Below are 246,002 nucleotides of genomic sequence, written 5' to 3'. Positions count from 1 at the left end.
TTCAGTTCTGATCACCTCACTACAGGAAGGATGTGGATACTATAGAGAGAATGCAGAGGAGATTTACAAGGATGTTGCCTGGATTGGAGGGCATACCTTATGAGAATAGGTTGAGTGTACTTGGCCTTTTCTCCTTGGAGTGTCAGAGGATGAGGGGGGACCTGATAGAGGTGGATAAGATGATGAGAGGCATTGATCGTGTGGATAGCCAGAGGCTTTTCCCCAGGGCTGAAATGGTTAACATGAGGGGACATAGTTTTAAGGTGCTTGGAAATAGGTACAAGGGAGATGTCAGGGGTAAGTTTTTCACACAGAAAGTGGTGGGTGCGTGGAATGCACTGCTGGCGAAAGGTGGTAGAGGCGCATACAACAAGGTATTTTAAAAGACTCTTAGGTACATGGAGCTTAGGAAAATAGAGGGCTACGTGGTAGGGAAATTCTAGACAGTTTCTAGAGTAGGTTACATGGTCGGCACAACATTGTGGGCCGAAGGGCCTGTAATGTACTGTACTGGTCTCTGTTAAAATACACAGTGTACGTTCCACATTCTAATGATTAAAACAAAGATTCATAGCAAGATAATTTTTAAAAAGTGAATAACAGAGTGATGGAAGGCTTTGACTTAATATAGCTAATTTGATTTTACAGAAAATCAATGTCATAACTGAGTACTCTGGAAAGTCAATTGACTGCTGGTTAATGTACGATGTCATGGCAGGAAGGTCTGTCTCCAACGACGGACGTGCACCGGACGAAGTGGATGAAACGAAATCGAAACCAGGCTCTTTAACACTGATCGACACTCAGTGGCCACTTTATTAGGTACAGGAGCGGAACTCAGTGTCTTCCTTAATGATGGGTACCACTGTCTTTTGAAGATGCCCTCAGTGGTGGGGAGGGTTATGCCATGATCAAACTGGGTAAGTCTACAACCTGCCGCAGCCTCTTCTGATCCTGTGCAGAGGCCCCTCATTCCAGACAGTGATGCATCCAGTTAGAATGCTCCCCACCATACATTTTGTAGAAATCTGTGAGAATCTCTGGTGACATACCAAGTTTCCTCAGACTCTAATGGAATATAACCGCTATCGTGCCTTCTTCGTAATTGCATCGGTGTGCTGGGCGCAGGATAGGTTCTCTGAGATGTTACCACCCAGGAGCTAGAAACTGCTCACCCTTTCCACTGCTGATCCCTCAGTAAGGATCGGCGTGGGTCCCGTCAACTTACCCTTTCTGACGTCCGTAAGCAATTCCTTGGTCTGGTCAACGTTGCGTTCAAGGTCGTTGCTGCCACACCACTCAGCCAGCTGATCCACCTCACGGCAGTACGCCTCCCCGTCACCATCCAAAATCCCGCCAACAGCTGTGCCATTGGCAAATCGATAGGTGGCACTGGAGCTGTGTCTAGCCATGCAGCCATGCATGTAGAGCGTGGAGCAGTGGACTAAACGTACATCCTTGAGGTGCATGTGTATCCATTGTCAGTGAGGAGGAGACATTATGAACGGATCTCCTGATAGGGAAGTCAAGGATCCAGTTGCAGAGGGAGGTACAGAGGCCTAAGTTCTGACGTTTATATTGAACAGTATATTGATGTTATATTGACCAATAGGTGATATGCTGTTGTACCTCAATGTACTGTTGTAATGAAATGATCAATATGGATGACGTACAGAAGCTTTCTATTAGAACGATAGAACCATAGAACACTACAGCACAGAAAAAGGCCATTCGGCCCTTCCAGTCTGTGCCGAAACTTTATTCCGCTAGTCCCATTGACCTGCACCCAGTCCATAACCCTCCAGACCTCTCCCATCTATGTACCTATCCAATTTATTCTTAAAACTTAAAAGTGAGCCCGCATTCACCACGACAGATGGCAGCTCGTTCCACACTCCCACCACTCTCTGAGTGAAGAAGTTCCCCCAAACCTTTCCCCTTTCACCCTAAAGCCACGTCCTCTCGTATTTATCTCTCCTAATCTAAGTGGAAAGAGCCTATTCACATTTACTCTGTCTATACCCCTCATAATTTTGTAAACCTCTATCAAATCTCCCCTCATTCTTCTACGCTCCAAGAAAAAGAGTCCTAACCTGTTCAATCTTTCCCTGTAACTCAACTCCTGAAGACCCGGCAATATCCTAGTAAATCTTCTCTGCACTCTTTCAATCTTACTGATATCCTTCCTATAGTCAGGTGACCAGAACTACACACAATACTCCAAATTTGGCCTCACCAATGTCTTATACAACCTCCCCATAACATCGCAACTCCTATACTCAATACTTTGATTTATGAATGCCAGGATGCCAAAAGCCTTCTTTACAACCCTGTCTACCTGTGATGCCACTTTCAGGGAATTATGTATCTGAGCTCCCAGATCCCTTTGTTCCTCCACATTCCTCAGTGCCCTACCATTTACTGTGTATGTCCTACCCTGATTTGTCCTTCCAAAATGCAACACCTCACACTTGTCTGCATTAAATTCCATCTGCCATTTTCTAGCCTATTTTTCCAGTTGGTCCAGATCCCCCTGCAAGCTTTGAAAGCCTTCCTTGCTGTCCACAACGCCTCCAATCTTAGCGTCATCAGCAAACTTGCTGACCCAATTTACCCCATTATTATCTAGATCATTGATATGGACAACAAACAACAATGGTCCCAGCACAGATCCCTGAGGCACACCACTAGTCACAGGCCTCCAGTCTGATAAGCAATCATCCACTCCCACTCTTTGTCTTCTCCCACCCAGCCAATTTCCAATCAAATTTACAGCCTCTAATTCAGTTTACAACCTCTCTATTCCACCTATTACGTAAGTTTGAAAGACAAAGAGAAAGTTATGCAAGACTGGGCTTTTCACTGAAATAATAAATCAATAATTTAATCTTGCATATTTGTTGTTTTTCAATCCATTTGCATCTTTCCAGAAGAGTGGGCATTTTGGAAGATCACATCTATTGCTGGTTTTAACACACTGGAATAAGACCTAAGACATGGGAGCAGATTGGGTCATTCAGCCTATTGGATCTACCATTCCATCATGGCTGATTTATTTTCTCTCTCAACCCCATTCTCCCGCCTTCTCCCCGTAACTTTGATGCCCTTATTAACCAAAAGGCTATCGACCTCCGCTTTAAATATACCCAGAGACTTGGCCTCCACCGCTGGCTGTGGCAAAGAATTCCGTTGATTCACCACCCTCTGGCAAAAGAAACTCCTCCTCATCAGTGTTCTAAATGGACGTCACTCTGGTCCTAATCTCCACCACCATAGGAAACATCCTCGCCAGGTCCACTCTATATAGGCCTTTAAACATTTGATAAATTTCAATGAGATTCTCCCCTCAATCTTCTACGCTCCAAGGAATAGAGTCCTAACCTATTCAATCTTTCCCTGTAACTCAACTCCTGAAGACCCAGCAATATCCTAGTAAATCTTCTCCGTACTCCTTCAATCTTACTGATATCCTTCCTATAGTTAGGTGACCAGAACTGCACACAATACTCCAAATTTGGCCTCACCAATGTCTTACACAACCTCCCCATAACATCGCAACTCCTATACTCAATACTTTGATTTATGAATGCCAGGATGCCAAAAGCCTTCTTTACAACCCTGTCTACCTGTGACGCCACTTTCAGGGAATTATGTATCTGAGCTCCCAGATCCCTTTGTTCCTCCACATTCCTCAGTGCCCTACCATTTACTGTGTATGTCCTACCTTGATTTGTCCTTCCAAAATGCAACACCTCACACTTGTCTGCATTAAATTCCATCTGCCATTTTCTAGCCCATTTTTCCAGTTGGTCCAGATCCCTCTGCAAGCTTTGAAAGCCTTCCTCGCTGTCCACAACGCCTCCAATCTTAGCGTCATCAGCAAACTTGCTGACCCAATTTACCCCATTATTATCTAGATCATTGATATGGACAACAAACAACAATGGTCCCAGCACAGATCCTTGAGGCACACCACTAGTCACAGGCCTCCAGTCTGAGAAGCAATCATCCACTCCCACTCTCTGTCTTCTCCCACACAGCCAATTTCCAATCAAATTTACAGCCTCTAATTCAGTTTACAACCTCTCTATTCCACCTATTACGTAAGTTTGAAAGACAAAGAGAAAGTTATGCAAGACTGGGCTTTTCACTGAAATAATAAATCAATAATTTAATCTTGCATATTTGTTGTTTTTCAATCCATTTGCATCTTTCCAGAAGAGTGGGCATTTTGGAAGATCACATCTATTGCTGGTTTTAACACACTGGAATAAGACCTAAGACATGGGAGCAGATTGGGTCATTCAGCCTATTGGATCTACCATTCCATCATGGCTGATTTATTTTCTCTCTCAACCCCATTCTCCCGCCTTCTCCCCGTAACTTTGATGCCCTTATTAACCAAAAGGCTATCGACCTCCGCTTTAAATATACCCAGAGACTTGGCCTCCACCGCTGGCTGTGGCAAAGAATTCCGTTGATTCACCACCCTCTGGCAAAAGAAACTCCTCCTCATCAGTGTTCTAAATGGACGTCACTCTGGTCCTAATCTCCACCACCATAGGAAACATCCTCGCCAGGTCCACTCTATATAGGCCTTTAAACATTTGATAAATTTCAATGAGATTCTCCCCTCAATCTGCTAAACTCCAACGAGTTCAGGCCGAGAGCCATCAAATGCTCTTCTTATGTTAACCTTTCCATTCACGGAATGACTCGTGTGAACCTCCTCTGGACCTTCTCCGGAGTCACACAGAGCAGGAGGCCCTTCAGCCCATCAAGTCTGTACTGATCCCTTTTTATGCTCCCCAAGTTCCCATCAATTCATCTCAGATGTATAGATAAAGATTAGCTTTATATGTCACATATACATAAAGACATACAGTGAAATGCATTGTTTACATCAAATTAAACCAACAAGGGCTGTGCTGGGCAGCCCGCCAAGTGTCCCCGTCCCCAAGCTTCCGGTGCCAACATAGCGTACGCACAACTCACTAACCCCTACGCTTACATCTTTGGAATGCAGGAGGAAACTCACACGGTCGTGGGGAGAGTTTACAGACAGCAACGGAATCGAAACCCAGTCCTATGGCTGGCACTGTAAAGCGATACGCTGACCGCTTTGCTGATATACCACCCCTGACCAACACAGTGTTTTCAATTTACAGTGGCGGATTAACCCAGCAACCTACACATCATTGTTTAGTATGGAAGCTGCAAGGCGTTAGACTGCAAGACCCTATGTAGGATGGTAAAAACCACTGAGCGGATCACCGGGGTCTCTCTCCCGCCTCTTTACAACGTTTTCCAGGCATATTGTAGATGAAGGGCTCCAAGCACAAGTCCCTGAGTTAATGAATGTTGCAGCAGTCGGCAGTCAACCACAACACCGCCTGTCTTCAGTCGAGTGAACACCAGGGGGCAGCATCAATGCCATCCGTATGAATGCCACACCAAACACCTCCAGCACCGAGTCCAACGCCTCTCTCCCGGACAGATGGAAACAGGTGACACCACGGCTTGAGACCTAGTCCTTGCTACAATGAAGGCCACGCAGCTCCCCCGCCGCCTGCCACCACCGTTCGCCAATAAACCAGTGAAACGTACTTGCAGCTTTCCATACCACCAACGTCTAACAGGGTCTTGCAACCACAGGGGAAGTGACTGAGACAATCACTGCACACCGCCTTCACACATCAGCTCCGATGCCTCTCTGTAGCGGGCAGCAACACGACCCACACCAAGTCCAGCTCCTTCAGCTTCTGCAGCAACAAACAACTTGCTAACCTGCGGTACTTTAAGTTCTTAATGTGCACCAGGCTCTTGCGATGATAAAAAAAAATGCAAGTTAAGTACATTGTTTGCGTGAACAACCAACAACGCTGTTACAGCTTGGGGTAGCGGAGTTGAGAGTTCAATTCCAGCGTCTTCTGTAAGAAGTTTGTACATTCTTCCAGTGTGAGCATGAGTTGCCTCCCACGGTCCAAAGATGTAGAATTTAGCTGGTTAATTGGTCATTGTAAATTGTCCTGTGATTACAAGATCAACATAGGTAAAACCCAACTACTTTCATATAACAAGCGCCCACCAAGAGAAATTTAAAGCAGATATCCTTGGGCATGGCAAACAGAGTCTGTCAAATATTTGGGGATCATTATGCCAAAAGATTTGGCAAAATTATCAGAATGCAATTATTTGCCTATATATAAAAAAATTAAGGAAGATATAACAAGATGGAACCTAATTCCTTTTCTTGGTCTCAGTTCAAGGATTGAATCTATTAAAATGAATATATTGCCCAGACTACGATATCTCTTTCAGACCCTACCAACAGAGATTAACCAAAATCAATTCAATGAATGGAACAAGATGCTATCAAGATATATATGGCAAGGTAAAAGGCCTAGAGTTCGTCTCAAAACTTTGCAATTAGCCAAGGAAAAGGGGGGATGGGTCCTACCTTCTCTTAGAGATTATTATTTTGCAGCACAGTTGAGAGCTGTGATATGCTGGTGCAACCCATCATATGACACTGAGGAGAGGATACTTTCCATCCCCATACAGGCAATTTTGGCTGATAACAACCTACAAAGTTACATAAATACTATTGACAACCCGTGGGTGAAATGGACTCTTAAAATATGGAAAACTATTATAAAAGAATATAAACTAGAGGGAGATATTGAAATTCTTAAATGGTGTGCATATGACTCGGATTTTACGCTGAATAATCTGGATACTAGATTTAAGGACTGGACAGCAAAAGGAATAACAGCTAGTTGCAATATAATGAAAGAAGGAACACTGTTCAGTTTTGAAATGCTTAAAGAGAAACGCTTATTAGAAAAATAAGACTTTTATCGGTATTTGCAGATGCAACAGTATTTTAACAGGAGGGTGAAAAGTGTAATCAAGGCAAGTACATGTTTGATAGAACTATTTACAAAAGCATATAATTCAGATAGTGGTAGTAGAATCATTTCAAGCATGTATAAGGGTTTGTCAAATCTTAAAACACATTTGACTTCGTACTTTGTACATTAAAACAAAATGGGAGAGGGAAGGAGGGATAATTATATCTGAGGAAGAATGGACAATAATATGGAGGTATCAATGGAAGTGTACCAGTTCACAGAAATGGAGGGAGTTCGGGTGGAAAAACCTGATAAGGTATTTTATTACACCTTCTCAGAAATCCCATTATGATATTTCTCCCTGTTTGCTGGAGAAATTGTGGAAATCAAAATGCAAACCATTATCATATTTTCTGGGATTGCCCGGTTATCAAAGACTATTGGAGTGGGATACACAATGCCCTACACGACATTTTTAAATGTGGAATACCCTTAGAGAGTAAGACCATATATTTTGGGTATATCAGACATCCACCCTGCAAAAACTCATTTCAGGGAGGTAGCATCATCAATTTGCGGCAGACTCCCGGAACTTCCGGGAGAGGTGGGATGTCACACATGAGGCTACTTAACAAGATAAAAGCCCATGGAATTACGGGTAAGTTACATATGTGGATAGAGCGTTGGCTGATTGGCAGGAAACAGAGAGTGGGAATAAAGGGATCCTATTCTGGTTGGCTGCCGGTTACCAGTGGTGTTCCGCAGGGATCAGTGTTGGGGCCGCTTCTTTTTACATTGTACATCAACGATTTGGATTATAGAATAGATGGCTTTGTGGCTAAGTTTGCTGACGATACGAAGATAGGTGGAGGGGCCGGTAGTGCTGAGGAAACGGAGAGTCTGCAGAGAGACTTGGATAGATTGGAAGAATGGGCAGAGAAGTGGCAAATGAAGTACAATGTTGGAAAGTGTATGGTTATGCACTTTGGCAGAAAAAATAAACAGGCAGACTATTTTTTAAATGGGGAAAGAATTCAAAGTCCTGAGATACAACAGGACTTGGGAGTCCTCGTACAGGATACCCTTAAAGTTAACCTCCAGGTTGAGTCAGTAGTGAAGAAGGCGAATGCAATGTTGGCATTCATTTCTAGAGGAATAGAGTATAGGAGCAGGGATGTGATGTTGAGGCTCTATAAGGCGCTGGTGAGACCTCACTTGGAGTACTGTGGGCAGTTTTGGTCTCCTTATTTAAGAAAGGATGTGCTGACGTTGGAGAGGGTACAGAGAAGCTTCACTAGAATGATTCCGGGAATGAGAGGGTTAACATATGAGGAACGTTTGTCCGCTCTTGGACTGTATTCCTTGGAGTTTAGAAGAATGAGGGGAGACCTCATAGAAACATTTCGAATGTTAAAAGGCATGGACAGAGTGGATATGGCAAAGTTGTTTCCCATGATGGGGGAGTCTAGTACGAGAGGGCATGACTTAAGGATTGAAGGGCGCCCTTTCAGAACAGAAATGCGAAGAAATTTTTTTAGTCAGAGGGTGGTGAATCTATGGAATTTGTTGCCACGGGCAGCAGTGGAGGCCAAGTCATTGGGTGTATTTAAGGCAGAGATTGATAGGTATCTGAGTAGCCAGGACATCAAAGGTTACGGTGAGAAGGCGGGGGAGTGGGACTAAATAGGAGAAAATGGATCAGCTCATGATAAAATGGCGGAGCAGACTCGATGGGCTGAATGGCCTGCTTCTGCTCCTTTGTCCTATGGTTTTATGGTCTTATGGTCTGCAATAGAGTAGCTCCTTAGCAGCCAGCCAGCTAGTTTAAATAACGTTAGCTATGCTAATGAAGGAATGAAACCTGTTAAACTCACCTCAACATGTCTTTTACAGTCTTAACCCACCATGGGCAATAGAAAAGTCCCTGTCACAAACAGTGCAGCGAGCAACACTGTCATTATTTTGACCCCTATTAGGCAGGGGTACACTTTAGTGTAGTCTGGGGTGACGTACATTTTATATTTTCTTTTTTTGGAACGCTTTGCTACTCTGACTTTTTTTGGAACTCTCTCGCTCTTGCTCTTGCTTTCTCTCGTGGTCGCTCTTGTGCTTGCTTTCTTGCTCTCGCGCTCTCTCTCTCACGGTCGCTCTCACGCGTTTGCTTTCTTGCTCTTGCGCTCGCTCTCTCACTCTCTCTCGCGCGTTCTCTCACGCTCGCTCTCAAAAAAAATAAATTTCCGGGACATTGTATATAATTTGCGGGCATCAGGGAGCCACTATTAATATGTGGGAGACTCCCGGAACTTCTGGGAGAGGTGGGATGTCTGGTATATACCTCAAGAATAGTTGAAAAGAGATAAATATTTAATGAATATACCTCTGGTAGCTGGTAAAAAGACCCTTACCAGGAAATGGTTATTACAGGAGAGCCCAACTTTAAACACATGAATGGAAATTACAATGGACATTTTGTCATAGTCCGGTCCATGAAGTCCGTATTCTGGTTCACGGACCAGTCCATCGACCCTTGCTCCAGGTTTTCCTGTCTACCCTGTTTCTGTTCCTGTTGAGCTAATTGAGGCAGCTGATGCTCGTTGGGGCTGGCTGCATAAATACTCCCAGAGACCAGGGCGTGGCTGCTCGATTGTTCTTGTCCTTACTCTTGTATCCCTTACCCTGCCTTCTGTTTCCTCGCCTGAAGCCTTGCCTTGTCTTGTAGGTAACTCTCGCCTCGCTCATCTCCAGCCTCCAGCCTCGCCTCACCTCAAATTTCCAGCCTCCAGCCTCCAGCCTCTAGCCTCTAGCCAAGCCAAGCCAAGTCTCTAGCCTCTAGCCTCAAGCTTCAAGCCTGTAGATTTCTGCCTCGTCCTGCCTGCCTGCCAAACCTTGTCCTTGCCTAGTTCTGGGGTCCAAGCCAGAGGCAAGACCCGGGTACTGGGTCCTTGTCCAGTCTCTGGCTCGGACTCCAAGCCCAGGCTCCTAGCTCTTTTGTCCAGTCCTGTTCCAGGTTCCTGGTTTTCCTGTCCATGTCCTTGCCATCGCTCTGTATCCTTGTCCTGTCACTAGTACCTCAGTATCTGTGTCTTGCACTTGGGTCTGTTCCCAGCCACCGCCCCATGACACATTTACAAAATGGAGAAGATAACAGCATCTGTTAATCATAAATTGGAACAATTTTATTCATACTAGAAAAAATGGTTTAAATACATAACACCCCATAGGCCTGATTTTATTCTCACAAGTCAATGAATATGTTGTAAAAGAACAGATCACTCCCTACTTGTACATAGTTTTCTCCTTTTGCTTGTTCTTTCTTTCCTTTCTTTTCTATAGGTGTATACCTCAGATAAATATTATGTGGAGATTTATGGCAAATATGAATATATGTACAGTATCTGAAATACATCTTATGGAAATGTTTGTTTGATGATGAATTTCAATAAAAAAGTAAATTACAACAGAAGTAGATAGTCCTGTGATTAGGCTCCGGTTGAATAGGCGGGTTGCTGGATGGTGTGGCTCAGTGGGACGGAAGGCCCTGCTCTCTTCTGTATCTCCAAATGAACAAAGGAAAGCCTGAGGACGCTGGGAGAATCCGGCAAGTGTTGTCACACATTCCGGTGCCAACATAGCATTGCCCACGATGTTGAATACAACAACTCAACACCAAATCTAGCTATGCAAAAATTGTCCACCATCCTTCCCTGGTTGCTACCATGTTTCATCGGTGGTGAAGGGGCACAGCATAGTCTGAAGATGTGTTAGGTGCCATAGAAATGTACTTTGCTACAGTCAGTCAGACAGAATGAAAGCCAACACCACCATCTATTGGTCAGAGCCAGTAGTACAACTCTAGCTTCACCACCGACAATGTAAGGTTATCGACGCAAGATAATCAGCAGGCGCTGGAAATAAGACCATAAGACATAGGAGCAGAATTAGGCCATTCAGCCCATCGAGTCTGCTCCGCCATTCCAGCATGGATGATTTATTATCCCTCTCAACAACATTCTCCTGCCTTCTCCCCATAACCTTTCACGCCCTGACAAATCAAGGACCTGTCAAACTCCGCTTTAATAACTTGACCTTCGCAGCCATCTGTGGCAATGATTTTCACCGATTCACCACCCTAAATTTTGAACAACACACACAAAATGCTGGAGGAACTCAGCATGTCAGACAGCCTTTACGAGGGGAATAAACAGCCAACATGTTTAAACTTTAGCAGCATCTTCCCCCTTCCTTTCCGGTCCTGAAGAAGGGTCTCAGCTGTTTATTCCCCTCCATAGATGCTGTCTGACCTGCTGGGTTCCTCCAGAACTTTGATTACATTGCGCTAGATTTCCAGCATCTGCCGAATCCCTTGTGTTTAATTTTTAATTGTTTTTAGGTTCACAGCGATGGCTCATGGGACAGAGAGGGTCGGGTTAGGGTTTAGGAACAGGGATGGTAGAAAGGGTAGAAACAGGATGATTTGGCAGATAAATCATGGCTGAGAAGCTGGTGCGGGGGGCAGGGCTTCAGGCTTTTAGATTATTGGGATCTCTTCCGGGGGAGGCACAACCTGTTCAAAAGTAACAGGCTGCACTTCTGAGGGGGGCCAATATTCTTGCGGGCAGGTTTGTTAGAGCTTTTGGGGAAGGCTTAAACTAATTTGACAGGGGGGTGGGAACCGGAGTGAAGGGACTCAGGATAGGATGGATGGTAAAAAAAGTGAAGATAGTGTGCAGTCAGACTGTCAGGAAGGGCAGGCAGCTGATGGGACTTCACCATGGGTGTTGCAGCCAGCAGGCTGAGTAACAAATCATTAGGGATGCAGAATCAGAAAGGACAGCAAATACAGTCCTCAAGGTGTTGTATCTATATGCGCATAGTAAAAGAAATAAGGTGGAAAATCTTGTCACAATATTACAGATTGCCAGGTTGCTATGATGTTGTGGCCATCACTGAATCGTGGGTGAAGGATGGTTGTAGTTGGGAGTGAATGTCCAAGGTTACATGTTATATCGGAGAGAGAGGAAGGTGGGCAGAGGGGGTGGTGTGGCTCTGCTGGTAAAGAATGTCATCAAATCGGTAAAGGTGTGACATAGGATCGGAAGATGTTGAATCCTTGTGGGTTGAATTAAGAAACTGCAAGGGTAAAAGGATGTTGATGGCAATTATATACAGGCCTCCCAACAGCGGATGGGAGGTGGACCACAGGTTACAACAGGAACTAGAAAAGGCGAGTCGAAAGGACGATGTTATGTAGCCATGGGAGATTTTAACATGCAGATCGATTAGGAAAATCAGGTTGGTAATGGATCTCAAGAGAGTGAGTTTGTTGAATGCCTAAGAGACAGCTTTTTAGAGCAGTTTGTCGTTGAGCCTACTAGGAGATCAGCTATACTGGATTGGGTGTTATGTAATGAACCGGAGGTGATTAGGGATCTTAAGGTAAAAGAACCCTTAGGAACCAGTGATCACAATATGATTGAGTTCAACTTGAAATTTGATAAGGAGAAAGTAAAGTCTGGTGTAGCAGTATTTCAGTGGAGTAAGGGAAATTACAGTGGCATGAGAGAGGAGTTGGCCAAAGTAAATTGGAAGGAGCTGCTGGCAGGGATGTCAGCAGAGCAGCAATGGTGTGAGTTTCTGGGAAAACTGAGGAAGGTGCAGGAGATGTGTATTCCAAAAATGAAGAAATACTCAAATGGTAAAATAGTACAACCATGGCTGACAAGGGAAGTCAAAGCTAATGTAAAAGCAAAAGAAAGGGCATACAACAAAGCAAAAATTAGTGGGAAGACGGGGGGAAGTTTCTAAAAATCTACAGAGAGCAACTAAAAAAATCATTAGAAGGGAAAAGATGAAATATGAAAGCGAGCTAGCAAATAATATCACAGTGGATAGGAAAATTTTTTTCAAGTATGTTAAAAATAAAAGAGAAATAAGAGTGGATATAGGACCGTTAGAAAATGAGACAGGAGAAACAGTAACAGGGGACAAGGAGATGGCTGCTGAACTAAATGAGTATTTTGCATCAGTCTTCACTGTGGAAGACATTTGCCGTGTGCCTGATGTTGTAGTGTGTGAAGGAAGAGAAGTGAGTGCAGTTACTATTACAAGAGAGAAGGTGCTCAAAAAGCTGAAGGACCTAAAGGTACAGTCACCCAGACCAGATAAACTGCACCAAAGCGGTCTGAAAGTGGTAGCGTTAGAGATTGTGGTAGCATTAGAAATTATCTTTCGGAGAAACCTACTGGCTGTTGATGAAGTAGCAGCATTTCTATTGTTGCTCCTACTCTACTTAATTTACTGTTTCCAACTCGTTTTGAAAACTTACTTTTAAGCGCAATATTGTTTTACGATGAGTCGTGCCAAAGCTACTAAAAAAGAAGAGGACCCTCCTATAGCTTTGGAATCTATTATGGAGACACTTCGGAAGCATAAAAATGAACTTTCGGAGGAGTTCCAGCAGAAATTCCGGAAACTCAGTGCTGAATTTAAACGAATGGATGTAAAGTTGGATTCTATTCAAACAACTTTGTGAACACGATAAACAGATAAAAGAGAATGAAGACACTTTGACGATGTTGGATGCGAAGATTGATGACCTGAAAAAAATCTGTGATAAACAGTCAAAGGTTAATGAAAAATTAAAACGGAAGATTATTGACTTATAAAATAGAAGCAGAAGAAATAATTTACCTATTCTGAGAGTTAATGGAAGGCAATCAGCCTTCGGGATTTTTTGCAAACCTTTTGGCTAACTTATTTCCAAATATTTAAAAATCTCCGCCTAAAATAGACCGAGCCCATAGATCGCCAGTGCCAAGACCTCCTCCGGGAGAACAACCCCATTCAGTGATAATTTGTCTTCACGGCTTTCAAACAAAGGAACTTTTAATTCATGAATCTCGTCGGAAAGGTATGATTGATTATGAAGGCCAGAAGATCAGAATTGTGGAAGATTTTTCACCCGAGGTGTTGAATGAATGCTTCAAGTTTTAAAAGGTTATGTCAGAGTTGTATAATAAAGATTTTAAACCCTCTCTTGGTTACCCCCCTTGCCTTAGAATCATTTTGAAAAGTGGCTCTCAGAAATGGTTCTGTTCGACTCAAGAGGTGCAGGATTTTTCAATTTCCGAATCAGTATCAGAAGTTTAACTGTTCAATAATTCCCTAAATAAATCTATGTTGTGTCTGCCTGATGAATCCTTTCTTTAGAATTAGCAGTCTAACTGTTTATTACTTTCTTTTATGAACATTTTTTTTTACTTTTGGTATACCTTTGTATATAATTTTTTTTGTACTTTTATTTCTTTGCTTAGAAAATTAAGGACTTAACTTCAGTAAGTTTTCATCCAGTTAATACTTTCCAAGTTAATATGTTCTGAATTTTCTTAGTTCTTTTTAATATTTTATACTATATTTTTTCATGAGTTTTTTTTAATAAATTTAATTTTGCTCTGATTTTTGTTGTGTCTTGTTGGAATACAGTTAGCTTTGAAATTTTTTGGAGCTCAGCAAGTAGATTTTTTTTGGGAGGGTAATGTTGGGAGGTTTAGCTGTCGACTGCCCTTTGGTCAACTTTCACTCTTTAGGTGGGGGGTGGGGTGGGTTTCTTCTTTTCTATCAGCTGTTTGGTTCTCTTAGCTTCATTTGTTGCTTGGTTACTTTATCTTAAAGCTCGTTGTTTGGATTTAATATACATTCCAGTGGTTTTTATTCCAACCTCTTTTTTAAGCAATATTTAAAATGGACCATACCATTAATTTACTTAGTTTTAATGTGAAAGGATTAAACCATCCTGTGAAACATAATAAGATATTTAATTATATTAAGAAATTGAATGTCTCAATTATTTTTTTTACAAGAAACACATGTTCATAAATGTGATAATTTACATCTTTTCAGCTTTTGGAAGGGATTATTGTTTCACTCCTCCTTTCAGGCTAAGGCTAGAGGAGTATCGATTCTTATAGACAATTCAGTTTCTTTCATTCAACATAATGTAGTGTCTGATACCAATGGGCGTTTTGTTATAGTGTCAGGGAAATTAGATAATAAATTAATGGTTTTTGCTCATTTGTATGCCCCGAATATTTATGATCCAGGTTTTTTTAAATTTTTTTTTCACTTTTACCAGATTTAAGTCTGTATTCTCTGGTTTTAGGAGGAGACTTCAACTGTTGTTTAGACCCTGTTTTAGATTGCTCATCTTTTAAATGATTGAATTTTAGTAGATCTGCCTCCTTTATCCAATCTTTTCTAATGAAATGTGATATTGTTGATGTTTGGCACTTTTTGCATCCAACAGATAAAGAATAGTCTTTTTTTTCATGTTCCTCATGCATATTCCAGGATTGATTTTTTTTTTGTTGATAGTCAATTGATTTCATTGGTTCGATCCTATGAATATAAAGAAATTGCTGTTTCAGATCATGCTCCTGTGTTTTTATCTTTAAATCTTCCAGGTGTCTCCCAAATAAACAGATTCTGGCGATAATCCAACTCTGTTATCTGACAAGGATTTTTTTAAATTTTTGGAGAGACAAATTACTCTTTTTTTTAAGAGAATACACTAGAAGAGACTTCTAGTCTGATTTTAGATTAGATTAGATTATGAGAACATGCAGTCATCTTTTTATTGTCATTTAGTAATGCATGCATTAAGAAATAATACATTATTCCTCCGGTGTGATATCACAAAACACGGGGCAGTTGAATGCGTGGCTGAGGAGTTGGTGCAGGGAGCAGGGTTTTAGATTTTTAGATCATTGGGATCTCTTCTGGGGAAGGTGGGACCTGTACAGATTAGATGGGTTGCACCTGAACTCGAGGGGGAGCAATATCCTTGCAGGTAGGTTTGCTAGCATGGTTCGGGAGGGTTTAAACTAATTTGCGAGGGGGATGGGACCCAGAGTGATAGAGCAGTGAAAGAAGTGCATGGAGTAAAGCCAGATCTAACATACAGAGAGGCTTTGAGGAAAGAGAAGCAGAATAAACGGTGTAAAGACAGTAAGGTAGAAGGGCTGAAATGTGTGTACCTCAATGCAAGAAGCATCAGGAACAAAGGTGATGAACTGAGAGCTTGCATACATACATGGAATTATGATGTAGTGGCCATTACAGAGACTTGGCTGGCACCAGGGCAGGAATGGATTCTCAATATTCCTGGATTTCAGTGCTTTAAAAGGGATAGAGAGGGCATAAAGGGGAGGAGGGGTGGCATTACTGGTCAGGGATACTATTACAGCTACAGAAAGGGTGGGTAATGTAGCAGGATCCTCTTTTGAGTCAATATGGGTGGAAGTCAGGAACAGGAAGGGAGCAGTTACTCTGCTGGAGATATTCTATAGGCCCCCTGGTAGCAGCAGAGATACAGAGGAGCAGATTGAGAGGCAGATTTTGGAAAGGTGCAAAAATAACAGGGTTGTTATCATGGGTGACTTTATCTTCCCTAATATTGATTGGCACCTGATTAGTTCCAAGGGTTTAGTTGGGGCAGAACTTGTTAAGTGTGTCCAGGATGGATTCTTGTCACAGTATGTGGACAGGCCGACCAGGGGGGAACGCCATACTAGATCTAGTACTAGGTAATGAACCGGGTCAGGTCACAGATCTCTCAGTGGGTGAGCATCTGGGGGACAGTGACCACCGCTCCCTGGCCTTTATAATTATCATGGAAAAGGATAGAATCAAAGAGGACAGGAAAATTTTTAATTGGGGAAAGGCAAATTATGAGGCTATAAGGCTAGAACTTGCGGGTGTGAATTGGGATGATGTTTTTGCAGGGAAATGTACTATGGACATGTGGTCGATGTTTAGATATCTCTTGCGGGATGTAAGGGATAAAATTGTCCCGGTGATGAAGATAAAGAATGGTAGGGTGAAGGAACCATGGGTGACAAGTGAGGTGGAAAATCTAGTCAGGAGGAAGAAGGCAGCATACATGAGGTTTAGGAAGCAAAGATCAGCTGGGTCTATTGAGGAATATAGGGAAGCAAGAAAGGAGCTTAAGAAGGGGCTGAGAAGAGCAAGAAGGGGGCATGAGAAGGCCTTGGCGAGTAGGGTAAAGGAAAACCCCAAGGCATTCTTCAATTATGTGAAGAAAAAAAGGATGACAGGAGTGAAGGTAGGACCGATTAGAGATAAAGGTGTGAAGATATGCCTGGAGGCTGTGGAAGTGAGCGAGGTCCTCGATGAACACTTCTCTTTGGTATTCACCAATGAGAGGGAACTTGATTATGGTGAAGACAATATGAGTGAGGTTGATGTTCTGGAGCATGCTGATATTAAGGGAGAGGAGGTGTTGGAGTTGTTAAAATACATTAGGACAGATAAGTCCCTGGGGCCTGACGGAATATTCCCCAGGCTGCTCCACGAGGCGAGAGAAGAGATTGCTGAGCCTCTGGCTAGGATCTTTATGTCCTCGCTGTCCACAGGAATGTTACCGGAGGATTGGAGGGAGGCGAATGTTGTTTCCTTGTTGAAAAAAGGTAGTAGGGATAGTCCGGGTAATTATAGACCAGTGAGCCTTACGTCTGTGGTGGGAAAGCTGTTGGAAAATATTCTTAGAGATAGGATCTATAGGCATTTAGAGAATCATGGTCTGATCAGGGAGAGTCAGCATGGCTTTGTGAAGGGCAGATCGTGTCTAACAAGCCTGATAGAGTTCTTTGAGGAGGTGACCAGGCATATAGATGAGGGTAGTGCAGTGGATGTGATCTATATGGATTTTAGTAAGGCATTTGACAAGGTTCCACACGGTAGGCTTATTCAGAAAGTTAGAAGGCATGGGATCCAGGGAAGTTTGGCCAGGTGGATTCAGAATTGGTTTGCCTGCAGAAGGCAGAGGGTGGTGGTGGAGGGAGTACATTCAGATTGGAGGATTGTGACTAGTGGTGTCCCACAAGGATCTGTTCTGGGACCTCTACTTTTCATGATTTTTATTAACGACCTGGATGTGGGGGTAGAAGGGTGGGTTGGCAAGTTTGCAGACGACACAAAGGTTGGTGGTGTTGTAGATAGTGTAGAGGATTGTCAAAGATTGCAGAGAGACATTGATAGGATGCAGAAGTGGGCTGAGAAGTGGCAGATGGAGTTCAACCCGGAGAAGTGTGAGGTGGTACACTTTGGAAGGACAAACTCCAAGGCAGAGTACAAAGTAAATGGCAGGATACTTGGTAGTGTGGAGAAGCAGAGGGATCTTGGGGTACATGTCCACAGATCCCTGAAAGTTGCCTCACAGGTGGATAGGGTAGTTAAGAAAGCTTATGGGGTGTTAGCTTTCATAAGTCGAGGGATAGAGTTTAAGAGTCGCGATGTAATGATGCAGCTCTATAAAACTCTGGTTAGGCCACACTTGGAGTATTGTGTCCAGTTCTGGTCACCTCACTATAGGAAGGATGTGGAAGCATTGGAAAGGGTACAGAGGAGATTTACCAGGATGCTGTCTGTTTAGAGAGTATGCATTATGATCAGAGATTAAGGGAGCTAGGGCTTTACTCTTTGGAGAGAAGGAGGATGAGAGGAGACATGATAGAGGTGTACAAGATAATAAGAGGAATAGATAGAGTGGATAGCCAGCGCCTCTTCCCCAGGGCACCACTGCTCAATACAAGACGACATGGCTTTAAGGTAAGGGGTGGGAAGTTCAAGGGGGATATTAGAGGAAGGTTTTTTTACTCAGAGAGTGGTTGGTGCGTGGAATGCACTGCCTGAGTCAGTGGTGGAGGCAGATACACTAGTAAAGTTTAAGAGACTACTAGACAGGTATATGGAGGAATTTAAGGTGGGGGCTTATATGGGAGGCAGGGTTTGAGGGTCGGCACAACATTGTGGGCCAAAGGGCCTGTACTGTGCTGTACTATTCTATGTCCTATGTAGACCAAGACTGAAAAACCTAACAAAACCACATAATTATAACACATAGTTACAACTGTGCAACAATACCATAACTTGATTAAGAACAGACCATGGCCTTTATGGAATGCTTTTATGGCTTATACTAGAGGACGAATTATTTCTTTTACCATAAATGTTAAGAAAAAAGCTAATAAGGAGAGAATTGAATTAGCCAATCAGTTGAAACAATTAGACCAAAACTATGCTTTGGCTCCAGATCCTGCTTTATGCAAAAGACGTGTTGAAATTAAATCTAAATACGATCTGCTTTTAACTTATCCAATTCAAATTCAAATTTTAAAAGATAAAAGTCAGTTTTATGTTCATGGAGATAAAACGGGTAAACTATTGGCTAACCAATTAAAGACCTTTATAGTTAAATGCCAAATTAAAGAAATTTGTGAAGTTAATGGCGATAAACCATCTGATCATTTAGAAATAAACGATACTTTTAGAGAATTCTATTCTAAACTTTATAGTTCTGATCCTTCTAAAGATAATACTGTAATGAATAATTTCTTAGATCGATTAAACGTTCCTACACTTTCTGAGGATAATCGAAAATTGCTGGATCAACCCATTTCTTATGAGGAAATTGCCGAGGTTGTTCGCTCTTTGCACTCGGGGAAGGCTCCGGGTCCTGATGGATTTTCTGGAGAGTTTTATAAGGCTTTTTTCTCTTTGCTTATAGTTACATTCAGTCCTTTCGGACTCTTTTAAATTAGGTGGGTTGCCACAATCTTTTTATGAAGCCTCTATTTCACTTATTCTTAAAAAAAAAATAAGGATCCAACTGAATGTTCTTCTTATAGACCAATTTCCTCACTTAATGTTGATACTAAAACTTTATCTAAACTTTTGGCTCATAAGATTGAAAATATTTTGCCATCTATTATTTCTGATGATCAGACTGGATTTATCAAAAATCAATACTCCCACTTTAATATTTGTCATTTATTGAATGTTATTTATTCTCCTTCTAAAGAGGTATTGGAATGTGTGATATTCTTAGATGCTGAGAAAGCCTTTGATTGGGTTGAATGGAATTATTTATTTAAAACTTTAGAAAAATTTAACTTTGGGCCCGATTTTATTCAATGGATTAAATTACTTTATTTATCTCCCTCCGCTCAGGTTCTTACTAACTCTCAGAATTCTAAACCATTTAAACTTCAACGTGGAACCAGACAAGGTTGTCCTTTGAGTCCTTTGCTTTTCGATTTGGTCTTAGAACCTTTAGCTATTGCTTTCCAGGAATCTAATGATATCACTGGTATTTTAAGGAGGGGTATTACCCACAATGTGTCACTTCATGCTGATAACCTTTTGCTCTACATTTCTAATGTGGAGTGTTCTTTATCTTCCATACTTTCTTTTCTCTCCTGCTTTAGTCAGTTTTCAGGATATAAAGTTAACTTTCATAAGAGTGAACATTTCCCTTTGAATAATTTGGTATTAGTTAATACTAACCTTCCTTTTAAAACTGTAGGAAATCAATTTACTTATTTAGCCGTAACAATTACTAGAAATTATAAATTCCTTTTTAAAGAAAATTTTTACACTTCTGAATTATGTTAAGAAGGCACTATCAAATTGGTCAGCCCTCTCTTTATCGTTGATTGGCCAAATTAATTCTATTAAAATGCTGTATATGAATGATTTAGATGATGGAATAGATGGCTTTGTTGCCAAGTTTGCAGATGATACGAAGATTGGTGGAGGGGCGGGTAGTGTTGAGAAATCGGGTAGGATGTAGAAGGACTTAGACAGATTAGGAGAATGGGCAAGAAAGTGGTAAATGAAATACAATGTTGGAAAATGCATGGTCATGCACTTTAGTAGTAGAAATAAATGTGCAGACTATTTTCTAAATGGGGAGAAAATCCGAAAATCTGAGCTGCAGAGGGACTTGGGAGTCCTTGTGCAGAACACCCTGAAGGTTAACTTGCAGGTTGAGTCGGTGGTGAGGAAGGCAAATGCCATGTTAGCATTCATTTCAAGAGGTCTAGAATACAAGAGCAAGGATGTGATGCTGAGGCTTTATAAGGCACTGGTGAGGCCTCACCTTGAGTATCATGCACAGTTTTGGGCCCCTCATCTTAGTAAAGATGTGCTTGCATGGGAGAGGGTCCACAGGAGGTTCACAAGGATGATTCCAGGAATGAAAGGGTTATCATACAGGGATCGTTTGATGGTTCTGGGTCTGTACTTGCTGGAATTCAAAAGGATTAGGCCTTTTGAATGTTGAAAGACCTAGACAGAGTAGGTGTGGATAGGATGTTTTCCATGGTGGGAGAGCCTAGGTCAAGAGGGCACAGCCTCAGGGTAGAGGGGCACCCTTTCAAAACAGAGATGCAGAGAAATTTCTTTAACCAAAGGGTGATGAATTTGTGGAATTTGTTGCCACAAGCAGCTGTGGAGGCCAGATCATTGGGTGTATTTAAGGCAGAGATTGACAGGTTCTTGATTGGACCTGGCATCAAAGGTTATGGGAGAAGGCCGGGAACTGGGGTTGAAGAGGAGAAAAAACGGATTGGCTATGATTGAATGGTGGAGCAGACTCGATGGGCCAGATGACCTAATTCTGCTTCTATGTCTTATGGTCTTATGTGGGGAATGAGAGTCAGGCCGGAGTCTAAGTCTCCGCTTTGTATGCGAAGACCAGCAATGTGGAATGTGGGACATCTGTGGACAGAAGTCAGAGGTTAGAGACCATCCTCCCCAGGACGGTGGACGGTGAGTTTTTGGAGGATTCTGGAGTCAGAGTTCTGTGCGGGCAGAAGGAATGAGCTGCAATCAACCCCTGGGTTTGTAAATCTGTGAGACTGGGATTGAGGCTTGGTTTTTGGGTTCCCGCCATGCAGGGCCGGATTAACCTAGCAGCAAAAGTAGCATATGCTACGGGCCCCACATTTTCGAGGGCCTCACACTAAATGCTTGCAAGCTGCAGTCTGGTGAAATCAGCATCTCACCATATTCTCACGACGATCTGGCAACGCTGCTGTTTTTCATGTCGGGGGAGCTGCATGCTGCATGGTGTGGGTGTGCAGGTGTGTGTTGGCTCCTTGCTGCGTCGTGGTGACCTTTCCGCTATCTCTCTCGCTCCCAAGCCGCGGCGGCGGGCACTGTTACGCCGTTGGAAGGTGCGCCGTTGACTTTGACTGCGCTATGTTTTGCCGTCTGGACCAGTTGAAATATTTGTGAAGTTTTTGGATATGGACGGTCATAGTGCTGAACAGCTCGCTAAGAGTTTACTTGACTTTTTAAAGGAGAATGACATTGATATAAAGACTGCCGTGGTCAAAGTTATGACAATACCAGCAACATGAGTGGCAAGTATAATGGCTTACAAGCATGAATTAAAGAGCTGAATGAGTTTGCAGATTACATTCCATGTTTCGCACATTCACTAAATTTGGTTGGAAAATGTACTGCTGAATGTTGTCAAGAAACATTAATTTTCTTTCGATTTGTACGAAGCCTGTACACATCTTTTTCAGCTTCTGCTTATCGGTGGGATCTCCTTTCTGCTGCATTATCTGATGGTGGTGCTCATTTGCCCACTGTGAAAAGAATGTCAGATACCAGGTGGTCAGCTCGTGCAGATGCAACAAAAGCACTTTTACACAGCTTTTCTGCAATAAAACAAGTCTTGATGACATTTCAAATAACAATGATCAGAAGGCAGAGAGTTGACAACAGGCTCGTGGACTACTTTCAACCATGATGAAGTTGGAGATAGGAATAATGGTCATATTATGGGATCAAGTATTACAGCGTTTTCAAATGACCAGTGCTTCTTTGCAACCTTCTGGCCAAGACTTGAACACAGCTTGTGCACTCTATGAATCCTTGCATGGATATATTCAAGCTATGCGGTCTACTTTTTCAGACATTGAGCCGAACACTTCTTGCCATTATTGACAGCTTGCTTTCTGCCCTGTCGAAAAGGCAGGGCAGATAAGCAAAAAGCTTATCTAAAGGTGAATGGTGTTCTTGGATTCCTTCATCAGTTACTGTCGTTTATACCTGAAGAGATCGTAAAGAGATAATCAAACCTTATTAAATCCTATCCGGAAGATCTGGAAGAAAGTCTTGATGAAGAATTTGTGCAGTTTACTGAACTGTTGCAAACTGATCTTGCTTCTCATATTGGCGCCAGACAAGACCTTGTAGAGTTACAGTTGTACCATTTGATAACTGACAATTCTTTGGAGTCATGTTTTCCAAATGTAGAAAATGCCTTGCGCATCTGTTTGTTACTCATGGTTACCAACTGCAGTGGAGAACGCTCATTTTCAAAACTAAAAAGGATTAAAAATGAACTAAGGAGCACCATTGTTCAAAACAGATTGAACAATCTCACTCTAATGAGTATTGAACATGAAGTTCTGCGTGAAATAGACATTTCCAGTATCATCAACAAATTTGCTCATGCTAAATCTAGAAAATGTAACTTTTAAATTGTAGTTTTGTTACTTTTGACATTTGAAATTGATACCTACATGTAATTAATACTATTACTGAAGTGTCAGTCATTTGTCGTATTATCTGGCTGTATACCAAATGAAAAAATTGAATTACTTCACTATGAAAGTAAATAATTTATGTTTTAATACTTATGTGCATTATTTTAACTTAGGGCCCCTTTATAACATATGCTACAGGCCCCGCACCAGCTTAATCTGGCCCTGCTGCCATCACTAAGTCCAGAGTTTAAGGCCTGATGCTTGGTATTGATGCTGAGGATCGAGGCCCAGGGATGATGCAGAAGTCCAGCACACTGGGTCCCTGTGTCTGCAGCCCCGAGTTTGTTTCCACTGGAGGCTAGAGGCCTATCCTCTAGTCACTAAAGAACTGTGTGTGTACGTGGATGTGCGGGAGAAACGAGGCTGGTTTTTGCTGTTGTTGTTGCTGCTTGTTCAAGTTCAAGTTTAATTGTCATTTAACTGTACATGAATACCCATGAATACAGCCAAATGAAAAGGTGTCCCTCCAGGCCATTGTGTAAACCATAGTACCAACAGCCATACACAGCACAAGGCACATATAGGATACCAGTAAACATACAGTCACACAAAGATATATATAGCCCAAGTCCCTGAGTGACATGTCCTATAAATTGATGGTGCATCGGTGTTATTGGCAAGAGCAAGCAGTTCTCAGCATTCTGCATACAGATGTACGCAAGCATGCAGAGAAGCTCGCAATCCAGCTTGTCATTCCAGCAACTGACCACTGGAGGGCAGCACCAACAGGGAGGTCGGCCCCTAATCCAGCATGAATCAGAATCCGGTTTATTATCACTGGCATGTGACGTGAAAGTTGTTAATTTAGCAGCAGCAGTTCAATAATATAGAAGAAAAAGAAATAAAGTAATAATAAATAAATCTTATTCAGTATACTTTATACAGTATACATATATTCAATAGATGAAAAATTGTGGAAAAAAACAGAAATACTATATATTTTTTAAAAAGTGAGGTAGTGTTCATGGGTTGAATGTCCATTTAAAAATTGGATGGCAGAGGGGAAGAAGCTGTTCCTGAATCGCTGAGTGTGTGCCTTCAGGCTTCTGTATCTCTAACTTGATGGTAACAGTGAGAAAAGGGCATGTCCTGGGTGCTGGAGGTCCTTAATAATGGACGCTGCCTTTCTGAAACACCGCTCCCTGAAGATGTCCTGGGTACTTTGTAGGCAAGTACCCAAGATGGAGCTGATTAAATTTACAGCCCTCTGCAACTTCTTTTGGTCCTCTGCAGTAGCCCCCCCCCACCATACCAGACAGTGATGCAGCCTGTCAGAATGCTCTCCATGGTACATCTATGAAAGTTTTTGAGTGTATTTGTTGACATACCAAATCTCTTCAAACTTCTAATAAAGTATAGCCGCTGCCTTGCCTTCTTCATAACTGCATCAATATGTTGGGACCAGGTTAGATCCTCAGAGATCTTGACACCCAGAAACTTGAAGCTGCTCACTCTCTCCACTTCTGATCCCTCTCTGAGGATTGGTATGTGTTCCTTCATCTTACCCATCCTGAAGTCCACAATCAGCTCTTTCATCTTACTGACATTGAGTGCCAGGTTGTTGCTGTGGCACCATTCCACTAGTTGGCATATCTCACTTCTGTACGCCCTCTCGTCACCACCTGAGATTCTGAGAACTCCTTGTTACACCACCTCCGCCATCTCCCATCCCGGACTCCTGTAACAGGCAAGCCCGTGGCTGAGGCCTAAACCTCGCTGGGATGTTCTGAGTTGCTATGCTGGCGCTGGAATGTGTGGCATTACTTGTGGGCTGCCCCCAGCACGTCCTCAGGTGTGCTGGTTGTTAATGCAAATGACGCATTTCACTGTATGCGTCGATGTACATGTGATAATTGTGTGACAGCGTAGTGGTTAGCGCAACGCTATTACAGCTTGGGGCATTGGAATTTGTGTTTCAATTCCGATGCTATCTGTAAGGAGTTCGTACGTTCCTCCCCGTGGACTCCCCGTTTCCTCCAGGTGCTCCAGTTTCCTCCCACAGTCCAAAGACATACCAGTTAGTAGGTTGATAGTTAATTGTAAATTGTCCTGTGTTTAGGTTGGGGTTAAATAGGTAGATTATATAGAACATAGAAGAGTATAGCAGAGGATCAGACCATTCGGCCCACAGTGTGGTGCTGTACTGGTTAAAAAGCAAATCAAAAACATCCAAACACTCACTCCTCCTACCTACACCATGTCCATATCCCTCCTTCTTCCTTACATCCATGTACTGACCCAAACGTCTCTTAAAAGTCTCTAATATATTCGCCTCTAGCACCATACCAGGCAGCACAGCACATTCCAGGCATCCACCACTCTCAGTAAAAAACTTAACCCTCACATCCCCCTTGAACCTACCCCCTCTCATCTTCAATGCATGTCCTCTGATATTGGGCATTTCAACCCTGGAAAACAAATACCTTCTGTCTATCTAGAAATACCCACTGTTTATACCTCTCATATGCTTAGAAACCTCTATCAGATCTCCCCTCAACCTCCAGCACTCCAGACAAAACAACCTGAAGCACACCTTCAATAAGTCCAAAAGACTGAAGTTGGGTAAAATACTGAAAGGCTTTTATTCGCTGTACAATATGACCTCCATGGTGAGTGTCTGCCCACAGACTGAGGGAGAGGGGCAAGGCGAAACACCTTTATACAGGATTCTGTGGGAGGAGCCACAGGGGCAGTCAGCAGAGGGGCATGTCCAGGCTGTTAACCCAGTTACAACATATATATGGTTCACCACACAACCCAACCGACAAAAAAGCCTTGCCGAGGGTGGTTAGGGGAGCAGAGAAGGTTATTGGGGTCTCCCTAACTTCTGTCCAAGACCTCTTTCAGAGTCGATGCCTCCAGAAGACACGGTACATCAATAAAGACCCATCACACCCTCTCCATGAACTGTTTGTTCTTCTGCCATCAGGCAAACGTTACAGGAGCATCAAAACTAAAACCACAAGGCTACTGAACAGCTTCCTCCCACAGGCAGTCAGACTGCTAAATAGCTGCTCTACCTGACTCTGCTTTGGACACTTTTAACTTGCACTGGACACTTATAACTGATTTTAACTGACATGTGGCTGGTGTGTTTTACTATTTATTGTTATGTTTATTATTTAGTGTTGTGTTTGTTATGTTATGATTGCACTGCTCCCGAGAAACGCTGTCTCATTCCGCCCTGCAGAGCTGATGTACGGTTAGAATGACAATAAAGTTTTTGAATCTTTGAATCTTGAAAAAAGAGTATCCAGCCCTCTAAATTAGGCAGCATCCTGGTAACCCTCTTCAGCTCCCTCTCCTAAGTCTCAACATCCTACCTGTAGTAGGGCAACCAGATCTGTAAGGAATACTCCATATGTGTCCTAACCAGAGTTTTATAAAGTTGCAGCAAAACCTCTTGACTTTAGAACTCAGTCCCTCAACTTATAAAAGCAAGCATTCCATAAGCCTTCTTAACCACCTTATCGACCTGTGTAGCCACTTTTAAGGAGCTGTGAGCTTGAATGCCAAGATCTCTCCGCTCAGCAACACTGTTTAGGATCTTTCACTCAGTGTACTGTCTCCTTGCATTTGCCCTGCTGAGGTGCAACACCTCACATTTATCTGGGTTTAACACCATCTGCCATTTCTCTGCCCATATCTTCAACTGGTCTGTATTGTGCTATAATATTTGCCAGTCTTCTGCACTATCCAGAACTCCCCAGTCTTGGTACCAACCGCAAATTTACCAACCCACCCATCTACATTTTCATCCAGGTCATTTATGTACATCAGAAACAGCAGAGGTTCTGGTACAAATCCCTGCAGAACTCCACGAGCCAGAGACCTCCAGCTCGAAAAAGTCCCTTTGACCACTACCCTGTGTCTTCTTTGAGCAAGCCGGTTCTGAACCCAAACAGCCAATTCACCACGGATCACATGAATCTTCATCTTCTGGACTAGCCTCCCATGAGGGACTTTGACAAAACCCTTACTAAAATCCATGTAGACAACATCCACTACCCTACCCCCATCAAGCTCTCTTGTCACCTTGTCTAAAACACAATCAAGTTGGTAAGGCATGACCTGCCAGACACAAAGCCATGCTGCCTCTCCCCAGTTGGGCCATGGGCTTCCAAATGTTCGTATATCCCATCCCTAAGAATTTCCTCCAGCAATTTCCCTGCAATTAACGTGAAACTAATCAATCTGTAGTTCCCAGGATTTTCCCTTGCTCCCGTCTTAAATAGAGGTACAACATTACCCAATCACCAGTCCTCCAGGACCTCGCCTATGGCTTGAAAGGACACAAAGATACCGGTCAAGGGCCAGCAATCTCATCTCTTGGTTCCTTCATTAACCTGGGGTAAATCCCATTGGGCCCTGGGGACTTATCCACCTCAATACTCTTCAGGAGGCCCAACACTTCCTCCTCTAAACTCCCTAATATATTTATACACTCAGCACTGATCTCCTAATCCTCTATATCATTTTTGTGGATAAATGCTGAAGCAAAGTACTCATTAAGTGCCTCACTCACATTCTCTGCATCCAAGCAAATGTTCCCCCCTTTATCCTCCAGTGGTCCCAGCCTCTTCCTAGTTATCCTCTTTCTCTTGATGTAGGCGTAGAATGTCTTGGGATTCACCTTAATCCTACTTGCTAAGGACTTTTCATGGCCCTTCCTGTCTTTCCTAGTTCGCTTCTTTAGTTCTTTTCCAGCTTCTTTATATTCCCCATGTGCTCCATTTGATCCTGACTTCTGAAGCTTTGCGTACTCACTTTTTTCTTTTCTCATCATCTCTCTGGACCCGAAGTTCTCTTACCTATCCATTCCTGTCCTTCCTTCTAACAGGAACGTACCTTTCCTGTACTCTGCAATTGACCTTTAAGCAGCCTCCACACGTCTGATGTGGATTTGCCAGAGAAAAGCTGTTCCCAATTAACACTTCTTAGTTTATGCCTAATGCCCTCATAATTTGCCATGCTCCAATTTAAAACTCTCCCACAAGGACCATATCTGTTGTTATCTATAGCCATCCTGAAAGATAAGGAGTTGCAGTTACTGTTCCCTAACTATCCATCCGCTGAAAGGTCAGTCACCTGGCCAGGCTCAAACCCAACACCAGGTCCAGCATGGCCCCTACTCTCAATGGACTGTCCACATACTGATTAGAGAAACCTTCCTGGATACATGTAACAAATTCAGCCCCATCTAAGCCCCTTGCGCTAAGCAGGTGTCCATTTATATTAGGGAAATGAAAATTCCCCATGACAGGAACCCAATTGTTTTTACACATTTTTTGATTACAAATCTGATCCTCGATGTCCTGGTGGCTATTGGGGGGGAGGGGCGCTGTAGTATAATCCCATCAGTGTGATTGCACCCTTCCTATTACCAAGTTCCACCCAGTGTCTGACCCCTCCATTATGTCTCCCCTGAGTGCAGCTATGATATTGTCCCTGATTAGCAGTGCAACCTCTTACCTTCTCCTCTATCTTTTCTAGGTTCCTTAAGGTTGTCAGAGCCGGGGGTGGTAATGGGGACAAGCTCCCTCTACCTATTAAATGCTCCCAGTGGCATACGCCTCAAATAGCCTCTGACAACCAAGTCCAACTCCCAGCCTTCATGTGCGGCTTAGCTACCAAGCCCGGCAGAACCATTTCTATTGGCAGGAGGAGAGGCAAAAGCGGGTTACTGGCACCTGAAAACCACTCGCTGCAGGAAGATGAGCTCGTCAGCCGTGGTTGGCAGCTCATCTCAGAGAAGGAAAACTCTGATCTCAAACCTCCGCTGCCTTGTGGATATACCCACTCATAGGGGAGGCTTCGGGAGTAAACCCAGAGGGGAAAAATCCAGACCTGGAGTCCCTAAGGCAGTCCTACATTGAGATCAACGCTGACTGGCAACTCCTGCAACACTGCTGGTGCCAAACTGTATCGGTCTCTGCTGTTCCTTTGGGTTCATCAGATGTGTGGAGAGGGGAAGCCTGTTACATGGGCAACAGCTTGATCTCCATATCATACTGCCCAGGCTTCCGTATCTAGACAGCTAGGATGCTATATCCATGGTCGACCCCGACTGACAGAAGCCTCCTCCATCTTTTCTAAAACTTTGAAAACCTGTTACATTAATCACTCATTCCTGTTCCTCTCTCAACCAAGCTTCAGTAATGGCTGCAACATCGTAGTTCCACATACTGATCCATGCTCTAAGTTCATCACCCTTACCTAGCATTAAAATGTACGTACTTCAAACCATCATTCCAGTTATTTTGCCTTTCAATACTTTTCCTGACATCTGCCTTATGGTCTGACCCTTCCCTTACACCTGGGGTCTCTTGTCCCCAGCCCCCTGCATGACTAGTTTAGATTCTCCCGAACAGCATCAGCAAACCTCCCAGCTGGGATATTTGTTTTCCTCCAGATCAGGTGCAACCTGTTCCTCTTATACAGGCCACCCTGTGTAAGAAGATGTACCAATGATCCAAGAACTTGAAACCCTGTCCATTGCACCTTCTCCACAATCACTTATTCATCCACACTATCACCCTATTCCTACCTGCACTAGCCCATGGTACAGGGAGTAACCTGGAGAATATTACCTTGGATATCCTTTTCTTCTGCCTCTTTCCTAGCTCTATATACTCACTGCGTAGGACCTCTTTCCCTTTTCTGCCTACACCATTGGTGCCAATGTGCACCATGACCTCTGGTTGCTCACCTTCCCCCTTGAGAATATCCTCCAATTGTTCTGATACATCATGGACCCTAGCACCCAGGAGGCAACACACCATCCTTGTGTCTCTTTTGAGGCCACAGAATCTCCTTTCTGTCTCTCTAATTATCATCCCCTATAACTACCAGATGGCCTGACTTTACCCCTCCCTGTTGAGGCTCAAAGCTGGCCACGACGCCACCAGCCTGGCCGATGCTGCTGAGATCTGAAGGATCATTTCCTGCCCCCCGCCCCCAGCGGTATCCAAAGGGGTATATTTGTTGCTGAAGGGTATGGGCTCAGGGGAATCCTGTACTGACTTCTTAATCCCAATACCTCTCCTGGAGGTCACCCATCTCTGTCCGAAGCGTGCACTCTGGGTGTGACCACCTTTCAAGAGTCTCATCTATAATACCTACAGCCTCCTGAGTGATCTTGAGTCATCCAACTCCAGTTCCAACTCCCTGACCTGGTCAGTCAGGCGCCGAAGTTGGGTGCACTTCCGGCAGATGTAGTCATCAGGAAAAGTGTCAGGTATCCCAAATTCCCACAACTGACAGGAGGAGCATTCCATCCTGACTACTCTATACCAAAAAAGGAAAAGGCTTGCCTCTTCTTAACTGTGCCTCCGTCTGTTCATGCCGAAGCCTGTTAAGGCAAAATTCGTGCATACAAAGTTGTGAAGAGTAGAGGGAAACTGGAAGACTGGGAAAACTTTAAAAAGCAACAAAGAACCACTAAGCAAGCAATAAACAAAGGGAAGATAAATTATGAAAATAAACTAGCACAAAATATAAAAACAGACAGTAAAAGTTCTTATAATTATAGAAAGTGGAAAAGGGTGGCCAAAGTGAATATGGGTCCCTTGGAGGATGAGAAGGGGGAATTGATATTGGGTAATGAGGAAATGACCAAGGCTTTGAGTAACTATTTTGTGTCGGTTTTCATGATGGAGGACATGCCTAACATGCCGAAGAGAGATGATATGGACGCAAGGGGAAGTGAGGACCTTGATACAACGGCTATCACTAAAGAGGTAGTGCTGAGTGAACTTGCGGACCTAAAGTTAGACAAGTCCCCTGGTCCTGATGGAATGCATCCCAGGGTACTGAAAGAAATGGCAGAGGTATTGGTTGGGAATTTAGTGATAATTTACCAAAATTCACTGGACTCTGGGCAGGTCCCGATGGATTGGAAGATGGTGAATGTCCACCACTGTTCAAAAAAGGGTGTAGGCAAAAGGCAGGTAACTATAGGTGTGTTGCTTAACTATAGGTCAGTTAGTTTAACATCTGTAGTTGGGAAAATGTTTGAAGAAGAAATTAAAGAAGAAATAGCAAGGCTCTTATATCAGTCTGAGTGAAGAAGTTCCCTCTAAACCTTTCCGCTTTCACCCTAAAGTCATGTCTTCTTGTATTTATCTCTCCTAATCTAAGTGGAAAGAGCCTACTCACATTTACTCTGTCTATACCCCTTATAATTTTGTAAACCTCTATCAAATCCCCCCTCATTCTTCTATGCTCCAAGGAATAAAGTCCTAACCTGTTCAATCTTTCCCTGTAACTCAACTCCTGAAGACCCGGCAACATCCTAGTAAATCTTCTCTGCACTCTTTCAATCTTACTGATATCCTTCCTATAGTTAGGTGACCAGAACTGCACACAATACTCCAAATTTGGCCTCACCAATGTTATATACAACCTCACCATAACATCCCAACTCCTATACTCAATACTTTGATTTATGAATGCCAGGATGCCAAAAGCCTTCTTTACAACTATGTCTACCTGTGATGCCACTTTCAGGGAATTATGTATCTGACTGAACTCCCAGATCCCTTTGTTCCTCCGCACTCCTCAGTGCCCTACCATTTACTGTGTATGTCCTACCTTGATTTGTCCTTCCAAAATGCAACACCTCACACTTGTCTGCATTAAATTCCATCTGCCATTTTCTGGCCCATTTTTCCAGTTGGTCCAGATCCCTCTGCAAACTTTGAAAGCCTTCCTCGCTGTTCACAACGCCTCCAATCTTAGTGTCATCAGCAGACTTGCTGATCCAATTTACCACATTATCATCTAGATCATTGATATAGACAACAAACAGCAATGGTCCCAGCACAGATCCCTGAGGCACACCACTAGTCACAGGCCTCCAGTCTGATAAGCAATCATCCACTACCACTCTGTCTTCTCCCACACAGCCAATTTCGAATCCAGTTTACAACCTCTCCATGGATACCAAGTGTCTGAACCTTCTGAACTAATCTCTCATGTGGGACCTTGTCAAAGGCCTTACTAAAGTCCATGTAGACAACATCCACAGCCTCTCCTTCATCTACTTTCTTGGTAACCTCCTCAAAAAACTCCACAAGATTCGTTAAACACCATCTACCACACACAAAACCATGTTGACAATCCTTAATCAGACCTTGGCTGTCCAAATACTTGTATATCCGATCTCTCAGAACACCTTCCAATAATTTACCTACTACTGATGTCAGGCTCACTGGCCTGTAATTACCTGGTTTACTTTTGGAGCCTTTTTTAAACAGAACAACATGAGCTACTCTCCAATCCTCCGGCACCGCACCCACGGCTAAGGACATTTTAAATATTTCTGCCAGGGCCCCTGCAATTTCTACACTAGTCTCTCTCAAGGTCCGAGGAAATATCATGTCAGGCTCGGGGATTTATCTACCTTTATTCACTGTAAGGCAGCAAGCACCTCCTCCTCTTTAATCTCTGTATGTTCCATGACACTACTGCTTGTTTCCCTTCCTTCCATGTACGCTATGCCAGTTTCCTGAGTAAATACTGATGCAAAAAAAGTGTTTAAGATCTCAACCATCTCGTGAGGCTCCACACATAGATGACCACTCTGATCTTCTAGGGGACCAATTTTGTCCCTTACAATCCTTTTACTCTTAATATACTTGTAGAAACCCTTCGGGGTTACCTTCACATTATCCACCAAAGCAACCTCATGTCTTCTTTTTGCCTTCCTGATTTCCTTCTTTAGTATTTTCTTACATTTTCTATACTCTTCAAGTACCTCATTTGTTCCTAGTTGCCTATACCTGGTATACACCTCTCTTTTTCTCTTAACCAGATCACCAATATCCCTTGAAAACCAAGGTTCCCTATGCCTGTTAACTTTGCCTTTAATCCTGGCAGGAACATGCAAACTCAGCACTCTCAAAATTTTGCCTCTGAAGGCCTTCCACATACTGAACACATCCTTGCCAGAAAACAACTTATCCCAATCCACTCTTCCTAGAACCTTTCTCATTTCCACAAAATTGGCCCTTCTCCAATTTAGAACCTCAACTCAAGGACCAGACCTATTCTTATCCATAATTAACTTTAATAACATTATGGTCACTGGATCCAAAATGTTTGCCTACACATACTTCTGTCACCTGACCTGTCTGCTTCCCTAATAGGAGATCAAATATTGCATCCTCTCTCGTTGGTACCTCTATATATTGATTTAGAAAACTTTCCTGAACACATTTGACAAACTCCATACCATCTAACCCTTTCACAGTATGGGAGTCCCAGTCAATATGTGGAAAGTTAAAATCCACTACTATTACAACTTTCTGTTTCTTATATCGGTCTGCTATCTCTCTACAGATTTGCTCCTCCAATTCTCTCTGACTATTGGGCGGTCTATAATACAACCCTATTAGTGTGGTCACACCTTTCCTGTTCCTCAGTTCCACCCATATGGCCTCTGTAGATGAGCCCTCCGGGCTGTCCTGTCTATGCACAGCTGTGATATTTTTCCTGACTAGTAATGCCACTCCTCCCCCTTTCATCCCTCCCCCTCTATCACCTCTGAAACAACAGAACCCGAGAACATTAAGCTGCCAGTCCTGCCCCTCCTGCAACCAAGTCTCACTAATAGCAATGTCGTAATCCCACATGCCAATCCGTGCCCTGAGCTCATCTGCCTTACCTATAATACTCCTTGCATTGAAACAGATGCACCTAAGAACATTTCTAACATTTCTATCATGTACAAACCTTTGATTTCTGTCTGTACATGCAGTTTTTGCATGACCTTTATCCTCCTCCACCTCACTATCTGCTCTAACACTCTGGTTCCCCTCCCCCTGCAAATCTAGTTTAAACCCCCCGGAGCAGTACTAGCAAACCTACCCACAAGGATGTTAGTCCCCCTCCAGTTCAGGTGCAAACCGTCCCGTCGGAACAGGTCCCACCTTCCCTGGAACAAAGCCCAATTATCCAGAAACATGAGGCCCTCCCTCCTGCACCAACTCCTTAGCCACGTATTCAGCTGCATTATCTTCCTATTTCTAGCCTCACTAGTACGTGGCACGGGTAGCAATCCTGAGATTGCAACCCTGGAGGTCCTGTCCTTCAACTTTGCACCTAACTCCCTAAACTCTTTTTGCAGGACCTCCTCCTCCTTCCTATCCACATCATTGGTCCCTACATGGACCACGACATCTGGCTGCTCACCCTTCCTCCTGAGAATACCGAGAACTCGATCTGAGATATCACGGACCCTGGCACCAGGGAGGCAACAGACCATCTGGGATTCTCGATCTCTCTCACAGAACCTCTTATCTGTCCCCCTAACTGTTGAATCCCCTGTCACTACTGCTGCTCTCCTCTTTTCCCTCCTTCCCTTCTGAGCTGAGGGTCCGGTCTCGGTGCCAGAGACGTGACCACTACAACTTGTCCCTGGTAGGTCGTCCCCACCAACAGTATCCAAAACGGTATACTTATTATTGATGGGAACGGCCACAGGGGTGTTCTGCTCTTTCTGTCTATTCCCCTTCCCTCTCCTGACAGTCACACAGCTTCCTGCATCCTGGCTTTTAGGGGTGACTGTCTCCCTGTAACTCCTGTCTATTTCTGCCTCTGCCTCCCGAATGATCCGAAGTTCATCCAGCTCCAGCTCCAGTTCCCTAACTCGGTTTGTCAGGAGCTGCAGCTGGATGCACCTTTTACAGGTGTAGTCATCAGGGACAATTGTGCTGTGCCTGACTTCCCACATACTGCAGACAGAGCACTCAACTGCCCTAACTGCTGCCTCCATTACCTACTCCTAAGTTAATTTAATTAATTAAAGGAACTTACCCGGCCTTACCTCACTGGGAGCAGGCTCGTCCTCAGCCTCTGCTCACTGAAGCTTCAAAGCTCCACCCCTACCCTGAGCCACTCACACACTGGCCGCTCCTCTTCAGTTACCCCTCCTTTTATTTGTCCCTGCCAATTATCTCAAGTACTCACTCCCTTTAATCAATTAATCAACACTCTGTTTAACCCTTCAGTTGCCCACCACACTCCTTTTAAAGTACACTCACCTCAGCTCCTCAGCTGTTTCCCAGCAGTCAGCGCTCTCCCGAGCCCCTGGTTCCTCCTCCTGCTGTGACAGTCCCGCGATCACACTTGTAAGATTACGAGATTCATAGATAAACAGCCAGTATCTTTTTCCCAGGGTTGAAATATCTAATACCAGAGAGCATGCATTGTGACAGTGGGTAGGTTGAAAGAGTGCTGGGTGGCTGGAGTCTGCTGGCAGGGGCGGCAGCGGAGACAGATACAACTGAGGCATTTAAGAGTCTCTTAGATAAGCACAAGACTTATACATGAAACGGAAGGATACGGACATTGTGGGGACAGAAAGGATGAGTTTATTTAGCCATTTTGGAATTTGTCTTTCTTTTTGCACATTTTGTTGTTTGTTAATCTTTATTTATATATAGCTTACATAGTTTATGTATGTATTGTAATTCTTTATTTTCCTGTTAATAACCGCAAGAAAAATGATCTCAAGCTCGTATATGATGACATCTACATAATATGATAAAAATTTTAATTTGACCTTCGGTGCGGAAGAGATTTACCAGGATCATCATCATTATGTGTGGTGTTGTATGACATGGGTGATTGTGGTCTATGACCATGATTGTTCTCAAAAAATTTATCTACAGAAGTGGTTTGATGTTGCCTTCTTCTGGGCAGTGTCTTTACAAGATGGGTGACCCCAGCCGTTATCAATACTCTTCAGAGATTATCTGCCTGGCGTCAGTGGTCGCATGACCAGGACTTGTGGTCTGCACCGGCTGTTCATACGACCATCCACCACCTGCTCCCGTGGCTTCACATGACCCTGATTGGGGGCTAAGCAGCTGCTACACTTTGTCCAAGGGATATCTACAGGCTAGCAGAGGGAAGGAGTGTCTTACAACTCCCTTGGTAGAGATATATCTCCACCCCGCCACCCTTTACCGGGATGCTGCCCGGATTGGAGAGCAGATTTTATGATCACAGGTTGAGCGAGTTAGGGCTTTTCTCTTTGGAGCGAGGGAGGATGAGCGGTGACATGATAGAGGTGTGCAAGATTTTGAGAGGGATTGGGAGAGTGGACAGCCAGAAATGTTTTCCCAGGACAGAAGTAGCTAACGCCAGGGGCATAATGTTAAACTGATTGGAAGAAAGTATAGGGGAGATGTCGTAGGTATTTTACCGAGTGGTGGGTGTGGCTAACATCTTACCGGGGTAGCGGTAGAGGAAGATACATTAGGGACATTTTAAAGAGTCTTCGAAGTTCAAGGTAAATTTATTATCAAAGTACATACTTGTCACCATATAGAACGCTGAGATTTATTTTCTTGTGGGCAGTCACAGTAAATCGAGGAAACACAATAGAATCAGCGAAAGACCACACATACAGTACACACAAAGACTGACTAACAACATATTGTGCAAATATAAAAGAAACAAATCAATAAATAAGCAATAAATAATATTGAGAACATGAGTTGTAGAGTCCCTGAAAGTGAGTCTGTAGGTTGTGGAATCAGTTCAGATGCGGGTGAGTGAAGCTCTCCCCTCTGATTCGGGAGCCTGACTTTTGAGGGGCGGTGACTGGTCCTGGACCTGGTGGAGTGAGTTCTGAGGTTCCTGTGTCTGCTCCCCGATGGCCGCAGCGAGACGAGAAACGGCCTGGACGGTGGGGGTCCCCGACGACCGATGCTGCTCTCCGGCCACTGCGCTCCACGGAGATACGTGAGTGGATGATAAAATATATATCTGAGTGTAGAAGGGAAGGGTGAGATTGATCTTAGATTAGGTTAAAGGTCCGGCACAATATTGTGGACTGTACTGCCGCGTTCGACCTAATGAAGTTAATCAGTAGCTGGGGCCGGTAGTACAGATCGTTCTCTACCTGAACTACCTGTCACTGTGAAGTTGTGGCTGTCCCCGCCCTCCTGCACCTGACTACTGACGTTCGAATTCCTGGGCAGCGGAGCCTCATTCCACCGCTCGGACAGCGGCAGAGCTGCTCACCCACCCGGGGAAAGGTATGAGCTCCACCGGCTCGAGAGGGACCCCGAGATCCAGTATGGGATCCTCTCACAATGTGAGTGAAAACGGTTCATGTTTAACCTTGTAGCGGCGAGTTTCCCATCTCCTACTTCCTCCTCCTCCTCCTCTTCGTTCTCTCTCCCCCACACCTCCCTCTCCCCCTTCTCCCCACACCTCTCTCCCCCTTCTCCCCCACATCTCTCTCCCCCTTCTCCCCCACACCTCCCTCTCCCCCTTCTCCCCCACACCTCTCTCCCCCTTCTCCCCCACATCTCTCTCTCCCTTCTCCCTCACACCTCTCTCCCCCTTCTCCCCCACATCTCTCTCTCTCCCTTCTCCCCCACACCTCCCTCTCCCCCTTCTCCCCCACACCTCCCTCTCCCCCTTCTCCCCCACACCTCTCTCTCCCCCTTCTCCCCCACACCTCTCTCCCCCTTCTCCCCCACACCTCTCTCTCCCCTTCTCCCCCACACCTCTCTCCCCCTTTGCCCCCATACCTCCCTCTCCCCCTTCTCCCCCACACCTCCCTCTCCCCCTTCTCCCCCACACCTCCCTCTCTCCTTCTCCCCCACATCTCTCTCTCTCCCCTTCTCCCCCACACCTCCCTCTCCCCTTCTCCCCCACACCTCTCTCTCCCCTTCTCCCCCACACCTCTCTCTCCCCCTTCTCCCCCACACCTCTCTCCCCCTTCTCCCCCACACCTCTCTCTCCCCTTCTCCCCCACACCTCTCTCCCCCTTCTCCCCCACACCTCTCTGCCCCTTCTCCCCCACACCTCCCTCTCCCCTTCTCCCCCACACCTCTCTCTCCCCTTCCGTCCCCCTCTCTCTCTCTCCCCCTACCCCTCTCATTTTGCCTCTGATCCTTTCTCTCTTCCTCCCTCCCTCTGCCCTTCTTTCTGCTCTCCCCTGCTTCTCTACTCCTCCACCCGTCCCAGACTGAAACCTCCCCCTGCGAAGTGTTTGCTAACATCGGGGACGGGTGATGGCAGAGGGGTCAGAATCAATCACTCAATTGTTCAGCAGGGCAACAGGCCTTTTGGCCCAACTGGTCCATGCTGGCCTGAGTTCCCATCCCACTGCTCCCATTTGCCCATCATTTATCCCATATCCCTCTAAACCTTTCTGATCCATGTCCTTCCAAATGTCTTGCAACTTGTTATTGTACCTGCCTCATCCACATCCCCTGGCAGATCCATGTACCCACAGCCATCTGCACAAAGAGGCTGTCCAGTTAAATCCTCCCCACCACACCACACCTGAAACCTCTGCCCTCAGCTGCATGTTTGGCCGGGGTTGGGTGTGGCGTCTTTATTCCCCTCTCGCGTGGGCTTCTGACTTCATGGTAGGACCCTGGACTTTCTATCCAAGTGATGACACTAGATGCTGGGGTGGGGGGCCTAAAGGGGAGAGAGCGAGAGAGACGGGCACAGAGGAAGTGGGAAGAGAGAGGGAGGGGGGAGGGGAAAGAGAGGGGAGAGAGATGAGAGAGGGAAGGGGAAAGGATGAGGGGGTGAAGAGAGAGAGAGGGGATAAAGAGATGGAGTGGAAGAGAGTGGGGAAAGATGGGGATGGGAAAGAGAGAGCGGATGGAGGGGAGGGGAAGACAGTTGCTGTGGGAGAGAGGTGGGAGGAGGAGAGAGAGAAAGGGAAAGTGTAAAAAGAGAGGGGGACAGGAGAGGAGAGTGGGAGAAAGGGAAAGAGATGTGTGTTCACTTGAGATGACGTCATCTGTGGAAATACCATTCTCACTTCAATAGCTTGTGGATTTAAGTTTCATTCCTGGGATCTGAGCACTGAAATTCAGAGAGATGTATTATTGTTGTTGTTGTTATTATTATTATTATTATTATTATTATCAGACAAGTGGTTAAGGCATTCAACTAGCGATCTGAAGGTTGTGAGTTCGAGCCCCAGCCGAGGCAACGTGTGTTGTGTCCTTGAGCAAGGCACTTAATCACACATTGCTCTGCGACAACACTGGTGCCAAGCTGTATGGGTCCTAATGCCCTTCTCTTGGACAACATCGGTGTCGTGGAGAGGGGAGACTTGCAGCATGGGCAACTGCCGGTCTTCCATACAACCTTGCCCAGCCCTGCGCCCTGGAGAGTGAAGACTTTCCAGGCGCAGATCCATGGTCTCGCAAGACTAATGGATGCCTATTTTATTATCAGCTTTATTTCAAGGTTTGAAGTTAATTTATTATCAAAGTACATGCGCATGAAGCATAAAAGCATTCAGTGACGTATGTTGTTTGCGTCAATGACCAACACTGTCCAAGGACGTGCTGGGGGCAAACACAAGTATCCATAAGATACAGGAGCAGAATTAGGCTATTTGGCCCATTGAATCTACTCTGTCATATCATCATGGCTGATCCAATCAAGAATCTATCAACCTCTGAATTAAATATACCCATTGACTTGACCTCCACAGCCGCCTGGGGCAATGAATTCCACAAGTGTAGCCGTGCTTCCAGCACCAATGTGGCATGCCCACACGTCAATAACCCTAACCCATACGTCTTTGAACTGTGGGTGGAAACTGGAACACCAGAGGAAATCCACGTGGTCACGAGGAGAACGTACAAACTCCTTACAGACAGCAATGGGAATTGAACCCAGATCAGTGATTGCTAGCACTGTAAGGCTTTGTGTGAACCACTACGCTACCGTGCACCCCCCTTTTTATATACAGAGCTTATAAAAAATATTCAGCCCCCTTGGAAGTTTTCATATTTTATTGTTTTACAACATTGAATCAAAGTCGATCTAATTTGGCTTTTTTGACACTAGTCAACAGAAAAAGACTCTTTTGTGTCAAAGTGAAAACAGATCTCTACAAAGTGATGTAAATTAATTACAAATATGAAACACAAAATAATTGTTGCATATGTATTTACCCCTTTAATATGACACACCAAATCATCACTGATGCAGCTAATTGGTTTCAGAAGCCACATAATTAGTTAAATGGAGATCTGTTTTTGGAGACCTGTGTGCTGTCAAGGTGTTTCAATTGATTGTAGTAAAAATACACCTGTATCTGGAAGGTTCAACTGCTGGTGAGTCAGTATCCTGGCAAAAACTGCACCATGAAGACAAAAGAACTCTCTAAGCAACTCTGTAAAAGGTTTTTGAAAAGCACAAGTCAGGAGATGGAAACAAGAAAATTTCCAAATCACTGAATATCCTTTGGAGTACAGTTAATTCAATCATCAAGAATTGGAAAGAATATGGCACAGCTGTAAATCTGACTAGAACAGGCTGTCCTTGAAAACTGAGTGACTGTGCAAGATGGGAACTAGTGAGTGAGGCCACCTAGAGACCTATGACAACTCTGGAGGAGTTACAAGCTTCAGTGGCTGAGATGGGAGAGACTGCACACACAACAACTGTTTCCCAGGTGCTTCGCCAGTCACAGCTTTATGGGAGAGTGAGGTTGTGAGAAAAGCTCACATGAAATTTTAGCAGAAGGCATGTGGGAGACTCTAAAGTCAGCTGGAAGAAGGGTCTATGGTCTGATGAAACCAAAATTGAGCTTTTTGGACTTAAGACTAAACACTACGTTTGGCATAAGTCAAGCACCGCACATCATCAAAAACACACCATCTCTACCGTGAAGCATGGTGGTGGCTGCATCATGCTGTGGGGATGCTTCACTGCAGCAGGCCCTGGAAGGCTTGTGAAGGTACAGGGTAAAATGAATGCAGCAAAATACAGGGAAACACATCAAAGTTGCTGGTGAACGCAGCAGGCCAGGCAGCATCTGTAGGAAGAGGTGCAGTCGACATTTCAGGCCGAGACCCTTCGTCAGGAAACGTCGACTGCACCTCTTCCTAGAGATACTGTCTGGCCTGCTGCATTCACCAGCAACTTTGATGTGTGTTGCTTGAATTTCCAGCATCGGCAGAATTCCTGTTGTTTGCGTTTAAATACAGGGAAATCCTGGAAGAAAAGGGCTGTTCACTCACGATCCCTGTGCAACCTGACAGAGCTTGAGCAGTTTTGTAAAGAAGAATGGGGAAAAATTGCAGTGTCCAGGTGTGCAAAGCTGATAGAGACCTATCCACACAGACTCAGGGCTGTAGTTGCTGCCAAAGGTTCATCTACTAAATACTGACTTGAAGGGGATAAATACTTGTACAATCAATTATATTGTGTTTTATATTCGTAATTGATTTAGATAACTTTATAGAGATCTGTTTTCACGTTGACACAAAATATTATTTTTCTGTTGACCTCTGTCAAAAAAGCCGACTTAAATACACTGTGGTTCAATGTTGTAAAACATTAAAACATGAAGATTTCCAAAGGGGTGAATACTTTTTATAGGCACTGTATATACTGTATATTAGTTGCTCAGAACAGCACCGAAGGCGTGCTGTATTCCAGGTGAGGTATAAACTCTCTCAGGATACTGTTGCACAGGAATGATGGGAGATCTTTTCTGGGGCCAATGTTACCTCACATCCACTATCATCAAAATCAGTGCCTGTTCTTAGATAAAGGGCCCAAACCACTCACCATATTTAAAAGTGGTCTGAGATCTTTCTGTGCACTAGCTGGCTGCACCTATATTACAACTGCCTGAGAGGACGATGGAGAAAGAGGCTCTCACAAAATTTAAGTCTCGGGAAGCCACTTGAATTGTCAAGGTAACGAAGGTGATGAACCAATTGGAAATGGGATTAGTGTCGGCAAGGATTCTCGCTGAACGCGGTGGGTCGAAGGGCCTGTTTCTCTTGTAACTATGAAAAGCAGGGACTTTTGTTCAGTGTGCAGCATACTTGCCTTTATTTCTTAAGATATTGAGTAGAAGAATTAGGAAGTCATGTAACACCTATGTAAAAAATGTGGTTAGTCTGCACTCAGAGTTCTGTTTGCATTCCTGGTTGCCTCACTACAGGAAGATGTTGATGCTTTGGAGAGGGGACAGGAGAGGTTCACCAAAATCAACATCAAATCGAATCAAATTCAAGTTTAATTATCATTCCACCATGCATTGATACAGCCTAACGAAACCATGTTCCTCTGGCACCAAGTTGCAAAGCATACACAGCACATTCAAAATAGCGAGCAAAAAAAAAATCATGCAAAGAAGCTCATATAAAATCCAAGCCCCTGAGTGACATATCCTGCAAATTGATGGTACAGTCTCCCAGCTGTGCGCAGACGCACGCAATCCAGCCTATCATTCACCGATCGAACACTGGAGGGCAGCACTGATGGGAGAGGCCACACCCAGCTGAGCACAGACGCCATGCTACACTGTCTCCAGTGTCTCCCCACCTGGAGCGCAGTAGCAGGCAAGCCTGCGGCTTGAGGCCTCATCCTCACGCACTGACAGGGTAGTCCTGCAGCACCTGAAGTTCTTGGAGTCAAGAACTGCCTTGTGATCATAAAAAACACATTTAACAAAGCAAAAAAACACCAGGATGTTTTCTGGATATGAGAGTATTAGCAATTAGGTTGGACAAACTACGGTTGTTTTTTTCTGGAGGCTGAGTGGAGAGCTGAGAGAAGTTTGTAAGATTGGGAGGGGCATAGTAGACAGTCAGAATCTTTACCTCAAGACAGAAAGGACAAATAATAGAGGCCATAGCTTTAAGGTGGGGGAGGAGGGAAGTTCAATAGATGTAAAGCTTTTTATTCGTGGAGTGATGGGTGCCTGGACCGGTCTGCCAGGGGCTTGCTTGTTTATTTATTTGCACTGTTTGTCTTTTTTTCCACATTTTTTATTTGTCCGTCCTTGTATATTTATTTATTTTATTTACTTAGTGATACAGTACGGGGTAGACCCTTCTGGCCCACCGAGCCACTCCACCCCAGCAACCTTCGATTAAACCCGAGTAACCCTAACCTAATCACAGGACACTTTACAATGACCAAGGACTAATTAACCTCCCCAGTACCTCTTATGGGAGGAAACCAGAACACCTGGAGGAAAGCCACATATTCTACAGGGAGGACGTAGAGACTCCTTATAGAACAGCGCTGGGATTGAACTCCAAATTCCAGAACACCCCGAGCTGTAAAAACATCATGCTAACCCTCACACTACTGTAGCAACCAGTTTTTGTGGGTAGTTTTTAATTGATTCTATTGTATTAATTTCTTCTACCATGAATGCCTGCAAGAAAAGGAAGCTGGAGGTAGTATGTGGTGACATATAAGTATTTCGATAATAAATTTACTTAGAGCATAGAAATCTATAGCACATTACAGGCCCTTCAGCCCACATTGTTGTGCTGACCATGTAACCTACTCTAGGAACAGCCTAGAATTTCCCTACTGCATAGCCCTCTATTTTTCTAAGCTCCATGTACCTAAGAGACTTTTAAAAGACCCTGTTGAACTTTGAACTTGAACGTGCAGGAATAGTGGGAAATGGATCATGTGCGGACAGAGTTAGTTGACATGTTTAATACAGAGAGGATGGGCCGAAGGGCCTATTGCTGTTTTGTACCATTCAATGTTCCATATGCCGTAACACAGAGGAGGCTATTTGGCCCATTAAGTGTGTGCTTGTTACAAAAGCAATGCCTCTAATCCCAACCTCCCACACTGGGTCTATCATAAACCTCTATCATAAGAACATAAGAAATAGGAGCAGGAGTAGGCCATCTGGCCCATCAAACCTGCTCCACCGTTCAATAAGATCATGGCTGATCTGGCCATGGACTCATCTCCACCTACCTGCCTTTTCCCCATAACCTTTAATTCTCCTACTATGCAAAGATCTATCGAACCTGGTCTCCACTGCTTCATTGGGCTGAGAATTCCATAGATTCACCACCCTCTGGGAAAAGCAGTTCCTCTTCATCTTCTCCCAAGTTAACTCTCCCAAATCTTGAGGCTATGTCCCCTAGTTCTAATCTCACCTACCAGTGGAAACAAGTTTCCTGCCTCTATCTTATCTATCCCTTTAATAATTTTATGTTTCCCCAAGATCTCCTCACTTCCTTCTGAATTCCAGTGAATACAGTCCCAGGTGACTCAATCTCTCCGCATAGTCTAAACCCCTCATCTCTGGAATCAACCTGGTGAACCTCCTCTGCACCGCCTCCGAAGCCAGTATATCCTTCCTCAAGTAAGGAGACCAGAACTGCACGCAGTTCTCCAGGTGTGGCCTCACCAATACTCTGCGCAGTTGCAGCATAACCTCCCTGCTCTTGAATTCAATCTCTCTCGCAATGAAGGCCAACATTCCATTTGCCTTCTTGATAGCCTGCTGCACCTGCAGCCCAACCTTTTGTGATTCATGCACAAGCAATCCCAAGTCCCTCTGCATAGGAGAGTTCTGCAATTTTTTTTACCATTTAAATAATAATCTAATAATCTGCTCTTCCATTTTTCCTTCCAAAGTGTATGACCTGGCATTTACCAACATTGTGCTCCATCTGCCAGCACTTTGCCCACTCGCTTAACCCATCTATAACTCTCTGCAAACTCTCCGTATCTTCTGCACAATTTGCTTTTCCACTCAATTTAGTACCATCAGCAAACTTAGATAAATAAATAAAGGCATCCGTCACTCTCATGAGACCATGGATCTGTGCCTGGAAAGTCTTCACTCTCCAGGGCGCAGGCCTGGGCAAGGGTGTATGGAAGACTGGCAGTTGCCCGTGCTGAAGTCTCCCCTCTCCATGACACCGATGTAGTCCAAGGGAAGGGCAAGGGCCGATACAGCTTGGCACCAGTGTCGTCGCAGAGCAATGTGTGGTTAAGTGCCTTGCTCAAGGACACAACACGCTGCCTCGGCTGGGGCTCAAACTCACGACCTTCTGATCGCTAGTCGAATGCCTTAACCACTTGGCCACATGCCCACAAACTTAGATACACTACACTTAATCCCCTCTTCCAGATCGTTAATATATATCGTGAACAGTTGTGGGCCCAGCACCGACCCCTGCGGAACATCACTCATCACTGATTGCCAACCAGGGTAACACCCATGTATCCCAACTCCCTGCTTTCTATTAGTTAACCAATCCTCTATCCATGCTGATATACCACCCCTAGCTCTAGGTATCCTTATCTTATGGATAAGTCTTTTATGTGGCACTTTATCGAATGTCTTCTGGAAATACAAGTAAATAATGTCCATCTGTTCCCCTCTATCCACTACGCTCATCATATCCTCAAAGAACTCCAGTCAATTTGTCAAACAGGACCTGTCTTTGCTGAATCTATGCTGCGTCTGCCTGATGGATCCATTTCTTTCCAGATGCCTTGCTATTTCTTCTTTAATGATAGCTTCAAGCATTTTCCCAAATACAGATGTTAAACTAATTGGCCTATAGTTACCTGCCTTTTACCTACACCCTTTTTTAAACAGTGGTGTGACATCCACCTTCTTCCAATCCGCCAGGACCTGCCCAGAGTCCAGAGAATTTTGGTGAATTATCACCAAAGCCTCTACTGTAACTTCTGCCATTTCTTTCAGTACCCTGGGTTGCATTCCATCAGGACCAGGGAACTTATCTATTTTCAGGCCCACAATTTTGCTCAGCACTACCTCTTTAGCGATAGCTATATTATCAAGGTCTTCGTCTCCCATCGCATCCATAACATCTTTCTTTGGCATGTTAGATGCGTCCTCCACCATGAAGACCGACGCAAAATAGTCATTCAAAGCCTCGGCCATTACCTCATTAGCCAATCTCAATTCCCCCCTCTTGTCCTCCAAGGGATGTACGTTCACTTTAGCCACCCTTTACTGCTTTATATAATTGTAAATACTTTTACTACCCATTTTTATATTATATTATTTTCATAATCTATCTTCCCTTTCTTTATTGCTTGCTTAGTGGTTTTTTGATGCTTTTTAAAGTTTTCCCAATCTTCCAGTTTCCCTCTACTCTTGGCAACTTTGTATGCACGAGCTTTTAGTTTAATGCCTTCTTTTAGTTCCTTAGTTAACCAAGGCTGGCTCTCCCCACCCTTACTGTCCTTGCTTTTAGCTGGAAAATACTTTTGTTGAGCACCATGAAAAATCTCTTCGAAAGTCTGCCACAGTTCCTCAACTGTCCCACCATATAGCCTGCGTTCCCAGTCTACACTAGCCAAATTCTCCCTCATCCCATTGTAGTCTTCATTGCTTAGGCATAATACTCAGGTTTTCGATCATACTATCAGATCTCCCTTTGCCTCCACTGCTCCAGAGTCCAATCTCATGTTGTGCCACTTGCCCTCTAATCCAGCCAGCATCCTGGTAAACCTCTTCTGAACCCTCTCCAAAGCCTCAACATCTTTCCTATAGTGGGGCGACCAGAACTGTAGGTAATACTCCAGATACAGCCTAACTAGTTGAACAGACATGAAGTCTTGTGTAACCACAACACAAAAGTAAACCACACTATCACAGCATTCCAAAATATCACATGTCTACATTTTCTAATAGGTGTTAACAAATACTAGGCAGGATAACACTGTATGCACAACAATTATGTGTGATTTCCAAAGGAATTTCTCAAGCTGCACCCTGCTCTCGATATGACTTGTGCATCAAGTATTTCCAGAATCTCTCTTCAGTGCCCTAAATACCAGTGAATCACTTGAACTCAGTCCAATATTTTATAACTGTCTGTTATGGTGTTGCTGAGACTTTGGAGAGCTGGCATTGATCCCACACAGGGATGTCTATCAGATGGGCCTCTGTCTGCTGTTAGTTTCTGAGATCTCAATTACAGGTCATTGATGAGGTGCTGCACTCTTACAGTATCACCCCTCCCACAGTGTGACCCTCCCTCAGTACCACCCCTCCCACAGTGTGACCCTCCCTTAGTACCACCCCTCCCACAGTGTGACCCTCCCTCAGTACCACCCCTCCCACAGTGTGACCCTCCCTCAGTACCATCCCTCCCACAGTGTGACCCTCCCTTAGTACCACCCCTCCCACAGTGTGGCTCTCCCTCAGTACCACCCCTCTAACAGTGAGTTCCTCCCTCAGTACTGCCCTTCCCACAGTGTGACCCTCCTTCAGTACTACCCCTCCCACAGTGTGACTCTCCCTCAGTACCACCTCTCCCACAGTGTGACCCTCCCTCAGTACCACTCCTCCTTCAGTGTGACCCTCTCTCATTACCACCCCTCCCACAGTGTGACCCTCCCTCAGTACTGCCCTTCCCACAGTGTGACTCTCCCTCGGTATCATCCCTCCCACAGTGTGACCCTCCCTCCGTACCACCCCTCCCACAGTGTGACCCTTCCTCAGTACCACTCCTCCCACAGTGTGACCCTCCCTCAGTACCACCCCTCCCACAGTGCCTCTCCCTCAGTACCACCCCTCCCACAGTGTGACCCTCCCTCATTGACCCTCCCTCAGTACCCCGCTCCCACAGTGTGACCCTCCCTCAGTACCACCCCTCCCACAGTGTAACCCTCCCTCAGTACCACCCCTCCCACAGTGTGACCCTCTTTAAGTACTGCCCCTTCCATAGTGTGACCCTCAATACAGCCCCTCCCATGGTACAGCACTCCCTAGTATTGCCCCTCTTTGTTCACTCCAGTAACTGAGGATTTTATAGGGCATTGGTTAGGTCACATTTAAAGTATAGTGAGCAGTTTTGGCTCCCATAGCTAAGAAAAGATACGCTGGCACTTGGAGAAGGTCCAGACGAGGTTCACAAGAATGATCTTCAAATCAATAGGGTTAATGTGTGAGAAGTGTTTGAAGGCTCTAGACCTGTACTTGCTGGAGTTTGAAGAATGAGGAGGGATCACCTTGAAAACTATTGAATGTTGAAAGGCTTAGATAGATGTTTCCTATAGCAGGGGAGTCTGGGACCAGAAGGCACAGCCGCAGAATAGAAGGATGTCCATTTAGAACAGAGATGAGGAAGTTTTGTTTTTAGCCAGAGGGTGGTGAATTGTGGAATTCATTGTCACAAATGGCTGTGGAGGCCAGGTCGTTGAATATATTTAGAGCGGAGGTCAATATTCTCTTGATGAGTCGGGGCATCAAAGGTTACAGGGAGAATGAGATGGGAGGAATGATAAATCGGCCATGTTGGAATGGTAGAGCAGGCTCTATAGGCCAAATGACCTAATTTTACTCCTATATGTTATGGTCTTGTAACTCTGTTGGCCTTGTTGTTTTAGGCATCCTCGGTGCTGAGTCTGAACATCGGAGGCCACATCTACTGGACCACCTTTGGTACCCTAAATCGGTTCCCGGGCTCCAAGCTGGCCGAGATGGTCAACGGGCAGTCCAAGGCGAAGATGGATGCGGACGGGAGATACTTCATCGACCGCGATGGCACCCACTTCCAGCACGTGCTGGACTTCCTCCGGGGCAGAGACCCGCCGCCCCACCTGGCCAAGGAGGTCTACCAGGAGGCAGTCTACTATGACATTGAGCCACTGGTCAAGCTGCTAGAGGACTCCCCCAAGCTCTTTGGTGAGGTGGTAGGACGCCGGCAGTTCCTGGCCAGGGTGCCCAACTACCAGGAGAACATCGAGGTGATGGTGCGGGTGGCCAGGGCCGAGGCCGTGGCCGCGAGGCACTCCACGGTAATTGTGTGTCTGGTCAAGAACGAGGAGGAGGTTCCCAAGTGCCAGGATGCAGTGAACAGCCTGGACACGGGCAAGGAGTCAGTGGTACAGTTCGGACCCTGGAAGGCTTCACCTTCCATCTCGGACCTCCTGCATTGCATCCAACTGGACATTGAGAGCAAGGGCTACCAGACGTCCTACCAGCCTCTGGAGATAGTGAAAGGATTCCTTACCAGACCCTGTGAGTTCCTCTACAGGTTCACCTTCACCTGGTGGTGAGACAGAGCCCTCAACTTCTCCCAAGCGAATGTTTGATTGAGAATCAGGGCCTCGGGGAAACTGAAGATCGGACAAGTAGGAGCCACGTTCAGGCTTCAGGACAATACTGTAGATTATCTGGTCTATCGCTGCTGTGCCAGCATTTTGAGGAAGGATTCTACTAAATGCCATCTCCTGTGTATTCTCCACCACCCTGGGCATTGCTCTCTCCAAGTGCTTTATGTTATTTTATTGAGACAAGTACTTTATTTTATTTTATTGAGAGATCAGGCCCTTCCTTCCCTTCAAGTCGTGCCACGCAGCAACTCGACCATTTAACCCTAACCTAATCACGGGACAATTTACAGTGACAAGTTCCAATCGCTACCTCTTCAGACTGAGAGAGGAAACTGGAGCACCACGCTTCATGAGAAGGATGTGAAAGCTATCTTACAGAGGACGTCAGAATCGTACTTCAAACGCCGACGTCCCGAGCTGTGATTGCATCATGCTAGCTGCTGTGCCATTGGGGCTCCCAGTTTTTCCCATTTTTACTCAGTATTCCTGTTGAAATCACTGCAGTCTGATCTCTCCGCTTGTTTTGGAACACTTTGTAACCAGTTACCCAAATTCTCCAACCTCTGGGTTCACACCTCCTCGGTGACATCTACTACTGCTTCTGAAATAATTAACCTCCTTTCTGTGCTGGAGTATTAACTAGGTCATTTACGTAGAACGTAGAACACTACAGCACACTACAGGTCCCTTGCCGACCTTTTAACCTACTCCAAGATCAATGTAACGTGGCATGGTAGGATAGTAGTTAGCTCATCCCTTTGCAGTGCTGTTTGGAGTTCAGTTCCCATTGCTGCCTGTGAGCAGTTTGTACATTCTCCACGTGACCACACGGATTTCCTCCTGGAGCTCGGGTTTCCTCCCACTTTCCAAAGACATACAGGTTAGGGTTAGTAAGGTTGGTGCCAGAAGCGTGGCGACACTTGCGGGCTGCCGAGCACAATCCTCTCTGATTTGGTTTGACTCAAACGACACATTCCACTGCACGTTTTGTAGTTTCAATGTAGATTTGACAAATAAAGCTAATTTTTTAAATCTTTAATCTTTCCCACAGGGCCCTCCATTTTTCTTTCACCCATGTGCCAATCTAAGAGTTTCTTAAACGCCCCTAACATGTTTACCTCTATCACCGCCCCCCGTAGTGTTTTCTGTGCATTCGCCATTCTCTGTGTAAAAAAACTTACCTCTGACATTCCCCCCCTCCATACACTCCTCCCATCACCTTAAAATTATGCCCCCTTCTGTTAGACACTGCTGACCTAGAAAAAAAGTCTCTAGCTGTCCGCTCCATCTGTGTCTCTTATCTTCTCTCAAGTCACCTCTCATCCTCCTTTGATCCAAAGAGAAAAGTCGTAGCTTGCATATCCTCTCCTCATCCAGGCAGCAGCTTGGTTGCTTTTGGAAAGATTTTAAAGTGGATTCTAATCAAGCATCTTCATACATAGAAGGCAGAGGGCAAAAAAAGAAAGACTTGTTCTCTCCATAATGCCACTCTGCTTGGTAAATGTCTCTGATCCCATTAATAAGTTTTCAAAGGAAAATGTTTTCAGAATGTTCTTCTGTCTGGAAAACGATAATGATTAGCTTTATTTGTCACAAGTGTATCGAAAGATACAGTGAATTGCATCGTTTTGTATCAACGTCTAACACAGCCCAGGTGTGGCCATGATTCCAATGCCAACCTCGCATGCTCACAACTCACTAATGCAAACGCAAATGTCTTTGGAGTGAGGGGAGATACCACGAACCCATAGGAATCCCACACACTCACAGGGAGAACAAACAAACTCCATACAGACCGTGGCAGGAATGGAACCCCAATCGTACAGCTGGCACAATAATGACTTGCACTAACCGCTATGCTACCATGCCGCCTAATTCTCCTGCCCTGGGACAGAGGCTCCAACCTTCATAGTTTTATAAACGTCTCTAAGGTCACCCCTCAGCCTCCTGCAGTCCACTGAGAACAAACACACCCTATCCAATCTCTCCTTAAAAGTACAGCCCTCCATTCCAGGTAACATCCTGGTGAATCTCTTCCACACATTTGGTACTGCTACGATATTCTGCAGTTTGATGACCAGAACTGTACAATGCCTTGACTCACTTCACATCTAAGTGATCCTATTGGGGCGCCACAGTAACATAGCAGTTAACATGACCCTATTGAAATTCAATTCTGATGCTGTCTGTAAAAAGTTTTACGTCCTCCAAGTGCCCTGGTTTCCTCTCACATTCCAAAGACATACCGGTTAGCAGGGTAATTGGTCATTGTCAATTGTCCTGTGATTAGGCTTGAGTTAAATAGGTGGGTTACTGGGTGGTGTGGCTTATTGGGCCAGAAGTGCCTGTTCCACGTTGTATCTCTAAATAAACAAACACTGGTCTCCATATGGAACTGTGGGAAACTAACTTAATGGATAATTCAATTGGTGGGCATCATAGGTGTTGATAATAGGTGATTCACCCACTTTTGAAGAATCAGAATTAGAACTGAGTTTCTTATCACTGACTTATATGAAATGTGTTGCTTTGTGGCAGCAGGGTGGTGAAAAGACATCAAATTTACTATGAAATTATGAAATAAATAACCATGTAGTGTTCATGAGTTGGTTCGTTGTCCATTCAGAAAACTGATGGTGGAGGGGAAGAATCTGTTCCTAAAACATTGAGTGTGCATCTTCAGGCTCCTGTACCTCCTCCCTGATGGCAGCAATGAGAAGAGGGCATAGCCTGGGTGATGGGGGTCCTTAATGATGGGTGCCACCATCATGAGGCATTGTCATTTGAACATGTCCTCGATGGTGGGAGGCTGGTGTCCATGATGGAGCTGGCTGAGTTTTCAACTTCCCACAGCTTTTCCTGATCCTGTACTGTGGCCCTTCCGCACCAGACGGTGATGCAACCAGTTAGAATGCTGTCCATGATACACCTGTAGAAATTTGCTGGAGTCTTGGTGACATACCAAATCTCCTCAAACTCCTCATGAAACATAGCCACTGTTGTGCCTTCTTTATAATTGTATCAATATGTTGGCCCAGGGCAGGTCTTCAGATATCTTAATGGAACTTAATGAAGATAATTAATTCAGGGAACTACAATTGAGAAATATTTAAAAACACTAAATAAGTCGTGCAAAAAGAGAGCAAAATAGCAGGGTTGCATTCATAGACCATTCAGAAATCTGCTGGCAGAGGGCAGGAGATTGTTCCTGAATCACTGAGTGTGGGTCTTCAGGCTCTTGTACCTCCTTCCTGATGGCAGGAATGAGAAAAGGTGCCATAGTCGCGGAACGGTTAGCATGGCGTTATTACAGGTTGGGGCATCAGAGTTCAAGTTCAACCTCAACGGTAAGGAGTCTGTATGTCCTCCCCATGGAAGGCATGGGTTTTCTCCAGATGCTCCAGGTTCCTCCCACATTCCAAAGGACATAATGGTTAATAGGTTAACTGGACATTGTGAAAATTGTCCCGCGATTAGGCTATGGTTAATCGAGGGCTCGAAGGGACAGTTCCACACTTTATCTCAATCAATCAATCAATCAATTAATCAATAAATAAATAAAGGTGAATTTGATTTGCCACTTTCCATGGGCTGATTCTAGTACAGCGTGATCAGATTACAAAAATGGCTCAATTTTTTTGCTTGCTGGAACCAGTGGGTAAGTTAACCTTTGACCCTAAGTACCAGACGCCCTTCACCCGTCCCCAAGTGGAGTGAAGTTTCTTTTGTGCGCCCCACCATCATTAAACATCTGATTGCGGTTATGATTGAAGCAATTCAGTACGGTTGCTTAGTCCCATTGAGAAATGTACAGAATGCTTCTTGCTACTCAATTGGAATGTCGACCAGTAAAGCACAGAAACAGGCCCTTCAGCCCTCAATGTTGTGCCAAACCTATTAAATTAGTAATCAAATGTCCAACTAAACTAATCTCTTCTGCCTACACAATGTCTATATCCTTCCATTTTCCTCACATTCATGTGTCCATCTAAATGTCTCTTAAAAGTCCCAAACGTTTCTGCCTCTACCATCATACCAGGCAGCTCATTCCAGGCACCCACCACTCTCTGGCTAAAAAAAAGCTTGCTGCTCATATCTCCTTTCACCTTAAATACATGCCCTCTGGTGTTATTCATCTCAACCCTGGGTAAAAGATAATGTCTGTCTAATCTAACTATGCCTCTCATAATCTTAGGAACCTCTATCAGATCTCCCCTCAGTCCAACACTCCAGAGAAAACAACCCAAGTTTGTCCAATCACTTGTTATAACTCATGCCTTCTAATCCAGGTGGTATCCTGGTAAACTTCTTCTCCAAAAGCCTCGACAATAGGGAAAATTTCCTTTGCACCTCTACAGTAACATTAGAAGAAGCAACAATACAATTTCCATCACAGACTTTGTCACTTAGGTCATGAATTCTGTCTGCTGTAGTTCACCGATACTCTATCAGACTCTGATTAATAAATAAGTCTAGTTTTAACAATAATTAACAGAAAAAAAGATTATTTTGGCTGTCACTGATGTACTTTCTTCCACCTTCAACTCTTTGGAGTTTGTGCTCGTGTTGAAACATAGTACTTACAGGCGACCCCCATATTACCGATGATTGCCCTTACAGAATTTGTGAATTGCTACCCAAAAATCTGAGATGTATAATAAAATTCATTCTTACAGAAATTACATGGAAAGAATTTAATAAATAATTCAATTTTTTTTGAACTCACATTTCTTGATGCACGTGCTGTTGACCATATATAACCATATATTTTAACCATATATAACCATATATCAATTACAGCATGGAAACAGGCCATCTGGGCCCTTCTAGTCCGTGCCGAACTCTTACTCTCACCTAGTCCCACCGACCTGCACTCAGCCCATAACCCTCCATTCCTTTCCTGTCCATATAGCTGTCCAGTTTAACTTTAAACAACAACATCGAACCTGTCTCAACCACTTCTGCTGGAAAGCTCGTTCCACACAGCTACCACTCTCTGAGTAAAGAAGTTCCCCCTCATGTTACCCCTAAACTTTTGCCCTTTAACTCTCAACTCATGTCCCCTTGTCTGAATCTCCCCAACTCTCAATGGAAAAAGCCTATCCACATCAACTTTATCTATCCCTATCATAATTTTAAATACCTCTATCACGTCCCCCCGTAACCTTCTACGTTTTGCGTTACGGAAACTAGTGATGCAGACCATGTTCTAGTGAAACCAAAGTGGTACGATCACTCAGGCTGGGTCTGGCATCCTCCTCATGGGGTGTCTCTTGGTGGGTCCCCAGGTGGCTGGAGAGGCCAGTCTGGGACCCACATATTCTGGTGCAGAGTAAGTGGTGACTGGGGTCAGTAGTTGGGTCTTTTGGTTGTTCAGTCTCTCCTTTCACAGCTGCCTCTTGTTCTCAGCGACACAGCGGAGGTTGTTCTCATGCAGCGCAGCTCCATCTTGAACAGATTTCCTCCAATTCAAAGTAAATATATTATCAAAGTACATCTATGTCGCCATGTTGCTGAGATTCATTTTCTTGTGGGCATTTACAGGACAAAAAAGAAACTTTACAACTCCTCCCTTGGAGGGTCAGACACCCTGAGCCAATAGGCTGGTCCTGGACTTATTTCCTGGCATAATTTACATATTACTATTTAACTATTTATGGTTTTATTACTATTTAATTATTTATGGTGCAACTGTAATGAAAACCAATTTCCCCTGGGATCAATAAAGTATGACTATGACTATGACTATTAAGGTTGAAAGATGAAAAGTTTAAGGGGAACATGAGGGGAAACATCTTCACTCAGAGGGTTGCGAGAGTGTGGAATGAGCTGCCAGCACAAGAGGTGCATGCAAGCTCGATTTCAACATTTCAGAGAAGTTTGGTTAGGTACATGGATAGTAGGAGTATGGAGGGCTATGGACCCAGTGCAGGTTGATGGAAGTAGGCAGTATGAATGGTTTTGGCATGGACTAGATGGGCTGAAGGGCTTGTTTCTGTGCTGTACTACTCTATGTGCTGTAAGGTAGGCAACTGCAATGTTAGCACCTATTTCGAGAGGACTGGAATACAATAGGATGTAATGCTGAGTCTTTATAAGGCATTGGTCAGCAGTTTTGGGCCCCTTATCTAAGAAAGGATGTGCTGGCATTGGACAGGATCCAGAGGAGGTTCATGAGAATGATCCCGGGACCGAAATGGTTGATCTATGTTGAGTGTTTGATGGCTCTGGAGCTTAGAAGAATGAGGGTGGATCTCATTGAAACCTATTGAATATTGAAAAGCCTAGATAGAGTGGATCTGGAGAGGATGTTTCTAATAGTGGGAAAATCCAGGACCAGAATAGAGGGATATCCCTTCAGAACAGAGATGAGGAGGAATTTCTTTCGGCAGAGGGTGGTGAATCTGTGGAACTCATTGCCGCAGACAGCTGTGGGGGCCAAGTCACTGGGTAATTTTAAAGAGGAGGTTGACGAGTTCTTGATTAGTAAGGGTGTCAAAGGTTATGGGGAGAAGGCCGCAAAATAGGGTTGGGAGGGATAATGAATCAGCAATGATGGAATGGCAGAGCGGACTCACTGAGATGAATGGACTAACCTTTCTCCTATATCTTGTGGTTTTATTGTAACGAGCAGTGTACAGCGCCTGTCACCTAGGTGAAATTCCCGCCAACATCTGTAAGGAGTTCATACGTTCTCCCAATGTCCATGTGGGTTTCCTACGGGTGCTCCTGTTTCCTCCTACACTCAAAACACATACAGGTTAGTAGGTTAATTGGGCCAGAAAGGCCTGATCTCTAAACGAAAAATCAAAGAGGACATGTCCCAAGATTGGATCCTTCATGATGATTGCTGCCTTCTTGAGACACCAGCTCTTGAAGATGTCCTCGGTGGTGGGGAGGGTTGTGTCCCTGATGGGGCTGGTGGGTCTACAACCATCTGCAGCCTCTATACCAGGCCATGAGGGAACCAGTCAGAATGCTCGCCCTTGCCCTGAGACTCTACCATTCACCTACAGACTGGGGAGCGATTTACAGCAAAGGTTCAAAGTATGCTCGTACGAAGTATGCGTGTGCAATGCAACCCTCATATTTGTCTTCTCCAGGTAGTCACTAAGTACAGAAAAACCATGGGTGTTGATGAAAGAAAAGACATCAACTCAACCCCCACCCCCCATGGCAAGAGAAAGAAAAGAAACAAAACTCACAGATCCCAAAATCCCCCCTTCACTGCAGGAAATAAATAGCAACAATAACAGTCCCCAACCCCCTCACTTGCAGTAAAGAACAGCGATAGTAAAATAAATCTTTTTTTCTTCCTGTCCGTGCACAGGTCTTTACTGACGCTCTGATTTCCTCCCACAAAGACGTACTGCTTAGTAACTTAATTGGTGATTGTAAATGGTCGTGTGATTAGGCTGGGGTTAAATCAGTGGGCTGCTGGATGGCTCGTAAAGGCTTATTCTGCTGTATTTCTGTGCAAATAAATAAAGCTCCTGTGCTCACTGGGAGAACACGTACACTCTACACACAGAGAAACGGAGGCAGGAATCGAACCCAGGTTTCCAGCACTGTGAGGCGTCATTTCTACTGGCTGTACCACAGTGCCACTGCTCACTTTCCAGTGCTGGTGAAACCCTGAACTGTTAACTCTTCCTCTCCCCACACATGCTGCCTGACCTCATGGATATCCCCAGCATTTTTGGGGTTAACGCAAAACTTTCGCCCCTCTCCCCCGCAGCTCTCTAATCTGTTCCAGTCCCTGCTCGGTCTGGAAACTCCTTACAATTTGAACTCTGATCACAGGAGAGCAAACACATTTGCTTTTCACAAACGATTGTTTGCGTTCATGAACTGTTACTCCCTGCTTTGTTTGCACTGTGGCTGGAGAGGGAATAATAAAAGTTCCAAAACGGTGATGTGAAACTTTGTCGAGCTCCGGGGCTGGACACACAACTTCAAGCTCAAGTTTGCTGTCATCTGACTGTGCATATACACACCCAAATGAAATATTGTTCCTCTGGACCGCTGTGCACCCACAAAACATGTATCGCACACAGCACATCAAACAAAATATTACCAGAAATAAATTAATAAAATATAATTCAAAATGCATGTAGTGTGCAGAACTGGTAAATAGAAAACAGTTACCAGCTCACTGTCCTGGTGACAAGACCTTGGTGGTGACAGGGTATTCATTAGTCTCTCAGCCTGAGGGAAGAAACTGTTTCCCAGTCTGGCAGTCCTAGTCCTGATGCTCCTGTACTTCCCTTTTTTGTAGATTATGAGGACACTCAGTCCTCGTTTATTGTCATTTAGTAATGCATGCATTAAGAAATGATACAATGTTCCTCCAGTACGATATCACAGAAACACAGGACAGACCAAGACTAAAACTGACAAAAACCACATAATTATAACATATAGTTACAACAGTGCAAAGCAATACCGTAATTTGATAAAGAGCAGACCATGGGCACGGTAAAAAAAAGTCTCAAAATCCCGATAGCCCCAACATCTCGTGCAGATGGTAGAAAGGAGAAACTCTCCCTGCCATGAGCTTCCAGCGCCGCAAACTTGCCGATGCAGCATCCTGGAAGCACCCGACCGCAGTCCGACTCCGAATCCATCCGAAAACTTCGAGCCTCTGACCAGCTCTTCAACACCGAGCACCGAGCACCATCTCTGCTCAGCGCTTCGACCCCGGCCCGGCCGCCGAGCAACAAGCAAAGCCGAGGACTCGGGGCCTTCGCCTCCGGAGATTCTGGATCACACAGTAGCAGCAACAGCTTGTGGGCTGTCCACAGCATATCCTCGGACTGTATCGGTTGTTGACACCAACAACACACTTTACTGTTCCGATGTGCACATTACAAATAATGCTAACCTTTCTTTCATTCATCTTTTTATTTGGCTCCTTATCAACAGCTTTCCTGGCCCATTGTCTAGGCGGCATTTACAGCGTGCTAGGTATAAGATCAGGTTTTGATTCACACCGCGCTCTGTATGATCTCTCCAAAACCGTGTGGGTTTCCTCCGGGTGCTCTGGTTTCCTCCCACATTCCAAAGGATTAGTGAGTTGTGCACATGCTTTGTTGGCACTGTGACACCTGTGGGCTGCCCCAGCACAACCTGGGACTGTGATAGTCATTGATGCAAAACAAGGTATTTCACCGTACAACTTCAATGTACTTGTGTCAAATAAAGTTAAACCTAATACCAGTAATCTCTTTTATGTCACTGAACCTCAGAGCTGGTTACTCCTACAACACGTTCTTCAGCCTCTGACTCCCTCCTAGCTGTTCTACATAGCTGTCATTCTTTGCGAGTCAAAGACGCCGAACTAAAAATAACAAACATAAATAAATAAATGAAACAATGTAAACTAGATTTTCCCGTCCGAGTCAACTTGGCTACAGAGGAGGCAATGTGGAAGTGTGAATGAACTGGTCAGGTGAATCATGGTTCGGGATTCCAGGTGACCAATAGCTGAAGAGAAGTAGTATCATGTGACACCCAGTGAAGCGATAGTGTCACATGACCCTCATTATTAAGATGATAATTATTACCTTATTACCAGCAGTAGTCAGTGTAACTCTGATTATTATTATTAATCACCTTTGTAGTTTTATAGTTCTCATCTTTTCTATTCTGTAGATGCTGGAAATCTTCCCACAACCACTCAGGGCTGTATAGGGTGTCCGTGGAGGGGTAGCACCCCTGGTGAGGGGGCTTGTTGTATCCACTCTGGGGCAGCTCGCTCACCTTCGGTCCCCACTGGACACTCAGCTGTCACCTGTGGCTCCAAGTAGCTGTTTGCATGTGACAGCAGCCCAGTACACCACTCTGACAGGCGGGCTAAAGAAGGTGATGATAGCCCATGCGCCTCGTACCAGTGAGATAGGGACTTGCCTGTCCTAGCATGTGAAGTCAGCTCTGGCAGACTGGGCGGATGAGATCTCCCGTGAGATCCAACGGCCAGGAGGCTGTTCTACAACGCTTTGTGGAGAGTGAAGGGCATGATGAGACATGGAAGAAGTCATGGTCTTCCCCTGCCACCAAGAAAGACCCCAGTTTGTGGCAATCTCTCACACCACCAGAACCGGACTTCCAAGGTGGAGAGAGAGGAACTGCCCAGTGCAACAGCTTTTCCACTTTAAAAATTTTACTGGGACACATCTTTTGATTTTTTTTTGATGATTGATTTGATTGATTCTGTCGTCATTGGATACAAAGGACAACAATCAGTCAGATACCGGAAATCTTGAGCAACACACACATAATGCTGGAGGAACTCAGCAGCTCAGGCAGCGTCTATGGAGGGGAATAAACAGTCAAAGTTTTGGGCTGAAACCCTTCGTCAGGACTGGAAAGGAAGAGCGCAGAAGTCAGAATAAGATGCATAGATAGGGTGGATAGCTAGAGACTTTTCCCCAGAGTGGAAATGCAATAACTTTAAGGTGATTGGTTGAAAGAATAGTGGGGCTGTTAGAGTAAGTTCCTTGGGTGGTGATAGAGGCAGATACAATAGGGACATTTAAGAAGCACGTGGGTGGCCAAAAGTATGCATATGTAGAGATCATAATGGAAATGTATGTAAAGGATTGAGAGTCATTGAATGGTTTATTGTATATAATTTTATTTTTGAATAAAGTATATTTTGAAATTTTAAAAAAAGCACTTAGATAGGCACATGGATGATAGAAAAATGGAGGGTACATAGGAGGGAAGGGTCAGATTGATCTTGGAGTAGGTTAAAAGGTTGGCACAAGATTGTGGGCCGAAAGAACGTTCTCTGCTGTAATGTTCAATATTCTGTCCTCTGAAGGGCAACTCAGATGGGCAGTTAAATGCTGCCTCAGCTTCTGAATCCCACACCACATGAATGAAAGACTCTAGCAAATTTCTACAGATGTCCCATGGCGAGCAGCGTGTTCAAGGACACACCAGTCCTCATCGAGGGATCAGCAATGGAAGGGGAGATCAGTTTCAAGTTCCTGGGTGTCAGCATCTGTCCTGGGCCCAACATACTGATGCAATTACAAAGAAGGCACAACAGCACCTATATTTTATTAGGACTTTTCAGGAGATCTGTTATGTCACCAAAGGCTCTAGCAAATTTCTACACATGTACTGTAAAGAGCATTTCCACCGGTTGCATCACATCTGGTATGGAGGCTCCAATGCACAGAATTGGAATAAATGGCAGGAAGTTGTAGACTCAGCAGCACTGGGGCTCCACAGGGAACTGTCTTGTCTCCCTTTCTCTTCACCATTTACACCTCGGACTTCAACTACTGCACAGAGTCTTGTCATCTTCAGAAGTTTTCGGATGACTCTGCCATAGTTGGATGCATCAGCAAGGGAGATGAGGCTGAGTACAGGGCTACAGTAGGAAACTTTGTCACATGGTGTGAGCAGAATTATCTGCAGCTTAATGTGAAAAAGACTAAGGAGCTGGTGGTAGACCTGAGGAGAGCTAAGGTATCGGTGACCCCTGTTTCCATCCAGGGGGTCAGTGTGGACATGGTGGAGGATTACAAATACCTGGGGATACAAATTGACAATAAACTGGACTGGTCAAAGAACACTGAGGCTGTCTACAAGAAGGGTCAGAGCCGTCTCTATTTCCTGAGGAGACTGAGGTCCTTTAACATCTGCCGGACGATGCTGAGGATGTTCTACGAGTCTGTGGTGGCCAGTGCGATCGTGTTTGCTGTTGTGTGCTGGGGCAGCAGGCTGAGGGTAGCAGACACCAACAGAATCAACAAACTCATTCGTAAGGCCAGTGATGTTGTGGGGATGGAACTGGACTCTCTGACGGTGGTGTCTGAAAAGAGGATGCTGTCTAAGTTGCATGCCATCTTGGACAATGTCTCCCATCCACTACATAATGTACTGGGTGGGCACAGGAGTACATTCAGCCAGAGACTCATTCCACCGAGATGCAACACAGAGCGTCATAGGAAGTCATTCCTGCCTGTGGCCATCAAACTTTACAACTCCTCCCTTGGAGGGTCAGACACCCTGAGCCAATATGCTGGTCCTGGACTTATTTCATAATTTACTGGCATAATTTACATATTGCTATTTAACTATTTATGGTTTTGTTACTATTTAATTATTTATGGTGCAACTGTAACGAAAACCAATTCCCCCCGGGATCAATAAAGTATGACTATAACTCCGAGGTTGGACAGAAGGTGCGAACGGCCGGCAGGTCCAGGTGATGACGTCACGCACCCACCGACGTCACGGCGAACCGTCCGCGACGGAAGCCGGCGAGGTTTCGAGTCGCGCGTTTCGCCGCGACTATGGCGGCGCACTTGAAGAAGCGGGTGTACGAGGAGTTCACTAAAGTGGTGCAGGTAGGTGCGCCGCGGCGGGAACTCCAGCCCTCGGGCTCAGCCCACGCATGGACGCCGGGTCCGAGTTGCGAACCTCCACTCACAGCTCCCGGGGCTCAGACCAAACCCCGCGTCCCCCGGCTCGCAGTGTGATCCCGGGCCCAGTCTTGCCCAAATCCAGGGTATTCTGACTCTGTGTCTGAACCATCTGTTTTCTAGCTCCAGGCTCTGGATAAGCGGCCTAAGGGCTTTCCCCACCCCTCTGGGGCTGGTGAAACAATGATTTCATTGATTCTATTGTGTTTCATGTATCTACTGTGAATGCCCGCAAGGAAACGAATCACGGTGTTGTATATGGTGACATATATGCTCTTAATATGATATAAATTAACTTTGAACAGGGAGAGTCTAGGTATTGGTATGGTGTTTATTGGTATCAGTTTATTATCGTCACATGTGGAAAGCTTGTCTTGCATACTGTTTGACCAAACTTTTGGTATCTGCCCCAATAACGCCATAATCTATTGGGGTAACGGTTCGGAGAAGGAACAGCTGACGTTTTAGTATGCTTGTAAATAGTTTGTGTGTTGAAAGAGGAACGGGTTTATTATTGTCACATATGCCAAGATACAGAGTAAAGCTCGTCTTTCATGCTGTTCATACAGGTCAGATCTTTGCATGTTGCATTGAGGTAGAACATGGTTAAGCAAAAACAATGCATATAAAGTGTAAAAGTTACCAAAAAAGAGCAGTGTAGATAAGTGGTAAAGTGTGAGATAGATTGTAAGGCCAAGAGTCCATCTTATTGTACAAGAGGTCTTATAACAGTGGGAGAGAAGCTGTCCTTGAGCGTAGTGATATGTGCTTTCAGGCTTTTGTATCTTCTCAGTGATGAGAGAGGGTTGAAGTGAAAACGTCTGGGGTGGATGGAGTCTTTGATTGTGTTGTCTGTTTTCCTGAGGCAGGGAGAAGTGTAGACAGTCCTTGGATGGGAAGCCGGTCTCTGTGATGTGCTGATGTATACACAACACTGCAGTTTCTTGTGATCACGGGCAGAGCAGTTGCCGTACCAAATCATTAAACGTTCAGCCTGTTGCACTGTACAAGACATTGGTGAGGCTGCGTTTGGAATATCATGTTCAGTCTTAATCACTTTGCTATAGGAAAGATGACATTAGGCTGGTAATGATACAAAGGAGATGAATGAGAATGCTTCCAGGGCTTGATGGGTGACAGGGTGGAGATATGTCTCTACCAAAGGAGGTGTAAGCTGTTTCTTCCCCCCACTAGCCTACAGGTCACCCTTGGGTAAGGTGCTACATGAAGCCATGGGAGCAGGTGGTGGATGGTCGTATGAGCAGACGGTGCATATCACAAGTCCTGGTTATGTGACCACTGACACCAGGCAGACAATCTCTGAAGAGTATTGATAATGGCTGGGGTCACACATCTTGTAAAGACACTGCCCAGGAGAAGGCAATGGCAAACCTTTTCCGTAGAAAAGCTTGCCAAGAACCATCATGGTAATGGAAAGACCATAATCGCCCACGTCAGGCAACACGGCATCTAATATTCACAATGATGCCAGGGCTCGAGGGACTGAGTTATTGAGAGAGATTAGACAAGATGGAACTTTTTCTTTGGAGTGTACGAAAATGAGGAGTGTCCTTATTATAAAAATCAGGAGGGGCATAGACTGGGTGAATACTCTCAGACTTTTCCCAGGGTTGTGGAAATCAAGGACTAGAGTGGGTAGGTTTAAGGTGAGAGGGGAGAAGCTTGAGAGGTAGCCTTTTCATCCAAAGGCTGCTCTGTTTATGGAACGAGCTGCCAGAGGAAGTGGTTGAAATCCTTATAGTTTTTCCTTGGAAGATAGTACCGGGTGGCAAGGTAGCCGAGCAGTCAGTGCCAGCAGCCCAGTTTCAATTCCGCTGTTGTTCTTCAGGAGTTTGTACGTTCTCCCCATGACTGCGTGTGTTTCCTCATTGAAGGAATCTTCATTGCTGCTCTGGTAACAGTTTTGTTTGACCAGTCAGGGATGCTGGCCGTGAGCCGAACCCCCGATCCTGGGAGACCAGTGGACCACTCTTAGTCTGGCCTCTACCCTTTGACCTGTGTACGGGGTCTCTTTTTTGTATGTTAAATTTTAAATGGCTTCTTTGTTATGATAATCTTCCAAACTGCTGCGTATGTGGATTAAAATGGCTTCTTTGTTATGTTAAATGCTAAGAAAGTCTCTAGCTAGACATTTGCTTGGGTTAATACAGACAGCAGGGTGCTATTAGCCAATGGGTGGTCATGTTATCGTTTTTTTCGGGTGATAATGCTGTCTCATATGACTGTGGATGGGGTTTTGGCGGGGAGACGGGGAGGACGGCGGACGTGCGAAAAGGCTCCAGTCGATCGTTCCGGGTGGTCCCGAGCCGTGAATCGACAGGATCCGGGTGGTCATCAGGAATTTTTTGAGCTCCAACGGTTGTGCACGAAGAACTTGGACTTTGATAAGTCTGGCGCCTTCTTTTTTTCCCATTACTTCCTTTTCTGTATTGAACTTGTATTAATTTCATAGACGGTAATATCTATAAAGTGTACTTGGTAAAACGTACTGTGTATGCTGGCTGATGATTGATGTTGGGGATTGATTCGAGTGGCAGTGGTGTAGCAACCGACCCAGCGGGAAGCGGTCAGGCCGGTGCTGGGCGGGATTTCCCCTGGACCTATACGAGTCGATATAGCTGAGCGTTACACCTGTTTGGCATGGGGTACTCTACCAAGAGCCAAAGCATAAAGCCCAGACTCCAGCCAACATCGCTCTCCGGGTGTTTGAGACACGCAGGCTCCCAAACCATGGCAAGGTTGTGGTCCCCTTGGAGGATATAGTGACATACGTGTACTTCAATAATAAATTTACCTTGGACCTTAATTGTAACCTTTTACAGGCCCGTTTTTCACTGTTAATATCCTTGTTTAATATTATGAGAGATCTGGAGAAGCTGCCTTAGTGTGTGGAGGGAGAAAGGGCAAAGGTGGGTTACTGGTGCCTTCAAACCAGCTGCTTCGAGCAGATGGGGCTGCCCATCCCTGGCTGGAGGTTCATCTGGGAGAAGGAAAACGCTGATCCCAAACATCCGCTGACTCGCGGCTGTACCCACTCATGGTGAGGGCTTCGGGAGTAAACCCAGAGGGAAAATTCTGGAGTTGGAGTCCTAAGGCAGTCCTATGCTGAGTTCAACACTGACTGCATCTCCTGCGACGACTCAGGTGCTAAACTGTATCAGTCTCTGCCGTTCCTTTGGATTTACTAGCGATATGGAAGGGGAGATGTGGGCAACAGCTTGCTCTCCATATCATACTGCCCCGACTAGTGTATCATGTAGGCAGCTGTGGTCGATTGTGACATTCATGGTCAATCATGACAAATGAAGAGCCTCACCTAAACTGTACATTTGCCACAAAGCAGCAATAGACAATAGGTGCAGGAGTAGGCCATTCAGCCCTTCGAGCCAGCACCGCCATTCACTGTGATCATAGCTGATCATCCACAAGCAGTACCCTTTTCCTGCCTTCTCCCCATATCCCTTGACTCTGCTATCTTTAAGAGCTCTATCTAACTCTTTTTTGAAAGAATCCAGAGAATTGGCCTCCACTGCCTTCTGAGGCAGAGCATTCCACAGAACCACAACCCTCATTTCACTGTATATGTTAGTGATAAGAAACCGGCTTTGATTCTGCTACCTGGGCAACAGCTTGCTCTCCATATCAAACTGCCCTGGCCTTCGTAGACAGCTACTTTATACTTTGTCACCAAACAATTGATACTAGAACGTACAATCATCATAGTGATATTTGATTCTGTGCTTCCCGCTCCCTGGATTACAAATCGATAGTAAATATTAAAAATTTAAATTATAAATCATAAATAGAAAATAGAAAAATGGAAAGTAAGGTAGCGCAAAAAAACCGAGATGCAGGTCCGGATATTTGGAGGGTACGGCCCAGATCTGGGTCAGGATCCGTTCAGCAGTCTTATCACAGTTGGAAAGAAGCTGTTCCCAAATCTGGCCGTACGAGTCGTCAAGCTCCTGAGCCTTCTCCCAGAGGGAAGAGGGATGAAAAGTGTGTTGGCTGGGTGGGTCGTGTCCTTGATTATCCTGGCAGCACTGCTCCGACAGCACGTGGTGTAAAGTGAGTCTAAGGATGGAAGATTGGTTTGTGTGATGTGCTGCGCCGTGTTCACGATCTTCTGCAGCTTCTTCTGGTCTTGGTCAGGACAACTTCCATACCAGGTTGTGATGCATCCTAGAAGAATGCTTTCTACGGTGCATCTATAAAAATTAGTGAGGGTTTTAGGGGACAGGCCAAATTTCTTTAGTTTTCTCAGGAAGCTGATATCTGTGTTCCACCCCGACCAATGGAGGGTCTACTAAAGAGACTGAATAGGGTGTAACTGTTTTACTTAGCAGAGAGCTTGATAACCAGTGGGTGTTAATTAAAGGTATTTGGTAGATGTAAAGCAAAGAGCTTATTTATTTACCGATTGTTGGGATGGGGTCCGAGTGCTCAAAAGAGAGGCTGAAGTCCTCATCTGGACAAGGGTGTGCTGTTCCATGATGCACAAAACACTGGGCTGAGCTTTGAGAAGTAGTAGACTAGTTAGAAGCAATGTGATGGGACAAATGGCCTAGTCCTATTTTTAAGGGGGATCTCACTGAAATCTACAGAATATTAAATGGCCTAGGTAGAGTGGACATGGAGAGGATGTTTCCTGTGGTGGGAGAGTCAAGGACCAGAGGGGACAGCCTCAGAATAGAGGGGTGTCCACTTGGAACAGAGTTAAGGAGGAATTTCTCCTCTTGGTGAATTGTGGAATTTATTCTCATAGTCAGCTGTGGAGACCAAGCCATTGGGTGTATTTAGAGTGAAGGTCAATAGCTTCTTGCATAGTAAGGCAAAAGACAGGAGAATGGGGTTGAGAGGAATAAAAAAATTAGCAGTGATAGAATGGCGGAACACTTGATGGGCTGAATGGCCTATTTCTGCTTCTACAGTACTGTGCAAAAGTCCTGGGCACATATTTAGCTAGGGTGCCTAAGACTTTTGCACCGTACTGTACTTGTCAACGTGGAGCGGAGAGCGAGTTTGTAAATCAGGTGGAAGCAAAAGATGTTGGGAATGGCAAGGGTGGATTGCTGTGGGAAGGACGTGGGACAGGTGGCAGAGAAGGAGTGCCAGGGATTGGGGGGGTTGCTGGGGGTGGGGTGATGGCATGGGTACAGACACACCCAGCTCTGAGACATCAGGTAAGGTTACTTGATTCCAAGCAATTGGTTCATTGATCATTACAGAATGTCTCTCTGGTGCTTCCCGCTGCCTCCCCTCTCCCTTTTCCCAACCATGATTCCCCTCTCCCTGCCACCTTCCCCACACTCAGTCCACCAGAGGGACCCATATCAGAATCAGATTTATCATGAAATGTCATTATTTTTTTGTGGCAGCAGTGCAGTGCAATATGTAAAATTACGACAGTTCTGTGCAGGAGTCTGACGCTCCCCAGCTATCTATGCTGGATATATGCCTAGGACTTTCGCACAGCACTGTTTGCCTCGTAGCTTTTCTCTTTGCGGCAAAGGAGGATGAGAGGTGATCAGAGGCATAGATTGAATCGACAGCAGAGACTTTTTCCAGGGCAGAAACGGCTAATACCAGGGTATAATTTTCTGGTGATTGGAGGAAAGTGTGGAGGGAATGTCAGAGGTGAGTTCTTAACACAGAGAGTGGTAGAGGCAGATACATTAGGGACATTTAAGAAGCACATGGATGATAGAAGAATTAGAGGGTTATGTAGGAGGGAAGGGTTAGTTTGATCTTGGAGTAGGTTAAAAGGTCGGCACAACTTCCTGGTCCAAAGGGACTACTCTGCTGTAAAGTATGCTCTTCAATTCTTGTCTGTATGCTCAGACCTTTCTATGGCTTTGCAATCTTTTGAATCTTAGAATCAAACCAATTTCTTATTACTGATGTACGTTGTAAAATTTGTTGTTTTGTGGGAAATGTACCGTTGAGGTGAAGTCCTCCGTTTGTCGGGGTCAACCATCGGTCTTGCGTTCCAGCTGTCTATGTGATCTGCAAGCCTGGGCTGTACAACATGGAGAGCAAGCTGTTGCCCATGCAACAGGCTCCCCCTCTCCACGCTGCTGATGAACTGAAAGGAACAGCAGCAACCAATACGGTTTGGCACCAGCAGCATCGTAGGAGCTGCCGGTCAGCGTTGAACTCAATGTTGTACTGCCTTAGGGACTCCAGCTCCGGATTTCCCTCAGGGTTTACTCCCAAAGCCTTCCCTGTGAGTGGGTAGAGCCGTAAGTCAGCGGAGGTTTGAGATCAGAGTTTTCCTTCTCCTAGATCAGCTGCCAATCAGTGCCGATGAACCCCATCTGCCTGAAGTAACTTTGTCCTACCTTTGTCCTTTCTCCTGTCAGTAAAAACTGTTCCGCTGGGCTTAGTAGCGAAGCCACTCACGAAGGGCAGGAGCTGGCCTTTGTTGGGCGCACACCATTGGGGGTATTTAATAGATAGTGGGAGCTTATCTCCACTACCTTCCCCTGGCTATAACCATATACAGTGAAATACATAATTATTATAAGTTACAAAAAATGAATAGTGCAATAAAGGAATAGCAAGATCGTGCTCATGGGTTCATAGACTGTTCAGAAATCTGATGACAGAGGGAAGCAGTTCATTGAGTGTGTGTGTGTCTTCAAGCGACTGTACCTCCCCCCCGATAGTAGCAATGAGAAGACGGCATGTCCTAAATGGTGGGGGGTTTTTAATGACAACGCTTCCTTCTTGGAGCACCACCTCTTGCAGATGTCCTTGATGATGGTGTTGTGACTGTGATTGAAGTCACTGGCAGACACTGAAGCTGGTGGATATAGAAGTCTTTATTCACCAGCCGAGCAGGCATCATACTGGAGACACACTTGGAAGAAGAGACTTGCCAGACCCAGTATTACATGACATCTTTATTTGCTCAGGATCAAAGGTAACAGCAGGACAATTCTGTAGTTACATTGTGTCTGCAATGCTTCCTTTGAATTACATATAATTTTCAAACACTTCCATCTTCGCACTAACACTCCAGACACCCAAAATGAATGTTAATCCCCACTCACTGTGGGCTGCATTCATGCAAATGCAGGCATCTGCGGTCAAATGGAACGTTTCTTTGTCTGAAATCAGCCCCACAGTGGAACTCCAAGAACACTATTGTTCTGAGTTGCATTTTAAGTTCAATCTACAATCCATATTCAGATCTGAAGACTGATTGCTTTTAAAATTAATAATTGCTATATTCCATAACTCTAGAATACACCCTAACAATGGATGGTCACCTTGTGGTGAGTTCCTGAGGTCCTGACAGTGATGTGGTCTGGAGTTCAGCTCCTGGTAGGGTCACCCATGTCGCTATGGTCAAGGGGGAGGTTCCAGACAAAGAGCGATCCAACCAGGACCTCAGTGGTGGAGCTGGCAGAAGATGATGACACATCACAATGGCTGTGAAGGCGGAGGAAGGCTGCAACAGTGAAGGTCCCCATTTGTTTTGAACTCCGTGCCACTGGTCTCTAATCTGGATCTGTCAAGGACCACGTGGTGGCTGCGCGTGCATCCCTGCATTAAACAAAGTCACGCACAGGTATTGTTCATTATGATGGAGCTTGCTGGGTCTACAACCATTTGCATTCCTGTCATTGGAGCCTCCATACCAGACAGTGATGCAGCCAGTCAGAATGCTTTGCACTGTACATCTGTAGAAATTCGGAAGAATTTTTCGTGATGTACTGAATTTCCTTAAATATAGATAATATCTATAGGAAGCATCCTGTTTGGGTCCATTGTGGCTGGGTACGGCACCTGCACTGCCCGAGACCACAAGAAATTAACCCCCCCCCCCCGCCATTAGGCAGAAGATAGAAAAGCGCATTCCAGCAGGCTCAGGGGTAGCTTCTGTCCCACTGTTAACAGACTCTTGAACAGGCCTTGGGTATGATAAGTTGGACATCAATGGGACTAGCTGAGAGGGTGAGTAGTTTCAAGTTCCTCGATATACACATCGCCGAGGATTTTACCTGGACTGTACATTCCAGCTATATGGTGAGAAAAAGCACAACAGTGCCTCTTTCACCTCAGACAGCTGAAGAAGTTCAGCATGAGTCCCCAAATTCTCAGGACTTTCTGCAGGGGCAATATTGAAAGTATCCTGACTGGCTGTTTCACCGCCTGGTATGGGAACTGTACTTTCCTCAGTCACAGGGCACTGCAGAGAGGTGTGCGGACAGCCCAGCGCATCTGTGGGTGGGAACTTTCCTCTATTTAGGACAGGGGTGTCAAACTACTGGCCCGTGAAAGGGTCCAATCCGGCTCACGGGATGATTTGGGGGAAAAAAGTATATTCCCGACCATTTATTATGCATCTGTATGGCAGCCGCTGTCTCTCCCTCGCCGCGCTCTCTCCCACCGCTGTCTGTACCGCCTGCCGCGCCGGCAGCTTGTTGTGTGTACTTGGAAAACAATAGGCGGCAGTTAACAGCCGCTGTGCATTAGCACCTTCCACCCCGCACTGAAGACCACTAGGACCCACTTACATCATCAGACACAGTATAAACACACAGAGTACTCAGGTAAGTAACACCTGTAGCAAGGCTGAGACTGTTTGCTGCTGTGGTTCAAAATGCTTTCCAAGAAAAGAAAAGTTGACATTGAAGGTCGGATATTCAACAATAATTGGAAAGATCGTTTTTTCTTCCGTGAGGTCAACGGCAAACCTGTGTGTCTGATATGCTCACAACAAGTGGCTGTGGCAAAAGAGTACAATATCAAACGACACTACGAGACGTCACACGGAGAAAAATATGACAAGTACGCAGGACGACTCAGAACGCAAAAGGTAAACGAGCTTGAAGCAGCTCTGAAAAAACAACAATCGGTGTTCACCAAAAGTCGAGAGACTCATGATGGAGCTGTCAAGACCAGCTATATTATTGCCAACAAAATAGCTGCCGCGTCGAAGCCATCCTCAGAGGGGCAATTCACCAAAGCATGCATGCTGACGGCGGCTGAGCTGGTATGCCCTGAGAAGAGACAGGCTTTTGGTAATATCAGCTTGTCAAGAAATACTGTGACAGAGAGAATCGGGAGATTTGAACATTCAACTAAAAGGCAAAGTGAAGTCATTTATTGCCTTCTCTACTGCAATTGATGAGAGCACCGACGTGACTGATGTAGCTCAATTGGGAATATTTATTCGTGGTGTTGATGCATCTTTGACTGTCACTGTGAAGTTTGTGGAGATGGTGCCCATGAGAAACACCATAACTGCGAACGACGTTTTCTCCAGCCTCGTCAAGGCCTTGTACAGACTGGGGGTTGACTGGAGTCGTGATGTAAGCGTGGCAACAGATGGCGCACCGTCCACGGTCGGGGAAAAGGCAGGTGTTGTTGTGAAACTCGGAGAGAAAGTTCAGACAGAGAATCCAGAGCAGGAATTCTGGAATTTTCATTGTATTATACACCAAGAGGCGTTATGTAGCAGGAGCCTGAAAATGGACAATGTCATGGATGTAGTAATCAAAACGGTTAATTTTATTAGAGCCAATTTTATTGGCAATGTGACACTCTTTTGTCCGAAAGTAATATTGGACACGGCCTACCCTACCACACTGAAGTCCGCTGGTTGAGCAGAGGGGTTGTGCTCAAACGTTTTTTTCAATTACGTGTGGAAATTGGACTATTCATGAACGAGAAAGGGAAGCCAGTGGCAGAGTTGGATGACCCAGACTGGCTTCATGATCTTGCATTTTTGGCGGATATAACAGAGCACTTAAATGTGCTCAATGTTAACATGCAAAGCCGCAACAAACTTGTTCTGGAATACTACGACAGCATTCGTGCCTTTCAAATTAAATTAGGCCTGTGGGAGGTGCAACTATCCCGGAACAACCCAGCTCGTTTCCCCTCTTTGCAGTCTGTGCAGTCATGGGAATAATGACAACATGGACAGGGACGAGGACAAAATATCACGGCTGAAAAGTGAGTTTCAGAATAATTTCCAAGGCTTCACTCAGCTCGAGAAGGAATTCTCACTATTTTCCTCGCTGTTTGCCATCAACGCAGCATCAGATGTGCCGGAGGAACTCCAAATGGAACTAATTGAAATTCAGTGTAACTCGGCTTTGAAATATAAATTTGAGACTGTGGGTCTGAACTCATTCTATCAATACTTGGGACTGATGTACCCCAAGATGACAGACTTTGCCTCAAAGATCCTTTGCATCTTTGGGACAACATATCTCTGAGCAGGCGTTCTCCATAATGAACATTAACAAATCCAAACTGCGCTCGCAGCTGACACACAGACATCTAAATGACATTATGAAAATCACAACTGCCCAGAAACTGTTCCCTGATGTTGACAGGCTGGTTAAAGCCAAGAAAGTGAAAAAGCAAGTGAAAATGAGTGACACTGTTCAATGCAATGTGACATGTAAGCAAAATACATTATGAAATATTGAGTGTCATAATATTGTGATTCATTCATTTTCTGACTATTCTATTATTGTAAATGTGATCATTTCATAGACATAGAATAGTACAGCACAGTACAGGCTCTTCGGCCCACAATGTTGTGCTGCCCCTCAAACCCTGCTTCCCATATAAGCCCCCACCTTAAATTCCTCCATATACCTGTTTAATAGTCTCTTAAACTTCACTAGTGTATCTGCCTCCACCACTGACTCAGACAGTGCATTCCACTCACCAAACACTCTCTGAGTAAAAAACCTTCCTCTAATATCCCCCTTGAACTTCCCACCCCTTACCTTAAAGCCATTGTCCTCTTGTATTGAGCAGTGGTGCCCTGGGGAAGAGGCGCTAGCTATCCACTCTATCTATTCCTCTTATTATCTTGTACACCTCTATCATATCTCCTCTCATCCTCCATCTCTCCAAAGAGTAAAGCCCTAGCTCCCTTAATCTCTGATCATAATGCATACTCTCTAAACCAGGCAGCATCCTGGTAAATCTCCTCTGTACCCTTTCCAATGCTTCCACATCCTTCCTATAGTGAGGCGACCAGAACTGGACACAGTACTCCAAGTGTGGCCTAACCAGAGTTTTATAGAGCTGCATCATTACATTGCGACCCTTAAACTCTATCCCTCGACTTATGAAAGCTAACACCCCATAAGCTTTCTTAACTACCCTATCCACCTGTGAGGCAACTTTCAAGGATCTGTGGACATGTACCCCCAGATCCCTCTGCTCCTCCACACTACCAAGTATCCTGCCAATTTCAATACAAATTAGTGGCCAACTGTGTTCATTGTCTGAGTTTGATTGCTGGAAGCAGGCTAATAAAAATTAGGTGCAGTTGTGTAGCCTACATTTACAATTTGTTTCGTTAGATCTACATTTGTGTCTGCTAATGTTCGATTTCAAATAGTTTATTAATGGAAAGGGTGTGGCTCCCAAAACAACCTTAGCCAAAATAGCGTCGTTTTTTCTCTCTCTCATCACAACTTTCTTGTAGCCTAGGACTGTAAGTTAATACCAATCATAAAAATAATGCTTGCTAGGCAATCTTCATAAGAAACAAAATTTGTAAAGTGAAACGCTTTGTAGTTATAGCAGAGACTGAGACACATGAGAGGAGGTTGAAAAAACGAAGGCAACGGAAGCTGTGGGAGCGCGTGCGTGCACAACTGATCCGGCCCGCATGAAGTCGCATTTTGCCCAATCCGGCCCGTGACCTAAAATGAGTTTGACACCCCTGATTTAGGACATTTACTCAGCAAGTGCGTAAAGAAAAAAAAGGCCCAGAGGATCATCAAGGACCCCAGCCACCCCAACCACAAACTGTTTCGGCTGCTTCCGTCTGGCCAACGGTACCACAGCATTAAGGCCAGGATCAACAGGCTCTGGGACGGCTTCTATCACCAGGCCATCAGACTGATCAATACACACTGATCTGATTGTGTATCTGACTGTACGTACATGATACAAATACAATCTCAAGTGTTTGGGCAATATCCACATTTCCCCTCTTTATTGCTTGTACATTGCAACAGAGACTAACATAAAGAGTTTTACTCCCTTGGATGTAAGAAATAAAAATAAATACAAATTCATTTACATCACATGTGCAGCTGGTGTGAAGCTGAGAGTGAACAGTCCTCAGTCTGACGTGATGGAGCTGGGTCCTCCACAGACTGCTAGACTTGACTGACAGCCCCAGACCGAGTTCCAGCACTGCGATTAGCTTCATATCCACCATCTATTTTAAACAGCCGCCAGTTCCAACGGGGGGGGGGAGAGAGAACAGTTTTATATAATATTTTTCATAACTTTGTGCATGAAACATCTACTTTCAATTTTCAATTGCCTGTTTCATGATCAGTATACCATTAAGCAGCATATTTTCACTACAACGCTGACAAATCCACTCTTTCAATTCATGATCTAGATCTTTGTTTTTTTGACATTGGGGAGAGGTTGCTTTCCTGACACCATTGTGTCAGGGCATTGACTTCTCTATAGGCTGACTCATCATTGCTGGAAAGAATAAGGCCTATCAATGTCATGTCACCTACAAATTTGATCAGCTGATTGGAGCTGTGCGTGAGAACACAGTTGTGGGTGTATAGGGATTAGAGGAGGGAGCTCAGGACACAGCCCTGGGGGCTCCTGTGTTGAGAATTTCGTGTTTAGACATGGGTCCCATCCCCAGGGTTTATCATTTCATAAATGCAAATATTCCAAAACCTGAAACACTTCTGAGCCCAGGGGTTTTGGATAGGGAATGCTCAGCCTGTTTTAACTGCTGCATCACTGCCAGCTATTGGATGTTGTGTGAAAGCACCGTTGTGGAATTTTTTTAGTCTATTGAAGGAGAGTGACTGACTGGATTGGTCTGTGGAAGTTGCAGTAAGGCAAGAGTTAACATAATCTCTCCTTGCCTGGACATTGTAAATAGAGTGCAGACAGCCCAGGGAGAAAGGTGATTAAAGAGCATAGCTTCCCTTAACAGAGCAAATTCCTGCTTGTATATCACATAGACAGCTTGGATAAAGGCAACTACGGTCGACCCTGACCAATGGACAGCCTAAATGTACGTTTCAATTCTTTACTTGCAAGGTCAACTGCCATTCACAATAGAGGGGTTAGGGGTCAATAGAAACTGCAAGATGACAACTGATGATACTTTAAAGTTTGAGTAAAGTAATTGTTCAAAGCTCAAAGTAAATTAATTATCAGAGTACACGTATATTGCCATATACAACCCTGAGATTCATTTTCTTGTGGGCATACTCAATAAATCCAACAATCATGACAGACTGCACCCACTGGTGTATAGCCAGGGTGCAAAGGACAACAAACTGCAAATATAAAAATAAATAAATAAACAATAAATATCAAGAACATGAGATGAAGAGTCCTTGAAAGTGAGTTCATAGGTTGTGGGAACATTTCAATGATGGGGCAAGTGAAGCTATCCCCTTTGGTTCAAGGGTGATAACTGTTTCTGAACCTGATGTTTGAGTTGTGGGGCTCCTGTACCTTCTTCTGGATAGTAGCAGTGAAGAGAGAGCATAACCTGAGTCCCTGGTGATGGATGCTGCTTTCTTGCGACAGCGCTCTGTGCAGATGAACTCAGTAGTGGAGAGGGCTTTACCAGTGGGGGACTGGGCCACATCCGCTACTTTTTGTAGGATTTTCATTTCAAGGCATTGGTGTTTCCATACTAGGCTCTGATGCAAACGGTCAATATACTCTCCACTACACATCTATAGAAGTTTGTCAAAGTCTTCGATGTCATGCTGAATCTTTGCAAACTCCTAAGGAAGTAGAGGTGCTACCATGCTTTCTTCGTAATTGCACTAGGCCTAAAAATACTGTTTGGATCTATAAAATTTGAGCATTGAAAATAGGACGGCACGTTCCCTCTTAACTAATCCAATCTAGGGACTCCCATACATCCAGACAAAATTACACAAAGCAGGGAAGGTATATCCTCTTTGAACTTGCGTACAGTCCCGTCCCTCCACCCATGCGGACCAACTAAAGTGGCACTCCAGCCCATCCCACAGGTAGCTGTACAGCAACGTGGTGCTCCAGAGCAACTGCTCCCCAGGCAGGCCAGCCAAAAACCACCTCTTCCAGGCCCCTCTCTCCCCGCCAGGCTGTATGTGCGTGTGTTCTGAGTCCAGTTATCGGTGATGACAGGTCACAGTGTTGGCTCGAAATGAAGACAGTCGGTTCCATTCACACTCCAGAAATCCGAGCACGTAACCTAAGGCTGACAATATGATTCAGCCAAGAAGCAAGGCTACAGTCCTGGAGAAAACATTTTGGTGAGACTCTGAACGTAGACTCTGAGAGACTTTTCAGACATAGGAACAGAATTAGGCCATTTGCCCCATCCAGTCTGTTCCACCTTTCGATCATGACTAACTTATTATCCCTCTTAACCCCATTCTACTGTCATTCCCTTGTAACATTTGATACCCTTAATAATCAAGAGCTTATCAACCTCTGCCTTAAATACACCCAGTGACCTGGCCACCACAGCTGTCTGTGGCAATGAATTTCACAGATTGACAACCCTCTGGCTAAAGAAATTCCTCCTCATCTTTCTTCTAAATGGACGTCCCTCTATTCTGAGTCTGTGCGCTCTGGTCATAGATTCCCCACTATGGGAAACATCCTCCCCACATCCGCTCTATCTAAGGCATTTCAATATTCGGTAGAGCTCAATGTGATTCCCTCCCCCCCCCCTTTATTCTGCTAGACCAGAGAGTACAGTCCCAGAGCCATCAATCTTACTCATACGTTAACCCTTTCATTCCTGGGATCATTCTCATGTACCTCCTGTGGACCCTCTCCAACGTCAGCACAGCCTTTCAGTTGAGAGCAACTTCATGGCAACTGAATTAACTTTGGAACTGAATTGAATTGGCTTGATTTCTTACATCCTTCACATACATGAGGAGTAAAAATCTTTACGTTACATCTGCGTCTAAATGTGCAATGTGCAATCATAGTAATTTATAATAACTTATGATAAATAGAACAGTCAATGTAATATAGAGTACACTCAAGTCAGCATGAGTTCATCAGTCTGATGGCCTGGTGGAAGAAGCTGTCCTGGAGCCTGTTGGTCCTGGCTTTTATGCTGCGGTACGTTTTCCCAGATGGTAGCAGCTGGAATAGATTGTGGTTGGGATGGCTTGGGTCCCCAATGATCCTACGGGTCCTTTTTACACATCTGTCCTTGTAAATGTCCTGAATCACAGGAAGTTCACAACTACAGATGCGCTGGGCTGTCCACACCACTCTCTGCAGAGTCCTGCGATTGAGGGAAGTACAGATCCCATACCAGGCAGTGATGCAGCCAGTCAGGATGCTCTCAATTGTGCCCCTGTAGGAAGTTCTTAGGATTTGGGGGCCCAGACCAAACTCCTCAACCGTCTGAGGTGAAAGAGGCGCTGTTGTGCCTTATTCACCACACAGCTGGTGTGCACAGACCCCGTGAGGTCCTCAGTGATGTTTAAGCTGAGGAACTTAAAGCTGTTCACCCTCTCAACCCCAGATCCATTGATATCAATAGGGGTTAGCCCATCTCCACTCCTCCTGTAATCCACAACCAGCTCCTTTGTTTTTGCGACATTGAGGGAGAGGTTGTTTTCTTGACACCACTGTGTCAGAGAGATGACTGAGACAGTCATCTGAGGGAAAACAGATTCTCCACTCCAATTGTTTTTAATGGTATGCTGTGCTAAGCCTTAGTGAATTTTGCCCCAGTGCATTAACTTAATGTCTGTTTGTAAACTGACACACAGATCTGTCAGAATCAGGTGTATGATCACTGCCATACAGTACTGTGCAAAAATCTTAGGCACAAATACATATAGCCAGGGTGCCTAAGAATTTTGCATAGCAGTGTATTTGTCAACGGGAGCCTAAAGGATGTCAGAAATAGTGAGGGTGGAGCACCTCTGCAAGGGTGTGGGTTGGTTGCTACGGGTGGGTGGTGGTGCAGTGCAGACATACCCAGCCTGAGGCTCCAGGCAAGCTAATCTGATTCTAAACAATTGGTTTATTGATCATTGCAGAGTTTCTCTGGTGCTTCCTGCTCCCTCCCCTCTCCCTTCATCCTTTTCCCAACCACGATTCTGTGGGGCGCCACAGTAGTGTAGTGGTTAGCATACAACTATACAGTACAGGTGACCCAGGTTCAATTCCCGCTGCTGTTTGTAAGGAGATTGTACGTTCTCCCGGTGGCCGTGAGGGCTTCTTCCGGGAGCTCCGGTGTCCCCTCCCAGTCCAAAGACGTACCAGTCGGTAGGTAAATTGTAAATTGACTTGTAATTAGGCGGGGGTTAAATCAGCGTGACTGGAATTCCATGCTGTATCTCAGTAAATAAATAAATACCTGTCTCCCTGCCCCCTTCCCACTCTCACTCAGTCCATACTGGGTCCAGGACAGGTTATCCAAAATGAAAACACTTGAGGAATTTAAAGTTTCTGACCCCCGATGATGCATCCTTCTTGGTCTTGCTGACATTGAGTAAGCGGTTTGTCATTGTGGTGCCACTTAGCCAGATTTTCAATCACTAACAGATCTATTGTAAACAAACGTGGAGTATTTACCATCAGAGTGAGTGGTGCACAAGGGAAACAGTCTGCCTCGCCATTTATTGGCGTTCAGTTACATTTTTTTCCCTTCCCACATCAGAAATCTTTTTTCCAAATTTGGTAATTATTGTCACATTTACCAAGGTACCGTTGAAATCCCATCTAGACAGATTATCCGTCAACGTTCCAGCCTCTCTTTGTATGTTCTCCCCATGACCATGTGAGTTTCCTCCGGGTGCTTTGGTTTCCTCCTGCATTCCAAAGATGTTCGGGCTAGTGTTAGACGTGGGCATGCTATGTTGGTGCCAGAAGCACAGTGACACTTGCAGCTTCCCTCAGCACGACCCTTGCTGATTTGACTTGATGCAGACGATGCATTTCACAACATGTTTTGATGTACGTGTGACAAGTAAAACTGATCTTTATCTGTAAATCAAGCTAATATAAAAGGAAAAGCAATAACAATGCGGAACATGATGTTGCAAATACAGAGAAAGTGCAGGTAGCCGATAGGGTGTCAGGACCATGACCCCAATAGATCAAGGTTTCATGCATTATTGTACAAGAGCTCCATTTAAGAGGCTTGAGTGAGCCTCCCACCCCTCTACATCTCACCCCACTTTCACTATTTCCTATTCCTCCCTTCTATAGGATCATAAGACATAGGAGCAGAATTAGGCCACTCTTCTGCCTTCTCCCCATAACCCTTGATGCTTTTACTAATCAACCTCAGCTTTAAGTATATTGAATGACTTGACCTCCACAGCCGTCCATGGCAATGAAATCCTCAGATTCACCACCCTCTGGCTAAACTTCCCTCAGATGTACAGCCAAGTTCCTGGCAAAATATGTCTCAGCAGTTCACAGCCATTCTGTCACAGAGCATTTTGCAACGAGGGGTCTCGGTCTGAAACATTGACTCTTTATTCCTCTCCATTGATGCTGCCTGACCTGCTAAGTTCCTCCAACATTTTGTGTGTGCTACTCTGGATTTCTAGCATCTGCAGAATCTCTTGTGTTTATTCCACAGTCTGAATGAGGCATTTCCCGGTGGGTTCAGTTGTGTCTATTTTATATGTTTTAATTTAATGAGGGACACAGCATGCTAACAAGCCCACACTGCCCAATTATACCCATGTGACTAATTAACCTACTAACCTGTACGTCTTTTTGATTAGTCAGCGCATCAAAGGTTATGGGGAGAAGACAGGAGAATGGGGTTGAGAGGAATAATAACTCGGCCATGATGGAATAGCACAGCAGACTCAATGGACCGAAAAGCCTAACTCTGCTCTTATGTCTTATGGTCCTTGGGATGTGGGAGGAGTCCGGAGCATCCACATGGACACGGGGAGAACAGTGAGAATTGGATGGTGTAATTGTGTTACGCTACTGTGTCGTTCTGTTCATTGCTCATTACATTTGGTTTATCCCAACATCTCTGTGCACTGGCTCACATACACTGCCCAACCAAAAAATAGCCTTCCTGTTGATAGATGTTTCAGATAATTAGGCAGAGAACTGGAGAAAAGAGGGAGAACTTTTATTTTCATCCAATACTTTATGATCCAATATGCTACCTGAAGCCAATTTGGTGAGAAGTTTCAGGATAGAAGTGGATAAATAATAAATGATGATGTTCAGTGTTCAAAGGAAATTTATTATCAAAAAATGCGTGCAAAAGTCCTAGGCACACATATAGTTAGAATGCCTAAGATATTTGCACAGAACTGTAGTAATTTAATATATTGCACTGTACTGCTGATACAAAAAAAACAAATTTCATTTCATATGTGAGTGATGATAAACATAATTCTGATCTGGGTCTCTATTGTGGACTGAGAGTGGGGAGGGGGCAGGGAGAGGGGAATCATGGTTGGGAAAAGAGAAGGGAGAGGGTGGGCATGGGGAGCACCGCAGAGACATTCTGTAATGATCAATAAACCAACTGTTTGGAATCAAATGACCGAGCCTGGTGTCTCAGGGCTGAGTGAGTCTGCACCCGCGCAAATCCCCCGCTCTTGGCACTCCTCCTCTGCCACCTTTCTGCAGAGCTCCACCTTCACCATTTCTCGTATCCTTTGCTCCTGCCAGATTTACAAATTTGCTCTCCGCTCCACGTTGACAAAATACAGTACAGTGCGAAAGTCTTAGGCAACCCAGCTGTATATGTGTGCCTTAGACTTTTGCTCACTACTATATGTGTCATCATATACTATCCTGTTTATTCAAGTGCAAAAAGATTTTTGTTTGTGTTATCGACTACACAAAAGCATTTGACAAAGTGAAGCACAATAAGTTATTTGAAATATTACAGGAAACTCTACATCTAGATTCGAAAGACCTCCGCCTAATTGGAAATCTGTACTGGGAACAAACTGCCGCTGTAAGAATAGATGGAGAAGTGAGTCAGTTTATGAAAATCAAGAGAGGCGTTAGACAAGGGTGTGTTTTCTTCCCTGATTTATTTAATGTGTACAATATTACAAAAAATAAGAGACATTTTGGGAATCAAAGTTGGTGAAAACATCAGTAATTTCAGATATGCAGATGACACTGTGTTAATTGCAAGTATGGAAGAAGAACTACAAAACTTAAGTGATATAATTGTTGAAGAAAGTGCAAAAATGGGTCTATCTATCAATTGCAAAAAGACAGAATGCATGGTGATATCCAAAAAGAAGGAGAATCCTATCTGCAGGCTGAGAATAAATGGGGAAAACATAAAACAAGTACAGAACTTTTGCTACTTAGCAAGCTGGGTGACATCAGACGGTAGGTGCGACATGGACATCAAAAGAAGAATAGGGATGGCAAAAGACACCTTTACGAGAATGAAGAGTATACTGACCAATACTAAACTAGGCATGACAACCCACCTCACAGTACTGAAATGTTACATTTATGCAGTTATGTTATATGGCTCAGAATGTTGGACAATATCTAGTAACATGAGGAAACGAAGCAGCAGAGATGTAGTTTTTGAGGAGGATGCAAAGAATATCATGGATGAAATGAATATCTAACAAGGATGTCATGAACAGAGCAAACACAAAAAGAGAAATAGTGTATGAGACCATGAAAAGGCAACATAACTTCATTGGACATGTGATTAGGAAAGAGGAGTTAGAATGCACAGTAATTATGGGAAAGATTGAAGGGAAGAAAGCAAGAGGAAGACAAAGACAAATGATGATGGAGACAGCAGCCAGAGAATTGGAAATGAATACCAATGAATTGATCCACTTGACCCGAAACAGGAGTGTGTGGGCCATGGCAGTCAAAGCTCAATCTGGGCATGGCACCTGATGATGATGATGATGATACTATCCTGAGATTCATTGGGACTTAGTAAGTACAAAAAAAAACTTAATAGCAAAGGCAAAAGACAAACTGCAAATACAAGAAGAGAGAGAAAAAGATAAATAATCAATAAGTATTGAAAACATGAGATGAAGAGTCCTTGAAGATGAGTCCATAGGTTGTAGGAACGGCTCAGTGTTGAGGTGAGTGAAGTTATCACCCTCGTTCAGGAACCTGATGGCTGAGGGGTAATGACTGTTCCTGAACCTGGTGGTGTGGGTCCTGAAGCTCCTGTACCACCTCCTCGATGGCAGCAGCGAGAAAGGAGCATGACCTGGGTGGTGCGGATCCTTTATGATGCTCTGCTGTGACCGCACTCCATGTTGCAGATGCTGGGGACTGAGATTATTGGAATGGGTCTTTGAAATTCACAGAAAAATCACATTTGCCTTTTATGTTGGGCTTTCCAGGGTCTGCAAGGCTGGAGTGGCCCAACTCAGTGGTTCTCTTATGTGAAGCCAAAATTGTTTGCAGAGTTAATTCTCTTTACTAGATTCCTGGGTGTCAACATCTCTGAAGATCTGCCCTGGGCCCAACATATTGATGCAATCTCGACAAAGGTACACGGAAGGTTAAACTTAATTAGGAGTCTGAGGAGATTTGGTATGTCACCAAAGACGAGCAAATTTCTACAGATCTACTGTGGAGAACTTTCTAACTGGCTGCACCACCGTCTGGTATTTAGAGACCTCGCCTAGGATTGGAAAAAGCTGTAGAGGGTTGTAAACTCAGCCAGCTCTGTCATGGGCAATAGCCCCTCCAGTGTCGAGGACATCTTCAAAAGGCAATACGTCAAGAAGGCGACATCCATTATGAAGGACCTTCAGCACCCTGGACATTCCCTCTTTCCCTCTTCTCATTATTACCATCGGGGGAGGTTACAGGAGCCTGAAAACACAGTCAATGATTTAGATTAGATTATGAGTACACTCAGTCCTCTTTCACTGTAATTTAGAAATGCATACATGCATTAAGAAATGGTACAATGTTCCTCCAGAGTGATATCACAGAAAAACAGGAGAAACCAAAGACTAACACTGAACAAAACCGCATAATTATAACATATAGTTACAGCAGTACAAAGCAATACCATAATTTGATAAAGAACAGACCATGGGCACGGTAAAAAAAAAAGGTCTCAAGTCCCGATCGACTCCCGAGTCCCCAATAGCAGGGGGCAAAAGGGAGAAACTCCCTGCCATAAACCTCCAGGCACCGACAACTGCCGATGCCTTGGAAGCACCCGACCACAGCTGACACTGAGTCCGTCCGTCCGAAAACTTCGAGCCTCCGATCAGCCCCTCTGATACAGCCTCCCGAGCGCCGTCCTCTGCCGAGCGCCTTCGACCTCACCCCGGCCGCTGAAACAAGCAAAGCCGAGGATTCGGGGCCTTCTGCTCCGGAGGTTCCAGTTACCACACAGTAGCAGCGTCAGCAAAGCAGACATTTCAGAAGTTTCTCCAGATGTTCCTCCGTACTCTCACGTCTGTCTCCATCAATTCAGAATTGTGCACGGCACCCTACTTGACAGATTACAGATATCATTCACACTGTGTCGCGCCGCCATCTTCTCCTCCTTCTCAACAATTGGAGCTCCTCAACTGGAGCACCCAGAGGAAACCCACATGGTCACGGGAAGAACATTGCAAACTTTCTTACAGAGGACACTCAATTGATGTTTGACCTCCGACATCCTGAACTGTAATAGCATCGTGCTGATCGCTGTGCTACTGTGGCGCTCAACGTATAGTAATTTTTATATGTATTGTTCTGTACTGCTGCCGCAAAAGAACAAATTTATGGTGATATACATGTACTTTGATAATAAATTTTCTTTGAACTTTGAAATTTAAAAACATTTATCAGTGATAATAAATCTGATTCTGATGTTTTTCTGTCTCCGAAAATAGCAACAGCCACATGAAGAGGTTCCAGCCAAGAAGCTCCGACTGGCAAAGCCCAGTAAATCTGCAGCCCTCCACATTGACCTGTGCAAATCCACAAGCCCCACTGAAGCGTTGCAGTACCTTCTACAGTTTGCAAAGAAGCCCGTGGAGGCTGAGAGCGTGGAGGGAGTGGTACGGATCCTCCTTGACCACTACTATAAGGTACAGCCCTTGCCATAGTCGGTGGTCTCTGTAACCAACACTCATACCTTCTGGTCAAGGTGACGCTGAGCTGCGATGTCCACCAAGGCCGTGGCTCCGACTTGGCTATGTTTAGGTTTGTAGGGATGATGGGACAGTCTGTTATTCCCATTCTCCCTATTATTCCCATTCCTCTGATGTGCAGGTATCCAATATTCCATTCACATTCTCTTAAAGACTTTGGCAAATAGAGTGTCTTCTAGTCCAGGGCAGCACCCAAAATTGACTGCAATGGGAGAGGGGATAGGAAGGGAGGGAGGCGAAATTTGAGGTGTAAATAAGCTAAGTTCAAGTTTAATTGTCATTCAGCCTTCTAGATGAATACAGCCAAACGAAACAGCACTACTGCGGGGCCACGATGCAAAACGCAGTGCCAACAGTCACGCACAGCACGAGGCATGTATAATTCCAATAGCACTAAAACATACAGTCACACAAAGTATATATAGCCCAAGTCCCTGAGTGTCATGGTCATGATTGATGGTGCATGGGCTATTGTCCTGGAACCACTTTTCTGCAAGAACAAGCACACAGTAGTTCCTCATCACACCGCTGGTACAGAACGGGGAGTTAGGGGTCAGGTTCGGATTAAGGGACAGGTATGAGGTGGGGAGTTAGAGGTCAGAGCAGTGAATGAAGAGTTAAGGGCAGGAGCCTGTGGTTGGTGTACAGGTCAGAGCACTGCACAGTTGAAGGCCAGCGACCTGTGGGGGTCACGTCTGCAAGCATTGAAGACCAGCGATCCCCATGGTCAAGGGTTATGGACAGTGGGCCATGAGGGCGCGGGCTAGTTGTGTAAATAAATAACTGAAGCAGAGAACATGAGTTATAGAGTCTGTGAAAATGCGTCTGCAGGTTGTGGAATCAGTTCAAAGTTGAGGTGAGTGAAGTTATCCACCCTGCTTCGGGAACTTGATGGTTGGGGGTAATAACTGTTCCTGAACCTAGTGGTGTGGATCCTGAGGCTTCTTTACCTTCTTCCTGACAGCAGAAGCAATAAGAGAACGTGACCGGGATGGTGGGGAGGGTCTGAAGATGGATTCCTCTTTCTTGAGTAAATTTACTCAATGATAGGGAAGGCTTTGCTGGTGAAGGATTGAGCTGTATCTACCACTTTCTGTAGCCTTTTCCTTTCCAGGATATTGGTGTTTCCATATCAGGCTGTGATGCAACCAGTTAGGATGATCTCCTTGGTACATCTATTGAAGTTCATCATCCACACTCACTCTCCAATATCTTTTCTCTCTCGTCACCAAGTTTTGTTTTACAATTGTTCCTATGAATAACCTCGGGAATTGTTAACGTTAAAGTAGCTTGCTGTTTGTTTCATAAGCCATGTTGGGAAAGTAAATGTATTTCCGTTACAGGAGAACGAGAGTTCGGTCAGACTGAAGATTGCTTCCTTAATTGGGTTACTGTCGAAAACACCAGGCTTTCTGCCTGACTGCATTGTGGAAGATGTTATCGTCGCCCTTAACAATGAAAGTAAGTAGCAAGAGATCCATACTTTGAAAGTATCTACAGCCTGTTCTGCTGTAACATGGGGAGCATTGTAGCTTAGCAGTTAGCACATCGCTTTACAGAGCCAGCGATAGGAAGATAGGTGTTCAATTCCCACCACTGTCTGTAAGGAGTTTCTATGTTCTTCCCATAACTGTGTAGGTTCCCTTTAGGTGCTCCCGTTTCCTCCCATATTCCAAAGACATACAGATTCAGGTTTGTGAGTTGTGGGCATGCTATGTTGGCACAGGAAGGGTAGTGATACTTGCGGGCTGCCCCCAACACATTCTTGACTGTGTTGGTCATTGATGGAAATGACATGTTTCACCGTATGTTTGGTTGCTTTGATGTATATGTGCCAAATAAATCTAATGTTTAATAAGTCATTATGACTTCCTGTAATTCAGATCAGATTCAGATTTATTGATCACATATTAAATTAAAGGCATCTGTTAGTCTTGCGAGACCATGGATCAGCGCCTGGAAAGTCTTCACTCTCCAGGGCGCAGGCCTGGGCAGGGTTGTATGAAGGACCGGCAGTTGCCCATGCTGCAAGTCTCCCCTCTCCAAGACACCGATGTTGTCCAAGGGAAGGGCATTAGGACCCATACGGCTTGGCACCAGTGTCGTTGCAGAGCAATGTGTGATTAAGTGCCTTGCTCAAAGACACAACACGCTGCCTCGGCTGGGGCTCGAACTCACGACCTTCAGGTCGCTAGTCGAATGCCTTAACCACTTGGCCACGTGCCCACACTTGATCACATATACATTGAAGCGTAAAGTAATGATCCCATTATAGACGATAAGACCATAAGACACAGAATTTAGCCACTTGGTCCTTGGAGTGATTTATTTATCCTTCTCAACCCCATTCTGCTGCCTTCTCCCCGTAACCTTTGATGCCCTAACTAATTAAGAAACTATTGACCAGGGGACTTCCGGGTCATCAAGGGAATGGCGGCGTAAGGAAAAGGTCTCTCGACAAAAAAGAAGGTAAACTGCCCCAAAATCGAATTTAGACAAATACTTAATATTGCATAACTATATTAATAAAAGGGGCAAGGATGATGTCTAAGAACAAGATTAAAAAGTCCGCTCCGAAGGCTGATAAACATAAAGAGATGCAGCAAGGCGACGGGCCTAGCTCCCCCACGGCAAGCCAGGACGGAGATAATGAGGGGGAATCGGTGACTCTGTCTTTGATTCTCGGAGAGATTCGCGAGTTCCGACAAGATAACAGCAAACAGCTGGAAGATATTAAAGGAGAAATAGTAAAAACTAACTCGAGGATAGATGAAGCCGAGGCGAGGATTGTTGGAATTGAAGAGAAGCTACAAAACGCTGAGGAAGTGATAGCAGAAATGCTGAAGCTGCAAGACCAGCTCCAGTGGAAACTAATAGATCAAGAAGGCCGCTCAAGAAGGGAAAATGTGAGGATTTACGGAGTTCCCGAAGGAACCGAAGGTAAACCCGGATTGATGATTCCCTTCATAGAGAAGCTGCTTAGAGAGAACCTTGATATACCGGATGCAAAAGACCTACAAATAGAAAGAGCTCACCGCGCGTTGGCACCACAGCCCCCGGCAGGCATCCAGCCCAGATCGATTCTGGTCAGATTTCTCAGTTACAGAAGGAAGGAAGAGGTGCTTAAAAGGGCATGGCAAAATAAAGGTTTCATGTGGAACAACTGTAAAATCAGTTTAGACCACGACTACGCACCGGGGATTCTTGCCAGACGGAAGGAATATACGGAAACAGGGAGAGTCCTGAAGGAAAACAACATCAGATTCCAGACCCTGTATCCAGCTCGGCTGAGAGTCTTTTACGACAAAGGGACAAAAACATACGCTACGGCGGAGGAGGCAACGTCGGACCTGGCGGACCGGGGACTACCTATTAAAGTCATCACCCAACCGGAGTCGCTACTGGAGAGGATTCGGCAGAAGTCGTGGCAGTTAGTGGGGCGAGGACGCTCCACACAAACCAGAGTGTCAAACTACAAGGAAAAGCTGCAAATATTCAGACGCGAATGTACAGAGAACACAGATTAATTAAGGGAAATGACTGAAAAGAGTAAATCAGACTTAAAGGTAAAATGAAAACTGGTAACTGAAAATAAACTAGGCGGAATAACTTGAATGATAGCAATATGGTCGAGACATAAATAGGAGAAAATTCTCTATGATTATTCAAACTGCTGAGGGCCCTCTAACACAGGGTGAAGATAGAGGTTATCCCTCTGAACTGAGGCGGGTCGGTGCTCAGGCCTCACTGTGGGAAGTGGGAAAAATTTTCAAATGTTACATGTTCAAGAATGTCTACGATGTGGTTATATGTCTTGGTTTACTGTTGAGAAGGGATTGCTTACTGTTTGGTTAGAAAAGGAGAGTGTTTTTTTTCTACTAGAGAAAAATGCAAACTGAATTGGTAAAAATAATTTCCTATAATGTTAATGGGGCTTTGATTTCAATTAAAAGAAATAAGATTATGTCTAAATTGAAAAAGGAGAGGGCACAAATAGCTTTCCTCCAGGAAACACATATGAGCCAATCTGAACATGGAAAATTAGAAAGAATGGGCTTTAAGCATGTATTTTATTCATCATATAAATTGAGTCACAAAAGAGGGGTAGCTACTTTAATATCAAGTACTCTTAATTATGAACATATTTCAGAGACTAAAGACAAAGAAGGACTGTTTGTAAAAATCACAGGAAGAATAGAAGGTACAGATATAACATTGCTGAATGTTTATGCTCCTCCAGGTAGTGAATGGTCATTTTATAGACACATTTTTGACCTAATGGTCAGTTCTCGAGGGGTAGTAATTTGTGGAGGGGATTTTAATATTAGATTAAATCCTGTATTAGATTCTTCAAGAATAGTTACTCAGAATAAACCTCTGACTTGGAAAATGAATTCATTGATGGAGGAGTTGGGAATTATAGCTGTCTGGAGGGAATTACACCCTACTAGTAAAGATGATACACATTACTCTTTCCCTCATTCAGCCTGTTCAAGGATAGACTATTTCTTTATCTTTAATACAGATAGACTCAGGATAAAAAACTGTAATATTGCAACAATTGATCTGTCGGATCATAGCCCAGTCTCTATGTCTCTAATCCTGGAAAGGAAAATGAGGAAAACACTATGGAGGCTAAACTCACATATACTCAATAACCCGAAAGTAATGGAGAGATTGAGGGGAGAAATCAAAGAATATCTAGACCTTAATGACACGGGAGAAACATCACCAGTGATCTTATGGGATACAATGAAAGCTGTACTGAGAGGGAAAATTATTTCCATTACCACTCACATGAAAAAAATCCATGCACAAAAATTAGCAGACCTTCAAGGAAAATTAAAACAACTTCAAGTTGTAGATAGCAACAAAAGTAATTCAAATCGAAAACAGGAAATTAGGAAATTGCAAAGTGAAATTGACTATATTTATACGTTGGAAACTCAAAGAAATTTTCTTTACCTGAGACAAAAGAATTATGAAGTAGGAGGTAAATCAGCTAGATTATTAGCATATAAATTACAAAAACAACAAGCAGACAATACAATTCATAAAATAAAGAATCCAAAGACAAAGCTTGTGGAGAGTACAATAGGGAAAATTCAAGAGAGTTTTGAAACATATTATCAAGAGCTGTACTCCCAACCCTGGGCCCCCAATGAGCCCTATATAGACAGTGTATTGAATTTTTTAGATCTACCTAAACTTACAGATTTACAAAATGAAAGTTTATTAGAACCAGTAACTGTCAAAGAACTGAACGTGGCCATCTCTAGGTTAAAGGCTGGAAAGTCCCCGGGTTCTGATGGGTTTACCTCAGAGTGGTACAAGTCCCTGAAGACACAGTCAGCCCCATTACTACTTAACACCTTTAATTGGATCTTGCAGAGAGGAGAAACTCCACCTTCCTGGAGAGAAGCGATTATTTCAGTTATTCCTAAAGAGGGTAAAGATAAACTAGAATGTGGCAATTATAGGCCAATTAGTGTTCTTAATTTAGATTACAAACTATTTACATCTATATTAGCGCGCAGATTGGAAAAGTTTTTACCTGGCCTAATCCACTTAGACCAGACTGGATTTATTCAACAAAGACAAACACAGGACAACATAAGGAGAACTCTGCACATATTAGAACAGGTTAATAAGAACGAGACAGAGACAATGGTAGTAGGATTGGACGCTGAGAAAGCTTTTGATTCGGTTAGTTGGGCATTCCTATACTAAGTGTTAGGAAGATTCGGCTTTCAAGAAAAGTTTATTAAAGTAATTCAGACTCTATATGACAGCCCTACAGCCCGAATTAAGATAAATGGGGACCTCTCTGACTCCTTCATCTTAGAGAGAGGCACTAGACAGGGATGCCCAATTTCTCCTCTCCTTTTTGCGCTATATATTGAACCGCTTGCCCGACTAATAAGACAGAGCAAAATCGTAAAAGGTATCAAGGTGGCAGGGATTGAACAGAAAGTGGCGTTATTCGCAGATGATGTTTTGGTCTATCTGAGTGAACCAGAAAAATCATTTATAGGATTGTTTATACTGTTGGATGACTTTGGGAAAATATCAGGTTATAAAATAAATGTAAAGAAAACGCAGGTTATGTCCCTAAATTATACACCATCCAAAAAATTGCAGGATACGTACGATCTTAAGTGGGAAGCTAAATCATTAAAATATTTAGGAATAACCCTGCCGAAGGATCTTTCAACACTGTCATAGGTAAATTATGGGCCATTAATCTCAGAGATAAAAGCAGATATGCATAGATGGAATCTTATTCCCTTTTTAAGTTTAAATTCAAGGATAAATACTATAAAAATGAATATTCTTCCTCAGTTATTGTATCTTTTCCGTACTTTACCGGTGGAGGTGGATGATAATCAATTCAGGGAATGGGACAAATGGATTTCCCGCTTCATTTGGCAAGGAAAGAAACCTAGAATTCGATATAACACCTTACAGTTAGGGAAGGAAGGAGGAGGTATGGTTCTCCCTTGCCTGAGAAATTATTTTTATGCCTCACAGATAACCCCTCTGTTATATTGGTGTAATAGGGAATATAAGGCTAGATGGAAGGAAATAGAATTTGGATTAGTTGACAGTTTTCCTCTACAGGCCTCAATAGCTGACAAAGGATTGATGGCCCAGTTGGAAAAATTTAAAAACAGTTGGATAAATCTTACATTAAAAGTATGGCAGAAGGTGGTTAATTCATGTGGAATTAATAACATGTTAAAACTCTTTAGATGGTGTGCATATGATACCGAATTCCTTCCCAACAGAGGAGATAAAAGATTTGAGCTATGGATAAAGAAAGGTCTTACAACCTACCTCTCATTTATAGATAAAAGAGTATTACAAAATTTCCAAATCCTGCAGGACAAACATGGCCTAGAACACAATGACTTTTTTAGGTACCTTCAAGTACGAAACTATGTTAACCAGAGTTGTAGATATATAGACCTATCAACAGTAGAATTAGAATTTTTCAAGATTCTGAATTCGGCTTGCAATTCAATACCTAGTAAATCAGTTTCTCGATTATATAATGCACTCTCCCATGCTAAAAATGTAAATACACTGTATATTAAAGAGAAGTGGGAGAAAGAAGCGGGGTTGGTACTTTCAGAGGAGGCTTGGGGGAAAATCTGCAGCTTTCAATGGTCCTCAACTAATTCTTTGACTTGGAGAGAACATTGTTGGAAAAACATTATAAGATACTTCAAGACCCCATATCAGGAAAAATATAAAGTTACAAACATGACGTGTTGGAGAAGGTGCGGCTCCAAGGAGGCAAATCATTTTCATATTTTCTGGGATTGCCCTAAATTAAGTCTATATTGGGAAGGTATTCATAGAACATTAGTTAAGGTACTTAGGTCCCAGGTACCTCTGAACTTTGAGACGCTCTATTTGGGGCATGTATTGTTTCTTGAACAGAAGAAAGATATAAAGTTGCTGCAGGCCCTTTTAGCGGCAAGCAAGAAATCAATCACAAGAAAGTGGCTAAATCCAATACCACCTACATTAGAAGATTGGCATGAAATTATCTTGGAAATATTTAAAATGGAAAAGTTGACTTACTCCCTGAGAATTCAAAAAGAAAAATTTTATCAAATCTGGAATAAATGGATTGAATATATAACCCCAATGCGAGCAGACTTTAGATGACTCTCCTAATGATTTATACTGCTCTTCTCATCAACACAGTAATATTGCTAACATAAGCACCCCTAGTCTAAATGTCTTTTTTTTTGTTTTCTTTTGGAAAATAGAGAATTAACACAAGTAAAGGGAAAGATTTGGGAAAGGGATAAAAAATGAAAACATTAAGTAAATAAGTACATAGTGTTACGTACCCCGTAACTGGGTTGCCAAACCAGCAGAAATGGATCACTCAGTTGGAGTCTGGATTACTAGAACTAAGAAAGTTTTATTAAAGAAACAAGCAACACAGTAATCGAAAGGATAATAAATGCAACAGTTCAGCGATGATAAACACACAAGTGCACAGAATTAAGATAACAGCTTCCACTCACAGACCGGCGATATTGCTCACAAGCAGCTTCCGGGCGGGTCCTTTGTGATGTCACCTGAGGTCACCGACTGTGACCCCTCCTCCAGATGTGGTCGATCCTCTGCAGTGAACCCGGCACCCAAGCGAGGGTGGACACACACCGGGTTCCTGCTGATTGTACCTTTCCACCCTGTGCGTTTATGGCCCGGTACTTCCCACCGACTTGTGAGAGGTGCACCGCTTCCAGGGTCTCGTTACCTCGGGTGTCGTGTGTGTCCTGCCTTAGCGAACCTGTCCCTTTTTATTCCCCTGCTGGGTTATCGCCTGTCCATCACTTCAAACAGTTCAGGGTTCAAAGGGGGAGCCGCTCTAGACAGCTCTCTCTCCCATCCCTTCATTACACATCTCCAGATCGCCTGTCCATCACTTCAAACAGTTCAGGGTTCAAAGGGGGAGCTGATCTTGACGATACCCAGACTGATGGCTCCTTCATTAACATCTCCAAATGCTGCTTCATTGTGTGCCTTATCTCTCCCTCCCCTGAGGACAGGTGGCAGACCAACTGCTGATGCCCCTGGTGCTAGCCCAGGCCAGCAAACATCTTAATTTATGTGTATTCTCGTCACAATAGGGATTGGATAATTATGTCTGCGGGCAGGAGCAAGCATGAACAAATTAGGATATAAACACCTACAATGGTTGTTACATAGGCATTTTGGACATTTTGGACCAATGGAAATGGTCCAGAAGAGTTATAAGGAAACTATTATTACTATTTTTCTTAACAACTAATACCATTACTTAGCCTAATAGATTAGAATTACCACAGTACATAATTAACTATTAAGTGTCTAATTTCCTTTTATATCATCTCAATGTGTATTTAAGAATGTATAAATAATTATAGTTTTATACATATAAAAAAAATGGAAAAGGTTATATGTGTGAAAAAAGTACATGATATTTGTGAATTCCTTATCCAAATAAAAATAAAATTTAAAAAAAAGAAGAAACTATTGACCTCTGCTTTAAATATACCCAATGATTTGGCCTCCATAGATTTCTGAGCCAACAAATTCCACAGATTCATCACCCTCTGGCTAAAGAAATTCCTCCTCGTCTCTGTTCTAAATTCTGATCCTGTGCCCTCTGGTCCTAGACTATAGGAAACGTCCTCTCCACATCCAATATTCAATAGGTGAACTACCTGTAATCATAGTTGGAAAAAAAAGATGTTGAAATGATGACAAAGTTTCTCAACAAGGGTGGAATTGCTGTATTGGAATAATTATTTCCATATGTGACATATTGTTGCAGAATCTCACCATGTCCTCGCCCAGTTATTGGACACTGCCTTGGTGATTGGCATTCAGCTACAAGACAACCTGCCTCTCGGTTTTCGTTTAGTTGAGATTGGTTGTAAGGTAAGAAACAGCTGCTTGGATGATTCTGATTCTCTGGTTGTTGGCAGGAGAGACAAAGAGGTACAAGTGATTCAATATTCAAGGTTGTTTATTGTCATTCTTCAGTGCACAAGTGTAAAGGAGAATAAAATGATTATTACTCCAGATCCGGTGATGCAGCACAAAAAAAACACAACATGCAGGACACAATAAAAACACAAAATAAATATAAAGATAAAATCAATCCTATAATCCATGATCTACAAGTAATTGTAATAAATTACACTTGTGGCCATTTTTAATAGGTACGCCTGGTTAATGCAAATATCTAATCAGCTGATCATGTGGCAGCAACTCAATGCATAAAAACAGACGTGGGTTAAAAGGTTTTGTTACTGTTCACCCCAAACATCAGAATTGGGAATACATGTAATCTAAGTGATTTTTGACCATGGAATGATTGTTGGTGCCAGACAAGGTGGTTTGAGTATCTCAGAAAATGCTGATCTCCTGGGACTTGCACGCACTGCGTTTTCTAGAATTTACAGACAATGATGCGAAAACAAAAAAACATTCGGTGAGTGGCAGTTCCGTGGGCAAAAACGCCTTATTAATGAGAGCGATCAGAGGAGTATGGCCAGACTGGTTCAAGCTGACAGGAAGGTGACATTAACTCAAATAATCACATGTTACAACGGTGGTGTGCAGAAGAGCATTTCTAAATGCACGACATGTGGAACCTTGAAGTGGGTGGGCTACAGCAGCAGACCATGAACATAGATTCAGTACCACTTTACTAGATACAAAAGAAACCTAATACAGTGGCCACTGATTTTACGTACATAAAGGAACACGAGGTGATATATATGTAGTGGTGGTGGGGGGGGTGGGGAAGTTGATTAATGGGTGGTGCTGTTGATCAGCCTGACAACTTGAGGGAATTAACGATTTTTGACTACTTCTGGCAAGCTAAGTATAAAAATATTTTAGCAACACAAGATCCTCTTCAATCACATATCTACTTTCACAGACTGGGGTGGGAACACTCAGCAGGCCAGTCAGCATCTGTAGAGAGAGAAGCAGAGTCAGCATTTTATCAGAACGGGAGCAAATGTAAAGTTGGAGGGAAGACACAGGAGATGAGGGTGCAAAGACAATGCCAGTGAAATGGATAGAGGTCAGTCAGACCATAAGACGTAAGAGCAGAATTAGGCCATTTGGTCCATTGAGTCTGCTCTGCCATTCAATCATAGCGAATCATTTTTTCTTCTCCTCAGCCCCATGCCTTGGCCTTCTTCTTGTAACCTGTGATGCTGTCCCCAATCAAAAACCTATCAAATTTACACCCCTCTGTCCTGAGGCTGTGCCCTCTCATCCTAGACACCCTCCACCATTGGAAACATCCTTTACACGTCTACTCTGTCCAGACCTTTCAACATTGGAAAAGTTTCAGTGAGATCCCCCCTCACCTTCTAAATTTCTGTGAGTACAGACCCAGAGCCATCAAACATTCCTCATATGATAACCCTTTCATTCCTGGAATCATCCTTGTGAACCTCCTCTGAACCCTCTCCAATGCCAGCACATCTTTTCTTAGAGGAGGAGCCCAAAACTGTTCTCAATACTCAGGGTGAAGCCTCATCAGTGCCTTTTAAGCCTCAGCATCACATTCCTGCTCGTATATTCTAGGCCTCTTGAAATGAATGCTAGAATGGTTCGAGGATCCTCTGATTGGTAGGAGGCAGCGGCTGAGAATAAAAGGATCCTTTTCTGGTTGGCCGCCAGTGACTAGTGATGTTCCGCAGGGGTCGGTGTTAGGACTGAATCTAGGATCAAATGGCTTGTTGGATATGAAGAGCTTTTGATTGCTCTGGGCCTGTATTCGTCAGAATTCAGAAGAATGAGGGGTGACCTCATTGAAACCTATCAAATGGTGAAAGGCTGTGATGGAGAGGATGTTTCCTAGTTGGAGAGTCTAATACTAGACGGGACAGCCTCAGATTAGAGGGGTATTGGAGTTGCGGAGGAATTTTTTTTAGCCAAATGATCGTGAATCTGTAGAATTCTTTGCCCCAGGCAGCTGTAAACCCCAACTCTTTATGTACCTTTAAGCCAGAGATTAATAGGTTCTTGATTGGTCAGGGCATGAGGTGTTACGGGGAGAAGGCAAGAGGTCGGGGCTGAATGGAAAATTGGATCGGCCACGATGAAATGATGGAGCAGACTCAATGGGCCAAATGGCCTAATTCTGCTCCTATATGTTGTGGTCTTATTGTTTTTAATTTCATTCAACCATGCGTGAATACCAATGAATACACCCAAACAAAACAACATTATTCCAGGGCCAAGGTGCAAAACATAGTTTTGATACTAATAGTCACACACAGCACAAGACACATAATAAAGAGCAAGCATGTACAAGGTATCCGTAAAATTGAGTCATAGATAAAATATAGTCCAAGACTCTAAGAAGAAATAGAAGTCATAGGTTATAGGCTAAGGGCGAAATGTTTAAAGGGAATATGAGGGGGAACATCTTCACTCACAGGGGTAGTGAGTGTGTGGAATGAGCTGCCAGCGAAAACGGAAGATTGCAACATTTAAGGGAAATTTGGATAAGTACATGAATGGGAGGTCAATGGGACTAGGCAGAATAACTGTTCAGCACAGACTGCTATTGTGCTCTATGACGCAATGATTTGCTGTTTCAGATGGCCAGCACCATTTACAGTGTGTACTCCATTGAACGTAAAGTGCTCTCAGACTCTCTGTGGTGATAAAGGATGCTGTAGCAAATCATCTATAGTAATTGTTGTGTTGTTGTTCCCCTGCAAATGACCAGCACCTGGCAGACACGTCCCACGTGGTACGGAACAAATGCTTGCAGCTGATTGGTTGCCTGGGGCCCCTCGAGAGGCTGGGGGCAAAGGAGCTGGAGAACGTGGCTGCCAAAGACGTGCAGAAGATCATCAGTGAATCGTTCACCGACCAGGATCCCCGGGTCCGAACAGCAGCAATGAAAGCCATGGTAAACTGAATTTCACTTGACCTCACAATATACTTTATTATATCTTCCCACACTGTAACACTTCTGCAATTGTTATATCTTGTTCTGCCCAATGCACTGTGTAATGAATTGATCTAAATGAACAGTATGCAAGACAAGTTTTTCACTGTACTCTGGTCCATAAGCCAATTTAAAGGTTAAATATCTAAAGAGCCCACCCACCCTGGACATCCTCCCTTTTCCCTCTTCCATTGAGCAGAAGATACAAAAGCCTGCAAGCATGGACTACCAGGTTCAAAGATAGCTTCTATGCCACTGCTACAAGACTATAATGATAAGATGGATCTCTGATCTGGCATTCTACCTCATTATGACTATTATTTATTCTGCCTTCAGTTGTTCTTTTACTTCGTACTACCTCAACGCATTGTTGTTCTGGATTGATCTGTTGAACATTATACAAGACTGGTTTTGCACTGTACCTTGGTAATAAACTCAGTTACCAATTTGCCAAACCGTGTCTGCCTCCACCGTCTCCTTGGGCACCTATTTCTGTTTTTTAAAAAAAAATGCTACTCTGATCCTTAAATTTCTCCCCTCTCACCTTAAACCTCTAGTTCTAGATTTCTTTTCCCTGAATGTCATCCAAACTGATCATTCCAAGCATACCTCTTCCTAGAGATGCTGCCTGGCCTGCTGCGTTCGTGTAGCTTGAAATTCCAGCATCTGCAGATTTCCTCGTGTTTGTGATTCCAAACATACACTTAGTGGCTACTTTATTAGGTACACCTAGTTAATACAGTTATTTATTGAGATACAGCATGGAATAGGCTCTTCTAGCATCGACCAGCGATCGCCTGACTTAATCCTAGCCTAGTCACAGGACAGTTTACAATGAACAAATAACTAGCCAACCGGTATATCTTTGGAGTGAGGGAGGAAGCTACAGCAGCCATAGAAAACCTATGTGCTCATGGGGAGAATGTACAAACTCCTTGGAAACAACAGCGGGAATTGAACTGGTACTGTAAAACGTTGTGCTAACCGCTACGCTACCGTGCCTCTAATTAGCCAATCATGTGTCAGCAACTCAATGCATAAAAGCATGTAAATATGGTCAAAGAGGTTCAGCTGGTGTTCAGGCTAAACATCAGAACGGGGAAGAAATTACTTTCACCTTGGAATGATTGTTGGTGCCAGCTGAGGTGGTTTGAGTAGCTCACAAACTGCTGATATCCTGGGATTTCATACACAACAGTCTCTGGAGTTAACAGACAATGGTGCAAAAAAAAAAATCCAGTGAGCAGCAGTATTGTAGGCAAAAAAGCCTTGTTACTGAGAGAGGTTGCGGGAGAATATCCAGACTGGTTCATGCCAACAGGACGGCAGCAGTAACTGAAATAACAACATTTGTACAACACTGTTGTGTGGAAGAGAATCTCTGAACACACAAAATGTCGAAACTTGAAGAGGATGGGCTACAGCAGCCGCAGAGGACCACACCACATTCCACTCCTTTACCTGATAAACCGGCCGCTGGGTGTGGGTACAAGAGGTTGTGTGGAGTGATGAGTCTGACTGTCATATTGTTAAATTGATTTTTTATTGCCACATGTATTGAGGTACAGCGGAAAAACACGGTTTGACATGCCAAACATACGGATAATTTCATCACATCAGTGTAATGAGCTCGTGTAAGGGAAAAGAGTAACGGAGCACAGAAGGCAGGTTGTAAGGTCAAGGTGTATCTTATTTATTTAGAGATAAATAGGATCAGGTGTCAGAGGCTCTGTACTCAGATCGCACTCTCTGTCTTGTTGGTAGGGGAGGGTGAGGGTCGTTGCTTTGCTGCTGCTTGTGCGTGGGGGAGTAGGGCATTTTGGGGTTCTAGCATTTTTACTGTCCCTCATTTTTGGGGCACTCTTCTGTTTTTGTGGATGTCTGCAAAGAATAAGAATATATTGTATATATTTTCTGATATTAAATGGAACTATTGAAACTAGCAGCCACCTATTTAACCCCAGCCTAATCACAGGACAATTTATAATAACCAATTAACCTACTAAGCTGTCTGTCTTTGGACCATGGGAGGAAACTAGAGCACCTGGAGGAAACCTACACGGTTCACAGGGAGAATGTACAAACTCCTTACAGATGGCGGTGGAATTGAACTCTGAACTCGATGCCCCGTGCTACGCTACCGTGGTGCCCCTATCACTCAGTAGTTTTATAACAGCAGGATAGAAACTGTCCTCGTGCCTGTGGTACGTGCTTTCAGGCCTTTGTATCTTCTGTCCGATGGGAGAGGGGAGAGAGAGAATGTCCAGGGTGGGTAAGGTCTTTGATTACGTTGGTACAGTGGTGATGTTTCCTGTAGCTGGGATATCTAGGACCAAGGGTCATTCTTAGAGTAAAGGGTCAGACAAGTGTAAGCCTGAGGTTCTGCCAGCATGTGTTTGTCCAGGGGAAGACAGCCTCTGGCCAAACTGAGAAACCTCGTTTGTGTGGATGCTGTGTGATGTGTTGCCCGGTTACAAATCTGCACCACAAAATATCAGACAGTACACCATGTGCAATAAAATGATTGAACTTTATAAATCTTAATCTGACTGTCGGGTTAGTAAAGAAAATAAAAAGAAAAAGGGCCCATTTTAATGAAACAGTCTAATGTGCACGTTGGAGCTCACGGTTGTCCATCCATTCGTTCCCCACCGACCTCTGAGCGTTGCTGACCCTTGCAGCCTGGCTCCAAGTCCACTCCATTTGGCAGTCTACCGACCCTCTCCACTCGCGTCTTCTCTCTTCATCTCTCGCCGACAAAAGACCACGAATACCTTCTCTCAGATCCACAAGAAAGAAACAACGTGCCTCTTATTGGATGGCGAACATTCCAAAGCGCCCGATATCTCTCTAGTCATAACCCAAACGTTGCTGCTACAGAGAAACCATTACATTAGCAGTGAAACATTGCAGAGAAATCATTACATTAGCAGTGAAACATTACAGAAATGCCATTATATTAGCAGTGAAACATTGCAGAAAGGCCGTTACATTAGCAGTGAAACATTGCAGAAAGGCTTTTTATTAGCAGTGAAACATTACAGAGAGGCCATTACATTAGCAGTGAAACATTGCAGAGAAATCATTACATTAGCAGTGAAACATTACAGAAATGCCATTATATTAGCAGTGAAACATTGCAGAAAGGCCGTTACATTAGCAGTGAAACATTGCAGAAAGGCTTTTTATTAGCAGTGAAACATTACAGAGAGGTCGTTACATTAGCAGTGAAACATTACAGAGAAACCATTACATTAGCAGTGAAACATTACAGAAAGGCCGTTACATTAACAGTGAAACGTTACAGAGAGGCCATTACATTAGCAGTGAAACTTTACAGAGTGTCACACGAAGTAGAACTATAAAACAATGCAGAATTAAGTGTTACAGAGAAAATGCAGTGGAGGTAAACAACGTGCAATGTTATAATGAGGTAGATTGTGAGATCGAGTCACAATTGTACTTGAGAACCATTCAATAGTCTTATGACAGTGGGGTAGAAGTTGTTCTTGAGCCTGTTGGTATGTGTATTCTTCTAATTTTGTATCTTCTGCCCAGTTGCAGGAGGAGATTTGCTGATGATACAAAGATTGGAGGTGTAGTGGGCAGTGAGGAAGGTTTTCAAAGCTTGCAGAGGGACTTGGACCAGCTGGAAAAATGGACTGAAAAATGGCAGATGGAGTTTAATACAGACAAGTGTGAGGTATTGCACTTTGGAAGGACAAACCAAGGTAGAACATACAGGGTTAATGGTAAGGCACTGAGGAGTGCAGTGGAACAGAGGGATCTGAGAATACAGATGCAAATTCCCTAAAAGTGGCATCACTTTTAGGTCGTAAAGAGAGCTTTTGGTACATTGGCCTTTATTAATCAAAGTATTGAGTATAAGAGCTGGAATGTTATGATGAGGTTGTAGAAGGCATTGGTAAGGCCGAATATGGAGTATTGTGTTCAGTTTTGGTCACCAAGTTACAGGAAGGATATTAATAAGGTTGAAAGAGTGCAGAGAAGGTTAACAAGGATGTTGCCGGGACTTGAGAAACTCAGTTACAGAGAAAGGTTGAATAGGTTAGGACTTTATTCCCTGGAGCATAGAAGAATGAGGGGAGATTTGATAGAGGTATATAAAATTATGATGGGTGTAGATAGAGTGAATGCAAGCAGGCTTTTTCCACTGAGGCAAGGGGAGAAAAAAACCAGAGGACATGGGTTAAGGGTGAGGGGGGAAAAGTTTAAAGGGAACATTGGGGGGGGCTTCTTCACACAGAGAGTTGTGGGAGTGTGGAATGAGCTGCCAGACGAGGTGGTAAATGCGGGTTCTTTTTTAACATTTAAGAATAAATTGGACAGATACATGGATGGGAGGTGTATGGAGGGATACGGTCCGTGTGCAGGTCAGTGGGACTAGGCAGAAAATGGTTCGGCACAGCCAAGAAGGGCCAAAAGGCCTGTTTCTGTGCTGTAGTTTTTCTATGGTTGTGGGAGAAGAGAGAATGTATGCGGTGAGTGGATTTATAGAATGGTCTGTGCTCTTTTCTGTTGTTGGTTGCTCAGACCACAAGGTTAATGATGCATTCGCAGCATGGTGTTTATTCCGTGTCACTGGTACTCATACTGCCTCTTCTGCTCTGTCCTAGTTACAACTCCACGAACGGGGAATGAAGCTGCAGCAGACCATCTACTCTCAGGTAAAGACAATAAGCCCTCTCAGAATGCCACACACAACATTTCAGAGGAACTCAGCCGATCGGGCAACATCTATGGAGGGGGAATAAACAGTCCACATTTTGGCCTCGACCCTTCACCTTTCCATCAACCCTCACAGTCCCCTCAACCTCTCCCGCTCCCCCTCCCTACCTTCTCCCAGTCCCTCCCACTCTCTCCAGCTGTCCCACAACTCTCCAACAGTTCTGTCCTCCTCTTCCAGTACTGGCCTTCTGTGCGCCCCTAATTTCTATCGTAACAGAAACAGAGAACGTTCGAAGCTCTCAACAAGCGAGGAAGCATCTGCTGTTAGTGAAACAAAATTAAGATGGGTAGCAGAAGAGATTCTGCAGATGCTGAAATTTCAGAGCAACACCATCAAAATGCTGGAGGAACTCAGAGGTGAGGCAGCATTGGTGGAGAGGAATAAAGAGTCGATATTTCAGGCTGAGACCCTTCATCAGGACTGGAAAGGAAGGAGGCAGAAGTCAGAATAAGAAGGTGGGGGGGAAGGGGGGAGGAGTACAAGTTGGAGACCAGGTTAGGGGAAGGAGGGTGGGTGAGTGAGTGAGAGAGGGGGAGTGATGTAAGAAGCTGAAAGGTGATTAGTGGAAGAAGTAAAGAGCTGAAGCAGGAGGAATCTGATAGGAGAGGAGAGTGGACCACGGGAGAAAGAGAAGGAGTAGGGTCACCAGATTGAGGTTACAGAGAGGTGCAGAGAGGAGAGGGGGTGATACGGGAGGCACAGATGGAGAATGGAAAAAGAGAGGGGGGATGGAGAGTGGGGGGGGTGTGGTTGGTAATATAGTCATGGAGCAATATAGTGGGGTACAGATCGCTCAAGCACTCCATGCTGGCCATGGTGCCCACCCAACTAGTTCCAATTTCCTGAATTTGTCCCACATCCCTCTAAGCCCCTTTTCAGCTAGTGCTTCTTAAATGATACCGTAAGACCATAAGATGTAGAAGCAGAATGAGGCCCTCTGCCGTTTCATCATTTTCCCCCTCAGCCCCAATCTCCTGCCTTCTCCCCGTATCCCTTCATGTCCTGACTGATCAAGAATATGTGAACCTCTGCCTTTAATATACCCAATGACTTGGCCTCCACAGCTGGCTGTGACCAGAAATTCCACAGATTCACCACTCTCAGGCTAAAGAAATTCTTCTTTGTCTCCGTTCTAAAAAAGACGTCTCTCTATTCCGAGGCTGTGTCTTCTGGCTTAGACTCTCCCCACTAAAGGAAACATTCTCTCCACATCCACTTTATCAAGGCCTTTTACCATTCAATAGGTTTCAATGAGGCTACCCTCATTCTTCTGAATTCCAGGGAATACAGACCCAGAGCCATCAAACGCTCTTCATAGACAAACCATTCACTCCTGGAATCATTTTTGTGAACCGCCTTTGAACCCTCTCCAACATCAGCACATCCTTTCTTAGCTAAGTAGCCCAGAACTGCTCACAATATGCCAAGTGAGGCAACCAGTGCTTTATAAAGTTTCAAAATTGCATCCTTGCTTTTATATTCTAGTCCTCTTGAAATGAATGCCTTGAAATGAAATTAACCTTAAGGGAATCCTGCACAAGGGCTCCCAAGTCCCTTCAATCACCTGTCTCAATCACTTCTTCCAGCAGCTTATTCCATATACTCACTCCTTATGAGGGATATGTTTAGGGTAAATTAGACAATGGGGTGACCCGTTGGGGCACCCTTTGAGAGAAGTGCAGTCTGATGTGAACAGAATGAACATTAAATTTTTCTGCATGCTATTGGTATCACTTTGCTTTGGAAATTGAAGAAGAAAAGCTCAATTGATTAAAGAAGAGCGACGCGTAGCAAGGCAAATATAGCTCCTCGTTTAACGAAGGACACTTTTGATGGCATCACTTCTGGTTGATCTGCCACCCTTGTGCCTCTTGTTGTCATTTTGGAGACGTGCAGTCCTTTCATCCGCCGTCTCTCCATCTCTTCTGTTAATTCTTTGTCTCTGATCTTGGAGACGTGCATTTCTCTGCTCCTTTGTCTCTTCCTCTCTCCTCCTCCTTGTGCCTGTTTTTGTTATTGTGAGATTTGCAGTCCTTTCATCCCCCGTCTCTTCATCTCTTCTGCTGTTTGTAGTTTGTCTCTGATCCTGGAGACGTGCATTTCTCAGCTCCTTTGTCTCTTCTTCTCTCACCTTTTTTGTCCTGACTCTTTGATCCTGGAGTCATGCGGCCCTGGCCTCATCCGATTCTTGTTCTCTCCCTCTCCTTGCCACTTCCCGACGACGTTTGGCATCATTTCTTGACCATAACGTCCCCCTTCTCTTTCCACGCAGTATAATTAGGCTGACCATATTTTTTGTTTACCCTAATGCTGGATAGAAGATACGAAACAGTAACACCAAAGCCTCCAGGATGCTGATTATTCTTGATGATGTGGTTGGCACTCTCCTAAATGGACACGATATAGTCACCGCTGTCCTTTGACTGCAGCAAAGGGTTTGATGGGTGTTTCGAAGTATGTCATTACAATAAGATTTAATTATCTCTTATTGATGGGTCTCAGTTTGATCTGTCCCAATCCTGCACATGCTGATGGTGATTAGCAGAATGTGACCGCTCGAAATAGCTGCCCTGCCCTTTTGCTCCGGTTGGTGTCACTACTGTGAGCATCGTGAGTCGCTTCTGAGGCTGGCCGTGCGCATGCGTCGTGGTGTCGCGTCACAGTTTCTATCATCGCTGACATCGGCTCTTGGGTGAAAGCAGGGCTGTTGATTTTGGCGAGTGAGCAATTTTTAACGAATATATAACCCTGAACCTTGACTGCATTCTGTAAGTTAGCACATTTTAAGTTGATTTAGCCAAAAATAGTGCCACTGTAATGCACCGTTTGCGCTAATTGGAGGTCACAAACAGATAAACAGAGCATGAGAGTTTTAATAGTATATAGATGCAAGCAGGCTTTTTTTTTTAGTACTTTATTTTCAAAATTTCAAAAGAAAACAATGAAATCATCAAGAACATACCAGCTCAGACATGTATAAAAATGAAATAAGCAAAAAAAAGGGACATAACATTATTGTACAAAGTGCTCAAAAATACTAAACATTAAATCTCAAATGAGGGCCGTGAGAAATCAGCTGGGGGGAAATTGCCACCGCCCCCGGCCTCGTCCAGGTAGGCAAGAAATGGATCCCAGATAGCTGAAAATTTTTTAATTGAATTGGTTCTCAAGAACCTAAGTTTGTCCAACTGTATGACATATCAGCCATCCATCTCCGAAAGGAAGGGGGAGAGGGTGATTTCCATTCCCTCAAGGTAAGTCTTTTGGCAACAATCATCCCCAGCATCAGAGATTGTTGTATGGCTGCAGGGAAACAAATAGTAGATTGTGAGCAGCCAAATATAGCGAGACCAGCAAGCAGGCTTTTTCTACTGAGGAACAGTGAGACCACAACTAGAGCTCATAGGTTAAGGGTGACAGGTGAAATATTTAAGGGGAACATGAGGGGTAACTCCTTCACTCAGAAGGTGGTGCGAGGGGGTGGATGTGAGTTTGACTGCAACATCTAAGAGAAGCTTGGATAGGTACATGGGTGGAAAGGGTATGGAGGTCTGTGGTCCAGTTGCAGTCAATATGATTATGCAGAATAATAGTTTGGAATGGATTAGATGGTCCAAAGGGCCTGTTTTGGTGCTGCCGTGTTCTATAATTCTTAACTCCTAATTATTCTGATCCTTCTTCCCTCCATCCTCTGCACGCTCGTGTGCTTTTCGAAGAGTCTGTTACACGCTCCTCTGATATCTGCCTCCACTATCACCCCGGCAGTGCATTTTGTGCCCCCATCACTCTCTGCAAATACAAAAGCACCTGACATACCTCCTTTCTACTTTCCCTCTTATATCCTAAATGCATGCTGTCTAGTGCTAGACATTTCAGTCCTGCGATAAAGAATGTTTAAGAGATTCTTTGACAGGCATGTGAATAATGGAGGGATGTAGCCAATGTTCAGGGAAGAGGGATTGGATTAATTAGGATTCATCAGCTTATTTGGCAAAAGAAGGTCTCTGCTGTGCTGTAATGTTCTATGTATCCACTCTGTCTGGACCTTTATATTGTTAAATGTCTTTATTAGATCCCGCCTCTGCTCTAAGAAGAATCCTGTATATCACATAACTTTAGAAACGTACCAAATCTCCCATCATAGAAAGATGCCCCTTTAGAACGGAGATGAGGAGGAATTTCTTTAGCCAGAGCGTGGTGAATCAGTGGAATTCATTGCCACAGACTGCTGTGGAGGCCATGTTACTGGGTATATTTAAAGTTGAGATTCTTGGCTACTTAATGGGTACCATGGTAACGTAGCAGTTAGCCCGACGCTATTACAACTCGGGCATTTCAGAGTTCAATTCCGTTGCCGTTCTGTAAGGAGTTTGTATGTCCTCCCTGTGACTGAGTGGGTTTTCCCCAGTGCTCCTGTCTCCTCCCACAGTCCAAAGGTGTACTGGATAGGGTAATTAGTCATTGTAAATTGTCCCATGGTTGGATTAGGGTTAATCAGGGTTGCTGGGACGGCATGGCTTGAAGGACTGGAATGGCCAACCACACTGTATCACTAAATGAAATAAATTAATTAGTAAGGGTGGCAAAGGAAGGCAGGAGAATGGGGTTGAGAGGGAAAGTAAATCAGCCATGATCGAAAGGCGGGGCAGACTCCATGGCCCATATGACCTAATTCTGCCCCTTTGTCTTTTGCTGTTATTGTCTGAGAGGGAAGAGTTTGCAGAACTGTAGGGAGTAGGGTGTAGGGCTAGCATGGATACAATGGGCCTAATGTCTGTTATAATCATGCTGTAATTCTATGTAACCGTCTATGATCCCTGAGATGTTCTTATCAATGTACATGGGTTATTGTTGAGAATTATTGGCACTGCTTTGTTTAATTGATCCTCTGCTCTTCCAAAGGCTTGCAAGGCACTATCGGATGACTATGAGCAGGTCCGTTCTGTGGCTGTGCAGCTCGTGTGGGTTATCAGTCAACTCTACGCAGATAGGTCAGTGTTTTTTTATTAAATGTCCTTTATTCAGGATAAGTAAGTACTCAGTGCAGAGCTATTTACATGCTCACTGTCTCTTGCTCTAGAGTGTGTGGGGTGAGGGGTCCTGTGTGTGTAGGGGTGAGGGGTAGAGTGTGTGTGTGTGGGGGTGAGGGGTAGGGTGTGTGTGTGGGGGGGTGAGGGGTAGAGTGTGTGTGTGGGGGGATGAGGGGTAGAGTGTGTGTGGGGGGTGAGGGGTAGATGTGTGGGGGTGAGGGGTAGAGTGTGTGTGTGGGGGGATGAGGGGTGGAGTGTGTGTGGGGAGTGAGGGGTAGATGTGTGGAGGTGAGGGGTAGAGTGTGTGTGTGTGGGGGATGAGGGGTAGAGTGTGTGTGGGGGGTGAGGGGTAGAGTGTGGGTGTGGGGTGAGGGGTAGAGTGTGTGTGGGGGTGAGGGGTAGATGTGTGGGGGTGAGGGGTAGAGTGTGTGTGGGGGGGTGAGGGGTAGAGTGTGAGTGTGGGGTCGTGTATTGGGAGGTGGCATATCCCTGTCTCACCGGGGTTGGAGGTTCCTGGCTACCCTTACCCGGTTTACCCCGCCTGTCGAAGTGCTGTACCGGGGTGTGGCCACTGTTGCATGCAAACAGTCACTTGGAGCCACAGGTGAGACTGGTGAGCAGGTAGGGGCCAAAGTTGGGTGAACTACCCTGGGCGGAGCACGACAAGCCCACCACTGGAGGTGCTGCCCCTCCCTAGACACCCCATATACCCCACTACAGAAAGTTCAATACTACAAAAGGTAGTGGATACGGCCCGGTCCTTCATGGGTGAAGCCCTCCCCACCATTGAGCACATCTACACAGAACGCTGTCACAGGAAAGCAACATTCATCATCAAGGATGCCCACCACCTGGGTCTTACTCTCTTCTCACTGTCGCCATCAGGAAGAAGGTACCAGAGCCTCAGGACCCACACCAGCAGGTTCAGAAACAGTTATTACCCCTCAACCATCAGACCTATGAACCAAAGGGGATAGCTTCACTCAACTTCACTTGCCCCATCATTGAAATGTTCCCACAACCTATGGACTCATTTTCAAAGATTCTTAATCTCATGTTCTTGATATTGTTTATTTACTTATTGTTAATAATTTTTTCTCTTTCGTATTTGCATAGTTTGTTGTTCTTTGCACATTGGTTGTTTGTCCATCCTGTGGGTGCGGTCTTTCATTGATTCTATTGTTTTTGGTTTTACTGTGAATTACTGCAAGAAAGCGAATCTCAGGGTTGTATATGGTGACATATACGTACTTTAATAATAAATTTACTTGAACTTCTCAGTAAACAACAAACTTCTAAGCAATTTAATAACAATAACTATTTATATAAGCAACACACACAAAAAGTGCCGGTGAACGCAGCAGGCCAGGCAGCATCTATAGGAAGAGGTGCAGTCGACGTTTCGGGCCGAGACTTCGTCAGGACTGTACCTCTTCACCAGCAACTTTTGTGTGTGTGTTGCTTGAATTTCCAGCATCTGCAGATTTCCTCGTGTTTGCGAACTATTTATATAGCATATTTCATACAATGAGATGCAGGCTCAAAGTGCTTTATATAGATCGTAAGCATAAGTCAATATGGTCATAAAAAAATGAGAATTAAAAATCATACATAAAGACAAACATTATATAGAATCAAAAATACCATATTATGTAAGTACAATCAACATCAACAGGCGTTAAGTAATCCTATAAGTAGGCCAAATTTAAAAAGTAGGAATAAGAAGTTAGCAATAATACAAACCCTAGACAATCTGATGGAAATTCACTGCATGCCCACAGCAATATTTCATCCTAATCGCTTTATGAAACTGCCTTGCTGCATGACAATTAGAGATAGAAAATAAATACTAGATGCCATCGGCAGTCATGTCTGTTGAATACGTGTGTAATAGTTTGCAAAATCTGTGTAACTGTGAAGAGCTATGATGTTAAACCACCATATCCTTTCTCAGTTCAGGTGGTTGCTTGGATTTTTAAGAGGTTTGGGGTGGCACATCAGCCTAAAGGTAACCATAATGCCCACAATGCCAGCTGTAGGGTGGGTTTTCAATTCCTGCCGCTGTTTGTACATGGTGTGGGTTTCCTGCAGCTGCTCTGCTTTCCTGCCACATCCCAAAAGACGTACAGGTTAGGGTTAAGGTAAGTCCTGGGCATGCGGTCTTGGCGCTAGAAGCCGTGGTGACACCTGTGGACTGCCCCCAACACAATGCCAATATAGCACCGGTGTCCTGAGTTCAATTTTGCGTGGGTTTCCTCTGGGGGCTTCAGTTTCTTCCCACATCCCAAAGGCATGCGGGTTAGGTTAAGGTGACATCTGGGCATGCTGTTCTGGTACTGGAAACATTGGCGACGCTTGCGGACTGCCCCCAGCATGGTTAGCAAAACTCTACTACAGCATCAGTGACCTGGTTTCAATTCTGCGTGGGTTTGTTCCAGGTATTTCAGTTTGCCCCACGTCCCAAAGGCATACGGGTTAGTAGGTGAATTGGTCACATGGGTGTAATTCAATGGCGCAGGCTCGTAGGGCCGGAAGAGCCTGTTGCTGTACTGTATCTCTATATAAAAAATAGGGCTATTAATTTGGCGCTGGAAACATGCCAACACTTGTGGGCTGCCTCAACACACCATCACACTGTGTGGGTCGTTCATGCAAATGACGCATTTCATGGTATGTTTTGATGTACGGTAAAGTTAATAATGCAGATCTTTATTCTGTCTGTCCACAAAATAGTAGAGTGAGTTTGTTGGTGCTGTCCATGTTCTCATGCCAGTCTGTTCACTTCTTTAGTATCGTCCCCATTCCCTCATCTAATGAAGAGATCCGTTTGGTCGATGATGCTTTTGGGAAGATATGCCACATGGTGAATGATGGATCCTGGCTCGTGAGAATCCAGGCGGCCAAATTGCTGGTGGGTTAATGGTGGGATTCTTGGCAATGTGGAGGAACAGAGGGATCTTGGAATTCACATCCATAGATACGTACCTAGTGGCTAATACAAGGGAGCATAATTTTAAGGTGATTGGAGGAAAGTATAGGAGGGGGAATGACATGAACTGTTGGTAGTGATGTAAGTAGTGTAGAAGATTGTTGTAGGTTACAAGACATTGACAGGATGCAGAGCTGGGCTGAGAAATGGCAGATGGAGGTCAACCGGGAAAACTGAAGTGATTATTCACTTTGGAAGGTGGAATTTGAAGGCGGTATACAGGGTTAATGGCTGGATTCTTATCAAAGTGGAGGAACAGAGGGATCTTGGTGTCCATGTCCATAGATCCCTCAATTACCATGCTAGTCGATACAGGGGACTTAAGAAGGCTTTTGTTGTGTTGGCCTTCATTAGTCGGGGGGCATTGAGTTCCAGAGTCACTAAGTAATGTTGTGGCTCTGTGAAACTCTGGTTAGACCACACGTAGAGTATTGCAAACACAGATTTTGCAGGTGCTGGAAATTTTGAGCAACACACACAAAATGCCAGAAGAACTCAGGAGGTCAGGCAGCCCATATGGAGGGGAATAAACAGTCAAAGTTTTGGACCGAGATGTCGACACTTTATTCCCCTCTATAGACGCTGCCTGGCCTGATGAGTTTCTCCAGCATTTTATGTGTCTTACTTGGAGTAATGTGTTCATTTCTGGCTGCCTCATTATAGGAAGGAGATAGAAGCTCCAGAGGAGATTCACCAGGATGCTGCCTGGATTAGAGAGCATGTCTAATAGGTCAAATATGATGGCAGAATATAGCATTAATGGTAAGACTCTTGGCAGTGTGGAGGATCAGAGGGATCTTGGGGTCCAAGTCCATAGGACACTCCAAGCTGCTACGCTGGTTGACTCTGTGGTTAAGAAGGCATACGGTGCATTGGCCTTCATCAATCGTGGGATTGAGTTTAAGAGCTGAGAGGTAATGTTGCAGCTATCTAGGACCCTAGTCAGATCCCACTTGGAGTACTGTGCTCAGTTCTGGTTGCCTCACTACAGGAAGGACGTGAAAACCATAGAAAGGGTGCAGAGGAGATTTACAAGGATGTTGCCTGGATTGGGGAGCATGCCTTATGAGAATAGGTTGCGTGAATTTGGCCTTTTCTCCTTGAGCAGCAGAGGATGAGAGGTTACCTGACAGAGGTGTACAAGATAATGAGAGGCATTGATCGTGTGGATAGTCAGAGGCTTTTCCCCAGGGCTGAAATGGTTAGCATGAGAGGGCACAATTTTAAAGTGCTTGAAAGTAGGTACAGAGGAGATGTTAGGGGTAAGTTTTTTTACTCAGAGAGTGGTAAGCGCATGGAATGGTCTGCCAGCGGCGGTGGTGGAGGCGGATACAATAGGGTCTTTTAAGAAACTCCTGGATGGCTACATGGAGCTTAGAAAAATAGAAGGCTATGGGTAAGCCTAGGTAGTTCTAAGGTAAGGACATGTTTGGCACAGCTTTGTGGGCCGAAGGGCCTGTATTGTGCTGTAGGTTTTCTATGTTTCTTTTGAGGAAAGTTTGAGTGAGCTCGGGCTTTTCTCTTTGGAACATTGAGTGCACTTTTTCTGAAGCTGGCATTTACTGTATTCTGCTTCTCATTTTACCTCAAGATTGAAGATTGTTTAATGGCATTTCTAGTACACGAGCGTAAAGGAGAACGAAATTGTTACTGTGGATCCAATTCAACACAAAAAAAAGATAACGCAATAATAAAAAAAACTCCCCATCACCCAGTCATGTCCTCTTTTCATTGCTACCTCTGGGAGGAGATACAGAAGCGTGAAGACACACACTCAACGTTTCAGGAATAGCTTCTTCCCTTCTGCCATCAGATCTCTAAATGGACAATGAACCCATGAACACTACCTCAGTATTTTCGTTTTGCTCTCTTTCTGCACTACTCATTTATATTTCTTTTATTGCCCGTTACGTCGATGACACTTAGAGTCCTCCGTCTTCATTGCTGTTTCTGTGACAATTTCGTTTTAGCAGTCAGGGTTGTTAGCCCTGAGCTGAACCCCCGAACCTGGAGGACCGGTGGACCACTCTTAGTCTGGTCTGTACCCTTTGACGTATTCGGCAAGAGCCAAAGCATAAAGCCCCAACTCCAGCCAACATAGCTCTCTAGGTCATTGAGGCACTCAGGCCTCCAAACCCTACAAGTTTCCATTCCACTTTAAAGTTATTTTAATTATATATACGTGTGTAATTTCATCCGATGGCTGAGAGGAGGAAGCTGTTCCTGAACTGTTGAGTATGGGTCTTCAAGATTGTTTAATGCCATTTCCAGTACACAAGTAAAGGAGACGAAATAATTGCTACTCTGGATCCGATGCAGCACAAAACAAAACACGATAAGATAAGGATCACAATAGCAATAATAAAACACAATAAATATAAATACGTAACATATCTTGTATACAGAGATTGATTGTATGTCTATAAGTGACTCTAGAATGTCTGCACACAAGGTGACTGACAGGAAATGATAAAGTAGTGGTGGTTGGGGGTGTGGAGGGGTGGGTTAGTGGGTGGAGGTGTTGATCAGCCTCACTGCTTGGGGAAAGTGACTGTCTTTGAGTCTGGTGGTCCTGGTGTGGACGCTACTCTCTGATGGGAGTGGGACAAACAGGCTGTGAGCAGGGTGGGTGGGATCCTTCATGATGTTACCGGCTCTTTCTACTTGAGTTTACAATGATGTGCCTCGGTAGCATGTAAAACAAAGCTTTCCCTCGGGAAGTGTGATTAAAATAAACAAATCACGAGCCGGGTTCCTGTGTTTCAGGGTTCCATGCACCAGGTCAGCGTGCAATTTTTGGAGCAAACCCTCGATAAGAAACTGATGTCCGATCTGAAGGTAGGTTAAACTTTTACAGGTGCTGTGTCCACTTATTTATAGAGCACTTTTCATACTGATGATGTAGTTCAAAGTGCTGTACAATGCGATAAAGTGCGAACATGAAAATTCAGTCAGTCCTGACGAAGGGTCTTGGCCTGAAACATCGACTGCGCCTCTTCCTATAGATGCTGCTTGGCCTGCTGCATTCACCAGCAACTTTGATGTATGTTGCTTGAATTTCCAGCATCTGCAGAATTCCTGTTGTTTTTGTTTTTAAAAATGATGTTAGTTTAAAGCAAGGTTAAGTAAGTTTTGAGCTGGCGTTTAAAAGTGTCAGCTGAGTCTGCATCCCTAATAGTTTTAGGTATTGAATTCCACAGTTTAGGAGCATAGTTCAAAAAGCTGATGTGCCAATTATCTTTTGAGAAAGTTTGTTTAACTTTAAAAGACCAACAGAAGAAGGCCTGAGAGCTCGAACTGGATGACAAATCAAAAGCGATTCTGCAATGTACTCCAGTCCTAGACCATTAAGAACTTTAGAAGCAAGTAAGAGAATTTTTTAAATACATTCTAAAGAATACAGGAAGGCAATACAGAGTAGCTAGGACAAGAGTGATATGCTCCCTCATCCTGGTTTTGGTTAAAAGTCTAGCAGCAGTGTTCTGATTGAGTTGCGTTTTCATCTATTGTAATGGGTAAAACAACTGTCCTTGTGTTCTGAACTTTCCATTGTGTCATCCCCTTCGCAGGAGTCTCTGGCTCTCTCACAACTCTTCAACAGCCCTGCCCTCTGCCAGCCCTGGCCTTCCATGCACCTCCAATTTCTATCAAAACAAAAAACAGAAAATGTTAAAAGCACTCAGCAGGTCAGGAAGCACCTGTCGTTAGTGAAACAAAACTGCGATTCAAGATTATTTAATGTCATTTCCTGTAAAAGTGTAAAGGAGAGCAAATTAATTGTTACTCTGGATCCAATGCAGCACAAAAAAAAAACACAGTAAATATAAATACATAAGATGGCTTATATACAGAGATTGATTGTACGTCCATAAAGTGACGCTAGGCACAGGAGTGTCTGTACATAAGGTGACTCTGACAGGAAATGATAAAGTAGTGGTGGTTGGGGGTGTGAAGGGGTGGGTTAGTGGGTGGAGGTGTTGATCAGCTTCACTGCACCAGTGATGGGAGTGCGACAAGCAATTCATGAACAGCACAGACAAAATTCCTGAGGAACACAGCAGGCCAGGCAGTATCTCGGTCTGTATTTCATGCTGTCGGGTCTGCATAGGGAGCTCAGGGAGTTAGGTGCTAAGTTAAAGGGCAGGACCTCCAGGGCTGTGATCTCAGGATTGCTACCCGTGCCATGTGCTTGTGAAGCTAGGACTAGGAAGATCAATCAGTTCAATACATGGTCAAGGAATTGGTGTAGGAGGGAGGATGTAAGATTCTTGGGTCATTGGGCTCTCTTCCTGTGAAGGTGGGACCTGTACAGAAGGGACAGTTTGCATCTGAGCTGGAGTGGGACTAATGTTCCGGTGGGAACGTTAGTTAATGCTGCATGGTGAGGTTTAAAATAGGGTTGTAGGGGAGTAGGAAGCGGAGTGCTAGAACAGTTAGTGGAGAGTTTGAGGAGGCAGAAAGACCTCAGACAAAGTTACGAATCAAAGGGTTGAGCATAATGCAACTGGTGTCCTGAGCGGTGTATATTTCAATGCTAGAAGTATTGGAGGAAAGCCAGATAATAGTGCTGAACGTGAGGTAGCTGGTTTACAAACAGAGGCAATGTGCAGTGAGGAGACACTGTTGATAGGGCAAAATTACAGTCAACGGGATGAGTTGCAATGTAAAAGGCGGACAATATCGAAAAGGGTGAATACAGGAATTAAGGTGTATCTGAATGCGCGCAGTGTACAAAATAAGGTAGATGAACTTGCAGCATAATTGCAGATCGGCATATATGATGTTGTAAGCATCTCTGAACCCATGGCTGGAAGATTATAGCTGGGAGCCTAATGTCCTAGGATACACATTGTATCAAAAGGATAGGCAGGAAGGCGGAGGGGTCAGTGTTGTCCTGTTGGTAAGAAAAAAATGAAATCAAATCATTACAAAGAGGTGACATAGGGTCGGAAGTTGTTAAATCATTGTGGGTAAAGCTAAGAAACTGCAAGGATAAAGATACGCTGATGTGAGTTGTATACAGACCCCAAAACAGTCATCTTCTTCTTGGAAGTCCGTCAGTGACGTCGCTGGTGAGAGTGAAGCCCGCAGTGGGAAGCGCAGATGCACCTGCATCTCGGGCATGTTACAGCCATTGAAGGGTCGGGTGGCCTCTGCTTGCGGTCCTGGTGCTTTTGATCAAGATCCTTCAGCCTCTGCTCTTCAAACGTGCTGGTGCCCTTGTAGACTGCTAGATGCCAGGCGTTGTAGTCTTTGGTCAAGACCCTCCAACCGCTCACAGGGATATTGCATGTCTTCAGGGACGCTTTCATGCGGTCTTCATTGTGTTTTGTGGGGCCTCCCTGCTTTCTGGTGCCGGGTGCCAGCTCGGATAACAATGCCATCTTTGTCTTCCACATATCTAACCCATCGAAGTTGAGCCTTCATGATCAGTGTCTCTGTGCCAGAGCTCTCGGCCCTTCGTAGTACTTCTGTGGTGGGGACTCTGTCTTGCCACGAGATGCCCATCATCTTGCGAAGGCATTGCAGGTGGAACTGGTCAAGCATCTTGATGTGCCTGCAGTATGGGGTCCGTGCTTCCTAGCCATACAGCAGAAAAGTCAGGACGACTGCTCTGAAGACTGCCGTCATGGTTCCTAATGGTTGTCGTAGCCAGGCTGGTAGTGTGGATAAGCTCCCACTGCCTATAAAGTGCTCCAAATGGTGTGCGTCTCAAATTAGCCTCTGATAATTAAGTCCAGCTCTTGCCCTCACGTGGCGGAACTCTTTACACTGACAGGAGAAGGGGCATAGGCGGGGGGGAGGTCACTAGTGCCAAAACAGTGGCCTACAAATTACAACAGGAGATAGGAAACGCATACCAAAAGGTCAATGTTACAATAGTCATCGGGTACTTCAATATGCAGGTAGATTGGGAAAATCAGATTGGTGCTGGATTCTGGGGGGGATGTTTCTAGAGTGCCTGTGAGATGACTTTTTAGAGCAGCTCATGGTTCAGCCCACTAGAAGATCAGCTATTCTGGCTGCCGGTGTTCCACAGGGGTCTGTGCTGGGACCAATTCTTTCTACATTGAGTGTCAATGATTTGGATGATTGAATTGAGTGTTTTCTTGCAAAGTTTGCAGACAATATGAAGATAGGTGGAGGGGCAGGTAATTTTGAGGAAGTAGAGAGACTACAGAGGAAGATTAGGAGAACGGGCAAAGAAGTGGCAGATAGAATGCAGTGTTGGGAAGTGTATGGTCTTGCACTTTGGTAGAAGGAATGAAAGGGTTGACTATTTTCTAAATGGCAAGACAATACAAAAAAACTGAGATGCAAAGGGACAGAAGTCCTTGGGCAGAATTCCCTAAAGGTTAGTTTGCAGGTTGAGTCTGTAGTGAGGAAGGCAAATGCAATGCAAGCATTCAATTCAAGAGAACTAGAGTATAAAAGCAAGGTAATGTTGAGACTTTATAAAGCACTGGTGAGGCTTCACTTGGAGTACTGTGAGCAGATTCGGGCCCCTTAGAAAGGGTGTGCTGAAACTGAAGAGGGTTCAAAGGAGGCTCATAAAAATGATTGCAGGATTGAATGGCTTGTCATATGAAAAGCATTTGATGGCTCTGGGCTTTTACTCACTAGAATTCAGAAGAATGAGGGGCAACCTCATCGAAAACTATCGAATGGTGAAAAGCCTTGATAGAGTGGATGTGGAGAGGATGTTTCCTATGATGGCAGAGTCTAAGACCAGAAGACACAGTCTCAGAATAGATAGGAGTCCTTTCAGAATGGAGATGAAGAGGAATTTCTTTAGCCAGAGAATGGTGAATCTATGGAATTCTTTGCTACAGGCAGCTGCTGAGGCCAAGTCTTTATGTATATTTAAGGCAAAGGTTGATAGGTTCTTCATTGGTTAGGTCATAAAGGGATACAGGGAGAAGACAAGAGATTGGGGCTGAGAGGGAAATTGATTCAGCCATGATGAAATGGCAGAGCAGGCTTGATGGGTCAAACAGCCTAATTCTGCTCCTATGTCTTATGGTCTTGTGCTATAATCACATTTTATTTAGTTGTGCACCAGGAGAACAGCCTGGCCACTGACACCACATTGTTCAAATACCATTTCTGTACAGAAATTGGCTAGTATACAGATATTGACCAGCACAGAGGCAGATGGGCCAAATAGCCCCATGCTTTCTCCTAATGTTTTCATCCTCCTGGTTCTCCACAACCTCCCCCACCCACTCTGTAGAGAAAGCGCAGTGCCCACGAGCGGGCGAAGGAGCTGTACACATCTGGCGAGTTTTCCAGCGGACGGAAGTGGGGTGACGACGCTCCGAAGGAAGCAGTGGACACCTACACAGTCAACCTGATAAACTCAGGTGCTTGCGGAGCATTCGTTCATGGGCTGGAGGATGAAATGTACGGTAAGTGGGGCTGATCGTGGTGGGTTTAGTGGATTTTTTTGCGATTTAGATACCTAAAGAAATTTGACATATCCCCTTTGAGATAGCTCGGATCTCCCTCCAGGAGGATCACCAGGATCTCACTCCCCCCATTTGTGACACTTTATGGGAGCATTGTACACGAAGGGCCCAAATCATTGTTGAGGATCCCTGCCACCCATCCCACCATCTCTTTGACCCACTATCATCAGGAAGGAGGCACAGGAGCACCAGGACTAGGACTGCCAGACTGAGTAACAGCTTCTTCCCTCAGGCTGTGAGACTAATGAATACTATGCCACCACCGAGGTCTCATCACTAGGACAGTGAGCTGTTTACTGTTTACCTGTACTGTGCACGACAGGCATTTTGAATTATATTGTATTAACTTATTTGTGGTAATGTTTTATGTGCTGTGTGTGATATATGTTCAAAGTAAATTAATTATCAAAGTACGTATATGTCACCATTTACAACCCTGAGATTCTCTTTTTTTTCAGTATACTCAGTAAATCTATAGAATAATAACCATAACAGAACCAATGAAAGGCTGAATCAATGAATGCCCCAGACGATATCTCTTTCCACCACCACCCCCCACCCTCCCCCATCAGGCAAAAGATACAAAAGCCTGAAACCATGAACCAACAAGTTTAAAGACAGCTTTTAGATTAGATTATGAGGACACTCAGTCCTCTTTTATTGTCATTTAGAAATGCATACATGCATTAAGAAATGATACAATGTTACTCCGGAGTGATATCACAGAAAACGGGACAAACCAAAGACTAACACTGACAGAACCACATAATTATAACATATAGTTACAGCAATGCAAAGCAATACCATAATTTGATGAAGAACAAACCATGGGCATGGTAAATAAAGTCTCAAAAGTCCCCGATAGCAGGCGGCAAAAGGGAGAAACTCCCTGCCATAAACCTCCAGGCACCGTCAACTTGCTGATGCCTTGGAAGCAGCCGACCACAGCCGACACTGAGTCCATCCGTCAGAAAACTTCGAGCTTCCGACCAGCCCCTCCGATACAGCCTCCCGAGCGCCAACCTCTGCCGAGCGCCTTCGACCTCTCCCCGGCCGCGGAAACACGCAAAGCCGAGGATTTCGGGGCCTTCTGCTCCAGAGATTCCAGTTACCACACAGTAGCAGCGGCAGCAAAGCCAGCATTTCAGAAGTTTTCCAGATGTTCCTCCGTACTCTCACGTCTGTCTCCATCAAATCAGAATTGTGCACGGTCCCCTACTTGACAGATAACAGACATCATCACCGAAGTGGCCACGCGCGCTCTGCCGTTGTGCCGCCATCTTCTCCTCCTATTGACCTCACAATCTACTTTATTATGGTCGTGCACCTTACTGCCTGCCTGCTCTCACGTTCTCTCTGTGTTACACTTTATTCTGGACTCTGTTATTGTTTTACCTTGTACCAGTATAACTAACTGTTGTAGTGAGTTGATCTCTGTGAACAGACAAATTTCTCACTGAACCTTAGTACATCATGCAGTAATAAACCTATTTACAGTCATAGTTTACACAATTGGTACTAGAACGTACAATCATCACAGCGATATTTGAGTCTGCGCTTCACACTCCCTGGATTACAAATATTCAATATTAAAAATAGTTAAAATTAGTAAATATTAAAAATTTAAATTATAAATCATAAATAGAAAATAGAAAAATGGGAAGTAAGGTAGTGCAAAAAAACCGAGAGGCAGGTCCGGATATTTGGAGGGTACGGCCCAGATCCGGGTCAGGATCCGTTCAGCAGTCTTATCACAGTTGGAAAGAAGCTGTTCCCAAATCTGGCCGTATGAGTCTTCAAGCTCCTGAACCTTCTCCTGGAGGGAAGAGGGACGAAAAGTGTGTTGGCTGGGTGGGTCATATCCTTGATTATCCTGGCAGCACTGCTCTGACAGCGTGCGGTGTAAAGTCAGTCCAAGGACGGAAGATTGGTTTGTGTGATGTGCTGCGCCGTGTTCACGATCTTCTGCAGCTTCTTTTGGTCTTGGATAGGACAACTTCCATACCAGGTTGTGATGCTTTCTGCGGTGCATCTATAAAAATTAGTGAGGGTTTTAGGGGACAGGCCAAATTTCTTTAGTTTTCTCAGGAAGTAAAGGCGCTGCTGGGCCTTCTTGGCAGTGAACTCTGCTTGGTTGGACCAAGTCAGGTCATTTGTGATATTGACCCCGAGGAACTTAAAGCTTTTGACCTGTTCCACTTGCGCACCACCGATGTAAATTGGGTCGTGCAGTCCACTATTCCTTCTGAAGTCAACAACCAATTCCTTTGTCTTGCTGACGTTGAGGAATAGGTTATTGTCTTCGCACCATGCCACCAGGTTCTTAATTTCCTCTCTGTACTCAAACTCATCATTACCCGAGATACGGCCTACAATTGTTGTGTCATCAGCAAACTTATATATTGAGTTTGATGGAAACTTGGCTACACTATCATGGGTGTACAGTGAGTACAGCAGGGGGCTGAGTACACAGCCTTGTGGGGCACCGGTGCTCAGAGTGATTGTAGAGGAGAGCTTGTCCCCTATTTTTACAGCCTGGGTCCTGTCTGTGAGGAAGTTGAAGATCCAGCTGCAGATCTGAGTACTATCTAGTTCCTGTTGCATTGTTAGAGGTTTCATCACTTGGTCAGGTATGAAAATAAGGTTGTTGCCATAATCCAGTTAACATCTATCCTTGAATAATTTCACTGAAACTAGCCTAATCATTCACTTGGTATGTCTTCAGGAGTAATTCAGAACCACTTTCCCTGACATATTGGCAGCTTGTATATAGATTGTATGTCCATAAAGTGACACTAGTCACAGTAGTGATCGTACACAAGGTGACTCTGACAGGAAATGATAAAGTAGTGGTGGTTGAGGTGTTGAGGGTTGGGTTAGTGGGTGGACATGTTGATCAGCCTTGCTGCTTAAGGAAAGTAACTGTTTTTGAGTCTCTCTGGTACTGGCGTGGATGCTACATAGCATCCTCCCTGATGGGGGTGGGACAAACAGTCGAAGAGCAAGGTAACATCTAAGAGAAATTTGGATAAGTACATGAATGAGAGAGGTTTGGTGAGATACAGTCCAGGTGCAGGTAAATGGACTAGTTAGAAGAATAGGTCAGCATGGGCTATATGGGCCAAAGGACCTGTTTCCGTGTTGTATGAATCTATGAAAGATCTCTGCAGTTGAGTTCAGCTTGGAACCTTTAGACACCGACCCAGTGAGTTACAGGTGTTGCTCGTAGCCGGTTTTATCTTGATTGCAGAGCTACACTTCACCAGAAGGTAAATGATGTTTCTCCTTGAACTGCAGAGGTCCGTAACGCAGCGGTGGAGTCCCTCTGCATGCTGGCTCAGGCCTCTGCATCCTTTGCAGAAAAGTGCCTTGACTTCTTGGTGGACATGTTCAATGACGAAATCGAGGAGGTGAGGCTGGGTTCGATTCACGCTCTGCGCAAGATTTCTGTCCACATCCGCCTGCGCGAGGACCAACTGGATACAGTGCTGGCTGTGCTGGAGGTGAGCTTCTATTGTTGCTAATCTGCAGATGCTGGAAATCTAAGCAACACACACAAAGTGCTGGAGGAACTCTGCAGGCCAGGCAGCATCCATGGAAAAGAGTAAACAGTTAATGTTTGAAGCTGAGACCCTTCATCAGGTAGGAGATGAGGTCAGAGTAAGAAGGTGGGAAGAGGGGAGGAAGAAATACAAGGCGATAGGTGAAACTGGGAGAAGGGAAGAGGGGCGAAGTCGATAGGTGAAAAAGATAAAGGACTGGAGAAGGGGGAATCTGATAAGAGAGGACAGAAGGCCTCGGAAGAAAGGGAAGAGGGAGGAGTACCAGAGGGAGGTGATGGGCAGGTAAGCAGATAAGGAGAGAGAGGGAAATGGTAATGGAAATGGTGAAGGAGATGGGGGGGGGGTGGATTTCCAGAAATTAATTTTGTGTGTGTTGTTTCTATTGTTGCTTCTGCCCTTTCGTTGTCTCATTCAATCTGACTTGCGAAAATTTCTTTTTGAAGTGGGTGTGGGCTCTTCAGGATTTAAGTTTTTTTTTATCAATTTAGAATTTGATCACGGTAAAAACATACGTACTGTACCAGAATAAAGCAGTGTGAAAGGTTTGCATTCACAGACAATTCATTCAGTAGATGTGGCTCCCTGGGGTGATAAACCAATTGAATATTTGAGGTTTCCCCCACCCGACCCTGTCCTCCCTCTCCAATAATGGAAAAATTGATTGAGTTGTCCATTCCTAAATGGCATAGAACAGTTTAGCGCAGTACAGGCCCTTTGGCCCATGATGTTCTACCAACCTTTTAATCTGCTCCAAATCAATCTAACCGTTCCCTCCCACATAGCTCTTCATTTTTCTATCATCCGTGTATCTAACTAAGAGTTTCTTAAATGTCCCTGATGTATCTGCCTCGATCACCACCCCAGGCAGAGTGTTCCACACACCCACCACACTCACTGTAAAAATAAAAATCTACCTGTGACACCCCCGCCCCCCACTTTCCTACAATCACCTTAAAATTGTGCCCCCCCTGTATGAGCCACCTCTGCCCTGGGAAAAGTCCCTGACTATCTATGATCCTGTGCACCTCTGTGAAGTGAGCTCATCCGTCTTCACTCCAAAGGGAACCGATCCTCATAAGATATGCTCTCTAATCCAGGCAGCATCCTGGTAAATCTCCTCTGCACCCTCTCTAAAGCTTCCACACCCTTCCTGTAATGATGCAAACAGAACTGAGCACAGTATTCCAAGTGTGGTCTAACCAGGGTTTTATAGATCAGCAACATTACCTCGTGGCTCTTGAACTCAATCCCCTGACTAATGGTGAACAAAACATACACCTTCTCAAGCAACCTATCAACCTATATGGCAACTCCGAGGAATATATGGACGTGGACCCCAAGATCCCTCTGTTCCTCCACACTGGTAAGAATCCTGCTGTTAACCCTGTATTCAGCCTTCAAGTTTGACCTACCCAAGTGAATCACTTCACACTTATCTGGGTTGAACTCCATCTGCCACTTCTCAGCCCAGCTCTGCATCCTGTCAATGTTCTGTTGTTATATGACAAGTCAAGATGGTGGGGGTGTTCCTCATGTTTTTGCTGTCCTTGCATCAGAATCTGTCGTCTTTTTTTAAATATCTGCCTCCGCCTGCTTCTGTTTCTCAGCTCCAGCCTCTCCCTTCCCGATCTGGTTCAATCTGACTGTCATCCTTCATCATTGCTCAATCCACCGAATACTTACAGGCCCTTGATTCCCCTCCCCCTTTCCTGTTTACACCAGCCATCTCCCCTCTCCATTCAGTCCTGCAGACCTGCAATGTCGACAGTGTCTCTCCCCTCCCCCCCCCCGGCCACAGATGCTGCTCGACCCACCGAGTTCCTCCAGCAGATTGTTTGTTGCCCCATTTTCCGGTGTTTGCAATCTCCTTTCACCCACAATAATAACTTTGCTTGACTACTCAGCTAAATACACTCAGGGACTTGGGGATAGGCCATAAGATATAGGAGCAGAATTAGGCTATTTGGCCCATTGGGGTTGTCTGCTAATCCATCATGGCTGAGTTATTATCCCTCTCAACTCCATTCTCCTGTCTTCTCTCCATAATCTTAGAAACCCATACTAATTAAGAACCTATCAATCTCCGCTTTAAATACATCCAGTGACTTGGCCTCCACAGTCGTCTGTGGCAATGAATTCCACAGATTCGCTACCCTCTAGCTAAAGAAATTCCTCCTCAGCTCCATTCTAAATAGACGTCTCTCTATTCTAAGGCTGTGTCCTCTAGTCCTAGACATCGCCTCTCCACATCCACTCTATCTAAGCTTTTCAATGTTTGATAGATTTCAACAAGATCCCCTCTCATTCTCAACTCCAGCAACTACAGGCCCAGAGTCATCAAACGCGACTCATATCTTAACCCTGTAGTTCCCAGGGTCATTTCAGTGAACCTCCTGTGGACCTTCTCCAACGCCAGCACATCCTTTCCTAGGTAAGGGCTCAAACCTGCTCACCATACTACATGTACGATCCAGACAATGCCAACTAAAGCCTCAGCACCACATCCTTTCGTAAGCAAAACAATTCTGTCTGAAGCAACAGGGAGGTAGTTTGTCCAGGTAAAGGTTCCTCCCTTTTGTCTCACAGGACTCTTCGCGTGACATCCGGGAAGCTTTACACGAGTTGCTGTGCTACACAAATGTGTCCACAAAGGACGGTATTCACCTGGCTCTGGTGGAACTACTGAAAAATCTGGCTAAGTATCCAACCGATCGGAACTCAATCTGGAAGTGAGTCCCTTTTTATGGTTTAACAAACTTCAAAGCATATTTATTACCAAGATACATACATGTCACCATATACAACCCTGAGATTCATTTTCTTGTGGGCATACTCAATAAATCTATGGAATAATAACCATAACAGAATCCCTGCAAGACGCATCAACTTGGGCGTTCAACCAGAGTGCAAAAGGCAACAAGCAGTGCAAATACAAAAAGAAATAATATACAAACAATAAATATTGAGAACATGAGATGAAGATTCCTTGAAAGTGAGTCTATTGGTTGTGGGAACATTTCAATGATGGGTCTAGTGAAATTAAGTGAAGTTATTCCCTTTGGTTCAAGAGCCTGATAGTTGAGGGGTAATAACCGTTTCAACCTGGTGGTGTGAATCCTGAGGCTCCTGAACCTCCTGAGGGTAGCAGCAAGAAGAAAGTATGTAACAAGCACAAAAAGTGCTGGTGAACGCAGCATGTCTTGGGTTGTGGGAGGTCCTGGTGGTGGATGCTGCTTTCCTGCAACAGCGCTCAGTAATAGGGAGGGCTTTGCCCATGATGGACTGGGCTGTTTGGGGAGAGGGAAGTGTAATCCCACACCAATAGTTTCACCTGCAGGTTTATTGTCATTTAACTGTACAGATGTACACCACCAAACGAAACAACGCTCCTCCGGGCCAACACGGTACATATAACATGCGCACAACACATACATGTTGCCACAACTAAATCAGAATCAGATTTGATATCACTGGCGTATGTTGTGAAATTTGCATTGCGGGACATAGTAATAAACAATCTATAAATTAGAATAAGAAATATGTAAAATAAAATTAAATAGTGCAAAAAGAGAGCAAAAAATAGGTAGTGTACATGGGTTTGTTGTCCATTCATAAATCTGGAGGGGTAAAAGCTGTTCCTGAATCCTTCAGTGTGTGTCTTCAGGCTCTTGTACCTGGCGGTAGCAATGAGAAGAGAGCATGTCCTGGGTGATCGGGGTCCTTAAAGGTAGATGCTGCCTTTTCGAGGCATTGCCTTTTGAAGGTGTCCTCGATGCTGGGGATATATTCCAGATGACTTGACATTTAGCATAAAGTGTATTTATAACACAAGTTAAAAAGTAAACCGTATAACGCTACTGGTGCTTCACTCGTAGAGAGACATTGGTGGCGGCAGGGAGTTCAATCGTCTCATTGCCTGCTTGTAGGTAACTTTAGCTTTGTCTGTCACATGAATTGACACATACAGTGAAGCACATTGTTTGTGTTAATAGCCAACACAATCTCAGGATGTGCTGAGGCCGGCCTGCAGATGTTGCCGCACATTCTGACGCCAGTAGAGCATGCCAGACATGTTCAGCAGAGCACACAGCCCGCATACAGCAAGGAACAAGAACAAAACAACCTCGTTTCCCACCCTCCCCTGACCCACATACACAGACCATAGGACAGGCTGCCTCCAGGGACCATGGCCGCAGACTCCATGATTGGCCCATATTCCTCGAAACCAGGGGTTTTCAACCTGGGGTTCACAGACCCCTCGGTTAATGGTAAGCCTCCACGGCAGAAACAAGGTTGGGAACCCCTGTTCTAAACCTTTCCTATCCATGTACCTGTTCTAATGGCTTTTAAACATTTTTTTTTTAATCTGCCTCTACCACTTCCCCTGGCAGCTCGTTCCAAATCCCCTCCCCCTGCCCTCTGTGTGGATATCTTGCCCCTCAGTCTCCCTTTACATCTTTCCCCTTTCAGCTTAAACCCATGCTCTCTAGTTTTAGAATCCGCTGCGCTGGGGAATAAACTGCAACTACAAGACATAAGAGCACAAGTATGCCATTCGGTCCATCAAGACCACTCCGCCATTTCACCGTGGTTGATTTATTATTCCTCTCAACCCTATTCTCCTGCCTTCTCCCCATAATATTTGACACTCTGACTAACCAAGATCCTATCAACCTTTGCTTTAAATATACCCAATGTCTTGGCCTCCACAGCTGTCTAGGTTAATGAATTCCACAGATTCACCACCCTTTGATGTCGGAATTCCTCCTCATGTCTGTTCTGTTCTGATACTGTGCCCTCTGGTCCTTGACTCCCCCACTACAGGAAACATCCTCTCCACATCCACTCTGTAATATTCAATAGTTTTCAGTGAGATTCCTCCCCCCCCCGCCCCCCATTCTTCCAAACCAGTGAGTACAGGCCCAGAGCCATCAAACACTCCTCATATGTTAACCCTGTATTTCCCAGGATCATTCTCATGAACCAATCTTACCCTATCTGTGCCCTTCATAATTTTATAAGGGCATCTTTTTGGTCAACTGTCGGCCTCCAGCCTCCAGGGAAACAGACCCAGCCTGTCCAGTTTCTCCTTGTAACTCAAACCCTCCAGTCCCAACAATATCCTTATAGAATTTTTTTCTGTAGCCTCCCTAGCTTACTTGCACTTGTCCTGGAGTACCATGGCCAGAACAGCGCACTATGTGCAGCACCATGTGGTCTCATCAACATTTTGTAAATCGGTAGCATGACACCCCCAACTCTTGCAGGGTGCCATAGAGTACTACAGTACAGAAACAGGTTCCGTCTAGTCTGTGCTGGACTGTCATTCTGCTTAGTCCCATCAACCTACACCTGGACCATAGTCCTCCATACCACTTCCATCCATGTACTTAGCCAAACTTCTCTTAAATGTTACAATTAAACCCACATCCACCATTTCTGCTAGCAGCTCCTTCCACACTCTCCCCTCCCTCTGTGCGAAGAAGTTTCCCCTCAGCATTTCACCTTTCACCTTTAACCCATGATCTCTAGTTCTAGTCTCCCCCAACCTCAGTGGAAGAAACCAGAACTATATCCAAATTTGGCCTCAGCAACGCCTTACTCAACTTCAACATAACGTCCCAACTCCTGTACTCGGGTTTGCCAAAAGCTCTCTTTACAATCCTGTCTATTTGTGACGCCACTTTCAAGAAAATAAGGATCTGTATTTCCAGATCCCTTTGTTCTATTGCACTCCAGGGTGTTAGTATCTGTTATGCCCTTTAGGTGGCGCTTGATCTGTGGTCATTTCAAATTGTTGGAAGGTGTGGAAAATAGCTTACAGGAGTTTCAGAGACACCTGATAGCTCCTTACAACACAAAAGACTGGTACAATTCTGTGGCAGGCCGAGGACAATAATACCCTCATTGACTTCCCTGTACTGAGCATGAATGAGGCCACACCTGGGTTACTGTAAATAGTTTTGATCACCTGATTTAAGGAAGGCTACACAGGTACTGGAAGCAGCCCAGTGAATCTCTTTCCAGGCTAATTCCTAGGATGGGAAACGGGGTTATTTTGTCATGAACAGCTAGACAAAAATATTAGATTTATATTAGAGTGACACACACACAAAATGCTGAAGAAACTCAGCAGGACAGGCAACATCTGTGGAAAGGAATAAAGAGTCAACGTTTTGGGCAGAGGCCCTGCATCAGGACCCATTGGCACAATCCTTGCTCGTTTGTTTTTGATGTACATGTGACGATTAAAGTCGGTCATCTTTATCTTTGCGCAGCCACCAGTGGGTAAACATTGGGCCTTTTTTAATTTCCCCAGAGGGCCCAGAGCAGGGGCTTGGGTGTGCTTGCATTTGTCACTGCGAATAATTGGAACACTTGGAGTTGTGGTTGAGGTGAAGAGCGACGGGGATTGGTTGGGTATTTTACAAAGCTGTTGCAGGATGCTGAGTGGCACAGTGGTGTGGTGGTTAGTGTAGCACTTTACAAAGTCCAGAGTACATTTATTATCAAAGAATGTATACATTATACGACCTTGAGATTCGCCTCCTAACAGGCAGCTACAAAACAAGGAAATCCATTTTAAAAAAGACTGTCAATCACCCAATGTGCAGAGAGGAAAAAGAAATCATGCAAACAATAACTACAAGGAAATGGTGTTCTGAACTGAAGTCCACAGAGAGGCCGTCCCCTGACCCTAGGTTCAGTGCGGAGCAATCACCAGTCAGAGTTCAGTTCCCACCATTGTCTTTAAGGAATTTGTGCGTTCTCCCTGTGAACCACTTTACCTTACTTTACTTCATTGTTGCCAAACAATTGATACTAGAGCGTACAATCATCACAGCGATATTTGATTCTGCGCTTTGTGCTCCCTGGAGTACAAATCGCTAGTAAATATTAAAAATTTAAATTATAAATCATAAATAGAAAATAGAAAAGGGAAAGTAAGGTAGTGCAAAAAAGCTGAGAGGCAGGTCCGGATATTTGGAGGATACGGCCCAGATCCGGGTCAGGATCCGTTCAGCAGTCTTATCACAGTTGGAAAGAAGCTGTTCCCTAATCTGGCCGTATGAGTCTTCAAGCTCCTGAACCTTCTCCCGGTGGGAAGAGAGACGAAAAGTGTGTTGGCTGGGTGGGTCGTGTCCTTGATTATCCTGGCAGCACTGCTCCAACAGCGTGCGGTGTAAAGTGAGTCCAAGGGCGGAAGATTGGTTTGTGTGATGTGCTGTGCCATGTTCACGATCTTCTGCAGCTTCTTTCAGTCTTGGACAGGACAACTTCCATACCAGGTTGTGATGCACTCTAGAAGAATGATTTCTACGGTGCATCTGTAAAGGTTAGTGAGTGTTTTAGGGGACAGGCCAAATTTCTTTAGCTTTCTCAGGAAGTAAAGGCGCTGGTGGGCCTTCTTGGCAGATTTGAGTTTCCTCTGGGTGCTCCAATTTCCTCCCAAAGTCCAAAGACACTTGGGTTAAGTTAGTGAGTTGTGGGCCTGCGATGTTGGCACCAGTGGGGTGGCAACACTTGCGGGCTGCCCCCAGCACATCCTCAGACTGTGATGGTGATTGACACAAACAACACATTTCACTCTATGTTGTGATGTACGTGGGACAAATAAAGACAATCCTTCATCTGAATGCTATCTAGGATCAGCTTTATTCACCAGGTACATTTACACAGGTTGGGAATTAGCTGTGGTGTGTTGGTCAGGGTGTGACATGCAACAAAAAATAACATTGGACAATTATAATAGAAAATTATACAAAAAATAAAGTTAGAGGTTAAAGTATGGGTTTGGACCAAAATGTGTATAAATACCAAGATGTATTTACAATGCAAACAACATTATAAAAAGTGGTTTATAATAATGTCCTGTCCTGGGCTGTTTGATTGTCTGGATACTACACTGCCTTGGCAGTACCTCTGCACTGGACTTGATTGTAACCTCTAATGATCTGGACTGAATTTTCTCTCTTCCCCAGATGCCTCAAGTATCTGGGCAGCAGGCATCCCACCCTGGTTTTGCCTCTCGTTCCTGAACTGCTGAGTACACACCCGTACTTCGACACCCCAGAACCGGACATGGACGACCCGGCTTGTATCTTTATTTTTATTTAGAGACGCAGCCCAGAGCGTGCCCTTCCAGCAACCCGCCAATTTAACAACCTAGCCTAACCACAGGACAACTTACAATGGTCAGTTAACTTATTAACTGGTCACCGTAAATTGTCCTGTGATTAGGCTAGGTAACTTATTAACTGGTGCATCTTTGGACTGTGGGAGGGAATCAGAGCACCTGGAGAAAACCCATGCACACTAGGAAAGAACTCTTTTTTGGGGGACATCAGAATTCAACTTTGAACTCCGTAACACCCTGAGCTTTAATAGAGTCGCACAAGGCACTGTGCTATCATGGTGCTATTACTGGTTAATGCCTTCACTCTTCATTACTGTGCAATGAGTGCTGCTAACGTCAAGTGGGATAATATTCCAGAAAAATAAATGGTGTCGGCCGCTGTTTACTCAGATGAACCACAAAATGCTGGAGGAACTCAGCGGGTCAGTCAGCATCTATTGGTGAGGCACAAACAGTCAACATTTCAAGCCAACACCCTTCATCAGGGCTGGATACGAAGGGGGGGGGGAAGAAGGAAGAATAAGAAGGTGGGAGGAGGGCAAGGAGTACAGGACAGTAAGATATAGGAGCAGAATTTGGTCATTTGCCCCATCAAATCTGCTCCACCATTCCACCATGGCTGATTTATTATCCCTGTCAACCCCATTCTCCTGCCTTCTCCCTGCAATCTTTGACGCTCTTACTGATTAAGAACCTACCAACCTCTGTTTTAAATGTACCCAATGACTTGGTGTCCACAGCCATCTGTGGGAATGAATTCAACAGATTCACCACCCTCTGGCTAAAGAAATTCCTCCTCATCTCTGTTCTAAGCTGGCAGGTGATAGGTGAAGCCAAGTAAGGGAGAATATGGATGGATCAGAGAGTGGGAATGAATTGAGAAGTTCGACAGGCTCTCCAATCCAGTCAGCATCCTGGTAAATCTCCATTGTACTGGTTACTTCCTGAGTGTGTGTACACGGTTAAAGATGGTCTGTGAGTGTTCCTTAACTCCTGATTGCACTAGACATTGCAGTGCTAGTTTTGGTGTTCAATGCAGCCAAGACCTGCCCCACAATGTCTGCACTCTTCTCAGACCACACGTTCCGTCACTATGCCTACCTACGTGACAGCCTGTCTGATTTGGTGCCTCCGCTCCAGGTAAGAGGAATCTGCAGCACCTGCAAATCATGGCAAGTTCGATTTGTTCCTTTCAGTAAAGAACTGGAATTTGTTTGTTTGCTTTCTTCTATTCAGAGACAGTACTTTAATAGGTCCTTCTGATGCAATGAGCCGCCCAATTATATCCATTGACTAATGACGTACTAACCCATACATCTTGGGAATGTGGAGGAGGAGAAAACCCACGTGGTCACAGGGAGAAGTAGAAACTCCTTACACACAGCAGTGGGAATTGAACTAGGTCTCTGGCGCTGTAATAGTATTACACTATCGTGTAAGACAGATACACTCACTGATGTGGAGATGCCGGGGATTGAACCTGGGATTTCGTACATGCGAAGCCTGTGCTCTCCCACTGAGCTAAATCCCAGCTTCCTGTTGCCTCACACATTGCATTGTTGTGACATATACTGAGGTACAGAGAAAACTTGTCTTGCAGACTGTCCAGATCATTACACAGTGCATTGAGGTAGAACAAGGTAAAATAATAACAGAATGCAGAATTAAGTGTTACAGTTATAAAGAGCGCAGTTCAGGAAAACAGTAAGGAGCAAAGAGGTCCTTCTGCAGCTGTACTGGGCCCTGGTGAGACCACACCTGGAGTACTGTGTGCAATTTTGGTCTCCAAATTTGAGGAAGGACATTCTTGCTATTGAGGGAGTGCAGCGTAGGTTCACAAGGTTAATTCCTGGGATGGCGGGACTGTCATATGTCGAAAGATTGGAGCGACTGGGCTTGTATACTCTGGAATTTAGAAGGCTGAGAGGGGATCTTATTGAAACATATAAGATTATTAAGGGATTGGACACGCTGGAGGCAGGAAGCATGTTCCCGCTGATGGGTGAGTCCAGAACCAGAGGCCACAGTTTAAGAATTAGGGGTAGGCCATTTAGAACGGAGTTGAGGAAAAACTTTTTCACCCAGAGAGTGGTGGATATATGAAATGCTCTGCCCCAGAAGGCTGTGGAGGCCAAGTCTCTGGATGCTTTCAAAAAAGAGATGGATAGAGCTCTTAAAGATAGCGGAATCAAAGGTTATGGGGATAAGGCAGGAACTGGATACTGATTGTGGATGATCAGCCATGATCACAGTGAATGGCGATGCTGGCTCATAGGGCCGAATGGCCTACTCCTGCACCTATTGTCTATTGCAGGATAATAATGAGGTAGATTGTGATGTCAAGAGTCCATTTTATTATACAAGACATTGTTGAAAAGTGAAAACTGAGATAGAAGCTGTCCTTGAGCCAGCTGGTACATGCTTTTAGACTTTTATATCTTCAGCCCCTTGGGAGAGGGGAGAAGAGAGGATGTCTGGAATGGGGTGGGGTCTTTGATTACGCTAAGTGATTTACTGGGGCAACGAGAAGTGTAGACAGTGCCCAGGGAGGGGAGGCTGAACTGTGACCAAAACTCTCTACAATTTTTTCCATAGGCATAAGGGTACTCCTAAGTGGGAAATCAGGAGGAGGCAAAAAGAAGTCCAGAGTGGGTGGGCTCTTTGATTATGTTGGCCTTCAAAGTTCGAACATTTCAAAGTAAATTTATTATCAAAGTATATGTCACTATGTACATATACTGAGATTAATTTTCTTGTGGGCTTTCACAGTAAGTACTAACAAATGCCAATAGAATCAACAAAAAACTGCACACAAGACGGGCAAGCAACCAGTGCGCAAAGGACAACAAGCTGTTCATTTACAAAAAGAAAAAAAAACCATAATAATAATAAATAAATAAGTAATAAATATCAAGAACCTGAGATGAAGAATCCTTGAAGGTGAGTCCGTAGGTTGTGGAATCAGTTCAGTGTTGAGGTGGGTGAAATCTGGTTCAAGTTGTGGGGTGTGGGTCCTGAGGCCTCCTATACCTCCTTCCTGATGGCAGCAGCGAGAAGAGACCATGGCTTGGATGGTGGGGTCCCTGAAGATGGTGGTTGCTCTCCTGCAACCGCACTCCATGTGGATGTGCTCAGTGGTCAATGTGAGAATCATGGAGGTGGCCAGCATTTATCGCTTGTCTCTTTTTGACCTTGTGAAGCTATGGTGAGTCTTTCTGATGCTACGGGGGAGCGAGTTTTACGACTTGAATCCAGGGACCATTCGAAGTACAAGACCTAAGATATAGGAGCAGAATTAGATAATTTGCCCATCAAGGCTGCTACACGTTCCTATCGTGGCTGATTTATTATCCGTCTCAACCAAGCTCTCTTGTCCTGCTTTCTCCCTGTAACCTTTGAAGTCCTGACAAATCAAGGATCTATCAACCTCTGCTTTAAATATCCTTGATGACTTGGCCTCCACAGCCCTCTGTGGCAGTGAATTCCATAGACTCCCCACCCTCTGGGTGTAGATATCTCTCCTCGCCTCTGTTTTAAAGAAGACATCAAGGTCCAAGTTTCAAAGTAAATTTATCATCAAAGTATGTCACCATATACTGAGGTTAATTTTCTTGCAAAATAAAAGAACAAAGAGATACCATAAAATCAATGAAAAACCACACACACACAAACGAAGACTGACAAACAGACTGAGACTGGGGAAATGTTTCAAAAAACAAGACACAGATGTGCCTGGGAGTGCTAGGACAGAGTTGGCTGAAAACAGCATCACGTGTAGATAAGGCGCTGAAGCACGCTGGCCTTCATCAATCAGGGCATCGAGTGCAGGAGTTGGGAATTTGTATTGCAGTTATGTGAGACATTAGTGAGGTCAAGCTTGGAGTACTGTGTACAGTTCTGATCACCTTGTTATAAGAAAGATGTTAGTGATTTAGAAAGGCTGCGGAAAAGGTGTACTAGGATGTTACCTGGACTGTGGGACACAAGTTGTAGGTTAGTGGGTGGAGGTGTTGATCAGCCTTACTGCTTGGGGAAAGTAACTATTTTTGAGTCTGGTGGTCCTGGTGTGGATGCTATATAGTCTCCTCCCTGATGGGGGTGGGACAAACAGTCCATGAGCAGGGTGGGTGGGATCCTTCATGATGTTGCTGTCCCTTTACTAGCACCTTCCTATATATGTGACATTGTTGGCAGGTAGGCTGGTGGAGCTGATGGCATTGAGCAGTTTATACGACCCATTGTAGGGCCTTCTTGACTGCTGCAGTGCAGTGATGCAGCTTGTTAGGATGCTCTCTGCTGCATGTATTCAGAAGGACATGAGTGTTGATGTGTATAGTCTAGTTCTCTTCTGCCTCTTCAGATAGTAGAAGCATCAGTGAGCTTTCTTAACTGTGTAGGATGTGTTCTGGGACCATGAGAGGTTGAGATGTGCACTCCCAGGAGTTTGAAACTGTTCGTAGTTTCCACTGCTGTGCCGCCAATGTAAAGAGAGATGTCAGTGGCGTGAGTTCTCCTGAAGTCAATAACCATTTCTTTTGGCTTTTTGACATTAAGGAAGAGGTTATTTGCCTGGCACCAGAGGCGCCAGGCCTCACGCTCTCCTATCTTCGCTCTGTAGGCCACCTAATCGTCATTGGTGATGAAGAGCCCCACTACTGTCATGTCATCGGTATAGTTGACAGTGTTCTTACCACACCCCCCACCAGCACTACTTTATAATTTCCCGTCAGACACCTTATGTACAGACACTCCTGTGCCTAGCATCACTTTATGGACATCTGTCCAGATACACAAGCCTGGGCAGTACGATATGGAGAGCAAGCTATTGCCCATGTAGCAAGCTCCCCCTCTCCACGCATCTAACGAACCCAAAGGAATGGCAGAAACTGATACAGTTTGGTACCAGCGGCGTCGCAAGAGTTGCCAGTCAGCATTGAGCTCAATGTAGGACTGCCTTAGGGACTCCAGCTCCAGCTTTTTCCCCTCTGGGTTTACTTCCGAAGCCTTCCCCATGAATAATTATAGCTACAAGGCAACAGAGGTTTGAGATTAGAGTTTTCCTTCTCCTAAATGAGCTGCCAACCACAGCTGACGAGCCTCATTTGCCCAAAGTGACTGGTTTAAGGTGCCAGTAACCCACCTTTGTCCCTTCTCTGTCAATAGAAATTGTTCTGCCGGGCTTACTAGCTAAGCCACACATGAAGGGCAGGAGCTGGACTTGGTTGTCAGAGGGTACTTGAGGTGCACGCCATTGGGAGTTTTTAATAGCTATAACAACCTTAAGGACCCTTTATGGACATAACGTTCAATCTATGTTTGTAAGCTATCTTAGGTATTTATATTGATTGTTTTTTTTATTATTGTGTTCTTTATCTTATTGTGTTTTTTTATGTGTGGCATTGGATCCAGAGGAAGAATTATTTTGTTGTCCTTTATGTTTGTGTACTGGAATTGACGTTAAACAATCTTGAATTACAGGGTGAGGTTGGAGTGTGGGAGATTGAGGAATGATCTCATGGAGGTGTGCAGGTTCATGAGGAGCCACAGGGTGAAAGCCACAGTCTTATTCCCAGGGAGGCGCTGGAAATACAAGAGGGCACAGGTTTAGGATTAGAGGCAAGACGCCAGAGGCAGCTTTCTCATGCAAAAAGGTGGTCCGTATTTGGAATGAGCTGCCAGAGACAGTGGTTGAGGTGGGAGAGAGGGCAGAGGTGGTGACAGAGAATAAGAGGCAGGTTGGAGACAAACGCCAGAAGTCTATTTCCTTGAACTGTTTAGGGCCTCAGTGAAGGGAAAGAAATTAAAGTAATGGATTTTAAGATGGAAATAGAATTTTATATTATCAAAGGTTGTTTACCTTTTGTGTTCTGTACCTCAGGGCTCCATGACCAGTGTAGTTGGGTTTGTCCTGTGTGCTGTAACACACGCAAAGTGCTGGTGGAACTCAGCAGGTCCAGTCCTGATGAAGAGTCTCAGCCCGAAATGTCGACTGCTTACTCCTCCTCATCGATGCTGCCTGACCTGCTGGGTTCCGTCAGCGTCTTGTGTGTATTACTAGCGATTTCCAGCATCTGCAGGATCTCTGGTATCACCAGCCCTGTACTTTGCATTTGCAGTTGCCAGGCAGGAAAATGGTGTCGGTCTCGGATTCCTCCAACCACGCACTGAACGAGGACTCGTCCCGCCAGTTTGTGCAGCAGAGCCTTGACCGGGCTCAGACTATCCAACATCTGGATACCCAGGGAGCTCAAGACCTTCTGAAGCTAACAATTCGGTGAGCATTACTATCACTCTGTTCTTTGGATGGGTCACAGTGATGTATCGTCCACTGTTTTGTGGTGTCATTCACTGAATACAGTTGTCAGCTTCTCAGAGGATCACCACCTTGTCATGGGGGGGAGCCTTGTGAGTTTCTGAGATCCTCAGAGTGATGCCATCTGGAGCTTAGCTCCTGGTAGTGCGACCCATGTCAGTATGGTTAAGTGGGAGGTTCCAACCATTGAGCGGTCTAATCAAGATCTCTGGTTCTCCTTTTCTTTCCATGATCCACTCTCCACTTCAGTCAGATTCCTTATCCTCCAGCCCTTTACCTTTTCCCCAACTTTTCACTTCAAACTCCCCGCTCCCCCACCCACCCATCTCCCAGCTCACCTGCTGTCACCTGTCATTTGCCAGCTTGTACTCCTTCCCCTTCCCTCCACCTTCTTATTCTGGCTTCTGCCCCCTTCTTTTCCAGTCCTGGTGAAGGGTCTTGGTCTCAAACATAGACAGTTTATTATCTTGCATAGATGCTGTCTGACCTGCTGAGTTCCTCCAGCGTTTTGTGTCGGTTACTATAACCTACAGTTTTTGGCTCAGGCCAGTTGAGCCTATTACAATCCACCAGTCCTTTAGGTTTAGGGATTCAGCTCAGGGCTAACAAACCCCTGACTGCTAAAACAAAATTGATAAACCCAGTCCTAATCCTATAGAGGAAAAGGAAATGTGTGGCAAAACTTGCAGGGTGCCCTAGCACATCCTTAGGTCTTGTGGTTGTTATCACAAGCAAAGTATTTCACTGCAAGTGTCGGTGTACATGTGATAAATAAAACCTAAATCTGAAAAGGATCATCAACGTACAGAGTTGAAGCCCTGCATCAGGATTGAGAATGGAGAGGGGAGATGGCTGGTACATAATAAAGTGGCCAACGGGTGTATGATTGTGATCTTCTGCTGCTGTAGCCATCCATTTAAAGGTTTGATGTGTGTTCACCACTATTGTAATGCATGGTTTTTCAAGTTACTGTCACCTTCCTGTCAGCTTGAACCAGTCTGGCCGTTCTCCTCTGATCTCTCATTAACAAGGCATTTTCGCCCATAGAACTGTCGCTGATTTGGATTGTAAACTCTAGATATTGTGCGTGAAAACCCCAGGAGATCATCAGTTTCTGAGCTACTCAAACCACCCTGTCTGGCACCAACAATCATTCCAAGGTCAAAGTTACTTGGATCACATTTCTTCCCCAATCTGATGTTTGGTCTGAACACTAACTGAACCTCTTGACCATGTCTGTGCGCTTTTATGCATCGAGTTGCTGCCACATGATTGATGCATTAATGAGCAGGTCCACCTAATAAAGTGGCCGCTGAGTGGAGAAGGGGAGGATTGGGACAGGAGTGTAAGATGATTGTTGGACTGAGGAGTGAAAGAGCTTGGAGCTGAAATTGATTTGATTCAAGGTAAAACGATAACAGAATGCGGAATAAAGTATAACAGCTACAGAGAAAGTGCAGTGCCAATGGACAATGAGATACAAGATCATAATCAGTAGATTGTGAGGTGAAACGGTCCTTCTTACTGTGCTGGAGAATCCTTCAGAACTCTTATAACAGTGGGATAGAACCTGTCCTTGAGTGTGGTGGTACGTGCTTTGAGGCTTTTGTATCTTCTGTCCAATGGGAAATGGGAGAAGGGAGATTGTCTGAAGTAGGTGTGATTACTCAAGTCAAGTATGCTGTTCTCCTAAGGGGTTGTCTAGAAGCTTCCAGACCTCACAATCCTGCCCCCTTTCCCACTTACTGATCACCACAAGACTTAATCTGGAATGTTAGGGTGGATGCCCTTAATGGAGAACATCTGTGCATAGTTTTGTTTAACGTGGGATACTGATCTGCGGTCCTTTCTTTCTTTTTAAATCTTTTTATTGAATAAGTATACAAAAAGGTAAACCATATAAACATTAATACAATGTTAAAATATAATAGAATTCCAGAAGGTATCAATACCAAAAAAAATACTACAAACAATGTAATTTAAACATAAAAAACCAAGATAACATAATAGTATACTAAATTTTATATATATATCAATGGAAAAAAAAAGAAAAAAAAAATCCCAAAAAAAACCCCACCGTGCAACTAACTAAAAGCAAAGCAAAGCAATGGGCTAACTTGAAACCAAACAGAGTTAAACTTAAAATCACGTCCTCAATCCCGACCTCCTTTAAAAACAGTGAAAAAAAACAAGAAGGGTATGTATTACATTAAATGAAAGTATCGAATAAAAGGTCCCCAAATCTGTTCAAATTTAAATGAAGAATCATAAAGGTTGCTTCTAATTTTCTCCAGATTCAAACATAAAATCGTCTGAGAGAACCAAAAAAAGGTAGTTGGAGCATTAAGCTCTTTCCAATGTTGTAAAATACACCTTTTCGCCATTAAAGTAAGAAATGCGATCATTCTACGGGCTGAAGGGGAAAGATTACTAGAAATTTTAGGAAGTCCAAAGATAGCAGTAATAGGGTGAGGAGAGATATCTATATTTAATACCTTAGAAATAATATTAAAAATATCTCTCCAAAAAGTTTCCAAAGTAGGACAAGACCAAAACATATGAGTTAAAGAGGCTATCTGCCCCGAACATCTATCACAAAAAGGATTAATATGCGAGTAAAAACGCGCTAACTTATCTTTGGACATATGTGCTCTATGAACCACTTTAAATTGAATTAGGGAATGTTTAGCACAAATAGAGGAAGTATTAACTAATTGTAAAATCTGCCCCCAATCATCCACAGAAATGGTAAGCCCCAATTCCTGTTCCCAATCTACCCTAATCTTATCAAATGGAGCTTTCCTAAGTTTCATAATAATATTATAAATCATAGCCGATGCACCTTTCTGACATGGATTGAGGTTAATTATCGAATCTAAAATATATGTAGGAGGAAGCATTGGAAAGGAAGAAAGTATAGTACTTAGGAAATTTCTAACTTGTAAGTATCTAAAAAAATGTATTCTTGATAAATTATATTTATTAGATAATTGTTCAAAAGACATAAGGGAACCATCTAAAAATAAATCCAAAAACCGTAAAATTCCCTTAGTCTTCCAGGTTTGAAAAGCGCGATCCGTAAAAGAGGGAGGAAAAAATATGTTACCTAAAATAGGAATCGCTAACCCGAATTGATTAAGATCAAAAAATTTTCTGAATTGAAACCAAATGCGCAAAGCATATTTAACTATCGGGTTAGAGACCTGCTTAAGGCGTTTCGAATCAAAAGGGAGAGAGGAGCCTAAAATAGAGCCAAGTGTATAACCCTGAACAGATTGTAGTTCCAATGCTACCCATTTAGGAATAGATAGTATATCCTGATCAAGTAACCAAAATTTCATATGTCGAATATTAATAGCCCAATAATAGAATCTAAAGTTAGGTAATGCTAAACCTCCATCTCTCTTAGCTTTCTGTAAATGTATTTTACCCAGTCTCGGATTCTTATTCTGCCAAATAAATGAAGAAATTTTAGAGTCAACTTTATCAAAGAAAGACTTTGGAACAAAAATTGGTAATGCCTGAAACACATATAAAAATTTTGGCAAAAAAAACATCTTAACTGCATTAATACGACCAATCAAAGTTAAATATAAGGGAAACCATTTAGATGAAAGTTGAGTAATATGGTCTATTAATGATAAAAAGTTAATCTTAAATAAATCTTTATATTTACAAGTAATTTTAATCCCAAGATAAGAAAAATAATTATCAATCAATTTAAATGGAAATTTATAATATAAGGGAAGATGTTTATTAATCGGAAAGAGTTCACTCTTACTAAGATTTAATTTATAACCTGAAAAAAAACCAAATTGTGCTAATAACTCTAAAACAGCAGGAATGGATTTCTCAGGATTAGAAATATATAACAGTAAATCATCAGCATAGAGTGATAATTTATGGGACTTTAATCCCCGAGTTATCCCAGTAATATTTGAAGATTCTCGAACAGCAATTGCAAGAGGTTCTAATGCAATATCAAATAATAGGGGACTAAGAGGACAGCCTTGTCGAGTACCTCGAAAGAGAGGAAAAAAAGGTGAGTTTAAAGAGTTAGTACGGACCGAGGCTACAGGGGAATGATATAACAGTTTAATCCAGGATATAAATTTCAAGCTAAAATTAAACATTTCAAGCACCTTAAATAAATAGGGCCATTCTACTCTATCAAAAGCTTTCTCGGCATCTAAAGAAATAACACACTCAGGAACATTTTGTGAGGGAGTATAAACAATATTTAACAATGTACGAATATTATAAAAAGAGTAACGACCTTTAATAAAACCCGTTTGGTCTTCCGAAATAATAGAAGGAAGTACTTTTTCTAGTCTATTTGCTAATAACTTAGAAAAAACTTTAGAATCAACATTTAATAAAGATATTGGTCTATAAGATGCACATTGAGCAGGGTCTTTATCCTTCTTTAGTATTAAAGAAATTGACGCTCTATTAAAAGATTCAGGAAGTTTACCAAGTTTCAGAGAAGCCTCAAAGACCCTACAGAGCCAAGGGATCAATAAAGAAGCAAAACATTTATAAAATTCAACGGTAAACCCATCCGGGCCAGGAGCTTTCCCCAGATTCATAGAAAAAATAACATTCTTAATCTCATCCATAGTAATGGAAGTATCTAATATAGAAGACATATCCTGTGAAATCTTAGGGAAGTCTAACTTATCTAAAAAATCATTCATATATTTAGAATCTCGAGGAGACTCTGATTGATATAAAGAAGAATAAAAATCACAAAAGGTTTGATTAATCCCCACATGATCCAGTATCAATCGATCATTTTGGTCATAAATCTGATTGATTTGAGATTTAACATAATTAGATTTCAATTGATTAGCCAGCAGCTTGCCAATTTTGTCACTGTGAACATAAAATTCACTTCTTGTTTTCTTTAATTGGTTTACAATCGAGGACGATATTAATAAACTGTGTTCCATTTGAAGTTCAGTTCTTTGTTTGTATAACTCCTCAGAAGGAGCCATAACATATTTCTTATCAATTTCTTTAATCTTGTCCACAATTGCCATCTCCTCCTGCTTCCGTTTCTTCCTCAAAGCAGCAGAATACGAAATAATCTGACCACGAATATAGGCTTTAAAAGTGTCCCAAAGAGTGTTAACCGAGATACCCTCTGTATGATTAATTGTAAAAAAAAGCTCAATCTGTTCATTCATAAAGTTAACAAAGTCCGAATCCTGAAGCAACAGCGAATTAAAACGCCGTTGTCTATTATTTTGTATATTGGCCATAATTTTAATAGAAAGCTTAAGTGGAGCATGATCCGAAATGGTTATAGAATCATAATCACATTTAATCACTGAAGGAATAAGACGAGAATCAATAAAAAAAATAATCAATTCTTGAATAGGAATGATGAACATGTGAAAAGAAGGAAAAATCTTTTTCCTGAGGATGCAAAAAACGCCAAATGTCCGTCGACCCAGAATCAGAAAGGAAAAAGTTAATCAAAGTTGCAGATTTATTAGGTAAGGTCCGTAAAGGAGCCGAACGATCCAAAGCTGGAGACAAACAGGTATTAAGATCTCCGCCCCAGATCAATGAAAACTCGTTCAAATTCGGAAACTGATTAAACAATGATTTATAAAATTCCGGACAATCCATATTAGGAGCATAAACATTAACCAAAACTACTTTTTTATTAAATAGTAAACCACTAACCAATAAAAATCTACCATTCGGATCAGAAATAATATCCTGTTGTATAAAAGTAACTGAGGAATCTATAAAAATAGAGATGCCTCGAATCTTAGCATTGGAGTTCGAATGAAATTGTTGACCCTTCCAGAATTTAAAAAAACGTAGTCTGTCCCCCCTCCGTACATGGGTCTCTTGTAAAAATAAAATTTGTGCTTTAAGTCTCCGGAACACTTTAAAAACTTTTTTCCTTTTAATAGGATGATTAAGACCGTTAGTATTCCAGGAGACAAAATTAATAATAGACTCCATAACTCCTAAAGTCAACCCACATCGAGGGGGATTGACGATAGGCTCGACCCACGAACCCGGAGAGGAAACAGAACATACAAAAGATACCGGGAAAAAGGACGCAACCAGTACTTCAATAATGTATATAGCCCAAAGAGAAAAAAACTAAAACGTGAAGCCCCTCCCACCACCCCGCCCCAAGACCCCAAGGCAAAATCTAAAGCAGACCCGCCGGAAAGAAGCAAGCACTAAAACTACCCCCATGACTTCCGGTATACGCTCCCTTAAAAAAAAGGTATAAATATGAAAAAGATCAGCTAATTGTAAAACAGTAAAAAAGTAAAAAAAAAGGTAACTCAATTAAAATACACACACAACAGAACAAAAGCCAGAAAATATATATTAAAAAAAACCACAATAAACCCCAAACCCATGAATAAACAAAAAAACAACAAGAAAAAATAAGATTATTAACATAAACTAGTTATAAAAAGCAAAACAAAATAAAATTTTTTAAAAAACTACAAAATTTAAGGCCACACAGGAAATACGTAAGATGACAAACAGGAAGTAACCACCCAAAATCCCCTGGGAAAAGAAAGAAATGACGCAGTTAAAAAGAAAGTTTAGCAACCATATTAAGAAATCAAAAAAATAAACTTTTCTGCCCAAATAGGGCACGAAAAAGTTAAAACCAACCAATTCACAGCCTCCGATCAACGGAGATAATTAAAAAAAATAGCAATTAAGATGTTGAAGGTGACAATTGATCCAGATAATTCTGGGCATCCGATGGAGAATCAAAAAAACGAAGGACTCCATCTGACATGCGAATCCTTAGACGTGCAGGGTACAGCAGCGCTGGTCTTAAATCCATCTTATAGAATTCCGACATCACAGATCTGTAGCGAACCCGTTGGTCCCAGATTGGTTTACTGAAATCTTCCACGAATCGGAACTTAAGATCCGAAAAATCAATAAAACCTTTAGATCGAGCGAATCGAAACAGTCTCTCCTTATCTTGAAAGTAATGAAAACGTAAAATAACATGCCTAGGTCTATCTGACCTAGACGAGTGTGATGGGATTCTGTGAACACGATCCAGTAGCGGTGGTTGGTCAGGAAATACAGTAGGGAATGCATCTTTTAAAAGTTGAGAAAAAAACTTCATGGGGTTGTTAGATTCAACAGCTTCACGCACCCCAATCATTCGTAAATCTGCCGACGCATCCTAGATTCCAAGTCAGAGTTTTTAAAAGTCAGAAAGTCAAGTTTCTTCTTCATTACATTAATTATTTCTTCGATTTTCCCCATCTTAAGCTCACTTTGTTGCGCAGATTTTTGAAGATCAGATATAGCCGACTGATGTTCCGCAATGGATGTTTGCATCTTATCGATTGAATCGGCAATTTTCTGGAGATTAATTGAGATCTCCGTATGAATCAGGTCCATAACAGAACCTGCAATTTCCGTACGAATCATCTCCCTAACAGAGGTTGAAATTTCCCTCTGAATTAACTCCGATATAGCTTTCAAAGTCACCGGTGATTCAGTCGGAGGAAAATCCATGCCTTTCGGTTTAACCGGAGGTTTACCATCCTTGCCGTCTTTCCCGTTCTTAGACATAGCAGATCTAAGTTCCATCCAGTTATCAGAGAGTTCAATTTAATTCAAAATATTGTAAGAGTTGATACCTTAATGGTTAATTAAAGTATAGCTGATCATAGAAAAAAAAACTCAGAGGTAATGGAGCGAGTCAAGAACGCGACTTCACTCCATGAGCGCTACCGGAAGTCCCCTGATCTGCGGTCCTTGACATATTGAGGTCGGGGTCTGGTGACTCTTCACTGCTGCAGCCTTCCTCCGCCTTCACTGTCGCTGTGATTTGACTTGTATTTCTATCTAGAGATACAGTGTTGAACAGGCCCTTCATTGTCGTCGTGATTTTACGTTTATTTCTATTTAGAGATACAGCGAAGAACAGGCCCTTCACTGTCATTGTGATTTTACTTGTATTTCTATTTAGAGATACAGTGTGGAACAGGCCCTTCTGGTCCACCGAGCCACACCGCCCAACAAGCCACCAATTTAACCCTAGCATAATGACAATCTATTTTACAACAACCAATTAACCTACTAATCGCTACGCCTTTGGACTCTGAAACAAAACTGGAGTACCCTCAGGAAATGTACATGCTCACAGGGAGAATGTACAAGCTCTTTACAGATAGTGGCAGAATCGGACACTAAACTCCCAACGCCCTCAAGTTGTAAAGTCGTCACACTAACTGCTGCACTACTGTAGCACTCATCTTCCACCAGCTCCACCACTGAGGTCTTGGTGTGATCGCTCTTTGTCTGGAACCCCCCCGTTAGAATCAAAGGAAAAATGGCCAGAGTCGCTCAGCACTTTAGTGCAAGGATGTTTGTTAGCTGTGTCAAAAATCAAACTTACAAAATCTAGTGAAAATAGTGAAAAGAAAACTGCCAATATTTACAAAAAGATATCTACCAGAAAGCAACTATAGCTCCCTCCTATTCTTGTCCAGTGTGAACACGTGACAGCCTCTATCTCTCTCTCACTGAGGATGATGAGCACCTTTAAATCACCACTAGGACATGGCAGCTTTAGTTACCAACAAAGTTAACTTAAGACTACACATGAATTAGAATCAGATAGAAACATAGAAACATAGAAAATAGGTGCAGGAGTAGGCCATTCGGCCCTTCGAGCCTGCACCGCCATTTATTATGATCATGGCTGATCATCCAACTCAGAACCCCGCCCCAGCCTTCCCTCCATACCCCCTGACCCCCCTAGCCACAAGGGCCATATCTAACTCCCTCTTAAATATAGCCAATGAACTGGCCTCAACTGTTTCCTGTGGCACAGAATTCCACAGATTCACCACTCTCTGTGTGAAGAAGTTTTTTCTCATCTCAGTCCTAAAAGGCTTCCCCTCTATCCTCAAACTGTGACCCCTTGTTCTGGACTTCCCCAACATCGGGAACAATCTTCCTGCATCTAGCCTGTCCAATCCCTTTAGGATCTTATACGTTTCAATCAGATCCCCCCTCAATCTTCTAAATTCCAATGAGTACAAGCCTAGTTCATCCAGTCTTTCTTCATATGAAAGTCCTGCCATCCCAGGATGCACCCCACAATGTAGTTATAATTATATTACAAAATAAACAGAAGGAGCTCCCTTAAATACAGAATACAAACAACATTTGCACATCCCATTACTAAAGAGATGGAATATTTCACCATGTACGATGGAAAGGCACCATAACGCCAACCCGGGCGCAGCAACTTGGTTTAGGACTCGTGAATATACCGGGGAAGACACTGAAATGTGTGCACTCAGCACAACAGCAGCAGAATGACAAGGTAATGTCTGTGTGTGGGTGAATACATGTGTATAAGGAGTGTGTTTATCAAGTGCTCCCTGTCCGCCTTGACCTTACCATTATGGTGACCTTGCCAGGAGCTAAACTCTGGACCACATCACTCTTGGGGTCTCAGGAGCTAAACTCTGGACCACATTGCTCTTGGGGTCTCAGGAGCTAAACTCTGGACCACATTGCTCTTGGGGTCTCAGGAGCTAAACTCTAGACTGCATTGCTCTTGGGGTCTCAGGAGCTAAACTCTGGACCACATTGCTCTTGGGGTCTCAGGAGCTCACAAGCCTCAGCACCACCACAAGGTGATGATCCTCAGAGAAGCTGTGGTTATGCAGGCTGCTTTATTGCTTCCGTGATGTGTTGAGTTGTGTCCACAACTCCTGTCCCTTTTGGTGAAGTGCTGAAATTCATTAATTCATGACAGATGAAGCTTGTATCTCATGCATCGTTTTTTTATTTAATCTTTCCTCTGATGCCAGTGACCTGCAGAGACTGGGAGAGCTACAGCCAGAGTTGTCGGGGATCGCTGAGTTTTCAGCCACATACTTGCAGTGCCAGCTCCTCCTCATGAAGGTAAGGTGTTTACGCGATGCTTCTCTGTATGAGCGATGGCTTCCTCTTCCCAGGCATCTCCACCTCGGTAGCTGAGGAAACAAGTATGTCATAGTCGTACAGCACTGCAGCATACAAACAGGCGCTTCAGCCCATCTAATCCATTCTGAACATTCAGCTTGGTTCTATCAGCCTACACCTGGATAATAACCCTCCATACCCCTTGCATCCATGTATTTATCCAATCTACTCTTGAGAGTTGAAACTGAACCCGCGTCCACCACTTCCGCTGGCAGCTCTTTCCGTACTCTCCCCACCCTCTTGAGTTCTCTCTCAGGTGTTCCATAAAGAAAATGCAGAAAGCTGTGGACACAGCTCAGCATCTCAGCAAAACCAGTCTCCCCTCCTGAAACAAAGTGCTTTCCTCTTTGCAGTCTCTCCAGGAGAAGGTGTGGAACGTGGCTGCTCCGCTCTACCTCAAGCAGAACGTCGTGGCAGCTTCTGCGGCCAAACAGGTGAGTGATGTCCATGTCTCCCCTGTTGGAAATGTGAAGGCAGAATGATTCAGCAAGTGGAATCACTGCCTCAGCTCCAGCTGCCCACGTTTTCCTTAGTTATGTCATTTGCCTTCAAGGATGTAATGCTGAGGCTTTAGGAGACATGGGTCAGACCGCACTGGCAGTACCGTGAACAGTTTTGGGCCGCTATCTGAGAAAGGATGAGCTGACATTGGAGAAGGTTCAAGAGAATGATCCCAGCAATGAAAAGATTAATGTATGAGGAATGCTTTGGGCTGGGACTTGCTAGAGTTTACTTTATACTTTATTGTCGCCAAACAATTGATACTAGAACGTACAATCATCACAGCGATATTTGATTCTGCGCTTCCCGCTCCCTGGATTACAAATCGATAGTAAACATTAAAAATTTAAATTATAAATCATAAATAGAAAATAGAAAAATGGAAAGTAAGGTAGTGCAAAAAAACCAAGAGGCAGGTCCGGATATTTGGAGGGTACGGCCCAGATCCGGGTCAGGATCCAGTCAGCAGTCTTATCACAGTTGGAAAGAAGCTGTTCCCAAATCTGGCCGTACGAGTCTTCAAGCTCCTGAGCCTTCTCCCAGAGGGAAGAGGGACGAAAAGTGTGTTGGCTGGGTGGCTCGTGTCCTTGATTATCCTGGCAGCACTGCTCCGACCGCGTGCGGTGTAAAGTGAGTCCAGGGACAGAAGATTGGTTTGTGTGATGTGCTGTGCCATGTTCACGATCTTCTGCAGCTTCTTCCAGTCTTGGACAGGACAACTTCCATACCAGGTTGTGATGCACCCTAGAAGAATGCTTTCTACGGTGCATCTATAAAAATTAGTGAGGGTTTTAAGGGACAGGCCAAATTTCTTTAGTTTTCTCAGGAAGTAAAGGCGCTGCTGGGCCTTCTGGGCAGTGAACTTTGCTTGGTTGGACCAAGTCAGGTCATTTGTGATATTGACCCCGAGGAACTTAAAGCTTTTGACCTGTTCCACTTGCGCACCACCGATGTAAATGGGGTCGTGCGGTCCGCTACTCCTTCTGAAGTCACCAACCAATTCCTTCGTCTTGCTGACATTGAGGGATAGGTTATTGTCTTCGCACCATGTCACCAGGTTCTTAATTTCCCCTCTGTACTCAAACTCATCATTACCGGAGATACGGCCTACAGTTGTTATGTCATCAGCAAACTAATATATTGAGTTCGATGGAAACTTGGCTACACAATCATGGGTGTACAGTGAGTACAGCAGGGGGCTGAGTACACAGCCTTGTGGGGCACCGGTGCTCAGAGTGATTGTGGAGGAGAGCTTGTCCCCTATTTTTACAGCCTGGGTCCTGTCTGTGAGGAAGCTGAAGATCCAGCTGCTGATCTGAGTGCTAAGGTCCAGGTTCCGGAGCTTAGGAATCAGTTTATTTGGAATAATGGTATTAAAGGCAGAGCTGTGGTCAATGAAAAGGAGCCTTACGTATGCGTCTTTATTCTCCAGGTGTTCTAAGGAGGAATGTCGGGCCAGAGAGATGGCATCTGCCATTGACCTGTTGCTCCGGTTAGAGGAATGAGAGGAGGTCTGATTGAAACCTATTGAATATTAAATGGCCTGGATAGAGTGGATGCGGACAGGATGTTTCCTACCGTGGGGGAGTCTAGAACCATGGGGCACAGCCTCAGAATACAAGGGTGTCCCCCTAGAACAGAGATGAGGAGGAATATCGTTAACCAGAGGTGTGTGAATCTGTTGAATTCATTGCCGTAGATAGTTGTGGAGGTCTGGTCATCAGGTATATTTAAAGCAAAAGATAGGTTTTTGATTAGTAAGGGTGTCAAAGGCTGCAAGGATCAAACAGACAGCCAATGATATTTTCAAGTTAGTTAGGACAATTGAGTTGTTAAAAGTCAAAATGAAACTTCCAGCAGACTGCCGGCGATATTTTGAAGTTAGTAAAGACAATTGAGCTTTCAGTTGTTGGATATGTTTCACATCCTTCAGTTATCTCGCATGTCTCCAGCCCCCCCCCCCCCCCCGATTGTGTGAAGGGAAGCTATGTTTTAGGGAGACCTTTCTGGAAAGGTCTCACTACAGAAGCCTCACTGGTACTCACTGCCACAGTCTATCTGGTGGTCTCGCTCTGGGTGCAGACTCAGTGGGATGAATGGCCTAATTCTGTTCCAATGTCTTCATACTCTTGCTTGAATACAACTTCCCCGGGCTACCTTTGCCTCACTGCAACTTCGCACCTCCACTCTCAGTCCGGATGCAGGCGCTTGACGCACGGCCAGTGGTGCCTTCCCGCCCAACACGGATGCAGCTCGACCCGTTGCAATCTCTTGTGCCTTCGGGCTTTATCATCTGTAAGATGCTAGAGGAGCATACCTGTGAAAGATGTTAGAATGCAGTTACCCTGATAAAGACTGGAAGACATAGGAGAATAATTAAGCCATTTGGCCCATTGAGTCTGCTCCATTATTCCATCATGGCTGATTTATTATCCCCGTCAACTCCATTCTCCCGTCTTCCCCCCCTAACCTTTGACACCATTGCTAATCAAGAACCTACCTGCTGCTATGGCTTATGGCTGGTGTCTGTGACGTGCTGAGCTGTGTCCACAACTCTGTAAGTGTCTGGAATTCTAATGTGCGGGTTGGAAGCGGAAATGAATGGATCTTTGGAAAAAGGGGCTGAAGACTGGGCAAGAAGCAGACCTGAGATATGGTGTTACTTGTGATTCTGTTGAATGTTTAGGCAAACGTAAAAGAGGCGGACAACAGAAGAGATTCAAAGACGTCTTAAAAGGCAACATGAAGAAATGTAACATCGACATCAATAATTGGGAAACCACTTCCAAGGACGGGAAACTCTGGCAAGCCATCATCCGAGAAGGAACAGCAACTTCTGAAGCCAACAGATGTGCAGAATTAGAAGAATTCAGCGGGAGGAGAAGATGGCAGCACACCGCGCGTACGCAGCCCTCCAGTAAAAAATGATATCGTGTCTGTTAAATAGGGGCCATGGACAATACTGATTTGATGGAGAATGGACATGAAAGCACAGAGGAACATCTGGAGAAATTTCTGAAATGCCCGTTCGCTGCTGTCGTTACTGTGTGGTTGTGAATCTTTCAGAGGGAAGGCCTCAAAATCCCCGGCCTTGCCTGCTTTTGGCAACTGAGAAGAAGGTCGAATCGTTCGGCAGAGATGCCGCTCAGCACTTGGTGTCGGAGAGCTGATCAGAGCTCGAAGTTTTCGGATGACTCAGAGTCGGACTGTGGTCGGCATGGCAGGGAGAGTTTTTCTTCCTTCTCCCGTCTGCGTGAGATGTGGGACATTTGAGAGACTTTGAACTTTACTGTGCTCATGGACTTCATCAAGTTATAGTATTGCTTTGCACTGTTGTAACTATATGTTATAATTATGTGGTTTTGTCAGTTTTTTCAGTCTTGGTCTGTCCTGTGTTTTGTGATATCACACCAGAGGAAATAATATATCATTTCTTAATGCATGCATTACTAAATGACAATAACAGGGGACTACGTGTCTTCATAATCTAAAAAGAGAAGAAAATGGAAAGAAAGGCAACAACAACCAAAGCCCGATCTGCTATCTGGAACTACCTGTCCTGAATGCGGAAGAACTTTCAAAGCCAAGATTGGACTCCTAAGCCACCTAAGAGCCCATAAGTAGATCAACAGAACGAAGTCCATCATCCTCGACCTCGAGGGATAGCCACGACGACTTATATAGATCAAACCATTACAGTGTATTGAGGTAGTACAAGATAAGGCAATAACAGAAAACAGAATGGAGTGTTACAGCTACAGAGAAAGTGCAGTGCAGGTAAACAATAAGGTGCATGATCATAATAAGATAGAATGTGAGATCAAGAGTCCAACTATTTGTACTTATCGATCTGTCTGGGTGCCATTCACTGTGTCGTGGTACATGGATTGGTATCGGTTTATTGTTGTCACATGTATTGAAGTACAGTGAAACACTTGGCCTGCAAACTGTTCTTACAGATCAGATCATTACGCAGTGCGTTGATGTAAAACAATAACAGAGTTCAGAGTAAAGTGTAACTGTCGACGGTGACCTACCCTCTCTGTCTCTCCCTGCAGATTCTGGAGCACACCTACAAGCTGGAGTTTCTGTACAGTGGCCTGGAGAGCCGGCACGTTGCCCTCATTCACCACATGCGGCTTCAGGCCAAAGCGCTACAGCTCATACTGACGGCTCGCACCAGCCGAGGGTGAGGAACCCACTGTGAATCGTCTCGGGGCGCAATGAGTGGTTGGGACGTGGGGCCAACGGGCTGTTGTAGTAGTGACACAGGTCCGAAGAAACCATTAGGCACAGGAGCAGGATAAGGCCATCCACCCCTTTCTTCTGCCTTCTCCCCGTAACTTTTGACGCCCTGACTAATCAAGAACCAATCAACATCCGCTTTAAATATATCCATAAGACCATAAAATATAGGAACAGAATTAGGCCATTTTGGCCCATCAAATCTGCTCCACCATTTCCTCCACGATAGCCTCCAACCTGATGGCATGAACATTGACTTCTCTAACTTCCACTAATGCCCCACCTCCCCCTCGTACCCCATCCGTTATTTATTTATATACACACATTCTTTCTCTCTCTCTCCTTTTTCTCCCTCTGTCCCTCTCACTATACCCCTTGCCCATCCTCTGGGTTTTCACCCCCCCCTCCCCCTCTTCCTTCTCCCTGGGCCTCCTGTCCCATGATCCTCTCATATCCCTTTTGCCAATCACCTGTCCAGCTCTTGGCTCCATCCCTCCCCTTCCTGTCTTCTCCTATCATTTTGGATCTCCTCCTCCCCCTCCCACTTTCAAATCTCTTACTAGCTCTTCCTTCAGTTAGTCCTGACAAAGGGTCTCGGCCCGAAATATCAACTGTACCTCTTCCTAGAGATGCTGCCTGGCCTGCTGCGTTCACCAGCAACTGATGTGTGTGCTTGAATTTCCAGCATCTGCAGAATTCCTCGTGTTTCCACCATTTCATCATGGCTGATCCAATTTTCCTTTCGGCCCCAATCTCCTGCCTTCTCTCCATATCCCTTCATGCCCTGATCAATCAAGAATCTATCAACCTCTCCCTTAATATATATAAAGACTTGGCCCCCACAGCCATTTATGGCAATGAATTCCATAGTTTCACCACTCTCTGGCTAAAGAAATTCCTACTCATCTTCACTCTAAAAGGACACCCCTCTATTCTGAGGCTGTGTTCTCTGGTCTTAGACTCTCCCATGATAGAAAACATCCCCTCCACATCCACTCTATCAAGGCCTTTCACCATTTAATAGGTTTCAATAAGGTCACCCCTCATTCTTCTGAATGCAGGCCCAGAGCCATCAAACGCTCTTCATATGACAGACTATTCAATCCTAGAATAATTTTTGTGAACCTCATTTGAATTTTCTGCAGTTTCAGCACATTTTTTTAAGGTAAGGGGCATAAATTTCCTGAGTGTGTATTTCCTTAAGAGACTGAGGTCCTTTAACATCTGCCGGACAATGCTGAGGATGTTCTACGAGTCTGTGGTGGCCAGTGCTATCATGTTTGCTGTTGTGTGCTGGGGCAGCAGGCTGAGGGTAGCAGACCCCAACAGAATCAACAAATTCATTCGTAAGGCCAGTGATATTGTGGGGATGGAACTGGACTCTCTGACGGTGGTGTCTGAAAAGAGGTTGCTGTCTAAGTTGCATGCCATCTTGGACAATGTCTCCCATCCACTACATAATGTACTGGTTGGGCACAGGAGTACATTCAGCCAGAGACTCATTCCACCGAGATGCAACGCTGAGCGTCATAGGAAGTCATTCCTGCCTGTGGCCATCAAACTTTACAACTCCTCCCTTGGAGGGTCAGACACCCTGAGCCAATAGGCTGATCCTGGACTTATTTCCTGGCATAATTTACATATTATTTAATTATTTAAGGTTTTATATTGCTATATTTATACTCTTTTCTTGGTTGGTGCAATTGTAACGAAACCCAATTTCCCTCAGGATCAATAAAGTATGACTATGACTATAAAACTGCTCACAATACTCCAGGTAAGGTCTCACCAGTGCTTTATAAAGTCTCAACGTTACATCCTAGCTTTTATATTCTAGTTCTCATGAAATGAATGCTAACATTACATTTGCCTTCCTCACCATAGACTCAACCTGTAAATTAACTTTTAGGGAATCCTGCACAAGGACTCGCTAGTCCCTTTGTGCCTCATCTATTTGTATTTTCTCTCCATTTTGAAAATAGTCAACCCTTTCATTTCCTGTACCAAAGTACATGACCATACACTTCCCGACACTGTATTCCATCCGCTATTTCTTTGCTCATTCTCCTAATCTAAGTTATTCTGTAGTCTCCCTACTTCCTCAAAACTACCTGCCCCTCCACTTATCTTTGTGTCGTCTGCAAACTTTGCAACAAATCCATCAATTCCATCATCCAGATCATTGACACAAAACGTAAAAAGGATCAGTCCCAACACAGACACCTGTGGAACACCACTAGTCGCCTGCAGCCAACCAAGAAAGGCTCCCTTTATTCCCGCTCTTTGCCTCCTGCCAATCAGCTACTGCTTTACCCATGCTAGAATCTTTCCTGTAACACCACGGATCTTTGTTAAACAGTCTGGTCACGTGTGGCACTTTGTCAAAGGCCTACTGCAAATCCAAGTACCCAGCATCAACCAATTCGATTAGTACATCCTGCCTGATATTTCTTCAATTTTGTCAGGGAAGATTTTCCCTTAAGAAAACCATGCTGACTACGGCCTATTTTATCATGTGCCTCCAAGGACCCTGAGGCGTCACCCACTATCTCTTTAGCTACCTCTTTCAGAACTCTGGTGTGTATACCGTCTAGTCCAGGTGATTTTATCTACCTTCAGACCTTTCAGTTTCCCAAGAACCTTCTCTCTAGTTATGGTAACTTCACACACTTAATGGCCCCTGACACCTGGAACTTCCACACTGCTAGTATCTTTCACAGTGAAGACTGATGCAAAATATTTATTCAGTTCATCCGCCATTTCCTTGTCCCCCATCATTACCTCTTCAACATCTGAGCGGTCAGATGTCCACTGTTACCTCTGTTCTACACTTTATGTATCGGAAGAAACTTTTGGTATTATCTTTAATATTATTGGCTAGCTAGCTTCTGTATTCCATCTGTACCTTCTTGATGACTTTTTGTTGCCTGCTGTTGGTTTTTAAAAGCTTTCTAATCCTCTAACTTCCCACTAATTTTTGCTCGTTTATATGCCCTCTCTTTGGGTTTTATGTTGGCTTTGACTTCTCACGGTTGTGTCATCCTGCCTTTAGAATGCATCTTCCTCTTTGTGATTTATATATTCTGTGCCTTCCGAATTGCTTCCAGAAATTCCAGCCATTGCTGCTCTGCTGTCAACCTTGCCAGTGTTCTTTTCCAATCAATTCTGGCCAACTCCTCTCTCAGGCCTCTATAATTCCCTTGACTCCACTGTAATACTGATATAGCTGACTTTACCTTCTCTTTCTCATATTTCAGGGCAAATTCGATCATATTATGATCACTTTCCCCTAAAGGTTATTTTATCTTAAGCTCGCTAATCAATTCTGGTTCATTGCACAACACCCACTCCTGAATAGCCAATCCCCTAATGGGCTCCACCATGAGCTGCTTTTAAAAAACTATCTCATAGGCACTTTAGAAATTCTCCCTCTTGGAATCCAGTACCAACGTGATTTCCCCAATCTACCTGCATATTGAAATCCCCCATGACTAATGTAACATTATCTATCCTCTTGGCATGCATTTTCTGTCTCCAGCTGTAATTTGTAGACCACATCCTTACTACTATTTGTGGGCCTGTAAACAGCTCCCTGGCCTTCTCGTGTGGCTTAGCCTCTAAGCCCAGAGGAACTGTTTCTACTGATAGGAGAAGGGGTGAAGGCAGGTCCTGACGCCTTAAAACCAGTGCTTTGGGTAAATGGAGCTCGTCAGCCTGGGAAGGCAGTCCATCTAAGAGAGGGAAAACCCTGATTTCAAACCTCTGCTGCCTTGCGGCCCTACCCACTCATGGGAAAGGCTTCTGGAGTAAACCCTGAGGACAAATCTGGAGCTGGAGTCCCTAAGGCAGTCCGACGTTGCCTTCAACCTCGTTCTGGCAACTCCTGCGATGACACCAGTGTCAAGTTGTATCGGCCCTTGCCCTTCCCTTGGACAGGATCGGTGGCGTGGAGAGGGGAGACTTGCAGCATGGGCAACTGCCAGTCTTCCATAAAACCTTGCCCAGGCCTGTGCCCTGGAAACTTTCCAGGTGCAGATCCATGGTCTCGGGAGACAAACGGATGCCACCACCTTACAGCTCCCACCAGGGTCTTTTTACCCTTGCAGTTCCTTGGCTTTATCCACAATGATACAGTACCTTCCTATGTTACCTCTATCTAATGATTTGATTTCACTTTTTACCAACAAAGCAATGCTTTCCTGCCTGTCCTTGGACATTAAGCTCCCAGCTATAATCTTCTTTCAGGCATGACTCAGTGATGCCTACAACATCATACCTGCCAATCTACAAATGTGCTACAAGTTCATCTATCTTATTCCGTATGCTGTGCGCATTCAGCTACAACACCTTCAGTCCTGTATTCACCTTTCTCGACTTTGTCCGCCTTTTATGTTGCAACGCATCCTGTTGACTGCAACTTTGCCCTATGAAAGCCTCTCCTCACTATACATTGCCTCCGTTTGTAAACCAGCTGCCTGATCTTCAGAACCATCACCTGCCTTTCCTCCAATACTTCTTGCATTGAAATATACGCAGCTCAGGACACTAGTGACACCATGCTGAATCTTTTGATCCCTAACTCTCTCTCAGGTCTTAACAACATCTGCCTCCACAACCTCACCACTAACTCTTCTGGCACTCTGGTTTCCATCCCCCTACAACTCTAGTTTAAACCCCACTGTGCAGCAATAACAAATCTTCCTGCTAGGACAGGGGTCCCCAACCTTTTTCGCACTGCGGACCGGTTTCATACTGACAATATTCTTGCAGACCGGCCGACTGGGGGGTGGGGGGGGGGGTGGTGGTAGGGTTGCCAACGGACAAGAGTAGCAGTCAAATATGCTGAGTTTACCCCGAGAAAGACTATAATGACCATGAAGCCTTGCACGGGCACCAGCGCGCATGCGTGTACGATTTTTTTCTACAAATCTTTTTTGGCGATTCTGTTCCGGGGGGGGGAGGTGTTAATCACGACCAGAATATAGATGATAATTAGCTAATACACTCAATTTCGTTTCTAAAAGGGTTTATCTAACGAATTTAATATTAAACACAGAACGCATATTTTCCTCGCATGAATATAGTGATAAGTCAATTATCAGGGGAGGACAGGGGAGCTTGAAGTAAGTGTTGAACAAACTTCCAGTAGAAGTGGTAGAGGCAGGTTCGATATTATCACTTAAAGAAAAATTGGATAGGTATATGGACAGGAAAGGAATGGACGGTTATGGGCTGAGTGCAGGTCAATGGGACTAGGTGAGAGTAGCGTTCGGCATGGACTAGAAGGGGAGAGATGGCCTGTTTCCGTGCTGTAATTGTTATATGGTTATATAAGTCAATAGCATAACATTTTAAGTAACGTTTGGATATTAAACACACAGCACATATTTTCCCCGTATGAACATATAAAATCATTGCAACACACCAATATTGCTGAATCAGTGGGAGTCCTGGGCTTGTTTTCCTGCCACAACACGGTCCTATCGAAGGGTGATGGGAGACAGCGATACTCGAAGGGAGTTCCTTATGTCCAGTCTATTCCGCAATTTAGTTTTCGTTGCATTCATTGCAGAGATATGTTGGAAATGGAAGCAACGTTTTCAGTGCTTTCGTGGCTATCTCAGGATTTTTAGCCCTGACTTTGATCCAGAATGCCGGCAGAGATGTTATGTCAAACGTACTTTTCAGCCCGCTGTCATTTGCAAGCTCGAGGAGTTGATCTCCTTCCTGCGCTGAAAAGCACGACGCGCGGGTAATGAGCTCGCGTGCGTAATGGCTCAACAGTGGGCGTGACAGGGAACGAGGAAAGGTGCAGCTGACTCCTATCGCCAAATCATATCGTTTTCTCGCGGCCTGATGGCGCATGCTTTGCGGCCCGGTGGTTGGGGACCGCTGTGCTAGGATATTAGTGCCTCTCTAGTTCAGGTGCAAACCATCCCGTCTTTACAGGTCTCACCTTCCCTGGAAGAGAGTCCAATGATCCAAAAATCTTATGCCCTCCCTCCTACACCAACTCCTCAGCCATGCATTGAACTGTTCAAAATTCCTAGTTCTAGCCCCACTAGCCCCAGCCAGGTCTAGATAATGGTCCCAGAACTGCTCATAATACTCCATATTGTCTGACCAATGCCTTATAAAGCCTCAGCATTACACCCTCTTTATGTTCTAGTCGTCTCAAAATGAATACTAACATTGCATTTGCCTGCCTTACTACCGACTCAACCTGCAAGTTAACCTTGAGGGAATCCTGCACGAGGGCTCTAAATTTTGAATTCTGGCCCTCGTTAGAAAATAATCTATATCTTTATTCTTTCAAAGTGCGTGACCACATACTTCCAAAAATGTGTATCATTCACGGAGCAGAAAGACACCCAATAACTGAGATTGCCTAATGGCTCCCGGTGTCTTTCAGTATTTATTACAGGAGAATGGTGTTTAGAGGGACAATAAATTGGCCATGATGGAATGGTGAGCAGACTCAATGGGCCGAATGGCCCCATTCTGCTCCTGTGTCTTATGCTCTTATTGCTGGAGGCTGATATTCGAGTGGGTAAAACAGCTGTGAATTTGTTCCTGCCGAATGAGACATCCATCTACGCTAGTTGCATTTACCTGTATGTATAACCCATTCTCTTGGAGTATTACATTCAGTTCTGGTTGCCTCGTTATATATTGCCTCCCCCTGATATCTTGCTTCCTCCCCCACTCCCATGGTCCACTCTCCTTTCATATCCGATTCCTCCTCCTCCAGCCCTTTACCTTTTCCACTTATCACCTCCTAGCTTCTTGCTTCATCCCCCCCTGCACCCACCTGACTTCACCTACCATCTTCTACCTTGTCCTCCTTTGCCTCCCCTTGCCCCCCCCCACCCCATTCTGGCTTCTGCCCCCTTCCTTTCCAGCCCTGATGAAGTGACTCGACTCCTCTCCATAGATGCTGCCTGACCTACCAAGTTCCTCCAGCATTTTGTGTCTGTTGCCATAGGAAAGATGTAGAAGCTTTGCAGGGTGCAGATGGTATTTACCAGGATGTTGTGTGGATTAGAGAGCAAGTCTTATGAAGATAGGATAAGTTAGCTAGGACTTTTCTCTTAGGAGAGAAAGAGGATGAAAGGTGACTTGCTAGAGGTGTTAAAGATGGTAAGAGGTGTAGATAGAGTGGATAGCCAGAGGTGTTTTCCCAGGGGGAGTTGGCTATACAAGGGGACAGCACAGTAAAGGTTCACGGTGTTATCCCAACCTTTTAACTTACTCTAAGATCAATCTAACCCTCTCCTTTTATAGCTCTACATTTTTCTTTCATCCATGTGCCTATCTAAGTATCTTAGATATTTAAGAATCTAAGAAATATACTTGGACATTGAGTATCTTAAACTTTCCTATTGCATCTGCCTGTAGCACCAACCCTGGCCGTGTGCATGAATGGGGACGTTCTGCATTTCCACCTCTTACTGATCGTCTTGTTCATTTTAGGATGGAAACTCTGATAAACCTGTGTGAGAAGTTCCTGCAGGAGCTGGAGATGTTCCCCAGGTAAGCAGTTCCTCAACTTGAGAATCGGTTTTCGGGTTTCCAGAGGTACCAGTGGATTTTAGGGAATAAACATCAGTGAATCGGAATCAGATTCATTACCGCAGTCCTAATCAACGGTCTTGGGCTGTGCACATACATCTATTGATGCTTCTGGATGCATCTTCAGTGATGTTCCTGGAATCATCGGGTGTTTCAGGTCTTTCAGCATCATACAACCTCCTCCAGGTGACCCAGCCGGGGCTGATCAGACCCCAGCTTGTGTCCAGATGGCTAGCTACTTATGACTCCATGGCTCCCCTCTTTTGAGCCACAGCCATCTTGAGGCCCTCTCTGCCGCATCGGTGGTACTGCGGATGGCTCTCCTCTTCCTCTCTCCCTCGATGCCCAAAATGCTGAAGGCTCTAACTAAAGAACGGGCTATGAATCCCCTACAACCAACGTCCACTGGGAGACACCTCGCTCTCCATCCAGCCTGCTGACAGTTGCAGGCTGAAATGTCAACTGCTTCCATGGATGCTGCCTGACCTGCTGAGCTCCTCTGGCATTTTGTGTGTGTGTGTGTGTTGCTCAGGATTTTCCGCATCTGCAGAATCTCTTGTATTTCTCATCATTGACTTTGATGATCTGTTATTTTGCAGCAGGAGTACAGTGCAAAGACACATAAATTATAAATTAACTAGCACAAAAGATGGCTGTGAACTGTTCGTAAATCTAAAGGCAGGGGGGTTGGGAGAAGCTGTTCCTGAATTGTTGAGTGTGTGTCTTCAGGCTCCTCTACCTGCTCCCTGATGGTAACAATGAGAAGAGGGCAAGTCCTGGTTGGCAGGAGTCCTCCGTGACGGATGCCGCCTTTTCAAAATGGTTTTTGAAGATATTTCAGCTGAATTCCACTGGCTGAAAAGTGCTTTTGAATATCTTGAGATTGTGAAAAAACATCTATAAAAAGTTTGTTTTTCAAAAGCTTTCAATCATAAAATCGAACTTTTCTCAAAAATGTGGGCGTTGGAGACAAGTCTGGAGATCTGTTCCAAATCTCATATGAATGTGTGAGGCAGGCATGTTGACATTCCCAGGTATGTACTGTGATGTCAAACAGTGTTCCAGCATGTCTTGGCACCACTTGTGTGAAATTCTTCCTTGCGGGGTGGCTCTGTAAATAAAACAGCTTTAACCTAGGAGTGGAGAGTGCTCATCTGGCACAGAGCTGGAAGTCAAAGACTTCACTGTGGGTGTCCTTACAGGCTGGGAATCATGTCCTTTCTTGTATCTCTGTATCGGATGTTCCACTTTACATCAATAGCCATGATCTCTGCCCACCTATCTCACCCCTCTCCCCCTTCTCTCGCCCTCCCCTCTACCCTCTCACCCCCACCCTCACCCTCCCTCCCTCTCTCCCTCACCCACCCTCCTCCTCTGTCCTCCTCCTCCTCCCCCCTCACCTTCCCCTACATTTCTGCTGCCCCTCATTTCCCTCACCGTTCTGGCCCTCCATAATCTTTCAAAAATATATCTACTTCCTCTTTTTGTATCCTCTAACCTCTACAACCCTCTAAGGCAGAGATCTCCACAGAAGAAAATCCTAACCACCAAAATCCCTACTGGAAGATCTCAGCAGGTTGAGCAGCATCCACTGAGCAGGAAAGGACTTGTCACCATTTCTGGTCGAAACCTGCTGAGTTTCTCCAGCCGATCGAGTGCTGCTCCCAGATTCCACAGCCTGCAGTCCTTTGTGCCTCTAGAGCCGACATCGGGTAGTGAGGTACATTCCAGGACTGTGAAGATATGGCTGATCTCAATGAGGATTGCTGGGGAAGTTTGAGCTTTGTGCCTGCTGGTAAAATGATTCACCAGAGGTAGTCACTGGCCCACCGTGCTTTAAAAGCCTACAGATTAGACCCAGTCCTCAGCAGCTCAGTTTTAAATGACTACCCTCACGACATTGTTTTGTAGATGTGTAACTATACATCTCAAGCTGTAAGTTCAAACTTCCCCAGCAGCTCTGAGGGGCACCACGGTAAAGCAGCATTTAATGCAACAATATTAGAGCTTGGGGAGTACAGCATTCATTCCAACGCTGTCTGCAAGGAGTTCGTATGTCCTCTCTGGGACTGCATGTTGCAGGTGTTCTGGCTTCCTCCCACAGTCCAAAGACGTACCAGTTAGTAGTTAATTGGTGATTGTAAATTGTCCTCTGATTAGGCTAGGGTTAGTTGGGTGAGTTGCTGGGCGGTGCGACTTGCTGGGCAGGAAGGACCTGTTCCGTGCTTTACCTCTAAATAATCACTTCCACCAGCTGCCTCAGTAAAGTAGCCAATATAAACAAAGACCCCACCCACCTGGTCGTTTCTTCTTCAACCCCTCCCATCAGGCAGAAGAATCAAAAACCTAAAAGCATGTACCACCAGACTCAAGAAGAGCTTCTGTCTCACTTCTGTGAGACTCTTGAACAGACCTCAAGTGTGATAAGCTTTGCTCTTGATCTCATGATCTACCTCGTTAAGATCTTGCACTTTATTGTCTGCCTGCACACTTTATTCTGCATTGTTAATGTTTGAACTCAGTATACTGTGCAATGATCTGTATGAACAGTATGCCAGACAAGTGGGCAGCGTTGTACTGTAGTGGTTAGCACAAGGCTTTACAGCACCAGCGACCAGCACTCTCTGTAAGAAGTTTGTACATTCTCCCTGTGAGACCACATTGGTTTTCTCTGGGTGCACTAGTTTCTTCCAACAGTCCAAAGATGTACTGGTTAGTAGGTTAATTGGTCATTATAAATTGTCCTATGATTAGACCAGGGTTAGATCAGGGGATTACTGGACAACACAGCTCAATTGGCCGGAAGGGCCTATTTGGTGCTGTAACTCAATAAATAACAAGCTTTTCAGTGTACCTTGTACTTGAAATCAATTCCAATCCATCTCCCGTATATCGAATGTAGATGGGGGAATCGCTTTGTCAAGGACCTTCGCTGTGTCCGCTGCAGAAGGCAGGATTTCCTGTTCCCTTTCTGATATGTCTGCCTGTGGCCTCCTCTACTGCCATAAGGCAGATCCAAATCCAGGGAATAGGTTGCAGGAAAACTACGGGTACAGTAGGTCCACCACATCAGTGATCTGCTCATTGTTTGACTGAGGTGTCAAAGGAGCCAGTGGTCGGGCCAGAGAAGGAGAAGTTGACTCTCAGGTCGGAGAAGGAGAAGCCAGCGGTCGGGTCAGAGAAGGGGAACCTGGCGGTCGGGTCAGAGAAGGGGAACCTGGCGGTCGGGTCAGAGAAGGATAAGCTGGCAGTCAGATCGGAGAAGGATAAGCCAGTGGTCGGGCCGGAGAAGGATAAGCCGGTGGTCGGGTTGGAGAAGGATAAGCTGGTGGTTGGGTTGGAGAGGGAGAAGCTGGTGGTCAGGCCGGAGAAGGATAAGTCCGTGGTCAGGTTGGAGAAGGATAAGCTGGTGGTCGGGTTGGCGAGGGAGAAGCTGGTGGTCAGGTCGGAGAAGGATAAGCCAGTGGTCGGGCTGGAGAAGGATAAGGCCGTGGTCGGGTTGGAGAAGGATAAGCTGGTGGTCGGGTTGGCGAGGGAGAAGCTGGTGGTCAGGTCAGAGAAGGATAAGCCAGTGGTTGGGCTGGAGAAGGATAAGCCGGTGGTCGGGTTGGAGAGGGAGAAGCTGGTGGTCAGGCCAGAGAAGGGGAATCCGGCAGTCGGGTCAGAAAGGGTTCAGAGGAGCTGACCTGCGGCTACTCGAAGACTTGGGAGTTGGTGCGCGAAAGCAGAGTGTAGTGTAACTGTGTGTGACCTGTCTTGACTGTTTTTCTTGCGACCAGAAGACCCTGTTGGACATTGATAATTTAAGATTCTGTAGCCCTGTTTCCCTTGTTTGGTGGTGAGACAGGTGGCAAGGCAGCAGCGTGGCTTCGGTAACTAACCCTACATTGCACACCTTCAGAATGTGGGAGAAAACCGAAGCGCCCAGACAAAACCCACTGCGATCACAAAGAGAATATACTGACGGCTTACAGACAGTGGCAGAATTGGATCCCAATCTTCCTATCACTAGTGATGTATAGCAGGAAGCTAACCACTATACTACTGAACTGTCCTAGCTTCTACCCTTGCTCCTGGCAGCATGTCCCTTACACCTACCACTCTCTGTGAAAAATCTCTGCATATCTCTAAATTTTCCCCCTCTTGCTCTACAGCTACAGACTATGACATCTCTGCTTGCTTGCTTAGTTAAGCCCTTCAGCCCTACCGGGGCATAGGCCAGTGACAGTAGCTCGCCTGGGCCAGTCTTTCATGTTGTCTCCAGGTATAGCCCAACTTCTTCGTGTATCCTTCCTCTCCCAGGGATGGAGCTTCTGGTGTTTCTGAAAGTCTGGGTTTTTACAGGATGGGGTTACTGGCAGCCAGGCTTGAGTCCGTCCAAGGTGAAGTTCTGACATCTCTGCCCTGGGGTGAAAAGATTCCGACCGTCCACCCTAATTTTTGCCCCTACAAGTTCTACAACTTTTGAGTTCTGGGGAGCGTGTACAAGTTACTTACTGACAGCAGTGGGAATTGAACCCCATTCAGTGGCTTCCGGCCCAGTAAAGCACTGTGCTACCCTGCTGCCCCAGGCAGGTGTGTTAGAGTTGAAGGCTTTCCCCTTGCCGCGCTGAGTTTCTCTGTTAACCTCACCTGTAATCCCTCTCCCAGGTACTTTGCGGCAGAGCTGCAGCACCTACAGGAGAGCTTTGTGGAGAAGCTGCTGGACATTCTGCCCAGGCTGATGGCCTGCAAGCCCATGGAGGTGGTGAAGATTCTGCAGACCACTCTTCGGCACAGCAACTTCATCCTGCTGAAGCTACCGGAGCAGGTACTGTTCATTCTCATAGAGCCACTGAAGCAGGCCCTTCAGCCCATCTAGTCCATGTTGCCCTGGTCGGGTCGTAGAGCACTTCAGCACAGACATGTGAGCCTAGTCATAGAGCCACAGGGTAGTGCGGTACAGGAACTGGCCCTTCGGCCTGTCTAGTCAATGCCAGACTGGTCATAGAGCACTGCAGCACAGAAACAGGCTCTTCTGGTCTGTGCCAGCCTGGTCAGAGGGTCAGAGAGTCAGAGAGCATTACACTGCAGAAACAGGCCTTTCATCCCATCTAGTCCATGCCAGCCTGGTCAGAGTCATAGGTCACTACAGTACAGAAGCAGGCCCTTCAGCCCTTCTTGTCTGCACCAGCCTGGCCTCCCATCCACCAAAAACCAGACCACAGCATTCCATTACCCTCTCAACCAAGTAGAGTCACAGAGCTCTACAGTGCCTGTTTACTCCAGGCCAAATTAGTATTCTGGCTAGTCCCATTCACCTATACCTGGACCATAGCCCTCCCTACCTCTCCCATCCATGTACATATCCAAATTTCTTTTAAATGTTAAAACTAACCTCACATCCACCACTCCTGCTGGCAGCTCATTCCACATTCTCACCACCCTCTGAGTGAAGGGGTTCCCCCTTGGATTCCCCTCAAACGTTTCACCTTTCACCTTTAACCCATGACCTCTGTTTCCAATCTCACCCAACCTCAGTGGAAAAAGCCTGCTCGCATTTACCCTTCGTAGTTTTGTATATCTCTATCAAATCTCCCCTCATTCTCCTATCTCCGAGGAATCAGTTCTAACCTGTTCAACCTTTCCCTATACCTCAACATACTTGCACATTTTCTCTGCACTCTTTCATTCTTATTAATAATCTTTTCCTGTATGTAGGTGACCAGAAATGCATTCAGTTTTGGCCTAAAATCAGAATTTAGGGAAGCTGAAACTAAATTTGGAATTGACAGATTCCCGAGGGATACACAGTCTGTAGGTCTCTTGTTTAATGAAACATAGAAGCTAAAAGACGTATGGGTTAGTAGGTTAATTGGTCACGCAGTGTAATTGGACAGCGTGGGCTCGTTGGGCCTGTTATTGCACTGTATCACTAAGTTTTAACCTGATGGCCATTGCTGGAAATCTCCAGTTGACAGCTGAATTACCTTGTGTACAGAAATCAAACCTCCACTTACTGATTGAGTAATTCTCAAACTCAGAGAATGTCATGATTCACTCTGTGGTGTTTCAAAGAAAGTGGTGCTGTCATTAACTCTATACAAGGAAATGGATCGAAATTCGTAGGCAGTTCCGACAGTCTGCTATAGAGTCAGGGCTGCCGTCCTGTGAAAATACATTCAAGGTTCATTGTTATTTGTCATGTGTACATTGACACATACAGTGAAACGTGTCATTTGGGTCCAGAGCATGTTCGCGAGAATGATCCTGCAAATGAAAGGGTTAACATATGAGGAGTGTTTGATGGCTCTGGACCTGTACTCACTGGAGTTTAGAAGCATGGGGGTAAGTTCTCACTGAAACTTATTGAATACTGAAAGGGGTCAATAGAGTGGATGTGGGTGAGTCTAGGACCTGAGAGCACAGCTAAGAATAGAGGACATCTATTTTGAACAGAGATGAGGAAGAATTTCTTTAGCTGGAGGGCAGTGAATCTGTGAAATTCGTCGCCACAGATGGCTGTGGAGGCCAAGTCATTGGGTATATTTAAAGCAGAGGTTGATAGGTTCTTCATTAGACCATAGATCATTAAGACATAGGATTCGTATGTCTGCTCTGCCATTCCATCATGGCTTATTTATTATCCCTATCAACCCCATTCTCCTGCCTTCGCTCCGTAACCCTTGACATCCTTACTAATCAAGAACCTATCCACTTTTGCTTTAAATATACCCAATCTTATGCAAGATCATAACGAGGTAGATTGTGAGGTCAAGAACCCATCTTGTATAAGAGGTCCCTTTGAGAATCTGATGACAGAAGGATAGAAGCTATGTTTGAGCCTGGTGGTACGTGCTTTCAGGCTTTTGTATCTTCTGCCCAGTGGGAGAGGAGAGAAGAGGGATTGTCTGCGGTGGGTGGGTCTTTGATTATGTTGTCTGTTTTGTCAAGGCAGAGGAAAGTGTAGACAGATTCCTTGGAGGGGAGCCTCAGCTATGTCCACAACTCTCTGCAGTCATGTGCAGAGTAGTTGCCATACCAAACTGGTGTGATGCATCAATTAAAAACTGGTAAAGGTTGAAGGGGACATGTCAAAGTTCTTCGGCCCCACGATAATTTCTCCCTTTTCTTCTCCCCCACCCTCCTGCCTTCCTCTTCTCACTCACCAGATCACACTGTCTGCTTTCCGCTCACCTTTTGAATCTGGCTTCTATCCATTTCCCTCAACAGATAAAGGTTTTAAAAAAAGTTTAATGATGAGCTTTATTTGTCACATAAACATCACACAACCATACAGTGAAATGTGTCGATTGCATCTCTGACCAACACGGTCTGAGATGTGCTGGGGGCAGCCTGCAAGTGTTGCCGTTCTTCCAGTGCCAACGTAACATGCTCACAACTTACTAGCCCTAACTCTTAACATCTTCGGCCTGTGGGAGGAAACCAGAGGATGTGGAGGAAGCCCACGCAGTCACAGGGAGAACGTACAAACTCTTTACAGACTGCGGCAGGAATTGAATCCTGATCAGTGACACTGTCTGCTACATGCAGCACTGCCCGATCTGCTGAGCTCCTGCTGCTCTTTTGTGCATTGTGCTGGGTTCCAGTGTCTCCTCTTAAAATCCGACGAACGTTGAGTAGCATTCTGGAAGGTGTTCGAAGTGCTTACGAAACTGGCCCTCTTTGTTTTGGTAGCTGTACAAAGCCTCGGCAACCATCATTGAGCCCACTGGAGAGTCAGACAACCCCCTACGGTTCACATCCGGCCTGGTGCTTGCCGTAGACGTGGACTCCACGTTGGAACACGTACAGGATCCGCAGTCCACCATTAAAGTGCAGGTAGGTCATCACGATCTGTTAAGGTAAACGATGCTGAAAGCACTCAGCAGGTCAGCCAGCGTCTGGAGTTAGTGTTTCGGGTCTTTTTGTTTCAGATTGCCAGCATCTGTAGCTTTTTGTTTGATTTTCAGTCACAATCAGTGAGGCATCTGTTAGAGGTAGCTGTAATTGCATATGTGCCAATTTATTTTGTACCGTCTATATCTAATAAAGTGGCAACTGAGCGTATACTTGTGGTTTCCTGATGCTGTAGCTCAACCACTTCCAGGTTTGACGTGTTGTGTGTACAGAGATGCTGCTCTGCACGCCACTGTTGTAACGTGTGTTGCTGTCACCTTCCTGTCAGCTTGAACCAGTCTGGCCATCCTCCTCTGATCTCTCTCATTAACAAGGTGTTTTTGCCTACAGGACTGGCACTTACGGATCTTTTTTAGTTTTTTTGCACCATTCAGACGGTTGAATCTCTTTAATCTGTTCTATTATATCTGCGGGATTTTTGTCCATTTGAATACAAGTGGAGTAAATGGACAATGGGAGGTGTCACAGTGTGTCCCTGTGTTGCTGCATGCCTGAGCTACCTGTGTTGTGTCACCTACAGGTCACCTATCCTGACGGCCAGGCCCACATAATCCATCCCAAACCAGCGGATTTTCGAAATCCTGGGCCTGGAAGACACAGGTTGATTACTCAGGTCTATCTTTCCCACACGGCGTGGACAGGTGAGAAACTAAACAGTTTCTGTACGAGGACTTGGGAGTCCTCGTGCAGGGTACCTTTAAGGTTAACCTCCAGGTTGAGTCGGTAGTGAAGAAGGGGAATGCAATGTTGGCATTCATTTCTAGAGGAATAGAGTATAGGAGCAGGGATGTGATGTTGAGGCTCTATAAGGCGCTGGTGAGACCTCACTTGGAGTACTGTGGGCAGTTTTGGTCTCCTTATTTAAGAAAGGATGTGCTGACGTTGGAGAGGGTACAGAGAAGATTCACTAGAATGATTCCGGGAATGAGAGGGTTAACATATGAGGAACGTTTGTCCGCTCTTGGACTGTATTCCTTGGAGTTTAGAAGAATGAGGGGAGACCTCATAGAAACATTTCGAATGTTGAAAGGTATGGACAGAGTGGATGTGGCAAAGTTGTTTCCCATGACGGGGGGGTCTAGTACGAGAGGGCATGACTTAAGGATTGAAAGGCGCCCATTCAGAACAGAAATGCGAAGAAATTTTTTTAGCCAGAGGGTGGTGAATCTATGGAATTTGTTGCCATTGGTGGCAGTGGAGGCCAAGTCATTGGGTGTATTTAAGGCAGAGATTGATAGGTATCTGAGTAGCCAGGGCATCAAATGTTATGGTGAGAAGGCGGGGGAGTGGGACTAAATGGGAGAATGGATCAGCTTATGATAAAATGGCGGAGCAGACTCGATGGGCCAAATGGCCGACTTCTGCTCCTTTGTCTTAGGTCTTACGGCCTTAACAGTTTCATCAGAGTCCCAAACAAAGCAGGACATTGAATTGTAGAATTGTTCTGCCTTAATGGTAGGGGATCTGGGGATATAGATCCATAATTCCCTGAAAGTGGCATCACGAATGGAGGCTAATGTGCCAAAAGCTATCTTCAGAGGTCCTGAGGAGAGCTTTTGGCATGTTGGCCTTCATAAATCAGAGTACAGGAGTTGGGATGTTATGTTGATGTTGTATAAGTCATAGGTGAGGTCAAATCTGGAGTTATTGAGTGCAGTTCTGTTCAGCTACTGTACCTGAGCAAAGATATTAATAAGGTTGGAAAAAATACAGAGAAAATTTACAAGGATGTTGTGGGAATTGATGACCTAAATTGTTGGAGGAAATAACAGGCAGGATAGACAGTGGATGTTAAGTACTTGGATTTTCAGGCCTTTGACATGAGGCTGTTAAACAAGATAAGATCCCATGGTACTACGGGAAAGATACCCGCATGGATCGAAGATTGGCTGACTGGCAAGAGGAGTGGGAATAAAGGAAGCCTTTTCTGATTGGCTGGCGGAGATTAGTGGTGTTAGTATTGGCACTGCTTCTTTCAACATTATACGTCCATGATCTGGGTGATGGGGCCAAGTTTGTGGACAATACAAAGATAGGTAGAGGGGTAGGTAGTGTTGAAGCAGAGAGCCTGCAGAAGGACTTGGGCAGATTAGGGGAATGAGCGAAGAAGTGGCAGATGGAAGGGTCGTGTACGGTTATGCACTTTAGCAGTATAGAGAAATGTATGATCAAGCACTTTGGTAGAAGGAAGAAAGGTATGGACTATTTTCTAAATGGGAAACAAATTCAGAAATCAGAGGTGCTCAGGGACTTGGGAATCTTCATGTAGGATTCCCTAAAGCTAACTTGCAGGTTGAGTTGCTGGTGAGGAAGGCAAAATCAATGTTAGCATTCATTTCAAGAGGACTAGACTATAAAATAAAGGATGTAATTCTGAGACTTTGTAAGGCATTGATCAGACCGCACTGGGGGTATTGTGAGCAACTTTGGGCCCCTTATCTGAGAAAGGATGCAGAGGAGGTTCATGAGAATGATCCCAGGAATTAAAGGGTTAATGGTTCTTGGCCTGTACTCGGTGAGGTTTAGAAGAAAGTGGTGGGGGAGGAGTCGCATTAAAACCTACCAAATATTGAAAGGCCTAGATAGAGTGGACGTGGAGAGGATGTTTCCCATAGTGGGCGAGCCTAGGACCAGAGGGCACAGCCTCTGAATAGAGGGACATCCATTTAGACCAGAGATGAGGAATTCATTTAGCCAGAGATTGGTGAATCTGTGAAATCAATTGACACAGATAGCCATGGAGGCTAAGGGACTGGTTATATTTAAGGTGGAGGTTGATATGTTCTTGATTAATTAGGGTGTCCAAGGTTACAGGGAGGAGGCAGGAGAATGGGGTTGAGAGGGATAATGAATCAACCATGATGGAATGGTGGAACCAGATTAGATGAGCCAAATGGCCCAATTCTCCTCCTACATATAATGGTTATCAGGAAAGGTTGAAAAGGTTAGGACTTTATTCCTTGAAGCATAGGAGAACGAAGGGAGGTTTGATAGAGGTATACAAAATTACGAGGGGTATAAATAGGGTGAATGCAAGCAGGCTTTTTCCACTGGAGTTGGGTGAGACTAGAACCAGAGGTCGTTTGGGCATCTCCCTCTGTGTGTACGTGTATGTATATGCCTGTTCCTGTGTGTACGTTAACACTTGGCCCTCTCCCTCTGCCCCACAGAGCCCTGCCAGGTGGGAGTCCGCTTATTGCTGGCTTACAGTTCCAGTAAGAGCCAGGCAGCCAGCCCTAGCGCCCTCTCCAGACCAGCCTGGGGCGACAGCCTGGACTCTTTACCGCAGGCAACCAATGTCATCGAGGGCACCATTAATCTCAGCAAGCAGGTCAAGGTCTACCTGATGCCCAAACCAGCCAGGCGATGAGGACCAACTTCTCTGCTGTCAGAGGACTCGTCTGATCCGGAGGAGACCAGAACACGGCACGTTCCCTCAGCACCAACCGCACGGAGCTGGCAGATCAGGATGGTTTTGCGCATGAGGATATTAAGGAGTACACACTTTGCAAACTCTGAGGGTCGGGGCGCCGGCAAATCCTGTACCCCACCACGCAGGAGAATGTTGTTCTAAGTTCCAATATGGCATCTGAACTTCCTAAACTCTGTACCACTGCAGTTAAACAGGACGCTGTACAGCAGGAAGGAATTCCAAGCTTTTGGAATAATTAACTTTATTTTCTTACTGAAAGTTTGGTATAAACATATTCAAGATTCTTTGAGTTTGTTTGTTCGTTTATTTAGAGCTACAGCACAGTAACAGGCCTTCCCGGCCCAGCAAGCCCACACCACCCAGTTACACCCATTTGACCAATTAAGCGACTTTGGGCTGCGGGAGGAAACCAGAGCTCCCAGAGGAAACCCACGCGGTCACGGGGAGAACATACAAACTCCGTACAGACAGCAGTGGGAACTGAACACTGAATACTGGCACCATAAAGTGTTACAGTAATGGCACTGCATACGTATCCGGGGTAGAAGTGTCATGAGAATTAGCTCTTATTGCAGAATTTATTACAAAATTCTAGTCATTTTTCCCCTTTCCCCTTCCCCCTTCTTCCATTCCCCACTCCCTTCTTACCCCTTCTCTTCTCATCTGCCTATCATCTACCCCTGGCTCCTCCCGCCCCCTTTTCATTCTTTCATTGTCCACTCTCCTCTCCTATCAGAGTCCTCCTTCTTCCACCTATCACCTCCCAGCTTCGGCCCCCAAAGTACCCAACATTTAAATAGACATTTGGACAAGTACGTGGGTTCAGTTTAAAGTTAGCTTTGTCACTTGCACATGGAAAAAAAGCAATGAAATGCCAACGCATCATTTGCCTTCTTAACAACACTGTCAACCCGCGCAGCAGCTTTGAGTGTCCTATCAACACGGACCCCAGATCTCTCAGATCCTCTACGCGCCAAGAGTCTTACCATTTGTGTTACACTCTGCCTTCAAATTGGACCTATCAAAATGAACCACTTCACACTTATCTGGTTGAAGTCCATCTGCCACTTCTCAGCCCAGTTCTGCATCCTATTGATGCCCCACTGTGACCTCTGACAACCCTCCAGACTATCCACAACACCCCCAACCTTTGTGTCATCAGCAAACTTACTAAACCACCCTTAACTTCTTCATCCAGGTCATTTATAATCATATATCTTAATCACTTTCCTCTCCCCCCCCCCCCCACCTCCTTATTCTGGCTTTTTCCCCCTTTCCAGTCCTGATGAAGGGTCTGGGCCCAAATCATCAACTGTTTATTCCTCTCCATAGATGCTGCCTGACCTGCTGAGTTCCTCCAACATTTTGTGTGCGTTGCTCTGGATTTCCGACATCTGCAGAGTCTCTTGTGCAGATGAAGCTCCAACAGTTTATTTCTTCAGGGAAGCTGCCTGACCTGTAGAGCATTTATCATTGTTTTTATCTCAGATTCCCAGCAACTGCAGGTTTTTACTTTTGTTTCCAGCTCTCCTGATGGTCTTGCCCTTTCTAGGTCTTCGACAACCCTCTTGGAATTTTGTGTTGCTCCATGTCTGACCTCTCAACCATCTCCCTACTTATTTGCTACATCAATGCGGAAAGTGTGAAATGATTCACTTTCGAAGGTTGAATTTGAAGTCCGAATACAGGGTTGGCATTCATCAACCGTGGGTATAAGATCTGGTCAGACCCCACTTGGAGTACTGTGTTCAGTTCTGGTCTCCTCACTACAGGAGGGATGTGGATACTATAGAGAGAGTGCAGAAGAGATTTACAAGTATTTTGCCCGGATTGGAGGGAGTACCTTATGAGAATAGGTCGAGTGAACTTGGCCTTTTCTCCTTGGAGTGATGGAGGATGAAAGGTGACCTGATAGAGGTATACAAGATGATGAGGGGCATTGATTGTGTGGATAACCGGAGGCTTTTCCCCGGGTTGAAATGGCTAACACAAGGGGGCATAATTTTAAGGTGCTTGGAAATAGATACCGAGGGGTTGTCAGAGGTAGATTTTTCACACAAGAGTGTGCTGGGTGCGTGGAGTGCACTGCCGGCGACGGTGGTGGATGCTGATACAATAGGGTCTTTTAAGAGCTTCTTAGATAGATACACAAAGCTTAGAAAAATAGAGGGTGATGCAATAGGGAAATTCTAGACAGTTTCTAGAGTAGGCTACATGGTTGGCACAACATTGTGGGCCGAAGGGCCTGTAACGTGCTGTAGATTTGTATGCGGCTGCAAAAGGACTTGGACAGATTAGGAGAATGGGCGAGAAAGTGGCAAATGACTTAAATGTGCAGACCATTTTCTAAATAAGTAAAAAATCCAAAAATCTGAGATGGAAAGGAATTTGGAGTACTTGCAGGTTGAGTCGGTGGTGAGGAAGGCAAATGCCATGTTAGCATTCATTTCAAGAGGTCAGGAATACAAGAGCAGGGATGTGATGCTGAGACTTTATAAAGCACCGGTGAGGCCTCACCTTGAGTATTGTGAACAGTTTTGGACTTCTCCTCTTAGAAAAGATGTGCTGGCATTGGAGATAGTCCAGAGGAGGTTCACAAGGATGATTCCAGGAATGAAAGGGTTATCATATGAGGAATGTTTTGTGGCTCTCAGTCTGCACTCGCTGGAATTTAGAAGGATGATGTAATGTTGCAGCTATATAGGATCCTGGTCACGAGAGGTAATGTTGCGGCTATATAGGACCCTGGTCAGACCCTACTTGGAGTACTGTGCTCAGTTCTGGTCACCTCACTACAGGAAGGATGTGGAAACCATAGAAAGGGTGCAGAGGGGATTTACAAGGATGTTGCCTGGATTGGGGAGCATGCCTTATGAGAATAAGTTGAGTGAACTCGGCCTTTTCTGCTTGGAGCGACGGAGGATGAGAGGTGACCTGATAGAGGTGTACAAGATAATGAGAGGCATTGATTGTGTGGATAGTCAGAGGCTTTTCCCCAGGGCTGAAATGGTTAGCACGAGAGGGCATAGTTTTAAGGTGCTTGGAAGTAGGTACAGAGGAGATGTCAGGGGTAAGTTTTTTATGCAGAGAGTGGTGAGTGTGTGGAATGGACTGCCGGCGATGGTGGTGGAGGTGGAAACGATAGGGTCTTTTAAGAGACTTTTGGATAGGTACATGGAGCTCAGAAGAATAGAGGATTATGGGTAAAGCCTAGGTAGTTCTAAGGTAGGGAGATGTTTGGCACAGCTTTGTGGGCCAAAGGGCCTGTTTTGTGCTGTATGTTGTCATGTTTCTCTAAGAAACCTTTCAAATGTGGAAAGGCCTAGACAGAGTAGATGTGAAAAGGGTGGGGCAGTGGAGGACAAGAGGGCATAGCCTCAGGATAGAGTGGTGTCCATTTAAAATAGATGCAGCGAAATTTCTTTAGCCAGCGGATGAATTTGTTCCACAGGCAGCTGTGGAGGCCAGGTTGTTGGATGTATTTAAGGTGGAGAGTGATTGGTCACGGTGTCAAAGGTTATGGGAAGAAGGCCGTGGAGTGGGGCTGAGGAGGGGAGAAAAGGATCAGCCATGATCGAATGGCAGAGCAGGCTCGATGGGCCAAATGGCCTAATTCTGTTCCAATGTCTTATGACCTTATGATACTAGTTTTTATTTGTTTAGAGGGAGCACAATAGTATCGTGCAAGTACAAAAGAGTGATCAGGGAGGGGTAAGAGGGAACAGAATGGGAAGGTTCATGGCTGGTTGGAGACACTGAAAAGATTCGGTAGAAACTCGATGGGCTGAATGGCTGATTCTGAGAGACTCTTGGATTGGTATATGGATGATAGAAAAATGGAGAGATTAAGTTGGAGGGAGATGTTAGATTGATCTTGAAGTTAGGTTAAAAGGTGGGCGCAATATTGTGAGCCAAAGGGCCCACACTCTGCTGCAGGGATCTATGTCATATGTTCTTAATGTGGAACATAGCACAGCACAGCATGGCCCTTTGGCCACCAATGTGTTTCTGACCTATCTAAACCTAATCCCATATCAATCTGACCCTTCCCCCACACAGCCCTCATTTTCTATCATCCATGTGCCTATCTAAGAGTCTGTTAAATATCCCTAATGTCTCTGCCTCTACCACCACCCCAGGCAGCATTCCACTGTGTAAATTCCCACCTCTGATGCCTCCTCTAATTTTCCCCTCATTCACCTTAAACAGACGTCCTTGGCTACTGGCCTTTGGGGTCCTGGGAATAAGGTGATTTCTGTCCACTCTATCTATGCCTCTCCATCTTAAACACCTCTGTCACATCTCCTCTCCTCTTTCACTGCAAAGAGAAACTCCCCAGCTCGCTCAGCACTCCCTCATAGGACATGTTCTCCAATTTTATTTTATTTAGAGATACAGAGCCCATCTGGTGATTCGAGCCACACTGTCCAGCAACCCCTGACAACTCCAATTTCACCCGAACATAATCACGGGGCGATTTACGATCCCCAGTTAGCCCACCCAGTACAGCTCTGGACTATGAAAGGAAACGAGCACTCAGAAAGTTCACACATTCCACAGGGAGGACGTGCAGAGACTCCTTACAGAGGACACCGAAAATTATCTCCAAATTCTGAAACCCCGAGCTATGCTACCATAGTCCCCTTCCAGGCAGCATCCTGGTAGATCTCTTCTACACCCTCACTCTCTCTAAAAGTTCCATACAAGTGCCAGTGAGGGTAAAAACGGATAAAAGCGTGGATGGAGAGCTGGTGCAGGTGGCAGGGCTTCAGGTTCTTGGATCATTCTGGGGGAGGTATAACCTGTACAAAAGGGACACGTTGCACCTGAACCCAAGGGAAACCAATATTTGTTAGAGCTGTTGGGGAGGGTATAAACTAATTTGTCAGGGGGGTGGGAACCAGAGTGAAGGCACTCAGGATAGGACGGATGGTAAAAAAGTAAAGGTAGCGTGCCGTCAGACTGTCAAGGAAGGGCAGGTAGATAGGACAAAATTGCAGCCAGCAGGGTGAGTATCAGTACATTAGCAATGCAGAATCAAAAAGGGTAGCAAATACAGTACTCAAAGTGTTATATCGCAAATGTATGGAGTATAAGAAATAAGGTAGATGATCTTGTTCCACTACTGTATTACAGATTCTCGGGTGTGATGTTGTGGCCATCACTGAACCATGGCAGAAGGATGGTTGTAGTTGGGAGCTGAATGTCCAAGGTTACATGTTGTATCAGAGGGGTAGGAAGGTAGGCAGAGGGGGCAGCACGGCTCTGCTGGTAAAAAAAAATATCATCAAATCATTAGAAAGATCTGACATAGAATTGGAAGATTGAATCCTTAAGTTAAGAAACTGCAAGGGTAAAGGGACTCTGATGGCAGTTACATACGAGCCTCCAAATGGGATGTGGACCACAGATTACAATGGGAAAGAGAAAAGACATATCAAAAGGGCAATGTTATGATAGTCATGGGAGATTTTAACATGCAGGTAGGTTGGGAAGATCAGATTAGTAATGGATCTCAAGAAAGTGAATTTGTTGAATGCCTATGAGATTTTTTTTTATAGAGCAGTTTGTCATTGAGCCTGTAAGGGGATCAGCTATACTGGATTGGGTGTTATGCACTGAACTGGAGGTGATAAGGGAGCTTAAGGTAAAGGACCTTTAGGAGACAGTGATCACAATATGATTGAGTTCTACTTGAAATTTGATAGGGAGAAAGTGAAGTTTGATGAAACAGTATTTCAGTGAAGTAAAATAAATTACAGTGGTATGAAAGGGCAGTTGGCCAAAGTAAATTGGAAGGAGATGCTGGCAGGGATGACAACACAGCAGTAATAGCTTGAGTTTCTGGGAAAAATGAGGAAGGTGCGGGATAGATGTATTCCAAAAACAAAGAAATACTCAAATGGCAAAATAGTACAACTGTGGCCAACAAGGGAAGTCAAAGCTAATTGTAAAAGCAAAAGAGAAGGCATACACCAAAACAAAAATTAACTGGTAAATTGAGGTTTGAGAAGCTTTCAAAAACCTACAGAAAACAACTAAATGAGTATTTTGCATCAGTCTTCACTGTGGAAGATACTAACAGTGTGCCAGGTGTTGAAGGGTGTGAGGGAAGCGAAATGAATGCAGTGAGAACTAGCTGTAAAGATTGTGGAGGCAATAGTAATGATCTTTCACAAATCATTTGACTCTGGCATGGCTCCAGAGGACTGGAAAATTGCAGATGTCAGCCTATGCTTTAAGAAAGGAGGAAGGCAGAACCAAGGAACTTACAGTCCAGTTAGCCTAACCTCAGTGGTTGGGAAGATGTTGGAGTCAAGTAGGATAGATAAAGGGGGTGCAGTGGATGTTGTATATTTGGACATTCAGAAGACTTTTGACAAGCTGCCACACATGAGGCTGCTTACCAAGTTAAGGCCCAATGGTATTACAGGTAAGTTACTGGCATGGTTAGAGTTTTGGCTGATTGGTAGGAGGCAGTGGGTGGGAATAAAAGGATCCTTTCCTGGTTGGCTGCCAGTGACTAGTGGTTTTCTATAGGAGTCAGTGTTGGGACTGCTTTTTATGCTGTGTATCAGTGATTTAGATGATGGAATAGATGGCTTTGTTGCCAAGTTTGCAGATGATATGAAGATCGGTGGAGAGACATGTAGTGTTGAAGAAACAGGTAGGCTGCAGAAGGACTTAGATTAGGAGCATGGCAAGAAAGTGGCAAATGAAATATAATGTTGGAAAATGCATGGTCATGCAAGTTGATAGAAGAAATAAATGTGCAGACTATTTTCTAAACGGGGAGAAAATCCAAACATCTGAGATGCAAAGGATCTTGGGAGTCCTTGTGCAGAACGCCTAAAGGTTATCTTGCAGGTAGAGTTGGCGGTGAGGAAGGCAAATGCAATGTTAGAATTCATTTCAAGAGGCCTAGAATATAAGCAACATGCACAACACGCTGGAGGAACTCAGCAGGTCGGGCAGTATGCGTGGAGACGAACAGTCAACGTTTTGGGCCGAGACCCTTCGTCAGGACTGATCCCTTCATCAGGACTGATTGGTAGGAGGCAGTGACTGGGAATAAAAGGATCCTAAAACATAAGAGCAGGAATGTGATGCTGAGGCTTTATAAGATATTGGTGAGGCCTCGCCTTGAGTGTTGTGAACAGTTCTGGGCTCCTCATTTAAGAAAAGATGTGCTGGCATTGGAGAGGGTTTGGAGAAGGTTCAGAAGAGGTTCGCAAGGATGATTCTGGAAATGAAAGGGCAATCATATAAGGAACATTTAATAGCTCTGGGTTTGTACTCGCTGGAATTCAGAAGGACGAGGGGGGATCTCATTGAAACCTTTTGAATGTTGAAAGGCCTAGACAGAGTAGATGTGGAAAGGATGTTTTCCATAGTGGGAGAGTCTAGGACAAGAGGGCACAGCCTCAGGATAGAGGGGTGTCCATTTAAAACAGAGATGCGGAGAAATTTCTTTAGCCAGAGGGTGGTGAATTTATGGAATTTGTTACCACAGGCAGCTGTGGAGGCCAGGTCATTGAGCATATTTAAGGTGAAGATTGATAGGTTCTTGATTGCACATGGCATCAAAAGTTACGGTGAGAAGGCTGGGGAGTGGGGCTGAGGAGGGGAAAAATAAATCGGCCAGGATTGAATGGCAGAGCAGACTCAATGGGCCTAATTCTGCTCCTATGTCTTATGGTCTTATTGTTTATCCTTCCTATAATGAGGCGTCCCGAACTGAACACAATACTCATCTCTGCGCTGCAATGAGGCTGCGGCCTGCAGCTAATTGGCTCCTGAATCAGCTACCGGCTTCGTGTCTGTGAGCTCACTTTGGTGAACTTCAGTACTGAATGTTATTTGCTTACTTTCATTATTGCAATTTGTTTTCTCTGCACAGCAGGTGTTTGACAGTCTTCTTGTTCATATGGATTCCATTGGGTTTCTTTGTTTTGTGGCTGTCTGTAAGGAGACAAATCTCGAAGCTGTATATAGTATACATACCTAGATAATAAATGTACTTTGAACTTTGAATTAAGTGTGATAAAACCAGTCTTGATATGGACCAGGACACAATTGGGACTTGTTCTGGGACCAATATAGGTAAAGAATTCTGAAGAAGAGCCTTCGATCAGAAACACTTAACTTTCCATTGTGATGCCTGAGCATCATTCCAGAGTTTTTAGATTTTATTTCATAATTTGTACTTGTCTAAAAGCAGGCAAATATCAAACATTTTCCCATTCTGGTACAAAATTCATTGACATGAAATATTGACAGGTGATGTCTAACCAGCTGGGATTTCCAGCAACAACTTCTTCTCTAAACATTACCGTTATTTGTCACATGTACAGCGAGATGCTTCGCGTGCAACAAATACCATCAGCGAGGACGTGCGGGGGGCAGCCACAAGTGTCGCCACGCTTCTGACACCAGCACAGCACGCCCACAACTCACTAACCCTAACCCGTACGTCTTTGGAGTGTGGGAGGAAACCAGAGCACCCGGAGGAAACACACTCAGTCCCGAGGTGAACGTACAAACTCCTTACAGACCACGATGGGAACCAAACACCGGTCTAACACCTGGCGCTGTAATAGCACTAGCTAACCACTAAACTTCCATCACATCCCGTGACAACTTCAGTTCTCTCTGACCGGTCCTTAACTCTCAAACCCTGCAGGCTAAATGATTGGCCTCCTCTACTGTAAAGATGAAGCCACACTCAGGTTGGAGGAACAACACCTTATATTCCGTCTGGGTAGCCTCCAACCTGATGGCATGAACGTTGACTTCTCTAACTTCTGCTAATGCCCCACCTCCCCCTCGTACCCCATCTGTTATTTATATACACACATTCTTTTTCTCTCTTGTCTTTTTCTCCCTCTGTCCCTCTCACTATACCCCTTGCCCATCCTCTGGGCTTCCCCCCTCCCCCTTTTCCTTCTCCCTGGGCCTCCTGTCCCATGATCCTGTCATATCCCCTTTGCCAATCACCTGTCCAGCTCTTGGCTCCATCCCTCCCCCTCCTGTCTTCTCCTATCATTTTGGATCTCCCCCTCCCCCTCCCACTTTCAAATCTCTTACTAGCTCTTCCTTCAGTTAGTCCTGACGAAGGGTCTCGGCCCGAAACGTCGACTGTACCTCTTCCTAGAGATGCTGCCTGGCCTGCTGCGTTCACCAGCAACTTTGATGTGTGTTACTTGAAATTCCAGCATCTGCAGAATTCCTCGTGCTTGCGAGGCTAAATGATGATTCCTGTGCCAGCTATGGAACTATACATGACAGAAATAGATCCTTTGGCCCAACGAGTCTGTGCTAACCATCAACCACCCATGTACTGTAACGCTAATCTCATTTTCATCTCCCTACATTCCCAACAGCTAATGGCCCACCTCCCAGATTCTACCCTTCACCCACACACTACGGGCAATTTGGATGCCATGGTAGTGCAGCAGTTAGCACAACAATATTATTGCTCGGGGCATCGGAGTTTGGAGTTCAATTTGTTTGTACATTCTCACCATGCCCACGTTTAAAGATGTACGGGTTAGCAGGCTTAATTGGTCAGTGTAAATTGTCCTGTGATTAGGCTGGGGTTAAATTGGTGGGTTTCTGGGCAGTTCAGCCTGTTGGGCTGGAAAGACCTGCTCCACCCGTATCTCTAAATAAATAACTCAAACTTACGATGACCAATTTTTGCTCTTTTTGCACTAATTTTTTAAATATATATTTCTTACTGTAACTTCTATTTTATGTCCTACACCATACTGCTGCTGCAGAACAACACATTTCACAATGTATGTCAATGGTAGTAAACCTGATTCTGAATCCAATTCAATTAACCCACCAGCGTGCACATCTTTGGAACGTGGGAGGAAACAGGAGCACCCAGAGGAAACACACGCGGTCGTGCGGAGAACGCACCCACTCCACGCGTGGGCAGCGCCCGAGGTCAGCATTGAACCTGGGCCTTTGAAGCTGTGAGACAGACTCTCCCAGCCACGTCACTGTGGCGCCTGAATCATCCTGTAGCATCTCCTAATGAGGATCAGGTTGAGGATGCAATGTGGCAGATACGCTGAGAGGAGATTTGATGGAGGTATTCAAAATTATGAGGGGTATAGATAGGGTAAATGCAAACAGGCTTTTTCCACTGAGGCTGGCTGAGACTAGAACTACAGGTCATGGGTTAAGGGTGAAATGTGAAATATTTAAGGGGAACAGGAGTGGGAAATTCTTCACTCAGAAGGTGAATAATGTGGAATGAGCTGCCAGTGGAAGTGGTGGATATGGGTTTGATTGCAACATTTAAGAGAAACTTGGATAGGTACATGGATGAGAAATATGGAGGGCTATGGTCTGGGTATTGGTTGATGAGACTAGGCAGAATAATGGTTCAGCACAGACTGGATAGGCCAAAGGACAGTTTTAGTGCTCTATGACTATGTATTGGGAGCAGTGACTGAATCACACCAAGATAACATCTGCAGGAAATATAATCTGGATATAACGCTGTCAGACGTCTGGATTTAAATCTTGTGATTACCATTCAGAGTAAATTGTAATGTCTGGTTCGGTAATCCTATTTATTACTTCCCTTGAGAACAAACATATTTCCTTGGATAAACAAAACCGACTGTGAACTGTATAGGGTGATTGGAGGAAATAATTGGGCAATAATTGTGAGCCATTTTGGGCCCCTTATCCAAGAAAAGATGCGTTGGCATTGGAGAGGGTCCAGAGAGGTTCACGAGGATGATCCCAGGAATGAAAGGGTTAACATATCAGGCGTGTTTGAATGCTCTGGACCTGTACTTGCTGGATTTTAGAAGAATGAGGGGAATCTCACTGAAACCTCTCAATTATTGAAAGGTCTTGATAAAGTGGCAATCAAGGGGATGTTTCCCATAGTGGGATAGTTTAGGACGAGAGGGCTCAGCATCAGACTAGAGAGACGTCTATTTAGAACAGAGACGAGGAGGAATTTCATTTGCCAGAGCGTGGTGAATCTGTGGAATTCATCGCCACCGTCGACTGTGGAGGCCAAGTCACTGGGTTTATTTAAAGCAGAGGTTGATAGGTTCTTGATTAGTCAGGGTGTCAAAGGTTTTGGGATGGAGGCAGGAGAATTGGGTTTGAGAGGGATAATAAATCAGCCATGATGGAATGGGGAAGCAGGCTCAATGGGCCGAATGGCCTCATTCTGCTCCTATGTCTTATGGGATGTCAGAGGTAGGTTTCTCTATACAGTGTTTTCCACAGATCCTTGTCCACAGATCGTCACCTTTTCGTGGTGGCGAAGCTTGTGAGTTCCTGAGATCCCAAGAGTGATGCCTGGTAGGGTCACCCGTGGGTTGTACAGTCAAGGGAGAGGATCCAGGCAAAGAACGATCTAACCAAGATCTGGTCGAAGATGATGACTCATCACAACGGCAGCAAAGGTCCCCGGTTGTTTTGTATTCCGTGTCACTGGACCCTGACCCTCATGGTGGTTGCCCGTCCATCAGCCTCCCCGCGTTAAACAAAATCACAAACAGGCTGGTGGACTCTGCATCAGGGGAGTCCACCCTTACCACTAGCAGAGAGCGGAAGGGTGCACGGTGGTGGTGCAGGCAGATACATCAGGGGCATTTAAAGAGACTCTTAGATAGGCACGTGGAGGGTTATGTGGGAGGGGAAGGCTATATTGAATCTTAGAGAGAGTTAAAATGTCAGCATAATATCGAGGACCTGTACTCATTGTAATAATCTACATTCCATATTCTAATATCATGAGAACAAAAAAAAAACACAAGTTGAAAGATCTCTTTGGATTCCTTGTTGGGAAAGAAACAATGTCCTCTTGGCCTGGCCTCCCTTCAAGTGTGTGCCAGTGCGGTCCTCAGGGGAGCAGGAGGCCCGATGGTGACCAGGAGGGTTTGGTGGTTTGTCTACCCAGCTCAGGGTCTACTGCAAGAGAAGCTGCTCTGGTGTCATGTTCCACACGTGTTTCAGTTCCACAGAATGTACTGTGGGCCAAGGCACTGTCACGGCAGGAAAAGTGGCTGGATCACAGTGGGCAGAACTGGTACAAAACCGACTCACAGCAAGGGCAGAATCTATACAATAAGTGTGTCTGTGTGAGAGAGAAAGAGTCTGTGTGTGTGCTAGTGTCTGTGAGAAACTGTCTGTGTGTGTGTGTGTGTGCCTGAGTCTGTCTGTCTGTCAGTGTGAGTGTATGTGTGTGCATGTCTGTGAATCTGTGAGTGTATGTGTGTGTGTGCGTGTGTGTGTGTATATACGCCTGCAACCGTGCCTGTATCTATAGGTCCGTAACTGCACTTGCACGTCTGTGTGTCCGTGCCCTCTCCTCTGGCCCCTATAAGCCTGAGCCACCTATTTTTGTGGCACCTGTCACAGCCCGCGGCCGTGCTGAGGGTGCGGTCGCGGTCGCTGATGGAGTTGTGGGGAAATTCCAAGAGGACGTTGACCTCTCTGTCTTGGTCCAGTTCCCGTTAAGGTTCCAGAAGAAGCAGTCACTCTCCAGACAAACAAATCCACTCCCGCGACCCTGGCGTCCGCATCCCTGTGGGCCGGTTGGCCCCGCGCACACACCGGTCGCTCACTCCAGCTTCAGTTTGCCCCGGAGGGTGCGGATCAGCGAGGGCACAGCAAAAGCCAGCAGCGTGATCGCCTTCCCATGAACGAGCAAGAGCGCAGTCTGGTGCAGGGAGGCCCACATGCGATAGTGGGGTCCATGGAATGGGTCAGACACGGCCGGACACAGCATATTGTTCAAGTTCACCATCGTCACCTGGGGACAATCACTGTGAGGTTAGTTTAATGTCACAGACAGGGGCACATAACATACTGAATGCAATCACACACCAACCCCCCTGCTCCATTACGAGTCTGAGCTCTTTCTCGAGAATCAAGGATCAGCTTTATTCGCCATGTACATTTACATGGATTAGGAATTTGCTGCGGTGTGTTAGGATGTGACGTTCAACAATTGTAAAGAACAAAAAATTATATAAAAATAAACAGATGTTAAAGTACAAATACGGAATAAAATGTGAATAAATAAATTTTAAAGGACTCTACAACTTATTTTCTCCATATTATTTGTTTATTTTGTACTTACAGAGTTTGTTATTTGCATCTTGGTTGTTTGTCAGTCTCTGGGTAGTTTTTCAATGACTATTATATTTTCTTGTGAATGCCCACAAGAAAATGCATCTAAGGGTGCTATTTGGTGAGTACATATTTTGATTATGTTTACTTTGAACTTTTAAATACCAGCATGTATTTACAATGTGAACATTATAAAAAGTGCTTACAATGCCTAATAATTTTACTTAGAGATACACTGTGGAACAGGCCCTCGGGCCTAGTGAGCCACACCACCCAGTAACTCATCTATTTAACCCTAGTCTAATCACAGGACAATTCACAATGACCAATTAACCCACTGACTGGTACATCCTTGAACTGTGGGAGGAAATTGAAGCATCCGGTGGAAATGCACCCACTTACCACAAGACGCACAAACTCCTACAGAAGACGCGGGAATTGAACTCTGAACTCCGGAGCTGTAACAGCTTTGTGCTAACTGCTGCATTACTGTGGCACCCGTTAGTGTTATATATCTATTTCTTATTGTAACTTAGAGTCATGTGAGTGATAAAGCTGATTCTGAGGAGATTTGGTATGTCACTGAAGACTACTGTGTATCCTGCAGAGATTGATAGGTATCTGAGTAGCCAGGGCATCAAAGGTTATGGTGAGAAGGCAGGGGAGTGGGACTAAATGGGAGAATGGATCAGCTCATGATAAAATGGCAGAGTAGACTCGATGGGCCGAATGGCCGACTTCTGCTCCTTTGTCTTATGGTCTTATGGAATCTTAACAGATGGACGGTGGAGAGCATTCCGACCGGCTGCATCACCGTCTGGCACGGAGGCTCCAATGCAACAGGCCACAGAGAGTTGTAGACACAGCCGGCTCCGTCACGGGCCCGGCATTAAGGGTATTTTCAACGGGTAGCATCTGCCCCCAAGGACCTTCACCATCCAGGACAGTCCCTCTTCTCACTGCTACCATCGGGGAGCAGGTACGGGAATCTGCTGTCACACATTCAACAATTCAGGAACAACTTTGTCCCCTCCACCATCAGAGATCTGAGCTGCCCATGGACACAACCTCACTATTCCTCTTTGCCATTACTTATTTATTTTTGTAACTACAGTAAATTTTACAACTTGCATTGTACTGCTGCCACAGAACAACAAACCCACGTCAGTGATAATAAAACAGATTCCGAAGGATCTCAGCATGAAACGTTGACCGTTTGTTCCTCTCCATGGACGCTGCCCAACCTGCTGAGCTCCTCCAGCATTTTGTGTGTGCTGCTCAGCCATTGAATGAGGCACATTTTTACAACAAAGGACACTATAATACAGGGACAGGCCTCACAAGACATAGGAGGAGAGTTGGCCATTTGTCCATAGAGCCGGCTCCGCCATTTCATCATGGCTGATCCATTTCTCTCTCAGCCTCAGTCTCCTTCCTTCTCCACATAACCCTTCATGCCCTGACTAAGCAAGAATCGATCAACCTCTGCCTTAAACATACCCCATGACTTGGCCTCCACAGCCGCCCGTGGCAACGAGTTCCACAGATTCACCACACCCCAGCTGAAGAAACTCCTCCTCATCTCCATTCTAAATGGACATTCCTCTATTCTGAGGCTGTGTCCTCGGGTCTTGGACTACCTCGCCAAAGGAAACATCCTCTCCACAATAAATATTGAGGCCTTTCAACATTTGATAGGTTTCAATGAGTTTCGCTAAACTTATTAAACTAGTAATTAAATATCTAACTAAACCAATCACCTCTGCCTACCTAATGTCAACGTCCCTCCATTCTCTGCCCATATATGTGTCCTACTAAGTGTCTGAAACACCTGCCACTACCACCCCTGGAAGCCTCTTCCACCAACCTCTGTGTGAAAAAAACCTTGCTTTGCACATCTACAATGACGCAAACGCTTGTGAGCCTGGACTCCCTGATCAACAGGCACCGTTAAGCCAGGCATTGCTCAATTATCTTCCTCCCCAACATGTTGGATTTGCCATATGTAGGGGGATTGAGTAGACTAGCCAAAGTTCAAAGTAAATTTGTTATCAAAATATATATACAACCCTGAGATTCATTTCCTTGTGGGCATTTACAGTAGATGCAAATAGAATCAGTGAAAAACTGCACAAAGTCAGACAACCAGTGTGCAAAGACAAAAAAAAACTAATTAACAATAAATGAACAAGCAATAAATATTGAGAACATGAGTTGTAGAGTTCTTAAAAGTGCGTCCAGAGGTTGTGGAATCAGTTCAGTGCTGAGGTGAGTGAAGTTATCCACACTGGTTCAGGAGCCTGATGGTTGAGGGGTAATAACTGTTCCTGAACCTGATGGTGTGGGTCCGGAGGCTCCTGTACCTTCTTCCTGATGGCAGCATTGAGAAGAGAGCATGGTTGCTCCTTTCCTTTATGGGAAGGATGTGGTAGCTTTGGAGAGGGCGCAGAAGAGGTTTGCCACGACACTGCCTGGAGTACCCGGACTGGTATGGAAACACCAATGCCCAGATACAGAAAAGTCTACAGAGCCCAGTCCATCACTAGTGAAGCCTTCCCCACTGTGGAGCACTGTCGCTGGAGAGCAGCATCCATCATCAAGGACCCATCACCATCCAGGCCACAATCTCTCCTCGTTGCTTCCATCATGAAGGAGGTACAGGAGTCTCAGGGTGCAAACCAGCTTCAGGAGTAGTTATTACCTACAATCATCATGCCATAAGATATAGGAGCAGAATTAGGTCATTCAGCCCTTCGAGTCTGCTCATTCTATCATGGCTGAGTTATTATCCCTCTCAACCGCACTCTCCTGCCTTTTCCCCATAACCTTTGATACCCTGATTAGTCAAGAACTATCAACCTCCAGTTTAAAAACACCCAATGACTTGGCCTCTACAGCTGTCTATGGCAATGAATTTCACAGATTCACCGCTCTCCAGATAAAGATATTTTATTTATTATAAACCCACAGACTCTCACAACTACCTGGACTATACCTCTTCCTACCCTGTAACTTATAAAAGTGCCATCCCATTCTCTCAATTCCTCCATCTCCACCATATCTGCTCTCACGATGACGCGTTTCATTCTAGAACGAAGGAGATGTCCTCCTTTTTCAATGAAAGGGGCTTACCTCCCTCCACCATCAACGCTGCCCTCAACCTCATCTCTTCCGTTTCATGCATGTCTGCTCTTCCCCATCCTCCTGCCACCCTACCAAGGATAGGGTTCCTCTTGTCCTCACCTACCCCTCCACCAGCCTCTGCGTCAAGCACATAATTCTCAGCAACTTCCGCCATCTCCAGTGGGATCCCACCACCAAGTACATCTTTCCCTCTCCCCGCCCCAACCTGCCACTTTCTGCTTTCCGCAGGGATCGCTCCCTGCCTGACTCCCTTGTCCATTCGCCCCTCCCCACTGATCTCCCTCCTGGCACTTACCCTTGCAAGCGGAACAAGTGCTACACCTGCCCCTACACCTCCTCCCTCACTACCATTCAGGGCCCCAAACAGTCCTTCCAGGTGAGGCGAGACTTGCACTCTCGTTCACAGCAAGAACGTACAAACTTTCTCACGGAGGGCGCTGGAATTGAACGCGGAACTCTGACATCCTGAGCTGTAAAAGCATCGCGCTAACCGCTACGAACCTGCATAGGTTCGTCGAATTCAGAGTTAGCACAGACCATTGGCCTTAATCCTTGGTACAGAAATAGCGGGGAAGATGCAGGAAGTGTACTCACCAGTGCCAGAGTCTGAAGGATGGTGTAGTGGTAAAGAAAGAGCAGCCCTGTAGCCAACACCGCCCACCTGAAGTCTCCCAAAGGTTCTGGTTTGTACACACCTAGAAACCGAGGGATGGAAGATGATTAATTATTCTTTACCACCCTGCCTTCCACTCCCGCCACCATCTTGATGCCTTCCCCAAACTGTGACCTCCGACTCTCGACCCCGAGATCTGCCGAGGGAAATGGAGGGATATGGACATCGTGCGGGCGGAAGGCGTTAGCTTTGCTGGCCATTTGATCACTGATTTAATTGGCTTGGCACAGCACTGAGGGCCAACGGGCCTGTTCCTCAGCTGTCACTGGTCTGTGTCCTGTCTTCACAGGTTCCTGTCAGTCAAGCCGCGCTAACTGTCCCGTGTACAAGTCCGGTGAGGCAAGGGACAATGAAGAGCTTGCGGCCGGATCACAGAGATGTGCATTTAGACCACGCACAACGTGAATTATACAAGACAGTGGGGGGGGGGTGCGGAGAAAGGGAGAGAGGAGTGAGATAGAGAGTAAGTGAGTGGGGGAGAGGGGGAGAGTGAGAATGACAGAGAGAGAGGGAGGGAGAGAAGCGGGGAAGAGGTGGAGAAAGTCCAAAATAAAAAATATGCTACAAAAAAGTTGGGTTATATGTTGGGGGGGGGAAGCTTTAGGTTGATCTGGGAGTAGGGTACTGTGCTGTACTGTTCTAAATCAGAGACAGGTTAGAGGGAAGAAGTAGTTACAAGTTGCCCTGGCTAGGTATTTATTGTTTTGGAACATAAGAGAATGAGGGGTGACATTAGAGAAGTGTTTACAATTTCGGGAGACATAGATAGGGTGAGTGGTAACTTCCCCAGCGTTGATGGGTTCAAAACTAGGAGAGGTTTAGGGTGAGAAGGGAAAGATTCTGATCCCTAGTCCCTTCCTGTCCTGTCCTCAGGTGGGTCTCAACCCAAAACATCGACTGTTTATTCCCCCTCCATAGACTCTCCCTGAGCTGCTGAGTTCCTCCAGCATTTTGTGTGTGTTGCTCGGGATTTCACAGAGAACTGAGAGGTCATTTTTTCCATTCAGAGGATGGTGAGTATATGGAACCAGCTGCCAGAGAGACAGTAGAGGCAGTTCTTTCCATTACTCGGTGCTGGTTAGCACAATGTTTTACAGCACGCCTGCTGTATGATCAGTGTTCGATTCCCGCTGCAGTCTGCAGGAAACTGTACTCCTCATGACCGTGTGGATTTCCTCCGGGTGCTTCGGTTTCCTCCCACAGTCCAAAGATGTACAGGTTAGGGTTAGTGAGTTGTGGGCATAGAATGTTGGCGCCAGAAACCTGGCGACACTTGCGGGTGCCCTGCACAATCCTTGCAGATTCGATTTGACGCAAATGACGCATTTTACTGTATGTTTCGATGTACATGTGACAAATAAAACTGATCTCTTAAAGGTAGAGTAGCATAATTTAAGAAACACTTAGAGGGACAGGGCTTCAAGGGATATGGGCCAAAGGCAGGGAACTGGGACTAGGAGGGTGAGCACTGTGGCCAGCATGGTGGATGGGCTGTATTGCTCTCTGGCCCTGTGTCCGTGCTGGACAAGAGATGGTCTGTAGTGTTCTGTTGCTGAGGCAGGGTTAAGATTAGACATGGAACATAGAACACTACAGCACAGTACAAGCCCTTCAGCCCACAGTATTGTGCCAACTTATCAAAGTTAGGGCTGTGAAGGTCAGTTCAAGAATGTCACGGGTATAGGAAAGTAGCCGTTCCTGAATGTGGATGAAATGAATTACCTTTATAGGATGCAGAGCTGGGCTGAGAAGTGGCAGATGGAGTTTAATTCAGAAAAGTGTGAAGGGATTCACCTCGGAAAGCTGAAATTTGATGGCAGAATACCGGGTTAATGGTAGGATTCTTAGCAGCGGGGTGGAGCTGAGGGATCTTGGCATCCATATGCATAGGATGTGTGTGTGTGTGTTTGTCCTTCTGCCTGTGTGTCTGTGCCCCTCTCTCTCTCTGCCTCAGTGCATCTGACCTTCCTTGGTAAATCGACAAGAGCAGCACTGTAGTGTAGCAGTTAGCGCAATGCTTTACAGCGTCAGAAGCCCGCGTCCAATCCCCGCCACTGTGAGTACATTCTCCCCATGACTGCACGGGTTTCCTATGGGACTCCAGTTTCCTCTCACGTTCCCGAGACACGTGGGTTAGTAGGTTAATTGTTCATAAGAGTGATGTTGGGCCGGGAGGGCCTCTTACTGTGCTGTATCACTAAAATTTAAACAAAAGTACATTTCAGCACAAACTAAACAGTGACTCGTTTTTTTAAGGAATCATTGGCTCGAAGGCATGAGGAAAATACCGGTCAACATCCAGTGCAGGAGTCTGATCCTTACCCCCTTTGCCCAGCAGGTAAAACGGAACGACGTACATGAGAAGATGCTGGATGTAATATACCTCCGTCTCAAAAGGAAGCTGTAAGCAAGACACAGAAATGACAGCTGTGTGACGTCGGTATCCTGGAGAGAGCACAGAAATGTTTGCAAATAAAGGAAACCGTGGACTTAAAAGAGATTCAATGGAAGAGACTGAATATAAGTATTTGTGAATATTTGGTGACAGTGCAGACCTTATTTAAGGCGGGGTGTCCCAAGCTGGGGTCAATCAGACGAGGCAGAATAACATTTTGGCATGGACTAGACGGACAGAAGAGCTTGTTTCTGTGCTCCAGTGCTTTCTGACTCTATGACTGTCATTGTTCTCCTGGAGACCATGGGGTTAAAAAGGGAGATCTGATAGAAACTCTCCTTCTCTATGCAGAACTTGGAAAATACAACACAGAACATTACAGCACAGTACAGGCCCTTTGGCCCACAATGTTGTGCTGACCCTTTAACCTACTGCAAAATCAATCTAACCCTTCCCTCCCACATAACCCTCCATTTTCCTGTCATCCATGTGCCTATCTAAGAGTCTGTTAAATGTCCCTAATGTATCTGCGTCTACCACCACCCCGGCAGTGTGTTCCACACACTCACCACCCTCTGTGTCTGACATCCCCCATCATACTTCCCTCCAATCACTTTAAAATCTCCCCTCTTGTCTTAGCCATTTCCACCCTGGGGAAAAGTCTCTGGCTGTCCAATCTAACTATACCTCTTATCATCTTGTGACTCTATCATTAAGACACCCCTCGTCCTCCTTTGCTCCAAAGACAAGAGTCCTAGCTCACTCTACCTGCTCTCCAATCCAGGCAGCATCCTGGTAAATCTCCTCTGCACCCTCTCGAAAGCTTCCAAATGCAGTGAACAGAACTGAATACAGTACTCCCTGTCTGATCTAAGCAGAGTTTTATGGAGCTGTAACATTACCTCACGGTTCTTGAACTAATGAAGACTAACACACCATCCACCTTCTTAAAAACCCTATCTACATGCACAGCAACTCTGAGCAATCTAAGGACATGGATTCCCAAGATTCCTCTATAAAGTCACCTCTCATTATAAGAAGGTACAAAGAGGGGTGGAGCTTAAAGGGATATTGGCTGAATAAAAAAATTTGGGCAACACTCACAACACGCTGGAGGAACTCAGCAGGTCAGGCAGCATCCATGGAAACGATCAGTCAACGTTTTGGACCGGAACCCTTCGTCAGGACTGAAGAGGGAAGGGGCAGAGGCCCAAAACGTTGATTGATCATTTCCACGGATGCTGCCCGACCTTCTGAGTTCCTCCAGCATGTTGTGAGTGTTGCTTTGACCCCAGCATCTGCAGAATATTTTGTGTTTAAAAGAATCTGGGACTATCTGAGTGGTCACTGTAATTAGCATGGACTAGATGGGCCGAAGGGCCGGTATCATTGCTCTATGACTCTACTTCATTGAAGGATGTCCATTTAGAACTGAGATGCGGAGAAATTACTTTAGTCAGAGGGTGGTAAATCAGTGGAATTTGTTGCCTCGAGCGGCTGTGGAGGCCAAGTCATTGGGTGTATTTAAGGCAGAAAGAGATAGGTTCTTGATTAGCCAGGGCATCAAAGGGTGTGGGGAGAAGGCAGGGGAGTGGAGATGACTTGAAGAATTGGATCAGCCAGTGATTGAATGGCGGAGCAGACTCGATGGGCCGAATGGCCCACTTCTGCTCCTATATCATTTTTTTTCTTTTTTTTTTGTCTGACTTGCAGAATTCCTCCTCACAGGAAGGGAATGTTGATAGAAAGAGCAGTTACAAGAAGACAGAGAACTGTTTTGATAAACATAGACAAAACAGGCCGAATAAAGACCTGTGCCAAAGCAAGACTCACCAGTCTGGTGTTGACCACGGGGAAGACCAAGGCCAGAAGCGGCCCGTTAAGCATGTGTATATGTAGCCTAAGGGGGGAAGCAGAGCACAATATTACAATCCCAACACCAAGACTCCCAACCCAATAGCAGCAACACACACAACATGTTCAGGGAACTACAGCAGGTCAGACAGCATCTACTTGTAGAGGAATAAACAGCCTACTAAAAGTGTCGGATATGGCCTGGTCTATCACAGGTAAAGCCCTCCCCATCATTGCGCACATCTACAGGAGCACCGTTGCAGGAAAGCAGCATCCATCATCAGGGACCCCCACCACCCAGGCCATGCTCTCCTCTCGCTGCTGCCATCAGGAAGAAGGTACAGGAGCCTCAGGACTCACACCACCAGGTTCAGGAACAGTTATTACCCTCAACCATCAGGCTCTTGAACCAGAGAGGACAGCTCCACTCGCCCCGTCAGTGAACTGTTCCCACAGCCTATGGACTCACTTTCAAGGACTCTTCATCTCGTTCTTGATAGTTATTGCTTATTTAATTAATTACTTTTTCTTTTAGTATCTGGACAGTTTGTTGTCTTTTGCATGTTGGTCGTTTGTCTGTCTCGTTACGTGCGGTTTTCTCATTGATTCTATTGCGTTTCTTTGTATTTGAAAGTGGATCTCAGGGTTGTACAAAGCGATGCAGGGTGCCACGGTAGCATAGTGGTTAACGCTTCATTATCACAGTTCGGGGCCTTCCAGACTTCCGGGCGCAATTCCGGCGCTGCTCCGTAAGGAGTCCCCATATGCAGGCGTTAGTTGCTACTGACAAGAGAAGGGGCAAAGGCAGGCCACTGGCGCCTCAAAACCAGCTGCTTCAGGCAGGTGGGATTGTCAGCCTGGGACGGCAGCCTACCGGGGAGAAGGAAAACTCCGATTTTAAACCTCCACTGCCTTGCGGCATACCCAGCCATGGGAAAGGCTTCAGGAGTAAACCCCGAGGAAGAAATCCGGAGCTGGGGTCCCTACGGAAGTTTGATGTTGTTTACAACTTCACTCGGGCAACCTCTGCGACAACACCGGTGCCAAGCTGTATGGGCGCTTGCCCTTCCCTTGGACTACGTCAATGACGTGGAGAGGGGGATCCCGCAGCACAGGCAAAACAGCCTGTTCTTCAAATCTTCCCACCCAGGCTTGCGCCCTAGAGAGGAGACGGTCCACCAGGGGGGCAAACCCATGATCCCCTGGGATCGACGGCTGCCCACTACTATGTTCCCCATCCCATCTCCCTCCTTTATTCCATCCTGCACCTTCTTCTCCTATCAGATTTCCCCACCATGTGCCCCACAGTTAGTGTGACACTGCTACAGCTCAGAGCCTGCCAGAGTTTGGAGCTCATTTCCTGGTCTCCCCATTAACCACAGGGGTTGCCTCCGGGTGCTCCTGTTTCTTCCCATGGTCCAAAGATGTACCGGTTGGTAGGTTAATTGGTCATTGTAAATTGTCCTGTGATTAGGCAGGTGTTAAATACGCGGGTTGCTGGTCCGAAAAGACCCTGTTCTGCACTGTCAACTCTAAATAAAAAAACTTTAAAACTCTTTGGTCCTTTCACCTGACAACTTTTGACACCATTTCCACTTCTCCCCCAGCCTCAACCCGCCTCAGTCCTGATGAAGGGTCTGGACACATAGTGTCCATTCACCTCCACGGATGCTGCCTGACCCGCCGAGTTGGTCCAGCGCCTCTGGGTGCTGCTCAGGTTCCAGCGCATGCAGTCTCTTAGGGTGCTGTCTTTTGTGGTTGTCCAGCAGTTGCTGTGATTGACTGTTAGTACAGACATGCCGAAAGTCCTGCACCGATCTGTGGGGATAGGTGGCAAATACCTGAAAATAATGGTAATTTTTCAGCTATCCTACTGTTAAAAACCTCGTGAATATCAGAGATTCTTCTCTGCCATTGGGCAGAAGATACAAAAGTCTGAAAGCATGTCCCACCAGGATCAAGGACAGCTTCTACCCCACTGTTAGGTCTACTAACAGTTCCCCGGATAGATAAGACACACACTTGATCTCACAATCTACCTCGTCACTCATCACCAAACTCTGGGTCCTGGGAGTTAAGAGTACAAGCCAATCAGTTATAGGAGTAGAATTAGGCCAGTCGGCCCTTCAAGCCTGCTCAGCCATCCCATCTTGGCAGATATATTATCCCTCTCAACCCCATTCTCCTGTCTTCTCCTCATAACCTCCTCTAACTAAGAACATATCAACCTCCACTTTACATATACCCAATCACATGGCCTTCACAGCCATCTGTGTTAATAGATTCGACAGATTCGCCACCCTCTGGCTAAAGAAATTCTTCTATTCTGAGGCTGTGTGCTCTGGTCCTAGACTCTCCCACCATAGGAAACATCCTTTCCACATCCACTCTATCTAGGCCTTTCAATCTTCAATAGGTTTCAATGGTATCCCCTCATTTGTCTAAATTCCAGCGAGTACAGACCCAGAGCTATCAAACATTCCTTCTATGACAAGACCATAAAATCATAAGACAAAGGAGCAGAAGTCGGCTATTCGGCCCATCGAGTCTGCTCCACCATTTTATCATGAGCTGATCCATTCTCCCATTTAGTCCCACTCCCCCGCCTTCTCACCATAACCTTTGATGCCCTGGCTACTCAGATACCTATCAATCTCTGCCTTAAATACACCCAATGACTTGGCCTCCACTGCCACCCGAGGCAACAAATTCCACAGATTCACCACCCTCTGACTAAAACAAAAAACCCTTTCATGCCTGAAATTGTCCTTGTGAACCTTCTCTGAACCCTTTCCAATGCCAGGACATCTTTTCCAGGATAAAGAGCCCAATCTGTTCACAATACTCAAGGCAAGGCCTCACCAGTGCTTTATAAAGCCTTAGCACCACACCTCTGCTCTTGTATTCTAGAGCTCTTGAAATGAATGCTAACATTGCATTTGCCTTCCTCACCACCGACTCAACCTGCAAGTTAACTTTTGGGGTGTTCTGCACAAGGACTCCCAAGTCTCTTTGCATCTCAGATTTTTGGATTTTCTCCCTGTTTAGAAAACAGTCTGCACATTTATTTCTACTACCAAAGTGCATGAGCATGCATTTTCCAACATTGTATTTCATTTGCCATTTTCTTGCCCATTCTCCTAATCTATCTAAGTCTTTCTGCAGCCTACCTGTTTCCTCAACACTACCTGCCCCTCCACCAATCTTCGTATTATATGCAAACCTGGCAACAAAGCCATCTATATATAGGCATCCGTTAGTCTCATGAGACCATGGATTTGCGGCTTGGAAGGTTTCTATGGTGCAGGCCTGGGCAAGGTTGTATGGAAGACCAGCAGTTGCCCATGCTACAAGTCTCCCCTCTCCACACCACTGATGTTGTCCAAGGGAAGGGCACTAGGACCCATACAGCTTGGCACCGGTGTCATCGCAGAGCAAAGTGTGGTTAAGTGCCTTGCTCAAGGACACAACACACTGCCTCAGCTGGGGCTCGAACTAGCAACCTTCAAATCACCAGACGAACGCCTTAACCACTTGGCCAAGTGCCTTTTGTCCTGTCCTGCTGAAGGGTCTCGGCCTAAAACATCGATTGCACTCTTCTCCATTGATGCTGCCTAGCCTGCTGAGTTCCTCCAGCATTTTGTATGTTTTGCAAGGATCCCTTTATTCCCACTCGCTGCCTCCTACCAATCAGCCAATGCTCTAACTGTGATAGTAACTTTCCTATAATACCACGGGCTCTTAACTTGGTAAGCAGCTCATGTGTGGCACCTTGTCAAAGGCCTTCTGAAAGTCCAAATATACAATATCCATTGCATCTCCTTTATTTATCCTACTTGCAATCTCCTCAACTAATTCCAACAGGTTCGTCAGGCAAAATTTTCCCTTAAGGAAACCATGCGTACTTTGTCCTATCTTGTCCTGTGTCACCAAGTACTACATAGCCTCATCCTTAGGAATGACTCCAAAATCTTCCCAACCACTGAGGTCAGGCTAAATGGTCTATAATTTCTTTTCTGCTGCCTTCCTCCTTTCTTAAAAAGTTGAGTGTCATTTGCAATTTTCCAGGCCTCTGGCACCATGAGAGTCCAATGATTTTTGAAAGATCATTACTAATGCATCTACAATCTCTACCGCTATCTTTTTCAGAACCCTAGGGTGCAGTTCATTTCCTCTGGGTGACTTATGTACCTTTAGATCTTTCAGCTTTTTGAGCACCTTCTCTCTTTTAACCATATAATATATCACCATATAACAATTACAGCATGGAAACAGGCCATCTCGGCCCTTCTTGTCCATGCTGAACTCTTACTCTCACCTAGTCCCACCAACCTGCACTCAGCCCATAACCCTCCATTCCTTTCCTGTCCATATAGCTATCCAATTTAACTTTAAACAACAACATCGAACCTGCCTCAACCACTTCTGCTGGAAGCTCGTTCCACACAGCTACCACTCTCTGAGTAAAGAAGTTCCCCCTCATGTTACCCCTAAACTTTTGCCCTTTAACTCTCAACTCATGTCCTCTTGTTTGAATCTCCCCCACTCTCAATGGAAAAAGCCTATCCACGTCAACTCTATCAATCCCCCTCATAATTTTAAATGCCTCTATCAAGTGCCCCTCAACCTTCTACGTTCCAAAGAATAAAGATCCAACTTGTTCAACCTTTCTCTGTAACTCAGGTGATGAAACCCAGGTAACATTCTAGTAAATCTTCTCTGTACTCTCTCTATTTTGTTGAATCTTTCCTATAATTCAGTGACCAAAACTGTACACAATTCTCCAGATTTGGCCTCACCAATGCCTTGTACAATTTCAACATTACGTCCCAACTCCTATACTCAATGCTCTGATTTATAAAGGCCAGCATACCAGATGCTTTCTTCACCACCCTATCCACATGAGATTCCACCTTCAGGGAACTATGCACCATTATTCCTAGATCCCTCTGTTCTACAGCATTCTTAAATGCCCTACCATTTACCATGCATGTCCCATTTTGATTAGTCCTACCAAAATGTAGCACCTCACATTTATCAGCATTAAACTCCATCTGCCATCTTTCAGCCCACTCTTCTAAGTGGTCTAAATCTCTCTGCAAGCTTTGAAAACCTACTTCATTATCCAAAACTCCACCTATCTTAGTATCATCTGCATACTTACTCATCCAATTTACCACCCTATCATCCAGATCATTAATGTATATGACAAACTCTTGTTTCTGCACTCACTTCTCTTCACTCACACCTTTAACATCTGGCACACTGCTAGTTGCTTCCACAGTGAAGACTTGGAGCTTTACAGACACATGGCCCGAAGCATTGTTGAGGATCCCTACCAGCCATCCCACGATCTCTTTGACTCACTACCAGCAGGAAGGAGGTACAGGAGCGTCAGGACTAGGACTGCCAGACTAGGTAACAGCTTCTTTCCTCAGTCTGTGAGACTAATGAACACCCTGCCACCAGTGAGGTCTCGTCACCAGGACAGTGAGCTGTTTATTGTTATCCTGTGCTACACACTACCTGCATTTTGAATTATATTTTATTACCTTATTTGTGGTAATATTTGGTTTTATGTGCTATGTATTGTGGGTGCACTGTGATCTGGAGGAATGCTGTTTCATTTGGTTGTATATATGTACATGGGGTGTATGGGGTGTCAGGGAGGGGTAGCACCTCTGGTGGGGGAACATGTCACGTCCTTTTCAAGGCAGTTTGTCCACCTTTGGTCCCCACCTGGCACTCAGCTCTCACCTGTGGCTCCCCGTAGCTGTTTGCATGCGACAGCGGCCACACCCCGGGCAACGGCTTCGACAAGCCGGCTAAACCAGGTGAGAGTAGCCGACGGGTCTCAAACCCTCGGTGAGATAGGGAGTTGTCTATCCCAGCATGTGAAGACAGACTCCGACGGATTGAGCAGATGAGACCAATGGAAGGTCCAACGGTCAAGAAGGTGGTCTCTGCAAGCGTCGTGGAACGTGTAGAGCAGGACAAGACACAGAAGGCGTCCTGGTCATCCATTGTGCCTAGTCCCATCTCCAGCCATCTCGACTACTGTCTTGCCACTGGATCCAGATGGGAATTGGGAAGAGAGAGTGAGGCAACTCTCCCTCACTTAAATCCAAATCACGCACTAGTCTTGGCACCATCTAGTGTCAAGGTCCTCATCGACGTTGACGATGGACGAACAACAATATATGCACAGTCAGATGACACAGAACGTAGACATTTACAGCACATTACAGGCCCTTCAGCCCACAATGTTGACCCGACCATGTAACCTACAATGAACATCAATGTGAAAAATCTGTCTAGACGACAAGCAGACCAAGTTTTCCACTGAATATTGATGCACATGACAACAATAACTCATCTCAATCGAATACAGTTCACTCGTGGGGCAGACTCAGTGTGCCAACTGGCCTAATTCTGCTCCTATGTCTTATGGTCTTACTTTTGAAACGGTAATGCTCACCTGAACAGAATAAGGACGGCTTGGCAAGGTGGGCAAGTCAGCAGGAATATCTGTAATGAAAACACAGAGTTAGATCCAGCTTTAACTCCCAGCATGTGAAGAGAAATAGAATTTTTTTGTAGTTTATTCATTTGGAAATACACACAGAGCAGGCACCTTCCGGCCCAACAAGTCACCTCGATTTAACTCTATCCTAATCATAAGACCATTTACAATGACCAATTAACCTACCAGTCTTTGGACTGTGGGAGGAAACCAGAGCACCCGGAGGAAACACTCACATTTCACAGGGAAAACATACAGACTCCTTACGGATGGCTCTGGAATTGAACTCGGAACTCTGGAATGCACTGAGCTGTAAAAGCGTTACACTAACTGCTACATTACCATGCCGCCCAAAATGTCCCAGACTCCAATTTTCACAACTACGGATATTTACAAGGTCAAAGTCGAGTTTCTTGTCAGATGCACAACTCCATGCGTGCACAGGGGCAATGAAAACCTTACCAGCAGCAGCATCATCAGCAGAGCTTCACGTAAGCAGCAATCACAAGAAAAACGTAAATTATGCCCAACCTTTACAAAAAGGAACACATTTGGAACAACGAAAAGTGCTTTGTAGTACAATGTGATCAAAGTGGTCAGTGGTGCTGCACAGAGTTAGTGATTAGGGAGTTACTAGGCCTTACTGTCAGGCACTGAAGTCCGTGTGCAACGGAAAACGGACCAGCCGGGGGACCGCAGCCACAGAGCATCAGAGAAGGATCTAGAATCAGGTTTATTATCCTGAAGAAGGGTCTCGGCCTGAAATGTCAACTGCTTATTCCCCTCCATAGATGCTGCCTGACCTGCTGTTACTCCAGTATTCTGTGAGTTTTGCTCTGGATTTTCAGCGTCTGCAGATAACGTTCAGATTTATTATCGCCGACTTGTAAGCTGTAAAATTTTCCAAGTTACAAATAAATAAATAAATATTGCAAAGGAAACGAATGACGAGGTGGTGTTTGTGGGTTCACGGGCCATTTAGAAATCTGATGGTGGAGGAGAAGAAGCCGTTCATTCTGGACGATTCAGGTGCAGATTTGGATTCAGATTCTGATTTGGATTTATTGATCACATCTACAATGAAACGTACAGGAGTGAGATATGCCAACTAGTGGAGTGGTGTCACAGCAACAACCTGGCACTCAACGTCAGTAAGATGAAAGAGTGGATTGTGGACTTCAGGAAGGGTAAGACGAAGGAACACATACTAATCCTCACAGAGGGATCAGAAGTGGAGAGAGTGAGTAGCTTCAAGTTCCTGGGTGTCAGGATCTCTGAGGATCTAACCTGGTCCCAACATATCGATGCAGTTATAAAAAAGGCAAGACAGCGGCTATACTTTATTAGGAGTTTGAAGAGATTTCGTATGTCAACAAACACACTCAAAAACTACATTGGGGAGGGGAGGAGAAGATGGCGGCGCGACGCAGCGTGCGCGGCCGCTCCGAAATGATATCGTATTTGTAAGTAGGTACCGTGCACAGTCCTGATTTGATGGAGACAGACGTGAGGAGCACGGAGGAACATCTGGAGAAACTTCTGAAATGCCCGCTTCGCTGCCGCTGCTACTGTGTGATCCAGAATCTCCGGAGGGGAAGGCCCCAAATCCTCGGCTTTGCCTGTTGCTTGGCAGCCGGGGTCGGGGTCAAAGCGCTCGGCAGATATGGTGCTCGGTGCTCGGTGTTGGAGGGCTGGTCGGAGGCTTGAAGTTTTCGGATGGACTCAAGAGTCGGCTGTGGTCGGGTGCTTCCAGAGTACTGCATCAGCAAGTTTGCAGCGCTGGAAGCTCATGGCAGGGAGAGAGTTTCTCTTCCTTCTACCATCTGCGTGAGATGATGGGACTTTGAGAATGTTTTTTTTACCGTGCCCATAGTCTGTTCTTTATTAAATTACGGTATTGCTTTGCACTGTTGTAACTATATGTTATAATTATGTGGTTTTTGTCAGTTCTCCAGTCTTGGTTTGTCTTGTGTTTCTGTGATATCATTCTGGAGGAACATTGTATCATTTCTTAATGCATGCATTACTAAATGACAATAAAAGAGGACTGCGTGTTCTCATATCTAATCTAATCTAATAGTTTTACCGTGGGGAGCATTCTGACAAGCTGCATCACCTGTATGTGGGGGGGGGCTACTGCACAGAACCGAAAGAAGCTGCAGAGGGTTGTAAATCTAGTCAACTCCATCTTGGGTACTAGCCTACAAAGTACCCAGGACATCTTTAGAGAGCAGTGTCTCAGAAAGGCAGCGTCCATTATTAAGGGCCTCCAGCACCCAAGGCATGCCCTTTTCTCCCTGTTACCATCAGGTTGGAGGTACAGAAGCCTGAAGGCACACACTCAGCAATTCAGGAACAGCTTCTTCCCCTCTGCCATCCGATTCCTAAATGGACATTGAAGCTTTGGACACTACCTCACTTTTGTAATATACAGTATTTCTGTTTTTGCATGTTTTTTAATCTATTCAATATATGTATACTGTAATTGATTTACTTATTTAACTACTAGTATTATTTTTTTTCTCTCTCTGCTAGATTATGTATTGCATTGTACTGCTGCTGCTAAGTTAACAAATTTCACGCCAAATGCCGGTGATATTAAACCTGATTCTGATTCTGGAAACAATAAACTCCCCGAGCAGGTAATGCAGCCGGCATTTAATTGTAAGATGCTCAATTTCCCCTGAACAGTGCCTGGTAACTACAGATGAGTTTGTGCACCATCCTTTGTTACCGTACACACACAGTCCACCTCCTTTCGATTTCCCCGACAGGGAGACTGTCTGTGTGGAACAGAGTCATCCTGGTGAGATTGGGCATGCTGTTGCTTAGCCATGTCTTGGCGAAAACCAGAATGCAGCAGTTTCTCATCTCATTCTCAGTCTCAGTGAGTCCAGCAAGCAAATATTGGCCAGGAAAAGTGATGGTTCAGCCAGTCTGGTTGGGTTAGTTCTCAGCCTAGCTACTGCACCAGCTCACCTGCTTCACCTTGCACTGGCTGTGTCTGCCATTTCCTTGGCTGAGCCACTTGGGACTGGTCATTGTCGCCGACTGTGGTATCCGTACAACCCCCAGTCCATTGAGCCGCTGCCATTAACTCTGCTACCAATGGATCAGAAGTAATTTTGTCTCAGAGTTCAGCGGTCCTGTATTCGTGGAGCCTTAGATTACCGTAATCGCTAACAACTTTGAAGCACTAAAAATTTAAAGCTAGCACCACTATCGGGAGTTGGAGTAGCTGCTGTGACTTGGTGCGTATAATATATATTTTGTTGTAAGTAACACACGCAAAATGTGCTGGAGGAACTCAGCAGATCAGGCAGCATCTATGGAGGGGAATAAACATTGACGTTTTGGGCCGAGACCCTTCTGCAGGACTGGAAAGGAAGGGGCAGAAGTCCGAGTAAGAAGGTGGGGCGGAGGGGAAGCTGAAAGGTGACAGGTAAAGCCAGGTGAGGGGGAAAGTGGGTGGGCAGGGGAGTGGGGATGACGTAAGAAGCTGGGAGGTGATAGGTGGAAGAGGTAAAGGGCCCTAGAAGAAGGAATCTGATAGGAGAGGGGAGTGGATCATTGGAGAAAGGGAAGGAGGAGGGGCACCAGAGGGAGGTGATAGCCAGGTGAGGTGGGAACCACAATTTGGAAGGGAAAAAGAGAGAAGGAGGAGAGGGAGAAATTACTGGAAGTTAGAGAAATCGGTGGTCATGCCATCAAGTTGGACGCTGCCCAGACGGAATATGAGGTGCTGCTCCTCCAACCTGAGAGTGGCCTCGTCATTCAAAGTTCAAATTAAATTTATGATCAAATAACATATGTGCCTGCATATACAACCCTGAGGTCCATTTTCTTCTGGGCATTCACAGTAAATACAAGAAACACAAAAGAATCAGTGAAAGATTATATCCAAGAAGACAGATAAACAACCAGTGTGGAAAAGACAACCTTCTGTGGGAATACAAAAAGAAAGGAATAAATAAATAAATAACAAGAATATGAGAGGAAAAGTCCTTGAAAGTGAGCCCATAGGTTGTGGGAACCGTTCAGTGATGGGGCAAGTGAAGCCCAGGGGTAATAACCGATCCTATCCTGACAGTGTGGGTCCTGAAGCTTCTGTACCTTCTGCTGTTCTTTAATTTATTTTCTGTTTAATCCTGCCAGGCTTTTGCCTATGAACTGTGCTTTCAGCAGTATTGTGTTGTCTGTCCGCCCATCATGTTCCATAAACAAGCAGTACGTAATGGGACCTTGGTGCGATGACATGGCAAGCAGGGGACTGTATGAATGGGCTGAGAGGTTATGTCATCGCAGGGCAGACTTCTTTATTTATCTCACACAGGGTTATTGCCCCTCTATTGAGGCCTTCAACCTCTTTGCTTTGGGAAGCAACATTCTGAGCTGCCGAGAGATCGGGTTACAGGGAGGGGTGGCAGGACGCAGATAATCGAGGAAAGGATGTGCTGATGTCGGAGACCGTCCGGAGGAGATTCATGAGAATGATTTAGGGAATGAAAGAGTTAAAGTACGAGGGCTGTTTGGTGGCTCTGGGCCTGTACTTGCTGGAGTTTAGAAGAATGAGGGAGATCTCATTGAAACCTATCGAATATTTAAAGGCCCAGACAGCGTGGACATGGGGAGGATATTTCCCACAGTGGGGGAAGTCTAGGACCAGAGGACATAGCCTCAGAATGGAGGGATGTCCATTTAGAACAGAGATGAGGAGGAATTTCTTTAGCCAGAGGGTAGTGAATCTGTGGAATTCATTGCCATGATTGTTTGTGGAGGCCATGTCATTGGGTATAGTTAAACCAAAGGTTGATTGGTTCTTGATCAGTCAGAGTATCAAAGGAGAAGGCTGGAGAATGGGGTTGAGAGGGATAAATAGATCAGCCACGATGGAATGGCGGAGCAGACTCGATGGGCTGAATGGCCTAATTGTGCTTCTAATCTCTTATGGTCTGATCATAGTGTTAAGCTAACACAGGGTCAATTCAGCATGCAGAACATAAGACCAAGAGATGCAAGTCCCAGGACAGATCTAATATATTAACGCCAAGAAATTTAAAGTTATAGACAATGTCAATAAACTTAAAGTTAAGTTTTATTGTCAGGTGCACAACTATATAGGTGACGGAGTGGAAACGCGTCTCTACCAAAGGAGGAATATAGTGCTCCTTCCCTCCACTAGCCTGCAGGTCACCTTGGGCAAGGTGTAGCACCTGTTTAGCACAACCTCCCCCACCGATCAGGGTCGTGTGAAGCCATGGGAGCAGGTGGTGGATGGTCATATGAGCAGCTCGTGGAGATCACAAATCCTGGTTATGTGACCACTGACGCCAGGCAGACAATCTCTGAAGAGTATTGATAATGACTGGGCTCACCTGTCTTGTAAAGACACTGCCCAGAAGAAGGCAATGGCAAAGCACCTCTATAGAAAACCTTGTCATGAACAATCATGTTCATGTAGACCATGATCACCTACGTCACACAACACGGCACATAATGATGGTGATGCATGAGTCCATGCGTGTACAGGTACAATGAAAATCTTACTTACTCACTCACAGGCACATATTTCACTAGCCAGGGTCAATGGTGTGTGTGAAACCCTGGAGCCAGGATACTTTCTGACACACCTAGAATCTGTCGGGGAATGGAGCCAGGCAGGAGACTCAGCCTCCCGCCTGGTTTCACCTATCACCTTCTCAGCTGAACTCCTCCCCCTCATCCCACCTACTTATTCGGGCTTCTTCCCCCTTCCTTTCCAGTCCTGATGAAGGGTCTCAGCCCGAAACGTCAACTGTCTATTCTTCTCCATAGATGCTGCCTGGCCTGCTGAGTTCCTCTAACATCTTGCGTGTGTTGCGCTGTTTCACCATGAGTCACTTTTGCAATGAGACAACAGCTGCACTCCTGTACCATTGTTCTGCCTCGGCTGAAAACAGCAGACACCAGCTCCCACCAACTTGATGCTGCGAAGGAAAACATGAGATGGCACTTCCTAGGAGTATATAGTCAGTACACAGGAGTTTACACAGAGCCACAATAAATACCGAACAGGTGAATGATAAAACCGATCAAAGAATAGTTCAAAAGAACAAAGAAGGCAGCATCCATCGTGAAGGACCCCTGTCAATCAGAACACGGCCACTTCTCACTGCTACCGTCAGGAAGGAGGTACAGGAGCCCGAAGACACACACTCAATGTTTTAGGAACAATGCTGGACAATGAACCCATATATACCACCTCACTATGTTTTTGCCCTTTTCTTGCATTATAAATTAATTCAATATATCATATAATAGGCATCCGTTCGTCTCGTGTGACCATGGATTTGTGCCTTGGAAGGTTTCCAGGACGCAGGCCTGGGCAAGGTTCTATGGAAGACCGGCAGTTGCCCATGCTGCAAGTCTCCCCTCTCCACACCACCGATGTTGTCCAAGGGAAGGGCATTAGGACCCATACAGCTTGGCACTGGTGTTGTCGCAGAGCAATGTGTGGTTAAGTGCCTTGCTCAAGGACACAACACGTTGCCTCGGCTGAGGCTCAAACTAGCAACCTTCAGATCACCAGAATGACACCTTAACCACTTGGCTATAAATTACTATATTTTTATAGTAACCTATAGTTTTTAAAAATAATGTACTGCTACGGCAAAGTAACATATTTCATGACATACATTGATGATATTACACCTGATTCTGATAGTACAGGGTCTTCAGCCCATGATGTTGTACCACCTTTTAATCTATTCTTAGATCAGTCTAACCACCCGTCCTACATAACCCTCCATTTCCTTCCAACCCATGTACTGATCTGAGTCTCTCAAATCTTCCTAATGTACTATACTGTACTATCACCCATGGCAGAACACTCCACGTGCTCACCATCACTGTGTTAAAAACTTATCTCCGGTGTCCCCCCTACACTTTCCTCCAATCACCTGCTTCCCCATGATTCCCCATCTTAGCCATTTCCCCCCTGGGTAAAATTCTCTGGCTGTCCACCCCATCTATGCCTCTTATCAGCTTGTACACCTCTATCAAGTCACCTCTCATCCTTCTCCTCTCTGTAGGTCCTAGCCTGCTCAATTTATAAGACATGCTCTCTAATCCAGGCAGCATCCTGATAGCTCTTAAACACACGACATCCCGCAGATTCAGGAAATCCGGAGCAATGCTGGAGGAACTCAGCAGTTCAGGCGGCACCTACTGAGTGGAATAAACAGTTGACATTTCGGGGAAGGATCTCGGCCCGAAACATTGACTGTTTATTCCTGATAAACCCTCTCTAAAGCTTCTGCATCGATCCAATGCACAGCCAAGAAGGGCCAAAAGGCCTGTTTCTGTGCTGTAGTTTCTATGGTTTCTATGATGAAGTATTGAGGGGCTGAATGGCCAACTCCAACTCCTGTTTCTTACTCACTCTGTTACAACGATGGATCAAAACCTCTGGGGGATGATCTTTCTTCCCTTTCCTTTACAGAGGAATTTTCTTTAGCCAGAGGGCTAAACTGGACAGCATGAAACTGATGACAAATTATTGAAGGAAGTGCAAGGCATCTGACCACTCGTCTCTACAAAGGATTGTGAGAATTGCTGAGAGGATCATCAGGATTTCTCTCACACATATCAGAGATATTTATCAGGGGTGTTGTGCACGCAGGGCCCTTAGTATTGTCAATGGTCCCTCCCATCGGTCCAACAATCATCAGGCAGAAGTACCATAGCGTTAGGACAGGAACTATTAGGATAAGAAACAGCTTCTTCCCCGGCCGGGTAACATGTACTGATTTGTGCATCTTGGTCTGGAGGAATATTGTTTTGTTTGGCGGTGTACATATGTATAGTTGAATGACAATAAACTGAACGTGAACTGTTAAGGAAATTGGCTGAGTAGTAGAAGAAATGGGTTTATTATGACTGATATTTGTTTGAATGAAGAGTGATCTCATTGAAATCCATTGTACATTGAAATGCCTAGGAAGAGTGAATGTGGTGAGGACGTTTCCTGTAGTGGAAGAGTCTAGGATCAGAGATCAAGAATAGAAAGGTGTCCCTTTAGAACAGAAATGAGGAGAAGTTTCTTTAGCTAGAGGGTGGTAAATCCATGGAATTCATTGCCGCAGACAGCTGTGGATGCCAAGTCACTGGGTGTATTTAAAGTAGAGGTTGATAGGTCTTTGGGATGTCAAGGGTTATGGGGAGAAGGAGAGAGACAATAAATCAGCCATGATGGAATGGTGCAGCAGACTCGATGGGCCGAATGGCATAATTCTGCTCCTATGTCTTATGGTTTCTAATCCCAGGCCTGTCACCACCTTTGATTTGGCCAAAACCAGCGGTGTCGTCAGGAAGTTTGAATATGGCGTCAGAGCTGTACTACCTCACAGTCGTATGCATAGAGTAAGTAGAGCTGGGGCTAAGCTCACCGCTTTGTGATGGTGGAGTAGCCAGGATGTGGCACATAAATCACATTGGGAGATAGAAAAGGCAAGTAAAAAGGGCAATGTTATGAGAATCATGGGGGATTTCAATCTGTAGGTAGACTGGGGAAATCAGGTTGGTGCTGGATCCCGAGAGAGGCCATCTGTAGCGTGCCTACGAGGTGGCTTTTTTAAGCAGTTTGTGTAGTTGAGCACCCTAGGGAAACTTTGAAAGGTTCTTGATTAGTCAGGGCATCAAAGGTTACGGGGAGAAGGCAGGGTTGAGAGGGATAATAAATCAGCCATGCTGGAATGGTGGAGCAGAGTTGATGGGCTGAATGGCCTCGTTTTATTCCTATGTCTCATATTCTTCTCTTCTGTTCCCCTAGAGCACAAGACCATCTTGTATTCCAGTCCCCTGCGGGACTCCAGCCCTGGGAACTCTGCCAAGATAACCTTGGAAAGGAAAACCTGCAAAACTAGCAAGTGAACATTTCTACACACTCGCCAAGCTTCCAAATTTATCATTTCAAACGTTCCCTTCCCCAGCAAATGCTGTGTTTTTGATATCCCCCCCTTATACTTTCCACTAATCACCTGAGAATTATGTCCCCTCATATCAGCCATTTCCACCCTGGGAAAATGTCCCTGACTCTCCACTCGATCGATGCCTCTTATAACCTTATACACCTAAATCAAGTCACCTCCCATCCTCCTTTGCTCCAAAGAGAAAACTCCTAGCGTGGTCAATCTTTCTCGTAAGATGCTGAGACAGGAATTATTTTTAGGTTAAAACACTGTGGGCTCAACGCACAGAATAAAGTTTTTCTCGGTGGACACAACCCAGTGGAGGGCACTGGCAGTTGACAAACACAGCAACACACACAAAGTGCTGGAGGAACTCAGCAGGTCTTTGCCCAAAACGTCAACTGTTTATTCCCCTCCATAGCAGCATCTGTGGAGGGGAATAAACAGTTGCCGTTTTGGGCCAAGACTCTTTATCAGGACTGGGAAGGAAGGAGGCAGAAGCCAGAATAAGAAAATGGGGGAGGGTTGGGAGTGCATGTTGGAAGGTGATAGGTGAAGCCAGGTGAGGGGGAAGAAGTAAGAAGCTGGAAGGTGATAGGTGGAAGAGGTTAAGGGCTGAAGAAGAAGGAGCCTGATAGGAAAGGAGAGTGGACCATGGGAGAAAGGGAAGGAGGAGGGGAACCAGAGGGAGGTGAGGGTAAGAGAAGGGTTGAAAGGGGAGCTAAAATGGGGAATGGAAAAAGAGAGAAGGGAGATAGGGGAGAAATTACTGAAAGTTAGAAAATTCTTATTTAGTTGTGCTGCCCTCAAGGCAAGAGCACTGCTTGACTGATGAATCACAGTAGGCTAGACGGCTCCCGAGCTGTGGTGAGCTTGGTCGTGTACAGCCACATTTAATAATAAGCGTTATGGAGCTGATGTCGACAGATGCCCAGACCCAATTTTTTTGGGGACAGTGTGGTACATTAGGGGTCATGTTAGGGGTAGGAATAGGGTTGAGGGAGTAAGAAGTCAGGGGCAGTAAAGGAAGAGTTAAGGGAAGAAGGCAGACATCACAGCACTCTAAGGTTGGAGACCAGCAATCCCCAAGGACGGCGGTCCCAAATCTGCAGACCCTGAGAACAAGGCCCCGTGATTCCCAAGGTCGGCCAGTCCTGGGGTCAGAGGTCTGAAGTCAGCAAGTCAGACACCCCACCCTGCAAAAACTCACTTCAGGGAGGTAGCACCATCAATTTGCGGGAGACTTCCGGGAGAGGTGGGATGTCTGCAATAGAGTAGCTCCTTAGCAGCTGGCCAGCTAGTTTAAATAACGTTAGCTATGCTAATGAACGAATGACAGCTGTTAAACTCACCTCAACATGTCTTTTACAGTCTTAACCCACCATGGGCAATAGAAAAGTCACTGTTGCAAACAGTGCAGCGAGCAACACTGTCATTATTTTGGACCCGTTTTAGGCAGGGGTACACTTTAGTGTAGTCTGGGGTGACGTACGTTTTATATTTTCTTTTTTTTCTGGAACATTCTGCCATGGCGCGCTCTCTCTCTCTCTCTCTCATGGTCGCTCTCGCTTGCTTTCCCTCTCTCGCTCGCAAAAAATTGATTTCCGTGATATTGTATATAATTTGCGGGCAGCAGGAAGCCACTATTCATATGCAGGAGACTCCCGGAACTTCCGGGAGAGGTGGGATGTCTGGCAAGTCCCTGCAATGGAGGCTGAAGGTCAGAGGCCCAAGATTGGCAGGTCCTGGGGTCGAATCTCAGAGGTCAGCGAGTCTGGAGATTAAAGCCAGGGGTTGGTGAGTGTGGACATCAAGGCGCGAAGGTCGAAGCCCCTAGGTAGGCAAGTCTGGAAATCATGGGCCCATTGTCTGCAAGTAGGAAGTCGTAGGCCCAATGTCTGCAAGTATGGAAGTTGTAGGACTGATGTCCGGGACCATGGTCTGTAAGTTGAGGGTCAGAGACGACAGCCTGCCCTGGGGGTGAAGGCCTGTCTGACTGTGTTGGTCTGAGGGAGGATAGAAAAGGATTTGGTGAGCTGCTGTTGTTTGCTCTATTTTGGCTATGTGTTGTCTGTTGAACATTGTGCTCATCCTGTGTTGGTGCCAGAATGTAATGAGATGAGATTGATAAACAGAAAATCAAATCTAGTTTACAAAAGAAAGCATATTGGGACGTAGCCAAAAAGAAACAGGAAATGTTTAGTTAAATACACAGGTCTAGAGAGTGACAAAGGAACAGGAAAACAAACAAACAAATAAAGAACAAACAATCAGTAACATGAAGCTTGGTTACACAGAACAGGAGACACAGGAATAGGCCTTGTCTGGATCAAGGATCAACTTTGTTTGTTTTATACACTCAGTGGCCACTTTATCGGATATCTCCTGTACCAAATGAAGTGACTACTGAGTGTACGTTCATGGTCTTCTGCTGCTGTAGCCCGTCCACTTCAAGGTTCAACATGTTGTGTGTTCAGAGATGCTCTTCTGCACACCACTGTTGTAACCAGGGTTATTTGAGTTACTGTCACCTTCCTGTCAGCCTGAACCAGTCTGGCCATTCTCCTCTGACCTCTCTCATTAACAAGACGTTTTCCCCTTCAGAACTACTGCTCACTGGATGTTTTTATTGTTTTTTACACCAATCTCTGTAAACTTTAGAGACTGTTGTGCAGACATCTCACCTCTCCCGGAAGATCCGGGAGTCTCCCGCATATCGATAGTGGCTCCCTGACGCCCGGAAATTATATACAATATCCTGGAAATAGATTATTTTGAGAGGGAGAGGGAGAGCGATCACCATGATTGGTCTCTCTTCGTGCCAAGAGTGGTCCCCAACCACTGGGCCACGAAGAAACAATATGAGTCAGCTGCACCTTTCCTCGTTCCCTGTCACGCCCACTGTTGAGCTTGAACGCATGTGAGGTAATTACCCGCGCATCATCCATGTCAGCGCGGGAAGAAGATCAACTCCTCGAGCTTGCAAATGACGGTGGGCTGAAAAGTATGTTTGACATAACATCTCTGCCGGCATTCTGGATCAAAGTCAAGGCTAAAATTCCTGAGATAGCCACGAAAGCACTGAAAACATTGCTTCCATTTCCAACATATCTCTGCAATGAATGCAACGAAAACTAAATTGCAGAATAGACTGGACATAAGGAACCCCCTTCGAGTATCGCTGTCTCCCATCACCCCTCGATAGGACCGTCTTGTTGCAGGGAAACAAGCCCAGGGCTCCCACTGATTCAGTGATATTGGTGTGTTGCAATGAATTTATATGTTCATACGGGGAAAATATGCGCTGTGTGTTTAATATACAAACGTTACTTAAATTGTTATGATGCTATTGACTTATCACCTATATTCCGGCCATGATTAACACCACCCCCCCCCACCCCCGGTCGGCCGGTCCGCAAGAATATTGTCAATATTAAACCGGTCTGTGGTGCAAAAAATGTTGGGGACCCCTGCTAAGTAGACCTATCAGTTTTCTCTGTGGGTGGGCTTTACAGTCGACCTCAAAAATAATGACAGTGTTGCTCGCTGCACTGTTTGCAACAGTGACTTTTCTATTGCCCATGGTGGGTTAAGACTGTAAAAGACATGTTGAGGTGAGTTTAACAGGTGTCATTCATTCATTAGCATAGCTAACGTTATTTAAACTAGCTGGCTGGCTGCTAAGGAGCTACTCTATTGATGTCCTCCGTGATGAGGCCAAACTCCCTGTAGACTTGCTTAAAGTTGTAACAGAATAAACATGATAATATAATATAACATAATATTTTAATGTCACATTTGCTGCATATACCCAACTTGGTTTACAGATTAGACAAAATCACTAAACAAAGTATTACATACACCCTTGGAGGTCGACGGGGGGGATATGGTGTTGCGGGGGGCGGGGGTGCTCCCTCCCTGAAATGGTGGTGATACCTCCCTGAAATGAGTTTTTGCAGGGTGGGATGTCTGGTTGTGTGTGAAAATCCCAGGAGACCAGCAGTTTCTGATATACTCAAACCACCCTGTCTGGCACCAACAACTATTCCACGGTTGAAGTCACTTAGATCACATTTCTTCTCCATTCTGATGTTTGGTCAGAAAAACCTCTTGACCATGTCTGCATGCTCTTATGCATTGAGTTACTGCCAGGGGTGGTTGATTAAATACTTGAGTGGATGTGCAGAGGATGTTTCCTTTGGTGGGAAAGTCTAAGACTAGAGGACACACCCTCAGAATAGAGGGGTGTCCTTGTAGAATGGAGATGAGGAGAAATTTCATTAGCCAGAGAGTGGTGAATCTGTGGAATTATTTAAGGCAGAGGGTGATAAATTCTTGATTGGTCAGGGCATAAGTCCACAAGACATAGGGCCAGAAGGCCAATCAGCCCACGGAGTCTGCTCCGTCATTCCATCCTAGCTGTTCCCAGATCCCACTCAACCTCTTATACCTGCCTTCTCACCATACCCTTTGCTGCCCGGACCGATCAGGAAATGATCAACGTCCATCTTAAATATACCCACAGACTTGGCCTCCACCGCAGTCTGTGGCAAAACATTCCATAGAATTACTACTCTCTGGCTAAAAAAAATTCCTCCTTACCTCTGTTCTAAAGGGTCGCCCCTCAATTTTGAGGTGGTGCCCTCTAGTTCTGGATACTCTCACCACAGGAAACATCCTCTCCACATCCACCCTATCTAGTCCTTTCAACATTTAGTAGATTTCAATGAGATCCCTATGCATTCTTCTAAATTCCAGTGAGTACAGGCCCAAAGCTACCAAACACTCCTCATATGTTAACCCCTTCATTCCCAGAATTATCCTCGTGAACCTCCTCTGGACTCTCTCTAATTACAACACATCCTTTCTGAGAAATAGGGCCCAAAACTGTTGACAATACTCCAAGTGCAGCCTGACTAGTGTCTGATAAAGGCTCAGCATTATCTCCTTATTTTTATATTCTATTCCCCTTGAAATAAAGCACCAACATTGCATTTGCCTTCTTTACCACAGACTCAATCTCTGAATTAACCTTCTGGGAGTCTTGCATGAGGATTCCTCTGCACTTCTGATGTTTGAACCTTCTCCCCATTTAGATTATAGTTGGCACTATTGTTCCTTTTACAAAAATGCATTACAATACATTTCCCAACACTGTATTCCATCTGCCACTTTTTTGCCCATTCTTCCAATTTGTCTAGGTCCTGCTGCAATCGTATTGTTTCCTCAGCATTACCTACCCCTCCACCTATCTTCGTATCAGTTGCAAACTTTGCCACAAACCCATCAATTCCATTATCTAAATCATTGACAAACAATGTGAAAAGCAGCAGTCCCAATACTGACCCCTGAGGAACACCACTAGTCACTGGCAGCCAACCAGAAAAAGGCATGAAGGGATATGGGGTGGGGTGGGGACATGGGAAAGGCAGGAAGTTGGGGCTGAGAGGAAAAATGAATCAGCCATGATGAAATGGTGGAGCAGACTCAATGGGTCAAATGGCCTAATTATGCTCCTGTATCTCATCTTATGGTCTTATTTGCATCAATGATCAGGTGTACAGGTGTACCTAATAAAGTGGCCACTGAGTGCACTTCTACATATATTAGCTTCTCTGTGGATTGTCACCTTGTTGTGGTGGAGAAGCTTGTGTGGTCCTGTGATCCCGAGAGCGATGCCGTCTGGAGCTATGCTCCTGGTAGGGTCACCCATGGCGGTAAGGTCGAGGGTGAGGTCCCTGACAGAGAACAATCCAACCAAGGCCTCAATGATGGAACAGGCGGACGAAGTTACTTCGAACTCAACGGCTGTGAAGGCGGATGAAGGCTGCAACAAACCCATCAGCTCCAATCGTCGTGGTTTCCATGCCATTAGAATCAGTTGGTTGATTTGTGAAGTATCGTGTGCTTCTTGGAGTGCAACATCAAGTACACGTTAAACAAATACACGCACAGGTGTCTTCACTCTGTGGGCCACTTCTTCAGAATGAGGACCATCATTCTTGACCTCGAGGGATAGCCACGACGACATATTAGGAACTTGCTGTGGTGCGTTGATGCGACTGCAACAAAAAACAGTCCAAGGATGTGCTGGGGGCAGTCCGCAAGTGTCCAGAACTCTCTAACCAAATCCCATATGTCTTTGAAATGTGGGAGGAAACCGGAGCACCTGGAGGAAACCTACGCGGTCATGGGGAGAACATACAAGCTCCTTACAGACAGCCGGTCACTGGCTAACCATTGTGCCAACCAATACACTATTGTGCTGACCCCTAGAAATTCAAGTAACAACTGTATTCATTGTCAGAAGTTAAACATAGTGATGACAGCCAAAACCTGGCAGAGGCCATAAATGCTGCCTGGTTCAGACCTGACTGGTAATAACAGGCATCCATTAGTCTCATCAGACCATGGATTTGCGCCTTGGAAGGTTTCCAGGGTGCAGGCCTGGGCAAGGTTATATGGAAGACCAGCAGTTGCCCATGCTGCAAGTCTCCCCTCTCCACGGCACTGATGTTGTCCAAGGGAAGGGCAGTAGGACCCATACAGCTTGGCACCGGTGTCGTCACAGAGCAATGTGTGGTTAAGTGCCTTGCTCAAGGACACAACATGCTGCCTCGGCTGGGGCTCGAACTCACGACCCTCAGATCACTAGACCAATGATGGTTTGATCCCAAACCACTTGGCCATGAGCCTAACTGGTAATTGGTTTATTATTGTCACATGTAGCATAGTCACAGTAAAATGATTGCTTTGCATTTCACCCACATGGATTATTTCATCGGACCAGCACAGGCGCGTAGTAGCTAGCGTGACATCACTTCAGCTCAGGACGTCGGAGTTCAGAGTTCAATTCCGATGCCCTCTGTAGAAAGTTTGTATGTTCCTTCCTGTGAGCATGTGGATTTCCTCTGGGTGCTCTGGTTTCCTCCCACTGTCCAAATTTAGAAGGTTAATTGGTGATTATAAATTGTCCCGGGGTGAAAGAGGTGCTTGCTGTACGGTGAGGCTCAGTGTGCTGAAGGGCCTGTTTCACGATGTATCTCTTTAAAAATAAATAAAGTACAAAGGAAAACAACAGCAGAATGCAGAATAAAGTGTTACAGTTACAGAGAAAGTGCAGTGCAGGCAGACATTAAGATGCAAGGTTATAATGAGGCAGATTGTCAAGAGTCTGTCTTATTGTATGAGGGAACCATTCAATAGTCCTATAACAGAAACTGTCCTTCAGCCTGGTGGTAGATTCTTTCAGGCTTTTGTATTTTCTTGCCTGATGGGAGAGGGGAGGGAATAGAGAGACTGTCTGGGTGGGGAGGGAATAGAGAGACTGTCCGGGTGGGGAGGGAATAGAGAGACTGTCTTATGGTCTTATAATCCCTGCTCAGAAACTGGGTGTTTATGGAGTGAGCTGTCAGAGAACGTGATTAAAGTGGGTGCAATAACAACATTAAATGGCATTTGGACAAGTAACACCTTAAAATCAGATCATTACTTTATCCCAAGACAATTTTCCTCAAGTCGACATCCATTCATAGACATTATAGACAGACCAAATGTTGATTAATCTGGTGGTTTAAAAGGCAGAGACAAGCTTCCATGGTGTAGTATCCCTCAGGTCTTCCTTTGGATTCCTCAACTGTTTCACAGCGCTGAGCAGTATTGCATCCGTATTGTACTGTCTCAGTACTTTTATATTTGTGTGCTGTAGCACTTTTTTTATTCGCAGTTATTTTGTAAATAACACTATTCTTTGCATTTCTAGTCAGATGCTAAATGCATTTCATTGGCTTTGTATCTGTACTCGGCACAATGACAATAAAGTTGAATCTAATCTAATCTATCTAAAAGCTGCGGTGATGCCAGGAGAGAGGCATTGGAGCCAGCGCACTCCACTGGGGGCGGTGTGGCGTGGTGTCCAGGCTGGAGTCGGGGCTGCCCCCAGAGGTCGTTCGGCAGAAGGCAAGCTGTATTGGTGTTGAGTGCGGTTTTATGGGGCATTCATGGACTCAGGGTTTGGACATATTTTTTTGTGTGGCTCTATTTTACTGATATCTTACATGTGCTCGCTATCGAGTAGGCGCTGTGTGTGCTTTGTGTTATGTGTGACTGTTGGTACTGCATTTTTCACCTTGACCCCACAGTAGCGCTCTCTCGTTTGGCTGAATGACAATTAAACTTGAACTTGAACTAAGTGATGAAGATGCTGACACGGTGGCGTAGCAGTTTTCGTAAAGTTATTACAGTGCCAGTGATCAGCAGTGGGGGTTCGATTCCTGCCATTGCCTGTAAAGAGTGTGTATACGTTCTCCCCATGACTGCGTGGAGATCCTCTGGCTGCTGCTGTTACCCGCCCCACCCACCTCAAAGACTTAGAAAGTTGTGCATATGCTGTGCTGGCAACAGAAGTGTGACGACACCTGCGAGCTGCCCAGCAAAGTGATGCATCTCACTGTGCGTTTCAAAGTTGCAACGTACACATTAACATGTTATACAACCTTGAGATTCGCCTCCTTGCAGGCAGCCACAAAACAAAGAGACAAAATATAACCCATTAGGAAAAAAGATCGTCAAACACCAATGTGCAGAAGTAAAACAAACCGTGCAAACAATAAAAGCAAGCAAGTAACATTCAGAACTGATGTCCACAGTCTCGAAGCCAGTCGATCCAGGAGCACTTTAATTGCAGGTTCACTGGTTGAAGATTGCACTGGTGAAGTGCAGCAACAACTTAACTGGCAGCAAAAGCAACTATTAAAAACATTATTAATTGCATCTTTTCTTGAAAGTGATCACTGCAATCAATAGCCTGTAAGACCTTAAGACCATGAGATATAAGAGCAGAATTAGGCCATTTGGCCCATCGAGTCTGCTCTGCCAATTCATCAAGGCTGATCCAATTTCCCCCTCAGCCCCAATCTCCTGCCTTCTCCCCGTATCCCTTCATGCCCTAAACAATCAAAAATCTACCAACCTCTGTCTTAAATATACATAAAGAATTGGCCTCCACATCTATACGTAGCAACGAATTCCACAGATTCACCACTCTCTGGCTAAAGAAATTCCTCCTCATCTCCATGCTAAAAGGATGCCCCTCTATTCTGAGGCTGTGTCCTCTGGTCTTAGACTCTCCCACCACAGGAAACATCCTCTCCATATCCACTCTATCAAGGCTTTTCACCATTTGATAGGTTTCAATGAGGTCACCCCACGTGCTTTTGAATTCTAGTCAATACCGGCCCAGAGCCATCAAATGCTCTTCATATGACAAGCCATTCAATTCTGGCATCATTTTCCTGAACTTCCTTTGAACCCTCTCCAGTTTCAGCACATCCTTTCTAAGCTAAGGGGCCCAAAACTGCTCACAATACTCCAAGTGAGGCCTCACCAGTGCTTTATAAAGTCTCAACATTACATCCTTGCTTTTATATTCTAGTCCTTTTGAAATGAATGCTAACATTGCATTTGCCTTCCTCACCAGAGAATCAACCTTTCGGGAATCCTGCACAAGGACTCCCAAGTCCCTTTGTGCCACCGTTTTTTGTATTTTCTCTCCATTTGGAAAATAGTCCACCCTTTCATTTCTTCTACCAAAGTGCATGAACATACACTTCCCGACACTGTATTCCTTCTGCCATTCTCCTAATCTACGTCCTTCTGTAGCCTCTCTACTTACTCAAACTACTTACCCCTCCACCAGTCTTCATGTCGTCTGCAGAGTTTTCAACAAAGCCGTCAATTCCATCATCCAAATCATTGACATATAATGTAAAAAGAATTGGTCAACGCAGACCCCTGTGATACACGACCAAACACTGGTAGCCAACCAGGAAAGGCTCCCTTTATTCCCACTCTTTGCCTGCTGCCAATCAGCCACTGCTTTATCCATGCTAGAATCTTTCCTGTAATACTATGGACTCGTAACTTGTTAAGCAGCCTCATGTGTAGCACCTTGTCAAAGGCCTTCTGAAATCCAAGTAATCAACATTAACTGATTCTCCTTTGTCTATCCTGCTCGTTATTTCTTCAAAGAATTCCAACAGAATTGTTAGGCAAAATTTTCCCCAAAGGAACCCATGCTGACTACGTCCTATTTTATCATGTGCCTCCACTTACCCTGAGACTTCATCCTTAATAGTCGACTCCAACATCTTCCCAACCACTGAGGTCAGAGTAATTGGCCTATAGTTTCCTTTCTTCTGCTTCCCTCCTTTCTTAAAGAATGGATTGACATTTGCAATTTTCCAGTCTTCCAGAACCATTCCAGAACCTAGAGATTCTTCAAAGATCATTACTAATGCCTCTACAATCTCTTCAGCTACCTCTTTCAGAACTCTGGGGTGTACACCATCTGATTCAGGTGACTTAACTTCAGACCTTTCAGTTTTTCAAGAACCTTCTCTCTAGTTATAGTAACTTCATAAACTTCGCGAGCCCTGACACCTGGAATTTCCACCATATTGCTAGTGTCTTCCACAGTGAAGACTGATGACAAAATACTTGTTTAGTTCATCCACCATTTTGTTGTCCCACATTGCTACCTCTCCAGTATTGTTTTCCAGTTTTCCGATACCCACTCTCACCTCTCTTTTACACTTAATGTATCTGAAGAAACTTTTGGTATCCTCTTTAATATTATTGGCTAGCTTACTTTTGTATTCCATCTTTACCATCTTAATGAGTTTTTTAGTTGTTTTCTGTTGGTTTTTAAAAGCTTCCCAATCCTCTAACTTCCCACTCATGTTTGCGTTTTTTTTATGCCCTCTTTGCCATTGACCTCTTGTTAGCCATGGCTACGTCATCTTTCCTTTGGAATACTTCTTCCTCTTTGGGATGTATATATCCTGCGCCTTCCAAATTGCTTCCAGAAATTCCAGCCATTTCTGCTCCACTGTCATCCAATTCTGGCCAACTCCTCTCTTATGCCTCTGTAATTCCCTTTACTCCACTGTAATGCTGATATATCTGACTTTAACTTCTCCTCCTCAAATTTCAGGGTGAACGTTATCATATTATGATCACTTTCTCCTCGGGGTTCTTTACCTTAAGCGCTCTAATCAATTCTGGATCTTTGCACAACCCCCAATCCAGAATAGCTGATCCCCCCGTGGACTCAACCATGAGCTGCTTGAAAAAGCCACCTCATAGGCACACTAGAAATTTCCCTTCCTGGAGTCCAGCACCAACCTGATTTTCCCAATCTATCTGCATAAAGAAGTCCCTTATGACTATGGTAACACTGCCTTTTTGCCATGCATTTTCTATCACCCATTGTAACTTGTAGACCACATCCTTACTACCGTTTGGGGTCTGTATACAACCCCCATCAGAGTCTTTTTACCCTTGCAGTCCCTTAGCTCTACCCAAAATGATTCAACACTTTCCAAACCTATGTCACCTCTTTCTAATGATTTGATTTCAATTTTTATCAACAGAGCAACACCGTCCCCTCTACCTTCCTACCCGTCCTTTCAGTACAATGTGTATTCTTGGACATTAAGCCCCCAGCTACAATCTTCTTTCAGCCATGATTCAGTGATGCCTACAACATCATACCTGCAATCTGCAACTGTGCTGCAAGTTCATCTACCTCATTCCGTATTCTGCACACATTCAAATATACTGTAACACCTTCAGTCCTGTATTCACCTTTTTCGATTTTGTCCACCTTTTATGTTGCAACTCATCCTGTTGACTGCAATTTTGCCCCATCAACGGCCTCTCCTCACTACACATTGCCTCCGTCTGTAAGACAGCAACCTCATCTTCAGTAGTATTATCTGCCTTTCCTACGATACTTCTTACATTGAATTATACGCAGCTCAGAACAGTAGTCACACCATCCTCAACCTTTTGATTCCTAACTTTGTCTAAGGTCTTACCAACATCTGCCTCCATATCCTCTCCACGATCTGTTCTGGCATTCTGGTTCCCACCCCACTGCTAATCTAGTTTAAACCCAACAGTGGAACATTAACAAACCTTCCCTCTAGGACAGGGGTAGGCAACCTTAAGCACAAATGATTTTCTAGCATGCGTTATTCATTAATTTTAGGCCAAACATAACTAGATGTATTTAAATGCATAATTCCCATATTTCAAGTTTTTTATGGCATTTATCTGGCCCACTGTCCGCTCATTAATACACGATCCGGCCCACAGAGGTAAAAGGTTGCCGACCCCTGCTCTAGGATATTAGTCCTCCTGCAGTTCAGGTGCAAACTGTCCCTTCTGTACAGGTCCCACATTCCCTGGAAGAGAACCCAATGATCCAAAAATCTTATGCCTCCCTCCTTAGCCATGTATTGAATTTCATAATCTTCTAGTTCTAGACTCACTAGTACATGGCATGGTTAGCAATCCTGATATCACAACCCTGGAGGTCCTGCCCTTTAACTTAGCACCTAACTCCCTGAACTCCCTATGCAGAAACCTCTTCACTTGTCTGACCCGTGTCATTGATACCTATGTGGACCATTACTCCTGGCTGATCACCGTCCCACTACTCGGAATGAGATTGCCGAGATATTCCAGACCCAGGCACCCGGGACGCAACAGACCATCCGAGAATCTTGTACTCACCCTGTGTCCATTCCCCTAACTAATAAGTCCCCTTTCTGTAAAGATCTTTAATATTTACAATTTTGGTTGCCTGTCATAGGAACGATGTGATTAAACTGAAAGGAATACGGAGATTAATGAGGATGTTGCCAGGACTCAAGGGCCTGAGTTACCGTGAGAGGTTGGGCAGGTTAGGACTTTATTTCTTGGAGCATAGGAGAGTGAGGGGTGACCTTATAGAAGTGCGGAAAATCATGAGGGGATAGATAGGGCACATAATCTTTTCCCTGGGGAAGGGTCTTAAAAACGAGTGGGCTTGGGTTTAAGGTGAGAGGGGAAAGATTTAAAAGAAACCTAAGGGGTAACTTCACACAAAGGTTGGTGGGTATATGGAACCAGCTGCTGGAGGAAGTGGATGAGGCAGGAGCAATAGATTAGATTAGATTATCAGGACACTCAGTCCTCGTTTATTGTCATTTAGTAATGCATGCATTAAGAAATGATACAATGTTCCTCCAGTATGATATCACAGAAACACAAGACAGACCAAGACTAAAACTGATAAAAACCACATAATTATAACATATAGTTACAACAGTGCAAAGCAATACCCTAATTTGATAAGAGCAGACCATGGGCACGGTTAAAAAAAAGTGTCAAAGTCCTGATAGCCCCAACATCTCACGCAGACGGAAAGAAAAACTCTCCCTGCCATGAACCTCCAGCGCCGCAAACTTGCCGATGCAGCATCCTGGAAGCACACGACCACAGCTGACTCTGAGTCCGTCTGAAAACTTCGAGCCTCCAACCAGCCCTCCGACACGGAGCACCGAGCACCATCTCTGCTGAGCGGTTCGACCCCGGCCCTGGCCGCCAAGCAACAGGCAAAGCCGAGGACTCGGGGATTTCCCCTCCGGAGATTCTGGATCACACAGCAGCAGCGGCGGCAGCAAAACAGGCATTTCAGAAGTTTCACCAGATGTTCCTCCGTGCTTCTCATGTCCGTCTCCATCAAATCAGGATTGTGCACGGCACCCTACTTGAAAAATAACAGATATTCATCACCGGAGTGGCCGCTGCGAGCTGCGTCGCGCCGCCATCTTCTCTTCTTCCAATAACAACACTTAAAGAAACTTGATGAAGAAAAAAGATAGGAAAGTTTCAGAGGGATATGGGCCAAATGCAGGAAAGTTTTAGAAATTTGCTAGAGTCTTTGGTGATATGCCAAATGTCCACAAACTCCTAATGAAGTATAGTTGCTGGCATGTCTTCTTCACGGTTACATTAACATGTTGGGCATAGCATAGATCCTTTGAGATGCTGGCACCCCAGAACTTGAAACTGCTGATCCCTTGATGAGGACTGATGTGTTCCCTCAGCTTCTCCTTCCTGAAGTCCACAATCAATTCCTTGGTCTTGCTGACGTTGAGCACAGGTTGTTGCTGTGACACCACTCAACCAGCTGATCTATATCACTGCTGTACAACTCCTCGCCGCCATCTGAGATTCTGCTGACAACAGTGGAGTCCCCTGCAGATACCTAGATGGTGTTTGAGCTGTCTGACTTGGCACAGCCCAAAAGCCATCTGTAAATTTGCAGACAACATCACTGTTGTTGGTTAAATATCAGGTGGCAATGAGGAGCCGTTGCCAACTGAAATTTTACCACCAACAAATGGCTGCTTACCTAAACACGAGAGATTCTGCAGATGCTGGAAATCCAGAACAACACACACAAAATGCTGGAGGAACTCAGCAGGTCAGGCAGCGTCCATGGAAGTGAATAAGCAGTCGATGTTTTGGGCCAAAACCCTTCATCAGGGCTGAAAAGGAAGGGGGCAGATGCCAGAATGAAAATGTGCGGGGGACGGGGGAGGGGAAGGAGGAGAGCTAAAGGTGATGGGTGAGGCCAGGTGGGTGGGAAAGGTAAAGGGCTGGAGAAGGAGTCTGATAGACAACAGACAATAGGTGCAGGAGAAGGCCATTCAGCCCTTCAAGCCAGCACCGCCATTCACTGTGATCATGGCTGATCATCCACAATCAGTAGCCTGTTCCTGCCTTCTCCCCATATCCCTTCACTCCGCTATCTTTAAGAGCTCTATCTAACTCTTTTTTTGAAAGAATCCAGAGAATTGGCCTCCACTGCCTTCTGAGGCAGAGCATTCCACAGATCCACAACTCTCTGGGTGAAAAAGTTTTTCCTCAACTCCGTTCTAAATTGTCTACCCCTTATTCTTAAACTGTGGCCTCTAGTTCTGGACTCCCCCAACATCAGGAAGATGTTTCCTGCCTCTAGCGTGTCCAATCCCTTAATAATCTTATTTGTTTCAATCAGATCCCCTCTCATCCTTCTAAATTCCAGTGTATACAACCCCAGTCGCCCCAATCTTTCAACATATGATAGTCCTGCCATCCCAGGAATTAACCTCGTGAAACTACGCTGCACTCCCTCAATAGCTAGAATGTCCTTCCTCAAATTTGGAGACCAAAACTGTACATAATACTCCTGGTGTGGTCTCACCAGGGCCCTGTACAACTGCAGACAGGAGAAGAGTGGATTATGGGAAAAAAGGAAAGAGGAGATAACCCATGGGGAGGTGATAGGCAGGTAAGAAAAGGTAAGAGGCCAGAGCAGGGAATAAAAAAGGGGAGGGGGAGGGAATTTACTACTGGAAGGAGAAATTGATATTTCTCAAAAACTCAGAAATTGACACTCAAAAACTTCTATAGATGTACCTTGGAGAGCATTCTGACAGGCTGCATCACTGTCTGGTATGGAGGGGCTACTGCACAGGACCAAAAGAAGCTGTAGAAGGTTGTAAATCTAGTCAGCTCCATCTTGGGTACTAGCCTACAAAGTCCCCAGGACATCTTCAAGGAGCGGTGTCACAGAAAGGCAGCGTCCATTGTTAAGGATCTCCAGCACCCAGGGCATGCCCTTTTCTCACTGTTACCATCAGGAGGTACAGAAGCCTGAAGGCACACACTCAGCGATTCAGGAACAGCTTCTTCCCCTCTGCCATCTGATTCCTAAATGGACTTTGAACCCTTGGACACTATCTCACTTTTTTTAATATACAGTATTTCTGTTTTTGCACATTTTTAAAATCTATTCAATATACATAATTGATTTACTTGTTTATTTATTATTATGTTTTTTTTCTCTCTCTCTGCTAGATTATGTATTGCATTGAACTGCTATTGCAGTTCAACAAATTTCACGTCACATGCCGGTGACAATAAACCTGATTCTGATTCTGATATTTATGCCATTAGGCTTGAGGATTCCCAGATGAAATCTAAGCTGTTGCTTCTCCACTCTGAGGGTGGCCTCGTCTTGGCACAAGAGCAGGCCATGGGCTGGCCTTTTGGAACGGGAATGGGAATGGGAATCAGAATTGACGTGTTTGGCCACTGGGCAGTTCCAGTTTTGGTGGATGGAGCAGAAGTGCTGGACAAAGTTGTCCCCCAGTTTTTGTTTGCCTGCAATAAAGTGGCTTGAGTTCATTTCACTCATTCATATGATGAAGATACTAGTTCAGGCCTCTGGAAGGTTTGTTCAGTCAGCTTAGATTAGATTGCTTTATTTATTTGTCACATGCCCGTCGATACATTGAAATATTGATACGTGCAGTGAAATGCGTCATTTGTATCAACGGCCAGCACAGTCCGAGTTCAAGCGCAGTACAAGCGTGGCCACACTTCTGGCACCAACGTAGCAAGTTCACAATTTACTAACCCGACTGACCCAAACCTGTACGTCTTTGGAATGCGGGAGGAAACCGCAGCACCCCAATGAAACCCACACAGTCGCAGGAAGAACGTTCAAACTCCTTACAGACTGCGGTGGGAATTGAACCGAGGCCAAAGGAGTTGTAAACTGTTACACCAACCACAACGCACTTCATCATAAAGTTACGCACCCTCATATTTGCCATATCCACCATGAGGAAATTATTGGCTCTTCTTTAATGGCTCCATTACCAGCAAGTTCAGTTCTGGTTGCCATGAGAAAAAGTCTCTGGCTATAAACTCAATATATGCCTGTCATCATCTTCAAGTCACCTCTCATCCTCCTCACTCCAAAGAGAAAAGCCCTAGCTCGCTCAACCTATCCTCACAAGACATGCTCCCTAACCCAGGCAGCATCCTGGTGAATCTCCTCCACATCTCTAAAGCCTCCACATCCTTCTTATAATGAGGCAACCAGAACCGAACACAATATTCCAAACTTCCTTCAGTTAGTCCTGACAAAGGGACTCAGCCCGAAACGTCGACTGTACCTCTTCCTAGAGATGCTGCCTGGCCTGCTGTGTTCACCAGCAACTTTGATGTGTGTTGCGACAATATTCCAAGTGTGGTCCAACCAGGGTTTTATAGAGCTACAATATTACCTCACGGGTCTTGAAGTCAATCCCCGACTAGTAAAGGACAACACACCAGACACCTTCTTAACAACTCTATTAACTTCTGTGGCAACTTTGAGGGATCTACAGATGTGGACCTCAAGATCCCTCTCTTCCTCCACACTGCTAATGAACCCTGTATTCTGCCTTCAAATTCGACCTTCCAACGTGAATCACTTCACACGTTTCCAGGTTCGACTCTATCTTCTGCTTTGTAGCCTGGCTTGGCATCCTGTCAATGTCCCATTGTAACCCTCAACAATGATAGGTGATCAACGGCTTGGCTGGAGGTAAGTTTTAATTGAGCAACTTTGAGAGGTTTTCAGGTGGGAAATTCAGAGACAGTTAATGCTGGCAATGGCGCCATTAAAGGAAAGCCAATAAGGGGTCATAAAACCTTTAGATATAGGAAATATATCGAGTCTGCTCTGCCATTCCATTATGGCTGATTTACTATCCCTCTCAACCCCATTCTCCTGCCTTCTCCCTGTAACCTTTGATGCCTGACTAATTAAGAATCTATCAACCTCTGCTTTAAATATACCCAACAACTTGGCCACCACAGCAATCTGTCGCAATGAATTCCACAGATTCACCACCCTCTGGCTTAAGAAATTCCGCCTCATCTCTGCTCTAAATGATCGTCCTTGTATTCTGAGGCTGTGCCCTCTGGTCCTAGACTCCCCGACTATAGGAAACATCCTCTCCACATCCACTCTATGAAGGCCTTTAATTATTCAATAGGTTTCGATGAGATCCCCCTTCATTCTTCTAAACTCCAGTGAATACAGGCTCAGAGCCGTCAAACGTTCCTCATACATTAACCCTTTCATTCCCATTATCATTTTTGTGAATCTCCTCTGGACACTCTCCAATGCCAGCACATCTTTTCTTAAATAAGAGGCCAGACTCTTGGGGCGGGGGGTGCGGGTGGTGGGAGGCACAGATATCTCAGACAGTGGTAGATTTATTTTATTAAAGGGATGAAGCTATGGATATGTGCTAAGGTAAAAATTCCGAATGGCTCCCTTCAGGAACTGACTCTTAAAATATCTTAGTCTCCTGGGCTACAGACAGAAGAATAACAACAGGTATTTCCACTTCATATCGTTAACCAGCCACATTTCTTATAAGACCATAAGACAAAGGAGCAGTGAGACCATTCGGCCCAAAGAGTATGCTCTGCCCAAGGAAGCAGTATAACCAAGAGAATGCCAAATCCAAAGCAGTTTAAATTAAAATCAGGTCTTTAACACCTGCAAAATCAGATTCTCAAAGTTTGCAAACAGTTAAATGGCAGGTTCATCTAAAAAATTAACTGAACATAGGACATAACATCTACAAATTAACTGAACATAGGACATAACAGGACACTACAGGCCCTTCAGCCCACAACCTACCCCAAGATCAATCTAACCCTCCCCTCTTACATAACCCTCCATTTCGCTTTCATCCATCTACCTATCTGAGTCTTTTTTTTAATCTTTTTATTGAATTAGTACACAAAAGGTAAACCATATAGACACTAATATACTGTTGCAATATAAATTTACAAGAGATATTAATACGCAAAAAATATTAGTACAAACAGTGCAGATTAGATATAAAATAACAAGGTAATACAATAGTATACTAATTTTCCATACATATCAATAAAGAGAGGAAAAAACCCCAAAAAACCCACCGTGCAACTAATCTAAAAAGCAAAGCAATGGGCTAACTAGGTATCAAGTAGACTTAAACAACTTAAAACAATCATGTCCTCAAACCCGACCTCCATTAAAAACAGTTAAAAAGCAAGAAGGGAATGTAAATATGGGCAAAGAGAAAAAAAAATTACATTAAATGAAAATGTTGAATAAAAGATCTCCAGGTCTGTTCAAATTTAACTGAAGTATCATAAAGATTACTTCTGATTTTCTCCAAATTTAAACATAGTATCTTCTGAGAAAACCAAAAGAACTTAGTTGGGGCATTAATCTCCTTCCAATGTTGTAAGATACATCTTTTTGCCATTAAAGTAAGAAATGCAATCATTCTACGGGCTGAAGGGGAAAGATTACTGGAAATTTTAGGTAATCCGAAGATAGCAGTAATAGGATGAGGAGAGATATCTATATCTATATTCAATACCTTTGAAATAATATTAAAAATGTCTTTCCAAAAAGTTTCCAAAGTGGGACAGGACCAAAACATATGAGTTAAGGAAGCTATCTCCCCATCACATCTGTCACAAAGAGGGTTAATATGAGAATAAAAACGAGCTAATTTATCTTTAGACATAAGTGCTCTATGAACAACTTTAAATTGAATTAGGGAATGTCTGGAACAGATAGAGGAAGTATTGACTAGTTGTAAAATATGCGCCCAGTCATCCGCCGAGATAATAAAGCCTGATTCCTTTTCCCAATCTGGCCTAATCTTATCGAATGGAGCTTTCCTAAGTTTCATGATAGTATTATAAATAATAGCCGTTACACCTTTCTGACATGGGATAAGGTTAATTATAGTATCTAAAATATATGTAGGAGGTAACGTCGGAAAGGAAGAGTATAGTACTTAGGAAATTTCTAACTTGGAGATATCTAAAAAAATGTATTCTTGGTAAGTTATATTTGTTAGATAATTGTTCAAAAGACATAAGGGAGCCGTCTAAAAATAAACAGTATCTTAACTAAGACTATAAGATAAAGGAGCAGAATGTCTTATAGTCTTATTTAAGAGACACTTAGAGAGGCCAATCGGCCCATTGAGTCTGCTCCGTCATTCCATCATGGCTGATTTATTATCCCACTCAGCCCCATTCTCCTGTCTTCTCCCTGTAACCTTTGGCGCCCTGACTAAGCAAGAACCTCCCTCTTAAATATATCCAACGACTTGGCCTCCACAGCCATCTGCAACAATAAATTCCACAGATTCACCACCTTCTGGCTAAAGAAATTTTCCCTCATCTCTGTCACCCGTGTATCTTCCACTATCTCCACCCTTGTCAGGGCATTCCACACACCTATCACACTCTGTTTAAAATAACCTACCTCTGACATCCTCCCTATACTTTCTTTCAATCACCTTAAAATTGTGTCTCCTTGTATTAGCTATTTCTGCCCTGGGATAAACTCTGTGGCTGTCCATTTTGTTATTGTGTACACCTTTATCCTGTCACTTGGTCCAATAGTGTCCTCAGTGATGGAAAAACATACAGGCTCACCTCGTTTGTCTTTTATATACAGTATCTTCAGCCCCATCCCACTAAGGGAAACAGGTTGGCACGGTAGTGTAGTGGTTAGCTTGCTTTACAGTACCAGTAACCCAGGTTCAATTCCTACCACCGTCTGTACATTCTCCCCGTGACCACGTGGGTTTCCACTGGTGCTCTGGTTTCCTCCCACAGTCCAAAGACATATCGGTTGGTAGATTAATTAGTCATTGTAAACTGTCCCGACATTAAACTAGGGTTAAATCGGGGCAGTGGGGGGTGGTGGGGGGGTTTGAAGTGCCAGAAGGCCCTATGGCGAGTTGTACCTCAATCAATCAATAAATAAAACCATCAGAGCGTATAAACTCCACCATGGATGGTTCCAAATCCGGCTGTGAGAGGGGGAAGGTTGTACATGGGGCAGCAACCCCATCCTGTAAAAACCCAGAGCGACAGAAACACCAACAGAAGCTCCAAAACCCTCATCCCTGGGAGAGGAAGGGTCTTTGCCTAGATGAGGCAGGATACCTGGTAGTGTGGAGGAGCAGAGGAATCTGGGGGTACATGTCCACAGATCCCTGAAAGTTGCCTCACAGGTGGATAGGGTAGTTAAGAAAGCTTATGGGGTGTTAGCTTTCATAAGTCGAGGGATAGCGTTTAAGAGTCGCAGGGTAATGATAGTCATAGTCATACTTTATTGATCCCGGGGGAAATTGGTTTTCGTTACAGTTGCACCATAAATAATAAATAGTAATAGAACCATAAATAGTTAATTAGTAATATCTAAATTATGCCAGTAAATTATGAAATAAGTCCAGGACCAGCCTATTGGCTCAGGGTGTCTGACCCTCCAAGGGAGGAGTTGTAAAGTTTGATGGCCACAGGCAGGAATGACTTCCTATGACACTCTGTGTTGCATCTCGGTGGAATGAGTCTCTGGCTGAATGTACTCCTGTGTCCACCCAGTACATTATATAGTGGATGGGAGACATTGTCCAAGATGGCATGCAACTTAGACAGCATCCTCTTTTCAGACACCACTGTGAGAGAGTCCAGTTCCATCCCCACAACATCACTGGCCTTACGAATGAGCTTGTTGATTCTGTTGGTGTCTGCTACCCTCAGCCTGCTGCCCCAGCACACAACAGCAAACGTGATAGCACTGGCCATCACAGACTCGTAGAACATCCTCAGCATCATCCGGCAGATGTTAAAGGACCTCAGTCTCCTCAGGAAATAGAGACGGCTCTGACCCTTCTTGTAGACAGCCTCAGTGTTCTTTGACCAGTCCAGTTTATTGTCAATTCGTATCCCCAGGTATTTGTAATCCTAATGATGCAGCTCTATAAAACTTTGGTTAGGCCACACTTGGAGTACTGTGTCCAGTTCTGGTCGCCTCACTATAGGAAGGATGTGGAAGCATTGGAAAGGGTACAGAGGAGATTTACCAGGATGCTGCCTGGTTTAGAAAGTATGCATTATGATCAGAGATTAAGGGAGCTAGGGCTTTACGCTTTGGAGAGAAGGAGGATGAGAGGAGACATGATAGAGGTGTACAAGATAATAAGAGGAATAGATAGAGTGGACAGCCAATGCCTCTTCCCCATGGCACCACTGCTCAATACAAGAGGACATGGCTTTAAGGTAAGGGGTGAGAAGTTCAAGGGGGATATTAGAGGAAGGTTTTTTACTCAGAGAGTGGTTGGTGCGTGGAATGCACTGCCTGAGTCAGTGGTGGAGGCAGATACACTAGTGAAATTTAAGAGACTACAAGACAGGTATATGGAGGAATTTAAGGTGGGGGCTTATATGGGAGGCAGGGTTTAAGGGTCGGCACAATATTGTGGGCCAAAGGGCCTGTACTGTACTGTACTGTTCTATGTTCTATGTTCTAAGACGTATGAAGTCATGATGAAAACGGAAGCCACAGGGCGGATTAAACCTTGGCCCAGGACAGAGGACTCTGGCGAGCGGCTGTTGGAGGCCTATGCCCCAGTGGTGGTGATGGGCTCAAGCAGACGCAGAATTGGAGTGTTAGAGAATGAAAGGACAATCCTATTGAGGTGAGTAAAATTATGAGGGATAAATATAGAGTGGAGAGCAGGAAATCCTTTCCACATAGCAGAGGGGTCTAAATCACGACATCACCCAGCTCATGCCCTCTTCTCATTGCTACCACCAGAAAGGAGGGACAGGAGCTCCAGTGGCCGGTGGCATTAAACCTGATTCTGACTCTGAAATCCTGACAGCAGAGGTTTAAGATGAAGCAAACAGTTTTTCTCCCAGGGCTAGAACAAGGTAAAACAATATCAATGCAGAAAATAAACAAAGAGATTCTGCAGATATTACAAAGAGGAGAAAATCTGAAAATACTGGAAATCCAAGGCAACATACACAAAATGCTGGAGGAACTCAGCAGGTCAGGCAGCATCTAAGGAGGGAAATGGGCAGTTGACGTTTGGGTGCAGACCCTACAACTGGAGTGGAAAGGAAGGGGGACAAATCAGAACAAGAAGCTCAAATAAGATGCTGCCTGACTTGCTGAGTTCCTCCAGCATTATTCAATACAATTCTGGTCTCCCCATTATAGGAAGGATGTTGAGGCTTTGGAGAGGATGCAGAAGAGGTTTACCAGGATGCTGCCTGGATCAGAGGACATGTGCTATAATGAGAGATTGAACAAACTGTGATTGTTTTCTCTGGAGTGGCAGAGTCTGAGGGGAGATCTGAGAGAGGTTCATAAGATTATGAGAGGCACAGATAGAGAAGACAGACAGTATTTTTTTCCCCATGGTGGAAATGTCTAATACCAAAGAGCATGCATTTAAGGTGAGAGGGGGTAATTTTAAAGATATGAGGGGTAAGTTTTTTTACAAATAAAGTGATGGGTGCCTGGAACATGCTGACTAGGGTGATGGTGGACACAGATACATCAGGGACTATTAAGAGACGTTCAGATAGGCACCTGAATGTGAGGAAAATGGAAGGATATGGACATTGTGTCGGCAAAAGGGATTAGTTCAGTTGGCCATTTGATTACGAATTTAATTGGTTCAGCATGACATTGTGGGCCGAAGGGCCTGTTCCTGTGCTGTACTGGTCGATGTTCTATATGCTAGTTAGAGAACGGTGCAAGTGTGGGACGAGCTGCCAGAAAATGTGGTAGTTGCAGGTTTGACTGCAATGGTCATGAGAACACAGTCCTGACGAAGGGTCTTAGCCCGAAACATCAACTGCTTATTCCTCTCCATAGAAGCTGCCTGACCTGCTGAGTTCCTCCAGAATTTTGTGCGTTGCTTTGGATTTCCAGAATCTTTCGTGTTTAAGGTCAGTTGGTAGGTTGTTCCAAGCATCTTGGAGAACTTGCCACAGTTCTTCTACAGACTTTGTCTGTCTCACTTGCTTCTGTCTCTCCAGGTAATCCCAGACAGCCTCGATGACGTTGGGATCAGGGCTCTGTGGAGGCCATACCGTCTGATGCAGAACTCCTTGTTCTTCTTTACACTGAAGGTAGTTCTATATGACCTTGGCTGTGTGTTTGAGGTCACTGTCCTGCTGCAGAACGAAGTTGTGGCTGATCAGACGCCCTCCTGTTGTTACTGTGAAATGGATGAGAATCTGCTTGTGCTTTTCAGCATTGAGGATTCTATAACTTTGACCAGATCACTAACTCCGTTTGCAGATATGCAGCCCCAAACCTGCAGGGAACCTCCACCATGCTTCAATGTTGGCTGCAGATACTCAGCCGTGTAGCGCTCTCCAGCTCTTCTGTGGACAAACTGCTTCCTGTTTGAGAAAAAAATTTCAAATGTTGACTCTTCACTCCAGAGCACCAGCTGCCACTGCCGACCACCGCAGTCATCGTGTCTTTGTGTGTAAGTGAGTCTCTTGGCTTTGCTTCCACTTCGGAGGAATGGCTCTTCCATGAAGACCACTTCTGAGAAGACTTCTCTGAACTGTAGAGGGCTGTACTTGGCTTCTAGTGGTTTCTGAGAGTTCAGAGCTGATAGCAGTGCTGGACTTCTGATTTAGATGTGACATCTAAAAAGTTGATGTGTCTCTCATCTGCTACACTCAGTTTCCATAGATGACCACTGCGTTTCTGGTCCCCAACCTTGTCTTGTTTCTTTGTGCTTCTTCAGAAGACCTTGGACACCATATCTCGAAGCTCCTGTCTGCTGCAAAATTTCTGCTTGGGAGAGGCATTGCTGATACAGGATGACAACCTTGTGTCTTGTTGCTATGCTCAGTCTTGCTGTGGTGTAAGAATTGATGATTTGAAGGTTAAACTGTCACATCTGCCACAGCCTCACCTTTTAGTCTGGTTGTCCTTCACCTAGTTTGATCCCTTCTACACCCGTTAACGTTTCTGTTTCAGTCAATCAGTTTAATTCATTCATCTCATTATGTCATTGATCATTAGCACCAGTTTGTTATCTTTGTTTGATCATGCACTGGGCTACATACCTACGAAGTAATCAAGCTTTTATTTGAAAAGTGGTCTATTACTTAATATGTTACTTTGATGAAATACAAAAATTTCTCTGTAGCGTTTAATTTTTTGGGAAATGAATGTCTGAAAATCTAAAATTTGCTCTTTGCTACAGACACACCAATGCAGAAGATAAAAAATATATATAAAATAATTTATATAAAAAATCTAGAATGCCTAAGACTTTTGCATAGTACATGTGTGGGAGGGATAGGGAGGGCTATGGTCTGGGTGTGGGTCAATAGGACTAGGCAGAATAATAGTTCAGTATAGACTAAAAGGGCCTGTTTCCATGCTCTCTATATAATTAGGACTTTGTATCATACATACCTTTTACAGAAAAGCAGAGGGATCTGGGAATACAGGTCCATAATTCCTTGTAAGTGGCTTCACAGGTAGATTTGGGTCATAAAGAGTGTTCTTAGCACATTGGACTTCATAAAGTACTTTCCACAGGGAGGGGAGGAGAAGATGGCGGCACGACGCAGTGCGCGCGGCCGCTCCGAAATGATATCGTATTTGTAAGTAGGGGCCGTGCACAATCCTGATTTTGATGGAGACAGACGTGAGAAGCACGGAGGAACATCTGGAGAAACTTCTAAAATGCCCGCTTCGCTGTCGCTGCTACTGTGTGATCGAGAATCTCCGGAGGGGAAGGCCCCGAATCCTCAGCTTTGCCTATTGCCTGTTGCCAGGGCTGGGGTCAAAGCACTCAGCAGAGATGGTGCTCGGTGCTCAGTGTTGGAGGGCTGGTCGGAGGCTCAAAGTTTTCGGACGGACTCAGCTGTGGTCGGGTGCTTCCAGGATGATGCATCAGCAAGTTTGCGGCGCTGGAAGCTCATGGCAGGGAGAGTTTCTCCCTTCTACCGTCTGCATGAGATGATGGGACTTTCGAGAGACTTTGAGACTTTTTTTTACCGTGCCCATGGTCTGTTCTTTATCAAATTACAGTATTGCTTTGCACTGTTGTAACTATATGTTATAATTATGTGGTTTTTGTCAGTTCTTTTTAGTCTTGGTTTGTCTTATGTTTCTGTGATATCATTCTGGAGGAACATTGTATCATTTCTTAATGCATGCATTACTAAATGACAATAAAAGAGGACTGTGTGTCCTCATAATCTAATCTAAATCAAAGTACTGAGTGCAGGAATTTGGATGTTATGTTGAAGTTGTATAAAGATGTTGGTGAGGCCAAATCTGGAGCATTGTGTGCAGTTCTAGCCACCTAGCTAAAGGAAATATATTAATAAGATTGAAAGAGTACAGACAAAATTTACAAGGGTGTTGCTGGGACTTGGGGACCTGAGTTATAGGGAAAGATTGAATAGGCTCAGACTTCATTCCCTACAGCGAAGGAGAATGAGGGGAGATTGATAGAGGCGTACGAAATTATGAGGGGTATAGATGGGGCAAATGCAAGTAGGCTTTTTCCACTCAGGTTGGGCGAGACTAGAACTACACGCCATGGGTTAAGGATGAAAGGTGAAACGTTAAAAGGGATCATAAGGGGAAATTCCTTCACTCAGAGGGTGGATGCAAGCTCGATTTCAATGCTTAAGAGAAATTTGTATAGGTACGTGGACGGGAAGGGTATGGAGGAATATGGTCCAGGTGCAGGTAGGTGGGACTAGGCAAAATTAGCATGTACTAATAATTGGCTGAAGGGCCTGTTTCTGCATTGTCGTGCTCTATGGCTCTATTGGCATGGACATGGTTGGGCAGAGTGCCTATGGCACAATGAAAATCAAACTAAAAATGTTCTGTGCAATTTGTACGCATTGTACAACTTTGGGATCCATTGTTAATAATTACTCTATCACATGTTCAAATAACAACATTGGATGCTAGCTGATAATGACTTGCTTTCAATTTTAAATATTATTGTAAAATATTAACCAGCAGCTGGTTTAAAATCTTCTCAAGGACATCATTACAGGGCCAAGACATCATTGCAAAAGTTCCTTGGGGCAAAGTACCTTCAGCTGCCAAAATTATCTTTAAGTCCAACGTAAGATTAAATGCACGAATTAGTGTTGATGATTGCATTGTCTTCAATTTCATTTGTCCCATCTCTGGGACTGAAGTCGAAAACACAGACTTGATGTGATGAAGTCCCATAGCACCAGTTTCAACTTTGTCATAATTTGCCTAAAATTGCATATTCAATTTGACTGAAGATGTGATATGCAAAGCAATTAGTAAATCATTAAATAGCACGCTTTGAAAGGGAGAATAAAACTACAGCTGTGAAGATCCCTGCTGCACCTGATGACCCTATGATCTCCGTCTCAGAGGCCGATGTTAGGCTGTCTTTAGAGAGTGAACCCTCGCAAGGCAGAATGTCCCAGTGGAAACCTGTGCCAACCAACTAGCGGGAGTATTCAAGGACATTTTCAACATCTCACTGCTACGGGCGGAAGCTCCCACTTGCTTCAAAAAAGGCAAAAATTATACCAGTGCCGAAGAAGAATAATGTGAGCTGCCTTAATGACTATCGCCCGGTAGCACGCACATCGACAGCGATGAAATGCTTTGAGAGGTTGGTTATCTCTAGACTGAATTCCTGCCTCAGCAAAGACCTGGACCCATTGCAACTTGCCTATCGTCACAATAGGTCAACAGCAGATGCAATCTCAATGGCTCTCCACATGGCTTTAGACCACCTGGACAACACAAACACCTAGGTCAGGATGCTGTTCATCCACTATAACTCAGCATTTAATACCATCAAACCCACAATTCTGATGGAGGAGTTGCAGAACCTGGGCCTCTGTACCTCCCTCTGTAATTGGATCCTCGGCTTCCTAACCAGAAGACCACAACCTATGCGGATTGGTGATAACATATCCTCCTCGCTGACGATCAACACTGGTGCACCTCAGGGGTGTGTGCTTAGCCCACTGCTCTACTCTCTGTATACACATGACTGTGTGGCTAGACATAGTTCAAATCTATAAATTTGTTGATGATACAACTATTGTTGGTAGAATCTCAGGTGGTGACGAGAGGGCGTACAGGAGTGAGATATGCCAACTAGTGGAATGGTGTTGCAGCAACAACCTGTCACTCAACGTCAGTAAGACGGAAGAGTTGGTTGTGCACTTCAGGAAGGGTAAGACGAAGGAACACTTACCAATCCTCATAGAGGGATCAGAAGACTAAAGAGTGAGCAGCTTCAAGTCCCTGGGTGTCAAGATCTCTGAGGATCTAACCTGGTCCCAACATATCGATGTAGTTATAAAGAAGGCAAGACAGCGGCTATACTTTATTGGGAGTTTGAAGAGATTTGGCATGTCAACAAATACACTCAAAAACTTCTATAGTTGTACCATGGAGAGCATTCTGACAGGCTGCATCACTGTCTGGTATGGAGGGGCTACTGCACAGGACCAAAAGAAGCTGCAGAAGGTTGTAAATCTAGTCAGCTCCATCTTGGGTACTAGCCTACAAAGGACCCAGGACATCTTCAGAGAGCAGTGTCTCAGAAAAGCAGCGTCCATTATTAAGGACCTCCAGCACCCAGGACATGCCCTTTTCTCACTGTTACCATCAGGTAGGAGGTACAGAAGCCTGAAGGCACAAACTCAGCGGTTCAGGAACAGCTTCTTCCCCTCTGCCATCCGATTCCTAAATGGATATTGAATCTTTGGACACTACCTCACTTTTTAAAAAAATATACAGTATTTTTGTTTTTGCACATTTTTTAAAATCTATTCAATATATGTAATTGATTTACTTGTTCATTTATTATTATTTTTATTTTATGTATTAGTTTCTCTCTCTGCTAGATTATGTATTGCATTGAACTGCTGCTGCTAAGTTAATGAATTGCACATCACGTCGGTGATAATAAACCTGATTCTGTGCAAAAAGTTTCTTTCCAATCTTCAAATTCAACTTTATTGTCATCTGACTGTACATATATTCAACCAAATGAAACTACTTTCCTCCGGACCATAGTGCAACCACAAAACACATATCACACACAGCACATAAAACAAAATATGACCACAAATAAGTTAATAAAATAGAATTCGAAGTCCATGTAGTGTACAGTGCAGGTAAATAGGATGAGGGGTCTCATTCACCCAGCTTGTACTCCTTTCCTTCTCCCCACCTTCTTATTCTGGCTTCTGCCCCCTTCCTTTTCAGTCCAGATGGTCTCGGCCCAAACCATTGACTGCTGCCTGTCCTGCTGAGTTCCTCCAGTACTTTGTGTGTTTTGCTCTGGATTTCCAGCATCTGCAGAATCTCTTGTGTATCTATCCCTACTAGTTTTTCTTCTTCTTCTTAAGCCCTTCACCCCTGCTGGGGCAGACAGCAACTCACCCGAGTCCTCTTTCACAGGCCAAAGGTCAATCAGCCCTAGGCTTCAGTCTCCCGGCATGTCCCTTCTGGGCAAAGATCATTCCTCACCTAGGGCTGAGATCTATGGAGCTTCTGTTGGCATTTCCGTGGCTCTGGATTTTTACAGGCTAACCCAATGCCCAACCCTTCTCCTTTCACAGCCGGGGTTGGGACTGTCCATGGTGGAGTTATTTGTAGCACTGCTTTTAGAGATCCAATAGCGTGAACCCCCTTGGTCCAAGTACTTTCTAATCTCCTCAGTTCATTCAATGTACCCGAGCTTTGCAGCATATGTCAGCTCATATTTTTCGGGATTCAATTCCAGACATCCCACCTCTCCCGGAACTTCTGGGAGTCTCCCGCATATTAATAGTGGCTCCCTGATGCCTGCAAATTATATACAATATCACGGAAATCAATTTTTTTGAGAGCGAGCGAGAGAAAAGCAAGAGACAGCGTGACAGCGACCACGAGAGAGAGAGAGAGAGAGAGAGAGAGAGAGAGGGAGAGCAAGGGAGAGAGCACTTGAGGGCATGCGAGTGCGCCATGGCAGAGTGTTCCAAAAAAAATATAAAACGTACATCACCCCAGACTACACTAAAGTGTACCCCTGCCTAATAGGGGTCCAAAATAATGACAGTGTTGCTCGCTGCACTGTTTGCAACAGTGACTTTTCTATTGCCCATGGTGGGTTAAGACTGTAAAAGACATGTTGAGGTGAGTTTAACAGGTGTCATTCGTTCATTAGCATAGCTAACGTTATTTAAACTAGCTGGCTAGCTGCTAAGGAGCTACTCTATTGCAGACATCCCACCTCTCCCAGAAGTCTCCCGCAAATTGATGGTGCTACCTCCCTGAAATGAGTTTTTGCAGGGTGGGATGTCTGCAATTCTATCTGTCTCCTTTCTGCTCACCATATCAGCTCATAATACCGTTCTGTCATTGTAAACCAGTCTCCTCGCCATCAAAGATCAAGGATCAGCTTTATTCACCAGATACATTTACGTGGATTAGGAAATAGCTGTGGTGTGCTGGTCAGGGTGTGACATGCAACAGAGTAACAACATCCAACCTTCATGCAGATTAAAGAATTCTATAAAAATAAGTTACAAGTACAGATATGAAATAAAGTGTGCACAAAATACACAAATGCCTGTAAGCACTTACAATGCAAATGCCATTAGAAGAAAGTGGTTTAAAGTGTTTACAGTGCAGTAACCAAAGTAATAGATAGAGGGGGTGGGGGATAACTTGAATGGTTGATCAGATCAAAGGTTGAATTTGAAACTGAATGTTTAAAATGCAAGTAAAATATTTTTAAAAGAATTATCCTGTTAGTTAGAACTTTCTGTTTGCATGTCACTTTACTCGGGAGGGAAAAAAACTAAAAGCAGATGCGTTTCTCTCTTTGCAGGGTTATAACTTATGGACAGTTGGAACATCCAGCTACGTCACTGCCTAGTTTGGAAACTGCACTGTGGCGGCCGGGAAGACCCCACAACGGGGAGTCAAAACTGCCCATTGCATTACCAGCACCAGCCTGACCACCGTCAAGGACAGATACAGAAAGGTGCTGGAAAAGGGCCAGTAACATCATGAAGGATCCCACACACCCACTTCACGGGCCGTTTGTCCCACTCCCACCAGGGAGGAGGCTACGTAGCACCCACACCAGGACCACCAGACTCATAAACAGGTACTTCACCCCCCAGCAGTAAGGCTGATCAACACCTCCAGCCACTATCTTCACCACTACTTTATAATTTTCTGTCAGTCCCCTTACGTAGACACTCCTGTGCCTTTACGGACATACAATCAACCTCTGTATGTATGTGTGTGTATATATATAAGCTATCTCATGTATTTATATTTATTGTGTATTTTATTACAGTGTTCTTTATCTTTTGTGCTATTTGTGATGCATCGGATCTGGAAAGGCCTGTTCTGTGCTGTATCTCTAAATAAATTTTTAAAATAAATGAATAAAAATAAACTGATTTAATTTAGAGCAGCAAGGCTCCCAACACTAATCTCTGTGATACACAGAGCGTAGAAACAGGCCCTTTGGCCCATCTGATCCATACTGACCAAGATTCCCATCAAAGCTCCTCCCATATGTCTGCGTTTGGCCAAGGGCAGCACAGTGGTACGGTGGTTAGCTCATCGGGGCATTGGTTTTTAGATTAGATTAGATTATGAGGACACGCAGTCCTCATTTATTGTCATTTAGTAATGCATGCATTAAGAAATGATACAATGTTCCTCCAGTATGATATCACAGAAACACAGGGCAGACCAAGACTAAAAAATTGACAAAAACCACATAATTATAACATATATTTACAACCGTGCAAAGCAATACCGTAATTTGATAAAGAACAGACCATGGGCACGGTTAAAAAAAGTCTCAAAGTCTCTCGAAAGTCCCACCATCTCGCGCAGACGGTAGAAGGAAGAAAAACTCTCCCTGCCATGAACCTCCAGTGCCGCAAACTTGCCGATGCAGCACCCTGGAAGCACCCGACCACAGCCGACTCTGAGTCCGTCTGAAAACTTCGAGCCTCCAACCAGCCCTCCGACACCAAGCACTGAGCACCACCTCTGCTGAGCGCTTCGACCCCGGCCCCGGCAACAGGCAAAGCCGAGGATTTGGGGCCTTCCCCTCCGGAGATTCTCGATCACACAGTAGCAGCGGCAGCGAAACAGGCATTTCAGAAATTTCTCCAGATGTTCCTCCGTGCTTCTCACGTCCGTCTCCATCAAATCAGGATTGTGCACGGCATCCTACTTAACAAATACCGATATCATTTACCGGAGAGGCCGCGCGCGCTGTGTCGCGCCGCCATCTTCTCCTCCCTCCACCAGGCCATGATGCAACCAGTTAGGAAACTCTCCACAGTGCACCTATAGAAGTTTGTTTGAGGCTCTGGTGACTTTTTATCCAGCTGATCAAGATTCCCTCTGCAATTTCATTATGTATTCATTTAGAAGTAAGCATGGAACAGGCCCAACCAGCTGCACAACCCAGCAAAGCAGCAATTTAACCCCAGCCAAAGCACAGGACAATTTACAATGCCAGTTGACTTACTAACCAGAATACCTTTGGACTGTGGGAGGAAACCAGAACACCCAGAGGAAACTCATGCTTAAACGGGAGGAAATTACCGACTCCTTGCACTGGACACCAGAATTGAACTCGGAACTCCAACGGTAACAGCGTTGCGTTAGCCGCTGCGTTCACTTTTCCTAAAACCTTCTTCATGAGGCCCTCTCTTGGTCGGGATCGACTAATGGATGTTGCGCCCTAGCTGCCTACGTGATACATGAGTCAGGGCAGTACAATACGGAGAGCAAGCTGTTGCCCGTGCAGTAGGCTCCCCCTCTCCAAAGGAACAGCATAGATCGATACGGTTTGGTACCAGCAGCATTGCGGGAGCCGCCAGTCAGCCTCTTACACAATGTAAGCCTGCCTTAGGGACTCCAGCTCTGGATTTTTCCTCGGAATTTACTCCCAAAGCCTTCCTCATGAGTGGATATAGCCACAAGGCAACGGAGATTTGAGATCAGAGTTTTCCTTCACCTCGATGAGCTGCCAACCATGGCTGACGAGTCCCATCTGCCCGAGGTGACTGGTTCTAAGGCACCAGTAACCTGCCTTTGCCCCTTCTCCCGTCAGTAGAAACAGTTCTGCTGGGCTTAATCACTAAGCCACACATGAAGGCCAGGAGCTGGCCTTGGTTGTCAGAGGCTGTTTGAGACACTGCCATTGGGAGCACCAAATAGGTAGTTGGAAGCTTACCTTCACTACCACTCCCAGCTATGACAACCTTAAGGAACTCAATAAAATCTTTCTTCACAAACTATCATATCACCTATTTTAGAATAATTTGATTAGATTAGCTGTTATATGTATTGTATAGTGAAATCTCTCTGAATGTAAACAAAAGAGACGGTTGTTGACTTCAAGAGGACACGGAGCGACCACTCCCCGCTGAACATCGACAACTCCTCCGTAGAGATCGTTAAGAGCACCAAATTTCTTGGTGTTCACCTGGCGGAGAATCTCACCTGGTCCCCTCAACACCAGCTCCATAGCAAAGAAAGCCCAGCAGCGTCTCTACTTTCTGCGAAGGCTGAGAAAAGTCCATCTCCCACCCCCCATCCTCACCACATTCTACAGAGGTTGTATCGAGAGCATCCTGAGCAGCTGCATCACTGCCTGGTTCGGAAATTGCACCGTCTTGGATCGCAAGACCCTGCAGCGGATAGTGAGGTCAGCTGAGAAGATCACCGGGATCTCTCTTCCCACCATTACAGACATTTACAGCACACACTGCATCCATAAAGTAAACAGCATTATGAAGGACCCCACGCACCCCTCATACAAACTCTTCTCCCTCCTGCCATCTGGCAAAAGGCACCGAAGCATTTGGGCTCTCATGACCAGACTATGTAACAGTTTCTTCCCCCAAGCCATCAGACTCCTCAATACCCAGAGCCTGGACTGACACCAACCTACTGCCCTCTACTGTGCTTATTGTCTTGTTTATTATTTATTGTAATGCCTGCACTGTTTTGTGCACTTTATGCAGTCCTGGAATAATACCAGAAGCGATGAAAAAGTCAGTATTTATCACTCTTCCTAAGAAACCTGGAGCAATAGAATGTGAATTACATAGGACCATAAGTTTAATGAGTCATATCACTAAGATACTTCTAAGAATTTTGATGACAAGAGCTAAAAGTAAGATACAAGCTGAAATAGGCAAAGAACAATGTGGTTTTGTGAAAGACAAAGGTACAAGAAACACAATATTGATGTTAAGGATACTATCAGAACGAGCTATTCAAATGTAAAAAGATTTGTTCGTTTGTTTTATCGACTACACAAAAGCATTTGATAAAGTGAAGCACAATAAGGTATTTGAAATATTACAGAAACCTTTAGATCTAGATTTAAAAGACTTCCGCCTAATCAGAAATGTGTACTGGGAACAAACTGCGGCTGTAAGAATAGATGGAGAAGTGAGTCAGTTTATGAAAATCAAGAGAGGCGTTAGACAAGGGTGTGTTTTCTCCCCTGATTTATTTAATGTGTACAGTGAAACAATATTACAAAAAATAAGAGACATCTTGGGAATCAAAGTTGGCGGTGAAAACATCAATAATTTCAGATATGCAGATGACACTGTGTTAATTGCAAGTGTGGAGGAAGAACTACAAAACTTAACTGATATAGTTGTTGAAGAAAATGCAAAAATGGGTCTATCTATCTATTGCAAAAAGACAGAATGTGTGGTGATATCCAAAAAGAAGGAGAATCCTATCTGCAGGCTGAGAATAAATGGGGAAGACATAAAACAAGTACGGAACTTTTGCTACTTAGGAAGCTGGGTGACATCAGATGGCAGGTGCAATATGGACATCAGAAGAATAGGGATGGCAAAAGACACTTTTACGAGAATGAACAGTGTACTGACCAATACTAAACTAGGCATGACAACCCACCTCACAGTACTGAAATGTTACATTTATGCAGTTATGTTATATGGCTCAGAATGTTGGACAATATCTAGTAACATGAGGAAACGAATTGAAGCAGCAGAGATGTGGTTTTTGAGGAGGATGCAAAGAATATCATGGACGAAACGAATATCTAACGAGGATGTCATGAACAGAGCAAACACAAAAAGAGAAATAATGTATGAGATCATGAAAAGGCAATGTAACTTCACTGGACATGTGATTAGGAAAGAGGAGTTAGAGTGCACGGTAATTATGGGAAAGATTGAAGGGAAGAAAGCAAGAGGAAGACAAAGACAAATGATGATGGAGACAGCAGCCAGAGAACTGGAAATGAATACCAATGAATTGATCCACTTGACCCGAAACAGGAGTGTGTGGGCCATGGCAGTCAAAGCTCAAACTGGGCCCGGCACCTGATGATGATGATGATGATGCAGTCCTGGGTTAGTCTGTAGTCTAGTGTAGTTTTTGTGTTGTTTTACATAGTTCAGTGTAGTTTTTGTATTGTTTCATGTAGGACCAAGGTCCTGAAAAACATTGTCTTGTTTTTACTGTGTACTGTACCAGTAGTTATGGTTGAAATGACAATAAAAAGTGACTTGATTTAGCTTGAAATGTGCCATTTGCGTCAACAACCAACGCGGTCCGAGGATGTGCTAGGGGCAGCCTGCAAGTGTCACCATGCTTCCGGTGACAACACAGCACACCCACAACTCACTAACCCCAACACCATATGACATAGGAGCAGAATTAGGCCATTCAGCCCATCAAGCATGTTCCACCATTCCTTCATTTATTATCCCTCTCAACCCCATTCTCCTGCCTTCTCCCCAGTAACCTCTGATGCCCTAACAAATCAAGAACCTATCAGTCTCCGCTTTAAATATATGAAATCTCCTCCACAGATTCACCACTCTCTGGCTCAAGGAATTTCTCCCAATCTCTGTCTAAATAGACACCCTTCTTTAGGAATGTCAGAACACCCAGAGGAAACCCATGTCGGTGATCCTTACAAACAGCGGAGTTAATTGAACCCGGGTCACTGGCACCATAAAGCATTACTCTAACCACTACACCACCATGCCACCCACACCTACTAACCGCGCCTTGTCCAATCTCATCCACTTTAAAAGTTAGGCATGATAAGAAGGAGGAATAGTTGAACTCACCTGGAGGGCTGTGACCACGTGGCAAGGGTTTAGTAAATAAATGAGGGTTTTCGACGCACACTTGAACCCAATTTCTAAGCCAAAGGTCAAACACAGGGCGGCCTGCAGAATGTTCCTGCCCAGCGTCTCATGATGTTCCTGCGATGAGCCACTGAGGTTCCAATGCTCCCGGAATCCGTCTCCAATCTTCTCATAGGCCACCACGATCTGAAGCAAGGACACGGCCACCATAATGACTGATTCTAGCACTCGCTGCCTGACCGAGAGGAAAGCAGTGCACTCCGGCCCGCCGTTGCCCGTGATATTGGGGTCCACCCCGCCGTAGACAATGTCCAAGAAGTGACTTAGATCCACTCTGGCCATCGTCACTCAGGGGAACCTCCAAACACAACTAAAGAACAAGAGAGAGATTCTTTGTTACTGGTTTAAATGTCACCTCTTCTAAAAGTATCTTCCTTCTAAAGATCTCTTCCAGAAATGAAAGAAACTGTCAGAGCTGATCCCACTGACACCCCTCAGTCTTCACTCAGCTAATAGGATTTACCTGCCACTCATTCCAAACACATTGCCTGCAGTTTATTTAACCCCAGTTCTCAGCCACAGTCCTCGTTCACTCACCTGCAGCCTATTAAAACCCAGTTCTCATCCACAGTCCTCATTCACTCACCTGCAGCTTATTTAACCCCAGTTCTCATCCACAGTCCTCGTTCACTCACCTGCAGCCTATTTAACCCCAGTTCTCATCCACAGTCCTCATTCACTCACCTGCAGCCTATTTAACCCCAGTTCTCATCCACAGTCCTCGTTCACTCACCTGCAGCCTATTTAAACCCAGTTCACAGCCACAGTCCTCGTTCACTCACCTGCAGCCTATTTAACCCCAGTTCTCATCCACAGTCCTTGTTCACTCACCTGCAGCCTATTTAACCCCAGTTCTCATCCACAGTCCTCGTTCACTCACCTGCAGCCTATTTAACCCCAGTTCTCATCCACAGTCCTCGTTCACTCACCTGCAGCCTATTTAAACCCAGTTCACAGCCACAGTCCTCGTTCACTCACCTGCAGCCTATTTAACCCCAGTTCTCATCCACAGTCCTTGTTCACTCACCTGCAGCCTATTTAACCCCAGTTCTCATCCACAGTCCTCGTTCACTCACCTGCAGCTTATTTAACCCCAGTTCTCATCCACAGTCCTCGTTCACTCACCTGCAGCTTATTTAACCCCAGTTCTCATCCACAGTCCTCATTCACTCACCTGCCTCTTATTTAACCCCAGTTCTCATCCACAGTCCTCGTTCACTCATTGAACCAGCTGGCCAGTTGCTCCCAGCTTTCACCCTCCCGGTCTGAAGTTGACCTTGTTGTGTTTAATTTCTGTTCTCTGTTGTTCTGTGGCCCCAGGTGTCTTGTTATTTGAGGTCTATTATTAAAGTTATTGTTCACCACTGAATTGTCGCCACTGCTCTACTTTATATCAAGTCTTCTCTACATTCCCTGACAGAAACTGGGACTCAAATCGCAAAATAATCCTCCCTAAAAATTAAAAATCTGAATTAATATAATAATCTGACATCCTTCAGAAAGGAATCTCACAGATACCAAAATAATTGGAGTTAAGACTACAAAATAATATCCTTAAAAATGAAAATTTTGAATTAGAATAAAAAATCCAATTTCCTTCAGAAAGAAATCTATCAGAAATTAAAAATAACTGAATCTCAAACCACAAAGTAATTCCCTTAAAAATTAAAATAAAATCTGAATTGTATAAAAATCCGACTTCCATCAGGAAGATCTCTCCCAGAAATGAAAGAAACGATGCCCCAAACCACCATAAAAAATTCGGAATTAGCTTAAAAACCCAACTTTTTTTAAACAATTTCCCAGAAATTAAAAAGAAAGGTGGGGCCCAAACCATAAAATAATCCTTCAAAAATAAATAAATTGCAGTAGTATAAAAATCCAACTTCCGAAAAGATCTCTCAGAAAATTTAAAAACGGACACAACCCACAAAATAATTCCCTTTCCTTAAAAAAAACGATACGAATTAATATAAAATTCCCAATTTTCGCCAGATCCCATGGTGCATAAGTAATGACATCTAAGGTTAAATCTCTGTGTCCCATAAGTATTTAATGCTTCTGTCTCCCACTAGGAATTCCACAAAGTTTCCCAGTCTCCCGGTCAGAAATTTAAAAAGCTTCGGGCTTAGAAGTTACTAGTCTAATACAAAAATAGGAAGCTGCAGACCGTGTTAGAGGGATCTTCCCTGTGGCAGGCGAGGCGCTGGTGAAAACACACCGCCCTGTCTCTGCAACCTGTCCGCTCACTCACCTGTCTCAGCCCGAGTCCCCGCGTCACAATCGCCGGCAGCCCGGCCAACGCGGGCGGGGTAAACTGAGGCGTCCCCCCAGCCGACAGGTCCGCTCCCAGCCCCAGCGCCTTCCTCCCACCCCTCCCCGGTCAGAGGAACCGTCGCCACTCCCCTTAAACTGGCTTCGCCTTTTCACAAGACATTCAACGTGGATTGGATTTCCTGCTTCATTGTAGCGAATCTCTCCTCCCTTCCTCCCTCTCTGTCTCTGTCTCTCACACACTCTCTCTTTCTTTCTCCCTCCCTGTCTCTCACACACTCTCTCTCTTTCTCCCTCCCTTCCTCCCTCTCTGTCTCTCACACACTCTCTCTTTCTTCCTCTCTCTCTCTCTCACACACTCTCTCTTCCTTCCTCCGTCTCATACACTCTCTCTTTCTTTCTCCCTCCCTTCCTCTCACACACTCTCTCTTTCTCCCTCCCTGCCTCCCTCTCTGTCTCTCTCCCTCCTTCCTCCCTCTTATACACTCTCCCTCTCCGCCAGACTCTCTTCCTTCTCTCGTCCTCCTTTCTCCCTTCTCTCCCCCCTCTCACTTTTCCCCTCTCCCTCCCTTTCCCCACTCTCTCTCTCTCACACACATTCCCTCCCTTCCACTCTTCTCTCTCTCCTCCCGTCCCACTCTTTCGCGGTTGACGTTCCCTAGTCTTTGTCTCGATCGCCGGCCCTGTGTTCCAGGAACTCCCCGGGGCACCGAGCAACAGGCGAGGCGATTTAGGCGGCTTTTCTTCCTCTCTCTGTGGCCTCCGCTGTAAATAAACATTCCCAACAGAAAAGCATTCATTTAAAGTAGGTCCCATTTCCTTTTTCCGTAACAGAAACCTTTCCCCACTGCCAAAGCAGCCACGTTTACTTTTTTTTTGTTGATGGAGCCTTTTTCTTGTCTCCTACCGGTAGCAGCTCTTAAATTTTATTTTCAATATATATCTCTTGTCAGCTCAATCCCCTGACTATTCCTGACATTTTCATTACTCCATGATAAATGTGGCTAAAACCAGGGGTGGGGGCGTAATGTTAAGGTGATTGGAGGAAAGTATAGGGGGGATGTCAGACACAGTAAGTTTTTTTTAACACGGAGAGTGGTTGGGCGGGTGTGAAACGCCCTGCCAAGGGTGCTGGGAGAGGCAGATACATTAGAGACATTTAAGAGACTCTGAGATAAGCACATGGATGATAGGAAAAAAGAGGATTTTGAACATGGGTGATAGAAAAGTGGAGTGTTATGTGGGGGGGGGGAGATGAGATTGATCTTGGTGTAGGTTAGAAGGACGGCACAATATTGTGGGCCGAAGGGCCTGTACTGTTCTATGTTCATCTCTCTAAAGCATGTACCAGCTGGTTAAAATTACCCAGGAATTCTTATTCATTTATTTATTTAGCAATACAGCGCGGAAGATTCTCTTCTGCCCCTTTGAGCCATGGTGCCCCCACAAACCCCTACTAGCCCTAACCTAATCACAGGACGATTTGCAATAGCTCATTAACCTACCTGGTTCGTCTTTGGACTAGAGGAGGAAACCAGAGCACCCGGAGGAAATCCACGCATTCCACTGGGAGGACATAGGGAGACTCCTTAGAAAATGGCGCTGGAATTAAACCCCTGAACGCCCGAGCTGTAATAATGCTGCACTAACTGCTACACTACCATGGCGCATAAATCTAATTTTTCTTTTCACTGTTAAAAGAATAAGTACCTCATCAATGACAGTGTGAGGGATCTGCTTCTCCTTACCTTTGCAATGGTGTTCGATGTTACAGACTTATAAAATTATGAGGTACAGACAGTCAGAATTCTGTTCCTAGTTCAAAGTTCAAAGGTCAAAGTGAATTTATTATCAGAGTATATATATGTGCGTGTGTGTGACCATATACAACCCTGAAATTCATTTCCTTGTAGGCATACTCAATAAATACGAGTGGCAGGGTGGAGATACATCTTTACCAAAGGAGGTGTAGGGCACGCCTTCCCTCTACTAGCCTGCAGGTTATCTTTGGGCAAGATGTAGCACCTGCATAGCAACACCCCCTCCCCCACCACCCGATCAAAGTCATGTGTAGACCTGAAATTAGAAACAAAAGAAACCTAGCCTCCCTCACGTGCTGTTCTTATGCACCCGAGGCGCCCAGAACTGGAAATTGGTGCAAGCCAGCCAATGGGAAAGAGTGGCCACATCCTTTGAAAAGGCCAATCAATGACTGGCATTGCAGAGGTGGCTTTCGACTGGCAAATAAGCCAACTCCTCACGCAACAGGAACGCCCCCAGCATATCCTTGGGTTTGTTGGTTGCTAATGCAAATAAGTTCATAAAACACAAGAGCAGAATTAAGCCATTCAGCCCATCAAGCATGTGCCATTCCATTATGGCTGATTTATTATCCCTCTCCATCCTAATCTCCTGCCTTCTCCCCGTAACTTCTGACCTCCTGACTAATAAAGAACCTATCAACCTCCACTTTAAATATACCCAGTGACTTGGCCTCCACAGCCGACTGTGGCAATGAATTCCACAGATTCACCACCATCTGGCTAAAAAAAAATCATCCTCTTCTCCATTCTAAATGGGTGCATTTTACAAGGGACACAAGAGGCACATTTCACTGTATGTGTCAAAGTACATGTGATAAATAAATCTGAATCTGAATTCGATGGGCAGTCAGTAAATCCCAATTTCTGGTTTCTTCACTAAATTAAGTCACTGAACATCTGGCAGCTGTGGCTTCAGCTTGCAAGGTTGTAACATCTGGAATTGGTTCCCCAGTCCATCCTGCCTCTCTCTCCTTGAAGATGGTTCTTAAAAATGCTCCTTTGTCCTAAGTCTTTCATCCATCTAAATCTTATAGGAGCAGAATTAGGCCATTTGGCCCATCCAAACTGTTCTGCTATTTCAATATGGCTGATCCGTTTCCCTCTCAGCCCCATCTCCTGCCTTCTCCCCATAACCCTTCATGCCCTGCCTGACTAATCAAGAATCTATCAACTTTTCCTTAAATATACCCAATGACTTGGCCTCCACAGCCACTTGTGGCAATGAATTCCACAGATTCACCACTCTCTGGCTAAAGAAATTCCTCCTCATCTCCATTCTAAAAGAACGTCCCTCTATTCTGAGGCTATGTCCTCTAGTCCTAGGCTCTCCCACCGGAGGAATCATCCTCTCCATA

The 246,002-nt window shown here is 44.8% G+C and overlaps 3 protein-coding genes across 8 annotated transcripts; 2 read left to right on the top strand and 1 right to left on the bottom strand.

Moving 5' to 3' along the window:
- Positions 1 to 36,928: 36,928 nt before the first annotated feature.
- On the top strand, positions 36,929 to 54,864 carry kctd14 (potassium channel tetramerization domain containing 14). Of its 2 annotated transcripts, none has more exons than XM_063054686.1 (2): positions 36,929 to 37,027; positions 48,431 to 54,864. In XM_063054686.1, the coding sequence occupies exons 1-2, from the start codon at positions 36,992 to 36,994 to the stop codon at positions 49,100 to 49,102; spliced, it is 708 nt and encodes a 235-aa protein (XP_062910756.1). In that variant the 5' UTR covers positions 36,929 to 36,991; the 3' UTR covers positions 49,103 to 54,864. The 2 variants fall into 2 exon arrangements, with proteins under 2 accessions (XP_062910756.1, XP_062910754.1); XM_063054684.1 differs by lacking the exon at positions 36,929 to 37,027 and adding an exon at positions 37,268 to 37,382.
- A 6,555-nt stretch (positions 54,865 to 61,419) lies between these two features.
- On the top strand, positions 61,420 to 177,059 carry ints4 (integrator complex subunit 4). Its single transcript, XM_063054678.1, has 23 exons — positions 61,420 to 61,524; positions 83,466 to 83,663; positions 85,070 to 85,187; positions 93,067 to 93,173; positions 95,995 to 96,180; positions 100,857 to 100,907; positions 105,872 to 105,960; positions 108,790 to 108,910; positions 111,755 to 111,826; positions 116,223 to 116,397; positions 119,755 to 119,960; positions 122,607 to 122,749; positions 128,003 to 128,118; positions 129,164 to 129,297; positions 134,274 to 134,431; positions 144,316 to 144,409; positions 144,823 to 144,903; positions 149,029 to 149,159; positions 156,689 to 156,748; positions 161,438 to 161,597; positions 164,465 to 164,608; positions 165,207 to 165,327; positions 167,857 to 177,059. The coding sequence occupies exons 1-23, from the start codon at positions 61,471 to 61,473 to the stop codon at positions 168,054 to 168,056; spliced, it is 2,919 nt and encodes a 972-aa protein (XP_062910748.1). The 5' UTR covers positions 61,420 to 61,470; the 3' UTR covers positions 168,057 to 177,059.
- A 133-nt stretch (positions 177,060 to 177,192) lies between these two features.
- LOC134349799 (transmembrane protein 164-like) lies at positions 177,193 to 243,752 on the bottom strand. 5 transcript variants are annotated; one of them, XM_063054681.1, is made up of 7 exons: positions 243,732 to 243,752; positions 240,470 to 240,860; positions 195,780 to 195,829; positions 189,281 to 189,347; positions 187,375 to 187,453; positions 184,974 to 185,074; positions 177,193 to 180,915 (listed from the first exon to the last, which is right to left on the bottom strand). In XM_063054681.1, the coding sequence occupies exons 2-7, from the start codon at positions 240,830 to 240,832 to the stop codon at positions 180,724 to 180,726; spliced, it is 852 nt and encodes a 283-aa protein (XP_062910751.1). In that variant the 5' UTR covers positions 240,833 to 240,860; positions 243,732 to 243,752; the 3' UTR covers positions 177,193 to 180,723. The 5 variants fall into 5 exon arrangements, with proteins under 5 accessions (XP_062910751.1, XP_062910750.1, XP_062910749.1 ...); XM_063054680.1 differs by lacking the exon at positions 243,732 to 243,752 and adding an exon at positions 243,694 to 243,714; XM_063054679.1 differs by lacking the exon at positions 243,732 to 243,752 and adding an exon at positions 242,805 to 242,927.
- Positions 243,753 to 246,002: the final 2,250 nt, after the last annotated feature.

The sequence above is a fragment of the Mobula hypostoma genome, chromosome 7, assembly GCF_963921235.1.
Source record: "Mobula hypostoma chromosome 7, sMobHyp1.1, whole genome shotgun sequence".
Classification (NCBI taxonomy): Eukaryota; Metazoa; Chordata; class Chondrichthyes; order Myliobatiformes; family Myliobatidae; genus Mobula; species Mobula hypostoma.
The sequence above is the reverse complement of the archived record's forward strand: the minus strand, read 5'-3'. Positions and strand labels throughout refer to the sequence as shown.

Bases quoted from the DNA above. Each gene is read 5' to 3' on its own strand.
- LOC134349799 (XM_063054681.1), bottom strand. From the start codon at position 240,832: ATGGCCAGAGTGGATCTAAGTCACTTCTTGGACATTGTCTACGGCGGG. The intron at 189,348-195,779 runs GTGAGCATTACC...TTCCCCCCTTAG, and splicing joins GCCGTCCTTATTCTGTTCAG to GCTACATATACACATGCTTA. The intron at 187,454-189,280 runs GTGAGTCTTGCT...TCTTGCTTACAG, and splicing joins CCGTGGTCAACACCAGACTG to CTTCCTTTTGAGACGGAGGT.
- kctd14 (XM_063054684.1), top strand. From the start codon at position 37,326: ATGAGCTCCACCGGCTCGAGAGGGACCCCGAGATCCAGTATGGGATCC. The intron at 37,383-48,430 runs GTGAGTGAAAAC...TTGTTGTTTTAG, and splicing joins GTATGGGATCCTCTCACAAT to GCATCCTCGGTGCTGAGTCT.
- ints4 (XM_063054678.1), top strand. From the start codon at position 61,471: ATGGCGGCGCACTTGAAGAAGCGGGTGTACGAGGAGTTCACTAAAGTG. The intron at 116,398-119,754 runs GTAAGTGGGGCT...CTTGAACTGCAG, and splicing joins GCTGGAGGATGAAATGTACG to AGGTCCGTAACGCAGCGGTG. The intron at 161,598-164,464 runs GTACTGTTCATT...TTGTTTTGGTAG, and splicing joins TGCTGAAGCTACCGGAGCAG to CTGTACAAAGCCTCGGCAAC.